We start from the raw sequence: 288,358 nt of genomic DNA, 5'->3' as shown, positions 1-288,358 counted from the left end.
GCTGATGGCCAAGAAAGAATTCTTGAAGATGTCTTTGATGCAAAAAAGGTGATTTTATTAAAGCACAGGGACAGGACCAGTGGGCAGAAAGAGCTGTGCTGGAGTTGTGAAGAATGACTGGTTATATAACATGGAGTTGGGGAGGTAAAGACAAAAGGAAGGCCTCCAAAAGGACTTTGATATGCCAAAGACGATTCCTAGGATACCTGAGGTCTTGCTGTTGTCAAGCTAAGGTTGTTTTCCCTCTAGTAAGGAATTAACATTAAGACAGTAGGGGTTTCCTGAAGAAATGTTATACTCCACATTTGCCTCAAGTATTTGTCTATGGGATGCAGGTTATAAGGAAATTTATTTCTACCTGCCATTTCCTTCTTGCCTTTGGTCACTATGGAGGGGTGATGATGTTGGGGCTCTAGGAAACTGAATCTACAGGTTTCTGAAGATTAGGCTATTGATAACATTGCCTTTTCTTGTAACTTACTAAGATATTTGTAAACTGATGGATATTTGTGTACTGTAGGACTGTGATCTGTATCACTTAACCATTTGTTTTCTTTCCTTTCCTTTGTTCTTGGGCAGCCAGGAGGGCCTGAGGGATATCACACACATCCCACAAGGGAGTGGGATGGTGTGAGGTGCTGGGGCATGGGGGGGAGGGGTGGTAATACTAGCTTGTATTTTGCGCTCAGCCTGCCTTATGGTCCTTCGTCATTAGTGAAACATGGATTAATAAAAGGATATGTAATCAAGCCTTCCCATGTATTCTTTAAAAGAGTGACTGATGCTATTATTCAGCTAACTTTAAGCTCCTGATGAAAGAAATTTTTAAAAAGTATTAAATAATAAATTTTTACATGCTTTCAAGACCACAGATGTCATCTAGCTTCTTAAATAAACACTTCTTGCTGCATTTGTTATGAGAGCTGCTGCAAATTAAAGACAAGACAGGATGCCACTTGGATCACAGGTCTTGGGACACAGCCATAGTCGGCACTGAAGCAGTATTCAGGGCATGACAACCACATAAAGTGGCACAGATGTAAGAATTACATCCTTAGACAAATCAATTCATAGGGCTCCGAATGGGGGAAATCATTCATCCTAGCAATCAAGGATGAGATGAATCCTGGTGACTAAGGCCATTGCCCACCTCTGGAGAATGACACCAGCTTTGAGAAGGCCCGGAGCCCATAGGGCATTCAGATACCCAGCCTATCCTATAAAAAGGACTCCTTTCAGGAACTATTGATCATTGAAGACCCAGTTAGGGACATCCAGATCTGGAGGAAATGGAGAGATGGGAAAGGATAATTTTTGTCTAAATTGCCAGATTACAACGCAGCAGAAGCTTCAGGCAGAGCTGATCCCAGGCAGCTGCTACACTGATGGGCTGCAGATGAGCTGTTACATTAACCTTTGACACCACACACAATCCTCTCTGTGACCACTTGACCCTGGCAAACTACCTGACTAATCAGTAACCAAACTCTGGTCTGCCTGACTATGCTTAATGGACATCAGTAGCCCTGAGACTGTGTAGCCTTTAGTTAGCACTAGGTGGATGATCCAAACACATCTTAAAAAGCCTTCAAAAGGTCCCAGACCTTCACATATACACTGGATGAAACTGATTCACCAATCCAATTTTTATATCTTGGAATCTAGTTCCTAGAACAAACAAGCACTCAATATTTGCTCACTAAATATTAGTTGAGTGGCTGATCTGCATTAGTGTTCAGAATAGCAATCACCATTATTAAATAGTTACTCATCCTTCCTTTCCTCCTTTCCTCATTTATTTGTTTGAAACATTTATTAAGCAGCAGTTATGTGTCAGGGCTATGTTAGGCACTGGGGAAACCAAGATAATGCAATTGCTCTGTTCCAGGAGCTCACAGTCTACTGAAGAGTCCTGTAGACATCATGTAGTCAGCATTCCTGATATTCACATCAAAGAGGTATAAAAAATATGTAAGTCATTATCATACCCCAGTCTTCCAGACACCCTGCTCCAGATCAGTCTCCTTAAAATAATGACTCCAACCATTTTATTCTTTGAGTATCACAGAGTTGATCAGACCTAAAATTCTGAGCAACTATTGTTACCGTCAGGAAATAGTAAATGACACAACAACAAAGGGCAGTGTTGGAAAAAACAACCTCAGTTGATACCAGTTTACTAGTTGATGTTACAGGGAACTTCACAAGCAGCGGCCAAGATCAAGAATAGGGAAAACAGCCTGGAAATAGGAGGTGGAGCAGTTACTAGAAGGATCCAATCAAATTCTGCCAATAATATCTATCTTGTATAAGGCTGTTCTCTCCTCACCCTCTAAGTTAGTTTTTTCTGAATATAAATTTATAATATACATTAGTTTTAGAAAATTTGAATAGTGTGAAAAAATAAAAAGATAATTACTATATCCCACCTCTTAGGAGCAAACTCAGCAAACATTTAGTATATTCAGTGTTTTCCTACATGTTTCTTATATTTTTTTACATAATTAAGATATACTACACATACAATTTTGTAACTGCTTAAAAAATTAAGCTTTATAACAAATACTGTTAAAATGATTCATAAATATTTCAATGACTGCATAAATATGCCATTTGACAACATAACTATTCTCTTAGTAGTATGTTTTCACTATTCTAATTTTTCATTACTCTAAATAACTATGGTCAACATCTCAATACATAAAGCTTTAAAATATTTTGGAATATTATCTTTTAAAAATTTTTTTCTTTTTAAAAATTTTTTTAAAATTTATTTATTTATTTTGAGAGAGAGAGAAAACACGAGTGGGGGAGGGGCAGAAAGAGATGGGGACAGAGGATCCGAAGCAGGCTCTGTGCTGACAGAAGCAGTATATGAGAGTGCTCTTTTGAAAATAGCATTGAATATTTTCATTAAAAATAATTTTTGCTAGGGGTGCCTGGGTAGCTCGGTTGGTTGAGCATCCAACTCTTGATTTCAGCTCAGCTCAGGATCTCACCATTGTGGGATTGAGCCCTGTGTCGGGCTCAGCACTGAGTTTTGAGCCTGCTGGGGATTCTCTCCCCACCCCCACCCCCTGCCCTTCCCCTGCTTTCACTCACTCTCTCTCTCTCAAAATAAATAAATAAACATTAAAAAAAATCTTTGTTAATAGTTTTGTATTTCTTTTGAAGTTGAACAGAGATAGGTAGGTATTCACCAAAAGTTTGTGCCCACATTTCCTTACCATTAATGTGTCCTAGGTAGGCGGCAGATATCCAGGCAGGCACTTTACTAACGCTGCATCTGGGTATGGCCAGGTGTTTAACCGTTGCTGATCGAATGTGAATAAAAGAGATGTATGTCATCCAGGCCAGATTTTCTCAAGAAGTGTGTGTGCTTTCTCCACTTTTTCTTCCCCCTCCGATAACTGGATAATGAGGCCCTGGGGGATATAACAGAGCCACGATGTAGAAGAAACCTGGATCTGTCAATCATTGCGGGGAGGAAAACCACCTGACAGGGACAGCTAACTTGACTGAACTGCTTCATGAGCAAGAAATAAACTTTTATAATATTGACCCATTAAAATGTCAGCATTGGGGCGCCTGGGTGGCTCAGTTGGTTAGGCGACCGATTTTGGCTCAGGTCATGATGTCGCAGTTTGTGAGTTCGAGCCCCGCGTCAGGCTCTGTGCTGACAGCTCAGAGCCTGGAGCCTGCTTTAGATTCTGTGTCTCCCCCTCTCTCTACCCCTCCCCTGCTCACACTTTGTGTCTGTCTCTCAATAATAAATAAACATTAAAAAAAATTAAAATGTCTGCATTAATTTGTTATGATAGCTAGCATTGTCCTCTCTTATATGGGTATCCACATAAAAGATTATCAGATATAGAAGGCACCAAGCTCTCCTTTTTATTATTTATTTATTTATTTATTTATTATTATTTTTTTTAATGTTTATTTATTTTTGAGACAGAGAGAGAGAGCATGAACAGGGGAGGGTCAGAGAGAGAGGGAGACACAGAATCCGAAACAGGCTCCAGGCTCTGGGCTGTCAGCACAGAGCCCGATGCGGGGCTCGAACTCACGGACCCTGAGATCATGACCTGAGCCGAAGTCGGACGCTTAACCGACTGAGCCACCCAGGCGCCCCAATTTATTTATTTATTTTTAAATGTTTATTTATTTTGAGTGGGGGAGGCTAGTGGTGGAGGAGCAGAGAGAGAGGGACAGAGAGAATCTGAAGCAGACTCTGCACTGTCAGCACAGAGCCTGACACAGGGCTTGAACTCACAACATGTGAGATCATGACCTGAGCCGAAACCAAGAGTTGGACACTTAACCAGCTGAGCCACACAGGCACCCCTCTTCTTTTTTATTTAACTGTAGAAGCCATATATATATATATATATATATATATATATATATATATATACACACACACACATATATGTATATGTATATACATACGTACATATACATATATATGTCATAATGAACATAATGTTTTACTTAAAAATTAAGAATAAAGGGGTGCCTGGGTGGCTCAGTCAGTTAAGCATCCGACTCTTGATCTCAGCTCAGGTCTTAATTTTGGGGTCGCAAGTTCAGGCCCTGTGTTGAGCTCCACACTGGGCATGAAACCTACTTAAAAAAAAATGAAGAATAAAATTGATGTTGAGGCACCTCAGTGGCTCATTTGGTTAAGTGTTGGACTCTTGGTTTCCACTCAGGTCATGATCTTACGGTTCATGGATTTGAGCTCTGCGTCAGGTTCAGGGCTGAGTGTGGAGCCTGCTTGGGCTTCTTTCTCTCCCTCTCTCTCTGCCTCTCCCCTGCTAGTGCTCTCTCTCTCTCTCTCAAAATAAGTAAATAAACTTTAAAAAAATTGAATAAGAGGGGCGCCTGGGTGGCTCAGTCAAACTTCCGACTTCAGTCCAGGTCATGATGTTGCAATTTGTGGGTTCAGACCCCACATCAGGCTCTGTGCTGACAGCTCAGAGCCTGGAGCCTGCTTTGAGTTCTGTGTCTCCCTGTCTCTGCCCCTCCCCCGCTCGCACTCTGTCTCTCTCTCTCTCTCAAAAGTAAATAAACATTAAAAATTTTTTTTAATAAAAAAAATATTTGAAAAAATAAAATTGATGTCTAACACCCATTGCATTTTTGTATACCCATCTATCCACCCATCAGTCTGTTAAAATATCATTTAACAGATATTCACTGGGTGTGAGATACTGTGAATTGGTCTCTGTAAGTTCCTAGACATATCCACAAAACCCCAAAATGATTTAGCCACCGTATACCACCCTACCTAGAATCAGTAGAAGTTCACCCAAGCAGACTTACCAGGAGCTCTTTCCTCAGGAAGGAAGTGAATTTTCATAATTATTCAGTTCATGCACTTCGGTATAGGTTACATCAGGGTTGGAAAGAGGGCGGCCATTGCACATGAGGGCAGTTTATGGGAAGAGGGTTCCATAGGCCAGAATGAACCAGTAGTGTACTGGTTATTAGAGTGGTCCATGGAAGCTTTGAGGCAAGAGAGATAAGAAAGCATCATTAGAGAGGTAGCCAAGACTGTGAGATGTGTGCGGAAATTAGATGAGAAGTAGGTCTTGCAGTTGTGTTTCAGGTCCTCAGATACTCAACAGGCAACATAAAAGAAACCTTCTCTGGTCCGTAACAAGGAACACCAGTAAATAAGTCAAGTTTAGAACAATATGTTTGTTTTCTATTACTTTCTGGTTTTGAGTTTGTATCTTAATAAATTGAGGTCTGCTGTCTTAGTCTGTTCGGGTTGCTATAACAGAATTTTGCCCTTACCCTGCACCCCCCCTTCCCCCCTACCAACTTATGTCTTTATCATGTGTCATCAACTCAGAAGTCTAAGTCCAAAGTCTCATCTAAATATCTAAATCAGATATGGGTGACACTCAAGATATGACTGATTCATCTTGAGGCAAATTCCTCTCCAGCTGTGAAGTCAAATGTGTTATGCGCTTCCAAAATACAATTAATTACAGGACAGGAATAGGATAAACACTCACATTCCAAAAGGGAGAAATAGGAAAGAAAAGGCTTGAGCAAGTCCAAACTTCAAATGTGAAATTGTTATAACTTAAGGTTTGAAAATAATCTTTGACTCGATGTTCAGCCCTATAGGACCTTTGGGTTGGAGGTTCTGCCTTCCAGACACACAGGAGTGTGGAATTTGCCACGTGGAATTTGAGTCCCCAAAGCTCTGGGTGACCCTGCCTCTACGGTTTGCTTGGCACAGCTTATGTTGTGGTTCTTGTGGATTGGTGCTGTGTGCCTGTGGCTCTCTTGATTGGGACCGCACAGTGGTGACTACCAGTCTGGGGTAATGAGGTAGTATTCACCCTCATGGTTCTGCTGGGCATTGCCCTAGTTTGGGCTCTCTGTGGTGTCTCCACTTCCATTGTGGTTCTTTGCCTGGACCCTGAGGTTCTTGGAGGCATCCTTAGAAATCTAGGAGGAGGCAACCATGTCCCCTAGGCTTTGGTGAGCCCAGTTTATGCTTCACCAGGGCCTGCTGGACCCCAGCCTGGGGTGCAGAGGAATAGGGTGTTGGAGTGGGGGGAAGCAGAGCCTATGCTGTAAGACGGCACCTGGCGGTGGTGGCCCCTCTTTTGAAAATGTTCTGCCCCAATGTACTCTGAGTCTGTACAGGAGGGGCAGTTCTGATGACCTCTAATGCCTTTCCATTGTCTTGGATATTGGTCTTGGCCTAAAAGAATAACAGAAGATAACAGATAACAGAAGTAACAGAAAATATAAATATTAGGTCTTTGACTCTGGTTCCTGCACAGGGCTTCTGAAACCCTTGTAAATTGCTAAGTCATAAGAGCACCATGAGCATATTTTGTTCTAATGTTGTGACTCTGGGTGGGCTCCTAGATGTGAGCTGATCACCAGAAAGACCAAGCCATGGTTAGAAGCTTGGAACTTTCAGCTGAGCTGGAAAAAGAGTTAATAACTGATCATGCCTAATGTTAAAGAACAGAAATTCAAGTGAGTAAATTTGAATATCTAATTGGCTTTATTAAGTGATTTATGAATCATGGTAGCATCCCTTCTAGCAAGTAGAGGGGAGCTCTGAGGAGTTGAACAAAATGGAAAGTTTTTATGGGAAGTAGGATAGGGCACTAAAGTCATTAATAAAAGAAAAGGAAGGATTGTTCCAAGCAAGATCATCTTTCCTTAGGGGGAAGTCTTATGCAGATTACTGTATATTCCTTAGGGAATTGAGAGGGCCCTGGCGACAGATTACTTCATTGGTGCTTATCAGAAAATTCCCGACTGACCACTTAAGATTTACTTTTCTGGGCGAGGTTGAAACTGCAGTTAGGTTAGGTGTTAAGCTCTGGTTTAGTGACATGGCCTGAGTGATGCCATTTTGGGCCTGTGGTTTTATTTTTAACATTATGTAAGGAGACCTCCATAAAATTCTAGTAGTAGGGGCTTCCGAGAGCTTCCAGGTTGGTGAATTCGTACATACTGGGAGGGTGGCACACCCCAACTCCACAGGGACAGAAGCTTCTGTACTCAGGACCCTCCCAGACCTCACCCAATTCATCTCTTCGTCTGGCAGTTCTTCTGTATCTTTTATCATATCTTTTAATAAACAGGTAAATGGTAAATAAGTGTTTCCCTGAGTTCTGTGAGATGTCAAATTAATTGAATCTGAGGAGAGGATTGTGGGAACCTCAGGTTTATAGCCTGTTAGTCAGAAGCAAGGGTGACAGTGGGGACTTGTGATTGACATCTGAAGTGGGGTGGGAACAGTCTTGTGGGAATGAGCCTTTAATCTGTGGGATCATATGCTATCTCTGGGTAGTGTCAGAATTGAGTTAAGTTATAGGACACCCAGCTGGTGTCTAGAGAACTGCTTGGTAGGAGAAATCCCCCCCACATTTGGTGTCACAAGTGTTGTGAGTGTGGCAGTAGTGTTAGAGTAAGGTAGACACACAGGAAGGAAGACTGGGTGTTTTCCCATACAACTTGTGTTTAGATGGCTGACTAATCTCCCCATTATCTGGAAGAATAGCTCCAAGCCTCTGTGGAGATAGCTGATTCATATTAATCTCTTTATCAAATTTGGCCATGCATTATGTGTTTTCTCCTGAATAGGCTTTTTCCCATTTTTTCCAATATAGATGGGGTGATCATTTTCCAAATCTTTAAGTTCTGCTCCTCTTTTAATTAATAATTCCATTTTTAAGTCATTTCTCTCTTCTTGCATTTTTTTTTTTTTTAGTTTAGTTTTTTTTTTTTTCAACGTTTTTTATTTATTTTTGGGACAGAGAGAGAGACAGAGCATGAACGGGGGAAGGGCAGAGAGAGAGGGAAACACAGAATCGGAAACAGGCTCCAGGCTCCGAGCCATCAGCCCAGAGCCCGACGCGGGGCTCGAACTCACAGACCGCGAGATCGTGACCTGGCTGAAGTCCAACGCTTAACCGACTGCGCCACCCAGGCGCCCCTCTCTTCTTGCATTTTACTATAAAGCAGTCCAAGAGGGATCAGGCCATTCCTTCTATACTTTGCTTAGCTATTTCCTTAGCCAAATACCCAATTTTATCATCACTTTCCAGTCTACCTTCCATAAAACATATGAACACAATTCAGCCAAGTCCTTTGCCACTTTATAACAAGGATGGTCTTTGTTCCACTAATATGTTCCTCATTTCCATCTGTAATCTCATCAGAATGGCTTTTCTTGTCCATATTTCTACCAATGTTTGTTCAGGATTATGTAGGTATTCTCTTAAAAGACTGTGGCTTTCTCTTCTTTTCTTTCTGGATTCATACCAGAATCAACCTTAATGGTCTGTTCTTGGCAATGTAGACTTTTTCTAGCATGCACCCCAAAATTCTTCCAGCTTCTACCCAATACTTGGTCCCAAAGCTGCTTCCACATTTTTTATGTGTTTGTTAAGGACATTACACTCTTGTTGTCAATTTCTGTCTTACTCTGTTTGGGCTGCTATAATAAAATATCACAAGTTGATGACTTATAAACAGTGTAAATTAATTTCTTTTAGTTCTGGAGGCTGGGAAGTCCAAGATCAGGGTGCTGATAGATTTGATGCCTGGTGAGAATACACTTCCTCATTGATAGCCATCTCTCATTATAATCTCACATGGGAGAAGAGGCAAGGGAGCTTTCTTATGCCTCTTTTATAAGGGCACTAATTCCTAATCACCATCCAAATACCCCCCTCCCACCTCTAATACCATCACACTGGGCATTTAGATTCGCAACATATGAATTTTAGGAGGACACTGATACTCAGTCTACAGTATCTGCCAGATAAATTGTTTCTGGATAAATGGAAACTTCTTTTCTCATTTAACATTTGGGAAATTTGAGTCATGGAAATAGGTGGTTTTCCTTTTTTAAGGTACACATATTTTCTCACTGCTGCAATAGCTCCTAAATTCCAGGCCTTTCCTTCTGGTAAACTACGGCCATGAAATTGATAAAAATGACTTCAGACACTGTCTGCCAAATAAAGAGGTGAATTCTTTTCCTTCTATCCTTAGGCTTTATTTTCTCTTTCTAAGGGAATATATATTTGTCATAGAGCTGTTTATTCCCAGGGCTCTTAGACTCAAAGCACATTGCCATGGCTATAGCTGCAGTAAAACTGCTTCTTTATATGCTTTTCTGCTTAGATCAGGGAAATTTTGTTGGATTAAATTAGCCACAGGAGGGCTCTATTGCAGTTTCTGGGAAAAAAAAAATCTACAGTTGTATTTTTCTGGCACATAATTGTATCTCTGTAGTTTTCAGTGGGTCAGACCTATTTATAAAGGTGGAATAAGAAGCCAGGCTATGTAGCCCAGGTACATTTAGAATGTTCATTAAAAATTTCAAGGAAATTTCTAGAAAATGAGAGTATACTTCTGTTGGAAATAGCATAAAAATGAGACTTGAAATGATAAACTCTGACTTATTTATTTTATTTTTATCTTGGGCATTTAAAATTCCATCATAATAGTTCATATTTAGGATATGTAATTTATACATGTTTGATGCATGAAAAATACACTTGCAGTTACGCATTTTTCTTTCTGTCAACCCAAAAGACTTTTATTATAATCCAGTCTGACAGGCCAGATGTTGCATGTCTTTATTTTCATCTATAACAGTGCTTCCTAACATGTGTCTACAGGACGATAATAGCTATTACAAGAAGAAAAGTATGGGGACTTCCAGGTGAAATAAAACTGAAGGCAATTCCTTACTGCAGAACTTACTAGTACCTCTGAATCTCCTAAGGAGGCATTTCATGTATATTTGCTGCTCTTCTTTAGTGACTGAAAGCAAGGTTTCAAACATTACTATATCAGAAAAAAAATGCCTGAAAAGAGAACCCCAAATCTGAGACCATACCTAGAGAAATGGGGAGAACCCCATGGGAAATATAAATTATTCTATGCCGATGCCTTTGGAATTTCCTCCTGTACTTCAGTCACAGGAAAAGACCTACCAACCCCTATAGGAGTTACAGTATAGGGCCAGACCCAGTAACAATCTAGACACTCCAAGTTTTGAAGTTCTAACTCATTCTGCAGCTGTTAATGGCTGCACTTACCATTTCATTTCTTTCCTTAAAATTAAAAAAAAAATTTAATGTTTATTTATTTTTGAGAGAGAGAGAGACAGACAGACAGACAGAACAGGAGTGGGAGAGGAGCAAAGAGAGAGGGAGACACAGAATCCAAAATAGGCTCCAGGCTCTGAGCTGTCTGTACAGAGCCCAATGGCGAGCTTGAACTCATGAACCGCAAGATCATGACCTGAGCCGAAGTTTCACATTTAACCAACTGAGCCACCTAGGCGCTGCACCCCCCCTATTTTTTAATGTTTATTTATTTTTGAGAGAGAGAGAGAGAGAGAGAGAGAGAGAGCGAGAGCAAATGGGGGATGGGCAGAGAGGGAGACACAGAATCCGAAACACGCTCCAGGCTCTGAGCTATCAGTACAGAGCCCAATGCAGAGCTTCAACTCATGAACCCCAAGATCATAACCTGAGCCAAAGTCGGACGCTTAACCAACTGAGCCACCTAGGTGCATCTCATTTGTTTCTTTTTAATTTGGAAAAAGAAAAAAAGATAGTAGCTAGGTAGTCTAGTAAATGCAAAATCTCAGTGATATGACTATGAGGATTAAAAGTACATTAGGTCTAGGGCGAAAATGGTCATGTAGGAAAGAGTTGAAGGAGCAGCACAATTAGTTGTTGTGTTTTGAAGAAAACTCACTAGACCCCCTCATTTCACAAGTATATCACTCTCTATAAGTCAAACATAACGATAGATAATATACACCTAAAAAAAATAAAAAGACTTTTTTATTGGTTAAATGGCAGCTTATATCACACTTCCTAAGACCTCACTGAAAATCATAATTGACTGTTTTTCTCTGAGCAGATAAATGAGTTTTTCTTAGTTGTGATAGATCTTTCCTCTAGGTCACCTCACTGTTATTCTCTAGTATTTCCCCTCTCTCACATGTCTCCCTGCTCACACTCTTACCCTCTAAACACACTACAAGATTAAAAAAGCAGCCTGCCCTACCGAAGACTTTTGATTGGCATTTTTATTTATTTGGGTTGTGGAAAAGGAGAGTCATGTCCTGAGGATGAGCTGTCCAGACACCTGAATGCAGGACTGTGTAAATAGAAACTCTCCTCATATAGGAGTTGTCAGATCAATTCCTAGGGGCATAAGAAAGAAAGAGGTGAAATAAACACAGGCTTGAATTCAAGACAAACTTGTGGTCAGCACTAGGGGAGATGGTAGACACAAATGGGACAAATAGCTGCCAGACGTGCTCTTCTGTTAGAGGTTCTTCCTAAAAGCTACTCACATTTGGAGATAATTGAGTCCACTGTTCCACCAAACATTTCTGTCATCTTCCAATACCTCATGCTGAGCTTATTCCCTCCTGTCAAAATGGGATGTCCTGTTAGCCCATTCTTTGACCACCCTTTACCTTTCCTCACTTTGTTTTCTTATTTGTATTGTTCTCCACCTCCACCTCCCATTTTGGAAAGTACTCTCCAAGGTTCTAAAGTAGACAATGTTTGAGTCCCTGATCTTCTCTTCTCAGCTATGGGAACTTGAATGAAATTACTTGATATCACTAGCTTTTAGGTTTCTCATATGTAACTACAGATAATAATAGTACCTATTTTGTAAGGTTGTTGTAGGGTTTAATAGAAATATGTGCATAAAACACCATATTGAGCTATTATTATTATATGGCCTTCAAGTTTCAAATTTACATTCTATGTCCTCATGAAGTCTTCTCCAATCCATGTTGGAAAAGATAGTTTCCTTTACTAATTTCCTGCAGCATTTACTATTCTCATGACCATAGGGCCGTAGTATACACGGTGTTGTGGTCTACTTATTTGTGTGCATGTTTTCTCATCTGAACTAGATGGAAAATTTCTGAATGGCAGAGAGCCGTCTTTTGCAGTATCCTTAGCACAGTGCTCTGTAAATAGAAGACATACCATAAATTGTAATTAAATCAAAAGACCAAATGGATATTTTATTTTATTTTTATTTATTTTAAAAATTTATTTATTGTTTAATTTACATCCAAGTTAGTTAGCATATGGTGCAACACTGATTTCAGGAGTAGATTCCTTAATGCCCCTTGCCCATTTAGACCATCCCCCCTCCCACAACCTCTCCAGCAACTCTCTGTTTGTTCTCTATATTTAAGAGTCATTTATGTTTTGTCCCCCTCCCTGTTTTTATATTATTTTTGCTTTCCTTCCCTTATGTTCATCTGTTTAGTATCTTAAATTCCTCATATGAGTGAAGTCATATGATATTTGTCTTTCTCTGACTGACTAATTGCACTTAGGATAATACCCTCAAGTTCTAGCCACGTAGTTGCAATTGGCAAGATTTCATTCTTTTTGATTGCAGAGTAATACTCTGTTGTATGTATGTATATATATATACCACATCTTCTTTATCCATTCATCCATCGATGGACATTTGGGCTCTTTCCATATTTTGGCTATTGTCAACAGTGCTGCTATAAACATTGGGGTACTTGTGCCCCTTCAAAACAGCACACCTGAATCCCTTGGATAAATACCTAGTAGTGCAATTGCTAGGTTATAGGGTACTTCTATTTTTAATTTTTTGAGGAACCTCCATACTGTTTTCCAGAGTGTCTGCACCAGTTTGCATTCCCACCGACAATGCAAAAGAGATCCTCTTTCTCCTCATCCTCACCAACATCTGTTGTTGCCTGAGTTGTTAATGTTAGCCATTCTGACAGGTGTGAGGTGATATTGTGGTTTTGATTTGTATTTCCCTGAGGATGAGTGATACAGAGCTTTTTTTCATGTGTCAGTTGGCCATCTGGATGTCTTCTTTGGAGAAGTGTCTATTGATATCTTTTGCCCATTCTTCACTGGATTATTTGTCTTTTGGATGTTGAGTTTGATAAGTTCTTTATAGATTTTGGATACTAACCCTTTATCTGATATGTCATTTGCAAATATCTTCTCCCATTCCATTGGTTGCCTTTTAGTTTTGTTCATTGTTTCCTCCACTCTTCAGAAGCTTTTTATTTTGATGAAGTCCCAATAGTTTATTTTTGTTTTTGTTTCCCTTGCCTCTGGAGATGTGTTGAGTAAGAAGTTGCTGCAGCCGAGGTCAAAGAGGTTTTTTCCTGCTCTCTCCTCTAGGATTTTGATGACTTCCTGTCTTACATTTAGGTCTTTCATCCATTTTTGAGTTTATTTTTGTGTATGGTGTAAGAAAGTGGCCCGGGTTCATTTTTCTGAATGTCACTGTCCAGTTTTCCCAGCACCATTTTCTGAAGAGACTGTCTTTATTCCATTGGATATTCTTTCCTGCTTTGTCAAAGATTAGTTAGCCATATGTTTGTGGGTCCATTTCTTGGTTCTCTATTCTGTTCCATTGATCTGAGTGTCTGTATTTATGCCAGTACCATACTGTCTTGATGATTACAGCTTTGTAATACATCTGGAAGTCCAGGAGTGTGATGCCTCTGGCTTTGTTTTTGTTTTTTTTCTCTCAAGATTGCTTTGGCTATTTGGGGTCTTTTCTGGTTCCATACAAATTTTAGGATTGTTTGTTCTAGCTCTGCGAAGAATGCTGGTGTTATTTTGATATTGCATATTCATATTGCATTGAATATGTTAATTGCTTTGGGTGGTATCAACATTTTAACAATGTTTGTCCTTCCAATCCAGGAGCATGGAATATTTTTCTATTTCTTTTGTGTATTCTTCAACTTCTTTCATAGCCTTTCTATAGTTTTCAGTGTAAAGATTTTTCACCTCTTTGGTTATGTTTATTCCTAGGTATGTCATGGTTTTTGGTGCAATTGTAAATGGAATCAATTTCTTGATTTCTCTTTCTGTTGCTTCATTATTGGTGTATAGGAATGCAACTGATTTCTGTGCATTGATTTTATATCCTGTGACTTTGCTGGATTCCTGGATCAGATATAGTAGTTTTTTTGGTGGAATCTTTTGGGTTTTCTACATAGAGTATCATGTCACTGCAAAGAGTGAAAGATTGACTTTCTCCTGGCTGATTTGGATGCCTTTTATTCCTTTGTATTGTCTGATTGCTGAGTCTAAGATTTCTAATACTATGTTGAATAACAGTGGTGAGAATGGACATCCCTGTCATGTTCCTGATCTTAGGGGGTAAGCTCTCAGTTTTTCCCCATTGAGGATGATATTAGCAGTGGGTCTTTCATATATGGCTTTTATGATCTTGAGGTATGATCCTTCTACCCCTACTTTCTTGAGGGTTTTTATCAAGAAAGGATGCTGTAGTTTGTCAAATGATTTCTCTGCATCTATTGAGAGGATCATGTGGTTCTTGTCCTTTCTTTTATTGATGTGATGTACTATATTGATTATTTTGCAGATATTGAATGAGCTCTGCATCTCAGGTGTAAATCCCACTTGGTCGTGGCGAATAATTCTTTTAATGTGTTGTTGGATCTGGTTGGATCTGGCTAGTATCTTGTTGAGGATTTTTGCATCTATGTTCATTAGGGAAATTGGTCTGTAGTTCTCCTTTTTAATGGGGTCTTTGTCTGATTTTGGAATCAAGCTAATGCTGGCTTCATAGAAAGAGTTTGGAAGTTTTCCTTCCATTTCTATTTTTTGGAACATATTCTAGAGAATAGGTGTTAACTCTTCCTTAAATGTTTGGTAGAATTCCCCTGGAAAGCCATCTGGCCCTGGACTCTTGTTTTTTGGGAGATTTTTGATTACTAATTCGATTTCTTTACTAGTTATGGGCCTGTTCAATTTTTCTATTCTGTTCAAATTTTCTATTTCTTCCTGTTCAGTTTTGGTAGTTTATATGTTTCTAGGAATTTGTCCATTTCTTCCAGATTGCCCATTTTATTGGTGTATAATTGCTCATAATATTCTCTTATTATTGTTTGTATTTCTGTAGTGTTGGTTGTAATCTCCCCTCTTTCACTCTGAATTTTATTTATTTGGGTCCTTTCCTTTTCCTTTTTGAACAAACTGGCTAGGGGTTTATCAATTTTGTTAATTCTTTCAAAGAACCAGCTTCTGGTTTCATTGATCTGTTCTACTGTTTTTTGGGTTTTGATAGCATTGATTTCTGCTCTAATCTTTAATTATTTCCTGTCTTCTGCTGGTTTTGGGTTTTGTTTGCTGTTCTTTTTCTAGATCTTTAAGTGTAAAGTAAGGTTGAGGTATCTGAGACCTATCTTCCTTTAGGAAGGCCTGGATTGCTATATACTTTCCTCTCATGACTGCCTTTGCTGCATCCCAGAGGCTTTGGGCTGTGGTGTTATCATTTTCATTGGCTTCCATGTACTTTTTAATTTCCTCTTTAATTTCTTGGTTAGCCCATTCATTCTTTAGTAGGATGGTCTTCAGTCTCCAAGTATTTGTTACCTTTCCGTACAATAGCCAGTGTTCATCTCAACAAGTGCCCTCCTCAATGCCCACCACCCACTTTCCCCTCTCCCCCAACCCCCAAAATGGTTTAGTGTTGATCTGGCTACATTTCAGGGATGAGAGATGCAAAAAAATCTTCCATGTTGTTCCACCATCTTGGCCCCTGCCAAATGGATATTTTAATGAATTGGTTGAATGGATCATGATTTAGGTAGTCAAAAACCAGTTTGGCTGCTCTTAATCCATCACTCACGTGGAAGAATAAAAGTGTTGGAGCAGTAAAAAGGATTTTTGGAGAATTCAGCTCCTGGGGACCCAAAGATATCTAATGAGTGAATGCTTAGGTGTGGTAGTGGGTGTCCAGAAAGGAGAGAGCAGCAACAAGCCCAGCATGCCTTATCCAAGATGCAAGACTGTAACCTTTTAATTAAGATTGAAATTTTAACTTATTGCACCATCCTGTACATATTCATTACTGAATAAAGAATAATTTTTAATGACTTGACATTGCTGGATGACTTTTTTAATTTGATAGTGATTAAAAGAGTTTTTATCCAAATGCAAGGGGAAGAGCTTGCCCCAAGAGTGAATTTGAATGGTCATGTAGGAAAACAAAGTTGTTTTCTGATTTTACTCCAGGGGTCCCACTGCTAACGTAATGGTTTTGAGAAGTGGACTTAGTGTCAACCTTGGTTTGTAGAACAGCAACTAGAGGTAGAAGAACTTGCAGAGAAAGGTACAAAAGCTGTTAGAGGGAAGTAGAGGTCATGAAAGGGTGACCTACTCGTTGCAGAAATGCTGTTGCACGGCCATCAACTCAATTCCATCCAATGGCCTTGATTGATGTAGAGGATGTGGATGGTTACATATATGCGTATCTTTTACTTCTCTCTCTTCACCCCACACTGAGGGATAGATCTCGCTCATCTCCTCCTACAGTTGCCACCTTGAGTCACTGCCCAGCTTTTGCTTCTTGGGCCCTATGGCACAAAGCAGGAGCAAGCACTCTAATTTACCAGACCAATTTATCAGGAAAGTTCTGATTCTCCCAAATCTTGATTAGACTGCTTAAAGAAAAAAAAGTTTCTATTGAGATGTAATTGTCAGTTGCTATGGTATTCTGTGCAAATACAAGTTCTTTTATTCTGTGGAAAGCTTTCAGAGAAGTCATCACACAGTGTCTGTCACAGAATGAATTGCTATTAAAACCAGTTTGTTTATAGGTTACACCTCCAGCTGGCAAGCCCTTGAGATTTTTATCATTTATATTAGCTGCACCTGAGATCCATTTGAGACCAGCACTCACAAATTATCACATGTGAAATTGTCAGCTCTCAGTTAAGTGTTTATTGGGATGGGCTTGGGGAGGAAAAGATGCATTTTTGGGAACTGGCAAAGATAGGAACTAGGTAAACTTGTTTTCTTTCCATGCCAAGGGATTTGAGTTATAATTACAGGAACAAGGTTTGATTATAGCATCTGAATAAGTGGCCAAAGGTAGTAACTAAGTTGATATGTTTTTTTTTCATCTCTTTGACTTCCTTTTTTTTTTTTTTTTGGTTCCTTATTATTGCCTCTCCAGTCCCCACTGGCTCCTATTATTTCCTATTTTAGAGCCTTGGCAGAGTTTGTAATTTCTGGGTAGTGGCCCCTATTCCAGATTTTCTGTCCTTCTATGGTAATTTACCATTGCCAAAAGAACAGCTAGGGAAGATATAAATCCAGCTCAGGCTATTGAAGAGTGTTAATGGCCAAATGCATGACATTTGGGGCTTGAGAGTACTGTTTTTTAATTGTGATGGGAAAAATAAACTTTGGAAGATAGTAGTGTGGCATAGGTCTGTCTCAGCTTGAGCCAGCGCCTACGGCATTAATTCTCACTAGGGATTTGGCTTGGGGGAGAGTGGTATCTGTGGTGAGGGAAAGATAGGAATGCCAAAGACAGCCTGATATTTGTTAAGCAGTAACATTTCAGAGCACAGATTCTATAGACAGAAGGCACGGGGTCAGGTCCCAGTTTTAGCATTTAGTGCTTAATCTCCTATACTCCATTTGCAAAATGTGGGTGTTAGTAGTAAGTCTCTTTCAGGGGTGTTTCGAGTTAAGCTGCATAAAAGACTTCAAGTGGTGCGTGATACATTATGTCCTTTGTAAGTGCCAGCTAATATTATTATGTTTCTTTAGTCCTCTGCAGTGGACTCCTTTCTGAGCCAGGTAGGGAGAGGGACTGCAGGAGGGATTCTGGGAGACCCAGGGACTCTGGCAACACTGTGTTTATTTCCAATCAAAAAAGTGTACCCCAGAGAGGGAAAAAGAACTCTTTGCCTGACACTTTGAGGAACATACCAAACATGATTCTTTTTTTTTTTTTTTTTTAATGGAATGCTTCACGAATTTGCATGTGATCCTTGCACAGGGGCCATGCTAATCTTCTCTGTATCATTCCAGTTTTAGTATATGTGCTGCTGAAGCGAGCACCCAAACATGATTTTTGATTCAGTGACAACCCTGGGCTTTAGAACCTTCAGGGTTTCCCTTGGGAACATCAGGAGACAGTACAGCTTTCATGGAGGGACCAGCACCAATGTCCTTTTTGGTAAGGCAACCAGTGCTGGTGAGGGCAGTTGAAAGGGAAGAACTGGAGAGGCCTGTTTGTGCACACAGAAGTCAAGCCCTAATGCTCTCAGAGATCCAATAAGGGGCACTTTCGGGTGGCGAAAGTCCTGTATGCAAAAGCTGGCAAAGTCTTGGGAAACTCCAGTTACACAAATAAAAGCGATCTCACCAAATACACTGATTCTCAGGAAGAGTGTCTTGAAGACTTTTACATCTTTTCTTGCTATCTTATCTTTTTTTTTTTTATTACAAGGAAAAATTGATTAGAAAATTGTCTTCTTTTTAATGGTTCAGGTGAAGTGTCATATGAAAATAGCATTTTTTTTCTATCAAATGTGATCTCTTGATATTTTATCTTTATCTGCTACCTAAACCACATGGTTGTTTCCACAATATCTGGGATTTAAACATATTATTAGTTCTGCCTATGGGAACTGGAAAACAGGCTGAGAAGGTATTTACTTACTGCCTCTACTCAGGGTTTCGAGCTCATTCTTGTGGATGCTGCCTCAAATTTACCATCCTTGCTCTCCATCTTTAAAATTTTTTTTTTAATGTTTATTTATTTTTGAAGGAGAGAGAGACAGAGCATGAGCAGAGGAGGGGCAGAGAGAGAGGGAGACACAGAATCCCAAGCAGCTTCCGGGTTCTGAGCTGTCAGCACAGAGCTGGACGTGGGGCTCAAACTCACGAACTGTGCCTGAGCCGAAGTTAGTTGCTTCACTGACAGAGCCCCCCAGGCGCCCCTTGCCCTCCATCTTTAATATTACTCAATTAATAGTGTCATTGGAAATGCTGACACAAATATTGTTAGCAAAGCCAAGATAATCATTGGAGCAATGATTGATACCTCTGTGCTTGCTGATGATATAATTTACTTAGCAGGTTTCATCTCAGTGCTAGGTAAACATAAAGCTGGTATGAACATGAGCCTGGGTATGCGTCTGTCATGTGTTCCTTGTTGAATGAATGAACTGGCTGTTGGTGCTTGAGGATTGATCTTGTCTTTGCTGTCCTAGTCAGGCAAGATCTGTGATCAGTGTCTTAGAGTTTAACATGTAATTGCTCTCTAAACAATTGCTTCATACATTCTAGTATTCTCTTTCCAGATAGACGATCATTTCTTGGAAGCAAGAGTCTTTTTACACTTCATAGTTATTTCTGCAGTATTTAGCAGAGTCCAGAACATATAAAGGCTTAATAAACATTTAATTGCTTCTGAAAAAAAAAAAAGTGCAGCAAAGGAAAAAAAAGAGTGCAACCAAGCAAACATTTTCTCCTTTCAGTTCAGGTAGCATTTATATTCCTCTTGCTCATATGCTATTTCTGCTGTAAGAAGGGATTAGCCTTATCTATTTTCCCTTACTTCTCCACACCTGCCATCAGAATGTGGCTGATGTGGACTTTTTCCACACTAGAGAAGATACTGCTGCCATGTCGATAATATTGAAAGAAGGAGTGAGGATTTATAGGAAAGTTGGTTGTAAGAAAGAAACACCCTTTGCATTGTGAAACTCAGATCTATTGTGAGTCAGCAGTGATGGTGAAAATACACAGAATGCAATGGTAGTCTAATGGGTCTGAATAACATCAGACTGATGCGTAAAATGAACATGTGGTGGAACAGAATGCAGAAATGAGAAACAAGTTTCTACAGATGGATCCTTATTAATTTATACAATAAGTGTACCTCTTTGTGTCCCCATTTCGTTGGAGCAAAGTTTTGCTAACCATGCAAATATTAGACATTTACTTGCATAATTTCCCTTGTGTATTTTTACATACACTACATTTTGAAAATGCAATTGAGAATTGGATTTTTCTCACAATTGCTCTCTTTTACTGTTTTGACACAGAAATTATTGTTAATAGACTTCTCCATGAGGATTATGCCTTTCTTTCCAAATGTTGAACACAATGTTAAATGAAATGAGCAGGCCACGCAATTCCTTAAACACAAAAGCTATTCAGCCCTCCTACTCTTCTACTTCTGTGCAAGTGCTCCCTCTCAATCCTTTTCTTTTTCCTTCTGACTTTTACCAGTTCTGGGCAGGAGATCTAGGTCTGTTGATACCTCTCAACTCCCATCTGGGGGTGTGTTTTAGTTTCTGTCTGCCATAATAAAATACCACAGACTGAGTGACTTAAACAACAGAAATTTATTTTCTCACTGGTTTGGAGGCTGCAAGTCCAAGATCAGGTGCCCACAGTGTTAGTTTCTCCTGAGGCCTCTCTTGTTGGCTTGCATTTGGCTGCCTTTTCACTATTTCCTCATATGGTTGTCCTGCCTGTGTTTTCTGTGTCATGATCTTCTCTTCTTCTTTTTTTTAATGGTTACTTATTTTTTGGGTGCCTGGGTGGTTCAGTCAGTTAAGCGTCTGACTTCAGCTCAGGTCATGATCTCACAGTTTGTGAGTTCGAGCCCCACGTTGGGCTCTGTGCTAACAGCTCAGAGCCTGGAGCCTGCTTCAGATTCTGTGTCTTCCTCTCTCTCTCTCCCCCTCTCCCATTCATGCTCTGTCTCTCTCTCAGAAATAAATAAACATTAAAAAAATTATTAATGTTTACTTATTTTTGAGAGAGAGAAAGAGGGGCGGGGGGCGGGGAGGATCCAAAGGGGGCTCTACACTGACAGCAGAGAGCCTGAGTAAGGGGCTCAAACTCATGAACCATGAGATCATGACCTGAGCCAAAGTCAGACACAACCAACTGAGCCACCCAGGCCTCCCATGATCTTCTTTTCTTATAAGGACGCTAGTTATATTGGATTATGGCCCACCATTATGACCTCACTTTAACTTAATTATCTTTTTAGAGGCACTATCTCCAAATGCAGTCACAATCTAAGGTACAGGAGTTAGGTCTTCAACATTTGAATTTTTCAGGGACACATTCAGCTCATAACATGGTATTACTCGAAAATGTTGTGCCTGTCTAGTCTTGTTCTATTTAGAATAAAGATACATAAGGTCCATGCCTTATTTTTGAAGTATTAGAATTAGATGCCATCTTTCAAATACATAGAAATTATTTTGTTCTCTTAAATGATTAAACTAGTAATTTTCAGTGAAGGCAGGACAGCTCCTGGTAGCATTTTAGAAATTTTTTGGAAGTTTTTGGTTGTCACAATGATTGAGGGTGCTACTATGTAAGGCATAGCATCTGATTATTTTTGTAGCAGCTGTGTATCAAACTACATTTTAAAAATTACAACTTGTGGCACACCTGGGTGGCTCAGTTGGTTAAGCGTCTGACTTGTCTCAGGTCATGATCTTGCAGTTGATGAGTTCAAGGCACACGTTGAGCTTTGTGCTGTCAGCTTGGAGCCTGGAGCCTGCTTCAGATTCTGTCTCTCCCTCTCTCTCTGCCCCTCCCTTGCTCTCACTCTGTCTTTCTCTCTCTCTCAAAAAGAAATAAACATTAAAAAAAAGACTTTAAAAAATTACAGTTTGCTTTCTTTTTGTTTATATTTTGTCATTGTAAAATAAATTACATTTTATAATTTATATTATAATTAGGGCATTATATTAATTCGTAGGTAAGTTACCTATGAATTTTATATCAATATCATAATGGTGGTATTATAAAATATTTGTTTTAAAAAAGAGGTGTTGGATGGGGTGCCTGGGTGGCTTAGTGGGTTGACCATCAGACTTCGGCTCAGGTCATGATCTCACAGTTTGTGAGATCGAGCCCCATGTTGGGCTTTGCACTGATAGAGTGGAGCCTGCTTGGGATTCTCTTTCTCTCTCTCTCTCTCTCGCTTGCTCTCTCTCTCTCTCTCTCTCTGTCATTCTCCTGCTCTCTCCCTGTCTCTCAAAAATAAATAAACATTAAAAAAAATTTAAAAAAGAGGTGTTGGGTTTGATAGGGTTGAGACTCTCTAACTAGATGTTAACTTTCTTTTTTTTTTTTATTTTTTTTATTTTTTTTTTTTATTTTTTAAAAAAAATTTTTTTTTCAACGTTTTTTATTTATTTTTGGGACAGAGAGAGACAGAGCATGAACGGGGGAGGGGCAGAGAGAGAGGGAGACACAGAATCGGAAACAGGCTCCAGGCTCCGAGCCATCAGCCCAGAACCTGACGCGGGGCTCGAACTCACGGACCGTGAGATCGTGACCTGGCTGAAGTCGGACGCTTAACCAACTGCGCCACCCAGGCGCCCCTAGATGTTAACTTTCTTAAGGGCAGGGATATCTCTTACTCATTTTTGTTTCCCAAATTCTAAACCATCTATGGTACACAGAAAGTGTTCAATATATAGTTGTTAACTAAGTGAATGCTTTATTCAGATATTCTTTTATTGTTACCATTGTGGAAATGTTGAAAAAGGAGACATTTTAATATCTATCACAATTAATGTTTTCACTGATTTTTGAATACCTCTGGGTAATTTACTATTCATTAATAAATGAGAATAAAAGGCACACGAGATTGGTCATAGTGGTAGAAGGGGAGGCAGAAACTTACATGTCTTAGTGGCCAGAGGACAAGAGAATTTCCAGAAGGAGGGCAGTATTATACAACTCAATTCGTTGTTTTTGTGGAGATTAATTTATAGACTGAGAATTGCCTTGGTTTGCAATCAAATGAAGTTGATTTTGAATGTTTCCCTAAGTGGAACTTCTTGTAATCCCCATCCTTTGAATTCTCCAAAGAAAGGAAAGAGGAAAGATGATTAGGAGTCAGGCTTAAGAACCTCCTATTCCTTACTCCTTAGTAGGAAAAGAAGCAAACAAATAAAAAAACACCAGTTTCGTAATTCCAGTGTCACAGTTGTGTTCCCTGGTTAGTCGACTTTGAGTTCAGCAGGTAGAAAGTTGATCAGGGAGTACTCTCAAGATTTACACCTGTAGATGAGAAGGAAGGGTAGCAGGATTGTGCAAAGGAAGAAGCTGAACTGTAATGGAATCTTGACAAAAGTCTCAGTTGACCCCGGAGGGAGCACTGAAACCAAAGCTGTTTTGTTTTTTATTTTTTTTTAAATTTTTAAATTTTTAAATTTTTTACTTTTTATTTTTGTTTTGAAATTTATTGTCAAATTGGTTTCCATACAACACCCAGTGCTCATCCCAAAAGGTGCCCTCCTCAATACCCATCACCCACCCTCCCTCCCACCCCCCATCAGCCCTCAGTTTGTTCTCAGTTTTTAAGAGTCTCTTATGCTTTGGCTCTCTCTCACTCTAACCTCTTTTTTTTTTTTTTTCTGTTTTTTTGTTTTTATTTTTATTTATTTATTTATTTATTTGAAATTTATTGAACCAAAGCTGTTTTGAATTTTTCTAGGTTTCAGGGTAGAGGTTGGAGTTTTATTATTTTTTCTTATTTTTAGTTTTTTAATATTTATTTATTTTTGAGAGAGAGACAGAGACAGAATGCGAGCAGGGAGGGGTAGAGAGAGAGGGAGACATAGAATCCAAAGCAGGCTCCAGGCTCCGAGGTGTCAGGACAGAGCCTGATGTGGGGCTCGAACCCACAAGCTGTGAGATCGTGACCTAAGCTGAAGTCAGATGCTTAACTGACTGAGCCACCCAGGTGCCCCGAGGTTGGACTTTTAGATGCCATACTGACTGGTCACTGGGAGCAGGCTGCCCCAGGAGGAGAGTATGACCTTGAGTGAGCTGACTTTTCTCAGTTGAGAGTGATCTGCAGAGAGGGACTCAAATGAGATCAGTGAGCCGCCAGCCCTCCCAGCAGTCGGGGGTCTGGGGACTGCAGTCCTGAAGGAGCATCAGGCAGGCTCATCACAGTGTCCACTTCACCTCAGATCTGCTTTCCCAGAATTCTGCTTAAAACTGGCAAGTGCACAAGAGATTCAAGCTTGCAATGTTCAATGTTATAAGTAAAATGGGGTCGTGATACGGTTAGTCTCTCTGACTTGTGAAATCTTCCTATCTTCTCTACGGTCTTGGTCTTTCTTTCTTTCTTTCTTTCCTCCTTCCTTCCTTCCTTCCTTCCTTCCTTCCTTCCTTCCTTCCTTTGTCCATTTCTTTCTTTCTTTCTTTTCTTTCTTTCTTTCTTTCTTTCTTTCTTTCTTCAAGACCAATATGAAGAATGAGACATATACTAACATCTAAAATGGTCAGTTTAATGCCCCATCTAAAGCAGATGGAAGAACATTTCTTTCCTGTCCTAACAAAGGTAATTTCTTTCCTTTATAGAATTGAGGTGATAACGATGTATGATTCAGTGTGGGAATTGTCAGGACAATGAAACAATTTTGCTTAAACACTTTCCTCCAATCTGAGTTTGAAATGAATTACCAAGTTAAGCCACCAAACTGCATACTCAACTCCTTGTTCTCTTCATATTTTGTTTTCTGTTTCAACCGGAAGTTTTGTTTTCTCCTCTCTTCTTGTCAGATACTGTTAGGGAAATCCTCATGTAATGTCCTTAGATGATCTCCCACATTCAAATATGTTTTCCTCAGCTGAAAGACTTAGGCTCCTCATTCAAACTAATTCCAGCTCTCAGACAATTTAGAAGGCTGGTGTTTGTTTTCCTGACTAGAAGCTTTCTGCTTTGGGGCCAGAAAATCTATTTTGATTTCAATCCCAGCAGCTGAACAATTTGTGATACAATGGGCATAAAATAAGCAGGAAATTCAAAGTAATATTTCTCATGGTTTCGTTTGGCATAGAGGGCTTTCATTCTCTCTTCACACTAAGCATTGCTATCTATACAGAAAAACATACGAATTCTCTTTTCACTTCCCTTCATTTGTAGACCAGAATTATGGTCTACAGATTATGTTATATTGAAGATAATGTTCAAAAAGACATGTCCCATTTGTGTCCTGCTCAGGGCTTAAGCTGTTTCTTGAACATCCAATGTGTTAAACATAAATGTCTTTATTGGTTGGTTGTCTCTATCTATTCAAACCTTAGGCTTTGGTTTTTCCATGTCAGTTCTCTTGGTGTGACTTTGAAAGGCAGACAACCTTAGGGTCGTAAAACGACACAAAATAGGACCTGGCAGGGCACCCAGCAGCTTCAGAGAGAGGAGGTGGCGGAAGCTGCAGATAGGTATTTTTCTGTTTGGCTGTTTCTCTGACTCTTTAATTCAGCAGCATTTGTGAGATTCACCCAGAGTTTTGCATATAGGTGTAGATTTTTCACTGTCTTTGCCATGTTGGGGGTCATTTTAAGCCTTCTTTTCCCCTACCTCTAGCTTCTGTTTCATTAGCAAATGCTGGTCAATGTAATCTTCCAGTATATTTCTAAAATCTTTCTCCCTCCAGCCATCTCCTCAGACCCCACCCAGGCTCTAGCCAACAGTACTTGCTGGACTGCGACAGTTGTATTTTGATGAGTATCCTCACTTCCTCTCTTGCTTCCCTCCAATCCTGTCTACACATGCAGCCAGTAGGACCCCCCCCCCCCCAAAAAAAAAGCAGATTGTAGCGTGTCATGTTAGTCATGAACTTGAAACTTGAAACATTTCATGGATTCCCGGTGTGTATCCCAGTGGGGATAACGCTCAAAGCCCGTAAGTATGTAGTCTGCGAGGCCCTGCAGGACTGGCTTCTGCCTAATACTGCCCCTCTACCGTCTCCTGCCACTTTCTCCAGCCCCATTATGTGTGTCCAGTTCCTCAAAAGTAAAACACTTCCCTGTTCTCAACTTTGATGTATGCTATTTGGGGCGGAGGGGGGAATGTTATCTTTTCCTACTTGAAATAGTTTCCCACCCTTCCTTAATCTGGCCAATTTCTACTCAGTCATTTCTCAGAGAGGCTGCCTTCCCTGATGTACCTGGTTCCATTAAGTCTCCTTGTCATTTTCACTGACAGTGGTTGCCACATCCGACATATTACCGTATGATTGCTTAACGCTTCTCTTCCCAACGAGGCTGTGGCATTTATGGGGGCAACTCTGTTTTGGTTTTGTATCTGCAGTGTCTAGCACAGTGCCCAGTACGTAATGGCAGCCCCCAAATATTTTTGGAATGAACAACTAGTTAAAATGGAGTTTCAGGGAGTATGACAAAGTTTACCAGAAAATGTGTTAAGAGGGACTTTTCATTCACACCCTTTGATCTGAGACTTCTTTATCTGAAAATAGATAAATTTGGTATCAGGATTTCTGAGCACATTGTACCACAACAAGTCAATGTACGCAATCATTTGCTTAATGAGCTGCTTGGCCAAAGCTCAACCTTTCATTTTAGAGAAATATAGCCCTTAAATTAGAAGCAGCATGAACACTAAGCCAGAGTTCCAGTCTGAAACTTTAAAGCTGACTACATCCGTATGAATCACATCTATAGGCAACAACACTCATCTCAGCCCCCTGTTTATGCTCTCCTTCTCCACCACTATAGCAGATAGACAATCTATAATTTAGTAAGTAAATGTGCAGCGAATAAAATGACAGGTTAAGAAGCTGACCAAACTCTGGATTGCCGATGGCTTCTTAGGCCACAAGAGGGAGCTGTTTAAATTCTTGTTAAACACGAACAATTGAAAGAAGGGATTTGGCAATCACGAGGTTGGCCAGATGGACACCTATTTATATGATATTGACTCTGGAATTCCACTTATTTTTAAACTATAAAAATTTCAATTCTTTTTATCTGCAATGTAATTTGCATTTTAAATGGTGTTGTTAAAGGCAGAGAATTGTTTTTGCTTTAAAATCTAAGTTTAATTTAACTAGTGTGGAAAGTATAAGTATTCAACTAAGTGACCAAGAGATGAAAATACCTTTCAAAGTTAATCTTATTTTCTAAATACTTAATAAACAGCCTTAGGAAGGAAATAAGCTTTTCTTTAAAAAGTTGTGGTTTGTTTCAGGAATTAGTCTAGAGTCTATTTAAATATGTAAATATCTGTGCAAATTATCAGATTTTTAAAGAAAATTTTTTTATGTTTGTTTATTTTTGAGAGAGAGAGACAGAGAATGAGCAGGGGAGGGGCCGAGAGAGAAGCAAGCTCCAGGTTCTGAGCTGTCAGGGGCTTAAACTCACGGTGAGATCATGACCTGAGCTGAAGTCAGATGCTTAATTGACTGAGCCACCCAGGTGCCCCAGTCATCACATTTTTAAAAGAAATGTACAAATTGTGGCTTGAGAACTTATTTCTTAAGAACACTAGAGTCTAATTATAGACATATTTACATACCATGGATTCAATTATACCGTAGCTATAGACGTGCCAACATCCTGTTCACCCAGAGAATGCAGTTGAACTGCCAAAAGGGACAGGACCCATGGGCAGAAGTATCTTTTTCTAGTGAGAAGTTAGTCAGGGGGCCATACGTGCATTGTTCGGTATCAAATGATGAATCGTAATAGTAACACCACCAGTAACATTCACTGGGTGTTTACATAGGCTGCCAGGCACTCTGCTATAGCCTAGTTCATTAATTCCTCACAACCTTGTGAAGTAGCCACTAATACTATTTTTATTTTAGAAATGAGAAAACTTGAGGCTTAGAGAAACAGTGACATCACAAAGCTATTGAGTGGAGGAGCCATGACCTGAATCCCCTTTCAGGGTTAGTTTCCCTAAATGAATTCTACTCAGTTGGCAAATCTGACTGTGGGTCAAATCATTGGTCCTTTGGGTAGAATGCTTCTCACCCCATAATGGGTTAAACCTGTAAGTCATTATCCTTATTTTGAACACCAAGATTCTGCCAAGATTCTCTTCTTCCCCTAAAATGTTTTGTCCTAGGACGGGAGAGGAAAGCTTTTATAGTTGTATAAAGGACAGCTCTATCTGCAATGATTGTCGGTAAATAGAAAACGTGTTGAAGATGCTGGTTTTCTGCTGATTCACCCATGTGATGTCAAGCTACGTGGAAACACAAACTTACCTGAATCATGAAGAACACACACCATTTAATGCTAAAAGAGAAGTCATCAAAAATACTCTAAGCACATGACTTTTTAAAAAAATTCCTATGTTTTCCTGTAGTTGTCTAGAGCCTGAGTGTGTGTTTTGAGTAAATATTCAAGCATGTCTGTTAGCAGAAATCTAAATATCATCTTTCTAGCTCAAGGTGGGGCTGTGGCTCATAAAGTACAGGGGGAGTAGGAAGGTCTGAATCCTTTTGTTAATGATTGTCTGTCATCTGCCTGCATTTTCTCTTTACTCCTACTCTCAACCCTATTCCTAGCTGGGCTCTTTAAACACTTGAAAAGTACTGCTGAGTTTTCTTATGAGAGTATGAGAAAATGGCATTCCTGAATATAAAAATAAATGACCCATTCTCATTCCTTAATTTTTTGGTAATGTCTCCTTAGGTCTCTATTTAAGTTTTCCTTAAGAACTAGGCACGGAATTTGAATGAGTTTTTAAGAAGGTCTGAAAATCATAGTGCCTAAAGATCTCTGTATTTTCTATTGTTAACATAGGGTCAAGCTTGCTTGCTTTTTAATTTCAGTCATTGACCAAAAGTCGGCACCAGGACTGAGACTGGGACATAATTTAGACCTCAGAAACGTGTTCAAATATGGTAGCAGATATGAGAAAGCTCTCTGGAAACAGGCTGAGGGTCACATTTTAGGCATCTATTCCCCACAGGATTGCCAGTTTAAAAACAGGCTGGTTAATTAAATTTGAATTTCGGATATGCAATGAATAGGTTTTTTTTCAGTATAAGTATGTCCCAAGTACTACATGGAAGATATTTTTGTTCAAAATTATTCATTATTTAGGGGCACCTGGGCGGCTCAGTCAGTTAAGTGTCTGACTCTTGATTTCGGCTCAGGTCATGATCTCACAGTTTGTGGGTTTGAGCCTTGTGTTGGGCTCTGTGCTGACAGTGTGGAGCCTGGCTGGGATTCTCTGTCTTCCTCTCTCACTGCAATCTCTCTCCCTCAAAATAAATAAATAAACTTAAAAATTATTCATTATCTTAAATTCATATTTAACTGGGCATCTTATATTTTTATTTGCCAAATCTGGCAGTTCTGCTTTTCCTCTCCCTGCCGCAATAATTAGTGGAGCTTAGTGGTTCAGAGCATAGGCCTTGGAACCAGAGTGCTGGGATGACTTGCTAGCTGTGTGACCTTCAGCAGATTACTTAGCTTCTCTGTGCTGAGTTTTTCTTATCTGTGAAATGGGGATAAGAATAGAATGCCTCCCCTCCCCCACCTCAGAGTTCTGTCAGCAGCATTTGGCACAGAGCACAACTTCCTTTACCAAAATAGTTACACTTCTTTTATGAAGGTTTCTATGTCATCAGAACTCTTTCATTCACCTATTTTAAAGGATTGTAGATGATTGAAGATACAGCATTTTGTCCTATAACTGCTGAGGAGAGGTCTTTGAAAGGTCCTCAGAAACAGGGGGTGGGAATGTTTATCTTTCTTCTTAATACTCTGATCACACACACTTTTGGTTGAGCTTATAAATTTATTCAAAGATCCTGAGCCTAGAGAAAGTGAGTGACTTGGTCAAGGTCAAGCCTCAGCGGTATATCAAAATGAAGGACCTATTCCTTGGGTAGGTGGGGCTTGAAAGCTGGAGGTAAGGATGTATGTGATGTATGGAGGTAAGAAGCCTCTTGTCATCTGTGTGCATGTGGTTGCACCACTCTCTAGGAGGCCAGAAGCTCTCACTTACCCACAGGTAACGGCAGGGAAGGCATAAAGAACTCCCTCACTGGGGTGTGAGTATGGCAGCAGGCCCAACAGCCCCCCAGAGGCACCTGCAGGAGTTAATGAATCTTCCCAAGAGTTCTCGTTCACCCCCAGGGGAGAGATTTGAGTACCAGGGAGAATAGTTATTCATGTAGAGCCCCAAATATGTCAGAGGGACTGTTGAATATAAATTCAAGGTCTAATAATTTTTATTGTCTATTAATGGCTGATATATTGAAGGTTTGTGAACACTGAATATTGAGAGCTATGTGTCTCCAATATTGATGAGGCTTTCATGCTGTCATCAGTTTTCAACTTGGAAATCATTGAAAACAGAACAACAAGAAATAGAACTTTTCTTTCCATACTGTTATTTACACTAAAGATTGCTCTGTGGGGCCATCAGAATAGCATGCTACAATTCTATTTCAAGCAAAGCCTAGAAAAGAGAAAGGAAAGCTCAGCCTATTCTTTGGGCTTAGCTTTGTCCAGAGAGGAAGAGGAGGATGAAGACCAAGGCCAGATGTGAAAGTCTGTCTGCCCTTTAGACATGGAAGAGTCTAGAACAAAGGCTAGAACCAGAAGATATTAGAAGTGGAGTGAGGCAGAGCTGTAATATTCTACCACCACCTGTCAGCTCACAGGCAAGGAAACCCAAGCCCAGGACAGTCTGGAGACTTCCACAAGGTCATATATCTGATTAGTGGAACCTTATTCTCTTCTTTCTCTGGTTGGTGTTGATTTGTGACTGTGGCTACTCTCCACAAATGCCAAGCTGATATTCGCTGAGCCCTTTGAACCTGCTAGAGGAGAGGAGCTGGAGGAAGGATGCAGCACCCTCACAGGGCTGTGTGTACCTTCAGAAAATGGGGAAATGGGTGGGATTGTTAGAGTCCGGGTGGTTTTTACAATCAATTTATCTCTTCTATGAACTGTGCATGAGTGGGTGATGGGCATAGTAGGAGGAAGTTGGGACAGGGAGAGTTTCAGTGGACACCATACAAGAGAACAAACTGGTGGTTATCAGAGAGCAGGTGGGTAGGGGATGGGTTAAAATAGGTGATGGGGATTAAGGAGGGCACTTGTGATGAACATGGGGTGTTGTATGGAAGTGTTGAATCCCTATATTGTACACCTGAAACTAATATTACACTGAATGTTAACTAACCGGAATTTAAATACAAACAAAAAAAAGAAGAAGCCTAAGATGGTATTCTTGCCCATGCAGTCTTTATAACTGCTTGAGGGAGGCAGAACAATCACACGTGGAACCATGAGAGGGTGATGACTCACTGTGTTACAGACAACCAACTCTTAAGTGATGTTTAGAAGCTAAAATGTAGCCCATTTTCTGATCCTCAGGTGAAACAGCTTCTGTGAGTCACTCCAGTGAGGAGAGCTGTTTTGTCTCAGTAAAATGGCATGATGTGGCTTGTAAGGAGACTAGGAGTCTTAAATACACAGGACTCCTATTTAACTGTAGTCCACAAATTTTTATAAGCTTAAACGTTTTGTTTGTAAATTGCTTTCCTACAGTTATATGAGGAATATGCTGTAAAATATTTTTCCAGTGGAATTATCATCATGCTTACCATTTTTTTTCTTTTTCATTTTTTTTCTTTTTCAATCAGTTTTTAGATGTCTCCTCTTTCCTCTCTTGTGTCTTCCAGGGCCAGACATTTGTTTGTAATAGGATCCTTTAGTATCACTTAAATGCTAGTTGAAGATCCTGTGCTGGATGCTGAAGGTTTTACAAAGATGAGAAAGACATGCCTTTCCCTGATGGCACAAGATGCCATGGGGGAGGAGAGGGCAGCAGAGAGGAAGGAAGAAGGAGGGGATAAGACAGGTACATAGATTCCTTTACCTCAAGGCAGGGCGTCAATAATGCCATAAGAAAGGTATCCAAATATGCCATGTGAACCAGAGATTAAATCCACTTTGGGGCAACCTCAAGATAGAAAGAGAGGAATTGGGAAAGACTGTGTGTCAAAGGTGGCGTTTGAAGAATGAGTAAGCACAATGTTGTGAAGTGATGAGTGGATTAGGAGTGAATGAATAGCCCAGTCTGGCTGGAAAGTGGGTTATTTGAAGGGGTTGGTGGAGATAAGACTGAAAAAACCCTCTGAGAGTACTTTGGTTGAGGAAGCGTTTGGACTTAAGGTGATAGGCAACAGCAAAGCCTTGAAAATCCCTGAGTAAAGGAGTGATATGCAGTAAATTAACTACCACTGCTTTTCTGCGTAATGCTTTTATTAGAAGTAAACAAATGGCAAACAAGCTAGCTGATATGGAGATCTTACTCACCTAAAGAAAGGCTAAGTTGGGGCGCCTGGGTGGCTCAGTCGGTTGAGCGTCCGACTTCAGCTCAGGTCACTATCTCGCGGTCTGTGAGTTCGAGCCCCGCGTCAGGCTCTGGGCTGATGGCTCAGAGCCTGGAGCCTGCTTCCGATTCTGTGTCTCCCTCTCTCTCTCTGCCCCTCCCCCGTTCATGCTCTGTCTCTCTCTGTCTCAAAAAATAAATAAATGTTAAAAAAAAAAAATTAAAAAAAAAAAAAGAAAGGCTAAGTTGTGTTATAGAACTAACTGTATCTCTTATACTTTCTACATGTTTGTAACTTTATATATAAATGTTCATATTAATGGCATGAGGGCTATAAAGTACTATTTATGGAATCATTGAAGGAAGATGCATCAAGGTAGATGAATCAAGGAATTGTGCTAAGTGAAAGATGTCAGATTCAAAAGATTATACACTGCATTAATCCATTTATATGGCATTTCTTTTTAAAAGTCTATTTATTTATTTTGAGAGAGAGAGAAAGCAGGAGTGGGGAAGGGGCGGGGGGGGGGGTGAGAGAGAGAGAAAGAGAGAGAGAGAGAGAGAGAGAGAGAGAAAATCCCAAGCAGGCTGTCAGCACAGAGCCTGATGTGGGGCTCAATCTCATGAACCATAAGATCATGACCTGAGCCAAAATCAAGAGTCAGATGCTTAATCGACTGAACCACCCAGGTACCCCCATTTATAATGACATTCTGAAAAAGGCAAGACTATAGAGATGTAGAACAGATCAGTGGTTACCAGGAGTTAAAAGTGGGCAGAGGGTATGAGATCATGACCCGAACCAAAGTCAGCCGCCCAACTGACTGAGCCACCCAGGTGCCCCTATGTTAATTCATATTTAATTAATGAGAATATTAATTATCTAACTATGGTTGTAAGAAAAAACTTGCTACATATTCTCAAACACTCAGGAATTTTATTAGAGATCACATTAGCCCCATTATGTAAATAGATGACACTCATGAATAGCATATTAATTGTTTTTACAGTGATTGCTCTTGAACTCTTGCATTTTGATATTTTTAACACATTCTTCTTCCAATCTTGTTTATGTTAGAAATTTGCTTAGTAAACTTTTTCATTATAATCATATTAAATATAAGCCTCAGATCAGATTGGATGTCACAGAGTTTGATTTAGTGGTATTCAAATTAGTGAAGTGTGTTTTTGAAATCTGGTTGTTATAAGTACTTTTCTATCACTAGGGAATCTCAATGATAGTTGACCATTTTTTCAAGGTATAATGACTACAGCATGTAATTGAAATCAAAATTTGAAGTCACATTATCAGTGTGCTGAGGACGGAAAGTAAAGGGCTTTGTTGTTTATTATAGACCAGGATAAAAAGGACTGACCCATTATAGTTTAGAAGTTCCAAAATGATTTCATTCTGTTTCCTTTGAAACTTCTTCCTAGTTACTCTCACTGTTTTTGACTAAAATAGTGGTTGATGACTCTTTTAAAATAACACATTGCCTTTTGACTTAAACCTGCATTTACTTTGTAGAATCATAGGTTTTAGAATCTGAAATCTGAGGTGCTGTGCTCTTCAAGTCCATCATGATTACAGTTTGCATGTTAATAGGGGTGGTACTCCCAGTCAGACAGGGGCCCCCAACCAAATCTAACTTCTTTGAGGGTCAAAGGGTGGTAGCCACAAAACACATAACGTCCCATGGCCTGGGATGGAATGACCAGTTTGGATGTCCATTGATGTTTTCACTTTTGTTCTCGTGAATGACTGTCACTGTTATAAAGGGCAAATATATGTTAGAGCTATTTTAAAATTAGTAAAATTAGGTTGCGGAGATTTTAAGGTCCTTATAATGTTCCAGGACACTGTCTTCATCAGACATAATTTGAACACCTTCACTTGTAAGCTTGGTTTTCTATGTCATAGTTTCTATGTCTGCCCCATTGTCATTGGGAAAAACCCTGCTTGAGCCTTCATTGTATTCTGGCTGCCCCAGCCCCCCACTCTGTGTTCATTCCTTCATTTACAAGCTGCAGAGCTCACTGAAAAAACATGTGTATTTAAAACTCTCCAATGGATTCTTACTGTTTTCAGGATAAAATCCAAAATCCTCAACAGGACTCAGAAGGCTGGAATGATCTGGCCCTTGGCTGCTCTAACAGGTGCATTCTTGCTGCTTTAATTCTTCACTGCGTTAGTTCTTCCTTCTGCAGAGCGTTGGCACAAGTTGCCTCCATCTGGAACATGCTTTCTAGACTGCTCTTTATATCCTTGATTGAGTGTGCCTTCCCAAAGGCAACCTCCCTGAACTCCCAGGCTGAGTCAGTTTCCTTTGGTATTAGTATCTTTTATTTCTCCTTATCAGCACCTGTCAAAATTGCAATTGAGCAATTATGAAATTATTTGTTGATTGTCTTCCCTGATAGAATTAGCCCCACACTCCTAGGGAACATTTCTGTCTTGTGTACTGGTGTTTCTCCAGAGCCCAATCAAGTGCCTTGCTTATAATGTTTGTGCAATGAATATTTGTTGAGCAAATAACTGAAAAACCAAGGCAACTGTAACTTTAAGTAAAATTAATTTTTTTTAAGTTGGTGCTATTGAATGAGTCTGGTGATTAAATGAGAAGTGGCACAAGTTGATTTCAGCCTGTATGTCTGTGGGTCTCAAATATATTGTGTACATGCATCACCTGGGAACCTTTATAGACATGTAGCTTCTTAGACACCATTCTCAGAAACACCAATTTCTATATTTGGTACAGTGGCCAGGAGTCTGCATGTGTAATGAGAATCCTGGGTGATTTTGATGCAGGTGTTTGAGAACCACTCTTTGAGAAGCACTGCTGTGAGGCAATGCTTTTCACATAAAACCATTCCAAGGGTTTGGATATGGTGATCAAATCCACTATGGCCACCTTAGAAACAGGTTTGCAATCTTAAAGAAAATCTAAAAATAAACCTCTTATAATTGAGCAGTAATTAAGAAGTGGAGATAATTGAAAGTCATTCATCATAAAGTTGGGTTAGAATGCTGAATCTAAGTAATGAATCAAAGGGCCTGTTACTGTTAAAATTAGTAAACCAATGAATGTTGATATATGTAATAAATATGTAAATCATTTATGATGACAAAATACTAATCTTTCCAAATTGATCCTTTACAGAAAACCCAAGTCTTTCTCCCACTTGCCCATAACAGCACCGGCAACAGGGATACATAGCTCTCCTCGACAACTATCAGTCCACTGTCTCTACTCTCATCTCTGGCACATACACCAGTGTGTGTGTTTTAGGCAGGGTGGCGATGGTTTTATCCATCTTCTAGTATTATCACCCATTTCCACGCCGGGTGATGGTGATTCAAGTATCAATGGCAAGAGAAAAAAATCCAGAGGAAAAGATTATGGTTTTTACTCTTTATTTAAGGTTGTTCCGCCTAGGGCAAATACCAGGGCTGATTGGATCTTCTGGGCTTTTGTTTTAAAGGGATAATGGAAGAGGAATAATACGAAGGGTACAATTAAAGGAACGTGCTGCTTCTGATGGGTCTGTTTCTTCATTACATGTTTTGTTAGAGGTCCCATAAATACATTGTCTCTCATGTGTTTTCAAGGACTTTTAACATGGTAATTATCTGGGCAAATTACCATCCTATTTAAATTAAGCATTCTTAAAGAGATCAATTCACTGTCTCCAAGTTAAATTCCATGTAACAATTATCGCCTGAGAGATTTCATGAGAGCTCCCAGGTTTGTCAGTGCTTTGTACTAATGATCTGATTCCAGGACTCGGCATCCAATTTGTATCACATAGCCTGCTGGTTGCAGTTTGAGTTAAAAGAAGAAAGATGACATCAAAGGTCGTGTTTGAACCGTCACTGTGAATATCTCTGTTCTACGATGCATTTGTATTTAAGCCTTTGGATCCTGAGATAACACATTTGTTGAGAAAACCATTGTTTATTCTTGGACTTCTCTATCAATGCCTCTCTAAAACAGTAATTTTGTGTGTGTGTGTGTGTGTGTGTGTGTGTGTGTGTGTGAGAGAGAGAGAGAGAGAGAGAGAATATAGTGAAATAGCCTTTATATTTCATTAAGTCTTTTCAATGAGATGATCTCTTTCATTTAGTTGGAGGCCTGCCTCTGAAATGAAGATGTCATTGGACATGATTCATCATTATCCTTAAATTTATCCATAATAATCTTTCAGTTAGCTGGTGTTTTCAGACTATTAAATGTCATGGGGTGCTTGGATGGCTCAGTTGGTTAAGCGTCCAGTTTTGGCTCGGATCATGACCTCACAGTTCGTGATTTCAGGCCCTGCATTGGGCTCTGCTGACAGCTCGGAGCCTGGAGCCTGCTTCAGATTCTGTGTCTCCCTCTCTCTCTGCCCCTCCCTTGCTCTCCCTCTCTCTCTCAAAAATAAATAAACATTAAAAAAAGAAAAGTCATTGGAGGGACAATATGGCAGGATCTGGTGTTCAGCTAGGAAAGATACAACCCTGGGAAAATAAATTTCCCATGTACTTTTCCATTCAAACTAACCTCTTTAATCTTCGAGGGGCATGGCCACCCTGCTGGAATCCTAAGTCCTTTCTATTTGATAGAGATCAAAAGCTGGGGCAGTGATAATGGTGGTGGGAATAAGCATATAATAACTATAGCATAGGTGTGAACAGGCCTTTTACAAGCAAACAGGCCTCCTGTGGGGTAGAGAGCCTATTTCATAAATTTGGGTTTCTGAGGAAAAAAGATCTCAGGCTTGCTTGTATCAGTTTTGCCAATGAGGAGCTATCCAAGGTGCTAGACTCTTCCATGGGAGCTTGCTGACCATTTAGATCTGACCCTCTACAGCTGTTTTGCTGCTCTGCTTGCCCTGACACTTGCCATTTTGTCAAAAAGGAGTCAATGCCTACTGCCTGAACCAAATTCTTTCCTGCTTGACCTGGTTTGACCTATGCCTGACCTGGCCTTACTTAACCTCTGCCTCACCTGACCTGTGCCTGTTATAGCTGTGACACTATCTGCTGTGACAAACACCCTTGTTATACCCTAAGTCAATGGTTCCCAAACCTGGCTGTGCATCAGGGTCATGAGTAACATGAATCAGAATCTCTGGGAGTGGGTTCTGGGAATTTGAGGATCACTATGCTAGATTAATTTCTTGGTTTTCTTACCATGTTTCCTTTAAAAAATTTTTTTTAAGTTTATTTATTTATTTTTAGAGAGACAGAGACAACGTGAGTGAGGGAGGGGCAGAGAGAGAGGGAGACAGAGAATCCCAAGCAGGCTCTGCACTGTCAGCACGGAGCCCATTGTGGGACTCAAAGTCATGAAACTGTGAGATCATGACTTGAGCAGAAACCAAGAGTTGGGTGCTTCACCAGCTGAGCCACCCGGGCATCCCACCATGTTTCCTTTTTTTTAATGTTTACTTATTTTTGAGAGAGAGAGAGACAGAATGAGAACGGGGGCAGGGCAGAGATAGAGGAGGGCATAGAATCCCAAGCAGGCTTCAGCCTCTGAGCTGTCAGCACAGAGCCTGACTGGGGGCTCGAACCCATGAACCACAAGATCATGACCTGAGCTGAAGTCGGGGGCTTAACTGACTGAGCCATACAGGCATACCCTGCCCCCTGCCACCATGTTTCCTTTTAAAGATGAGTCTAATTTGTCTGATTTTTCTCTTTCATTGAATGGAAAATATAGTATCTAATTTTTTTCAGAGGAAACAGGTTTGCAACGTTAAAGAACATTTGTTTCTTCCCAATACCATTTGTTCCTACTGTTATTTATATTACAAATATTGGCATAGTAAATGGCCATGGTCATAAATTATTATCTCCATCCCTTATTATTTATTTGCCTAGCATAAATTCCTAGGCATGTGCTAAATGGAACAAAGAATATTGATGTCAAGATAGCTGTAGATAGTACCTACTTGCTCTTAAAAATGGTATCAATTTAAACAAAAATTTCACCATAACCTCAACTGCACTGAAGATTGTTATTAAAATTTCCAGAAATTTTTAAGTAAAAATCATTTTATTTTAATTAATTCATCTTTGATTATTAGGGAGGTTTGATTTTCTTGATCCAAGCCTTCAAGTAAAGCTAGGCTCTGCCCCTATGTGCATATGACTTGGTTCCACTTGCTGGCTTTCCTTCTGACCAGGATTATGCAGAACTCTCCCCTTGTCAATAGAGTAGTTCACCTGGTTTCCCTCACAGCCTACCCCTCTTGGATGATTCTCTTTCAGTCTCTTCCCATAACCATACTTTTCCTGTTCATTGACCTCAGTCTTTGCAAGATTATACCCTTTGGTGTATTGAAATTCTTTCCTTCAGTCAATAGATTTTTACTGCATGCTTCTGTGCCATATATTGTTCTAGACTGAGAGAAAACAGCAAACAAAGCAACAAAAATCTCTGCTTTATGGAGGGGGGGCAATAAAAAAATTAACATAGTAGCTTAGATGGCTGTAGGAAAGGGGTGATAGGAAAGTTAAGGTGGAGGGTACACTGTGTTAAATACAGCAATCAGGGAAATCTTTCCTGAGAAGATAATGTTTGAGTAGATTTCAAGCTTTCTTTATGTTTAGAAGGAGCAAATTGTGTAATTGTCTGGGGAAATGATCTTCTAAAGTGATGGAACACCAAGTACAAAGGCCCTGGGGCAAAAATGTGCTGGTATCTTCAAGCAAAAGGAAGTAAGACAGCATTTATACTTGAAAGTCCTGTTTTGGAAAGATTTGCCTGGCTTGGGGTGGAGGACAGATTAGAAAAGAGGATAAGACAGAAATTTCTAGTGGTCGCCAATGTCTGTTATTTACTCCAAAGAATACAGATAAATTTCATTTCCCTGGCTCCTTTGAAGTTAGGTGCAGCCATGTGGCTGAGTTCAGGTCAATGGAATGCTAGTGCAAATGATAGGATTCACTCCAGGCCTGGCCTACAGAGACCATGTGCACTCCTCTGTCTCTCTTCCTTTCTGCAGCAACTCTAGGGATGGTACACTGATGATAGGCAGAGCTGCAAGGTGAAGGATATGTTGGGTCCCTGACACTCCATGTGGAAGGTCACCTGTAGAAAACTTTCCTTAGACAGTTGGTATGTGATTGAAAAAAAAACTTTTTTTTCTTTTTATTAACTATAGTCATCATGCTATATATTATATTTCTGGGAGTTATTTATTTTATGACTGGAAGTTTATGCCTTTTGACCTCCTTCACTCATTTCTCCACTCTACACTCTCTATCTCGGGCAAACACCAATCTTTTCTCCATAGCTATGAATTTTTGTTTGTTTGTTTGTTTGTTTTGAGATCATATGGTATCTTTCTCTATCTGAATTATTTCACTTAGCATAATGTCTTCAAGATCCATCCATGTTGTCTCCAATGGTAAGATCTTATTTTTTATGATGGAATAATATTCCATTGTATATGTATACACCGTATTTTTTTTATCCATTCATCCTCCAATGGATATTTAAGTTGCTTCCATGTCTTAGCTATTATAATAATGCTGCAGTGAACATGGGGTACATATAGCTTTCTGAGTTATTGTTTTCATTTCCTTCAGATAAATTCCCAGAAGTAGAATTGCTGGAACATATGGTATTTCTATTTTTAACTTTTTGATGAACCTTCATACAGTTTTCCATAATTTCTGCACCAATGTACATTCCCACCAACAGTGCCCCATGGTTTCCTTTTCTACATGTCTTTGCCAACACCTGTTATTTCTTGTGTTTTTGATAATAGCCATTTTGGCAGGTATGAGGTGATATCTCATTGTGGTTTTAATTTGCATTTCCCTGATGCCTAATGATGTTGAGCACCTTTTCATGTACTCGTTGGTCATTTGTATGTCTTCTTTGGAAAAAGTCTATTCAGATTCTCTGCCCATTTTTTAATTTGATTTTTTTTACTACTGAGTTTATGAGTTCTTAATATATTTTGGATATTATCCCCTTCTCAGATACATGATTTGCAAATATTTTCTTTCTCAGTAGGTTGCCTTTTTTATTTTGTTGATGGTTTCCTTTCCTGTGCAGAAGCTTTTTAGTTTGATGTAGTCCCAGTTGTTTATTTTTGCTTTTGGTCAAATCCAAGAAATCGCTACCAAGCCAGATATCAAAGAGTTTACCTCTTATTTCTTCTAGGAGTTTATGGTCAGATCTTACAGTCAGGTCTTAATCCTTTTGAGTTAATTTTTGTGTATAGTATAAGATAGCGCATCAGTTTCTTTCTTTTACTTGTGTCTCTGTTCAATTTTTTCAGCACCATTTATTGAGGAGACTCTTCTTTCCCCATTGAATATTATTGGGTTCTTGTTCATAAATTAATTGACCATATATATGGGTTTATTTCTTGGCTTTCTAGTCTGTTCTATTGATCTGTGTGTCTATATGCCTATACCATATTCCCAATTACTATAGCTTTGTAATATAGTTTGAAATCAGGGAACCTTATGCCCCCAGCTTTGTTCTTCTTTCTCAAGATTGCTTTGGCTATTCGAAGTCTTTTGTGGTTTCCTACAAATTCTAGGATAATTTGTTCTATTTCTGTGAAAAATGCCATTGGAATTTTGACAGGGATTGCATTGAATCTGTGGTTGTTTTGCAGTACAGATATATTAACAATATTAGTTCTTTCCATCCATGAGCATGTAATGTCTTTCTATTTATTTGTGTCTTCTTTGATTTCTTTTATTAATACATTCTAGTTTTCACTGTACAGACCTTTCACCTCCTTGGTTAAATGTTTTTATAGCTATTTTATTCTTTTTGATGTAATTGTAAGTTTTCTTAGTTTCTCTTTCTGATAGTTTGTTATTACTGTAAAGAGATCCAACAGATTTTTGTATATTGGTTTTGTATCCTGAAATTTTACTGGATTTTTTTTTTTGTTCTAACAGTTTTTTTGGTGGAGTCTTTAGGGTTTTCTGGATATAATATCATGTCATTTGCAAACAGTGACAGTTTTACTTCTTCCTTCCCAATTTGGATGGCTTTTATTTCTTTTTCTTGCCTAACTGCTCTGGCTAGGATTTCTGATGCTACACTGAATAAAAGTGGTAAGAGTGGGCATCCTTATCTTGTCCCTGATCTTAGAGAAAAAGCTTTTGGTTTTTCACCATTAAGTATGATGTTAGCTATGGGCTTGTCAAAGGTGGCCTATATTATGTGGAGGTACATTCCCTCCATACCACTTTGTTGAGAATTTTTATGACAAATGGATGTTGAATTTTGTCAAATGCATTTTCTGCATCTATTGAGATGATCATTTGATTTTTATCCTTTATTTGGTTAATTTGGTTTATCACATTGGTTAGTTTTGTGGATGTTGAACCATTTTTGCATCTCTGGTATAACTCCCACTTGATCATGGTGTATTATCATTTAATGTAGTGTTGGATTTGATTTGCTAATATTTTCTTAAGCATTTTTGCACCTATGTTCATTAGGGATATTGGCCTGTTTTCTTTTCCTGTGGTATTTTTGTCTGGTTTTGTTATTAGGGTAATGCTGGCTGAAAAACAAACTTCTATTGTGTTAAATCATGAAAATATGTTTTTTTCCTAACAATTTTTGCAAATAAAGTAGGAAACCACAGACAAGATGATTAGCTAGAAGTTTCTTAAGGGAGAATTATCCCTCTTTCTTTGAAGAAACTCACAAAGACTTAAGGGATGTAGTAAGATAAAATCACTTAAAAATAAGTAAGAAAGAGTAGAGAAAAAAACAAGGTAGGAAAGTAAGATAGAATAAATGTAGTATCCAAAAGATTAGGTAATAGGGGCAGATAGAGTGGTTGCAGTAGGAACGGAGAAGAAAGAAATGGAGTGAATTCATGGCTGTTCATAAGAAAGAATGGAAGAATGAGTGGTGTCTTATATACGTAAGTCAAAGATGACACCATGGTTCTAGGTTGGAGTGTGAGCAGTTTTAGTGGGATATATGCAGTGAAATAGATGTTTTTAGCATATACTCCACTCAGACTGCTTTGGTGGAGTGAATCAAGTTCTCTTTTTGGTTAAATCCTATTTAAACTATTGGACACTATTTAAAATCTTTCGGCAAAATTTACATGCTGTTTCTATCTTAATTCTCTCTTGATACCACTTTTTTCTGTTTTGATTTTTAATCCTACCCTGCTCAGCATCCTTCAGAGGTTCCTCTTTCTCTACTGCTACTTAACTGTGGGTGTTTTCCCAGATTTGGACTTTGGTCCATTTCTTATTATTCCATCCCACAAGGGGTTGTGTGCGTGTATGTGTATATGTATATATATGTGTGTGTGTGTGTGTGTGTGTGTATATATATATATATATATATATTTTTTTTTTTTTTTTTTTTTTTTTTTTTTTTTTTGTAAAGGACCAGATGGTAAATATCTTAGGCTTTGTGGGCCATATGGTCTCTGTTTCAGTAACTCAACTTTGCTGTTGTAGTGTGAAAGCAGCCATAGATACTATGTAAACAAATGATCATGACTATATTTTTATAAAAATGTATTTACAAAATAGGCAGTGGGCCAGATTTGATCCAAGAATCCAAATTTGATAACCCCAAATTTATACTGTCTTGTTGGTAAGATGTCAACTCCTATAACTTCAAATACCATCCATGTGATAATGGCTCCCATATATATTTCCTTAGCACAAATTTATCTCCTAAACCCCAGAATACTATGTTCTACTTCTTACTAGACACCTGAATCTGGAAACCCTTATTTTTAGTTTGGAACACATACCTGTTTCCCTCACACTCCTCAATGAAGCAATATGTATTCTTTTTCCTGAATTCAGAATCACACTGAATCATTCCCTCACCAGCTAGTCCAAACAGAGACCTGTGATTTATCCATCATTTCTTCTCAGTCTAATTCAACAACTTCCTCTTTTTTTTTTTTTTTTTTTTACTTGAGAGTGAGAGAGAGCATGGAAGAGGGGCAGAGGGAGAGAGAGAGAGAGAGAGAGAGAGAGAGAGAGAGAGAGAGAGAATCTTAAGCAGGCTCCACAACCAGCATGGAGCCCAACTCTGGGATCATGACATGAGCTGAAATCAAGCGTTGGATGCTCAACTGATTGAGCCAAATTCCCTCAACAACTTCCTCTTTGACCTCAACCCTGCTCTCCATTCTTGCTCCTTGAAACCTATTCTTCAGTCTGCTTCCAGAGTCATCTTTCTAACACATAATATGATTAAGTTCCTCCAATATTTAAAATTTTCAGTGAAGTGGGGCACCTGGTTGGCTCAGTTGGTTGTGTTCAACTTCTGCTCAGGTCATAATCTCATGCTCTGTGGGTTTGAGCCCCGTGTTGGGCTCTGTGCTGACAGCTTGGAGCCTGGAGTCTGCTTCAGATTTTGTTTCTTCCTCTGTCTCTGCCCCTCCCCTACTCTCTCCCTGTCAAAAATAAATAAACATTAAAAAAAATTTTTCAGTGAAACCTTAGAATAAACTCCAAACTCCTTAGCATGGCTTTCAAGACCCTCCATCATCCAGCCCCTGCTTACTTTTGTAGCCTTACTTCAAGTTGTCATCTTGCAGCCCACACTATAGCCACAGTGAAATATGGGGAAGATCTCAAATCTTTCAACTATACGTTGTGCTATCATGTTTAGGCCTTTGCACATGCTGCCTTCTGTGCCAGGAACACCTGCCTTCATATGCCAATGACCCAGACTAATTTTCCTGTAACCACTCCCACTCCTTTCTCTGGTATCCATTCTCATCAATATCCAGCCTTGAGTTTTTTTCTGGAAGATTTCCATGGACCCTTAAGGGCAGATCCAGGTTTTATGGGGCATGAAACTTACACAATGTCAGGATTCCTCTTTATGATCAAGAATACAAAAACATCTTTTTTTTTCTTTTCAAAATTTACAAAAATGTATGACCATATGAATATATTAGCATGTGAGTATATTGCCTTTACCTCTCCTGCTATGGGCTTCACCTATATGTTCTCATCAATGCCCTGGACATGTCACCTTCACAACTCCTGTCAGACAGCACTGAATACACGGTCTGTTCATTTCTCTGTGCTCCATGCTAAACTATAAACTCCTCAAGAACTAGTATGATGTGCCCAGCACATAATAGGTTTTTAATAATTGTTAGTATAGTAAGTGAAAGTGTCAATGAATGCATGCAGGGTATACAAAGATAGGTGGAATCCTGCCTTGACTTCCAAGTTGTTTATAATGCAGTAGTGAAGAGAAGGTCATTATCAAGGAGATGAGTTGTAGAATACATAGTTGTTCAGAGTTTAATGTAAAATCCTTTGCCTATTAAAAAATACTCAAAGTGTATTGAATTCACATTCTAAGTTTCCTTTTGATTACCACAGACATTCAAGAAAATGCTCTAGTTACTGTAAGTCTGATTTATTTTATTGCATCAATATACTCAAAATATCATGCTTTTTCATGATTACATCTGAATATGGAGAAAGAGGTGAGAAGTGCTAACATCTGGCCAGGAGACCTAGTCACAAAATGTAAATATAGCATATATTAAAAGACAAAGACAATATGTTTGACGGATTATAAACTGACGGGCTTGAAAAGGGAAAGTGAAGAGAAAAACTTTCAGCTATGAGTCTTACTTTTTCTCAACCAATATGACATTATAAAATAAATGATTTAAATGTGAAATGCTGATAACACTGAAGCATTGCAATTATAATTAAATTATGTACTGTATATTATTGGATCAGGAAATGTCTCTAATGTCAAATGACAAATGGCATGCTCTGTGGCTTTCAGATATGAAGTGCATTTTATAAATCAGGAATTATTAGAAATTCTTTGGGTAAGTTAGTAAACCTAATAAAACCTGGGATTCTTGAGCTGAATCTCTCATCTCTTCCCTATATACATACTCTCAAGAAAGCTTATGGTTTTAAAACCTATTAATATGCTAACAACTCACATACTAATACTTCTTGGCCTGACTTCTTTACTGGATTCCCAATTGTCTTTAGACTATGGATACCCAATGGTCTACTTAACATGTCCACTTGCATAGCTAAGAGGCATTTCAAACTTAATATATCCTATACAGAACCTCTGATTTCCCCCCACTCTACCGCTTTTCAGGAGATGGCACCACTTCCATCGATTACACTAGCACCAAACCAAGGAAGAGATCCTTTGTTTCTTTCATTCTCTCATTCCCCAAAGTCAATCCATCATAAAATCCTATTAGTTCTGTCTTCAAAATATACCTCGTATCTTCATGCAATCAACTCCTGATTAGATTTTTGCAACAACTTACTAACTGATGTTTTCACTCTTGTTCCTATAATTCATTCTCTATATAACAGAGTAATCTGTTTTAAAAATTAAAGTATAGTTGACACACAATGTTACATTATTTTCAGGTGTACAACATAATGATTCAATATGTTATGTATTATGCTATGTTCTCCACAAGTGTAGCTACCATGTGCCACCATACAACACTATTAAAATACCATTGACTATATTCGCTATGCTGTACCTTTAATCCCTACAATTTATCCATTCGATAACTGGAAGCCTGTACCTCCCACTCCCCTTTACCCATTTTGTCTATCTCCCTATTCCCCTTCCCTCAGGAAACCATCAGCTTTTTCAGAGTAATCTTTTTGTTTAACTTTATTTAGCTTTTAAAAAACATTTCAAATATTTATTTATTTACTTATTTATATTTAAATCCAAGTTATTTAACATACAGTGTAGTTTTGGTTTCAGGAGTAGAATTCAGGGACTCATTACTTAGATATAACACCCACTGCTCATCCCAAGTGCCCTCCTTAATGGCCATCACTCATTTAGCCTATCTCCCCATGCACCTCCCCTCCAGTAACCCTCAGTTTGTTCTCTGTATTGAAGAGTCTCTTATGGTTTGCCTCCCTCTCTGTTTTTATCTTATTTTTCCTTCCTTTCCCCTATGTTCATCTGTTTTGTTTCTTAAATTCCATATCTGAGTGAAATCATATGGTATTCATCTTTCTCTGAATGATGTAGTTGGCTTAGTATAATATACTGTAGCTCCATCCATTGCAAATGGCAAGATTTCATTCTTTTTGATGGATGAGTAATATTCCATTGTATATATATACCACTTCTTTGTGCATTCATTAGTTGATGGACATTTGGGCTCTCTACATAATTTGGCTATTGTTGATAATGCTGCTATAAACATCGGGGTGCATGTGCCCCTTTAAATCAGTATTTTGATATCCTTTGGGTAAAAATACCTAGTAGTGCAATTGCTGGATCGTAGGGTAATTCTATTTTTAATTTTTTGAGGAGGCTCCATACTGTTTTCCATAGTGGCTGCACTCACCACAGTTCCACAGTTTGCATTCCCACCAGCAGCATAAGAGGGTTCCCCTTTTTCCACATCCTCACCAACATCTGTTGGTTCCTGTGTTAATTTTAGCCATTCTGACAGGTGTGAGGTGGTATCTCACTGTGGTTTTGATATGTATTTCCCTGATGATGATATCGAGCATCTTTTCATGTGTCTGTTAGCTATCTGTATGTCATCTTTAGAAAAATGTCTATTCATGTCTTCTGCCCATTTCTTCACTGGATTATCTGGTTTTTTTTGGGGGGGTTGAGCTTGATAAATTCTTTATGTATATTGGATATTAACCTTTTATCAGATATGTCATTTGCATATATCTTCTCCCATTCCATAGGTTGCCTTTTGGTTTGGTGATTGTTTTCTCTGCTGTGCAGAAGATTTTTATCTTGATGAGGTCCCAATAGTTCATTTTTGCTTTTTGTTTCCCTTGCCTCTGGAGACGTGTCTGATAAGAAGTTGCTATGGCTGGTGTCAAAGGGGTTGCTGCCTGTGTTCTCTAGGATTTTGATAGTTTCCTGTCTCACATTTAGGTCTTTCATCCATTTTGAGTTTGTTTTTATGTATGATGTAAGAAACTGATCCAGTTTCATTCTTCTACACATTGCTTTCCAGTTTTCCCAATACCATTTGTTGAAGACACTGTCTTTTTTCCACATTGGATATTCTTTCCTACTTTGTTGAAGATCAATTGACCACAGGGTAATCTTTTAAAAGTTTAAATCATATCATGTCCCTTCTCTCCTGATAAAAATTTTCCAATGGCTTCCCATCACAAACTTCCTACATGAGCTGGCTCTCGCCCACCTCTCTGACTACATCTCCTTCCTCTCTCCCCTGCCCTTTTTCACTACATTCCCACCACATGAGTCACACCAAGCCATCTCAGCCTTAAGGCTTTTGCTTTTGCAGTGTTCTATTCTCCATATCTTCACATTTTTGGCTCTTATTCTTTAATAAATAATAAGAACAAAATGAATGTCACCATGTCAGAAAGGTCTTTCCTTGTTATCCTAAGTAATTTCAACCATATCATCTCTTTTTGTTTTTTGCAAGTATTTACCACTAATTGAAATTATTATGTTCATTTATTTGTTTCCTAGTTTAATGCCTAACAGTCCCCACTGAACTGTAAGCTCCAGAGGATAAGATCTTTGCCTATAGCCAATGCCTGAAATAGTGCTTGGCTCGCAGTAAGCTCTCATTAAAATTATTTGTTGAGTGAATAAATGAATGCCTGAAGAACAAATGAATGAATGCATGAAGTACCTAGCCTATGCATAATCTTTGTACCAGGGTTTAGCTTTTTATTCAAATGGATAGAATGATCATTTATGCCATCTGTATGTCTGTGGGAGGACCAGCTTGGTAGAGTGGGGAAGACAGGAGCTCTGGAAGACAGACATGGGTTCTGAGATTTGGTTCTCTCTCTCTCTCTCTCTCTCTCTCTCTCTCTCTATCTCTATCTCTATCTCTATCTCATCTATCTCCGTGTGTGTGTGTGTGTGTGTGTGTGTACACACATTGTGCAGAATAATGATTAATTCCTTAAAGGATAACTTTCTAGCATGAAACAGAGTCCTTAACAGTTTTATTTTATTGATATTAATTAGTATTAATAGGGTAGATTTATAGAGCTCACATAAAAAAATGATCTCCTCTTAGAGATTTAACCCTGGGGGATAAGAACCAACAAGTTTGCCATTCAAGAAGTCCCTGAAGTTTGTGATTAACAAATAGGTCAAGGAGGAAGGCATCGAGGGACACTTTCAAAGCACTCTTAAATCCCTCAAATGTCAATCAATAAATGGAATCCTCCAAATGAGGCCATTTCCACTTAGAAGCCTGTTGTACATTTGCAATATTTTTCTTTCCCTTTTCTCCCAGAAGAGCTAATGAGATGTATTTCTTCAGCAGCAGCTCTCAGGCAAGCCTGTTAGTGACTTTTAATTAAGATCAGTTTATTCTGCTCCATATTTTGAGAGTTTTTCTTTTGGCATTTGATAGGTAGGCTAAATTACAAAATTAGAATTTTACTTTGTAAGGTATCTTGATATTATTTAGTTCAAGCTCCCTTGTGCATCTTTCTCATAGATATGAAAATTATACTGTCAATTTTTAATACCATTTTCAAGTCTTAGAAGGATTATATAATTTGCATACTTATATGCCTTGCCTACCAACATTGTAGACTGTGAGCTCTTTGAGGGCAGGGACTGTCTCATTTATTTTATATGCTCAGTATCTGGCATGGCACTCACGATAAATGTTTGAAAAATGAATCATTCCTAATATAGTAACTTTGGTAATTAGACAAGTTATTGAACACATAATTGTTTACAATAAAAAATGTATAAAGTCATAGATAACCAAAAATAACAGGCAACTAAAAATGGTTTTATCAGGTTTGGGGAATTAATAAGAGGCCAATATAAGTATATGCTTTTTCACAGAACTTCAGGTTTCCTATACTATATTATTAACTTAATATTTCTATTGGTGACCCCTGTTTAATTGCACAGTAAGAATATTTCTAAATTTCCTCAGCTAATACACAGAGCAGAAAATCAATTTTATGACTAACATTTGACTGAAAAGAGAAATCAGAGTATAAATAATTATTACCATATAATTCACTTCACCTTCTAAAGAATTCAGTTTGGAAGATATTGTTATATCTCCTTATTCTATACCTGGAGACTTCCATTATATATTTCCATATTATGTATAATATGGTTATGTACCACCATATTATTTGTGATGAAACTAATGGTACAGAGAGGTTTAATAACTTGCACAAAGCCACACAACTAGGTAATTGGCAAAGGCAGAACTCCAAACTAGATCTGACTTTCTGCACTAAACTTTGGTGGTTCTGCCCAGTCAGAGAGCTGAAAGGGATTTGAAGATGACTTAGTCATATGACTTCATGAGGACCCTGGGGCTAGAGAGACTGTGACATAGCTCTCAGTCACACACAGCTGGTTGGTGGCAGAATTGGAGCCAGAGCTGGCCGTCTTCTGACCATGGAGTGTTAATGCCTCATGAGGTTGAATGAGGCCAGAACTAAGGAAATGGGAATGTAGGACCCAGAAATGATGTGGGAAAATCATCCATACTTTATTAGCAGTATTAGCAGCAAAGGAGATGCAATCAGATTTGCATTTTATTTTATTTTAGTTTTTAGATTTGCATTTTGGAAACATCTCTTTAGCATGGCATAAAGAATGGATTGAAAGGAGCAAACAGGTGAGAAATGATAGGGCATATCCTAAGACAGTGTCATGGGGGCAAAGCTAAAAGGGATGGAGTAATGAGGTATTTTAATATATTCTTTCAACGAGTGGAGAACAGAATTGGTGGCTTAAGGCAGACCTGGGATTAAAAATTGGATTTTCCTAGCCTGTGAATAGCAGCAATTTCAGTGGCACTTTTTTACACTTTACTGCTGTGTTTTATTTAATTTTGTCTTCTCAGATGGATGGGAAGCTCCATCCGTCTTGCTCATGATTATAGCTTTTGTGCTTAACACAATCCTTGACACACAGTAAGCACTTAAATACTGTTCAGTGAATTAAACGAATATTTCAGCCTTCTGAGATATTTCAGGAATGAGGCAGTGTCTTAATGGATATTTAACAATTTAGTGGTAAAGCTTTATCCTTCAGCTTGATGGTACCTAAAAATATAATATTCAAGTTCAGTGTCACAAACAGTAAAGTGAGTATAAATTTTCTTTTTCCATGATGATTCTTACATATTCAGTTGCTCGGTCACTTTCATTTTCATGGGTTATTAGATCCTTGAGAGTAGCAAAATGCTGTATTTGTCAGATAACAAGGTAATGCCACTCCACCAAGACTATTCCCAACCTCCCAGTTAAGAATGGGAAATCATGGGGGAACCTGGGTGGCTCAGTCATTTAGGCATCTAACTTCGGCTCAGGTCATGATCACATGGTTCATGAGTTTGAGCCCCAGGTGGGGCTCTGTGCTAACAGCTCAGAGCCTGGAACCTGCTTTGGATTCTGTGTCTCCCTTGCTTTCTGCCCCTCCCCCACTCAAGCTCTGTCTGTCTGTCTCTCTCTCAAAAATAAACATTAAAAAAATAAAAAAAAACCACATTTAAATAATAAAAAAAGAATTAGAGGTCCTATAATCCCACTAGTCATGAAAGATGTAAAGAAATGTTTTTGCAGCCTGCAGACTTAAGCCTTATTTTTAGAATAATTCTAAGGAGCAGAGAGTTAAACCTTTAGGTTTCATAGAAAGTATTCAGCAATTCTGGGCAATGCAAAAGAAGTATAGAGGAAGAAATGGTCCTTGTTCTCAGGTACAATATTAATAGGTTCTTATCTGGAATATATTTTTTGCTATTAGGAGATCTGTGTTCTGAAAACAGATCAAATGATGCTGGCAAGAATAATTTAGTAGATGAAAATAAGGGAAAGAGCAAGAAGTATTGATCAAAGGGAAAGTGTTACAAATAAAAGGCTTTTTCCCTGAACGATAATAATAAAAAAAGATGGCATTTGACTGAGCAACTAACTGATAATCTGGACTACTAGCAAACCTCTGATTTTTCCAGCGCATTAGATACTTAAATTGATCGTGGGAAAATGTTTTTATTTGCACACTTATGATAACTGTTCTTTATTACATGCTCAAAAATATTTTAGACATTGCAGCTATTACAGAAAATTTATTATACCTCTTTGATTCAAGGCAAGAACAGGCATATTTTATTTTTTGAGACATTACAAAGAGCAGTAAAAGTAATATAAATATACTGCAGTGAATCAGAAGAATGGAAGTAAGTATAGAATTAGGGAATCTACTTTGTGTCCCTAACATTAATTAGGACTGACTGCATCCATACTGTCTCAGATTGAAGAGCACCAGTATTATGTTTAAAGACTTTAAAGGGAAAAGACTGCCCTGTTTCCACAGTGTTTTCAGTTTAAATAAAATTGAGGGAATTATATGAACCAGTCAGAGCTCACATGGCTAAAGTATGAGGTATCCTCAGGCTTTATCATGGTACCTCCCTGTCTTAGTCCAGTTGGGCTGCTGTAACATTTTCATACACTGGGTGGTTTATAAACAATAGAAATTAATTTCTCACAATTCTGGAGGCTGGGAAGTTCAAGATCAAAGTGCCAGTAGATTCAGTGTCTGGTGAGACCTCGCTGTGTTCTAACATGGTAGAGAGAGGTGGAAAGCTCTCTGGGGCCTCTTCTACAACGGCACTAATCTCATTCATGAGGGCTCTGCTTCATGACTCAGTCACCTCCTGAAGGTTCTACTTCCAAATACCATTATACTGGGAATTAGGTTTTAACATATGAAATTTGAGGGGACTCAAACGTTCAGTTTGTGGCAGTCCCGTAATGAAGAAGGATGTGTGTGACTCTGCATGTGTGCGTGTATGTGTGTGTCTGAAGAGTATGCGTGTGTGTTTAACTGAGACCAATGCTCCTGTACAGGAACATGAGTAACTGAGAGCTGACTATATTATGATTACTAGCATTACATCATTACATTATGATTACCATTAACAAAGGCTGAAATCATAACAAGGACTTGGGATTCTCTAAAGTGACTAAATTCAAATTGCCCATATGGTGAGGATGCATAAATATCTTTTATAGGCAGAATAGCTGGCTGTCTCTATGGGTTTGATACCATTCGGTGCAGTTAACGTGTGGTATCCCATGCAGATCTTACAAGAGCCCTAATGAAGTTGCTATCACCTGCCTATTGCAAATTAAAAAAAAGAAAACTGCGGGAAGGGTAAGTTAAATCCCTTGCCTGAAACACACTATTTGTTAGAGTCAAGCCAGGTTTGAACCAGGATGGACTTGCCTTAGAGTTTTAAGGTTTTGAAACACTATTATTCTCTACCTCCTAGGAACTTTTTGATGAATTACACCAAAGAACATTTGTGTAACAATGGTGTGTAGAGCACTGGAAAGGCGTCATGATAATTTGGTTAGTGTCCTAGGATCCAGCAATAACTCTTGAAGGCTAGCTAGGGGGGTACTTCACTGATTTTGAGCACATTCCTAGAACTGACAGCACATGAGGAAGACGTCAGCCATGAGGAAGCCTATAGAGTTTGAGGAGAGGCATAGAGCCACTTTCAGTGTCTTTATTGGTAATGAGATACAATATGTTTTTTTTTAAATTTTTTTAACATTTATTTATTTTTGAGACAGAGAGAGAGAGAGCATGAACAGGGGAGGGTGAGAGAAAGAGGGAGACACAGAATCTGAAACAGGCTTCTGGCTCTGCACAGAGCCCGATGCGGGGCTCGAACCCACAGACTGTGTGAGATCATGACCTGAGCTGAAGTCGGACACTTAACCGACTGAGACACCCAGGCGCTCCAACAATATGTTTTAATAATCATGAACACGGTAGGGGAACAAGACTTCACCAAAACAACTGTTTATATTTTTTTTCTTAGTTTAGAAAATGTATTTTATAACATGAAAGATTTAGTTGACTTTGCTAATTTAGCTGTAAATTTTCTCCTTTTTAATTTTATTTTTAATTTTTTAAAATTTACATCCAAATTAGTTAGCATATAGTGCAACAATGATTTCAGGAGTAGATTCCTTAGTGTCCCTTACCCATTTAGCCCATCCCCCCCTCCCACAGCCCCTCCCATAACCCTCAAAACGTTTGTTCTCCATATTTATGAGTCTCTTCTGTTTTGTCCCCCTTTCTGTTTTTATATTATTTTTGTTTCCCTCCCCTTATGTTCATCTGTTTTGTCTCTTAAAGTCCTCATATGAGTGAAGTCATATGATTTTTGTCTTTCTCTAACTTCACTTAGCATAATACCCTCCAGTTCCATCCACATAGTTGCAAATGGCAAGATTTCATTCTTTTTGATTGTCAATAACACTCCATTGTATATATATATACACCACATCTTCTTTATCCATTCATCCATCGATGGACATTTGGGCTCTTTCCATACTTGGCTATTGATGATAGTGCTGCTATAAACATGGGGGTGCATGTGTCCCTTCGAAACAGCACACCTGTATCCTGTGGATAAATGCCTAGTAGTGCAATTGCTGGGTCGTAGGGTAGTTCTATTATTAGTTTTTTGAGGCACCTCCATACTGTTTTCCAGAGTGGCTGCACCAGCTTGCATTCCCATAGCTGTAAATTTTCAATATGATCACTATGTCATTTATGTTGTATCTCGACTAAGGAAGGTGTTTTTCTAGTTTTTAGTTTTGTAAAAACAACATATTTAATTCATCATTTTAGATACTTTGGCATTTTTACTTCTCTTTTCTGTTCTTTAAACTTTTTGAGATTGGTCTTAAAGAAAGGTAATTTATGTCTTAAAATTATCATTTGAATAATCAATATCTCAGTGGTGAAGTAATAGCCAAGCTGGAGTTCTCCATTTACCTAGCCACCAGGTTTCCACAGGTGTAGTTGAGCCCTACAACTCCATCCCCACTACCCACACCATCCTGGAGCACTCTGATTGTGCCTTCACAGTAGACAATGAGGCCATCTATGACATCTGTTGTAGAAATATTGACCACCCAACCTATACTAACCTGAATAGGTTGATAGGTCAAATTGTGCCCTCTATCACTGCTTCCCTCAGATTTGATGGAGCCCTGAATGTTGATCTGACAGGATTTCAGATCAATCTGGTACCCTATCCTCACATCCAGTTTCCTCTGGCCACATATGCCCTACTATCTCTGCTGAGAAAGCCTACCATGAACAACTTTCTGTAATAGAGATCATCAATGCATTCTTTGAGCCAGCCAACCGGATGGTGAAGTATGACCCTCACCATGGTAAATACTTGGTTTGCTCCCTGTTGTACTGTGGTGATGTGGTTCCTAAATATGTCAATGCTGGCATTGCCACCATCAAGACCAAGTGTACCCTCCAGTTCGTGGACTGGTGCCCCACTGGCTTCAGTGTTGGCATTAATTACCAGCCTCCCACTGTGGTACCTGGTGGAGACCTTGCCACAGTACAGTGAGCTGTGTGTGTTGCTGAGCAACACCACAGCCATTTCTGAGGTCTGGGCTCTCATGGACCACAAGTTTGACCTGATATATGCCAATCGTGCCTTCGTTCACTGGTATGTGGGTGAGGGCATGGAGGAAGGAGAGTTTTCTGAGGCCTGTGAGGACATGGCTGCCCTTGCGAAGGATTATGAGGACGTTGGTGTGGATTCTGTTGAAGGAGAGGGCAAGGAAGAAGGAGAGGAATACTAAAGTTAATAAAAGGACAAAGGTGTTACTTTTACAGAGAAGCTTATTCTGTTTTAAACATTGAAAAGTTGTGATCTGACCAGTTAATTTGTATGTAGCAATGTATATTCTCACATACAATTACTGACCTGTGCTTTAAACACAGTGCTTTGTTATAGACCCAAGCTGTCCGTTTCTCTGATGAGTTTGAATACAGTATTCCCTGTCATAAATGAGAAAAAAAAAAGAGAGAGATGCCCTTTTTGTAAGCTATCTTCTGGGTCTGACATCTAAAGCACTTTGCAAAAATAACAAATATCTTACCATTTATGGTCCCTGAAAATGGTTTTCAATTAGTTAACAACATATTCTGGCTAATATTTACTCCATGTTTTAAGTATGGTATAATATTTCTAACTGTAACAATACTAATAGAGTATTAGCTAATATTTTATTGATAGTTTATATTTCTGTTCAAGGAATCTTACCTTTTCTGATGTTCCCTTCTATGTGGAGGAAACTCCACTCATTATAAAACTTCTACCTCTTTCCATCCTCTCATTAGTGTCTCCCCAGGGAAGAAGAATGATTTAATCTGTTTGGTGAGTTTAGAAGGAGAAATTGGGCACATGTAACTCAGCTTCTTCCTCTCCCCCTTCCTCAGGGGAGAAAGCTGCCTGCTGGGAGCCAACATTCTCCTCAGCTTTTCCATGCCATCAGGACAGGCTTGAGGTGATGTAGTTTTGTCTGTGATTGGACTGGTGAGTGTCTCACTCTAGGATTTGGTATTAGGAAGTCTGTCTGCCTGCAGATGTAATCTTTGTCCATCAACCTAGGCTCTGTCACTAAAACATGGAATATTTTGACAAAAGCTGACTCTTTGCCTCATTTCTCAATTGGTTCAGAACTCAGGGTGATAGAGAGGTCCCAGTTGTCGGACCACCTCACAGCCCCAAACATCTCTGTGTCGGTGGGCCAAATCTTAGGACATTAACAAGAAGTGCAGTTTGTGAGAACAAACTATATGTGAGGATTGAGGTTTCTAGCTTGGTGTGTGCCTTTAGCCTTGGTGACTCTGTAGGTGCTGAACATGTTTGATTTTCACCATGGTGAGTCGCTGAAACTTGACGCAGCTTTGTCCCCCGTCAAGAGGCCACTTATACAGGTGATCATGTTTCTGTAGAGGTAGCGGTGTAGGCGCCAGGGTTTACGCTGAGGCATGGGCCTTTGGCAAATGTGTGAAGATCTTCGAAGACAGACTGCTGAGGGTGCAGGTTTTATTTTAAGCAGGCAAGGGTGAGGCAAGCATTTGATTACAGTGAAGAGTCTTTCCCCTGGGCCTTTAGCTGTTAGGGAGCAGGATGATATTTACCATTTGAAAAATGCAATGCAGCTGACATTTGCATGAGCCAAAGAACAATAGTGAGGGTCTACCTTGGCGCTAACGTGCCAGATCTCAGTAGGCAGTGTGTATCAGCTGCCCTAATTTCTGTTCTTGTGTTGTTTTGACTAACTTCACAGCCAAGGAAGGGAACGACTGATCTTGAATTCATGTGGTTTTTTCACAGCAAAGGAAGCCAGCCATAAAAGAATATTGACTGGTTCTACTGGTATGATGTTCAAAAGCCAGGAGTAACTGATTTATAATGACAGATACCAGAATACCTGGTTTCTTTAGGGGGCTATCAACTGAATGGGAGCTCAGAGGAGCCTTCTGGGTTGTTGGAAATGTTCAGTACCTTGATCTAGATATTGGCTACTCAGTTATATATATATAGATAAAAATTGATTGAAGTGTGTACTTAAGGGGCGCCTGTGTGGCTCCATCAGTTAAGCATCTGACTTTGGCTCAGGTCATGATCTCACGGTTCATGAGTTTGAGCCTTGTATTGGGCTCTGCACTGACAGTGCGGAGCCTGCCTAGGATTCTGTCTCTCTCCTTGTTTCTCTCTGTCCCTCCCCAACGTGCACTTGCACGCACACTTACTCTCTCTCTCTCTGAAAATAAATAAACTTAAAAAAAGGTGTACTTAAAAGTTGTGTACTTTATTATTTTTCAATTTCAAAAGAAAGAATTTATCTGGATATAGATGCACACGGAGGACTTCTCAGTGAAAACTTATCAGCATGTCCCCAGTCTAAACTATGTGCCTCTTTTGGTCCCTTAGGTTCCATAGACTATACAGCCTACTGGGGGAAAGATCTTATCAGATTCTATAATTTCTTACCATTTCCAAGTTTACTTTTAAATTTAAATTTATTTATATTTGATGCCTTCTTGGTTCCTTTTGGCTATTCTGGAGACTCAGCTGGTGTAAGTGGTGTAAGAGACTCATCAGGTGTAGGGTGCTGACCCTAACATATCCGTGAGTGTTTCCCCATGAGTAGGTCATGTGTATGGTGTAGGGTGCTGACCCTAATATGTTACTGAGTGTTTCCCACATGACTAGGTCAATCCAAGGTTGGTGTTTTAAGTGTCCCATCTTCTAGTAGGTTGAATCCTCTGCCCCTGGGTCTGCACCAAACAAAATATATACGCTACATTGCAAATTCCTGCACATATCAACACTCATCTAAACCAGAGGCTGGCAAACTTCTTTATAGCACCAGATAGTCAATATTTTATGCTTTGTGGGCCATATGGTCTTAACTTTTCATGAAAGCAGCCATAGACAACACATAAATAGATGAATGTGGCTGTGTTCCAATAAAACTGTATTTCCAAAATCAGGTGATGGGCTAGATTTGGCCCATGGGCCAGATTAGGTGGACTAATGCCTGGTCTAAACCATGAAATCATCCTGAAAAATTGACAGGGAAGAAATTATTCCGTATTTTTTGTTTTGTTTTTGCAAATAAGGAGACTGAGGCTTGGCAGACTGCATGAGCTTCCTGGTTTATTCATAGACTAGTGAGTGATTTCCAATGAGAGCTCAGATGAAGAATTATATTCGTGGCACTGACATGGGCTGTGTTTAAAGCCCTGTAGGGTGAGGGGCATGTCAGATAGTGCTTAACATTCAGTTATTAATATTCAATAACTATTTTATTATTTGAACAATTTTGTGTGATTTTGGGTCTTGAAATGGCTTCCTAATCAGGCTTCTTCATGAGGTTATAATCAGGCAATAGGCAGTGTGTTGATAAATAGCAAATCAGAAATCAAAGCTAAGATTCTGGGCTTTTCCAAGCTAGCTGTGTAACTCTAAGCCACTTAACCACTCCGGATGAAGCTTCATGTAGAACTCATTCCTAGGTATCTAAATTTTAAAAGAGGTCACCCAAAGAAGGCAGCATTCTAACTTCAGTGGAGCCAAATGATACACAGATGAAGGAGGTGATTCAGGAAAGCATCTCAGATCAAACCATATCACTATCTTTACCTTGTTAATTAAGAGGTCCATGTAATGTAAAAGTCCCTGTCAATTACATCCCATCCTTCTGAAGCCAATAACAAGGCAGAGAGAGTTTTTTTTCAGATCAAGAAATAAGATTAGAGGAGACTGGGTGGCTCAGTTGGTTGAATGTCAGGCTCTTGATTTTGGCTCAGGTCGTGATCTCATGGTTCATGGGATCAAGCCCTGAGCTGGGTTTTGCACTGACAATGTGGAGCCTGCCTGGGATTCTTTCTCTCTCTCTCTCTCCTTCTCTCTCTGCCCCTCATCCACTTGTGCTCACATACTCTCTCAAAATAAATAAATGAAATTCAAAATAAAAGAAATAAGATTTGTCATTGTTAAATACTCTCCTCATCAAAGGATGTAAATATACATTTCCTTCTCCTTAGTGCTTCTGAGCTCGGCCCAAGAATTAATAGACACTCATTTGTTCCATAGTTATGTAAAGGAACTGACAGGAAATTGTTTGAACTGTTGCTTTATTGTCTTTGCTTAGATTTTATCCATTAAACCAGAATTCACAAAAAATGTATGCTATACCATGGTGACCCCAGGGGCTGCATGTGAACTGTTCATGGTTATTACTTTGTTCTTGGGATGCCTCTTAACTTTCAGAGGATGTTAAATGTAGCAAAGATACTTAGGAAAAAGGAAGGAGAAAATTATGTTTTTGTTGTCTAAATTATCTGTTTCCTTGCTGCAAAAAATATTTCAAGGGGGAAATATTTGCTATTACATTATTCTTCATTATAAAAGAAATGCAATGCCATGTTTTTTCAAAGAAGCTCAGCCAGTCTGAACATCACAGTGTCACTGGGGACCTCCATGGGGAAGTGAGATATAAGGAAAGAGAATGACAAAGGGGTGATGAAAATTCACTTCTTCCTTCATGAGTTCTTTTAGGGCCTTGTAACTCACTTAGGGCCAGCCCTGCAAGACATAAATACTCTTCATTTGCCTACTCTAAGGGCATCTAGATGGAAACATATTCACTATTTTTGTTCTCCTCCAAACTATTCCTTATCTGAGGAATCTTGCTCATGTATTAATCTGATTATGTCCCTCAGTTACTTTAAAATCCTTCAAGTGTTCCTCATTGCCTAGAGGAAAAGGTATATACTCCTTAGCTTGGAACATAGTCCTTTCATGATCTGGCTCTCATCAATGTTTTAAATATTCTATTTCCACATGCATCTTGAACTGCAGCCATTCAAAATGGACTGTAGCTCAACCTGCCAAACTATTTCCAGACTCAGTGCCTCTGCCCATGCTCTGACTTCTTAGAATACCATTTCTCTAAGTATCTCCCTAAATCCACAACCATTCTGGCTCAGATATCACTATTGGGAGAGCTTTTTGACTTTCATAGCCAGAGATAGGAATTTTCCCCCTATGTCTGCAAAAGGATAGATTTTCCTTGAGTGTCAACCTCTCTCACGAGAGTTAGTGTCCTCTAGCAAGGTCTATTCACTTTTGTATACTTAGTGCCTTACATAGTGTAGAACTTTTTAAATTAAGTTTATTTATTTATTTTGAGAGATAGAGGGAGAGAGAGAGAGAGAGATAGAGAGAGAGAGAGAGAGAGAGCACAAGTCGGGTAGAGGCAGAGAGAGAAGGAAAGACAGAATTCCAAGCAGGCTCCGCACTGTCAGCACAGAGCTCAACTCAGGGCTCGAACTCGTGAACCATGAGATCATAGTTACAAAAATTTTTTCTTGTGATGAGAACTTTTAAGATCTACTCTTTTAGCAACTTTCAAATATGCAGTGCAGTATTGTTAACTACAGTCGCTATTCTGCCCATTACATCACATGACATTTATTTTACAACTGGAAGTTTTTACCTTTGACTCCCTTCACCCATTTTGGTCCCCCACCCCCACTTCTGGCAACCACCAATCTGTTCTCTGTATACACATAGGAGTTTTTAGAGTATAGAGACTAGTCTCATTCATCTTTGTGTTTCTTTTTTTTTAAATTTTTTTAACATTTATTTATTTTTGAGACAGAGAGAGACAGAGCATGAACAGGGGAGGGGCAGAGAGAGAGAGAGGGAGACACAGAATCTGAAACAGGCTCCAGGCTCTGAGCAGTCAGCACAGAGCCCGACGTGGGGCTCGAACTCACGGACCGTGAGATTATGACCTGAGCCGAAGTCGGACGCTTAACCCACCGAGCCACCCAGGCGCCCCCATCTTTGTGTTTCTTATACTAGCCTAGTGTCTGGTGGTAACACTTAATAAATATTTGGTGGATGAATGGAAGAAAGAGTGGTTAAATGGATGATGTGGTAAAACGATCCAATGGATACCCAGGGCTCAACCTCCATTCATCACTGTATATGACAAAAGAAGTCCTGAAGCCTGTCTGCAATGCCAAAGTCTCAGAGCTCCTCTCTCTTTGGGTGAACGTCTAATGAGATGACAAAGGAGATCAGAGCTATTGCTTAAAAGCTGGCCTGGGGTTAACATAGTAAAACATGCACTTGTGAAGGTCTTAGTTCATTTATTTATTTAACAAATATTTGTGGAACCATGAATTCTAATCTGAAGCTTATGAGGCCAGATGTATATCACAATTCAGATTTTTTCAGATTTTAGAATAGTAATGTATCACGTAGCATGTAAAATGGGGTGTAGGGCAGCACCGTGTAATAAAGTCCATTAATATTTCTGCAGAAAAGTGTATTTACTTTCGCAGTACATTGTAGGATAACTGAAAACTGTAAATAGGCTTATGCCAGCTCAGGTCAGGTTTTGACTTCAAATGAGTTTGGGTCAAATCCATTTTTGCTGCCAACTGTGTTATGAAACACTTTCCAATTTCAGAGCTTTTTGGGTTTTGGAATTGTGGGTAAGGGATTGTAGAGCTGTAACAATGTTCCTTTGAAGAAAAATTTCCTTCAGAAGAAGAAATTTAGAAAAGTATCCAACAAATATATACTCCATCAGCGATTCCCAGTATGGTTTATTAAATAAAAGTCATCTCAAGAAATATTATTAACATCCAAAGAAACAATGAATTTAAGTGTATTTTTTATTAAAAGATAAACCTTGATATCTCATGTGTTATTCTTAAGCAGTAGGAAAGTAGATTAGTGGGATAGAGGGTTTCTAATTCCAGAACAGCTGTTTCTTGCAGTATTTACTATGGGAAAATAAAATCATTGAAGGGCAGGGCCAGGGGGCAGCAGTCAAGGAACAAAAGGAAATAGCTGCAATTAGAGGTTGTGCTGTTCCAGGGTCTGGTAATTAAATTTTCACTGCACCTGTGAATGCTCCAGAATTATAACATTTTCCTGTCATTTAACACTGGACACTCATTTATCTATGCAGGGTCCATTCCTTCACAGCCTAAATAAATAAATAAGCAAGTAAGTAAGTAAGTAAATAGAAGTAGATACAAGGAACAACTATATTGTGTAAATGACAGAGAACAATATTTTCTCAAAAAATTTAAGCCTCATTGTCCCTCTCCAGGTAGTGTCTAGAATCTTACCACTAGGTGAAGCCCTCATTAAAAGCTGTTAAGAAAGGGACGCCTGGGTGGCTCAGTTGGTTAAGAGTTCAACTTTGCCTCAGGTCGTGATCTTACGGTTTGTGAGTTTGAGCCCCTAGTCAGGCTCTCTGCCATCAGTGCAGAGCCTGCTTGGGATCCTCTGTCCACCCCCACCCCCCAGCTCTCTGCCCCTCCCCCTCTCACACTCTCCCTCTCTCATAAAAATAAATAAACATTGAAAAAAAAATTTTTTTAAAGCTGTTAAGAAAAATACCCAATATTTCCTTCAATTGTTTTGGTTCCTAAAACTCTTTAAACTGTTCATCTCTAGTCTCCAATTCTCTTGGCTTTTGTGGGGAAATGAAGACTCTGTAGCTGAGCTCCTTTTTCAAGGAGCTTCTTCAGACCTTACCAAGGCGTCCTGTTTCACAGAGAGGAGCTTGACGCACATGTAAATCGTGCGTCCTCACATGGATTGGGATTTTGTGACAGTTGAATGGTGCAGAGATCATTGGATCTCAGCAGTCTCTCCCTCCTGTTTCTTCTTGTCCTTGTTTCCTCTGTCCCTGCTCACCCCACCCTGCCTGGCCTGCCTGGCCTGCTCACTCCATCCTGTCAGCCTCACGCTCTTTCTTCATTTAGCCTCTGCTTTGATCAATGACAGTTCATTAACTGAAATCGTCAGGGTTGACCTGGAGAATATGTTGAGTCTTTTACCAAAACAATATTTTTCTCCTTGCACCATCTTCATGGAATTGTCAGTCAGTCTCTGTTCTGAGTTTTCACGTAAGACCAGACACAGCTGATTCTCCTTGTTTATGTTGATAGGAGGTTAACCATGACAAAGGGAAGAGAAGGAACTTTTCCCACCATACTTACACTTAGAAGGGGCAACAGGGAAGATAGATGCAACCATTTTTGTCTAAATATTCAGACAAATAAGAATGCACAGCATACAATCTGCCCCTCCCCCATCCCGCCTTGGGCTTCTATCTCTTCATTTGCAATGATGATACTGAGACTACTTTTAGGAGGAAAGAAAGGATCATCTGTGTTCAGGGCATGTATAGAAAGGGAATTTTTTAGAATTTAAACATTGTCTCCAGTAAGAGATGAAGGGCTTTGCCCTCGTATACAGATTTCAGGGGTCAAAATAGGTGGAAGACTGACTTTCACAGAGTTGGGTGATCTTGATAGAACTAAAGACATTCATCTATGTGTGAGGCTGGCCCTCACAGAGAGCATATCTCTCTGGGCTCCCAGCAAGAGCTGGTAGTAGAAAGTGTCAATTGCACTGGAAACAAGCTTGTACTCAAACTGTTTCATAGAAGGTGTCACTTATTATTGAGCATTTGTTAAACTTTGAGCACGACTCCCAGGTACTGAGCTAAGCAGTTCACATGGATTCTTTAATCTCATTCTCACGATGCTTCTATGAGAGGGAGACTGTTAATATTTCCCATTGGGCAGACGGGGCCCCTGCGGCCTAGAAGAGTTCAATAGCTCCTACAAGGTCACATGGCTGCTCAGTAGAGACCAGGCAGGCTGTCCACAGAGCCCCACACTCAGCCCTGTCATGTGTGTGGTGCAGGAAAGCTCTGAATCATAACCTTTTGCTGATCCTGTGCCAGTTGGAAGACAGAAGAGGGCAGAGGATAGTGGCAGCTGAAAGAGAAGATGACCTTGGTCTTTTGACACATTGAGCTGGAAAGGCAGTGTCTGTGTTCTTAGTCTGTGTAAACAACTGTCTGATAATAAAAATGCACAGATCAGTGAAAGCAAACATTTTAAATAACCCTGCAGAGTGGAAAGAGAAGCAAAGCGAATGGATGACTCTTTAGGCTTTGTCAATCACTGTGGGCTGAGTTACTTGTTTTCTAGACAATACAGAAAACTGGTGCCAGGGTGGGGCCTGAAGTCTGCCACCTAAACTTTGACCTCGTTTTCTTTCCACATCTTAACAAGTTTGACAATGTAAATAGTTGAACAAGAAAAACAGGATCCAGGTCCAGGTGGAGGGTAGGAAGCAGCAAGTGAAGGAAGTGGAGCAGAGATGAGAGTGCGGCCCTCCCAGGAAGGAGGTCTGGGGGCTCTTAACCTTCCTTGCGGGTACAGGCAATTATGCTTTTTCTGTTTTATTTAAAGTGCTATAATACTAGAGGTTCAGTTGTCTCTTTAGTTAAGATTGCTGCTCCTAAGCCCTTTAAGAATGGAAACTCTGCCCCAGACATGGGTTGAGAAAATTCTGGAGAGAATGAGGTCTAGCAGAAGCTGAGTGGAATGGGTTCTATGAAGGCAGCTGGTCAACCTGAATTGGAGACTTTTCTGCGGCCAGAGGGGAGGAAGGGATGGAAGAGGACTGGGAAGGAAATCAAGTTATTGTCCCGATTCTGCTAGAGAAAGAACAGCACAAGAAAACCAGTTCCTTGGTTCCCATTCTTTCCAAGTTTTATGTATTTCACAAATGCAGTCTATTTAGGATTTTCTTGTACGATTTATAATTTAAGACTGAAATCTCTTTTGAGGGGGAGTCTGTGTGTAGCTGATAGTCACTAATATGTTGCATGTGTCCTGTCAGGAAGTCAGCGTCACTCTGTTGCCGTAAAGCAATACCGAGAAACATTTCGGTGGCTTATGGCTGCGTTGAAAGTGGGTACACTTTGGCATCAACAGCCTGGGGCTTGAATCTTGGCTCTACAAGTTACTACTTTTTTGTGTCCAGTCACTTTCCAAATCTCTCAGAGGAAAATGATTTCCTCATTTGTAATTGAATTGAATTGAATTGAATTTAGTTTAATTTAATATTTAATTTAATTTTTTATTTAAAATGTTTCCTGATTAAAGAATTTTTTTTTTAAGTCCATTTTTTTATTTTGAGAGAGAGATACACACATATACTTCTGGGAAGGGGCAGAGAGAGAGGAAGAGAGAATCCCAAGCAGGCTCCATGCTGTCAGCATGGGGGGTAATGTGGGGCTGATCCCACAAACCGTGAGATCATGACCTCAGCTGAAACCAAGAGCTGGACACTTAACCAACTGATCCACCCAGGTGCCCCATAATTTTTTCCTCATTTTAAATGGACATAAAACCCACCTTGAGTGATTGGGATGGAGATGAAACGAGGTGAATAAAAGTGCCAAGGTGTTCAAGCACTAGTAGGTATTAGTATCGGTGAGCAGATCTCTGACAAAAACAATATTTAGATCCAAATTGTAAGCTCCAACTTAAAGCTAGCAAAAGGAAACAGAGCATGAATATTGTAAAAATCATTTATGTTTGATGTAGAATGCATTGTATATCTTTCCTTAAGCTGATTTAGCTTGCTCATTACCTGCCACTCTGGCTAGTATGGGACTAGCTTCTTTCTCAGCCACTGCTGATAGCTTGTTTGGTAGGGACCGTGGCCTGGAAAGTATTTTGAATAGTTTGGGAATAAATGTGTTCAGAGAATTCAGCTACAGTGAGAGTGAGCCCCAAATTGATTATCTATAAAGAAGAAATCTTTTGGAAGTTTTTTTTTTTTTTTCTTCTTTAGATGTTCATTGCTTACTCTTAGTCTTTTTCTCACTTGTCTTGTGCTCTGTAATCTTGTCAGGACTAAAACAAGTTTTCTTCCCCTGACTGCTCACAAATTGCAATACAATTGTGTCTCTTTGATGTTATACAGCATGTTGTATCCTCTCCCATAGGCACCGGGAGATTCTGTTTTCTCAAATTTCACTTTATCTCTTCTATAATATCCAGGAGAAAAATGAAACCACAGCAAAGTGTTCTCATTGATCAAGAATCCTTTTAATGACTACCCTTTTGCTTCTTGACAGTGTGATCTCTTGGCTCTGTGACCCTTAGGGTTTAGATCATCATTGTCCAAACCAAAGTAACACTCTGCAGTGCTTTAGAAATTGAAAGCGCCTCATTTGTTTTGGTTCTACAAAATGCCCTTTCATATTAATAAGCAACAAACAAACAAATAGAACCTGGAAGGTTGCCTTCAGCACCCATTGCTTGCTTCCTACCCTATAATCCTGGGGTTGTAAATTCTGTACAATACACTTGAGACACCCTATAAACCGCAGTGATTACGATAGAACACCTCTCCTCTATCACTGGATTGGTAAACAGCTACACCCCCAAATAAATTAGTTTTAAGTCTGTGTAGCCTTTCAAGCTCATGTTGAATAATTCACACAAAAATGGCAAGCAGTGGCTGTTACATCATCTTAGAATGCAAATAAGTGGCTTGTGTGAATGTGAACGGGAACAATTACTGCCACCTTATGTGGTAACATACTTCCAGCTGAAGGGAGCCAGGGAACTTGTGCTGCCACCTCCCTGTGACCAGATACTGATACCCTTTTTCAAGCATCATCCTCAAGAGAGCCTTGTGGAGAAAAATGTAAGGCCTTTCATCGATCGAGTCTTTGAATTCTCTCTGTGATGAGGCCACTATCTTCTATTTTATAGTAGTTATTTAGAAAGAAAAGTCTTGTTTTTAAAATAGATCTAGAAAATGAGCATCCTGTTTAAAATTCAGATGCCCTGTTTGTAAACTATCTTGTCTACACCAGAGTGTGGAGAGAATGGCTTTCCCCCCTTAGGCCTGCCAGGCAAAGCCTTGTTAATGGCTCATAGTTGGGCCTGGATCTCACATAGATAGGATTTTGACCTGGAGTCGGACTCATCAGTTACTACGTGGTTTACAAAGAAGTCATCTGCTGTAATGGATATGTCTTTAGCCCTTTACAGGAAAAATTAAATGCCTTAGTTCTTACAGAAGGTATATTATTTCTATTACATGTCATTTCATTCTCCTATGAAGTAGGTATCATCTCTGTTTTCACAGATGAAGAAATGGAGGCCAAAAGTCAATAACCTGTCCAGTTTCACACAGCTGATCAGTGGAAAGACTGGGGTTTGAATTCTGATCTGTTTGACAGGTAAAAGCCCACGTTCTTTCCTCTGGGAAAGGTTGTTTGTGTGAAGTTCAGGGCGAATAGGAAATTAATAAATTATTGTCTCCATCATCAAAAAAAACTTACACTCTCGTTGGTGAAATAAGACGTACAAACAAGTTACAGAGAGAAGAGATTAAATAAGTTTAATTGCATGCAGAAATGTCAGTCAACCGCTTTAAACTATGTACTTCACTTGGCAGGCCATCCTGTCCTGCCATGCAATATAGTTTGTCCTGTAGAGCAGAGAACTGGCAAACTACAGCCTGGGGCCAAATCTAGCCATGCCCATTTGTTTATGTACCATCCATGGCTGCTTTCTTGTTACACTGGAGGGGTGCGTCACTGCACCCAAGATCGTATGGCTCATAAAGTGGAAAATATTTACTATCTGGCCCTTTACAGAAAACATTTACCAATCTCTGGTGTAAAGTACAAAAATGCACAAATAGCAGTAATGAACACATAACAAATGAATATAGCAGAATAAGCCATCTGCTAGAATGAATGTCTTCAGTTTACACCTTTACAGGAAGAATTAAATGCCTTAGTTTTTACAAAAGATATATTATTTACATTACATGTTATTAAAATGATAAATAAATAGATATTTTAAGACTGGCAAAAATATATGGGTTCTGGATTGGTTTACTGATTGATTGATTCATTCATTTATAGCTATTTCAAGTAGTAAGTTTTGTTGAAAAACTAAAACCAAAAATGAACAGGAGAAATGATAGCATGCCTCACTCAAAACATGTGTAATTTTGATGAAACTAGTAGCCAAGTGCAAAATGAAGCAGGATGTTAACCCTGATGACTGGAGTTCACATCTATTTATTTTACATATGGGGAAATATTTTACATATACATTGCATTCTCTTGGCTCTATAAACAACATCCTTAATTACCTGAAGGCTTTGCATTCTTCAGCCTGGTGACTGTTTTTCAAATTTCATGTAATGATTAGTCAGAGTGGAAAAACAGGAAATAAGGCAACAGTCTGACACAGAGGAAGTGGCTCAGGGAGCCTGGAGTTCTAATATTGGCTATGCAACTCACTGGCTAAACCAGACATTTAATCTCTCTCTGCCCTTATTTCCTAAAACCTGCACATGGAGACACACAGCTTGTGTGTATGGGAGTAAGGCCTCCAAACTTTATTCCTACCCACCTTCTGTCTGAAAACCTATTGTACCCCTCCCCATATCCTTGGGATCCTTAACAGCAGAATGAACCCAAATGAGTTACTAATTTCAGTATCTGTTTAGAGACTGTTCTAAAAGCATTCCAGCTTCTTCCTGGCTGTAAAGGGAGGTATTTTAAGGGGTTGGTTGGGATGAACCAAGAAAGAGGGAGGCCATGGGGTGTTAAGAACTAAACTCTTCACTGTGTGAACATCTGTTGTTCCCTGTAAGCCTGGTTAGGGAAGAAATGGGAAGGGAACCTTCACTCTGATCTAGAGAACTTCTAAACTCTCCATTTCCAGAAGTGTCTGCTCCATTCAGATGACCAATCAGGGCCTGGCTTGAGTATCCAAATCACTCAGTATGGCCTAATCCAACTTCTACCAGATATGATTGGTCAACCTGAGGCCCTTGGCCTTCACCTGTAAGCTGCCTGCTCCAATGAGTTTGGAAACTTAGTTCCTTGGAATCTGTGAATACCTAGCTCGAGAACTCCCTTCTTAAGTACCATGGTCACTGTTCTTTGTCTCTAGTGTTGAGCTGGGCTCTTAGATTTCCTTTTAGGGTTGTTTTCTAAACCCCCAACAGGGTTTTTGGTCCTGACTTTTTCTTAGCACTAGAGGAAACTGGCCTCATTTGGCTAGTCCTTGTGAAGTCTGGTGGGCTTTCAGTTCTCTTTCAGGACAATTCTTCATATGAGAGAGAGAAAACCTAGTGTATTTTCCATAAGGGGTTATTTGGGAGTTGTTAGTTTAATGTTTTTCAGTTCGTATATATCATAGATTTATTAACTGCTTATATTATCTGTTGCTGAGGGAGGTATATAAAATCTCTATGAGACTGTAGATATGTCAATTTCTCTTTGTAATTCTGTCAACATTTTGCTTTGAAAAAATTGAAGGTACAATTTGGATGCACACAGGTTCGGGATTGTTATATCTCCTTGGTGAAACTTTCCTTTTTATTAATCTTTTGTTTCCTACCATTTGTTTTGGCCCCAAAGTCTATGTTGCTTAACACTTGCCTGGTATATCTACTTTTTACCCCCCACTTAGTCGTGATTCACTTTATTTTGCTGGTATAAAAAACAGGGGCTTTGCCACAGCAAAATTTGGAGTTCTCTGCAATGACACTAAGTGTGGATTTTAATTTAATTTTAAATTTAATTTTAATTTTTTTTAACATTTATTTATTATTGAGAAACAGAGCATGGGAGGGGCAGAGAGAAGGGGAGACACAGAATCTGAGGCAGGCTCCAGGCTCTGAGCTGTCAGCACAGAGCCCAATGCAGGGCTCGAACCCACAGACCGTGAGATCATGACCTAAGCCGAAGTTGGACACCCAATCTACTGAGCTACCCAGGTGCCCCAACACTAAGTGTAGGTTTTAAAGATGATCAGGGAACTGATCAGAAGGCTGATCTTCCAGAGGTCAGAGTGAGAAAGCTGTGTCTTGGAGATGGCATTAAATGTGGCTTCACCCAAGCTACCCAGGGTGGTGGCAAAATACCTTTGATTAGTAGCAGCCTGGTGGGCAAAGGAACAGAGACATTGTCATAATGGGAAGAAATGATCAGATGCACAAGCACAGAGTTACAGTGCCTAGCCACCTTGCAAGGAGAGAATAGGATTTGCTGATTTGTTTCCCTAGTGGTCTTGTCTCAGGTAATGGATGCCTTGTCCAGATGATGACACTGTGTAAAGCAGTTGCTACCTCCTTGGAGCATTTGACATCTATATCAATGAGTCATTATGGTTCCCAGTAGCCAAGGATACCTTGGAATTGGGCTTACGTGTCACCCTTTATGTCTCTGAAAGAGTGCTATCTTTAGTATCTCATTCTCCAGAAATGACCCCAGAAGGAAGTCAAGGAAGGAAAAGAAAGAGATCTGCTCCAAGAACTTCATCATGTCCTCAACCAGATGGCCCAGTTTGTTGTCCAAGACCAGTTCCTGTCCCTATCCTTTTCCTCTCTGCCCATCCTAAGCACCAGTATCATCTGCAGTCTTTAGCCTTTAGTCATTTCTCAGAGAAGCCATAGTGTACCTTTTCCATTCATTTATTTCCACTTTTCTGTATTCATATGTTTCCAATGTGTTTTAGCTTATAGCTGATTTTAAAAGTGTGATATAAAAATATCCTCTTCTGAACTATCAAACTTATCCATTCATATTGATTATGACTATTAATACACATGATTTTATTTATTCTACCTCCTGTTTGTTTTTATTTTACCATTCCTTTCTTTTTGGCTGCTTTTTATTTCTCCTTCCTTACTTCTCTTTATCACTTCTTTTCCCTATTACAGTTTTGATATATGTTTTATCTCTATTTTTGTGTTAAACTTTAGAAGTTTAACATGTGTGTGATTGACTTAACAAAGACCAAAATGATATCTCTACCTTTTATGAGAACTTTAATTCTACTTTCCCCACTTCATTTTCAATATTATTACCCGCCCCCCCCCCCAGTATTTTAGGTCTACCTTACTTGTAACCCGTCTTTAATGTTGTTTTTCTGTTTTTTGTTTTTTGTTTGTTTGTTTTTAAAGAATATACTTATCTAAATTTACCTTATGTTTACCAGTGACATGGCTCACTTTTCCTTCAGCTTATTCCTTCCTTCTTGGTCCAATTTTCTTTATCTTTTAATTCTTTCCATAAAGATCTGTAAATGATAATTTTTTTGAAATTTGTTTTTTGGAGTTGCACTCTAATTCTTCAATCATAGCTTAGCTGGGACTAGAACTTTAGGACTTTGAAGACATTAGGAATGTTGCTATTGGGAAGTAAATGTCATAGCTTTGCGGGTAATTTGTCTTTCACTCTGTTTTTGTTACTTTTATGGTTTGCTCTATCTGTGATATACTGTGGTGTCACTACCATTTTTCCAAGTGTGGGTTTACTTCTATTTATCCTGTTCTGTGCTCAGAGAGCCCTTTAAATCTGAGGATTTAACATCTTTCTTCCATCTTGAATCCTGTTTCTTCTGAAACTCCAAGTTAAAAATCTCTCTCTCCCTGTCTCTCTTTGTATACGTGGGTGGGTGTGCCTTTCAGTTGTATAGTCTACAGTTATTAAACTCTTTTCATACTTTTTATAATTTCATTTTTCGTGTTGAATTCTAGTGTTTCTTCAGATCTGTCTGAACTGCTTAACCTCTCCATTAATGTCAGCGATTATATTTTTGCAAATCAAGCACTAAATAAATGTTAGCTATTTTTATCCTTCCTTTATTAACTTCTAACATACTTATTGTGTAGTGTGTCAGTTGTTCTAATGTCTTGGGTTCTTGGATGTGTTCATTTTCCTGTGGTTGCATTGGCTGACTTTCCCGTAGGGTGAATTGTTTCTTTGTGAAGTTTGTAATTTTTTAATGATTGGCTCATTTTTAGCTGTTTGTTTTTAAAGTGGGAAACTCATGTCTATTGGTTCTGCTCAGGTTATCACTGGTTTGAGGTAGATTTTTACATTAAATTCTCAACTCTGGAATTTAGACCTGCCAATGGTGCAAGGCTGAAGTTTTTTCCAGGACGCTTTTTTGTATGTATGTATGTATGTATGTATGTATGTATGTGTTTATTTCGCATGTGTGTGTGTACCCAGAATTAAAGATTTTGTGGGATTTGGAGTCCTTTACTCTCTATGTCTGCATGGTAAACTTCCAGTTTGCGGCCAACTGTTCATTTGGCCTTTTCTCACAATTCAAACAAACAAAACTCGTTCCTTATCTTATTTATCCTGAGAATGGTAATGAATTGGCCCAGGAGCTATTAAAAAAATAAAAGCCAAACCAAACCAAAGCAAAACACAAACTGACTGCTATAGGACTGATGTAAATAATAGACTTTCTTGTATGAGATACTTAGCTAAGCCTTATATTCATTAACAGTGAAAATGGAGTTAAATTTTTATTTATATAAATTTGGAGCTTTGAGGTAGTGAGAATAATCTGAAATGATAGGCTTGCTAAAAATACCTGGCATTGTGATTTATTTAGATTTTTTTTTCTTACTGCTGTCAATAATTAGGTGGCTGTTTCTTAACCTTTCTTAGCGACAGAAAAGTACACTTACATGCAAAGATTTCTATAAATTTTCAGGGAGTCCATGGACCTCTTGGAGCCCATACAGAGACAACAGGTAAAGACTCTTTGAATCATGTAGCATTTGAGTTAGAGTTAAAATAAATTCATCATATTTGAACACCCTTAGAGTTTCTGAGGGGCTTCCATTCAGGGCACCCATCTTCTCCACCCAGTTTCCCAACGATTTCATAATAAAAAAATAATGTGTAAAGTCTAGGGGAACCTGGGTGGCTCAGTCAGTTAAGCATCTAACTTTGGCTCAGATCATGATCTCATGGTTTGTGGGTTTGAGCCCTGCATTGGGCTCTGCACTGACAGCTTGGAGTCTGAAGCCTGCTTCAGATTCTCTCTCTCTCTGCCCCTCCCCTGCTTGTGCTGTCTTCTCTATCTCTCTCAAGAATGAGTTATCAATAAAAAAATGTGTAAAGTCTAAAATAATCCTCCTTATTTTGAATAAAGGTTAGGTTGGAAGATATGGACTAATAGGGTGCCGAGTGTTTGTCCTAATGGAACACCAGGATTAGCCTGATTTACCCACCTGTACCCGTCTGGACAGGGCTGATGTCTCTGCCTGGGAAGTACTAAGTACCAAGTACTTAGGATAAGTATTAAGGCAGGGAAGCACTAATAAGTAGGAAGGCAGGGAAGATCAGAAGAATAGTCCTGTTTTCAGAGAAGGAAAGGAGTGGAGCTCAGCTATAGATCAGGTATATTTTCCGAATTTACCAATGGCAGAGAAAATAAATGATAGAGAGAACCTTGGGGAGAATCCTTCCAGGTGGAGACCAGGAGAGGGCATATTATTTCCCCTCAGCAGCGCTGACTGTAGATGACAGGTGCTAAAGTATATGTAAGGGGGACTAGACAGCTTAAAAATCTGCTATGAAAAATCCTCAACAGGAGTGATTTATACTCCATTTTGCCTCCCCAAAATGGACGGTGCTGGCTGTGCAGCTCTACAGGCCAACAGGCACATGGGGAGGCTGATTATGAAAGGCATGTCCCTGAAGTCACTTTGTCTCCTTGGCAATACGTTCTGCGGCCACAGCTCAGAACACAAACTTCCCAGGTCCGTTGTCCTTATGAGAAATTGCGTGCAATTTACCGAATACCTTGAAGGGATACTCTTCTTTATTCCCCAAGTTTACATTTTTAAGGAGTTTACAGTAGGATTCCAGGGGCTGATAAAAATCACAGAAAGGTCAAATCTGTCTATCTTAGCGCATTATCCCTTTAGTTGGATGCTAATGAGGTGAATCCATTGCTTTCTAAATTTTATTTTATTTTAGATTTTTTCAAGTTTATTTATTTTTTGAGGCGGGGGGGGGGGGAGAAGGGGAGGGACAGAAAGAGAGGGAGAGGGAGAGAATCCCAAGAGTCTCTGCATGGTCAGCACAGAGCCCGATGTGGGGCTTGAACTCACCAACTGTGAGATCATGACCTGAGCCAAAATCAAGAGTCGAACACTTAACCAAGTGAGCCTCCCAGGTGGCCCATAAAAATTTATTAATTAAAAAAAACTTTTTCTTATTCACTTTCCTGAAATTTTAATTTTTTCCTCATGGCATTTGGCTTATACTCCTTTAAGCCACAAACCTGTGACCACTTTATACTACTTCTCACTGTCCCCTGCCTTAGGTCCTTTATAAACTTCAGTCCCTTTCTCCTCTTTGATCCTCTCTCTTTCTCATTTAGTGACTCATTTCATTATGTCCCTAAAGGCCTGTGAAAGAGGTCATGTATCTATTAAGAACCCTTTAACACATGGTGTGGCTGGTGTGGATCTGAAATCTTTGGCTCTGATGTCACTTAGGTTAGCATTACTGGGGCCCAAACAGCTCTGCTACCTTTGGAAGGACTCAGTGCTTTTACAAACCAGGACCACAGAGCACAGCCTTGAGTCCCTCTGTCAGGACCCCTTCCACTTATGGTCAGTAGTAAGCACTGAGTTGTTAGGGTTAATACTTGTTTAGAAGGAAACTGAAATGGCATTTCCTGGATTCCAAGTCCCTCTTTTGGTTTCATTCCTGACAGAACTCCAATTTTTTCAGACTTCTAGCTTGCTCCCTAAAGCAATATAGGAACTTGGTACAAGAGGCAAATGTGAAGTGTAAGTTTTTAGGTATTTCACTCTATAGTTTTCAGTTGAGTCTTAACTTTATTTTATAGATGAGGAACCTGAGGCTTAAGAAAAGTGGAGGAGCCTGGATTTGAATCTAGAACTATCCAACACTGAAGCCAGTTCTTTGCACTGTTCTATGCTGCCCTCTTATTTTAATCTTTCATGATTTTTTGAGGTTGGGTCTCTGTTTATCTTCACATCATGTCAGTCAAGACAGGTTGTAAGAACTGCACTACATCATACCCATATATATTTTTTTAAGTTTACTTATTTTGACAGAGAGAGGGAGAAAGAGAGAGAGAGTGCACATAAGTGGGGGAGGGGCAGAGAGAGAGGGAGAGAGACCATCCCAAGCAGTCTCTGCACTGCTGGCATGGAGCCCCTGATGCAGATCTCGAACCCACAAACTGCGAGATCATGACCTGAGCCAAAGTCAAGAGTTGGATGCTCAACCAACTGAACCACCGAGGCCCCCCTGTACCCATATTTTTATCTAAATAAACCACGCGGGAACTATTTCCTACCTAATTTCAAGTCTGTTCAACCCATCTCACAAAGACTTGTTCACTGGCTTTCAGAATCTGGAGAGGAAGCACCATTTTTGGTTTTGATTTTGTAGAAAGGACAGATTTATGTTTATTTACTTTCCATAATCCTATTTGGGCAATTACAATATAAAAATTATATATATATGTATAATGATTTATCATATATTCTCAATGTAAAGAATTGAAACAGCATGAGACATTTAGAGTAAAATATCAAAGTGTCCATTTATCATCAGTGCATTAGGTTTTATACCTATTTCCAGATGTAACCACTGAAAGCAGTAAGGTATTTATTGTTCCATAGGGCACCTGGGTGGCTCAGTCGGTTAAACTCTGACTTTGGCTCAGGTCATAAACTCCGGGTTCATGAGTTTGAGCCACACGTCTGGCTCTGTGCTGATAGCTCGGAGCCTGGAGCCTGCTTCAGATTCTGTGTCTTTCTCTCTCTCTGCCCCTCCCCTGCTTGTACTCTCTCTCTCTCTCTCAAAAGTAAATAAACAACAACAACAAAAAGGTATTTACTGTTCAGCACTTTATATTAGCTTTATGTGCATATACACACATATACACTGTATTTATTCATTGTTTAAGGTGAAGTTAGATTATGCTTATTGTTCTGGATTTGCTTTTTTCACTTAATAATAAGTCTTGAAGATGTTTACATGTCAATTCAAATAGATCTACCTCATTCTTTAAAAAAAATTTTGTTTTAAGTTTATTTATGTATTTTGAAAGAGACAGAGACAGTGTGAGCGGGGGAGGGGTAGAGAGAGAGGGAGAGAGAGAGAATCCCAAGCAGACTCTTCACTTGCAGTGAGTTCGATATGGGGCTCAAACTCATGAAACTGGGAGATCATGACCTGAGCTGAAGCTGAGAGTCAGATGTTTAACAGATTGAGCCAAACAGGCACCCCTACCTCATTCTTCTTAATGGCAAAATAGTATCCCATTCCTTATTAATACTAAAATTTCCTAAGGTGTGTTCTATGGTAAAAAATAATTGGGAAATATAAGATCAAATGCAGTTAACTAGAGTTCTTTACTATAGGCTACCAGAACCTTAAGTATGGTAATGTGCATGGTAAATCTCCAAGAGGGTTTATCTGGATGGAGTGTTTATCAAACTTAATTTGTTTGTCAAACTTTAATTTATTTGCTTTAAAAGCTTCTTCAGGGTAGATACTGCTTGCATGGATGAGGCAAATCTAGGAGGTTAGGCTAATACTTAAGATGCCAGATTTTAGCTGACTGGACCCCAGGGGTGCAGTCAACAGGATATAATTTAACAGGAATTAAATGTTGCACACTAGTTTCAAATATCAGCAGCATAAGTATAAAATGAGGATTAATGATTTTTAGAAAAAGGAAAGCCTTTACAATTGTATATGAATGCAAGTTCAATATGAACTATCGAGGTGATGTGACTGCTTAAAAAGCTAATGAAAATTTAAGGTGCATAACTGGAATTATGGTGTTCAGATCAGCCAACGTAATTATTTCACCATACTCCTGTTGGTCCAGCTTTGACACCTCAGCTTCTCATAGGGAAAGCTCCACCTCTTAGCACCAAGAGCCAATAAAATACCCTTGCCCTTAACTATGAATCATCCTTGGAGAAGGAAAGAAGAGGGCAGAAAGAACAGATAGGAGCCTGCAGATAACTTAGAAGCCCAAAACCATACTTTACATAGACATTTTAGTTTGAAAGCGTTTTCTCTTCTCTTAATTCAATGCTGTAGATATTATTTCCTTCGTTTTACAGATGAAGAAATGAGCTTCAGCCACAGCTAAGTCTTTTTTTTTTTTAAGTTTATTTATTTATTTTGAAAGAGAGAGAGAGAAGGGGAGGGGCAGAGAGAGAGGGAGAAAGAATCCCAAACAGGCTCCCATTGCTGTCAGCTCAGAGCCCAACATGGGGTTGGATCCCACAAATGGTGAGATCATGACCTGAGCGGAAATTGAGAGTCTGATGTTCAACCGACTGAGCCCCCCCAGGTGCCCCAGCCAGAGCAAGCTCTTGACCTTACTTCCTTTGATGCCAAGTTTAGGTTTTTTTCAACTATACCCCCATCATGTTTGTATATGTGTATCTTTAAGCTTTCCTTCCTGATTATCAAATGCTTCCCAATTTCACTGTCTGAATTTTTGCCACTCTCCCAGAATACTCTGGATAACAATTATGTTCATTCAAACAGAGCTAATCTGATTTCTGACTACTCACCCGCTCTACACACTTTTTTTTAATGTAAATGATGAACTGGTCACTGACAACTGGATTTGAATCTACTTTTCTAATTTATTCTTCCACTTCAACTTGGTCTCAGCTCTTTGCCCCTCAGATGGGGATTTGTTGCTGTCCATTATTTCCAGACCTTGCCTTCAGAAATCATCCTTATCACTTAACAAAAAGTCACTCAATTACTTAGTTGAGGTGGTTGAATGCTTATTTTTCTGTATCTTGCTAGCTAAGAGTAGTCAACATTAAATTTTCTGGAGTGGTCTTTGGTGGTATCCACTAAATCATTAATGGCATAAACAAAAAAAATAATAACACTAAAAATTAAATATCAAAGTAATGATGAGTAAATTTGAAAACATTCTACTGCCAGTAGATAAAACCTGTTTCTCCACAAGATACTGCTGTTTTATGATTATTAAAATGTTGGTACAATCCCAAGATTGTTCTTCTTCCCTTTTTAAAATCAGTTTAATGGAAAACACACAAATTTATGGTTCATAAAAATTTCAAAAAAAAAAATTTCTGAAAGTAGATAAAAAATTTTCTTTTATTTTCCTGCATCAACAATTTACATTTTTTAAAGCAAAGTTTACAATATATGTTCTAAATAGATATACTGGTTCTTCAACTGTGCAAAAACATTTTATTCCACATATCACCTGAAAGAAGTGTTAATAATTGAACTTTTTTGTAAACTTCATGGAACTGAAGTTTAAACCTCAGAAACATATAGAAGATTTTTTTGAGAAACATTTAATTATATTGAAAAAAAAGAATATTTGAAGATCATGGAAACAGATTGAAAACTGACTTCTTTCTTCTTTTACAAAGTGTCCATATAGCTCTAGTGCTTGTGACTGGCATTGACATAACTGATGTACCAAATCACCTTTAAAATATTTACCCAAACATTTTGGGTACCTTACATAAAATCTCTCAGTCAAACAATGTAAGCCCATAATTTGCTATTAAATGTAACTGTATGCTAGGTGCTGTGGGGGAAGCAGGAAGCTTAAGGTGATGTCCCAGAGCATGAGAAACTTCTAATCTAGTTGAAGAGATAAGGCCATGCCTGGCAACAAAGTTGGAACTCATTACATAATTGTTAATCAAACCAAAGAATTTTTCCCCATCCATCAAGGAAGCGACTCATGTAGTGCAGACATTAAATGAGAAGGAAAAGTAAGTTTGTGTAGAAGGTGAATTTTGAGCAGGGCTTTGAAGAATGGGGAGGGTGGCAACAGCTAGAGAAGATTATGGAAGTCCTAACAAGGAAGTGAGAATGGCCAGAAGAAGAAAAGGGAAAGAAAGAGATACTACATATTTGTAATATCCTGGACTCTGTTTATTGTCTCATTTAATCCATACAGCAGCCTATGAAAGGAATAATGTTTTGCCCATTTTTCATTTTCAAAATGAAAGAGCCATTTTGGGTCACCATCAGTTTGTCCTATTTGCTAAGCAGCACACCTTCCTCATCTATATAAATCTTTTTCATATTTCATAAATGTCATTGAGTTTGGCCCTTTGTTAACTTGACTTATGAGGTCTTGGTTTCCTCATGGCAATTATTTCCAAATTTATGAATGAACAGTCTTGTCAATGTGGACCTGTGCCTAAGTAATTACAAAAATGTGGTTTTTTGGCCTCTGCTGGAAACCCTTGCCTTCCTATGACTTGGCACATGCCCTCTTCCTGAAAAGAGAGATATTTCACCAGTCCTCAAATCAGCTCTGGCATTAATGGAAGTGCAGAATAGCTTTCAGTAATTAGTTAGAACCATAAATTTTGTTTAGCTCACATAGGTAACTCTGAATTGGCTATATTATATAGAGATGGATGCCACAGAAATTTGCACGATATAGGTAGACTTCATTGAGAGAGTAGAGTCCTAATGTCGCTTCTTTACTGTCTATCTTAACCACCTTCATTTTGTTTCAAGCTTACTTAATGACTCCTGCTATGGGAACCAAAGGCCTCTAATGGGAATTCAGGTTATACTCTGCTCTAAATTTCTTTTCTTTTAATGACTTCTCTATGAGCCTTTCAAAAATTCATCTTCATTATTACCAGGAGGGGCATTCTCCATTAGTTGATGATTATTTGTCTATCTTCAGAGTTCATACACTTTTAGCTACATTTTAAAAAATTACCTAATTTTATGCTGTGGCATAAAAATCTGTGCTGTCAAATAATTCTTTGAAGTGATATTTTTATAAATTTATTTTAGAAAATTTTAATGTTTATTTATTTATTTTTTCCAATATATGAAATTTATTGTCAAATTGGTTTCCATACAACACCCAGTGCTCATCCCAAAAGGTGCCCTCCTCAATACCCATCTCCCACCCTCCCCTCCCTCCCACCCCCCATCAACCCTCAGTTTGTTCTCAGTTTTTTAACAGTCTCTTATGCTTTGGCTCTCTCCCACTCTAACCTCTTTTTTTTTTCCTTCCCCTCCCCCATGGGTTTCTGTTAAGTTTCTCAGGATCCACATAAGAGTGAAACCATATGGTATCTGTCTTTCTCTGTATGGCTCATTTCACTTAGCATCACAGTCTCCAGTTCCATCCACGTTGCTACAAAAGGCCATATTTCATTCTTTCTCATTGCCACGTAGTATTCCATTGTGTATATAAACCACAATTTCTTTATCCATTCATCAGTTGATGGACATTTAGGCTCTTTCCATAATTTGGCGGTTGTTGAGAGTGCTGCTATATAATGTTTATTTATTTTTGAAAGGGAGGGTAGGTGCAGAGAAAGGGAGACACAGAATCTAAAGCAGGCTCCAAGCTGTCAGCACCGAGCCTGACATGGGGCTTGAACCCACGAAACATGGGATCATGACCTGACCCGAAGTCGGACACTTAACCGAAGTGATTCTTTTAAACGATAATAATATAATTAATTTCATTTCAGAAAAAAACTTCTGTTGACAATTTATTACTATAAAAATATTGTGGATAGAACAGAGAAAGTAAAAAAGACCTTGAAATCTGGTGCATATTCTTTCATAATTTTTCATGCAAATAACAAAAATGTACACATAAATGGGATTATATTTTCTGTAATTTGCATGTGGTCTCTCAATAAGCCATCATAGACATATTTCTGTAACAATACATAATGATTTATTTTATGCATTTGAATGCTGCATAATATTTTATTGTATGTATCACAATTTAATCCTATTGACAGAAAAGTTGGTTGTTTCTAAGTTTTCACTTTTTAAAAAAATTTTTAATGTTTTGTTTATTTTTGAGAGAGAAACAGTGCGAGTTGGGGAGGGGCAGAGAGAGAGGCGGACACAGAATCCTAAGCAGGATTCTCTCTGAGTTGTCAGCACAGAGCCCAAAGTGGGCCTCGAACCCACAGACCATGAGATCATGACCTGAGCTGAAGTTGGACACTTAACCGACTGAGCCACCCAGGTCCCCCTAAGTTTTCACTTTTTTAAAAAAAGATGTCATAAATATTATTTTATATACACATGTTTCATCTATTTCTTTACACTTATCTTTCAGATAAATTCCCAGAAATTGAGTTTATGGATTTAAGGATATTCAAATTAACATTTTGATAGTGCTAATTTGCTCTCTAGAAATTTTATGCCAATTTATATTCTAACATTATGTAAGTGTATCTATTGCCAAACACTCTTTAGCACTTGACATTAAAGTTTGTCAAAATAATTGGCAAAAACTTATACCTTGGTTTTGTTTTCATTTGTATTTGGTTCTTATTGATGTTGGGCATATTTTTGTTTGATTGATGTCCATTTGTATTTCTTTTATGAATTGTATATCTACATTTCCCCCCACTGCTTTAACAGAAGTGTTTACCGTTTTCTTATTTTTAAGACCTCATTGTATATTATGTCTCTTAAGTCATTGCCATAATGTTGCAAATATTTTCTTTACATTTTCATTTGTCAATTTTGTTATTAAAATATGGCAATTTTTACATTTAATTTTCAATATATGTGGGATTTATTTTGATGCAATAAAAGAATCTAACCTATTCCCCCCCCCCCCAATGGCTCAGTTTCCCAGTATCATTTATTGAATGATTCATTATGGTGGATTGATTGCAATAATGGCCCCAATTTTTTCACTCCTCCTTGATTCAAGCATTTTTTAAAAGTTTATTTATTTTGAGAGCAAGAGAGAAAGTGTGTGCAAGTAGGAGAGGGGAAGAGAGAGAGGGAGAGAGACAATCCCAAGCAGGCTCCATGCTATCAGGGCAGAGCCTGACATGGAGCTTGACCTCATGAACCATGAGATCATGACCTGAGCCAAAATCAAGAGTCTGATGCTTAATGGACTGAGCCACCCAGGCACCCCTCCCTGTATCCAAGCCCTCCTCTACTGACTTCGAGCTTAGACATATGACTTGCTTTGCCCAATGAAACAATAGCAATGCAAGCTGAGATTTGAAAAATGCTTGTGTATTGAGGCTTACTTGTTTGCTGTTCTTAGAACTCTTATGTTATATAAAGCAGCCCAGGTTAGCTTGCTGGATGATAAGAGATATGTGGCCTGATCTCCCCTGTCACTCTCATCGAATCATAAGATATATGAATGAGACCAGTCAAAACCAGTCATCTCCATCTAGCCCATCAGCTGACCACAGACCCAGGAGCAAGCTCAGCTAAGATCAGCCAAGCCTGGCCTAGACCTAAAGAACCACTTAGCTTACTGTAGCACAAACTGCCAAACTACAAAATTATGAAGTAAATAAATGGTTCCTATTTTAATCTGTTGCACTTTTGGGTGATGTGTTTCTCAGTGAAAGGTAACTGGTTCATACATCCATCTTCCCCATACTGATTTAAATACCACACCTTTCATGCTCTAAATTCCCATTTCCATACGTGTTTGTTTCTGAGCTCCTATTCTGTTTCTTTGATCTATTTGCTTCTTCCCCTGGTAATTTCACACTTTAAAACTTATTGTAGCTTTGGGGCACCTGGGTGGCTCAGTTGGTTAAGCGTCCGACTTCGGCTCAGGTCATGATCTCGCTGTCCATGAGTTCGGGACTCACATCGGGCTCTGTGCTGACAGTTCAGAGCCTGGAGCCTGTTTCAGATTCTGTGTCTCCCTCTCTCTCTGCCCCTACCCTGCTCATGCTCTGTCTCTCTGTCTCTGAAAAATGAATAAACCTTAAAAAATTTTTTTTTAATTATTGTAGCTTTATGGCATATTTTACTATTTGGTGGGTTTATTTATCACCCACTACCATGATTATTCCTTTTTATTTAGAGGAAACTTGTCAAATTATAAAAAAAAAAAAGTCTTGTTAGGATTTTATTTTAATTGCTTTAATTTTTTTGGAATATTTTGAATTTTAGTGCAGAAATTTGTGAAGTTTCTTACCCACTTTTATGTTCTTCAGCAACATTTAACATTTTTCTTCATAATACTGTATCAGTCAGGGTTTAACCTGAGTAGTAGAGCCAGGAGGAAGTATATATTAAAAGATTTATTGCAAAAAGTTGGTTTATGCAATTGTGAAGCCTAGCTAGTCCAGTCCAAATCTGTCAGGCCATCAAGAGGGGCAGGACAGGCTGGGACTCCGGGGCCTAGGCTGAAACAGCTATCCACAGATAGAGTTCCTTCTTTGGCAAGACTCAGCTCTGCCTTTTAAGGCCTTAAATGGATTAAATGAACCCACTCGGGTTATCTAAAATAATCTCCTTTACTTAAAAGTCAGCTGAATATGGACTTTTAGTCATGTTTACAAATGCCTTCAAAGTAACACCTAGATTAGTGTTTGATTCAATACTAGGGATATTAATTTAGTCAGGATGACACATAAGAAACACCATAACATTTATATTTTGTGTTTTCTCATTTTAGGCTTTTCATTATATTTTCTGTTCATTTTCAACAGAAAGACAAGTTATTTAAAAAATGTTTTTCTTCTGCCTTATACCCATAAGATTTTTATTGTGTTTACTAGTTTTTTTCTGTTTTCAAACACAAATATTTTCACTTGCAATATTTTTGTTTTTACAATATTTTCCTGCTTTACTTCATTGGTTAGAACTTTGAGAAAAGTCTTTTTTTTTAAGTTTATTTATTTATTTTGAGAGATAGAAGAGAGAGAGAGAGAGTCAGCAGTGGAGGAGCAGAGAGAGAGGGAGAAAGAATCCCTCCCTAAGGTAAATGTTCTGAGCATGTCCAAGGTAATCTAGGTTAACCTATGATGTTCAGTAGGTTAGGTGTATTAAATGCATTTTGATTTAAGATTGTTTTCAATTTACGATAAGTTCATTGGGATGTAACCCCATCATAAGTCGAGAAAGGTTTTATCTCAATAATACTGGGGGAAAAAAAGAAAAATGACTAGTGACCACTGTTCCTGATAGAATGACCCAAGGGACAGTACTATCAAGTAAATTTGAATTTTTTAGTTCAATAAAAGGCTCTGACCGTAGAATAAGGGTGGGGTGGGGGGTGGGGGGAAGACTCTACTTTTAGGAGTTTCAGACTAGGTCATTTAGATTAATCCTTTTTTTTGGAGCCAGATAACAAAATTTGTGTAAAATGTAAAAAACTTTTTAAAAGACTCGAACAGCTAAGAAGATGGTAAGGAATTACAGGAAAAGAAGCTAGAATTTGAGCCAGGTGTTCAGGTCCACTTTTGCCCAGAGAGTGTTTCCTGCTCAGGAAGAGACAGCAGAGATGAGCTGTTTTTCAGGAGCTCCATAGGGCTACAGTTGTAATCCAGGGCCTCCCAAGAGTAGATGCCTTGGTAATGCATTCTTCAGTTGGGGCTGGCCTCTCAAATACTGGCCTGTTGGAGTAAAGAGAATCAGAATCTAGTTCTTGCATAGACATCGACCCAGATATCAGCAATCTTAGTGGCCACTAAAATTCCAAGCCCTTAGTTGGGTTGAAGTGACCCAGATTGCTGGTGCCCCAGGTGCTTGGAAAAAGCAATGCTTTAAAAATTCTCTTTGGAGGAAGAGAGTATATCATTTTAGTCTCTAATTATTTGTACAAATAATTTTTTCAAATAAAATAACCAGGAGGAGAACCACAAGTGATAAGACTCCATTAGCAAGAGCCAAAGGTATAACCAACACAGAAACAAAATTACAAAGACTCCAGGTAATAAAATGATCAGGCAGAGAGTGATAGAGAAACTCCTTGTTTTGTTCCTGCTTTGGAAGAAAGTTATTTTGGTGTCTCGCTATTAATTATGACATTTGTTCCTGATTTCCTTTATAGGAAACCGTTACAAAGACAGACTACTTACCACCATTAATTTATTGAGACTAAAAAAAATCAGTAATGCATATTAAATCATAAAATATTTTTTCAGCATATATGGTTTATGGCTTTTGTCATGAAATTTGTGGATTTCCTTACATTAAAGCATTATTGAATTTCTAAAATAATTGGTGTTAATGTGTTTTAAAATATATATTTCTGATTTTATTTATTAATATTCTTATATCTATACTCATAAGTGGGATTGGTATATACCTTTAAAAATTTTTAGTCATCTGTTAGATTTTTAGTATTAAGATCATAAAGGAAATTGAAAAACTTTGATGGTATGTATTTGTGATTTAGATGGTCAGAATTATTAAGGATTATCTATTTTATTATTTACTTAATTTTAGATTTTGCTCTTTGGTTTTAATTGCAGGTGATTTTGAACATCTTTGCAATAGTATTTTTTTGTGTGTGAACTGATTACATCCTTAATGCTTTTGCTTAGTCTATTGGTCATAATCATAATTTTTAAGAGCATTCCACATATTAAGAACATTAACTCCTTCCCATTATAATTGTTACAAATATTTCCCCCAGTTTTTAGATTTTAGTTTGATTTGTTTATTGCATTTTTTTCTATAGAAATTTATGTTTTATATCAATTGTATCAATTTATCTTTTGTCTTTTATGCTTTCCTTAAGGTCTTCCTCATTTTAAGATTTTTTTTATGTTTCAAGTTTTTATTTAAATTCTAGTTACCTAACGTATAGTGTAATATCACCACTTCCATATAATACCTAGTGCCCATCACAATAAGTGACCTCCTTCATATCCATCACCCATTTAACCTATCATCCACCTCCCCACTAGCAACCCTCAGTTTGTTCTCTATAGTTAAGAGTCTCTTATGGTTTGCGTTCCTCTCTCTTTTTTTTCCCTTTCCCTATGTTCATCTGTTTTGTTTCTTAAATTCCACATCTGAGTGAATTCATACGGTATTTGTATTTTTCTGGCTGACTTATTTCACTTAGCATAATACACACTAGCTCCATCCATGTTGTTGCAGATGGCAAGATTTTATTCTTTTTGAAGTGTATGTGTCTGTATATATGTATGTATATACATATATATACATATTGGTACACACACATATATATACACACACATATATATGTATATATATGTGTGTGTATATATAGGAATTTCAGACTAGGTCATTTAGATTAATCCTTTTTTTTGGAGCCAGATAACAAAATTTTTATAATATGTAAAAAACTTCTTAAAAGACTCGAACAGCTAAGAAGATGGTAAGGAATTACAGGAAAAGAAGCTAGAATTTGAGCCAGGTGTTCAGGTCCACTTTTGCCCAGAGAGTGTTTCCTGCTCAGGAAGAGACAGCAGAGATGAGCTGTTTTTCAGGAGCTCCATAGGGCTGCAGTTGTAATCCAGGGCCTCCCAAGAGTAGATGCCTTGGTAATGCATTCTTCAGTTGGGGCTGGCCTCTCGAATACTGGCCTGTTGGAGTAAAGAGAATCAGAATCTAGTTCTTGCATAGACATCGACCCAGATATCAGCAATCTTAGTGGCCACTAAAATTCCAAGCCTATATATATATATACATATATATACACATATATATATCTCACATCTTCCTTATCCATTAAACAGTTGATGGACAGTTAGGTTCTTTCCATAATTTGGCTATTGTTGGTAATTCTGCTATAAACATGGGGGTACATGTGCTCCTTTGAATCTGTATTTTGATATCCTTTGGGTAAATACCTAGTAGCGCAATTGCTGGGTTATAGGGTAGTTCTATTTTTAACTTTTTGAGGAACCTCCATACTGTTTTCCACAGTGGTTGCACCAGTTTGCGTTCTCACCAACAGCATAAGAGGGTTCCCCTTTCTCCATATCCTCACCAACATCTGTTGTTTCCTGCATTGTTAATTTTAGCCATTCTGACAGGTGTGGGGTGGTACCTCATCATGGTTTTGATTTGTATTTCCCTGCTGATGAGTAATGTTGAGCATCTTTTCTTATGTCTGTTAGCTATCTGTATGTCTTCTTTGGAAAAATGTTTATTCATGTCTTCTGCCCATTTCTTAACTGGATTGTTTATTTTAGGGTGCTGAATTTGAGAAGTTCTTTATAGATTTTGTGTACTAATCCTTTCTTAGGTATGCCATTTAGAAATATCTTCTCCCATTCCATAGGTTGCCTTTTAGTTTTGTTGATTATTTCCTTCACTGTGCAGAAGGTTTTTTATCTTGGCAAAGTTCTAATTGTTCATTTTTGCTTTTGTTTCCCTTGCCTCTGGAGACACGTCTAGTAAAAGTTGCTGATGGCCAATGTCAAGAGGTTGCTGCCTGTGTTCTCCTCTGGGATTTTGATGGTTTTCTGTCTCACCCTTAGGTCTTTTGTCTGTTTTGAATTTATTTTTGTGTATGGTGTAAGAAAATGGTCCAATTTCATTCTTCTGCATGTTACTTTCCAGTTTTCCCATTATCATTTGTTGAAGAGACTGTCTTTTTCCCATTGAATATTCTTTCCTGCTTTGTTGAAGATTACTTGACTATATAGTTGTGGGTCCATTTCTGGGTTTTCTGCTCTGTTCCGTTGATCTATGTGTCTGTTTTTGTGCCAGTACTGTACTGTCTTGATGATTACAACTTTGTAATACAGCTTAAAGTCAGGAATTGTGATGCCTCCAGCTTTGCTTTTCTTTTTTTCAAGATTGCTTTGGCTGGTTGAGGTCTTTTGTGGTTCCATACACATTTGGGGATGGTTTGTTCTAACACTGTGAAAAAGGCTGTTAGTATTTTGATAAGGATTGCATTTAAATGTGTAGATTGCTTTGGTTAGTAGAGACACTTTAGCAATATTTGTTCTTCCAATCCATGAGCATGGAATGTTTACATTTCTTTGTATCATCTTCAATTTCTTTCATAAGTTTTCTACAATTTTCAGAGTACAGATCTTTTACCACTTTGGTTAGTGTCATTCCTAGGTATCATGGTTTTGGTATAATTGTAAATGGGATTGATTCCTTGATTTTTTTCTTCTGCTGCTTCATGATTGGTATTAGAAATGCAACAGATTTCTATACATTGATTTTATATCCTGCAACTTTGCTGAATTCATGTATTAGATCTAGCAACTTTTTGGTGGAGTTTTGGGTTTTCTGTATAGAGTATCATGTCATCTGTGAATAGTGAAAATTTGACTTCTTCCTTGCTGATTTGGATGATTTTATTTCTTTTTGTTGTATGATTGCTGAAGCTAGGACTGCCAATATTATGTGAAGCTAGGACTTCCAGTGGTGAGAGTGGACATCCCTGTTCCTGACCATAGAGGAAAAACTCTCAGTTTTTCCTCATTGAGGAGGCTATTAGCTATGGGTCTTTCATATACAGCCTTTATGATATTGAGGTATGTTCCATTAATCCCTACTTTGTTGAAGGTTTTTATCAAGAATGGATACTGCATTTTGTCAAATACTTTTTCTGCAACTATTGAGAGGATATGATTCTTATTCTTTCTTTTATTAATGTGGTGTATCATGTTGATTGATTTGCCAATATTGAACCAGCCCTGTAGCTCAGGAATAAATCTCATTTGATTATGGTGAATAATTCTTTTATTGTAGTGCTGAATTTGATTTGCTACTATCTTGTTGAGAATTTTGCATCCATGTTCATCAGGAATATTGGCCTATAATTCTTCTTTTTAGTGGAGTCTTTGGTTTTAAATCAAGGTAATTCTGTCCTCATAGAATGAGTTTGGAAGTTTTCCTTCAATTTCTATTTTTTGGAACAGTTTAAGAAGAAGAGGTATTAACTCTTCTTTAAAGGTTTGGTAGAATTACCTTGGGAAGCCATCTGGCCCTGGACTTTAGTTTGTTGGGAGATTTGTGACTACTGATTCGATTTCTTTTTTTTTAATTAATTAAGTTTTTAATTTACATCCATGTTAGTTAGCATATGGTGCAACAATGATTTCAGGAGTAGGTTCCTAATGCCCCTTACCCATTTAGCCCATCCCCCCTCCCACAATCCCTCCAGCAACCCTCTCTCTGTTTATTCTTTATATTTAAGAGTCTCTTATGTTTTGTCCCCCTCCCTGTTTTTATATTATTTTTGCTTCCCTTCCCTTATGTTCATCTGTTTTGTATCTTAACATCCTCATATGGGTGAAGTTTTATGATATTTGTCTTTCTCTGACTGACTGATTTTGCTTAGCATAATATGCTCTAGTTCCATCCACGTAATGGCAAATGGCAAGATTTCATTCTTTTTGGTTGCTGAGTAATACTTCATTGTATATATATACCACATCTTCTTTACCCATTCATCCATTGATGGACATTTGGGCTCTTTCCATACTTTGACTATTGTTGATAGTGCCTCTATAAACATTGGGGTGCACCAATCTATCCCTTGGATAAATACCTAGTAGTGCAATTGCTGGGTCATAGGGTAGTTATATTTTTAATTTTTTGAGGAACCATCATACTGTTTTCCAGAGTGGCTGCACCAGTTTGCATTCCCACCAGCAGTGCAAAAGAGATCCTCTTTCTCTACATCCTCACCAACATCTGTTGTTGCCTGAGTTGTTAATGTTAGCCATTGTGACAGGTGTGAGGTGGTATCTCATTGTGGTTTTGATTTGTATTTCCCTGATGAGTGATGTGGAGCGTTTTTTCATGTGTCGGTTGGCCATCTGGATGTCCACTGGAGATGGAGAAGTGTCTATTCTTGTCTTTTGCTCATTTCTTCACTGGATGATTTGTTTTTTGGGTGTTGAGTTTAATAAGTTCTCTATAGATTTTGGATACTAACCCTTTGTATTTGGATATAACCCTTTATCGTTATACTAATGATATGTCGTTTGCAAATGTCTTCCTTCACTGTGTAGAAGGTTTATATTTTGATGAGGGACAATATTTTTGCTTTTGTTTCCCTTGCCTCTGGAGACATGTTGAGTAATAAGTTGGTGTGGCTGAGGTCAAAGAGGTTTTTGCCTGCTTTCTCCTCTAGGATTTTGATGGCTTCTCATCTTATGTCTTTGATCTATATTGAGTTTATTTTTGTGTATGGTGTAAGAAAGTGGTCCATGTTCATTTTTCTGCATGTTGCTGTCCAGTTTTCCCAACACCATTTGCTGAAGAGACTGTCTTTATTCCACTGGATATTCTTTCCTTCTTTGTCAAAGATTAGTTGGCCATACATTTGTGAGTCCATTTCTGGGTTCTCTATTCTATTCTATTGATATGAATGTCTGTTTTTATCACAGTACCATACTGTCTTGATGATTAGAGCTTTGTGGTACAGCTTGAAGTCCGACTGATTCGATTTCTTTGCAGGTTATTGTTCTATGTCCTTGTTGATTTTCTACTTAGATGATCTGTCAATTGATGTAAGTGGGATGTGAAAGTCCCCTACTATTATTGTATTGTTATCAATGAGTTTCTTTGTGTTCATTATTAATGGATTTATATATTTGGGTGTTTCAAGTTGGGTGCATAAATATTTCAATTGTTAGATCTTCTTTTGGATAGACTCCTTTATTATTATAGTACCCTTTTTCATCTGTTGTTACAGTCTTTGGTTTAAAATCTAGTTTGTCTGATATAAGAATGGCTACTCCAGCTTCCTTTTGATGTTCATCAGCATGATAGGTAGTTCTCCATCTCCTCACTTTCAATCTGCAGGTGTCTTTAGGTCTAAAATGAGTCTCCTGTAAGCAGCATATAGATGGATCTTGTTCTTTTTATCCATTCTGATACCTCTGTATTTTGATTGGAGCATTTAGTCCATTTACATTCAGAGTGGGTTATTCATAGATATTAATTTAGTGCCATTGTATTACCTATACAGCCATTGTTTCTGGAGATTTTCTCTGTTCCATTCTAGTCTTTGTTGTTTTAGATCTTTCTTTTCGACAAAAAGAGTCCCCTTTAATGTTTCTTTCAAGACTGATTTAATGGCCATGAACTCCTTTAGTTTTTACTTGTCTGGGAAACTACTTCTATTCTGGATGAAAGCCATGCTGGATAAAGTATTCTTGGCATATTTTTCTCATTTAGCACATTGAATATATCTTGCCACTCCCTTCTGGCCTGCCCAGTTTCTGTGATGAGGTCTACTGCTAACCTTATTTGTCTTTTCTTGTAAGTTAGGGATTTTTTCCCCCTTACTGCATTCAGAATTCTTTTCTTATGTCTGTATTTTGCAAATTTTACTACGATATGTCTTTGTATTGGCCTGGTTTTGTTGATTTTTATTCATTCATTTATTTATTTATTTATTTATTTATTTATTTATTTATTTATTTATTTTTAGAGATTTTTAAAAATGTTATTTATTTATTTATTTATTTATTTATTTAGAGAGGGAGAGAAGGAGAGAGAGAAAGCAGGGGAAGGGTAAAGAGAGAGGGGGAGAGAGAGAATCCTAAGCAGGCTTCACGCTGTCAACACAGAGCCTGATGTGGAGCTTGAACCCACAAACTGTGAGATGATGACCTAAGCTGAAATCAAGAGTCAGACCCTTAACCGACTAAGCCACCCAGGCACCCCTGTTTTGTTGATTTTGATGAGAGTTCTCTGTGCCTCCTGGACTTGGATGTCTGTCCCCAGATTAGGGAAGTTTTCAACTATAATTTGGTCAAATAAACCTTCTGTCCCCCTTTCCCTCACTTCTTCTGGGGCTCCTATGATACAAACGTTATTATGCTTTATGGAATTTCTGATTTCCCTAAGTCTACATTCATGATCCAATTATTTTTCCTGGTTTCTTCTTTTCAGCTTCATTATTTTCCAGAATTATGTCTTCTATATCACTGATTCATTCCACTACTTCTTCCATCCTTGTGGTCATTACATCTAGTTGATCTCACATCTCAGTTATAGCATTTTTTAGTTCAGCCTGATTAATTCTGAGGTCTTTTATCTCTGCATTAAGGAACTCCCTGGTGTCTTCTATGCTTTTCTCAAGCCCATCTAGTATACTTAATATTGTTGTTTTAAGTTCTGGATCAGGCATATTACTTATATCTGTTTCAGTTGGATCTCTGGCTGTGACCTTTTCTTGTTCTTTCTTTTGGGATGAATTCCTCCTTGGCATTTTTTCTAGGTCTCTGTCTTCTGTGTGTTAGGAAAGCCTGTTATATTTCCTGCTCCTGGGTGGAATGGCTTTATTAATAAGAGGTCATACACTGTTCAGAGCCTGGCACCACAGGAACTGCTTCTGGTATATGCTGTGTGCACTCTGCTCTTATGTTTTGGCTGCCCTTTCCCTCAGGTCAGTACTGTGCAGAGTTTCTCCTTGCCTGCAGTGGGGAGTGTTTGGACCTAGTCCAGTGCATGTGCACTGGTCTGCTTGTTAAAATAAGCCTGATCCAATTTCCCCTAAGCTGAAGCTTTGCAGCACTCTATGGTCTATATATTTGGTGCATGTGGGGGATTGTGCTGGTCTTCTGAGGGAGAGATCCTCTGCTCTTGTTCTCAGGCACACTTGCCATAGTTCAGAAGCACCTGTAGAGTGCAGGGGGGCAGGGCTTGATGTAAGCAGCTCAAGCGTCCCCTGTGGGTGCTGTGTTGTTCACTGAAATCTATTGGTACCAATGGGCAGGGGAGAAAAATGATGCCATCCCACTCCCTCATTCCCAGAGAAGGGAGTTTGTGCCCACCACTGTCCAGTAATCCCTCAAAGAAGAGCGAGAAATTTTCCCTCATTTGTACCAGGCATCCATCAGATCCCTGCCTTCACTGTCAGGCTGTCTGCCTGCTCGGCAGTGCAGTGCCCTTGTGTTTTATATCAGTTACACTGGCTAAATTTCAAAACTCCAAATTTTAGGGACCTGGCATGGCATGGACCTTCACTAATCCTCTGGGGGAGGGTCTCACTGCATGTGGTTCATGCCAGTTTTTTCCAGAAGGGCAGTTGCACAAATGTGCACAGCTGCTTGGAATTTATAGTAGAGCACAGCAAGAAGTTGGCATCCAGGTTAGCTGCCTTCAGCATGTGTCTGCCCTTTGCTAAGGAAATGGGCATTGCATGGTTCCCTCTGGCTCTTTTGTTCTCTGAGTTACAGTGCCACCGCTCCCAAGTGCATTCCAAGAAGGGGAACTGCCTTTCCCAGTGCAACCCAGAGGGTCCTCAAACCACACTTTCACTCCCATGCATCTGCTCTACTCCACAGGAGCACCACTACACCTGCCAGGCTCCACACCTGCCACAGTGCAGACATCTACAACTTTAGTCTGTGAGCTCCACTGGTTGTAAAAACTCATGATAATCAGCCCCTTTTGTTTTGCCAGTCAAGTGTTTTTCTTGTGCAATCCCCTGTATACTGCCTGCTCTCTCCCTCTCACTCTCCTCCAGCTCCCCTCTATAGCACCCACCATTCTTTTTTCCCCTAGATCACGTCTCCACACCTTCTACCTTCTACCTTCCATGATGTGGCCTCTTTTCTGCCTCTAGTTATGTAGTTTGTTCCCTCAGACCTCAGATGGATTTCTTGGGTGTTCAGGATGATTTGATATTTATCCAGTTGTGTTAGAGGGACAAGACTCCACACCTTCCTTCCTCCCTTCCTATCCTAAGATTATTTTTTAAAATCCCTATTATCCTCTTTTGTCATTTCATTTTTTGATGTTTTAAGTTGATAGTCTGTTTAGAATTTATTTTGAAGTAAAGAGGAAGTAATCTAATTATTTCCCCAAGATCGCTATAATAACTTGTAAAACATGACTTAATGAATCTTTTATCTCAACTGATTTGAAATACTGCTTTTTATTCCCATTTTTATTTTGATCTATGTCTTGACTTTCTGATGTATTCTGTTGATCTATCTTTTCATTGCCAAAATCAAACACTTTGGATTTCTCTAGATTTATAACACATTTGAATATCTATATTTTCTATTAGTTTATGATCCTGACATTATTATTAAGTTTATTTCTACTTCATTTCATTATGGTTTCATACTGTTTTTCTTTCAGAATTACTGTGATTATCTTTGCTTAGTGCACAGTAAACTTTTATAAATGTTACATGTGTAGTTGCAATAGAAAGCATGTTTGCTGATGAAAATTTTCATGTACAGCTTTGAGGTCAAGAATGAGAACTGGATTGTTTCTATCTTCTGAATTCTTATTTGTGTGTTTATTTTCTGAAAGCTCATTCATATTCTGAAAGAGGTATGTTAAAATCTCAGAATATGATTCTGGATATATCACACTTCAGCATTTTTCCAGCTTTTCAATTTTTTAAAGTTTATTTATTTATTTATTTTGCGAGAGACAGAGACATGAGAACTGCGGTGGGGGGATGGAGGGGTGGGTGCAAAGAGAGAGGAAGAGAGAGGGAATCCCAATCAGGCTCTGCACTATCACTGAAGAGCCCATTGTGGGGCTCAGACCCACAAACCGCAAGATCACGACTTGAGCCGAATCCAAGTGTCGGACGCTTAACCAACTGAGCCACCCAGGTGTCCCACCAGCTTTTCAATTTAATGCAATGTCACTTGGTGCAAAAATATTTCTGATCATTATGCTACTTTGGTGGGTTGTAACTGTTATCAATAACTGTCCTTTCAATCCAATTAAATTCTTTTTTGCTTCAGGTCACTTCTGTTTTCTTCCTTCTTGCCTTAGTTTGGTTATATTCTAATCTATTCCCTTATGTTAATGTATTTATGTCATTTGACTTAGGTGTCTTTTATAAACATATAGCTGGACTTTGTTGCTTCTATTAATATAGGCCTTTAACTGATCCTTATTTGTTTTGACTACTGCCATGATTGGTCTTACTTCTGCCATCATATTTTAGGCTTTTTGTTTTGTGTTTATAATGCTTTCTTGAATTTTTCCCTCGACTCTTCCTGGATTTATTACATCTTCTTTCTTTCTTTTGTAGTAGACTTTACTTTTTAGAACACTCTTAAAGTTCATAGAAAATTGAGCAGAAAGCACAGAGAACTTCCGTATACTCCTTCTCCTCCACCCCTCCACCCCTTCCCCAATGTTAACACCTTGTACTGGTGTGGTACATTTGTTATAATTTGTGAGTGAATATCAATACACTATTATTAACTAAGGTCCATAGTTTACATCAGAGTTCACTCAGTGTTGTATACTTCTATGGACTTTGGCCAGTGCATGATGGCCTATATTCTCCATTATAGTACCCTACAGAATGGTTTTGCTGACCTGAAAATCTACTGTGCTCCATCTGTTCTTCTCTCCCCTCTTCCCCCCGATCTCAAGACCCCAACAACCACTGATCTTTTTATTATCCTTATAGTTCGCCTTTTCCACATTGTTATATAATTGGAATCATACATTGTGCTTTCTTTTTATTTTTCTTTTTAAATTTTTTTTAACGTTTATTTATTTTTGAGACAGAGAGAGACAGAGCATGAACAGGGGAGGGGCAGAGAGAGAGGGAGACACAGAATCTGAAACAGGCTTCAGGCTCTGAGCTGTCAGCACAGAGCCCGACATGGGGCTTGAACTCACGGACCGTGAGATCATGACCTGAGCCAAAGTCGGACACTTAACCAATCAAGCCACCCAGGCGCCCCTGTACTTTCTTTTTAAAAGATTTATTTTTTCTTCCATTAAAAAATTAAGACTATATATTTTTAGAGCAATTTTAAGTTTACAGCAAAATTGAAGGGAAGGTACAGAGATTTCCCATATACCTGCTGCTCCCACACATGCCTAGCATCCCCTTTCTATTCTTTCTTTATTCCTCTTTTCCCTACTCTAGAGGTCTGGAAATTATATATCCTGAATCTATTCTACTAGTAGATGTGCCAACATTTTATCAATCATTTTGTAACTATGCTTCTCAAGCAAAATAAAAATTTAAACTATATCTGAAAACTCCCCCATAACTGGATGAAAAGTTAAACATCCCTTACTTATTCCTTCTTTTTCTCTTTTCTCAATGTCCAAATTTAGTTAAAATAATCTGAATTTTTACTTCCAGTTTGAAATGCAAATGTTTAAATATAGTCTGTTCTAGTCAAGAATCCTTTCTTAACAATTGCTTTAAATATTACAAGTACTTTATCACATCTACTTAACAGTAAGTTTTACTGGGTTCGCAGCTCACTGCTTTTTCTTTTATACCACATCTTTCTATTTCTTGAGGTTTTTATTCTGATTCATTGTTATTTCACCAGACTACTTCTTTGAGTAATTTTTTTAAATAAAGGAGGTATAAAAGAGAAGCTTTCTGGGTCTCCCTGTGCTGAAACTGACTTTCCTTTGTCTTCATGGAGGAGTGATCCTTTTACTTCAGAGTGCTGTCAATGTCACCCCACTATCTCTTAGCATTTATGTAGCAAATGAGAACTTCGGTGTCAGCCCTAGTGTCTTTCCTATGAGATAATTGTTTATTCTGAAGCTTATAAGATTTTCTATTTATCCTTTGAATTTCACATTTTTCATCAGGATATAACTAGGTATGAGTTTTCTTCCATCAGAATTTACTTTAATATGCCAAACTCATCCCCGCCTTAGAGGCTTTACACCAGCTCTTCCTTCTCATTGGAATGATCTTCTTCCACTCATTGCAAAATTGCCTCCTTCCCATCATTAGGCCTCAATTTAAACCCCTCAAATCCTTCACTGATCACCATATCTAAAACATCTTCTAATCATAGTCATTCTTGGCCATATTTATTATTCTGTTTTATTTCTTCATAGTAGTTATCATGGTCTGATATTCTTGTATTTATTTATATGTGCTGATCCTGCACCCTCCGCCCCCCCCAAGAAAACTGGAATATAAATTCCATGAGAGCAGAGACCTTTCCTATTTTATTTACTGTGTAGCTTTGGCTCTTATAATAATAGTGCCTTGTACACAGGAAGTGCTGGATGAATGACAGAGAAAAATATGAAATAGCAGAAGTTGATTTTCCTCTTTCTAGGATTTTCCACAAGATTTTCCATGTAATCAATTCTCTTTCCTCTATTTAATTCTCCAGTCTCCTAAAACTTCATCCATTCTTCTGGTCTACTTCAAGGCTTTTGATGAGAAGTAACTACACACACACACACACACACACACACACACACACACACACACACACCTGCAAGAGGGCAAATATATATACACAGAATGAAACTTCAGGGGAGAACTGAATTATTCAGTTGATTTAATAAAGTTCACAAAATCTCTGGAGTGTGTGGTAGAACTCCCATCCTCTGTTACACATTATTTAAATTATCTGAAATATGATCCAGTTTTTATTCTTGTTTACTGCCTAGTCACAGTCAAAGAGTATTGAATGGTGCTTTTGTTGTGTCTTGCAACTATGATTCAACAGATATCAGGGTTATATTGTAAACTGATCTGCTTTGTTAGAGATTTAGTTTAATATGGTTTGGTTCGACCAATGTAATTAGACTTTGGCAATGGAAATTACTCTCAGAAATCTAATGTTAATATTAGAGCCATTTTCCTCAGCTATTATATCTGGAACAAGTGGTTATGACTAAAAATTTGTATTTCTTACACTAGTGTTTTTTGTTTACCACATCACTATCTTGTTGAAAGGACCAGAGTTGAAGTTAAAGCTGTTTTGGGTAAAGTTTTGCAATGAGAAAGTTCTATTCTATTGGTAGATACTAGGTGTGCTATAAATATGTTGAAAGTATGAATATAGGTAAATAGTAAAAAGGGTTCAAACAAATGATTAGTTATTCTTTACTTTTTGTTATTAAATCTTTCTGGGATGATTAGGGATCTCACTGAGGACACAGAAGGAAGAAAGGTGAACATGATGGGAAGAGAAGAAAGTGCTTATGCTTGGATAAATATGAGCAATGACTTTATGTTGAATTTTTGCAAAATTCTCAAGATTTGTTGTTACTCTATAAAGCCAATTTGTTATAGGGATTGCTGAACAGGAAATGTAATAACTGTATCAAAACTAGTAGTCATTAGAACTATCCACTAAATATACCAGTTCTCTGTCTGCCAGGCATGTGGTAGAATCATATTTCCTGGTGCCCTTGTGATTGTGTGGGCTTTGAGACCACTTGTGGACGATGAATTCAAAGCAGAAATGATGATGAGAAATGTCATGGTTAAGTTAGAGCATTTCATTAGTGAGGTGAGACCTTCTAGAACTCTCTTTTCTTGGGGTGCCTAAGTAGCTCAGTTGGTTAAGTGGCTGACTTCAGCTCAGGTCATGGTCTTGCAGTTTGTGGGTTCAAGCCCCACATCGGGCTCTGTGCTGACAGCTCAGAGCCTGGAGCCTGCTTCAGATTCTGTTTTTCCATCTCTGCCCCTCCCCTGCTCACACTCTGTCTCTGTCAAAAATCAGTTGAAAAAAAAACATTAAAAAAAATTTTTTTAGAACATCTTTTCTTCTGGCATGGTTATTAGCAGGGGTCCTGATAATTCCTTCTCCATTAGTCTGGGTCCTGGAGTGAGGGTGATAGTGTTCTCAGCTGAGTACCAAGAATCACTGATCATATATTGACCATATATTGTGAATTAGAAATAAATATTTCTTGTTTAAGACACTGTGTATTGGGGTAGTTTGTTAGTGCAGCATAGCCAGCCTAGCCCATCTGACCAATACACAGAACATAAATAACCTACTCCAAGGGAAAGTTTTACTTAATCTCTTATTTTAAATTCTATTTCTGAACCCCACTCTCTTACTCCCAATTCTCTGTTTTATTTCTTATGACCTTCCAACAGCTTTTGGATTTTACTTCAGCATTCAATCTTGAATTTTACTGACTTGCCCAACCTGATGGACACAGATAAAACACATATAACTTTCTTATAACTTTAACAGTTGAGGCATGTATTCTGTCTTCATCTTACATTTCTATCATTTACTCATTTCTTCATTCATAAAACAAAATACTGAGCATTTTCTATGAGCCAGTTTTAACCACCAGGATAAATGGCAAACAAAAAGTCAGAAATTACATTCTATTTGGAATGCTAACAATTAATCAAATAATTATACAAATAAATGTAAAATTACAACAGTGCTAAGTGCTATGAAAAAGCGATATACACATTATCTGCCATCTGTCTATTGATAATAATGAAACAAATGAGACAAAATGTTTATAATTAGATCATGTCCATATATAGGAATGATGGTATACAGAAAATTTTGTACTATTTCCACAACTTTTCTGGAAGTGTGAAATTCTGTCAAAATTAAAAAGGCTTTTTTCAGGGTACTAATTGGTGTGATAGGATGTACCTTTACTGGCCACAATCATCTGGGTTGGTAATCTCAGTTTAGTATTTGATTCAAACTCTTGACCAAATTGTATTGTTTGGAATTGCAGTCCCTATTTCTATATCTGTGCTAATCATTGTCCCTGCAAAACCTGTAGCACACACATGATAATAAAATGAAAGAAAATCCATTTTAAATTGCACTTTATGTTAAAGTCAAAAGCTTTTCCCTTTTTATTGTTTTTAAAAAAGTGATATATAATAAATGTAGGCAATCAGGCAAATATACAGGAGACCTAATAAAAAATGAAAATTACTCATCAGTAATCAGTCACTGACAATTACTATTAACATTTTGGTCAATTTCCTATCATATACTTTGGTTTTCATTGAGCAGTATTAACTATTTGTTGTATCACAAACCCTGAAACTTAGTTGCTTAAAACGATAAACACTGGGGTGCCTGGGTGGTTTAGTTGGGTAAGCATCTGACTTGATTTTGGCTCAGGTCATCTCACAGTTCATAAGTTCAAACCCAGTGCAGGGCTCTGTGCTGACGGCACATAGCCTACTTGGGATTCTTTATCTCTCTGCCCCGCCCCCCACATGGTGCTCTCTCTCAAAAATAAACTTTAAAAAATAAACAAACAAAAAATAATAAACACTATTTCACAATAATCTTAGCTGAGTGGTTGTGGATCAGAGTTTCTAATGAGATTGTAGTCCAGTTGTCAACTGGGATTGTAGTCATTTATAGGGCTGGAGAATCCATTGGCTCCCAACCACGTTCATGTGGTTATTGGCAAGAAGGCTCCCGTTTCTCACCAGGTAGGCTTCTCCATAGAGCTAGTGACATGGCATGGAAGCTGGCCACCCACAGTGAGTTCTAAGAAAGAGAGAGAGAGAACAAAACAGAAGCTATAGTATTTTATAACCTAATCTGGAGAGTGACATATCATTTCTGCTGTATTCTACTGGTCATACAGGCTAACCCTAGTACAGTGTGGGAGACAAGGGTGTGAACATAGTACAAGGGTGTGAATACCAGTGGGTGGGAAACAGTGATGGACCATCTTGGAGACTGGCTACCATATCACATTGTATCCCAAGCATTTTTACCACATTATAGAATATTTCCTATGCCCTTGTTTTAATGAAAATAATATTTAATTTATCAATAATTCAATCTAATTACTGTATTAATAATAATTAATAATATTTAATTGTATTATATTGCTGTAGGCCTTCAAAATCATATATAAAGGGACATTACAAGCTATGAGGCTGTTATTTTTTTTAAATTACATGAGGGGCACCTGGGTGGCTCAGTTGGTTAAGTGATTCTTGAATTTGGCTCTGGTCATGATCTCACAGTCATGAGATCAAGCCCTGTGCTGGACTCTATGATGAGTGTGGAGCCTGCCTGAGATTCTCTCTCTCCATCTCCCTCTGCCCCTCCTCCACTTGCTTGGATGCACACACTCTTTCTCTCAAAATGAAATGAAATGAAATGAAATAAAACAAAATAAAATAAAAATGACACGGAATTTATTCATTGAATCCAATCAGTGCTGGCCTTTAAAGAGCTCACCTTGGGGAGTTTTGAACTTACTTCAGTGGTGTTAGGTTATTGTCACAAACATGCTTGGGATTCTTTTGAAATTACAGTTGGATTCTTGCAGCATATTACCTTCAATCAACTCAAAGGTGATATGAGACAGTTATGTTAACAAGCAGAACATATGTTGAATTTATTCTTGTTCTTCTGCTGTTCAGTTGCAATACTGAACCAGATGTATTAGTAAAAAAAATGTGTTTCTAACACTTAACTACAGCTTAACAAGATGATATTTCTTTGCAAAATAAATCACATTTGAATGAATTATGTATGGGAAGCACATGCTGATTCAGAGACTTCAGCTCTGTGGGCTCTGAATGTGCCCTACCCTCTGACCTTAACTTTCATGTACACCCACCTGCCCAGTGAGTATCCTGAACTTTTTTCCCTTTAAGTATAGTTCTTGGAGGGGCACCTAAGTGGCTCAGTCAGTTAAGCGTCCGACTTCGGCTCAGGTCATGATCTCGTGGTCCGAGAGTTTGAGCCACGCGTCAGGGCTCTGTGCTGACAGCTCAGAGCCTGGAGCCTGTTTCAGATTCTGTGTCTCCCTGTCTCTCTGACCCTCCCCCATTCATGCTCTGTCTCTCTCTCTCTGTCTCAAGAAAATAAATAAACCTTAAGTATAGTTATTGGAATAAGCACTATATTTACAGAATTTGTATTTATATAAACTTATATCTTCCAAAGTGTAATATTGTATTCACATTAGAAATCAATTTTTTTTTGCCAAAAGGAAATCATGGATTATGAAAGCAACATTAGGACAGAATCAAATCTTATTTGACTTTGTTTCCACGTGGTGCCTAGCACACAGTAGGTACTTAGTACATGTTTGTTGAATTAATGACACATTAAATCTTGTGCCATAAAAAAATGATGCTTAAGTTAATGATGCTTAGCTAGCAATCTAAATCTTAAAAGCAATCATGCTGATACTTGGTGCCACTGTTTCCTTTTTTTCAATTCTATGTTGTAACATTATAGAATTTATTCATTTTTTAAAGACTTTTTAAAGACTTTTTAAGGCATTATTTGGGCTAAACGTTTATTCATTTTTCAGAGACAGAGACAGGGTGCAAGTGGGGGAGGGGCAGAGAGAGAGAGACAATCCGAAGCAGGCCCCAGGCTCTGAGCTGTAAGCACAGAGCCTGACGTGGTGCTCAAACTCACAAACCATGAGATCATGACCTGAGCCAAAGTTGGATGCCCAATAAGTTGAGCCACCCAGGTACCCCAAAAGCTGGAATCATATTGTAACTTTCCCTGAATTTGTATAGCTTTAGTTGTGCCTTTCCCACCCTAAAAACTATTGCAGTTATTGGTTTTCTCCACAACACCCAGAAAGATGCATGTGTGTACCGTATATGTAATCATAGTCTTTCAAACAACTACTCAGGGGGTAGGATGAGGCAGTGGGGAAATAAGCAAATTGCTACCATTCTCCAAGAAAGCCAATGTTATATTAGCAGTTCTATTTTGGAGGAGGAAAATAATCCAATTTCAAGGCTGGCATAAGTATTAGGCTCATCACTCACTCACTTCCTTACATAGGTGGCAGAAAATTCTGTGATTTCATGCCAAGCCCTCCAACAAAGACACAGCATGGCTTTTTGCCTTACTTGGTTTCTTCCTATTTTAAAGTGAAAATTTATACTTCCAAAAAGAATTACAGGCAGCTTCCAATACTGAAACATTGAGACCAGACCATTAAAAATAAAAACAGTTCAAATCCTAATGAAAGGAATGGAAATTCCCTATAGGAGTTCTATAATGAGAAAAGTCATTGGTGCCCAGAAACATTCTGAGTATTATGCATTTAATGAGGCTCTACTGAAACCTTGGGGAACTAGCCATTCTCTCAATGTAAATGAGCAGTTCTGTGAGCATCATCCTCAATCATTGGTTACCTCTCTCTCTTTCTTTTAAAATTTAACTTTGCACTTATAGAAAAGTTGGCAGAGTAGAACAAGAACTCTTGAATACCCTTTACCAAAATCTATCAAATTGTTTACATGCTCCCCTATTTCCTTGCTTGATCATTCTCTCTCTCTCTCTCTCCTTACCCCCGCCCTAACTCTACACACACACACACACACACACACACACACACACCCCTTTGGGGGGAACTATTTGAGTGTAAGTTTGAGACATCATGCCCTTTAACATGAAATACTTTAGTGCTAAGAAAAGGACATTATCTTATGTAATCAGTACAATTATCAAAATCAGAAAAAATTCACAATGATATTATACTTACCTAGCTTATGGCTCTTACTCAAATTTTGTCAATTTTTTGGCTTATGTCCTTTAGAGTAAAAGAAAATAAAAGTTTTCTGGCCCAGGATTCAATCCATGAAGACATGTTGCATGTTGTTTTAATATCTCTTTAGTCTCTTTGAATGTGGTACACTTTCTCTGTCATTCTTTGTGTCTTTCATGACCTTAAAAATTTTGAAGAATATTTTGTATAATGCCCCTCAAGTTGAGTCTGTGTGGTCAGATTTAGGTTATGATTTTTGGCGAGGATATCAGAGATGTGATGCTGTGTCCTCCTTCATGCAGCATGTCAGGAGGCACGTGATGTTGGTTTGTTCCAATGTCAACTACTTTTTTGAAAGTCTACCTTCTATTCTGTGATGTGAGGCAAAATGGTAACTTCTGAGACTTTTGGACTCAAGTTAAAAGTGGCCCTGTACTAGTTATTCTCCATTTGTCTCCATCCTCAATCCATTCTCTCCCCTTCATTGCTTTACTCCATACCCTGGAGGCTGATTCCTGGGAATTGTATCACCTGGGCTTGTCTGCTTCTGGCTTCTTAACAGACTCAACCAATGGAGAATGCTAACAGGAGATCAAAGTATGAGGTCAAGGAATTTATTACCCTGGAATCTTCACTGCTTTGCTTTTGCTGCATATCTTTGGCAGTGGCTACCCCCTTCCATAGTTTCTGCTCTACTTCAACTCCACTTGTCCTCTCAGCCCAACAGTGGTAGTGGCTTCCTGCTGATATTTGTCTCTAGGTGCCTCAACATGCCTCGCTGGCTCTCTTAACTGCCTATAGGTCTAAAAGTAGTCCTTTGATGAAGATTCTTCATTATTTTAAGATCTGAGTTGTATTCTGTTTTCTGCTAGTTGATGAAAATATCCTGAATAAAATGATCTGCCATTTTTGCAGCATTTAATTAGAACAATAAAAGCTTAGAAGAGAAATAGTTAAATGTTTTATCAGCACATATCCCAAGTTGATAACAGATTAAAATTTAGTCCAAAGGTTATGTCCAATAATTATTTATTTGATTATAGAAACCATAAGTATTTAGATTTACATGGCATCTTTCCTCCAAAGAGTTAAAGGCTGGCAACCAAAGACAGGTAAGATAATTCTAAGTGACAGAGCAAGGGCCAGTCGTAGAATCAAATACAATTAAACCAATAACGATATAGCATTTTGCAATTCAAAGTGCTTAAAATACTCATTATCACATTGCTTCTTCACAGGGATTCTGTAAGACAAGTGTTGTTAATATTGTCACCAGTTTATAGTTGTCCAGCTCTGAGTTACTACTACTCATCAAATGGGCAGAATGTGTCTCCCATGCCCTGTGTTAGGGCCTGTTGTCTCCTCTAGGAGCCTTCACTCTCCTCCAAGTTACTTTCTCCACTTTCTAACACCTTTTACTTTGTCATAGTCTCTTACTTTTAGTTATCTTTCCCTGCTGATGTGTTAACTGATATTTAAGGTAATAGCTGATAATAATTTAAGATGTCACCTATCTTAGGGGGGCTCTAAGTTTTAATGGAAAACTCTGAAAGAGTTCTCTACTCAAAGGAAGGAAGATTTAATGGTGCAATCACATTTGGTAATTTGATATCACATTCTGGAATAATGAAATCCTACATACCACCTATTTATAAAGAGAGTCTGGGCGTGGCCACCAGAAGTACAGGGAATATGGTGTATACCTACCATGAGGTACAGCAGATAGAGAGGAAGTACTTTGGGTTTGCTTCTTTCTTTTTTCCTGAAGACCTATTTGCTTTCTTGTGAGGAGGTAAGGGATTTGGAGATGAGGTCCCTGAGGCATCTGAGCCTGGTTGTATGATAGTCTAAGCTCTAGCATTGTATATTCTTTTATTTTCTTAAGGGAACAACAGGAAGGGTGACAAATGGATGGCTCCCATCATCAGAACATTAGAATGGAGAACCATTACTCTACTTACTGTTCTACTGTTCTCAAAGAGTGATGTATAAATGAAAACTTGGAAAGCCACCTCCAAAATCCTGCTGGCATCTTACTCTCCCACAAAACTGTCATAAAGAAGACAAATTTGGGTTTTGTAAAGCATTCCTTTTATAATGTGTAGCTGTCTTCTTGGTTACAATAGGTAATTTCTCCTACGTTAGGAGTATAATGTTTATTGGGTTTAGCGTAAAATTCCTGGAATGGATAGAGAAAAATTTGAAATGTTAGGTTTTCTTTTCTTCCTTATTTGTTAGGAACAGCACCCAGAGGGCTTAGGAAAAATGATGGTATTTCTTCTATCCTGTTTTTTGCAGACCCAAACAAATGGAGGCAGTGCAGAACCAATCTCTGTCCTTAGCTCCCAAGAACCTTAAACTATGTGTCATTCCCGAACAGTGCATGAGGCAAAAAGCCATGTCTGTGGAAGGAAAGCAGGTCATAACAGAAGGGAGATCTACGTTGTGCCTGGGGAGAGTGGGAAAGACTAGTTATCAATGAGCAACTCCTTGTACTCCTACCCTGGACCCGATCAGAATATTCGAAACTGATACCTTGCCAGATGATCTGAGCCATATCATCCCAGCACTTTCGAGAAATATCTCTTTTTCACATAAGGGAGAATTAGCTACCTTTCTTTCACCCAATGGTGGTAAATGCATAAATAACTTCCCTTGGGATTTGCAGATAGGATCAATAGTTTGTTTCTTTTCCCCTTACTTGACATGAAGGTAAGTTTCTAAAACAATTTTATTCCTTACTGCTGACATCTTAGTATATGTTGCTTTCATCCTTCATTTTTCAGCATCATGAGTGAACACTCATTCTTTTGACATTGGTCAATCCAGTCTCAATTCCAACCCTAAGCAGTCTGCATTCCCAATCAATGTTTCTACATCATTTATTCAGCAGTGACCCAGAAACTGCTGTATTCTAAATTCAGCCTGTGCAAAGTTTTAGTCGTTTCTTTCCATGTAAAAGTTAAAATTTAAAAAACAGTGAATGGTAAGAAAAGATTAATTTAATATAAACCTAACACAGAGACAATACTGCTCATAGCTTTGCCATCTGGGGTTTTCGTAAATTAGATTTAGATTATCTTTTACAAACTGTAGTTCACCTTCAAAGAGGCCAAATGCTATTTCCTGTCAGTTTTCTTAATTACCTGTCAAGCATAATTCCCCCTTTCTGAGCCTAGAACTGATTACAGTGAGGGAGGCATAAGCCACAACTGATCCTGCCATCATTTACTAGCAAAATAAAGTGGCTAAAATCAATGTATTGCTGCTGTCAGCCAAATTTTAGAATAAAATATTTAAGGGGCAACTGTTCTCTTCTTCAGAAAACTATACAGATGTAGAGGTTCCTTATTGTCTGGGGTTTCCAGATCCACCCCCCCCCCACCCCCCCCACCCCCGCTTAAGAAATCCCTTACATATGAAAAAAACTCCCTGTCCGGATGCAAGGACTGGTGAGTCATGGAGCCCAGAGAAGCACAATAGTCCATTATTAGAGTTAGAAGATGTAGGTGTTAAAAAGGATTGCAAAAAAACCCCAGTCCTCACTTTCAGCCAGCCTACACATATCCTGGCTGTGAATCTCCATGGCACATTCAAGTTCTCGGAATGGTGCTCATTTTAGTCTTATGATTCAGAGTTTATGCATATTCTTTGAAATCCTATAGGGGTAGATGGTATACAAAAGCAGAAAGCAAGAGCTGAGAGAGCAAACATCTCCAGTGAAGGTAGGGGAAAGAGAGGACAGAAGAAGAAATAATAGCATCTTGAGATTTTCCTCTTGTTGCTTTGTGGGTGGAGTGACATCTACTTCTGGTTCCATTTATTTCTCACTTTGAGGAGTGTCTGTGATTTTTCTCTGGGGGAGTGATAATATTGATTTGGGATATCTCCCTATATTGAATTATGCCAGCTTCTCCTTGAGAAGTTATGAATCATTCCGCATTGTGTGCTTCCATTCACCTACCCTTGAGAGAGAGGAGGAAAGAAGAAGAATATGCAGGTATTACAAATCGGACATATCCACACATGAATGTTCATGCTGTTACCTCTGATGGAATCCGACAGGTCTGTTCACTGACCTTCCCACTCCTCTTGTGCATGCCCCACTCTTGCCTCACTGGGAATGGTCCGTGAGCCACTCCTGTGTACAAATGCCATTCACCCTTCCAAGTTCAGCTTAGGTCTCTATCGTCCACAGTGCCTTCCACCGACACTTCTGGACTCTTTTAAGTCATTATTGCACAGCTTCTGTATATGTTTCTTTCTTGTTTTTATTTTCCACCTGGAATGTAAGCAATTCCAGGACCATATTGTTGATAAATGTCTTTTATAGTCACACAGCAGCAAGCACAGAGCACATTGTGGGCTCCTCAGTAAATACTGGTAGAAAGTGTGAGTTGTAAAGAACACTTAGGGCTAGGAATTTACTGCCAGAAAGAAGAGAAGGGACAAGAAGGGATGCAGAAGGGGTGGGAAACTCAGCCTAAAGCCACCCAGCTGACCATTTGCTTATGAAATACCTTCACCTGTTCTTGGAGAGAGTGGAATGTGTATTTGTTTTCCATATCCAACAGCTGAAGGATAAAAATGTCCCAGTTTAAATCTCTTTCTCAGGCATCAATCTGGTCTCTAACTGGGTTGCTTTTCTCTCGGGTTTAGTTCTCCAGGGAGTAGGCTGGGGGACACTTGTGCTCCAGGGAGTCCTGGTGGGGGAAGCACTGAGAAGGCAGTGTCTGTGTCAGCAGGGGGAGGGTGGGGTCAGAGGCTCCCCCTTCACCTTCTCCACCTCAACTCCCTCCAGGGATTTTAGAGACTGGGAAATTTTCCTTGATAATGTTTAGTTTCTGAAAGGATGTAAGAAAGAAACATTGGGGACCAATGTCCAGAAAATACTTTGCCCATCCTAGACAAACTCTGGAAGGTGCTTGCCCTGGAAGGTGTAGCTATGACTGTGATTCTGAGTTAATCTTGCTCCATGAGGAAAAAAAAAAAATCAAGGCCCAAAATCTGTTGGGATAATGGCCATGAGCAATGTTATAAGCTAAAAGATATATTGATATAGATGTACACACACAAATATAATATGTACATATTCACATATACATGTATAATTGATATATTATATGATACATCACACATATAGGCCTACAGGCAGTTGACAAGTAGGAGATGAGGAAATGAATTGACCAATAACTTTGAGGTCTCTGGTATGTGACCTGCACTGTGCTGTGTGCTCTGAAGGATAAGTATAACAAAGCAAGCTGTCTAGATTGCCCTGCCCTTAAAATTAGTTTTTTAATAAAGAAAAAAGGCAAAATATAGCTTCATGGGAATATCTAATGATTTTGGCCAGAGAAGTACCTCAAAGCAGCACCAGTAAGAACAGAAGATGTAAACCACTGAGTCAGGGATGCACAAAGTCCTATGTTTGAATGGGGTCAGACCCTGTGCATGAGGAGGAATTAGTGGGTGATCTGAGAAGATTCTTCTTGCCCTCAAGTCGTCTCCCTAGTGGGTTTCATGACAGTTCCCCTGTTTTATCATTTGAAATTCCTGCTTTAGTTACTATCTCAGTTTCCATAACAAAAATAAAGCACTTACTACTGAAGCTCTCCATTCCACTGTTTTCAGCCTTTTAAAGCCTGTTTTCTCCTGGCGTGCACAAAGCATGCTCTCCTTTAAAGTTATTTCATATCTTAAAATAAACAAAATAGGGGCACCTGGGTGGCTCTGTTGGTTAAGCGTCCAACTTCACCTTACGTCATGATCTCATGGTTTGTGAGTTCAAGCTCCACATCAGGCTCTGTGCTGACAGCTCACAGCCTGGAGCCTGCTTTGGATTCTGTGTCTCCCTCTTTCTCTGCCCCTCCCCTGCTTGCTCTCTCTCTCTCTCTCTCTCTCTCTCTCTCTCTCAAAAATAAACACTAAAAAAATAAAGTAGTGTGACTAAAAACAAAGCAAATATTTTATTTCAATCACTTTTTCAAGCTACAAGGCCTTCTCACGCTTTCCTGATTGAGAATCACTACATAGATGCACATAGACTGTAAACTCGGTGTGGAGATGGACTTTTATCTTTTTCCCTGCTGTTTCCCCAGCTCCTAGGTGTATCCAGAGCACTATAGGGGCTCCATGATGAAGAAGATCAAGGCACAAAATTGGTGGGGATGTTGTATTTACAGAGTAGCGGCAGCCATGGGGATGTGTCCTGGAAAGTCTGTTCTAGTCTTCTTTAGTCAACTTGGGGTGGTGATTTCCAGGGAAGACTCAGAAAGCTGCCCTTAGCAGAGGAGGTACAGGCTTATAAATTTCCATAGGGGAGAAGGAAGGACAGCAGTAAAAAGCCACCGATGGCTATGTAGCTATAAGATTGTCATCAGGGAAACAGACTGTGAGTCCTAGGGCAGAGGCAGGTTCTGAGCAAGTGAGAGGGGAAATTGCCTCCTCTGGGGACGGAGGTGAAGCAGGGACTGGTAGGTGGCTTTGGAGTGAAACAGATGATCTCATCCACTGCTCCCAACTCCTCAGCTTCTTCTCATGTATTTACAGTAGGATCCAGGGTTCTTTCCATCAGCTGTACCTCCAGCCTCATCTCCTGTCCTGCTCCCTCTTGCTGATTGTTTAACCCCACATCTCTGCGATTGTTAACTCCGGCATGCTACACCCACCGCCACCCCCTCAGCCTTCAGTCACACTCTTCCCTCTGCTTGGAAGTCTGCTTCCCCTGAAAGAGGAAGGGGCCTTCATTCTGGCCTGCTTGGGCGTTATCTTCCCTGAGAAGCCTTCCCAGGGCACCTCATCCAAAATGGCGCCCCTTGTTCTGTCACTGTCCTCTCAATCTGCTTCATTTACCTTTGTGATAATCCTCATTCCCTGACTACACAACTGGATCTAGATCTATTTGTATATACACACATACACATATATTTGTCTATTGTCTTTTTCCCCTACCCGAATGTAAGCTTCCTGCTATATTACCAGGTCCTAGAACAGTGCCTGGGTCATAGAAGGCATTTATCAAATATTTGTGGATTAAAGGGCTGAAGAGATAGGACTTTGAATCTAGGTCTGGTTATTTATTGGTTGTGTTATCTTGGGAAAATTACTTGACTTCTTTAGCCTGGCTTTTGTGTTCTGTAAACCATGTGGATTACACCCATTTTACTAGATTATTGTCCAATTATAACATATATAAGCCCCTAGTACAAAGCCTGGTACATAGCAAATGCCCAGTAAATGATGAATATGATTGTCAGCTTGGTTTAGGATTTTAAATAATCTGTGCTTTCCCATTTACAACTCAGAAGTGCTTTCTAGCTTGCATCCTGTTCTGTGACTTTTCTTGAACTAAGAGTGCAAAGTGGTGCTGAAGCTCCTGTTAAGAAGTATAATGGAAATGCCAATTTTAGTGAGATGCTCAAAGGGGAAAAAAAATCACAAACTTTAGTTTTTCTTAAAAATGACATACCATCTTTTCCCAGTGGAGGAGAGATGTTTTGACCTTCTTCTTTATTGTTTCAGTTTATGGGAAGAACATATGAGTGAGCGTATGTGTATGTGTCTTGTAAGCTCATTTCTAATCAGCCCCCTGGGAATGCTGGATCTGAGAAACACTTTGTCCTTCTGAGGAACAAAACCCTTCCCAGGTAAATGCCCTTGGAACATGTGTTTATTTGTTTTGATTCTTCGGTATATTGAGGGATGGCAACAGTCAGGAAGTATAAAAAAAAAAAAAAGAAATCTAACAATAGAACCAGCTCAGTCTTTGTCAGCGCATTTTTTCTAAAGAGACAGATGATACTTGAAAGTGTGGATGTGAAGACCTGGTTTATTTATTTAAGCCACTATGTATCTATTTAAACAAAAAGACCCATGAAGAAAATCTAATGGATGAGAAAAGCAGAATTTATTGCCAAAAATATATTAGGATGTGCCAGATAAGATTAATATTTTCTTTCCAGAAAAATGTTTTCTATCATGCAGTGTTGCGTAGTTTGTGTTTGTTTATTTGAGAGTTTGTATCTTGGGACATTAGTCACAAGAGTTACTACTTTCTTTTACCATGAAAGATAAAAAGAAAATATTGGAGATATGGTCATGGGAAAAATAAGGTAAAGAGGGGCTTGCTTGCTGTAGAAAACATTGCTTTATAAATAATTGATGTACAAAATTTCTTGAAACTGGAAAAATATTGTATATGGAATTTCTCGTTTTATGAAAAATCAGTGAGAACATTATTTGCTAAAAGGGAGCATAAAACTATAATGGTTTTCTGGCTTTGATGATTAAAATTTTTACTTATTTCACATAATTCTCACTTCTCCGATTATTTAATTTAACATTTATTGTCTTTTTTCCTCTACTTTCCTATCTCCCAAAAGATGGGATTGGCTTATCTTTTGTTTATGAAAACAATATCTGATGGAGTCCTGGATTGAAACTCAAGGTCTCACTGAATATCTACCAATTAATTGTACTAGCTGTCATGTTGGTATATGGTCAATGGGGATGCTGATTAACTGAGTGACACTGGTACGCTTCTGTTCTTCTCCATGCTTCTCTTATTTATTCTATAGGAATAAGATTTTAGCTAATGAAATTATTCATTAAAAAGAATTTAAGTAGCCAAAAAAGAAGTAATGTTTATGCAGCATATTTCTGAAGAGATAATTCCTTGATTCTGTACTTGCTTTATGGAAAGAAGGACAAAAGAAAGACTTGGCAATTGGATTGTGTCCTGTAATATAAGGGCAGCTGTCAGGCTAATCCCTGGTGACCTCAGAAGATAAAAATGGGGTGCCAGCAACAATGGTTCTTTCTGACAGAGGGCTTTAGCCCCCTCTTGTCCCTCACTCTGCTGACCCTTTGGGGTTGTGTCTGATTCTCAGAACCTCAGGCCCAGGTCCTGGGAGTCGTGGGATAGAGGAAGGTGGTATGATGTAATAATTTTCAATTTTCTTTTTTTAAATTTATTTAAAAGTTTTATTTTATTTTATTTTTTAATTTAAATTCAAGTTAGTTAACATACAGTGTAATAATGGTTTCAGGAGTAGAATTTAGTGATTCATCACTTACATACAACACCCAGTGCTCATCCCAACAAGTGCCCTCCTTAATGCTCATCACCCATTTAGCCCATCCCCCCACCCACCTCCCCTCCAGCAACCCTCAGTTTATTCTCTGTGTTTTAAAGTCTCTTGTGGTTTGCCTCCCTCCCAGTTTTTATCTTATATTATTTTTCCTTCCCTTCCTCTATGTTCATCTGTTTTGCTTCTTAAATTCCACATATGAGTGAAATCATATGATATTTGTCTTTCTCTGACTTATTTCGCTTGGCATAATACACTCTAGGTCCGTTCACATTGTTGCAAATGGCAAGATTTCATTCTTTTTGATGGCTGAGTAATATTCCATTGTGTGTGTGTGTGTGTGTGTGTGTGTGTGTGTGTGTGTGTACTTACCCATTCATCAGTCGATGGACATTTGGGCTCTCTCCATAATAATTTTCAATTTTCAATACTGACTTTTGGTCTAGGGTAATCATTATTGTGGAAAGTAAAACAATTCTTGATTATGAAGTTCAAGATAAATTAATAGCTGACATTTGCTCATATGTTTCTGTCTGACATCTGGAAACCAAGTGTTTATGCCCATGCAATGAACATCACTTAAAAAAATTTTTTTTAAACGTGTATTTATTTTTGAGAGACAGAGAACGAGCAAGGGAGGGGCAGAGAGAGAGGGAGACACAGAATCCGGAAGCAGGCTCCAGGCTCTGAGCTGTCAGCACAGAGCCCAACGTGGGGCTTCAACTCACAAGGTCTGAGACCATGACCTGAGCCGAAGTTGGACGCATAACCAACTGAGCCACCCAGGCGCTCCACTTTTGATGCACACAAGTCACATGTTATGAGAATAAAATAATAAGCAGGTAATTACTGAATGTATTTTGGAAGTTTGATGACCATGGAAGATCATTTGGCACAATTTCTACAGTCGTTGCTTTGGTTTTGTCATTTTTATTTCTTGTCTGGATAACTGAATTAGCTTTGCACTTGGACCTCTTCCTCAACAGCCACTCCCAGCTGTCCTCCATACTGCTGCTAGAGTGAACTTCTCAAAACACAAACTCGATCAAGTCACACTTTATTTAAAATTCTGCACTGGGTCCTTATCACTATTAGACTGAAGTCCAAAATTCCTTAACAAGGTGTTCAGTGAAATCAGGTTTTTAAAAATTTGTTTGAATTTGAAAATTCTGTTGGGAGGGTTACCAGCAGACAGAGAGAGAGAGAGAGAGAGAGAGAGAGAGAGAGAGAGTCTGTGTGAACGCATATGTTTATTTTTGCCTTCTGGGGATGGAGGTTGGAATTTATCTTTGGGAGATTCCCTTTGTTTAGAGATACCATTCTGATAGTCACTTTTGGTTATGCAGAATAATAGAAGTAGTAACGATGTAAATATTATTCTTGTGAATGGCTGAAACTGATGAGATATTCCAAGTGAAAGTGCTGCAGAGTGAGATATTATATGCCCTATTTAATAATATAATACTTACAATGAATATTTATGGAGCCATATCCTATGTGCCAGATACTCTTCTAGGCTTTTTCTGTATGTTGATTTAACATTCATACTAACTCTTTTACAATCCCTTACTATTGACAAAATAGATGCACAGAAAGGTTCAATAACATGCCCAAGGTCACATAGACAAGTAACTGGTAGAATTGGGATTTCAACCCAAGTAGTGTAATTCCAAAGCTCACATTCTAAAGCTCTATGCTCTATAGCTTCCATTATGTTAGCAGGGCTAGGCTCCTGCAGAGTTTAAGACATTCTTCCCACCAGCAAATCTGGATATATGGTGGATTATTTTTCTAAACATTTGTGTATGGGAAGTAAGATCTTCAGCTAGATCATGAATGGAGAAATATGCTGTTTTAATCTCTTCAAGCCACTCTGGAGGAAAGACTATAAAAGTACAGTGCAGCCAGAACCAAGATGTCAATGTCCCATGTTGATATTTCTTAAGAATGAATCACTCAGGGGCGCCTGAGTGGCTCAGTCGGGTAAACATGGGACTCATGATTTCAGCTCAGGTCATGGTCTCTTGGTTCACTGTCAGCATGGAGCCTGCTTGGGATTCTCTCTCTCCCTTTCCCCTCACTCTCTTTTCCCTCCCCTTCTGGTGTGTATTCTCCCTCTCAAAATAAAGAAATAAATAAACATTAGAAAAGAAGAATGAATTGCTCAGATATTAGATATTGAGAACTATCCTGTGGATACTTCTTTTTATCTTATTTGATCCATCTTATTTTACACTTTTGAGAGTAAAAGGTGGTGTTTTATTTGGAGAGGTTGACTGTTCCTACTGTCAGTCATTCTGGGGAAGATAAACCAAAGATAGGCACTTGAGAAATTTTTTTTTGAAGGTGCTCACTGAATTGGACCTAGACTGATAATGTGGGGTTTTGGTGAAGTGGGGTATCCCTTAGGTAAAGATTGAACTATCCTGAGTACTCAGTAGGGATTTAAGGATTGGTTTGGGCCTCTGGGCTCTAAGATCAGTCCCTTCTATTAACAGTTGTAAATAAATCTGTTTGTTACACTTTCCCCTGAACATCCCAACCTTTTGTTAAAGTTTTGTTAAGGGTCATAATGAGGTATGGTGACTCTTTTCAAGACCACAGAAGAATTGGCAAGGGCCCCATCTGTCAATCCTACCCTTTTCTTGTTCTCCATGTGGAACAATTAGATTTCTACCCAACATTGCACATTCTTTTAGGCCTCCATGATTGTCCACATGCTAGACTTGGAGGCTGTAATGGCAAATTTTGTGTATCAGTTTGGCTAAGTCACAGTACCCAGGTATTTGGTCAAATGCCAGTCTAGATGTTGCTGTAATGGTATTTTTAAAAATGATATTAATATTTAAATGAGTATACTTTGAGTAAAGCAGATGATCTTCATACCTTGAGTAAAGGCAGTGGGCCTCATCTAATCAATTGAAGCCCTTAAGAGAAAAGACTAAGGTCCCAACAGGAAGAGGGAATTCTGCCTTCAGATTGCTTCCAGACTGGAGCTGCAATACCAACTCTTCCCTGGGTCTCTAGTCTGCCAACCTTCTCTGCAAATTCTGACCTGTCAACTTCCACAATCACGTTGAGACAATTTCTTAAAATAAACCTCTCTATATGTGTATATAGGGAGAGTCTCTAGAGAATCCGGAGAACTCTGGAGAGCTCTGAGTAACACAAAGGCCCTTTTGCCCATCTCCCAATCCAGTTCTCTTTCTATTACACCTTGCTTCCAATAGCTGAAGCTTACAAATTATTAAAAGTGTAAAGAATCATGGCAGTGTTCATTACAATAGAACTAACAACTCAAAGAAATTATATTTTCAGGTAGTCTTTCCTCATAAAGAGTACTTGGAGATGTGCCTCTAATGAAGTGATTTCAGAAGAATATTTAGGTTATCCTGCTAGCAACTCATTCCTAGGGGTTGTGGGGATGTGATTGTTTTGTTCTTTGGACATTTTTTAAATTAACATTCATTGATTACTTTTTATGTGCCAGGCATTGTTTAAGGTGATAGGGCTACAACAATGAACAAGACACAAAAATTCATGCCTTTACAAATATTGACCTTTATTGGGGGAACAGACAATAAACAATATAAGTAAATAAAAGTATAATATGCCAATAATCAAGGAACCTTGTACATTTATGCATGTTGAGTGCAGTACAAGCATGCCACGTCTAAGGGAGGGCCATGACATTGTACACATCATGGCTTTATATATTTATTTCTACAGTGTTCTGGCAGATGGAAATCCATGTCTTGGAGAAAGATATTTTTTTTTTTCTAATTTACACAAAGGTACTGTATGGGCTAGCGATATCCCTGTTAGTAAGAGTGAGCGTGTTATGAGGCTCCTCCAGACATTCAGGTAAGATTTGATGGTGGCATGAATTAGGAAGGTGGCGGTAGATGTGGTGAAAATCCTGAGGTCAAATTCTGTAAATATTGAAAGTAAAGCCAAAAGGATTTGCTACACATTGGATGTGGGGTGTGAAGGAGGGAGTAGAGTTAAGATTGCCACCAGGGTTTTTGGTCTAAGCCTCTCAAAGAATTGAGCTGTCCTTAACTGGGGTGGGGACAACTTCAGGAGGAGTTGGTGTGGGGACAAAGACCAGCAGCTGGTCTTTGGACCTGTAAGGTTGGAATGTCTATTAGACACCATATGGAATGTTATATAGACAGTTGAATAGAATAGATGGATACAAGATAGGGCTGGAGTACAAGAAAGAGGCCCAGACTAAAGATATAAATTATGTTTTTATGAGAGCTACTGTGAATCATTATTTGCCTTTTATTTTTATTTATTTTTTGTTTGTTTTTTCATTATTTGCCTTTTAATGGTTTATATGGTGTTAGTAAATATATGACTTCCACCGAACATGAGTAACAAGTTCCTTCCTACTTCACACTTCTCTACCTTTAAATATGAACTGAATAAATAACATTTGTTTTAGTTTGCAATTCTGCCCCTGAAAAGCTTGCAAAATACCTTGAACAAATTATTATTGGGAGTATCTGCTTTTATAAACTTGTGAAATTAAAACTGTTAACTTTAGAGAGAAGAGTAGATAGTCACTGAATTTTCCTATAGGGAATTTGAATTTGACCATATATGATAACTCATTTGGAAGTATTTTGTATGGCAAGAGTAAGAGTCACTGTGGTTAGTATGTGCTGTTATCAGTTACCACAAGAATCTCTCGAAGACTAATTTTAGGAGCTTATAAAATTGGCAAAACGAGACTATATAACGCAAAAAAGCTGGGATGTTTTACAACACAAAGGAAATTGGCCATCTATGTCAGTAAAACAATTTGTGAGGAATGGAGGGCAATTTATAGGAATCAGCTATAAATATGCATGCTGCCAAAACTCTTCACTATCCCCAAGTAGATTATCTATTTGCAGATTTTCTGCAGTTTCATGACCTGTGACTTGTGTTCGTGGGCAGAAGAGAATTGTAGTCCTGGCACACACAAGTTGAGTATCTGTATGTATCAAAGTGCTTCCTAGGGGCCATTTTTATTGATTTCAGGACTGTTTATGGTTTTGAAATGTTTTCACCTCTGGCCCACTACCTTGCACAATCAAGTGCAGTTCGGAGAGCAGATCACTGCAGGCAACTTGATGTGTTCCAGACTAACTAACTCCATGGAGGTCATACTTTCAGCTTAATAAGTAAGAAATCCAAACTAAATCTTTTGTAACAAAAGATATCCTGTTGGTTTTCATTTTGATAAATCCAAGTGTTCATACCTTGACATTATTAGTCTTTGATTTTTTAAAATATTTTTTTAATGTTTATTTATTTTTGAGATAGAGTGAGAGAGAGAGTGCAACCGGGGAGGGGCAGAGAGAGGGAGACACAAAATCCAAGGCAGATTCCAGAGACTGACGGGGTGGGGGTGGGGTGGGGGGCTCAAACTCACGAACTGTGAGATCATGACCTGAGCCAAAGTCCGACACCTAACCAACTGAGCCACCCAGGTTCCCCTATTAGTCTTTGATTTTAAATGTCAGTTAATCTAATTGAATTACAATACAATAGTTAAGTAGCCTTTTATAATTCCACAGTCTAAAAAATTCAATGGTTAAAGTGTAAAATTCAATGGTTTTTAATATATCAGAGGATTATGCAACTATCACAACTATTTAATCTTCAAACATTTTTATGCCTCCTAAAAGAAACTCAATACCCACTAGCATTCACTCCCCATCTGCCTTCCTTCAACCAGCCCTAGGCAACCACTAATCTCCTTTTTGTTTCTATGAATTTGTCTATTATGGGCATTTTATAGAAATGGAACCGTATTTTATGTGGTTTGTTGTCACTAGCTTTTATCAGTTAGTATAGTGCATTCAAGGTTCATCCATGTTGTAGCATTTCTCAGTACTTTATTTCATGTTAGTGACTAATTACAGTCCACTGCACGAATATACCACATTTTATTCATCTCTTCATCACTTGAGGGACAATTGGGTTGTTTTTTATTTTTGGCTACTATGAGTAATATTACTATAAACATTTGTGTACAAGTTTTATGTGGTTGTGTATTTTCATTTCTTTTTGCGTATATACCTAGGAGTAGAAGTGCTGGATTATATGGTAACTAACTTTTTGAGGAACTGCCAAATTGTTTTCAAAAGTATAACTTGACTTTCAAAATGCTGCCTGTACTTCCATTCTCTGTTAGACTAAATTTTTTCATTAATTTATACATTTTCTAGGTATTGTTGTTACATGTATACACATACTTTGCAAAGTTGTCACCGTACTTGTGTCTTGAAAATATTGGAATGGCAAACTGCCATGCTTTCCCAGTCAAATGAATTTTTAGGGAACTCTTTCATTTTTCTGGATCTGCACACAATGAATGCAGTTAAAAAATTTCCATTTGAGTTTAATTTTATTTACTTGCTTTTTGAATAGGTACTAGAGCCACATGGTTCAAAAACCTGGAGGTACAGTAAGATATGTGGCATATCGTCTCCCTCCTACCTCTGTGCTACAGACCTCTAGTTTCCCTCCCTGGAGGCAACAGTGTTATTTATTTCTTATGTAGCCTTCCAAGGAAGGCATTTTAATGCAATTTTAATCTGAAAAGAAGAAACTTAAAAATGAGTACGTGGGAATATAAGAATTTTGTTCTAAACTTAGTTTGGTTAATGAAAGAACAGCATATGCCTCAGTGATGACTTTATTTCAAGGTTGAATAGCAATAAAGAACTTACAAGTTTAATAATTGTCTTAAATAGCTTGAGGACATAATCAAAGCAGTCTACTTCTCCTTAACTTTGAGTTTTGCCCCAGGAACCAATCCTTGACCCATGACCTTCTGGTTATTATTTCACTTTGCCTACATTCCCAAGACTTACAGCCTGCTGATTTTATCAGCTCTAACTGCTCTAACTGCTTCAAATGCTTTACTTTATCAAAATCATTTTCAAAAATCTCCAAAGCTGACTCCTGCCAGACTCCCAAACCACATCTCATACCTTACTCTTTTCTTGCTCACAAGTTCCAGGCACAAACTTCTTTCAGTCCTTGAACGAGTAGGCTCTTTCCACCTGAGACTTTCCACCATCTACTTACAAGCCTTTCTCTTTGCGGGGAAGGTTTTCCTTTGCTACTCTGTGACTGACTCCTTTCTGCTCTTCAGATCTCAGCTTAAACATGGCCTTCTCTGACCATCTTAGCCGAAATTGACCTCTTCTTTTTTACTGTCCATTGCATTTGACAATTGATTTCATTAATAGTAATCATAGTGCTTGTTTATTTTCTACTTAATTGTCTGGAATCATCTATTCTAGAATAGCCTGCGGTCTAAAACAGGGTAGGCAAACTATAGTCCAACTCCTGCTTTTGTATGGCCCTGGAGCTAATAATTGCTTTGTATTTTTAAAACACTGTCTAATATTTTAAACAATGCAACAGAGACTTTGCATGGTCTGCAAACCTTAAATATTTACTATCTGGACCTTTCCAGAAAAGTTTGCTGACTCTTGGTATAAAACAATGGGTTTCAAAATGACCTATGTACTTCCAAGAGTCTACAAGATAATCCAGTGGGTCTTAATTGTTTATTCTTTTGTTCTTTTGAAGTTATATATTATGTATATTTTATAAAGTGCATAATTTTTGGTATAGTAGTATGTGCATGTAATTTATAAAGTAATATATATCTTTATATATTGGGGCTGTTACTCAGAAATTTTTTCGTAATGAGCTTATGTTACAAATTATAGAGACAGTTTACTAAAGTATATTATTTATGAGGACAGGAATCACATTCTCTTTTCCAATATTCCCATCATCCAAAACACAATATATTTTTTGAAAGAATCATGGCGGCAGACTTACCATTTATTGAGCACATATTAAATTCTAGGCATTAACTAAGCTCTTGGTATACAATATCTTCTCTGATGATCACAACTACCCCATGACCCAAGGCCTGTTACCCATATTTTGCAAATAAGGAAATTGAAGCCCAGAGAGGTTGAACAACTTCCTGAAGATCTTAATTGCTAATAAAAGGTGGAAGTCAAGTTTAGCTGCCTGTCTGACTCTAAAGCCAGTGCTTTTCTCAAATTTCATCCCTTTGGATTCTTTGTCTTAGAATGTTGTCACATTTTCAAACCCTTGAGGCCTTGAATATTAGCCTAGAAGGATTAACCAAGTTTCCCACGACAGTCAGTAGACATGAAGGGGCGTCTATATTTCTAGTAGGATAATCACCTTCAATGGTGTGTTGTAAGCTCTTTAAGTGAGAATTGGGGTATCTGAATTTAAGTATGATTCTGCAACTTACTAGATAATTCATTTAACTTCTATGAGCTGATTTTTCCTCTATGAATTGGGGGCTTAATAATAATATTTACCCCAGAGGTAGTTTTAAGAATTAAATGCATGTGAAAATGGTTGCATATTAAGGTCTATAAAATAATTAGTCCTTCTTATTTAGTCATATAGGGGTATACTTTTTATACTATCATAGTTTTGACTATAAAATGTTTTCCTTAACAAACCACCAGGGTAGCTGTTCAAAGGAAGAGGCACCACTCTGGCATAGGAACGCATCAAAGTGCCGGTTAAGTTTGGCATTCCGTTTCTAGGCTTTTTATAAATCCAAATTTATTTGATCTAATCGAAAGTACACATGGCTGCTATCTGCGGTGCAAATTTAAAAGAGAAAACTGTAGTATTATTAATCAGCATCTTCTTTGCCCACATATTGGAACTTGGAAGAACATAAGGCTTTAATTGTCTCACTGATAAACATTAGAATTAAATTGGAAGTTATTTAATTTAGATTTTTTCCAGAGTGCTCCCATTTATCAGTTTTAAATTTAAAATTCTTCAAGATTTCTTTTTAAAAACCACAGCTCTTTCAGGTAATTTTATATTAACTTATAAAATAAAACCCAAAGAATATACCACGTTTTCACTTCAAATAATCTCTTTCACACATTTTAAATACTGAGCTCCCCAGGCCTTAAGCTAAATCTGAAATAAAAACTTTCAAAAGGAAAACGAATCACATCCAATCATTCTCACAGAGTTCTGAAAGTTTTGCCATGGACCCTTTATCTTCTGTGTCTTCTGGCTTTTCTTCCCCAAGGTCCTTTTGCAGTAGAAACAAGGACATATTTTTCTCTTAAATAACTGCTTTTGTCCTGCCTCTAGTTTTAGAGAATTGTGTAGAAACTCTCAATGTGTGGATTATGTTTACCAAAGCTTGTAAATATTTATAGATCCCTCTTTCCTCTAAATGGTTGTACCAATTATTGCCTGATGGTCCGTTTAGCGATTAATCGTGTTCTGCTTGTGACAGATTTTCTTTTTTGACTTAAACCATTATTTCATTGCTATTTAATTTTACATGAATCTGTCTTATTTTCTCTAATTGCATTTCAGAGTCCTTAAAGACCAGATCCACTTGCTTATTTTTGAATTCCCATAATGTGGAGCAGAATGCCTAACAATAGCATGCCATTTGGTATCAGACCTGAACTGAGCTTTATTTATTTTTGGGGGAGAGGGGGGAAGGGAGGGAGGGAGGGAGGGAGGGAGAGAGAGAGAGAGAGAGAGAGAGAGAGAATGGAAACAGGATAGCAGGGGGAGGGGCAGAGGGAGAGAGAGAATCTTAAACAGGCTCCACACCCAATGTGGAGCCCCATCTCACTACCATGAGATCATGACCAGAGCCCAAACCAAGAGGTGGACACTTAACTGACTGAGCCGCCCAGGTGCTCCCTGCCACTCTTTTTTTTTTTTTTCTTTTTCTTGAACTGAGCTTTAAACCCAGCTCTTTCTTTATTACTTATGTGGCTCTGGTCAATTCTGTTACCTTGATGAGCCAGTGTTGTCATCTGTAAATGGGAACGATAATACTACCTTGTGTGGTTATTAATAGGATTGAATCGTATGATTGTGTGATGGGGTAGGCTGCAAGACTGGATGCTCCAGGGCAGCCATCCATGTGGACTGTGATGTGCATGGCACTGTCCGGTTAGAGGGCCTAATACATATTAGATACCCAACACATGCCGGTTATTATTGCCATCACTAAATCCCATCCACTAGATTTTTAAAGTATAAAGAAGACAATACCAGCAGACACAAAGTTGAGCTGTGTAAGTTGGCAGTGAAAGAGCAGCCTTTGTCTAGGCATTCAAGGCTTCATACAGATTTTAATTCTGTAGGGATAAATCAACCGTTTTGTGAGGCTGCACTTACTGTTTCAGTAAGTTCCCTATAAATAATCAGTTCTATCTCTCTTTCATATGATATGAGATTGGGAGGTGGACAAGAAAGGAACTACTGAGTCAACCTGATCCTCTGACCATGATCTCTTGTCTAGTCTGTCTTCATAGGTTTGGTGATATCAGCCTGTGCTACTGAGGAAAGATGGACAAAGGCTTACAGTGAGGTTTGGAAATTTTCAGACATTTGGAATGTGATGACACTCAGATTCTTGATCCAGTTTATATGGCCAGCAATTGATTTCGTTCATCACAGCAAAGAGAATAAAATTTGGATAGGATTTAAGACCTGGTGAATGAAATATCTGAAACTACAGGTAGATTTTTAGTAAGTATTGAGGATATAATAGATATTGGTGTAAAGTCCTAAGGATAGTCTTTGTTTAGTTGAGGAAAAGGAAAGAAGGTGTCCTTGAATAATTCTTCAGAGTTGCAGAGTAAGTGACTTTGGTGGCGCGGGCAGAGGGGTTACATGGTATTAGATTAATGTCACATCAGTGCATCGTATGAAAGAAACTGTAATGCTATTAAGCAGTTGCTAAGAGCAAATTACAGGAAAATATTAACTGGTTAATAAAATCATAGGGTAATGGAGCTAAAGGCACTTCCAAAGATGATCTGGCCCAGCCTCTATCTTCAAGCCAGGGAATGTCTAAATCATACAAGACAAAAACGAAAACACAAACAAGCTCATCCTTATCCAACCTAAAATTTGGATGATTAATTTAGATTTGTATTTTCTTTGCCACAACCACAGACTGATGCTTGCAGTAATGGTGTCATGTAGGTGGATGACAAAAAGCAAGGCCAACTTCCCACCTCTCACTATGCATGTTCTTTGTCTAGGAGAAGCAGTGAGGTTCATTCATTCAACAGATATTGAGCATGAAGCTCTGTGACAAGAGCTGAGGATGCAACAATGAGTAAAATGGAATCCCTGCTCTTATTCCATGTGCTGCCTACTGGGATGGGAGCAGACAAATAGAGAGGTGTTATTTACTAGGTGGTGTGGCAAGTGCAGTAATATTTATTAAAAACATGTGAGTATATCACATACTGGGAATTGTGGTAAATGCTGCAGGCACCTCGATTCATCCATTCTCACCACTACTGACTGCGTCATAAACTTACACTTGTAAAACAACACTTGAAGGGCAAACTTTTCTTTCTGGCTGCAACCTTCTTTATGGCAAATCCTAAGTTCTTCTGGCTGATGGCTTAGCGTAAATTTATGATCAGTCCTGCAGGTTTTATATCTTGTGAGATATAAAGGAGGTATTTCAGGCTTTTGAAATTTTTTTCCCCTCTCTCCTGCTTTTAGATTTTCAAGACTATTATGTTTCTGTGGGTTTCAAAAATCCTTTTCTGAGCTCTTTCTCTTTGCATTTTTACAGTAACAGTTCTAATTCTCCCTAAGGCAGATGGAACCTTCTGGTTGAAGAAGTGAAATGTCATATGCAAGAAAGTGGGGAAGAAAAAGGAATAAGAACATGTTTCAACATGTCATGTTTCTTTTACAGTATATATGGAAATACATGCCTACTTAGATAGTTATTGACTTCAGGATTCAATGAACATCCTCATCTAAAGATATTTATATTTTAACTGCAGATAATTTTTTTTTTCGAGAGAGGGTACAAGTGAGCAAAGGGTAAAGAGAGAGGGAGAGGGAGAGAGAGAATCCCATGAGGGACAGAAAAAGGGAGGGAAAGAGAGAGAGAGAGAAAGAGAGAAGCAGGGCTCACCGGAAGCAGGGTTTGTGCTCACTGGAAGCTGGGCTTGTGTTCACCCAACTTGGTACTTGAACTCACAAACCATGAGATCATGACCTGAGCCAAAGTCAGATACTTAACCGACTGAGCCACGCAGGTGCCCTAACTGCAGATAATTCTTAAACCTACATAACTCTTATACCATAGTTTAATTATAAGTATGGAATTTCAAGCATCAATGTACTAAGTAGATTTTTAAATTTTTTAAATCAGTTTTTCTCCTTTGCAGAATCCACTGAGCTAGTGATAGCCTATATAAAATTGTCCCTTTATGTAAATTAGTTAATTTTCAACATTTATTACAGCTTCTATAAAATGTTCACAGGCACTGCTTGCTCTTCTACATTTCTACATTTGACTCTCCGCATATCCTACTACACATATGTATGATTATGGTTCTCTAAAGTAATCATTATACTGATGATAATGATCCAGAATGGTCATAAAGATAGTCTCTGATTACATTTAACAGCAAATATAAAGACACACTTCTTCCTGCTTGAGCATATTTAATGGTAAATGGTATGGTAATGAAGTAGACAGCCATGATGGCCAATTTGGTCAGTCTGGTACCTGAGTAGAATAGAAATTGGCCAATGGGAAAAGAAACACCTTCCCATTGCCTTTATTGTATTACTGGTCCATCACATACTGCTCAGGCTCCTAAACTGAGCACTTATTAATCAAAAGAATGAGTTTGGATCCTGAGGCTCACATTTGTTATAAATGCAAATGCATTTTCAGGTATCCTAATTAGCAAGATGTCTGTCTGGTGGGACCCCTGAATCCTGTGCTTTCTCCTCTCCTCTCACCATGGCTTTGAGTGGACTGCATTGTGCTGGTTGTTAAAATCCTTGATTGAATACATTCTGTTCCAGAACTTGGACAGACTGGGTGAAGAGGGCCTGAATGAAAGTATATTCTTATCTGTTCTTTGGATCTTTACTCATTGATCTCTCTCAGTCTTTGGTAGGATTGTCTTCCTTCCTGGATGAACAGGAACAAATTTGGGAACCACTTGAAGTGACACAATATGAAGATCATGGAAGCTGCATGTGTGGCTGGGCACTTTAGAGAATGTACTAGGGAGAGCATGGTTAGGTAGTATCTGTCTTCTTCCTGAAGTCCAGGTTATATCTGTAAACACACATTGCTCTGCTTCTCTTCTCCTTTCTATCTTCCTGTTTGTGTTTCTTCCCCTCTCTCGTCCCCTTCTCCATCATCCCATAACCATGTTACAGGATGGAGTGAATTTGTGTTTGCTCTCCAGACAGCATGAGAAACAGCAGATGTGCTGCAGGATCGGCGGGGAGAGGTATAGTGCTCACTGCACTGTACCAAGAATAAACAGGGAAATTTAATTACCATTATTACTATCATTTTATTTTAATTCCAGTTAGTTAACATACAGTGTTATAGTAGTTTCAGGTGTTCAATCCAGTGATTCAGTAATTCCATACATCACCTGATGTTGATCATGAAAAGTGCACTCCTTCATCCCCATCACCTATTTCACCCACCCCCCACCCAATTCTGCTCTGGTGACCATCAGTTTGTTCTCTAGTTAAGAGTCTATTTCTTGCTTTCTCTCTCTCTTTTTCCCCCTTTGCTCATTATCTTTCTTAAATTCCACATATGAGTGAAATCAAGTGGTATTTGTCTTTTTCTGACTGACTTATTTCGCTTAGCACAATACTCTCAAGGTCCATCCATGTCATTGCAAATGGCAAGATTTCATTTTTTATGGCTGAGTAATATTCCATTGTGAGTGAGAGTGTGTGTGTGTGTGTATACAGTACAATAATACTATAAGTAATGCTGCTATAAACATAGGGGTGCATGTATCTTTTTTGTTTTATTTTATTTTTTTTAATTTTTAGAGAGCCTGCACATGTGTATGTGGGGAGGGACAGAGGGAGAGGGAAAGAGGAATCTTAAGCCAGCTTCACACCCAGCTTGGAGCCTGAGGTGGGGCTTAATCCCATGACCCTGGGATCATGACCTGAGTCAAAATCAAGAGTCGGATGTTTAACTGGCTGAGCCACCCAGGTGCCTCAAGGTAGCTCTGTTTTTAGGTTTTTGAGGAACTTCCATTCTGTTTTCCACAGTGGCTGCACCAGTTTGAATTCCCTCCAACAGTGCACGAGGGCTCCCCTTTCTCTATATTCTCACCAACACCTGTTGTTTCTTGTGTTGTTGATTTTAGCCATTCTGACAGGTATGAGGTGATATCTCTCGTTGTAGTTTTGATTTGCAATTCTGTGATGGGAAGTGATGATGAACATCTTTTCATATGTCTGTTGCCCATCTCTATGTCTTCTTTGGAGAGATGTCTATTGATGTCTTCTGCCCATTTTTTAATTGAATTATTTGTTTTTTGGGTGTTCAGTTTTAGAAATTCTTTATATATTTTGAGATACTAACCCTTTATCAGATATGTCATTTGCAAATCTCTTCTCCCATTCCTTAGGTTACCTTTTAGTTATATTGATTGTTTCCTTTGCTGTGCAGAAGATTTTTATTTTGGTTTAGTCCCAATAGTTTAGTTTTATTTTGTTTCTCTTGCTTCATGAGACATATCTAGAAAAAAGTTGTTATGGCTGATGTCAAAGAGGTTACTGCTTGTGTTCTCTTCTAGGGTTTGTAATGGTTTTAGGTCTGACATTAGGTCTTTGCTATTTTGAATTTATTTTTGTGTATCGTGTAAGAAAATGGTCCAGTTTCTTTCTTTTGCATGTTGCTGTCCAGTTTTCCCAAAACTCTTTGTTGAAGAGACTGTCCTTATCCCATTGGGTATTCCTTCCTGCTTTGTCAAAGATTAATTAACCATATAGTTGTGACTTTATTTCTGGATTTTCCATTATGTTCCATTGAACTGTGTGTCTGTTTTTGTGCCAGTACCACATGGTTTTGATTACTACAGCTTTGTAATATAACTTGAAGCCTGGAATTGTGATGCTTCCAGCTTTGCTTTGCTTTTTCAAGGTCACTTTGGCTATTTGGGGACTATTGTGGCTCCATACAAATTTTAGGATTGTTTGTTCTAGCTCTGTGAAAAGTCCTCTTCATATTTTGATAGGGAATGCATTAAATGTATAGATTGCTTTGGTTAGTATAGACGTTTAACAATATTTGTTCTTCTAATCCATGAGCATGGAATGTTTTTCCATTTCTTTGCATGTCTTCAATTTCTTTCATCAGTGTTTTGTAGTTTTCAGAGTACAGGTGTTCCACCTCTTTGGTTAGGTTTATTTCAAGACACTTTACTTTGGGTGCAATTGTAAATGGGATTATTTTCTTAATTGCTCTTTCTGCTGCTTCACTATTGGTGTATAGAAATGCCTCAGACTTCTGTACATTGATTTTGCATCCTGCAACTTTACTGAATTTGTGTATCAGTTCTAGCAGTGTTTTGGTGGCGTCTTTTCCTGGTTTTCATATATAATATCATGTCATCTGCAAGTGCTGAAAGTTGCATTTCTTCCTTACCATTTGGATGTCTTCTCTTTCTTTTTGTTGTCTGATTTCTGTGACTATGACTTCCAATACTATGTAAAATAAAAGTGATGAGAGTGGACTCCTTGTCTTGTTCCTGACCTTAGGGGAAAAGCTCTGTTTTTCCCCATTGAGGATGATGTTAGCTCTAAGTTTTTCATATATGGCCTTTATTATGTTGAGGAATGTATCCTCTAAGCCTACTTTGTTGAGGGTTTTTATAATGAATGGATGTTGTACTTTGTCAAATGCTTTTTCTGTGTCTACTGAAATGATCATACAGGTCTTATCCTTCCTCTTATAAATGTGATGTATCACGCTGATTGATTTGTGAATATTGAACCACGCTTGCAACCCAGGTGTAAATCATGGTGAATTTTTAAATGTATTGTTGGATTTGATTTGCTAGCATTTTATTATGGATTTTTGCAACTATGACTTTCAGGGTTATTGCCCTATAGTTCTCTTTTTTAATGGTGTCTTTATCTGTGGTGTCTTTATCAGTTTTAGTATCAGGATAATGCTAGCCTCATAGAATGAATTTTAAAGTTTTCCCTCCTATTCTGTTTTTTTTTTTTTTTGAATTATGTAGAATAGGACATCAAAGCATGGGAAGCCAAAAACTGATAGAACTCCAAGGAGAAATAGGTGACTCCACAATTAGAGTTGGAAATTTCAACCTTTCTGTCAGTAATTGAGGCAGAAAATCAGTGAAGACATAACTGAATTGAACAGCACCATCAACCATCTGTATCTAATTAACATCTGTAGAACACTTCATCCAACAACAGCAGAATACACCTTATTTTCAAGCCCACACGGAACAAACACCATGATCAACCACATTCTGGGACATACAATACACCTGAATAAATTTACAAGAATAGGAATCATGAAAAGTATGCTCTCAGACCACAAATAAATTATACTAGAAATCAATAACAAAAAATAGCTGGAAACTGCCAAAATACTTAGAGACTAAACAGCACATTTATGAATGACACATGGGTCAAAGAGGAATTCTTATGAGAAGTTAAATAAATCTGATTAAATAAATTTAATAATAATAGGTATTAACTCAACTTTAAATGTTTACTAGGGGTGCCTGAGTGGCTCAGTTGATTAAGTGGCTGACTCTTGATTTCATCGCAGTCATGATCTCACAGTTCATGAGTTGGAGCCCTGCATCAGGTTCTGTGTGGACAGTGTGGAGCCTGCTTGGGACTCTCTCTCTCCCTCTCTCTCTGCCCGCCCTGCTTGTGTTCTCTTGTCTCTCTCTGAAAAATAAATAAATAAACATTTAAATGTTTGGTAGAATTCATATGTGAAGCCATCTGGTCCTATACTTTGTTGGGAGTTTTTGATTACTGATTCTATTTCTTTGCTGGTTATCAGTTTATTCCTAGGTATCAAATTTTCTATTTCTTCATCTTTCAGTTTTTGTAGTTTATATGTTTGTATGAATTTATTATATTGTCCAATTGGTTGGCATATAGTTTTTCATAATAATCTCTGATAATTATTTATATTTCTGTGGTGTTTATTGTTATTTCTCATCTCTCATTTGTGATTTTATTTATTTGAGTCCTTCCTTTTATTTTCTTGGTAAGTCTGGCTAGCAGTTTATCAGTTTTATTGATTTTTTTATTACTTATGATTATTTATTTTATTATTTTATTTTAAATTATTTTTTAATATGGAATTTATTGTCAAATTGGTTTCCATATAACACCCAGTGCTCATCCCAACAGGTGCCCTCCTCAGTGCCCATCACCCACTTTCCCCTCCCTCCCACCCCCCCATCAACCTTGGTTCCCTCCCTCTCTAACTTTTTTTTTCCCTTTCCCCTCCCCCATGGTCTTCTGTTAAGTTTCTCAGGATCCACATAAGAGTGAAAACATACGGTTTCTGTCTTTCTCTGTATGACTTATTTCATTTAGGAGAGTGTTATGCTAAGTTTTATTGATTTTTAAAAATAACCAGTCCTAGTTTCATTGATCTGTTCTATTGTTCTTTTAATTTCTATTTCATTTATTTCTGCTCTAAACTATATTATTTCCTTCCTTCTGCTGGCTTTAGGTTTTGTTTTTTTCTAGCTCCTTTAGTTATAAGGTGAGGTTGTTTCAGATACTTTTTGCTACTTGAGGTAGGTCTATATTGCTATAATCTTCCCTCTTAGAACTGCTTTTGCCACATCCCAATTTTGGACCACTGTTCTCATTTTCATTTGTTTCCATGTACTTTTTTATTTCTTCTTTTATTTCCTGGTTGACCCATTCAGTGTTTAGTAGCATGTTATTTAACTGCCACATATTTGTGATCTTTCTGAATTTTTTCTTGTGGTTGACTTCTACTTTCATAGTGCTGTGGTCAGAAAAGATGAATGATATTACTTTGATCTTGAATTTGTTGAGATTTGTTTTATGGTATAATATGTGATCTATTCTGGAAACTGTTCCATGTGCCCTTGAAAAGAATGTGTATTCTGTTGTGTGCTGAAGTAACTGTTAAGTCCATCTGGTTCAGTGTTTCATTCAAAGCCATTGTTTCCTTGTTGATTTTCTGTTTAGATGATCTGTCCTTTGATATAACTGTGGTGTTAATGTCCCTTGCTATTATTGTATTATTATTGATTACTTCATTTATATTATTATTAACTGTTTTATGTATTTGGGTGCTTTCATAGTGAGTGCATAAATATTTACAATTGTTATATCTTCTTGTTGGATTGTTCCCTTTATTATTGTATAGCCTTCCTTACTCTTATTATAGTTTTTGCTTTAAGGTCAATTTGTCCAATATAAGTATTGCTACTCTGGCTTTCTTTTTACATCCATTTGCATGATAGATATTTCTCCATACCCTCACTTTTAATCTACAGGTGTCTTTATGTCTAGAATGAGTCTCTTAGAGGCAGCATGTAGATGGGTCTTGTTTTCTTATCCATTTTGTCACCCTATGGCTTTCAACTGGAGCATTTAGTCCATTGCATTCAAAGTACTTTTGATAGATACATATTTTTTTGTCATTTTATTTCTTGTTTTGTGGTTGTTTCTGAAGATTTTCTCTCATCCTTTCTTGTCTTTCTCTCCTGCTTGGTTTACTAAAATTCTTTAGTGATATATTTAGATTTCTTTTCTTTGCATGTTTATTGGTGGTTTTTGATATATGGTTATTATTAGGTTTGTATAGAACCTCTTCTGCATACGTTAGTCTATTTTAAGTTAATGGTCAGTTAAGGTTGAATGGGTTCAACCCGTTTCTCCTCAGCTCCCCATGTTTTAGGTATATGTCATTATATTTCATTTCTTTTTTTGTGAGTTTCTTGACTCATTTTTCACAGAAATATTCATTTTCACTCCTTTTGTGTTTCCTACCTTTATACTGTGATTTTTTGGTCTTTCCTTTCCACTCAAAGAGTCTCCTTTAATATTTCTTGCAGGGCTGATTTTGTTGTCACGAATTCCTTTAGTTTTTGTTTGTCTGTTTTTGTTTGTCTTGATCTCTTCTTGTATTTTAAATGATAGCTTTGCTAGATAGAATATTCTTGGCTGTAGGTTTTTCCCATCCGGTACTTTGTAAATTTTTTTTTAACAGTTATTCATTTTTGAGACAGAGTGGGAGCAGGGGAGGGGCAGACAGATAGGGAGATGCAGAATCAGAAGCAGGCTCCAGGCTCTAAACTGTCAGCACAAAGCCCGATGTAGGGCTCGAACTCGTGAACCAAGAGATCATGACCTGAGTCCAAGTCAGATGCTTAACCAACTGAAACACCCGGGTGCCCCCACATCCAGTGCTTTGAATATATCATGCTACTCCCTTCTGGCTTGCAAAGTTTCTGTTGAAAAATCTGCTAGGCTTATGGGTTTTCCCTTGTAAATGACTGACTTCTTTTGTCTTGCTGCGTTTTTCTGTAGCACCATATTTTGCAAATTTAATTACAACGTGGGTCTCCTTTTGTTGATTTTGATGGGAGTTCTCTGTGCCTCCTGGATCTGGATATCTGTTTCCTTCCCCAGATTAGGGAAGTTTTCAGCTATTATTTCTTCAAATATATTATCTGCCCCCTGTTCTCTTTCTTCTTCTTCTGGGCCTCCTATAATATGAATGTCATTATGTTTGATGGAGTCACTAAGTTCCCTAAGTCTTGTTTTGTGTAATTCTTTTTTTCCTCTCTTTTGTTCAGCTTGATCACTTTCCATTACTCTGTCTTCTTGGTCAGTAATTCATTCCTCTGTGTTTCTCATTTCACTTATTGAGCCCTCTATCTTTGCTATATTATTCCTTATCTCTGTATTAAGGGTCTTACTCATGTCTTCCACTCTTTTCTCAAGTCCAGTGAGTATCCTTATGATCACTGCTTTATATTCTCTATCATTCATGTTACTTATATCTGTTTGGCTTAAATCTCTGGTCATGGCCTTGTTCTATTTTTCATTTGGGACACATTTCTCTGTCTCCTCATTTTGTCTGCCTCTCTGTGTCTGTTTCTCTGTGTTTAGAAAGCTGCTGTGCTTTCTGCTCTTGAATATAGTGACTTTATGAAGAGGGCGTCCTGTAGTGCCTTGCACTGCAGCGTCCCCTGTTCAACAGCACTTCAGGAGAATATCCTCTGTGTGTTGCTTGTGTCCTGCTGTTGTGTCTGAATCACTTTTCATTTCAGTGCAGTCATCTGCACTGACTCTCAGCCCCTTGTGGGCTGTGCTTGGTCTCTGTGGTGTTAGTGGGACCCGGGCAGGCCAGCTCTAAGGGGGCATGCCCTCTGGGCACTTGGGAGCAGAGCAGTAGTGTTAGCAAAATTTGTGTTGGGCCACTAGTCCTATTGCCAGATCCCCTGAAATGCTGCTGTGGCTGGGTGCCCTGGGGTGGCTGAGTGCTGTGCCCCAGCAGCTGTGCACTGAGTGGCTGGGCGCCTTGCACAATGGTGGCTGGGCTCTGCGATCTGGCTGGGCAGCACTCTCACGCAGCTTTAACAAAATTTGCCCTGAGGCTGAAGCTACAAGTGTCTGTGTAGCCCCACTTTCCACAGGTGGCTCTGTGTTTATACTGGGGTATTGGGCGGGGGGAGGAAAATGGTGCCTGCCATCTCCCTCATTTTCAAAAATATCTCCCAACCCATCCCGAAATCAGTATGAACACATCTGTCTCCCATCTGCCTCCCTACCCTGCACTGTATAAACTGCCATTTTTACCTTGCCTCTCCACAAGCTGCTGTCTCTTTAAGGGCGACAATGCAGCTATCCCTCTCCCTTTCGTCTCACCCAGTGCTGAGTCAGCTGACGTTTAAAGCTCCACATCCAAGTCCCACTGGTTTTACAAACTCACAGAATTTAGCCCCTCTGGATTTTAAGCCAAACATTTTGGGGATTAGTCTTCCCCATGTGAGTTCCCTGGTATGATGGCCCGCTTCCCTGCCCTCTCTGCCCATGCAGCTCCTTCGCTCCTGCCAGAGGCTCCCTCTACTTTCGGACCTTCCTAACCTTTCAGCTACAGTTTCTTCTTTATATTTAGTTGTGGAATTTATTCTGCCAGTCTTTGGCTTGCTCTCTGGTTTATTGACTTGGATGTGGATGATATCTGGTTGAAAACGTAGGACAGGGTGAGCTCAGGGTCCTCCTACTCTGCCACCCTCCCAAACTCAAAAAACACCACCTACCATCATTATTATTTATTACAGTGTGTCCTACCTATGTTGTCATTGGTCTAGTGACATTTCTTTTTTTTAAATTTTTTAAAATTTGTATTATTTTTTTAATATTTATTTTGAGAGAGAGAGAGAGAGAGAGAGAGAGAGAGAGACAGACAGACAGAATGAGAAGCAGGCTCCAGGCTCTGAGCTGTCAGCTCAGAACCCAATGTGGGGCTCAAACTCATAGGCTGTGAGATCATGACCTGAGCTGAAGTCAGAGGCTTACCTGACTGAGCCACTCAGGCGCCCCTCTGGTGACTTATTTCAATGGGACAGGCAAGACATCTTAGACCTAAAATATCAAGCACCCAAGATGGTTATGATTTAGATACTATTCAGAACCATAGGGTAAAAACAAAAACAAAAGCCTTTTAATTTCGCCTCCAAATGTTCCTGAATGTCTTCTTTTTTCTTTGGTGAGAAATGGTGGTGCTGCATAAGTCTGGTTGACTCTAAGTGGTGCTTCAAGACTTTTAGCTATTTACTTGGATTCTTGAGGTCCAGGCAGTCTGCAGTCCTGTTGTGAATTGCATTAGGAAGAGAGAGGAGACAGAGATAGAGATGGAGAGAGATGGAGAGAGGGAGGGAGACAGGTGGAGAGAGGGAGAAAGGGAGAGAGAGGGGGAGGGAGGTACTGCAGAGCATAGGGTGATGGGAAGGAAAGTAGTGAAGGAACTGAAATCAGAGTCTGGAATCAGAATGTACGTCTTATCAGTCTATAGCATGATTCCACTTTGGCCAGGTGATCACCATGCTGATGCTTGCTATAATTTCTCTTTTAAAGCACAAAAAGAAATAAAGTCTTTAATAGCATTGTAAGGCTGTGAGTTAGAAAACAGGAAACAAGATGCTCCTGCTGCTCTTGGGGCCTCAAGTTGTTCCTGCAATATAGTTGTGACATCCCTGAGGACATGGTGTGCTACAGAATACCACAGTCCAGGTGCTGGTATTTCAGTTGGCAAAGCTCCTGCCTCTGCCTCAGACTCTTTCTCCTGCCACCCAGGCTCCAGACGGTGACAACAAAACATTGCTCTGCATGGTCATTTGTTTGAAAAATATAGCTTTAGAACTGTACCTGCTTTATGGTTCAGCCATTGTCTAGCCATCAAGAGACCAACTAGAGTCTAGCTAGTCAAAAGTCTTAGCAAGATCAAATTTCAAGCCAGCATCATTCCCCATAAGGAAAACCACGAATTCGGCAAAAGGGAAGGCAAAGCGGAAATTCACCTTCAAAGCTAAATATTGTACCCTGGGCCAATTGTAACTCTAACTCATTGCGAGTTTAATAATCTCCTTTATGTCTCATTAAATCTGAAGTTAAGTGGTTAGCAAAAGATCTTGACTTGTTAGATTTTTCTTTCCTTACAGATTAAATTCTTTTTTTTTTTTTTTTTTTTTTTTTTTTTTTTTTTTTTTAGCGTTTATTTATTTTTGAGACAGAGAGAAACAGAGCATGAACGGGGGAGGGTCAGAGAGAGGGAGACACAGAATCCGAAACAGGCTCCAGGCTCTGAGCTGTCAGCACAGAGCCTGACTTGGGGCTCGAACTCACGGACTGGGAGATCATGACCTGGGCCGAAGTCGGCCGCTTAACCAACTGGGCCACCCAGGCGCCCCTTTTTAAAAAAAATTTTTTTTAGCGTTTATTTATTTTTGAGACAGAGCAGATTAAATTCTTATAAAGAGAGATGAGTTACTGCTTTAAATGTTTCCCCGCAGTTGGATTCAGAAACCCACTGTTTTATTAGTCCTAGACTGGGAAAACTAAGTTCTTGTGAGGGGGTGGAGGAAGCCAGCCTCACAGCGGGGCGGGGAGAGGGATGAGTGGTAGAAGGGCGTGGCTCAGAGCGGGAGCAAAGCAGCCAGATTGCCTCAACCCCAACGCGGGGCCCAAGCAGAGGCGTGGGAAGGAAGAACCCAGCCAGACTTTGAATCTCCCGGATGGTTCCGCCTAACAATTTCATTTTGCCTCAGGGGGGTACAAACTTTCAGAAACAAATATTTGCTGAGCACTTCCTGGGTGCAAAATAGAGAGACAAAGAGAGGCAACAAAAATAAGAGAGAAAATATTTGTTTAATGACAGTGACCCCTCAGAAGATCATGTTTGTCACAGGAATGGGACAGACCAAAGTGCTTCCCAACTTTTTTGAGCTCAGCCACTCTTTTTTATTTCGATTGAATTTAACTTCATTACATTGATAAATTAACTTTAGTTAATATAGTTAAACTCTCTATGTAAATGTGAATATTTAACAAGCCATTAATTTGAACATAGCTTTTATGTGATGTAATTTCATATATCGCAGAGTGCAGTTATTATCAAAATTAGTTCTGGAGTCAACTTCAAATTAATCCTTACTAAGCCATAGCCAGGTGTTGCTAAGAAAATCACATTTGTCAGGGTGCCCTTTGGGTCCCCTATTATTTTTGTCCAGCTGGCACCACAATATTTGCTGATCTTCTGTATTATTCACTGTCGTCTATATTATTCACTGTCTTCTATATTATTCACAGGCACACAACAGTAGTTCCTTTTCAATATTAAACATTTGGGAGGATCTCCACATTTAATACTTAATTGAATTATTTGTTGACTGAGGAAATATATATATTTATATAAAGCTATTGTGAAATCAGAATGCTTTTCTTGGGGCGCCTGGGTGGCGCAGTCGGTTAAGCGTCCGACTTCAGCCAGGTCACGATCTCGCGGTCCGTGAGTTCGAGCCCCGCGTCAGGCTCTGGGCTGATGGCTCGGAGCCTGGAGCCTGTTTCCGATTCTGTGTCTCCCTCTCTCTCTGCCCCTGCCCCGTTCATGTTCTGTCTCTCTCTGTCCCAAAAATAAATAAAAAACGTTGAAAAAAAAATTAAAAAAAAATGCTTTTCTTTTTTTTACATTTATTTATTTATTTATTTATTTATTTATTTATTTATTTAGAGATACGAGAGAGAGAGTGGGCGTGAGCACGCACACACATGTGAGCAGGAGAGGGGCAGAGGCAGAGGGAGAGAGGAAATCCCAAGCTGGCTCCATGCTATCAGCACAGAGCCCAATTTGGGGCTTGATCTAATGATGGGGAGATCATGACTTGAGCCAAAATCAAAAGTCTGGATGCTTAACTGACTGAGCCACCCAGGCTCCCTCAGAATGCTTTTCTTGATCACAATAATGACATATATTTGAAAGTGGTAGAAAATATACGGGTGAGACGTATTATTCATGTGGCTTAATGATAAGATTGGGGGGCATGTAGATTCACAGACCACTTTACAGTAATGTCAGGCCCCAGGGGCAACCACTGCAGGGTTTTGACATAGAGAGTACCATTAGCTGGCTGCCTGGGGAACACATCACTGGTGAGACTGCAATTGAACATTGTGCTGCCAGGCCTCCCTGTTCCTAAACTTTGCCCCATAAGAATGTGGTGTCACATTGTCAGATTGCTGAGCATGATCTAGAAGCTGTTGCTACTCTCTCTATAATGGCATTTGGGGAAAGGATGGCTGTTCTACGGGCCAAATGTGACCTTAGCTGGCTTTGGAAGTTGAGTGACTTGAGCAGTTTCTCCCTCTGGAACCCTGGAATGCTTATAGTAATCTCTTTCTAAACAGAATTTGCACCTAATATTGGCTTCTTACTCTTTAAAGCAGGACCCCCCACCCCCATCATATTCAAAGTTAGCCTGCTAGAAAGGTCTAGTAAAAAGAATCCGGTATAAAACGTGTTGCTTAGGATATGATGGAGCTCTTTCCCTTGAGGCAGAAAGTAGTAGATACCTTGGGGTCATTGTCTAGCTCACACTGAGGACCTCCCAGCATCGGTGGAAGTTCCGTGTGACACTGTCCCCTGCCACAAGCTGGTTGGTACACGGTACATGCTTGACCCCAAGTGAACCTAAGTTTTTTACCTGGAAATTTAAAATTTGGACCCGAGAGACAGAGTCGGGGAGTTTTCAGAGCTGAGTCATATCGATGACAGCTTTCTAAAGAGGAGGCCATGGACTTTAACTCATCCTTCAGTTCCATGGGCTACTCCAGTATCTTCCCAATAATTCCCTAACTTAAATTTTTTTTTTTTCTTAAGCTAAGCAGAAGTGGGTTCTGTTATTTGCAACCTGAAAAACTTTAATTATGTAAGTGTTTTGGGTCAGGGAAGTGGATTATCCTGTTTGGGACTCTATGTTAAGTCAATTGAAAATGTTAAAGATTCTTAAAATTGAGAACTGCAGCCCACATATGCATCATGAAGTTGTGGGATTTAGCCTAACCCAGTGGGAATCTGAATAAATAATAATTTATGACCCATCTTGTGGTTTTTTTAAGAGGTGGATGGGGAATAGCTGTTTTTCCTTTTGACCATTCCCAGCTACACAAGACTTTCCCATGTGCAGAAAGTTTTTTTCACTGACCCCATGGAAAGCTCATCTAATGGTTTGGCATCATTAGACTTGACCACGTTTGTCTGGCTTATACCACTTCTACTTGTTTATTAATTTAAAAAAATTATTTAGAGAGAGAGAGAGTGGGGGAGAGGCAGAGAGAAGGAGGGAGAGAGAATCCAAAGCAGGCTCCAAGCTATCAAACCAGAGCCTGAGGTAGGGCTCAAACCCACAAACCATGAGATCATTACCTGAGCCAAAGTTGGAGACTTAGCTGACTGAGCCACCTGAGCCCCTGGCTTAAAACCACTTTTAAAGGGGCAGTGCTTCTTATCTCCTTCCCTAGCAATCAGGACTGTTTTTAGAAGGAACGAGTAAAAAAGGTACCTTATTTAAAGCACTAATTTTATCTTGGTAAGTGTAAAAAATAGAAACGTTATTTTTTAAAAAGGAGTATACATTTATGTGCTGTAATTATACCAATAAGGTAAAAATAAAAACAAGTATTTATGTTAGAAGATTTAAGAGGAAATAGAGCAGGTGCTGGTAGCTATTTGAAGCAAAATTACTCCCTTCCCCATCATTTTCTCCAGTTCTCCAGACTTCCCATAATGTGGTGTCATTGCATCTGTAATAATATGTAATGTGTTTTGAAAACATAGAACATAGAATAAACAAACACACCTAGTCCACTTTAAGATTTAAAAACTAAAGGGAGAGAGGGAAGAAAAGAGGGAGGAAGGGAGGCAAGAAGACAGGGGGAGAGAAAGAGAAGGGGGGGGAAGAGGAAAGGAGTGAAATTGGACATTCCCAAGTATTGTCAGATTGTCAGAAAAAAAGAACCTGGTAAAAAAATAGTCTTGAAAAACTTTATTTTATTTATTTATTTTATAAAAATATTAAAAAATAAATATTTTAAGTGTTTATTTATTTATTTATTTATTTATTTATTTAGAGAAAGCTGGGGAAGGCAGAGAGAGAGAAAGAGAGAGAATCCCAAGGAGGCTCCACACCATCAGCAGCTCACAGACAAACATGGGGCTTGAACTCAGGAACCGTGAGATAATGACCTGAGCCAAAACTGAGAGATGCTTAACTGACTGAGCTACCCAGGTGCCCCTGTCTTGAAAAACTTTAAACTTTGACTTTTGGTCTTGAAGTACTAGGGAATTTTTGTGTTTATTTTCAGTTTATGAATGACTGAGTTGTATTTGTGTCAACATTAAAAAAAATGGAATAGAAACTAATGCACGTTTTTCTTCAATGTAACTGTTTGTAATGCTTGAGTCTCCTGGGATTGAAGCAGCTGCTGTTCAGAGAACTGCCACAGGTTTTAGATTACAAGGTCATTTGAAGAGTTGTCCACTTTATCTATTTGTCTAAAATAGAATTACATTACATGAACAACAAAGATACACGAGAGAAACCCCTTCTAGATTAGGAAAAATGGTATTAATAAGGAACCTTTTTTAAAAAGTATAGTTGACACACAATGCTACGTTAGTTTCAGCACAGTTTACAACCTAGTAATTCAAGTTTATAGGTTATGCTATCCTTACCACAAGTGCAGCAATCATCTGTCACCATACAACACTATTACAATACCACTGGCTATATTCCCTATGCTGTACCTTTAATCCCTGTGACTTATTCATTTCATCACTGGAAGCCTGTATCTCCCACTCCCCTTCACCCATTTTGCCCTTCCCCGAGCCCCTCCAGCAACCATCCCTTTGTTGAAAACAGCAAAAGAAAAGTTATCATTCAAATCCATAGATTTCCTCCCTAATGGTCAGCCCTAGTATTGGAGAAGAATACCAAAATCATGTAGCTCTTACATATAAAATAGGGGAGAGTTGAAGACCAGTATTTAAAGTTAAAATGGAATGCACATGAACCTGTGGCTCTATCTGGTGAGAAGAAATGCATAACATTAGGAAACTATAAAAACACCATCCAGGGAGGTCAATCTCTGGTTTGTAATATGGGTGAGCATAAATCATCCCAATTCCATTAATTACCATCCTTTTAAGAGCACTCCAAGTCAGCACATCCTCTCCTGTGGATGATTCGAATGTGCAGGATGGTTGTAAAACACTTCTTTGGCTAATATGGATGATGACAAGAGGAGGGTGTAGTACCATTAGGGTCCTGATCTCTACAGAACATAACAAATACTTAATAAATACTGTGATCAGTGGAGTGCCATGTGTCTCCATGCTCATCAGAGCTCATGTTTGTTTTTGTTAAAAATTTATGTCATAGCAAGAGTGTGAAAGATACCTATAAAGCTCTTTTAGCAGTTGAAAAAAATATTCTGATTTAAGCATGGTGCTATTATAATCAAGATCACAATTTTGATCTCCACATAGTCCAATTAAATAAAACAATCTAGTTCACATTTATAAACTGAACCCCCAAGTGGGACTGGCCTTTTAAGCAGTGTGCATCACTAAACATAAGATGACTGGGCTATAGAATGTTTATGACATGTTTGCCTGTCACAATTACTGGAAAAAGCAACATGAAGACCTTGGTCTTATGTTTCAAGGACAGCACATTATTGACAATACAGTGAGAAAGTGCTAGACCTAGGTGCAATCCCAGGCCACTTACCAGCCATATAACCTTGGGCCCTCGAACTGTGGTTGTTCCATCTGGAAAATATATATAATAGCCTTATTCCTTTATCACAAGGGTGTTGTGGAGAATAAATGAAACAATGAATAAGAAATATCTTTGTAACCCTAAAGTGTTTATACAAGTGGAAGATACTATTAATATTTATAGCCTAAATGCTCAGAGATTTGTTAAGAGTTGCTGTTATATGTTTGTTTGGTTTTCCCCGGGGGTAGCTTTAAAAAATGTGGCCTGCATTTCTGTGATGATGGCATTTAGACCTCTGCTTCATCAAAGTCAGGGACAAACTTTCATAAATCCTTCTTTATTGAAACAGAAACCCCAGTGTCTCCAGTGGCACATTATCAATAACAAATACTCAGTTATTATGAATAAGCATGAGGCAAAGTTGATGGCCACTGCATAATTATCCTTCCACATAAATTACATTAAAAACAACATTGTGTAACACCTGCAAGACAATGCTGGCTTTTAGGGAAGTCATTTTTAGTTAAGAGGTTGGAGAGTAGAAGAGATGGGCAGGGCACATGCAACTGCCTTCCAATGAGCTGTAGAATACAAAGGAAAAGTAGGGGTGAGCATTGCCTTGATTTCCATTCTATACCCACCCCTTCATTCTGCACAGCGGTGTCATAAATATTAAAGCCACCAACAGAGAAGCTTTTAATTCTTTTCCTTCCACTGAAGTAGGCTTCATCTTGAAAGTCACACAAGATCTCTGAAATTATCTCTTTAAAAAAATTAACTTGGTGCAGAGAGAAGCACTTCTGACCTGAAGGTGGGAGGGAGCAAGGTGTATCTTCTTATACCCACACTTTAAACTTTGACACTGTTGAATAAATTGCCTAACAATTTAAATACTGAGGGAGAAATGCCATGGTTAGTGAGAAATAAAGCATATAAAAGTTTGACTGAGGTGCCTGAGTGGCTCAGTTGGTTGAGCATCCAACTTCAGCTCAGGTCATAATCTCGCGGTTTGTGAGTTTGAGCCCCACATCCAGATCACTGCTGTCAGCGCAGAGCCTGCTTCAGATCCTCTGTCCCCCTCTCTCTCTGCCCCTCCCCCACTTGTGCTCACTCTCTCAAATAAGTAAACATAAAAAAAAAAGTTTGACCAATGACTGATAATATAAAAAGGAGAAAAATCTCCGTGAACTGGGAAAGGTAGTTCAAAATCAGGCTGGGTTAAGGCTAAGCCACAAAGGCCAGCCTTCAAAGCCCTTAAATCTTTGCAGAGCCTCTGGGTACTAGGTTGGAATATCAGCATCCAGATCACAAGAAAAGTGCTGCCTTGTGTTCTGAAATATGTCAGGAGGAGGGGAAGCAGATAAGCTCCGCCAGGCAGAAAGACAGCTTCTCATTCCTTTTTAAAATAATCAATTATTAATTAATTAATTAATTAATTTTTAAATTTACATTCAATTAGTTAGCATATAGTGCAATAATGATTTCAGGAGTAGAATCCAGTGATTCATACCCTACATATAATATCCATTACTCATCCCAACCAGTGAGCTTCTCATTCCTATAAGGACTCATGCCAAGTATATTTTCCTCAGGCTTTTAAATAGAAAACTCTAGTTTCTTGAGATACAATGCAGAGTTGCTGCAACTGTTAATGTGAGGAAAAGAATGGGGTTCTTGCTGAGGGAGGCATTGGGCCTCCTTTGAGGATGGCTTCAATTTTGATGCATTTCTCATGAGAGGGAGAAGGGGATCCTTCCCTTTTTTTTTTTTCCTGGATACTATGCTCATTAAATCATCTTGTAGACTTGACTCAAATATAGCCTTAGCCCCTACAGTTGGGGAAGGATAAAGAGAGTTTCCATGTATTTTGAATAAGGTCTTTTGCTTGAAGTGGGTATTAACAATATTGATGTAGGTGCTTATTTAAGGGTATACATGTATGAGATCCATGAGAATGCTTGCCAACACCTAATGTCCATCAATAACCAAGAAAGTATGGCATATGCTTGCTTTGACATTTCTATTCTCAGTTTTTTATATTAATGAATTAATGGTTGATTTTTACAGATAGTTGTTAGGATATCTCACAATAATAATTATGCTTGTGGTTATTTTCCACAACCTAGATTAATTGCTAGGTCATTTAAAAAATCATAAAGCTCAGGGCGCCTGGGTGGCTCAGTCGGTTAAGCATCCACCTTCAGCCCAGGTCATGATCTCACGGTTTGTGGGTTTGGGCCCCATGTGGCACTCTGTGCTGACAGAGCTTGGAACCTACTTCAGATTCTGTGTCTCCCTCCCTCTCTCTCTCTCTGCCCCTCCCCTGCTCATGCGCTCGCTCTCTCTCTCTCTCCCTCTCAAAAATAAATAAATATTTAAAAACAATTTTTTTAAATCATAAAGCTTCTGGGGATGCCTGGGTGGCTCATTTGGCTGAACGTCCAACAAGGCTCAGGTCATGATCTCATGGTTTGTGCGTTCAAGCCCCACGTTGGGCTCTACGCTGACAGCACAGAACTTACTTCAGATCCTCTGTCCCCATCTCTCTCTGCGCCTGTCCCACTCATGCTGTCTCTCTCTCTCAAAAATAAGCATTAAAATTTTTTTAAAAATTGGGGCGCCTGGGTGGCGCAGTCGGTTGGGCGTCCGACTTCAGCCAGGTCACGATCTCGCGGTCCGTGAGTTCGAGCCCCGCGTCAGGCTCTGGGCTGATGGCTCAGAGCCTGGAGCCTGTTTCCGATTCTGTGTCTCCCTCTCTCTCTGCCCCTCCCCCGTTCATGCTCTGTCTCTCTCTGTCCCAAAAATAAATAAACGTTGAAAAAAAAAATTAAAAAAAAAAAATTCATAAAGCTCCTTTAAGACTATTTTGCAAATAATTCCACTATAAGTTCAATTTAATACCTCATTTTCTGATGACTTTTGGCTATGATATATACTATGAAAATAGTGCAATTTTATATGAAAGCAGTATCAGCTTTTTTCTAGGATGAGGTTAGGAACTGGATATTATTTGATGGTATTTAGCTAGAGGAAGCCTCCTCCTGTGTGGTTTTCAAGGGAATCATTCACACAAAGGATAATGTTAAATAAGAAATGGTGTATTTGCCTTTTAAAAATGTTTTTGAGTCTGATCTAAGCATGATACTAGCACCTACTCTCGACATGAATAGTTTCAGGGAAAAGAGGTTTAGCAGTGCATTATAAAGGATGCAGGTAACTTCAGAGATTCTAATAAAAGAAACAGTTTATTACTGGCAGCTCCCAAGGTCATGGTCTCAGAGAGTTCAATATTAAAACAAGCCTTGAGAGAGAGAGTTGTGTGACCAATGGGTACTCTCTAGCTTCTTCCTATGTATATTGTATACAGGTAGGGACACAAAAATACATGCAACAATTTGTATAGGGGTAAAATCCTGGACTCTAGGATCATATGCTTTTGGTCCTAATCAAAGTAACATTCCTTGTTATGTGATGTCCATGCTATTAAGATGGTGTATGTGGCTTACACCAGAGGCCAATGTGGAGCTTTTACATCTTCAGAATCCTAAAAATTGAACTTCTGCCCCCTTCACCTTGGGATAGCTATGTGATACAGGAACCTCTGACTGCATCATTGAAGCAATGATTAGCCAGCCTGCATGCAAAAATAAAGAAATGGCCATGGTGACTTAATTGATCCTTCTATGTGGGCCTAACTGAATGTCTAAAAGTTACCTTAAAATTAACGTGTTCAAAACAGGAGTCTCCATATCCAACCTCTATTTTATTTTCTTAATAAAAAAAACCTGTTTATTTTTGAGAGAGATACTGAGTGGGGGACGGCTAGAGGAAGGGGGACAGAGGATCTGAAGCAGGCTCTGTGCTGATTGCAGAGAGCCTGATGCAGGGCTTAAACTCATGAGCTGTGAGATCATGACCTAAGTGCCTCCTAAGCTCTATTTTAAACCTGCATATTGGGGCGCCTGGGTAGCTCAGTTGGTTAAGTGTCCAACTCCTGCTCAGGTCATGATCTCACAGTTTGTGGGTTCGAGCCCCACATCAGGCGCTGTCTGACAGCTCAGAGCCTGGAGCCTGTTTTGGATTCTGTGTCTCCCTCTTTCTCTGCCCTTCTCCAGCTAGTGGTCTGTCTCTTTCTCTCAAAGATTAAAAACAAAAAAAAAGTTAAACCTGCATACCCTCAAGTTTTTCCTGTATAGTTAATAGTACCCAGTTGCTTGGGCTAAAAATCTGATTCACCCTAATTTCCTCCTTTTTCCTACTTGCATCCACAGTGCCTGGTACATCAAGAAGTCCTCTCGATTTTACCACCAAAATGTCTTCTGAATCCATACCCTTCTCACTGTTTTTACACTACTATACGATTCCAAGCCTCTATAATTTCTGCCTGGATTATTGGGACTGTGTTGTAACTTTGGCCCTGCTTCCATTCTTGCCTTCTTGCAGTCATTCCCAGCACCAGAACCAGAGCTGGGGTTTGAAATGTAAGTCAATTCATATCCTTTCTTGTGTAAAATCTTCTTGGGGCTTCCCACTGCATTTAGAATAAAATCTCAACCTCTTAGCCAACCTGGCCATCATGGTCCTTATGGTTCTTCATGGTCTAGTGTCTGTCTGCTTCTTGCACCTCCTCTTGACCATTCTCCATGCCACCCCCAAGTCTCTGTGGCCTTGCTTCATCTGATCTTTGATTCGTTTTTATTTAGGCTAAATTAATGCCTCCTTAAAGAGGCCTTTTCTGACACCTTAAACTAAATAAGCCACCTGTACCCCAGGACTATTACTTAATTCTATTTTATTCTTAGTATTCTTTAATATAAGATGATCCCATCTGTTGATGTACATATTGTTATCTCCTCTTGCAATAGAAGTTCCAAGTCTATTCATTGCCACATCCCCAGGGACTAAAACGGTGTTTGGCTTGCTCTATAAAACAAGCATTATTTATTGAGGTTTTCAGTAAATAATGGTTTAATAAGTGAGTAATCTTAAAAAGTCATCCCACCAAAGTAAATGTTGCCCACTCAGTGTTCTGCAGTACTTTGGACCAGTGGTTTTGGCATCCTTGCCTTTTGGGAAGAATCAAGACAGAAAGTGAGAGAGATGTGAGCACACGGGTGAATATTTTCCTATCACTTTAGACAAAGTAGTTAATAAGGAAGCACTGAGTTCCTGTTGTGTATTAAGTAGCATGTGTTAGGTGTTGTTAAAGACATATATAAGTTATGGAACATGTTGGGTAGTGGGATGTGTGTGTGAGCAACACAAATGAACAAAACGAGCATTATTTGCTAATAAGTACAATAGGAATTTAGAGGGAAAGATCACTGTGAGATGCAATAGTTGGACTAGGCTTGATTGGAAAAAAGGAGGATCATTCTGTGGCACATGTGCACAAAGAATCTGAAAAGGCAGAGAAGAGGAGAAGGTCTTCCCAGGTAGAGTACGGGTCATAAAGGAAGGAAAGGAGAAGGAAACAAATATTGCTTTGGGCCAGATTTTGCTGTTAGAAAGCCAAGAAGAGACTGGATTAGCTTCTGCTCAAACTATGCATATTTAGAATGCTCAAATATTTAGAGTCCAAAAGGATTCAGACTGGGCCTATAGAAATAAGTCAGTGGGATGGAAGGTGATTTATTAGAGCATTCTTTTCCTCTCTAAGTCTCTGGTGGTATTTTTCTTGGGGACTGGATTTCATTCATTAAACAAATATTTATTACCTGCCTCCTCTGTAGCAGGCACTGTGCTTGTTACTGGGGTTCAACAGTAAACAAGAGATCACAGTCCTTGTGCCCAGGAGCTTAGAATCTCCCCAAGGAGATAAATAATACGTGAATAAATTCATAATAATGGTTTGAGCATAATTTAAAAATTGTACATTTCAGGAAAAGTCTTTTATACCAGTAATTTGGGAAGAGGTAGAGGAAGAGGATGGTTTAGAGAGGAGAGGATGCTATTAAGAGGTCATTTGCGAGGCTCTTTGCGGCAGTGTGTTACGAAGGATAGTAGCCTGGCTGCCCCCTTTGGTAGTCTCTGATAAAACAAAACTGCAGCTGCGGAAGGTGCAGTGACAGTGGTCCCAGGTGAAGGCTCTTCTCTCTCTTTTTGTCTTTCATTCCCTCCCTCTCACCTTTAGACATTGCTGTCAATTTAATCACAGTGGTGGAAAAAGTACAGAAGCAATGAACAATGCATGATAAACATATGCCTGATAGCAATGTATGCTATTGGGAAGAAACTGGTGAACATGATTATAAACATTTGGAGGGCAAATGTCAGGTGGGAGCTCTTCATTCATGGTCTGGAGAGGTACGGAGAAGCTGTTCACTAATTTTCATTGTTAGAATAATGGAGCCCTCCTCACAGGAATATCCATAGCCTCCTCCAAGACATTGCCAATCATGGGCAGTTAATAAATGATCAATGATCTGGTTCTAACAGAAAGAGATTCGTCAGAGAATTGTGGAATGTTTCAGCTTTACCTTAGTCCTTTCCCTTGCATTTTGGATTAGAATTCAATAACAGTTGCTTCTGCAAAGAGAGTGATTCAAACACTCCGTGGTTATGTAGATTCATGTTTTATCCTGGAGTATTACCCTAACATTTTCATGGTAGGCTTTGAAGGTCTATTTTCATAATATACACAATATGTTAAAAAGGTAAGTTCTCAAATGTAAAACCAACTCTAAACAAAGCCAAATACACTTTGTCATGATTGAACAATTACCAATGATCAGATGTCTGTCACACCATTTTATTCTTCCTGTATTAGTCTGCTAGGATTGCCATTACAAAATACCATGACTGTGTGACTTAAACAACAGAATTGTATCTCTCACAGTTCTGGAGGCTAGAAATCCAAGATCAAGGTGTTGGCAGGTTTGCTGTCTTCTAAGACCTCTCTCCTTGCAGATGGTTGTCTTCTTTCTGTGAAGACATGGCCTCTTCTGTGCATGCTTCCTGATGTCTCTTTGTGTGTCTAAATTTCTTCTTCTTACAAGAACACCAGTCAGATTGGATTAGGGCCAACCCTAATGGCCTCATTTTACATATATTTTTAAAATGTTTTATTTATTTATTTTGAGAGAGAGACACACACACACACACACACACAGAGAGAGAGAGAGAGAGAGAGAGAGAGAGAGAGAGAGAGAGAGAGAAAGCAGGGGAAGAGCAGAGAGATGCAGAGAATCCCAAGCAGGCCCCACACTGTCAGTGCAGAGCCCAATGTGGGGATCGAATCCAATGAACTGTGAGATCATGACCTGAGCCTAAATCAAGAGTTGGATGCTTAACCAACCAGGTGCCACTAATAATGGCTTCTTCATTTTAATTAGTCATCACTTTATAGACCCTGTCTTCAAATGCAGCCCCATTCTGAGGTACTGGAGGTTAGGGATTTGACATTTGAATTTTGAGGGAACACAGTTCAGTCCATAACAATCCTTACCAATCCTAATAAGTACTTTTGGTCCTGCGAGACAAAGTGTGGGGTTCAGAGAATCTATAGAATACTTCCTCTGGGGCAGTGGGTGGCATCTCACCCATGCTCCTGGAGCTCAGTGATGAAATGAAAGAGTGCTAATGGGAACTTTTAAAGTTCTGCATTTCTTTTCTGTTATTTCCTGAGATTCTACAGAAAGAAGAGGCCCAAGCTCTAATTTTGTTCTGGTCTGAGAAATCAAGTTGGTATCCTGCAAGATTTAATTCAAGGAGAAGGATACTACTTCTAGTTGGTGGCTGATGAAAGCTTTGCATGACAGGTGAAATTCCAGCAGGGCCTTGGAGAATGGACAGCAGTTAGATGTGGAAAAAATCAGAGTGTAAGAGGCAAAACAAAGGCCTTGTATTGTGGGAAAATGTGGCATGTGTAAGGATGTTATTTCTTGCAAATCTTGCAAATACGTGAGGCATTTTATGTGAGTTATTATTTTGAATTCCCCTCAGAACCTCTGGGAGCTAAGCTAAAGAAGAATTTACAGTCCTTTTCAATGATGAGGAAACAAAAGCTCAGAGATGTTGAATAATAAGTAAGAAAGATAGGATTGAACACACCTGTCTGACTTCAGGGTTCTTCCCACAAGGAGGCACATGTATTAATTTTCTACTGTTGCTGTAACAAATTACCACAAACTTTATTTTAAACAACCATAATTTATGATCTCACAGTTTTTTATGTCAGAAGTCTGGGTGTGCTCAATGGATTTTCAGCTCTGCGTCTCACAAGACTGAAATCAAGGTGCCTGCTGGACTGGGTCCCCATCTGTAGGCTCTGGGGGAGAATCTGCTTTCAGCTTCATTCAGGTCATTGGGAGAATTTGACTCCATGGTGTCCTTTTATAGGCCCATGGGTATATGGGCTTTTGTTGAATCACTATTTTTCATGTGTTATGCATATTTTATAAGTATTAGTTTTTATTTATTAACTACTTAATGAGTTAAAACTAATTGTAAGCAGGTTGGCCCTTTTTTATGGGGGAAATGGACAGTTCATTTCTGGGAGGAAATTTTAGATGTATTTCTAATTTACACATATCTACTACTCAGATGTGCAATGAAAATACAATAAAACCTTGAATGGTAATTTGTTCTGCGAGTGTTCTGAAAGACGAGCAACAATTTCTAATAAATTTTAACTTGATAAACGAGCGATGTCTTGCAATATGAGTAGTATGCAACATCAGATGTCACGTGATCATAACTGACCCAACGGTTCTTGAAATTCGCTTTGATATACAAGTGCTTTGGATGACAAGCATGTTTTTGGAATGAATTATGCTCACAAACCAAGGTTTTACTGTACAGTTCTTTAGTCTCTATAATCTAATTTTCATCATCCACTCTCACACTGCTGGGTGGAGATAAGCAGGGAAAGCAGGGGGCACAGTCAGGCCTTTTAATAGGCTCTTCTGTGTCTATAGGTTTCAGTGGTCTTTTCCACATGGCTCATTCTCTTGGGCAATGTTCATTTTTTAAATGTCTTATTTATGTACGTATGTATGTATGTATGTAAGTAAGTATGTATGTATGTATGTATGTATGAATTGAGAGCTAGCAAGCGAGCATGAGTAGGGGAGAGGCAGAGAGAGAGGGACAGAAGATCCAAAGCGGACTCTGTGCTGACAGGCTGATAGCAGTGAGCCCGATGTGGGGCTCGAACTCACAAGCCATGAGATCAGGGCTGAGCCGAAGTTGGAATCTCAACTGACCGAGCCATGCAGGTACCTGGAAATGTTTAGTCTTTCAGACGTTTTCCTTCTTCCTTTGATTCTCCTGGAAATCTAGGGTCTGGGTGTGTGACATGGTGGCAAAGGGAAGGGGTTTCTAGCCTAGACCCTCTAGTCCTCTGGAGCCTTGCTGATGTTCACTGGGGGCTACTGGCCTTGCCTACCTCAGGGCCTGTCTGCCAGTTCCCTGAGGCAAAGGGAGGAACTTCTGATTTCCTCTTGGCTCCATCAGGTCCTGGTGATCCTGCCGATCCCTCCCCTGCTGATTCTGTGAGCACTAGAGGCTGCTCTGAGTCTCAGCTACGTCTCCAATAATGCCTCTGGAGCCTCTTCAGAGGCTTTCCCCTTGCCATGACAGCTTCCAGTTCAGGCCCACTGCTCTCAATTCACTTCATCTTACCCTGGGGTATGAAAGAACTTTCCCTCATTCCACCCAGAAGCTGAGGGCAGTTCAGGGGAGGTAACTCAGGCGCTGCTCCTCATCAAACCAGGTGGCCCTGCCTCTTCCCATTCGGCTGCAGCTCTATGTGTTGCCTGGGACCACCCTGCACTTCTCTGGTTTTAGCTTTCCCCTCTGTTTGTGTGATATTGCTTCCCTTCAGGGGATGGGTCTAGAAGTGAGCAGTCATCCCACATTTGTCTGACCCTGGTCTCTCCAGTCCCTGCTTGCTCCTTTAAATATTCTCTCAGCGCAGAAGGAGTGGCCGGCCATTTTCTCTGATCTTGTAGTGACTTCTCCATGCCCTCCTTCATCCCACCTCCTTCCCTGGGCCTGGGAGAGAAACTGCCACAGGGAAAGGGAAAATGCACAAGTTTTAACTTCCTAACACCAATTTTTGAGCATTGAAGGATTTTCAAGCTTATTTGTCCAAGGACACTTCTGCCTTAGTTTCCAGTAAATAAACCCATTTTAAGCTACTAACAAGAAAAGAAGGCCCTTTAGGGAAAGTCAGTCAAATGTAGAAAGTGGGACAACCACTCACTAGTGAAATAGCAACCGCAGCACTTTACACATCTTGGTGATCTTCTTTGATCTTTATGCTTGGCCTGGAAGGGAATAAAATACAAGTGGCTAAGAACTTGAACTTGTAAATGAGGAGCCTTTCCCTTTTGTGCAGTAAGTGGGCAGGTAATTTGATCTTCACTTTACACCAAAAAGCAAAAGAACTCCAGACAATTCACGAGTTAAATGTAAGAAAATTAAAGTGTAGAAAAACTAGAAAAATAGAATTAGATATTTATCAAACATCGGGAGGGGCAAGGACACAGTAAACTTCTAAGTGGTGATAGAAGTCATGAAGAAAAGAATCAGCAGAATTGACTGTATGAAATTAATTTTTAATTAAATTAATTTAATTTTTACTTAATATTTTATCTATAATTTAAAATTTTCACATACAATTATCATTAATTATATTTTAGTTATATTTTATTATTCAATTAAATATTAATTTAATCTTAACTTAATTTTTCAGTGTTTATTTATTTATTTTGAGAGAGAGAGAGAGAGAGAGAGAGAGAATGATCAGTGGAGGGGCAGAGAGAGAGGGAGAGAGAAGATGTGAAGTAGGATCTGTGCTGACAGCAGAGAACCTGATGTAGGCTTGGTCTCACCAACCGGGATCATGACCTGAACTGAAGTCAGATGCTTAATGACAGAGCCACCCAGGTGTCCCTCTTAGTTTAATTTTTAAATTAAATTTGCTTTATCCTAACTGTCTGTTCATGAAATTGGTCACAGGCAAACTGGAATTTAAGTGAATTGGTTTGGGAGAAACTGACCAGCTCCACCTCAGGGGGCGTGGTGGTGGGAACAGAGAGAGAAAGAAAGAGATGTGAATAATGTTGCTGGAGGCAAAGACAGGATTGGTGACCAAGTAGTTACAGAATACAGGTAGGAGGGAGGAGTCAAGAATGAATCTGAGGTTTTGGACCCAGGTAGCTGGGAAGGTAGTGGAACTAATTAACCCAATTTGGGAACCAAAGGAGAGGACCAGTTTTGCTACTCCAAGTTGAAATTGCTACTAGTCATTGGTTCTCAAACTTTGATTTGTATTAGAATCACTATAGGATTTGTTAAAACACATTGCTGAGTCCATCCATCCTTAGAGTTGCTAGTTCAGTAGGTATGAGTTAGGGCTTTAGTATTTGCATTTCTAACAAGTTCCCAGGTGATGCTATGCTGCTGACCAGCGGCCATCACTTTGAGAATCACCATCTAGTTTTTGGGGTGGAGATGGTGGGAGGTATCCAGTAGAGAGGGCCTGGAGAGAGATCACAACCAGACAGAAGGATAATAATTGCTCCCATTTACTGTAAAGCTTCCCATTGGTATGTCAATAATGGATAAGTATTCATCATCCCCCGGGGGAAGGGCTACAGGGTGGGTAGGGGCTGGGGGGGGGGGGAGATGGAGAGGCCAGAACCCTTGGGCCAATTGTCTTTGACCTGAACAGCCATCTCCATTTACCCCAGAGTGCATACAAACATTATCATTTTGCTATGTAGGCAGTGATATGAAAAACTGTAAAACAGTGGAAAGCACTGATTTGCTGAGTGCTTATTCTGTGGCAGACTCTAGTGATATCCCTATGAGCAAGATGCTATTATTACCCAGATTTAAGAGAGGAGAAAATGTGGGGGTAGAGAGGTTAAACCACTTCAGTGGTTCACTTCAATGTCACATGGCTGGTAGTTGGCAGATTCAGGATTAAAGCCTTGTCTGGCCTATTTCCAAACCTGAGCTTCTAATCATTATGTCTTTTAAAGGATTTGAACATAATCTGCATAGAGGTGATATTTAAAACAATGATATTGGATGAGACTACCAGGGAAGAGGGTTTAGAGAGAAATGTTCAAGTATAGTACCTTGGGGAACATCTACGTTTAGGGCATGAGGGGAAGAAATTGAGTTCTAGAGTATAACACAGAAATGAAATAATCTAGAGAAAATTTCACTAGTGTCATATGCCTTGGAGCTGTCAAGAAAGAACAAGACAAAGCAAAGGCCACTGAACTTTGAGACTAAAGTCATTGTTAACCTTTAAAGGAACTGCTCCACCAGAGAAGTAAAGATGAAAAGCTCTGTGTTTATCTGTTGGTGATTAACAAACAACTTCAGACATAGTGTCTTAAATTAATAGCATCCTTTATGGTTTCTCACATTTCTGTGGGTTGATTTAGCTCAGCTGGGTGGTTCTTCAGCTCCACCTGGTGTTGACTGGGGCACTGGGAGGCTGAAGTTATCTGGAGGTCTGGCCAGAAACATCCAAAGTGGCTCACTCACATGACTCACAGTGAGTGCTGGCTTTTGGCCAAAGAGTATTGGTTATCCAATATTGATGTAGAGTTTATCCATGAGACCTGGATTTCTCCCAGCATAGCAGTAGGATTATAATAAGATATATTTCAAGTACATAAAAGTCAGAGCTGTAGATCTCTTAAGTCCTAGTCTCTGAATTTAACATTATTTCTACCATATTCTAATAGTAAAAGCAAGCCACAAGGCTAACCAAGATTAAAAATCCAGATTCAGGGATTGGAGAAATGGACTCTACTCAATGGGAGAATTGGCCAAGAATTTGAGCCCATTTTTAATTTACCGCAGGGTGGGTGATGACAAGGTAGATGTAGTTAATATATACTATTTACCTTTCTTTTTTTTTATGAATATAACTTATTGTCAAATTGGCTTATATACAATACCCAGTGTTCATCCCAACAAGTGCCCTGCTCAATGCCCATCACCCATTTTCCCTTCTCACCCCGCCCATCCACCCTCAGCTTGTTCTCTGTATTTAAGAGTCTCTTGTGGTTTGCCTCCCTCCCTCTCTGTTTGTAACTATTTTTTTCCCCTTCCCTTCCACCATAGTCTTTTGTTAAGTTTATCAAGATCCACATATGAGTGAAAACATATGATATCTGTCCTTCTCTGACTGACTTATTTCACTCAGCATAATACCTTCCAGTTCCATCCATGTTGCTGCAAATGGCATGATTTCATCTTTCTCATTTACCTTTCAAGAAATTTTATAATAAAGGGGAAAAGAGAACAATGGTGGTTGAGAGCACAGAGGTTTTAGGGAAGGGCTTTTTTAAGGTATAGGTTGAAATATAGCTTATGTAGGGCTATGTGCCAATATGACCTCAGACTTGCAGCCTAAAACCACAATTATTATTTTATAGTTTCTATGTATCAGGAGTCTAGTCATGGCCGAGTTGGGTCCTCTGCATTAGAATCTCACAAAGCTTGTCATTTGGGGATGCAGTCTCATCTAATACTCAACTGGGGAAGGACCCATTTCCAGGCTTTTGTAGCTTTTAGCAGCACTCAGTTCTTTGTGGGCTGTTGGATGAAGGACCACAGTTTTGGGCACTATTGGCTAGAGGCCACCCTCAGTTACTTGCCATATAAGACGTCCCAGCACGCACTTGCTTTCTCAAAGCCAGAAAGAAGGAATGAGTGTCCTTGAAAGACAGGCATTATGTATTTTGATCACCTACATGTAATCATGTACATTCTGTCATGTTTGCCATATTCTAATCATTAGAAAGCAAGTCACAAGTCCTGCCCACAGTCTAAGGACATAGAACACACAAGGTCATGAATACCAGGAGATGAGGATTATAGGGGCCATCTTAGAGTTGGTTTGTGACAGAAGACTTGAATTTATAGTCTCGAAAGCAATGGCCAGAGTACAGGAAAAAATCAATCTTTAGAGATAGGGCAGGGATGACTGGTGGACAAGGGTTAAGGTCACATGTAAGTTAGATTTGGAAAGGAGTATTTTTCATTTTGAGTACATAGAAAGAGGGAAGTAATTGGAAAAGGTAAGAGAAGTTTTAATGTGTGAAGAACGGAAGTTTCCAATAGAGTTCTCATCAGGAAGTTTCCAAGAGAGTGGACCCTCCTGGTAAATATGAGGTGATATTATTTACTGTCCTGAGTATTAAGGGGAGATTCGTACTTTGAGGAAAGTGGAAAATATTTGAAATAAGTACTATGGGGAATGTTATAGATGTTGATTAGAAGTGAAACTAGGGAGAGAAAAAGATAATAAACAGCAGACAGGACTATATTATGTTGTTCATCATGAATTGATTTAGAACTATTGACCAACAATAGGAGAGATGTTAAAATGATTGATGGTGAGGTTTAAGCTGTGGAAGGAGGCAAATGAGGTCACTTATTCTTATAAGTGAAAAATGCTAAGAACAAAGAGTTTGAAGGGTGTGAGATCTCCATGGAGGCAAATATTAGGTTCAATAAGACTAAGAAAGTGGCATAGCAAAGAGAATTTTTAAAAATCTTAATCTTATTGGAATTTCCAGCAAAATTGGAAACACTCTCTTCTTGAAATATTCTCCTCCATAGCTTCCATAACATGCACATTCTGGGTTGTTTCTCATTTCTCTGGAGTCTTGATTTTGTTCAGCAACTCTTGATCCTCTCTTCATCCTTAGGGTTTCCCCCCTAAGCCTGCTTCTCTTCTTGTCCTCTCAGGGTGATTTCATCCACTCTCATGGATTTAATTACTCTCTAAAGGCTGCCAACTTCCAAAAGTTATGTTTCCGGTCCAGATTTTCTCATTAGTTTTAGCCTATGCCCAGCTGCCTGCATGTCCCATGGGCACTGAAGCTGGACGTTTCAAAAATAGAAAGCATCATCTTTCCCTCTCTCCTTGCCCTCCCCTTCCTCCAGTGTTCCCTATTTTGGAGAATGGCACCAACACTCACTTATTTGCTGCACTAGGAAACTCAGTGTCATCCCTGACACTACTCTTTTCTTTACCCCATAGCCATCTGAAACACTTTACCACTCTCCCCTTCTATGTTGTCACTCTTCCACTCCAGCTACCATCATATTTTGTCGGCTTACTCCATCAGGCTCCTACAGTACCTCACTACTTCTAATGTTAATCCTCTACAATCTGTTTTCCTCCTTGAGTCAAAGGGAACTTGCAAAATGCAAATCTTATTATATCAATACACCCATGCTGACACACACACACACCACTTAAAATCCTTCATTGACTTCCTATTGCCCCTATAATAAATAATACAGGATAAGATTTGATGAGAACTTATGTACTGAGAACTTATCAGTACTAGGCACTAGGATTCACAGTATATATGTTAAAGAACAAATCCTTAGAATGAGCTTTTAGGACTTTAATTATCTGGACCTAGTGTAGCTCTTCAGCCACATCTCTGTCTATATTGCCCTCTTCACTTGGCTTATTCCAACTCATCCTTCAGGAAACAGCCTAGAGGTTACTAACTCCCTTATCCTGGGTTCAACTTGTCTTATGGAACAATGAACTTAGTACATTCTATAGTATTAACCTTCTTATTTTTCTTTCTCCAATACTATTCTGTCTTATTAGTTATTATACCTGAAATATCTTAAACAGTACCTAGCTCACAGTAGTTGCTCAATAATTATTTATTGAATGAATGAATGAATCTAAGAGTAAAAACAATTCTAAGCATTGATAGATTTTAAAGGAGTAGCTCTGTGTGTGGCTCCACAACTTCCCTTATCTTTTTCCATGTTGATAGCCATTTTTCATGCTTAAAAAAATAGATATCTAATATTCAAATGTGCGTTTATATTAGGAAGTTATGAAATCTCCTACTATTATCCACAAGTCTTCAGTAGGATCCATAATACAAGAGAGCTTAGAATAAAAAAGTGTTTGTGAAGAAATACAGGTTCAACTCTATTCCTCAACAGCTGTATTTCCCAGTTGAGTGATTAAACTGTGCAGATAAAGGCTCAAATTCAAGAAGTGAGGAATGAGTGAGTTCTAGAATTGAGTAGAAGAGAAAATGGTAGTTAGAAGTGACTAGGCAAAAACTAATCCCATGAAATCCATGGAGACATTGGGAGGGTCAGAGGATTGCCCAGACTGTATGAACTGGAGATTTGAGCCAATTTTACTTTAATCTCAAAACACAAAGTGACCCCAATTGATACTGAGTTGTGAAAATCAAATATACATCTATGATTCTATTTATCATTAATGTTATGACTGCAAACCATTTAGCATTGTCTTTACCTACATGGAACAATAGAAGGGAGGGGGAGGAAGGATTATCAATACACTTGGGAAAGACAGTGTATTTTTGAGAGGATTCAAAGAAAACTTTTGTGAATGAGATAGTTTTAAGTCCTTGTAGAGGGCCTCAAAATAACGCATGCCATACCCTTGACAGAGTGTAACGTTTGGTGTTGTAGAAGGCAAAGGATATCAGTTTTTTGTTTTCTTGCCAACTAAATGTATATCTTTCTTCACTTCCCTTTTTTCATAACTTCATCTCTTTGTTATTTTAGATATATGTATTTATTTTAGCAATGTATTGGCGTTGCTAATGATCACCACCTGGCATCCCATCCCATTAGACTGGAATGGTAGGAAGAGTTTTTGAGAAGGTATGCATATCCTGCCAGGGAGATCAGCATGGGAGATAAGTGAGGGCAGTGCTTCTCATAATGATGCCCCTAGTCAAGTAGCATTAGCATCACTTGGGATGATGTTTGCTAGAGATGTGAATTCTCTGGCCCCAACTAGGATCTACTAAGTCAGAATCTCTGGGGGTGGGGCAAGCAATCCATGCCTTCATAGACTCTTCAGGTGATCCTTTATGCGTGAAATTTTGAGAACCCAACTGGGCTGGAATTTTGCCATGAGTCATTTAGTAACCATATGTGATAGGTGCTTAAGGTTAATTTTCTGCTCTCCTCAAAAGGCTTACTACTGAGATGTCTTTGGAAGCTAGATTCTTTAGGTAATGATGATGAAAAACATATCTGTAGATCATTGAATAGTAGCCTGAGAAAACACAATGGCTGGCAACGAATCTGTTTATGTGGAACACCGTTCAGCTAACGAAATTCCAGAGTACTTGAAGCAAAGCAGGGGGTGCCTACTACCTCTCTAACTTTCACCTTCACCATCCCATGTCTTGCGTTCCATCATTTTTCTAGTGTAAGCTATGAAAATCATCCCACTTCCTTTTTAACATTCACCACAATCACTCACAACATAAATGAACCTCAGTTTACTATTAAGTGTCTGGGTTTCCTCTAAGCTGCAGAACAATCTTTCTCCTGGCATTCTTGCCTCCACAGGACTACAGATTAAGAAATATCTATAAGCATGCTCCTCCTGGGCTTACATTTAGTTTCCCTGTTGATATTGGGTAGGAGGGAGTAATGGATAAAAAATGGTGATAGTTACTTTTGCTCTGAGAAACTGGAAGGCATGACTTCACCAAATATTAATCATTATAATTTTGTGTGCTATGTAATGAGAAAATAATATATATAAATATACACATATAAATATACACATACACATATAAATATATATATACACACACATATATATGTGTGTGTGTGTGTATATATATATGTGTGTATATATAGCTAATACATATATATAGCTAATACATATATATATATATCTAATACATATATATAGCTAATACATATATATATATATCTAATACATACATATATATGTATATATAGCTAAAAATACAATATGCTTGGTGGTATAATATAGATGTGTATTAAATACAGATAAGTAGATGAGGGGCAATTAATAGGGTGTCTGGTCCTTGGCATGCATGATGTTTTACATGCTATTAAACTCTTCAGTAAAATCCTATGATATATAGTTTTACATTATTTTGCATATATTTTTATTTATATCACATGAATGCCACATTGAAGCACCCATATTTTAAGTAGATAAAATACAAGCTAATTCAATGCATGAAAAATTGTGATAAAGTGTTAGTATATGTTTTCTTGCCTGTTACCTGAAACTGGACTTAAGGGGGTGCCTGGGTGGCTCAGTCGGTTGAGCGTCCAACTTCGGCTCAGGTCACCATCTCGCGGTCCATGGGTTCGGGCCCCGCGTCGGGCTCTGGGCTGATGGCTCAGAGCCTGGAGCCTGCTTCAGATTCTGTGTCTCCCTCTCTCTCTGCCCCTCCCCCATTCATGCTCTGTCTCTCTCTGTCTCAAAAATAAATAAAAATGTTAAAATTTTTTTTTTTAAAAAACTGGATTTAGGCCTAAAGTCATAAACAACCAGGACATGTATTACTACTATTTTAGGAGAAAGAAATAAATCTTAACCAATATCCAGAACACTATCTAATTCAATGCAGAAGCTTGGGTTCCCAGTACCTAATCACATAGATGAAGCTTCATCTATCCTAGAAGACATGATATCTGAGACTTGTCTGGCTATGTAAGAAAATAGAATTCTATGAAAGAAGAAACAAAAGGGTGCAGAGGACCACTTTATATAGGAAGGTCTGGGAAAGCCTCTGTGAGGATGGTTGCAATCCCAGTGTATATATGTGGTTCCACCTTACACTTGTATGGTTCACGGCCTGGCACTGCCCCATAAATCCCAATCTCAGAGTCTGTGATGTCACTTTGGAGTACAATTCACGTTTACTTCAATCTCGGCCCTTTTACATACTTGTTGACTCACATGGTTTTTTAAATTCCATTTATAGAATTAGACATTTGAGAAGTGGCAAGATTGGTTTGCCTGTAGACACTGAATCAAAGATTTTCCTCAAACCCAACAAAATAAATGAAGCCAGAATGAGGCTTCTGCTTGGCATTTAGCAGGGATGGCACAGATTTCCCCAGCACAGCACATGGCGGAGCAAGTGAACAGCATTCCCTGAAGTATTACCAGGAGCTCTAAGCTACAGAGTCGAGCCAAATCAGGCTGCTAACCCGATGGAAAAAACTTGGTGTGAATATACATATATATGTTACATGTCTACGTGAGCATATAATATCGTATCTATATATAGTTAGCTAAAGCTGGCAATGAAAACAAAAACTCTGCACTTTCTTGGCTTACTTGAACTGAATAAAAATAGAGAACAATATGGAAGCCACCGCTAGTTAAAGGGTGTGTGCATATCCCATGAAAGAATCTGTTAAGAATTTTACGGTCTGACCGCCTCTTGGTTTGGAAGCCAGAGGCCAGCTTCCTGTCATGTTCTGTACTAATTTAACAAGGATGACTTCAAGGAGGGCTTTGTGCGCAGGCACAATTTAGGGCCAGGAAGAAAAAAGAGTTTTCTCTAAGCTAGTCCAAATTAGGTGATCCCTTGAAGTGAACAGCCCAGTAAATAGTAGGTCCTGGTGTGGTAGGGGCAGGGAGTCTGGGGTGAACAAATGCACAGAAAATGGGTGTGTACATTTGCATGTGTTAAACATATATGCAGATACATAAGCACTGCCATTTGTTCGGTGCTTATAAACTAAAATTATATCTTAACTCTATCATAATTTAAGTCACTCTATTTGACATCTGTGCTCTCTAAGAAATGATTTATTCAATAAACATACAGTGAGCATCTATTATATGCCAGGCACAATATTTGATGCTAGCATACAGAGGTGAATAAAGCCTTTGTGGAACTCACAATCCAGTGAGCAGGACAAATGCAAATTATTATTCTTCACTGCTATTGAGTGCTATAATGTTGACCTATACAAAGTCACTTGGAATCATAGAAAATTGTTCCAGTTACTTTGCTGTGTAATAAATTAGCCCAGGATTTAATGGCTTGAGGCAGCCATATTTTCATTTCTCACAGATTCGGTGGCTTAGGAATTTGGAAAGGGCATAAAAAAGACAGGAAAGAAATGGCGTGTCTGTGTCCCACAATGTCTGGGACCCAACCGGGAAGGCATGATGGCTAGGACTACTGCCCAGAGTGTGTACACACGACCTCTCCACGTGGCCAGGTTTCCTCGAGGCATGGCAGTCTCAGGCTCCAAGTGCGTGTGTTCCAGCAAACAAGGTGGAAGCCCAGCTTTGTAAGATACTGGTTTCACTTCTGCCACATACTCTTTCAGATGAAGCAGCTACAAGTCCACCCAGAAGCAAGAGGAAGGAACATAGACCCTAACTCTCAGTGGGAGGAATGTCAAAGAATTTTGTGGCCATTTAAAAACTGCTGTGAAAAGAGAGTGCCTTACTAGCTGGGGGTGTCAGGAAAAGCTTCACAGAAGAGGTGGTATTGAAAGAGGAATGGAAATTTGCCAGGGGAAGTGGAGTGGGTAAGAATTAATTCTTCAGAGGGAACAAAATCTCTCATGCTTACACATACACAGGGAACAAAGAAACATAAGAAGGAACATGAAGGGTGACTATGAAGTGGATCAAGCATCAGAGGAAAATCAGTCTCATTGCTTTCAGACACCTTGAACACATCAACGTGTCTGGGCTGCTAATGTAACTCAACAATTGTCCATTGATTCTGAAAGCATATACATTCATTTGGGAAAGCTTTGTGGAGCAGATGGGTTTAAAGTGGAAGTTGGGAGGAGACTCCTTTTTCTTTAACAAACACAGAGTACTTACTCTTTACCGGTACTGTACTAAGGACACGGCAATTTCAACTCACTTAATTCTTAGCACAGCCCAACAAGGCGGCTATTATCTCTCATTTACAAATTAGGAAATTGAGTCCCAGAGAGATTAAGTAATTTACCCAAGTTCACATGGCCGGCCAGGGGTGGACTGAGGATTCCCAGCAGTCTGGACACCTCAGCCCTACACAAGATCACCCATTAGACAGTTGGAGTAGAACAGTGGCTGAAATTGAAGGCCCCACCGAGGGCTTGAATTTGGTCTGCGTGGTAACTGCGAGCCACTTAGAGCATATAGAATGGCAATAAAGGTGGTCTAAATTGTGTTCACATAGCTAGTTATTGGCTGAGCCAGGTAAGAAGACAACAGTCTTCTGTTTCTTGTTTCAGTGTTCTTTGCTATTCCCCAAAGTTCTTGTGCCTGGAGAGAATATTTCATGGTTCAACACTATTTCTCAATGTCTTAAATAACGATTTAAGAGCTTGGGCTCTTGAAGAACAAGCAAGCAATGGGTGGCGGGGGGAGGGGGGGCGGTGGATGGTAACTCACGCCCTGCCATGCAGGATTTATCTGCAAGATACTCTCCATGTTAAGTCAAATCAGTTGATTTACCTACAGGAGGCATTTTAAGGGTAATAATCTAGAATAATGCAAAACATATTTTGTAGTTTGACTCTCAAAGATAAAAAGCAATATATAATTAGAAGCAGTTTAATTTCTCCATCAATTCAGCATGTTTTTACTGCCATGAGCTATGGCTGACCTGATATTCTTCTGTGTGGTGTGGCACAATTTAAATATACATGCTGACATCAGGAAAGACAGCATTAATGTAGGCAATATGTCTGAACGAAAACACCATTATATTATTAAAATGAAAAATGGCTATATCAGCAGAGTATTAGGGATGGAGGCTGAGTAAAAGAACATTAACCTTGCACTCAATTTTAGTCTCACATCTCTGACTCCCTCAAGTAGTTATTAGAGAACCTAAGATGCATAATAGTTTAAAAAGTGGGGGGAGGAACATTATAATGACTACCTTAGAAAAATGGTAGGAGCAGTTGGCAGCTTAATTTCAGGCTTTGTGGAAATGATTTTAAATGGACATTGTGCTAATCATTTTCTGTAAAAAACGTAGACATTTTACTTTTGGATGACTTTATCCTTTCACTGAGATATATTAAAAAGTGATAGGAAGGGGCACCTGGGTGGCTCAGTCGGTTAAGCGGCCAACTTCGGCTCAGGTCATGATCTCGGGTCCGTGAGTTCAAGCCCCGCGTCGGGCTCTGTGCTGACAGCCCAGAGCCTGGAGCCTGTTTCAGATTCTGTGTCTCCCTCTCTCTGACCCTCCCCCATTCATGCTCTGTCTCTCTCTGTCTCAAAAATAAAATAAATGTTAAAAAAAAAAGTGATAGGAATAATAAAAACAATGAAAACCATAACATCAAACCCATGTCTTAAAAATGTCCACCAAGGGAGGCAGGGGGGTTCCTGGGTGGCTTAGTCGGTTAAGCATCCGAATCTTGATTTTGGCTCAGGTCATGATCTCGTGGTTAGTGGGTTTGAGCCCCACATTGGACTCTGCACTGATGGTGAGGAGACTGCTTAGGATTCTCTCTCTCCTTCTCTCTCTGCCTTTCCCCTGCTTGCGTTCTTTCTTTCTCAAAATACATAAATGCACTTTAAAAAAATGTCCACCAAGGAAACTCGTGTAAAAACACTGGATTAGGTTAAGTTAGTTTTAAAATTGATGATGGCTTGAAAGAGCAAAGCAGTAGTTTTAGAATTTGTATTTGGAGTGTAGAAAGACATGGCATGGAGGAAAGTCAGGCACATTTTGGCAGGCGGTATGCAGTCCTTGGGCTGGAAGTTGGTGGGACCAAAGTATTGTGGCCTAATTGTATAAATCATCACACAATATATATTTTTGGTGAGGTTTTTCAGTGTGGTTAATCATCACATAACCCTAAAAACTATGTATGTATATGTGTTTTTTACTAAACATCTTTTTCTCCAGTGAAATGATCTGTAGAGTTTCCTACCCTGACTCTATTTCTGCCTGTAGCTGGCAGCAGAAATGCAGAAATCAAAGTATCCAATACTGGTTTGTCAGTCAGACCAGTAGCCTGCACAGTGTTCTCCTTTTTTTCTTTCTTGAGCCCATTATACATGGTTGTTTTTTTTTAAGTTAAAAAATTTTTTGTAATGTTTATTTATTTTTGGGAGAGATAAAGAGAGACAGTATGAATGGAGGAGGGGCAGAGGGAGAGAGGGAGACACAGAATCCGAAGCAGGCTCCAGGCTCTGAGCTGTCAGCACAGAGCCTGCCTGACAAGGGGCTCGAACCCACAAGCTGTGAGATCATGACCTGAGCCGAAGTCAGAGGCCCAACTGACTGAGCCACCCAGGCACCCCCCCCCCTTTTTTTAATGCAGAGTAAAAGAGAGCCGAGAATAAACATTTGTATGCCACAGGCCTTCTCTACAAACTGTTATTTAAAAAGGACATTTACCCACACTGTACTCATCTCTTGAAAAAGCTAATGAGAATGTTTACTGATTCCTAAGCTGTAATTTCAAAGACACAGTGGTGAGAAAACTGATATACAAGTATTAAAATCATTCTTGGTCTTATGGCATTAAGGTGACAGGGAAAGATCACATATTCTCCTCTTGACTCGAATCTATTAAGACTCATCCTGGCTTATTACAGACATTTGAATTTCTGTAAATTCTTGCTGTAAATTTCTGTAAATTCTTTCTGTAAATTTCTTGCTGACAAAGCTAGGTGCCACTAGCAATGGGATTTAAAAAGTTCCACTTAGATGGACTTAGAACATATATACAAGAGAAATCAAGCATTCCTTTTTATTTGTGGTTATCTTGGTAACCAAGAGTTGAAGAAGGGTTCATCACATGGCCAGGGCATCGAAATCATTGCTGTTCCCCAGCACTTACTCCCCAAGTTTTTCATACATATTAAAAGTTGGCTACTATCATGGTTTTCCCATGCTGAGGCCAAACACAGGATGTTTGGAAAGAGATTATTATTCAGGAGGCTGTTTTGGAAAGGAGTTTGTTTTACCTTGCAGACTGAATTGCTTATAAGAAAATGAGGCTATTTTTGGATCCCTTTTCTTTCTATTAATGTCAGCTCTGTTGAAGCTCTTTGATTCTTCTACCCTGTTGCTTAGAAACATTTTATTAAATATTGTCAGTACTTCAATCTGATCTGATTTAAAATGTTGCTTTTATCTGTCAATGTGGAAGGAGCTTTTGGTTTGCCATTTCCCCCCAGTAATTGTATTCTAAGTTATTTATAGTTATTAATGTTTTATTGACAGAAAAATGATAGGTCAGGGTAAGCCAGTATCTCTGGTGTATCTATTTCAAGGGCATTGGATGGGGATTGGTCTGGCCAAAGTTTGTGATAGGCAAAAACAGTAATGATGGGGTGTTCTTAACATTCTTCGTCTCTGACCTTTAGAACCTAAGAGGAGGCAGATAGGGGATTCAAAAACCTCCATTTCCAAGGCCTTCCAATCACCCCTACTGGATCCAATTACCATCGTAACCTGTCACCATCTACCTGAAATTCTACTGTTAGTGGTATTTCTTGGATCTTGTTTAACAAGTCATCAGGTTCACAAATGCTTGATTAGTTTGAAAATTGAGCTAAAATATACTTTGTTTTCTCAAATATAAATAAAAGCAATGACATGGCAAAAAAAAGCTATCAGGTTCAAACTTACTTGGAGATTTGTTGAATAGCTGGATGAAGAGGGGTGTAAGATAGGAAGCTAGTGAAAGCAGAGGCATCAGGAATGAGGAGGGAAAAATGAAAGGGAAGATGGGAAACTGACAAAACAAAGATTATGTATTTCACCTCCCCTCCCCCCGCCCCACATTTAATTTGGCTTGATTTCCTAAAATTGCTACTTCACGAAAGGGTTAATTGAGCCAGTAACTCATTTTAAATCTGAACTGCTAGTCTGGGAAAACTCCAAATGCTGTCTTTAAAAGTAACACCCAACTTATACCTTCTGAATGATGACACACCATTTGTTATTAACAGGTACATTTCAAATTAATATACTTAATTTGTATATTACAAATTGTACATCTAATATAATATCTACTATTAAAAAGGATTTTAGGTGGTGTAGAATTGTTATCTGAAGACTTGAAACTTAGTTAAAACCAAATGAAACAGAACTTTCCAAATGGCCACTACAATTAATACACGCACATTTCACATTTATGTAGTGACCCCTATACTTCATGCTCCCTGTTAGATAAAGGGCATTGCCATGTTATAGCATGGGCTTGCCTGTTCTGATTCTAATACTGTGTGTAATATTTAATTCTCACTATTTCAGAATCTCTTATCCTGCTGGGTGATTGGCTTCAACTTTAAAGCCCTTGACCTAAAATAGTAGTTAGTAGCTACATCTAAAATCAATGTTTTATACTTAAAAAGCTCATTACTATAACATATGCAGTAGGTCAGACTTCCTTAAAGAAGAATAAAATTTTATGGGTAAACTGATAATGCTTAAGGAACAATACTTTGTCCATTTATGAGAGGGTTTCTAACTGAGAGTTGCTAATGGGGGCACAAGCTAGGAAGAACATATTCAAACTAATTGTAATTTGATTATGTCAATATCACTTCTAAAAACAAATAGATCTCAAGCCATGATTCAAGCAACAAAAGCTAATAATAACTTGGTATGGAATTACTATTTTTGTCCATATACATCTGGGTGGTTGAAGCAATCTGATTGTATGATTAGGCACAAGTCCAAGCTGTAGAAATACTATGGTCCAAAATAGTTATGTGGGAAACCATTGGAAATGTGTCTGAGTCTCTGAGAGATTTTAACCTGGTGAATCAGTACATTTCTCCCCCTGATAGTTGATGTTTATACTTCAGTGGCAAATAAACACACAAAGAAACCAAAAAAGCATGTTTTCTAGCATTTTATACTAATGGCCATAATCATGGCTGATAATATTATATAACTCTAATATTCTGGGGAGCTCATGATGTTTGACAGTTATGTTTGTCCACTGATCCTTAAGACAGGTAGGAAATACAAAGGTAATGGCTAGATATTTCTAGGCAAACATGAGGCATCTGAGTGGAAAGCTATTCATAAACATTAGTATGTAGATATGTGGGATTTAAAAACCTGAGTGTTTGTGTTAAATGTTTCACTCTATGTATTATAACTCTGGACTTTTAAGTTTCATGAATAGTCAAAATGTACAGCATGTACTCTTTGTTTCTTTTCTTCTTTTTCTTCTTTTTTTGTTGTTATTTCAACTGATTGCTTGTTTCAGTGCTCATAGATCTGGGAGTCTGAAAAAGAATTGTCCTTTGATAGCTTTAGTGAGGTACTGCTTATGTAGCCTGACATACTGAAGATAGATGGAGTTTTCACATCTGTTTGGGGCTTCTGGAAATTTCTTCCTCTCCAGCAGCAACTGAGGCAATCAAAATGCTGGATCAGAGAAAAGAAAAAAGTATGTATGAATGTAATTTTCATAGACCCAAGATTCTATAGTTGCAAAAACCATGAACTGATTTCAGGGATGATAACAGTAATAGGAATGCTTTAGGTTTAAAGAATTGAAGTCTTTTCCATGCGTATATGGTCAGTTGATTTACAACAAAAGAGCCAAGAATATGCAATTGTGAAAAGGATAGTCTTTTTAATAAATGGTGCTGGGAAAACTGGACAGCCATATGCATAAGAATGAAAGTGGATCCCTATCTTACACCATACACAAAAATCAACTCAAAATGGATTAAAGACTTGAACATAAGACCTGAAACCAGGAAACTCAGGAAAAAAACATAAAGAGTAAGCTCCTTAATATCAGTCTTTGCAATGAGTTTTTTTTTGGTTTTGACACCAAAATGAAAGGCAAGAAAAGATAGAATATACAATTGGGACTACATCAAATTAATAAGCTTCTGTGCTACAAAGGAAACATCAACAAAATGAAAGGATGACTTATGGAATGGAAGAAAATATTTACAAATCATATCTCCAATAAGAGGTTAATATCCAAAATATGTAACAAACCCACACAACTCAATTAAAAAACAAACCCCAAACAATCGATTTAAAAATAAGGCAGGGTGGCCAGTCAGTTAAGGATATGACTCTTGATTTTGGCTCAGGTCGTGATTTCATGGTTCATGGGTTTGAGCCCCTCATCGGGCTCCACGCTGGCAGTGTGGAGTCTGCTTAAGATCCTCTTTCTCTCTGCCCCGCCCCCTATCACTAGCTCTCTATAAATAAATAAATAAATAAATAAATAATAGGCAGAGGACCTGAATAAACATTTTTCTACAGAAGACATACAAATGGCCAACATGTGTATGAAAGTATGTTCAAAATCACTAATCGTCAGGGAAATCCAAATCAAAACCACAATGAGATACCATGTTAAAATGGCTATCATTAAAAAACAAGAGATAACAAATGTTGGCAAGGATGTGGAGAAAGGGGAACACTTGTGCATTGTTGGTGGAAATGTAAATTGGTGCAACCATTATCAAAAACATTATGGAGTTTCCTCAAAAATTTAAAGATAGTGCTACCATATGATCCAGAAATTCTACTTCTGGATATTTATCCACAGGAAACAAAATCACTATTCAAAGAGATATCTACACCCTCATGTTTATTGCAGCATTTATAATAGTCAAGACATGGAAACAACCTAAGTGTTTATCAACAGATGAATGGATAAAGAAATGTGAGAAGTAGAAGAAGGGGAAAATGGTGGCAGAGTGGAAGAACCTAGGCTTGCCTCATCCCATGAATACAACCAGATAACTATCAAATCATCCTCAGTACCCCAGAAATTGATCTGAAGACTGGCAGAACAAACTTCACAACTAAAGGTAGAGAAGAGGCCATATCCAAGAAAGCAGAAAGTACAGAAATGTGGTTTGGGAGAGAAACAGAGTGTGGCTGCTGGTAGGGAGGGAGCTGTAGTCACAGACAAGGGTGGGAGACAGACTGACACACAGGGGAACACATAGGGAAAACAAATCCCCATAGCAATTGGCTTGGAAAGCTAGAGAGCTAGAGTGCCCAAATTTTGTGAGTTCTTGAAACAAGCAGGGCTCAAAGCCTAAAGTTTTAAAGGCAAATGCTTGGCTCTGGGAAAGCTCAGAGGACATAGGGGCTGCTCTTGGAGAGAAGGAAGGGCAAACAGTCTGTGGACATACAACATGGAAACAGCAGTCTAAAGAGTGCCTGGGGCACAGAGTGGGGAAATTATTTGCACATCTCAGAACATGTCCCAGAGAGGCAGCATTCAGGAAGAAACCCCTCCAGGAACAAATGAACCGGTAGGCACCATTTCCTTGCCCTGCACACCAGAATAAACACAGGGCCACATATGGAAACGAGTGCAGCGCTGACACTCGCTACCTAACTTGCTTACACCAAACCCTGCCCTTCCATGCTCTGGTGGAAACTTCCTTCCCAGTAATGCTTGCCTCAGTCTCAGGTGGTGGGCCACTTCCCCCAGAAGACTGGCCCAAACCCCTGCCAACACTATGCCTCCTGACCTAGGAGTTTTGCAAAGCGATGGTTCCAGTGGTGGCAGCAACAGGTCTCATTCCACAGCAGGCCAGAGAACCCCTAATTAAAATGCCACATTCAGGCCAGGGACCAAACACTTCCCACAACAGGCAAAGATAGCATCTGCAGTTGACTGGCCTGAAGGATAAAGCAGTCAGGGCACAACGCAAGAGTGCAGGCAACACACATTAGATATACTCCTGGAAGCCCTAGGCCCTGGGAAACAGGGAACACTACACTGCAGGACACTACAAGACCTCCTCTGCATAAAGACATTACCCTCAAGAAGAGGAGACAGAGCTGGCTTTCCTAACACAGAGAAACAGGCACAGAAACTAAGACAAAATGAGAAGACAGAGGAATTTGTTGCAAATGAAAGAAAAAGACAAGGCTGTTGGCAGGAGATCTAAGTGAAACAGAAGTAATATGCTTGATGGAGAATTTAAAACAAGGATCATAACGATACTCATTGGACTTGAGGAAAGAGGGGAGGACATCAGTAAGACCATTAATATAGAGAAAAGTAATAACATAGCAGAGATAAAGGGCTCAATAAATGAAATGAGAAACACACTTGATGGAATGAACAGCAATATGGAATAAGCAGAGGAATGAATTAATGATCTAGAAGACAGAGTAATGGAAAGCAATCAAACTGAACGAAGAGAGGAAAAAAGAATTATGTAAAATGAGAATAGACTTAGGGAACTCAGTGACTCTTTCAAATGTAATAATATTTATATTCTAGGAGTCCAAGAAGAAGAAGAAGGTGGCTAGCTGGCTAGCTAAGGGGGCAGAGAATATATATGAAGAAATAATAGGTGAAAAATTCCCTAATCTGGGAAATAAAACGATGTAAAATATGACACTATATATCTAAAATGTGGGGAGGAGAGGAGTAAAGAATGCGTTTAAACTTAAATGACCATCAACTTAATATGACTATTATATGCAGAAGATGTAATATGCAAATCTAATAGTAACCACAAAGCAAAACCACTAAATAAATGCACAAAGAATAAAGAGAAAGAAATCCAAATATATAACTAAAGAAAATGAGCAAACCATGAAAGAGAGAAACAAGAAAGTATCAGAGAAAATCTTCAGAAGCAACCACATGAAAAGTAATAAAATGGCAATAAATATATATCAATAATTACTTTGAAAGCAAATGGATTGGGGCACCTGGGTGGCTCAGTTGGTTAGGCATCTGACTTCGGCTCAGGTCATGATCTCAGAGTCTGTGAGTTCGAGCCTTGCATCGGGCTCTGTGCTCACAGCTCAGAGCCTGGAGCCTGCATCGGATTCTGTGTCTCCCTCTCTCTGCTCCTACCCCGCTCATGCTCTGTCTCTCTCTCTCCTTCAAAAATAAATAAAAAACATTAAAAAAATTTAAAAAAAAAGAAAATCATTAAAAAAAAAAAGGAAAGCAAATGGATTAAATGCTCCAATTAAAAGTGACAGAATAGATAAAAACAAGAGCCATCTATATGCTGCCTATAAGAGACTCATTCTAGGCCTAAAGACACCTGCAGATTAAAAGTGAGGGGGTGGAATACACAAAAATAAATTCAGAATACATTAAAGACCTAAAAATCCTAGAAGAGAGCACAGGCAGTAACTTCTTTGACATCAGCCATAGCAACTTCTTTCTAGATATGTTTCCTGAGGCAAGGGTAGCAAAAGCAAAAATAAACTATGGGAAGGGACTACTTCAAAACAAAAAGCTTCTAAAAAAAAAAAAGCTGCTGTACAGTGAAGGAAATAATCAACAATACTAAAAGGCGGCCTACAGAATGGTAGAAGATATTTGTAAACAATATATCCAATAAAGGGTTAGTATCAAAAATATATAAAGAACTTATAAAACTCAATACCCCAAAAATGAATAATCCCATTAAAAATGGGCAGGAGATATGAATAGATTTTCTCCAAAGAAGACATACAGATGGCCACAGGCATATGAAAAGATGCTCATCATCACGTACCATAAGGGAAACTCAAATCTAAACTCAAATCAAAACTACAATGAGATATTACTTTACACCTGTCAGAATGGCTAAAATCAACAACACAAGAAATAACAGGTGTTGGCGAGAATGTGGAGAAAGGGGAACACTTGTGCACTGTTGGTGGGAATGCAGCCCCTGTGGAAAACAGTATGGAGTCTCCTCAAAAAGTTAAAAATAGAACTACCCTGTAATCCAGCAATCACACTGCTAGGTATTTACACAAGGAATAAAAAAACACAAGTTCAAACGGATACATGCACCCCTATGTTTATAGCACCATTATCTACAATAGCCAAATTATGGAAACAGCCCAAGTATCCATTAATTGATGAATAGGTAAAGAAGATGTGGTGTGTGTGTGTGTGTGTGTGTGTGTGTGTGTGTGTGTATAACTGGAATTTAAATAAAAACATAAAAGAAAGGAGGTAGAGAAACATTTATCATGCAAATGGATGTCAAAAGAAAGCCAGAGTAGCAATACTTATATTGGACCAAACAGACTTTAAAACAAAGACTAATAAGAGCAAAGAAGACTGTATAATAATAAAGGAGACAATCCTACAAGAAGATATAACAATTGTAAATATTTATGCACCCAACATAGAGGCACCCAAATTCATAAAATGGTTAATAACAAATATAAAGGAAGTAATCAATAATATAATAATAGTTATTATTATATGTGGGGATGTTAACACCCCACTTACATCAATGCACAGATCATCTAAACAGAAAATCAAAAGGAAAACATGGCTTTGAATGACACACTGGACCAGATGGACTTAACAGATATATTTGGAAGATTCCATCCTAAAACAGTGGAATACACATTCTTTTGAAGTGTACATGAACATTCTCCAGAATACATCATATATTATGCCACAGAACTAGCCTCAACAAATTCAAGAAGATCAAAGTAATATCATTCATCTTTTCTGACCACAATGCTATGAATGTAGAAGTCAACCACAAGAAAAAATCCAGAAAGACCACAAATACATGGAAGTTAAATAACATGCTACTAAACAATGAATGGACCAGCCAGGAAATGAAAGAAGAAATAAAAAAGTACATGGAAATAAATGAAAGTAAAACCAGGTCAGTCAGGAAATAAAAGAAGAAATAAAAAAGTATATAGAAAGAAATGAAAATGAAAACACAACAGTTTGAAACCTTTTGGCCGTAGCAAAATCAATTCTAAGAGGGAAGTTTATAGCAATACAGATCTACCTCAAGAAACAAACAAAAACCTGAAACAACCTAACTTTACACCTAAAGGATGTAGAAAAAAAGAGCAACAAACAAAGCCTAAAACCAGTAGAAGGAAGGAAATAATAAAGATTAGAGCAGAAATAAATGATATAGAAACTAAAAAAAAAAAAAAAAACAAACAACAAAACAATAGAACAGATCAATGAACTAGGAGCTGGTTCTTCTAAAAAATCAATAACATTCATAAACCTCTAGCTAGACTTATCAGGAAAAAAAGAGAAAGGACCCAAATAAATAAAGTCACAACTAAGGAGAAGTAAAAACCAAGACCACAAAAATACAAACAATTATAAGAGAATATTATGAAAAGCTATATGCCAACAAATTGGACAACCTACAAAAATGGATAAATTCCTGGAAACATATAACATACCAATACTGAAACATGAGGAAATAGAAAATTTGAACAGACCGATAACCAGCAAAATAAAGAATCGGTAATCAAAAACTCCCAACAACAAAAAAAAAGGAATGGCTCCACAGGTGAATTCTACCACATATATATACACATGTATATGCACATGTACACACACACACACACACACACACACACACACACACATTTTTAAATGTATTTTTTTATTTTGAGAGAGAAAGAGAGAGAGAGAGTGCATGAGTGGGGCGTGGCAGAGAGAAGGGGAGAGAAAGAATCCTAAGCAGGCTCCATGCCATCAGCATTGGGCCTGACATGGGGATTGATCTCAAGAACTGTGAGATCATTACCTAAGCCAAAATCAAGAGTCAGACACTTAACCCACTGAGCCACCCAGGTGCTCCTCTAACCAAACATTTGAAGAAGAGTTAAAATTTATTCTTCTCAAACTATTTCAAAAACTAAAAGAGGAAGGAAAGCTTCCAAATTCATTTTTTGATGGCAGCATTACCCTGATACCAAAGCCAGATAAAGACACAACAACAAAAAAAGAGAACTACAGGCTAATACGTCTGTATTAGCTAATACTAATATTAGCTAATATTAGCTAAGGACAGGCTAATATCTCTGATGAACACAGATGCAAAAGTCCTCAATAAAATGCTAGCAAACTGAATCCAACAATACATTAAAAAAATAATTCACCATGATAAAGTGGGATTTATTCTTGGGTTGCAAGAGTGGTTCAATATTTGCAAATTAAGCAATGTGATACATCGCATTTATAAAGAAAGGATAAAAACCATATGATCATTTCAATAGACACAGAAAAAGCATCTGACAAAGTACAACATTCATTTATGATAAAACCCTCAACAAAATAGGTTTAGAGGGAACATACCTCAACATAATTAAGGCTATATATATGTATATGTATATATATATACGTATATATATATTTTTTTCATATATATATATATATATATATATATATGAAAAACCCATGGCTAACATCATCCTCAATGGGGAAAAACTGAGCCTTTTCCCTAAGGTTAGGAACAAGACAGGAATGTTCACTTTCACCACCTTTATTCAGCACAGTAGTAGAAGTCCTAGCCACAGCAATCAGACAACACAAAGACATAAAAGGAATCCAAATTGGTAGTAAAGAAACAAAACTTTAAGTATTTGCAGATGACATGGTACTATATATAGAAAATCTGAAAGACTCCACTAAAAAACTGCTAGAACTGATAAATGAATTCAGTAAAGTTGCAGGATACAAGATCAATGTATAGAAATCTGTTGTATTTTTATACACCAATAATGAAGCAGCAGAAAGAGAAATTAAGAAAACAATTCCATTTAGAATTGTAACCAGAATAGTAAGATACATGGGAATAAAGCTAACCAAAAAGGTGGAAGACTTGTACTCTGAAAACTGTAAAATACTGGTGACAGAAATTGACGATGACACAAAGAAATGGAAGGACATTCCATGCTCATGAACTGGAAGACAAATATGTTAAAATGTCTATACTACCCAAAGCAATCTACACAGTTAAGGCAAATCCCTATCAAAATACCAACAGTTTTCAAAGAACTACAACAAACAATCCTAACATGTGTATGGAACCACAAAAGACCCCAAATAGCCAAAGCGATCTTGAAAAAGCAAAGCAAAGCTAGAGGTATCAGAATTCTGGACTTGAATTTATATTACAGAGATGTAGTAATTAAAACAGTATGATACTGGCACAAAAATATACACACAGTTCAATGGAACAGAATAAAAAATCCAGAAATATACCCACGACTATATGGCCAATTAATCTCCAACAAAGGAGGCAAGAATATCCAATGGGAGGACAGTCTCTTCAACAAATGGTATTGGAGGATAAAAATCCTAGAAAAGAGCACAGGCAGTAACCTTTTTTTTAAGTTCATTTATTTATTTTGAAGGGCGCCTGGGTGGCTCAGTTGGTTTAAGTGTCTGACTTCGGCTCAGGTCATGATCTCATGGTGTGTGAGTTCGAGCCCTCGTCTGGCTCCGTGCTGACAGCTCAGAGCCTGGAGCCTGCTTCGGATTCTGTGTCTCCCTCTGTCTCTGCCCCTCCCCCGCTTGCACTCTGCCTCTTTCTGTCTCTCAAAACTGAATAAATTTTTTAAAAAAATATTTATTTATTTAGAGAGCATGAGCAGGGTAGGGGCAGAGGGAGAGGGGGAGAGAGAGAATCTCAAGCACTCTCTGCACTATCAGCATGGAGCCTGATGCAGAACTCAAACTCCCCTGAGCCAAAACCAAGAATCGGGTGTTTAACCGACTGAGCCACTCAGGTGCCCCAGGTAGTAACTTTTTTATATCAGCTGTCGCAACTTTTTTCTAGATAGGTTCCCTGAGGTAAGGGAAACAAAGCCAAAAATAAGCTATTGGAACTACATCAAAATAAAAAGCTTCTGTACAGTAAACAATCAACAATACTAAAAGGCAGCCTACAGAATGGGAGAAGATATCTGTAAACAACATATCTAATAAAGGGTTAGAATAAAAAAAATACATAAAAATCTTATAAAACTCAATACCTCCAAAATGAATAATCCAATTAAAAATAGGCAGAAGAGGGGCTCCTGGGTGGCTCAGTCTGGTTAAGCATCCAACTTCAGCTCAGGTCATGATCTTGTGGTTCACGGGTTCAAGCCCCACGTTGGGCTCTATGCTGACAGCTCAGAGCCTAGGGCCTGCTTTGGATTCTGTGTCTCCCTCTCTCTCTGCCCCTCCCCTCCTCATGCTCTGTCCCTCTCCCTCTCAAAAATAAATAAGCATTTAAAAAAATGGGCAGAAGACATAAATAGACATTTCTCTAAAGAAGACATATCGATGGCCAACAAGTATATGAAAAGATGATGATCATCACATACCATAAGGGAAATGCAAATCAAAATTACAATGAGGTATCACTTTACACCTGTCCGAATGGCTAAAATCAACAACACAAGAAACAACAGGTGTTGGAGAGAATGTGGAGAAAAAGGGACACTTGTGTACTGTTGGTGGGAATGCAAACTGGTGCAACCACTGTGGAAAAGTTTGGAGGCTCCTCAAAGTTTAAAAACAGAACTACCCTAGGACCCAACAATTGTACTACTGGGTATTTACCCAAAGAATACAAAAACACTAAATCAAAGGGATACATGCAACCCTATGTTTATAGCATCACTATTTACAATAGCCAAGATATTGAAGCAGAATAAGTGTCCACTGATTGATGAATGGATAAAGAAGAGGTAGTATGTATGTGTGTACACACACACACACACACACACACACACACACTGAATATAACTCAGCCATAAAAAGAATGAAATATTGCCATTTACAATGACATGGATGGAGCTAGAGAGTATAATCCTAAGTGAATAAGTCAGTACGAGCAAGACAAATACCGTATGATTTCACTCATATGTGGAATTTAAGAAACAAAACAAACAAGCAAAGGGGAAAATAGAGGGAGAGAGGCAAACCAAGAAACAAACTCTTAACTATAGAGAACAAACACGGTTATCAGAGGTGGGGTGGGGGGAGATGGGTGAAATAGGTGAAGGGGATTAAGGAGTGCACATGTTGTGATGAGTACTAGGTGATTAAAATAAAAATTTAAAAAGAGAGGGAGAGACAGAGGGAGATTTGACAGAGGAAGATTGGAGTGATGCACCATAAGCCAAGGATGCCAGTAGCCACCAGAGGCTGAAAGGCACAAGGAACAGATTCTCCCCTAGAATTTCCAGAAGAGGCTGGCCCTGCTTACACCTTGATTTTGACCCAGTGAAATTGACTTCAGACTTCAGGCTTCCAGAAGTGTGAAAGAATGGACACTGGCTTGTATGCATTTTTGAATATTTCTATACAAATTGTTATGTGAGTTCTACTTAGTAGAATTTCTACTGAGTTCATACTTAGGAGTAGAATTGCTTGGTCATGTGGTAAGTGTAGCAACTGCTAGACTGTTTTGTGGTTGATTTCAGACTTCTGGCCTCTAGAACTGTGAAAGATAAAATAAATTATTGGTGTTTTAAACACCAAAAAAAAATGATAAAGCTTTCGAAAGAAAGAAAGAAAGAAAGAAAGAAAGAAAGAAAGAAAGTGAGAAAGAAAGAAAGAAAGTGAGATGCAGAATATTATTTAGTCACAATAAAGAAGGAAATCCTGCCATTTGTGACAACATGGATGAACCTTGAGGGCATGATGCTAAGTGAGGATAAGTCTGACAGAGATACTTTTATTTGCGATCTATAAAAAACAACAACTGTAGAAACAGAACAGATTGTGTAGAAATCTGTAGAAACACGCAACAGATTGGTGAGTGCCAGAGGTGGGAGATATAAGGGTGAAGTTGGACAAAAGGCACAGACTTCTAGTTACAAGATAAATAAGTCCTGTAGATGTAATATACAGCATTGTGTCTACAGTTAGCAATACTTTAGTGTGTATTTGAAAGTGTGCATATAGTCAAGTAGTTGTGAAGGAGTGGTTTTTTTGTGCAGCAAAAGATAACCAGAACAATGCACTGCCTCTGTGACTGGGGGTACAGACAGACCCGGCAACTTTGTAGCCCTACAATCACCTGTGCCAGCACAAGCATTATGACAAAACCTTTGCCATTGCTGGCCCTGGAGGAAGAAAGGATGCTTCCACAGGCCACTACCTTCCTATCGGACCTCTAAATATGGTGTGTCTTATTTGTGGAGCCATGTCCTAGCTGCAAAGGAAGCTGGTAGAGTATTTGGCATTTCAGCCTCTAGAGTGAGAGCTACCCTCTGTCTCATGAGGAGGTGGATTCTTCAAACACAAGAAGGGGTGTAGATACTGAGGTGCCTAAAAGAGTGGCAAATGACCACCATGACATGCACGGCAAAGCCAGAGTGGAAATAGGCAGAATGAGCTGCTTTCTGCCAGACTCTGCTGACAGCACAGGCTCTGGGCCGCAGAAGGCTGGTACAAAGGAATAGGCCTCTGAGAGGAGGTGCTGTGCTCTACTGGAGGCAAGACTTTAGGGTCATTACACTATATCGCTTCATTTTAGTCCTTGGACTTGAAGTTGGCACTGAATGTCCTCATCTTGCCAGACTCCCTAGATCATATCATTACTGTGATCAAAGTCCTCCAGTGGTATCCCATCTCAAATTAAAGTCACAGATGTTAATTTTGCTGAAAAAAGGCCTGGGAGATTTTGCCTCTCCCTCCCTGTCTTACCTCTTGCCGCTCCCCATCACTAGCTCACACTGGATCCATGCTGTTCCTGGAGCACACTGAGTACTCTTCTCTCTAGGGATTTTGTACTCATTCTTCCCTCTGCCTAGAAATTCCTTGTTCAGATATCCACTTTGGCTTGTTCTCTCAATTTCCTCAGGGTTCTGCTCAAATATTACCCTATTATTGAGACCTTCACATAAAGACCACTATATATGGATGAGGGACCTGTCCCCACCTACCGCACTTCATTTTCTCTTTACCCTACATTATTTTTTGCCTTAGCAATAAATAAATAAATAAATAGTCTAAGAGCTGGGACTTTGCCTTGCTGCACTTCTAACACCCAGAATAGTGCCTAGCATGTACACTACTAGGCATTTGATAACACTTGTGAAATGAATGCTCATGGTCATCATGATTATCACCATTATTCTGTGGTATCATATTTTGATTTGGGTATATTGATATATAGTCTTCATACTGATGTATGAATAGAGGAGAATGGAGAACAGTAAGGCCAACAAATAGGCCAGGGTGTCCTTGATCACCTGGCTGTAGTAGCATTTGCATATGAACCATTGAGTTGATACAAAGCTGTCTATTAACTTGCTGGTAAGGATAAGTGGTGTCCAGTCAGTTGGATTTAGAGACTTAGGCATGAATTTTTCAAGGCTTTCGTATTGTCTCATGATGGCAAATGCACAGATCTATCAAATTGACATACTAAAAGTACCATGTGCATTGACATGAAGATACAAAGAGCTCAGCTGTGTTTGCAGTATTTATCTTACTCAAACCTTTGACATGTATCAGCCATCCCTAATCAAGTAAGAAAATTCTCAGAGGCACAACAAATGGAAATGAAAATTGGATTCATGGGTAAATACTTTCATGAATCTGAGATGGACGCGTTTAAACAAACCCAAGACAGTCTAATTCATCGGCATGCTTTTATCAAGTGAGTGTAAATGGAATGTCACAGGAGATAGGACCAGTAGTTCTTTGGGCTGCAGAACTTGTATTTCTATTCTAAACCACACCATAATGATCATTAGTCATTCATGATAGAAATCAATGATTCCACTTTTCTGACAGTGTTTGTTCACTGTTCCCAGGAACTGCCTTCTCTCTTCTCTCAAGAGGGCATTTAGAATTTGAAGCTCTTTCCCTTGGCTTGTTTATTGTGTACTGTTCATTTGCAGAGTGGCCGCAGTATCCCGTGCCAGTTTGGCAGCGTGAGGAGGGTTTGCTCTCACATTCTCCCAAGAATCAGCGCTAGCTCTCTGGTGACTTTGAATTCCGTTCCAAACGTTGGCCATGGCTGGAGAGGCCAAGAACTTTATTCCAATCAGTTCTAGTTTCTATGGCTACGAAAGTCCCCTGAAAGAGTGACAGAAAATAAGGGCAGATTGTTCTCAATTTCTGAATTCACTGATATGTTAAAAAAAAATCCACCCTCTGAATCCATTCTCAAGTTGATTATTCTCTTTCTCTTTCCCCTCCCTTGTCCTCTTTCTCTCTCTTTTCTGCTGTTAGGATTATGACAAATTCCACTGGTTGTCACCCACTACCATTCATCTGTCTGTCTTTCTTTTTGATAGAACCCTGATTTTGCTCACCCCTCTTCACCCCTCTTCATAGTTGTGGATTTCAGGGGGAGATTGGCCCTCTAGACAGGGTATGTATTATGGTTGCTATAAACCACAGCCTGATTTAGGGATGGGCATTTCACTCAGTCCTAGGTGATGAGATGTGAGAGGAAGTTTGCTGGGTGCACTTAATGAGGAAGATTTTCCTTCCTTAAAACAAAACAAATAAACTAACAGGAATCTGAAGAAATGGCCCTTTCTTATTTTCTGTTTCCAAACAGCAGGTACGAACAGACCATGTCTGCAGTTGCTTTTGCTATGTGGGTACTATGAGGGAACCCAGATGAAGGACTAAGGAGAAAATGGTACTGCTGAAGCCTGGAGAAATCTTAGTACTCAATTATGCTGATGATTTAATCAATCTGGGAAACTCTCCAGAGTTCTTGTAATTTGAGATTAAAAAAAAAAAATCCTAATGCTGGCGAAATCATTTGGAGTTGGGCTTTCTCCTATGGCAGCCAAAAGCGTCTTAACTGAGCCGTGTCACTTCTGGTTGTTTGCTCAACATGTCTTTATAATTCTCCTCTCTTCACTCTTTTGGGGACTAATGAACAACAATAAGACTTTCTAGTATTTAATAAATCAAGATATTAAACATGATAAGTTTGTATTTTCAACAGAAGACAGATTATTGTTTTATTCTTCGAGTGCTACAAAATTCAGTGTTCTTTTATTTTCAATATACAAAATGCCACTGCATATTCTCCTATCACAGCAGGCTCTTAAAGTCATACTATGTGAAGGAGTCCTGTTACCCGTGGGAGAGTCTGTGTTGGGTGAATAGAGGCCTCAGTTCTTGAGTTCCCCACAAAAGATTTATGTTCAAATAAAGGCAAGCAGAAGGAAGGTAGCAAGCACAAAGCAGTTTATTAAGGACGTACACTCTAAAGAAGGGAGAGCAGGCAGGCCTAGAGGTGGTAACTGCCCTGAGGCCACAGGGGTCTTTTCTTTTTGTGTGAGCAGGGTCTTGAGTCAGGGACAGGGATGGTCTCTAATGGAGGCTGCTTCCAGTCTTTTGGGGGACTCCTTCCACAGGTCAGGAGAGGGAGTTTTTGACTCTACAAGGTTTGTAGAGTTTCTCCCACGGGAGTGGGGGCTAAAACCACGATGCAAATGCATTATAATGAGTCTACAGGTTACCCAGGGGCAGAGGTGGAAGAGGAGAGCATATCCTCTGTACCTGGGGCTCTTGGTCTGTTAGCCCCAGAGTCTTGGAAGCCATAAGACCAGGATGTTGAGGGGTCTTGGAAGCCACAAAGTGAGGATGTTTTGTCTCCTGGCTTCTAATGTGTCACCTATTTATCACTGCCTTTGCCCCTGGCTCATGTCTAACTAACTGCCTACTCTTTTAGTCCAAGGACAAGAAGATAGTTAATAATTCCAAATGTACTGAGGGAAAACATTTCTGTCAAATTACATGTTTATATGCTTCTATATGTCAATTTTAAGGAGCTAAAAAGGATTTTTTTTAATCACATTAATAATTTTAATTGTTCCAAATGTTCTATTTTCTTAATGTTCTCCTCCCTATTTCTGCTAATGGCACTATAATTCTCTTAGTCATCCAGGCTTAAAACCTCCAATTTATTTTTGGCTCCTCCTACTCTCTTACTCCAGAAACAACTGTTGCCAAGCCCTCAATAATGCCATCTTAGAAATAAGATTACATCCCTTCCGTGTGCTCTACTTTCACTGCCACTAACCTAGTTCACCAAAAGCCTTCTGAACTGCTTTGCAGAAAGCCTCCATGTTCTCTCCCTTCTTCTTTCTAAAGCAGAGATCTGTCATGCGTACTCTGTCCTTAGTGTGTCTAGATTGCCCCAGGAAAAAGCCTGAGCACTATATGCTGGCATTCACGGTCCGAAGAGCTGACTCCAACTGACCTCTCCACCTTCCTCCTCACCACTGTCCTCTTAAGATTCCATGTGCTAGACCAAGAGAAGGTCCTTTATTGCCCTTTATTGCTTTGACCCCTCATCTCACATTGAGTTTCTTATCTTCATCTGTTCAAATCCTAACTACCCTTCAGAGAATCTGAAATCACCTTTTTCTGTACAAAGATCCCCTGATTTCTCCCAGTCAAAACTGTTATGCTCATCATCCCCTGGATTTTACTGGGATTTCATCTCTCTGTTAATGAAGGCATTTATTACCTTTAACCATCTATCATAGTTATTTACTACATATATTACGTGCTTTCTAAAAAGATGAAGTTCTTGAGGATGGAACTGGATCTTGTTCATTTTTGTGTTCATCTTGGAGCCTAGTATTGCCTTGATTGTAACAAATATCCAGTAAATAGTACTGAATTACTAAATAGTAACTGGCTTTCTGTTCAATCTTGGTTCTTAATCACCATCTGATCAATTAAAATGTAATGAAATTTTAGAAAAAAGGGAAATTGCTTGGTTTAGTCAGTTGGTCATGAATCACATGAAGGAGAATTCTTTTAAATGCTTTTAATGTTTATTTATTTTTGAGAGAGAGAAAGAAAGAGAGAGAGAGTGAGGGAGGGGCAGAGAGAAGGAGACACAGAATCTGAAACAGGCCCCAGGCTCCCAGCTGTCAGCACAGAGCCTGACATGGGACTCGAACCCACGGACCATGAGATCATGACCTGAGCTGAAGCCAGACACTCAGCCTACTGAGCCACCCAGGTGCCCCTGACATGAGGGAGAATTCTTTAAGAGGTAATAAATTCAGAATTATATTAACTACAACCAACATAGATAACTTAGTTTTCCATTTCAGAGATATTCTTAATCTGGAAGACAGTTTGAATAACACATAGGCTTCAGCATTAGTCTCCAAATTTATAAGTACTTTTTGGTCTTTCATCTGAAGATTATTTTTTGAATTTTACAAAAGAATGGTTTTGTTTTACTGGAAAACGCCACTTTTCAAGGAGTCAAGAGCCTCATGCATCAATATCAGTATGAAGGATACTTTTATTTAAAAAATACCTAGTTCTTCCCTAGGCAGACTTTTCTGCTTATCAAGGTTAGTGTGCTGCAATTCACTGGTAGGTATCATGATGAGATGCATAATTACCTAGTCAACAATGAACACAAGGGGGTTCTATTGAATTTCTGGAATCTAATCTGCTGGTCTGCAGAAAAACGATTCAATGCATACCCATACATGGGGGGGGGGAGGGGTTCTGAGAAATACTTAGGATTATTCTCCACACATTCTCACCCTTAATGTTTTTCTGCGCTTTAGCTTAAATTTAATACACAGTGTAAAATAGAAGTAGATCTAGAGGCTATTAGATCAGAAAAACTATGGTAAATGCACCCTATTCATTTTCATGAATGCATTGCTTATTGGGTAAGAAGATAATGTAACCCAATGCCAGTAGAAATTGTTCTGACTCAGTTTAAGGACAGATTATAAAGTAAGCACTTGATAATTGGTGAAATTAAATTCCTGAGTATTTAGTAAGAACAATTAAGATTTTATTTGTATAATAGTCTCATAAAAGTACAAACCAACTGGGCCTAACTTCAATCCATAGCTGGATCTAATGGTTCCTTTATCAAATGGTGATAAAGAGGTCAAGTGGAGCTCAGAGAAACACAGCAAATAAGTAGAGAGAAGTGATTTACAAAGAGGGTTCAAAAGGATTTCTACTGTGTCATTAAATAATACCTAGGGTCCAGCCTCTCGTGACTCTGCAAATGCTAGAAAAGAGGATTTACAGTGAGACTGGGCAGACTGATGTTACATAAGAAGGCAATAGCTGAGCCACCCTGCCAGATTCCAGGTCAGTGGAGCACTCTGGGATCCTGGAACTTTCTCAGATTCACACAGCAGTGATTATAGATCTAGGCCATTCAGGGGAGCGTGAAGAATGGCTGCAAATGGACTCTAGCAGAAATGTTTGGAATCTGGCCCTGAATTCAGCCTTCAGTACTGCCTCTAGAATGTTATTAAACTTCAGGATGGAGGGTAGTATTAGCACCAAGACGAAGAACTGGATGATTTGCTTATGAGTGTGTTTCTATCTGGATGGGATGTCATGGAAGATGTGACAGGGGATAGGTAGATTTTCATGGTGGCATTTATCAGTCCCACTACTGCAAGATCACATGTGTGTTGTACTGTGATGTGGTTCTGGCATTATAAGACCTATCCTTTTGATTATCTATGGTTACTGTTTCTGAAAATGACCAGAATGGCTCAGATCCCTGTTGGCACTGTTTTGTCTTCCTTGCTTGCCTCTGGTCGCCAATAGGGTGCTGGGTTGTATGTACATGTGTGTGTGTACACATGAACACAGGTGCAGGTATGATGGGGAAGTGGGGTACACAGGTACATAAGCAGTTTATCACATAGGGAAGCGGTTCAAGGCCTAATAACTCAAGGCCCCTTAGACAAGTTTGCTGAGTGTCCCAGAGAACAAGGATGAACAATGATGATAATGTTCTGAAGCTGGTAACAATGTTCATGGTGTGGGTCAGTGGAGGGTAGGCTCAAGAAGGAGAGAATGAGAATCAGTTTGTAAGGTCCAGGGATGAGGACACTAAGGAGGAAGTCAGGCCGGTAGAGATAAATGAAGCCTAATCAAATAGGAAGTTTGGAAAGAGAGGTGGAATTAAGGAAATATGCAGGCTTATCTTTCAAAGGCCTTTGTAAAATATGGAGGAAAAGTTAACTCATAGCAATGAAAGCAATTAATGTTTGGACATTTTTGTGTCTTAGTGGATACACACGATGACCAAGAATGGGTGGAGGGGCCAGAGATAATTAAGGCGTAAATATGAGTAAATGCTAGTATCTCTCGGATATTCAGTAGTTGCCTGCGTAAATTTGAGCACCACCCGGCCTGTGAAGCAGCTGGCTAACTTCAAATAGGAGGAAAACAAAAGTGTCCGTTGCCCACTGGGGCTGAGGCCAGAGCTGGGTAACTGGTCCAACTTGCCACGTAAGAAGACCGAGATGAAGGGGCATGCAAAGCTAAGGGGAGACTGGGTTTCTCTGAGGAAAGAGGAGGTAGGGGAAGAAGTGGTGACTGAGAAGATGAAGCAGCAGCAAGCTGCAGGAGGCCTCTATCTCCCCATGAATGGTGTGAGTGAACCGTGGCCCTTCACAAGCATAGGCACTGGCTGTGTAAGGAGAAATGCGCACGAGCAGCAGCAGAATGTGCAGGCTCACTATTTTGCAGTCAGTATATGTATAAGCTGGTGTGGTGTGCCGATTATGTTTATAACCTCCGCCCTCTCAATCTTGAAATAATTCCCTCACTTAATGAGTCCCATTTTCCTGCGTCTACAATGAGGCCAATGTGCGGTGTCACCCTGTTTGTGCCTTGAGAGCAAATCAGGGAAGATAAGGACCTGATCATGTAGGAAAGGAAAATTGAAACTCAGCAGCTGTTTGGGGTTACATTTCCATCAGAGCTAGTCTGCCTTGGTGAAGATTTACTGAGGGGGTAGCGCAAGCTCCAGGAACTGGATTCTCTAATCCTATTTTTCACTAGAGTTTTGGTTTGTTTCTTTTGAGGTGAAAGAAACCTAGAACAAAACCAATGCGATCTGAACGGTTAATGTATTAACCTATAACAGGGATGCATTGACTGTCCCCACCAATAACTTCACTGCAGAAAAGGCATGGTTTTATTCTGTTCCATCTTTCAGTGACTGTCAAGTTCTTGTGGAGAACATGACATGTAACGACATAGAAGTAATTTCAATGTCACAATTCATTTCTCTTGAACTCACTGCAGGTTTTAATTGTGGAAAATGGTCTCACCACGACACCAGTAGAGTGGACAAAAGACTTTTAAATAACTCTTTTAAATATGAGGTTAAAGCGTGAGAGAGAAGAAAATGGGAAGACATTTAAAGTTATATTCTATTCATGAGAAAAGAAATCTACCCAGAAAAACCATCCTGAGAACAGGGGAGTCTGTACAAGTAGGTTGTAGGTTCAAAGAGATTCTTCAAAATGCACTTTTTGCCCTTCATGAGGCCCTATAAATGAAGATAGTTATTCCAATCCCAATAAATCCTAATTAGCTAGAAGACATATTAGTTTTTACTTAATTAACGTTTACTAAACGTCAGTAATCCTTAAGGTTCTATAGGAAGCACTGTGGCAATATGGGTGCGAGTCCTGTTTGTACAGAATTCACAGTCTAGTAGCTAAAGATTTTAGTATAGTCTTGGGAAAATTACTTCACTTTTTTTGTTTTTTAGAACATGGTATCATCTGTTAGGCTAACCTGCCTGTAAGATGGAGGAAGAGTATGTATTGTTATGGAGGGGAAACCAATGAAAAGTCATAAGGGTTTACCCTGCTTTATCTAACTATTTTAATAATAATATAAAAAGAAAAGACAGGAAATGTTACATCCCACTGTTTTTTAAGGACTAGAAACAATTTTGTTAAGACTGTGAAATACAGCATGTGCAGAGAAAAAGAGCAAAACTTACAACAGAATAAAATTGAGCATTATAGTCAGAGTATGGCATGTAGATTTTGTATTTAATCCTGAGGTTTGAGTGGAAAATACAGAATAGTAATGTTACTGCTATGGCAATTGTAAAGAACATTTTTGAACTTTGATTGAAATAAAGCATCCTAATTAATACATCATGCTCAAAATAAACAAGTATTTGAAAGATGCTTTAATGTTGCTACTCAACTGAAAGCCTGCCCTCCACTACCACTGGGGATAATTTTTTAGAAATGATTTAATAAGTTGATTTTTAAAATAGGACGCTGCTGGGATACCTGGGTGGCTCAGTTGGTTAAATGTCCAAGTTCAGCTCAGGTCATGATCTCAGATCATGATCTCACGGTTTGTGGGTTTGAGCCCCACATCAGGCTCCGTGCTGACAGCTCAGAGCCTGGAGCCTGCTCAGATTCTGTGTCTTCCTCTCTCTCTGCCCCTCCCTAGCTCATGTTCTGTTTCTCAAAAATAAGTAAACATTAAAAAATTTTTCTTTTAAAACAGGAAACTGATGATTAGCTTAGAACTCAATGCTTTAAGCACTGAGGTTCATGTCATTGAGGAGACAACAAGGATTAAAACCGAAGGGATTTTTTTTTTTGACTAGAAATTAGATGAATATAATTTTCTATGATTTTAATGACTGATTTGTGTAAGCTAATGCATACACTATTTTCCATATTTTAAAAATTCACTGATGATCTGGGCATGGCTAATCTTGGGTAACAGTGTGAAATAAATTCTTTCTTTTCTTTTTTTTTTTATTTTTTTTTATTTTAGTTTTCTCATATTTCCCTTATGCAACTCCTCTTATGCTTCTAAGATGTCAGCATGCAGCTTTTTGGCTTCTCTGGCCCTCCATCCAGGGAGGATGCCCTTCTGGAAGTCTCCTTGGAGACAACATCATTCTTTTCTTCTACCCTTTCAACACTCCTTGCCCCTTCGGTGCTCAGATTTCATCTGGTTGTTGGGTAGAGTCATAGGATTAAACCAATTCCTACTCTGTATTCACGATGCCTGACAGAGGCTAAAGGTGATTACTAGGGTCTAGGGTATTTGTGTAATAAGAGAAAAATGGTACTCTGAAGGAATGAATTTTTCATGATGCCATTTCAGCGGCTTTGAGTGAGGACCTTTCAAGACTCAAGTGACCCTGCTCCGGAGTCTGTCTCCTGCACATTCCCTTGAGTTGGGTGGGCAGAGGATCTTCTCCCTCAACAGTATGGCCCATGGTCTTAATCTCAATATTTGAGATGTCACTGGCATTATTAGGGTTTTACTATGGCCCTTGATGCTTAATATAACATCAGAATCAATATTATGGCCTAGGTGCTTGGCATTTAAATTCTAAGTCCTGTCCTGTCCAAGAGGGAAGGATACAAGGCTGACAAGATTGCCAGTATCACAGAGGTTGTTTGAATCTTTACTCTTGATTTTCCTTCTACCTCCCTTAGTTTGGGGATTTCTTGGGAGGTGGTGAGTACCAGACATTTTAGATACTGGAGGGACTACTTTTTCTTCCCTTGAGACTTGTTTTAAAGTTTATTTATTTATTTTGAGAGAGAGACAGCACAAACAGGGAAGGCGCAGAGAGAGAGGGAAAGAGAGAGAAGCCCAAGCAGGCTCTGTGCTGCCAACACAGAGCCCATCGTGGGGCTCAATCCCCTGAAACGGTGAGATCATGACCTGAATCAAAACCAAGAGTCAGATGCTCAACTGAGCCACCCAGGCACCGCTTCCCTTGAGATTTTAAGGACATGGAAAAACCATGCCCTTGTTCTATGTTCAGTGTCTCTGGGTTGCAAGAATAGTTTAGGGTGCCAGTGGGATGTTCAAGAGCTCCCCCACAAAGATACTGTGACCTATTGGTACTTCAGATCCTGTACTTCTCAAGTGTTTTCTAGAATTTCAAATATATGGCTGTGCTCTTCCTTCATGTTTCAGAAGCCATCTCTCTGTCTTCATTGTGTCCTTTCAAGAGGGACAGGAAATCAGATAGGAAGTAACTGACAGATTTGAACATAGTTCTATGGAAAAAACACACTTATTAGAATTAGTTCCAGACACGTTTCAGTTATCTAATTGAGTTTACGGATTAAAAAAAAAATGTGTTCTGGGGCGGGACAGGAGCAGATGTGGTTGTAAGAAAGCCACGTGAGTGATCCTTGTGGTAACGGCATTGCTCTGTATCTTGGCTGTGGTGGTAGATACACAAAATACATACATGCAAATGAGTACATGTAAACCTGGGGAAATCTGATGAAGATCAATGTTGCTACCCTTATTGTGACAGTGTGCTATACAGTTTTGTGAAATGTGACCATTGAGGGGAACTGGGTAAAGGGTACCTGGGATCTCTCCGTATTGTTTCATACAACTGTAAGTGAATCTACAATTTTATATCAAAATAAAGTCTAAGTAAAATGTGTTTCATGTTCTAGACTCAGAGTATTTTGAAAGATAAAATCCATACATGCAACATAAAAGCACACACACATGTTCACAAAGAATAGTCAAGGTTCAGTCGCCCCCACGCCCCCACTCAGTGGATACAGACAGTTTTGCTACCAATTGGAGACAGTTTTGTGTTTAGGCAAAGGACTGAATCTAAATTTGATGTCATAAGGCATAGCCATTCTCTTTAGATCTCATATAAAGAGGACAAGTGTGACTATATTATGATTTTCCTATCCTGGTGAATGTAAATGTTTAATAAAGAAGGAAAATAATCTGAAGGTTCATAATTCTATATTTGCATTGATTTTTATATTGAAGTGTTGAAAAAAATCTTATAAGGAAAATGTTTAAAAAGGCAGTCCAAATCCATATGTAAGGACTTGGAAGAAACGAGTTGCATGTTTTAGGTATTCTTACATTGTTTTACACTATTCATCCTTTCCTGGTCCACTTGGGCTGCTGTGACAAAAATACCATAGACTGATTGGCTTAAACAACAAAGATTTAGTTCTTTTTTTTTAAATTTATTTTTTATTTTTTAAATTTCTATTGAGAACAGAGAGAGGCTGGAGAAGGAGTAGAGTGAGGGAGACAGAGGATCTGAAGCAGGATCTGCATTGACAGCAGAGACCCTGATGTGGCGCTTGAACTCACGAGCCCTGAGATCATAACCTGAGCCACCCAGTCACCCCTAAAGAGTTAGTTCTTAATGTTCTGGGGGCTGGAAGTCCAAGATTAAGGGAGGGGAAGATCAGTGTCTGGTGGGAGTCTGCATTCTGGTTCTTAGACAGCTGTCCTCTTGCTGTGTCCTTACATGGCAGAAGGGATGAGGGAGTTCTGTGGAGTTTTGTTTTTTTTTTTTTTTTTTTTTTTTTTTTTTTTAGAGCACAAGTGGGGACGGGGCAGAGAGAGAGGGACAGATGATCTGAAGTGGGCTCTGTGCTGACACCAGCAAGCCTGATGGTGGGGCTTGAACTCACAAACCGTGAGATCATGACCCGAGCCAAAGTCAGACACTCAAATGACTAAGCTGCCCAGGTGCTCCTATGGGGTCTTTTTTATAAGGGCACCAATGCCATTCATAAGAGTGTCATGCTTCATGACCTAATCCCCTACCAAAGGCCCCACCTCCAAAAACCATCACATTGGGGATTAGGATTTCAACATAGGAATTTTGGATGGACACAAATATTCAGTCTATTGGAAGCATAGCATATTAATGTTTTATTCTTGTGTTATAAACAGAATGTCTTCCACTTTTTTGCTCCAGATTAAGAAAAGCATTTATAGATCATCCAGCTTTCTGCTTTTTTAATCACACTATAAATCTCTCATTGACTCCAAATGATTGGGAGTAAACTGTCTGATTAATAAAGTAGTCTCATTATCCAGAGTTAGTGAGCTTGTATGAAACATAGCAATTTCCAATTTCAAAGGACTCACAGACAGTAAAGTGTATTTAACTCAGTCATCTACAACTCATTGTGGAATGAATAGTTAACATGATACAAGAATAATACATATATATTTTTAATTTGGGGTTAAACTTTTTTTTTCAAGATCTGGCAGGGTTTCAGAAGTATCATCAATCACAGTAATTATTGTGATGACCAAAAAATTAGGAACATTATAATCTGCACATTAAAAAAATTAATGATCACAGATGCTCCACATCAGCTGTCATTTTTCATATTTCCTACAAATAGAATGTATTTAAATCCTCTGCAATTTTTGAAGGTGTTAACACTTTCAAATCTCTTCTTCAGATGAAGACATTTCTATAAATACGATGCCAAGTCATAATTTGTGTAATGTTTCAGTTTTAAAATAATTTCCAACATAACCGGCATTGAAATTTACTTCTTTTATGTTAAACTGATAAGTGTCTACTTCATGGTAGATGCTTTTTTTCATGGACTCTATTTGTTCTGAAATACAGCATTTTACTTCAAGCATAGTAACTTTGTCCTCTGGCAGAACAGCTGAGGTAATGCTAACAGGGAGGAGCGTGGGAAACATCACCCAACAATAGGGACCCTCTGTAGAGCTAGGACAGAGAGTCCTACCTCTTTGTCCGGACACACTTGTCATTTTTGCCTTTGGTGTAAAAACCTTGATGGTTAGAATTAGGAATCTTCTTGGGGCACGTGGGTGGCTCAGTTGGTTAAGTGTTCAACTCTTGGTTTCGGCTCAGGTCATGATCTCACAGTTCCATGGGTTCGAGACTGGCATCAGGCTCTGTGCTGTTAGCAACAAGCTGTTAGCTTGGGATTCTCTCTCTCTTTTCTCTCTCTCTGCCCCTCCCCCACTCTCGCGGTCTCTGTGTCTCTCAAATAAACTTAAAAATAAATAAATAAAATCCTAGTTAAAAAAAAAAAAAGGACTTTTCTTAAAGCTTTGGGGAATTTTGTTCACCTTGCCATATGCCTAGGTGGAAGAAGCGTGTGACATCAGTAGACATAATAATCAATCAGACCTAAAACCAGAGGTGCCAATCGCTTCAGGGGTCTCTATTAACACATCAGCTTCATAGGAATCATGGAGAACTTCAGGAAGTAGATGTTATAGAGCATCTGCATTGAACAAAAAGTCCTCTAATTTTGCTAGAGTGATTTTTTTTTTTTGCATAATTTACTGGGACTCCTATTCCATAATGAATCTTAAAACATGAATAATTGTCAGAAAACCCACCCCACTGGTAGAGATTTGTTTTTTGAAAATAACGTATATATACACTTCTTTCAGTTCTAATAGTCTTTCAAAAGTATACTAATATAATGAGGCAATTCATCTGCTGGTTGATTTGCTTTTTTCTCGCTGCCGAACCACCCTTTATTTAGTGAGCTGTAGCCTTAGGACATCTCAGGGGCTGGGAAGGCTAGCACCTGATTCACCTGAAATCTGCCTCTAACACCCCCCCACTGGCAGAAACCATTCACTCAAAAGGGTGTGTGCCACATGGCATGTTAATTAGCCATATCAGGAGCATCCCGCATTTTTGCAATCCTTTTATATGAATACATTTACAATTTTAGTTTTGTGTTGACACTAAAAAGACAATTTTATTGTGGCAGGACTAACTCACACTTTTGGCTTCAGGGAGCTCAAGGACCAGTGTGGTAGCACTTTTAAAATTCTTGCCTCAGTGCTTAAGACCCAGCCACAATGGAATATGCTGCTACATGAGGAACGAGCTCCCCGTTTGTCAGAGATTTTCAAGCAGAGCTGAACTACTACATGTAGGCACATTGTAGAAGATACGTAAATTAGATAACTTCACATTGATTTTCCAACTCTGTGACTGTAGGCTTCTTTGAAAATCATGCAGATTAATATTAATCCGTATACAGCTCTTTTGATTAAGGCCCATGCAGAACATGGCATTCCAAAACCTGCAAAAAAAAAATTTAGCAACTATTTGTTCTGGGTCTGAAAATAGGCATCAGTCAAAATTACCTGGTTAGCATGAAACTTTCCTATTTTCTCTTTCATAATGATATGATTGTTAATTTTTCCATTAATGCCAGCATAATACTCAGTCTGGTTTTTTGTTTTTTGTTTTGCTTGGGAGAACCTGTGGATGTTAAGTTACATGTATAATTTATTGGAAAACTCAGTTATTATGTCTCTTTAGTCTGCAGTAAATTAGTTTCTGCCCTTTTTGTCTTGCTTTCCTATCTGGTAGTCCCATCTGGTTTTGCTTACGTGTCCCATATCTCATCTGAGAGGGATTCAGTTTTTGAAGCTGATTGTCAAAGGGACCTACTTAGCATTTTTTGAATTTGGCCTGGATTTGGTATTGTCTACGCAGATCTATTACTTATACCTTCTGTGGAATGTTCTGGGTATGTGAGTTTCCTGGTTTTTTTTGGATTCTCCAGAGTATGCTTTATATTACATGTTAAAAATCATTTCCTGAAACAGATAAAAATACATTGCTATAAAGTTTGTTAGGATGGAGTTAAGGTTTCTGAATTTGGATAAAGTTTGTAGTTAAAAAAAAATTATTTGCGGGGCACCTGGGTGGCTCAGTCGGTTAAGCGTCAGACTTCAGCTCAGGTCACGATCTCGCGGTCCGTGAGTTCGAGCCCCGCGTCGGGCTCTGGGCTGATGGCTCAGAGCCTGGAGCCTGCTTCCGATTCTGTGTCTCCCTCTCTCTCTGCCCCTCCCCCGTTCATGCTCTGTCTCTCTCTGTCTCAAGAATGAATAGACGTTAAAAAAAAAAAATTATTTGATTTTTCCTTTTCTCCCAAGATACGTCATGGATGCAAAAGTTAGGGAAAAGAATTGGTTGGGAATGCAAGCTGGTGCAGCCACTCTGGAAAACAGTATGGACAGTTCTTCAAAAAACTAAAAATAGAACTACCCTATGACCCAGCAATTGCACTACTAGGCATTTATCCAAGGGATAGAGGTGTGCTGTTTCTTAGGGACACATGTACCCCCATGTTTATAGCAGCACTATCAACAGTAGCCAAAGTATGGAAAGAGCCCAAATGTCCATCAATGGATGAATGTATATAGAAGATGTGGTGTATATATATAATAGAGTATTACTCAGCAATCAAAAAGAATGAAACCTTGCAATTTGCAACTACATGGATGGAACTGGAGGGTATTATGCTAAGTGAAATTAGAGAAAGATAAAAATCATATGACTTGACTCATATGAGGACTTTAAGAGACAAAACAGATGAACCTAAGGGAAGGGAAACAAAAATAATATAAAAACAGGGAGGGGGACAAAAACAGAAGAGACTCATAAATATGGAGAACAAACTGAGGGTTACTAGAGGGGTTGTGGGAGGGGGGATGGGCTAAATGGGTAAGGGGCACTAAGGAATCTACTCCTGAAATCATTATTGCGCTATATGCTAACTAATTTGGATGTAAATTAAAAAAAATAAAACAAGTTAAAATAAAAAGAAAGAAAAAAAAAGAGTGAGTGACGGATTTCCTATCATTGGAAAGAATAAATCACATGCCACCATCACATGCCCTTCAGGTGGGACATGACACAAAATCCACACTCCTGCGCAAACCCTTTATTAAAGCAATGATCAAAACACAGGATGGAGCACATGGTGTTTTGTTTTGCTACTATAACATCAACTTAAATGTCATCTGTTTATATCTTTAAATTATTTTTAAAAAGTGAACATTTATAGTTCACAAATCCACCAGTTGGACATTTCTGCCCAAAGTTTTTCATCTTATTTTCCAATTTTAACAAAGGACATCCAGAACTAGAGATATAGCAAGCCAAACATAAGTGCAAGCAAACATCTTCTTTGACCCTAACTCACTGTAAGCAGCTCTATGGTGTCTGACAGATACATTTGAAGGCTTTTATTACTGGTTAAATAAAATCAATTTATGCCAGAATATTCTTAGAACTATTTGTTTTCTATTTTTACATTCTCTGAGAGCTTCAATTTTGATTGTGGTATTCTAAATATTAGTCCCTTTCAAAATGATATCTCTAAACTATCTCAAAGATCATTACCACCCTCATATGATATTTTCTTGTATAACAGACACGCACTCAGTCCTTTGGAAAACATATTAAACAATTGTTTTGATATCCAATCCCCCACCATTGATTTGTTTAATCCAGACCTGATTAATCACCGTAGAAACCCTAAAAAAGTCATTAGGAAAATGAATTTTGTTATCTACTGAGGGATTTTTAAATGAATAGGTGAATGTAAAAATGGTTAGTGTCTTGAAGATGTCAGGTGCTCAAAAGATGTGTGTGAACATACAATGAGATCTGGTAGGTTTAAAGAGTACCAGTAAATTAGCTTAAAAAGCAAGAGTAGAAACAGGGATTATAATCTTAACGGAATGCCAAAAGGATCTGTGAAATAGGTACAGAACAGTAGCTGAACTGTGCCGAATATAAAATACAGTATCTGAAAGATAAGTTAAATGCTCCATTTTCTTACCAAATGAAACACTGACAGGAAATCCCCTGTTAACAGAACCTCAGGGGCTGCCATTTAAGAGTTAGCACTGATAACAACACTGGATTTCAATCTACGAATAAAAGGTGGCTGATTTGCCTCTCCCAAACTGTTTCTCCAATGGCTGGGATGGGTGTTTTTGCAGGTAAGCAGATCTGTGTTGGCTGCACTACACTGAGAGAGTGCTTGTTCAAAACATGCAAACATTCTTTGTGCCTTACATTTACTTCGTGTGCTAAAGAGCTGAGCAGACCCTAGATCACCAATAAATAACAATCGAAGCATTAGACTTAAAACATGTCAGCAGTCCACTAAATAATTTACATAGCCAGAGTTCAATTCAGTCTTTTCATCAAATTGCTTTCTTATCTCACATTTGCCCTTCAAAGGCAAGCTTGAACAACACAGACTTCTACAGTTAAAAATGAAACAAACAATAAAAAAGATAAAGATAGGAAGGAGATTCCAGAATCCATTGTGTGGGATGTCAAGACCTTTTAGCCTTAGTTTTGAAAAAAGGAGTGCTCATAAACATCTGAGACAACTCATTCTGGATGTAATGGCACAATAATGCTTGGGATGGGTGAGAACATTCAGCTATTTTTAGAGCAATTTCTATACGTTATACATCACATTTGGTTCCTAGAGATTTTAGTCAAGTATTAGTATTTCTTTTTGCTGAGTATGATATACAAAAAGATGAGAACAGTAGATGTGCCCTAAAGATATGAAAATATAATATATAAAACAAAACCATTATAAATTACATAGATTTTCAGTATAAAATTGTGTTTTTTTCCATTTAGAATAAATACCATCCAAGTTTACAGATCATCTAAGTGAATTAAATATGCACACGTATCTGAATCATTTTCAGAATTTCAAGGAAAGAAGTTGCTAGAGATATGACTCAGAAACCAGAGACTGATGTTGAGAATGACTACATAAGACCCAAAGGACGTGGCTTGGGATTTAGCGTTAAGCTTTTAAAACTGCCCCAAACAGCCTGACGCTCATGCGTGCACACAAGGACACACACATACAGCCATACGTCTATGAATTTCTATGAAGCTGAGCAGTTTATCTTTGAAAAATCAGCTGAAAGTCACAAGGTCTTCTACATTTTATATTCTAGAAGGAGAGAGCCTTTCTCATTTCACGAAGAAGATGTAGGATGGATAGGAAGAGTGTAGAATTTCTGGAAGGAGAAATCTCCATTGTAAACCAACCTCCTTTTAGGTTGGCTATGATTCTATCAAGAGCTTTTTGATGCCCTAATAGGGGAAAAGTTTGGAAAAATCTATATAATAATAATAATCATCATCATCATCATCTCCCCAGTCTTAAGAAGCTAAGACCAATCTGGAACATTCTTTGGTCATAAATTCCTGCTCCTGCTTCATTAAAAATCTGCTGATTTTAAAGTTTTTATTTCTTATCAATGTCTAGATAGAACTGATGCCTTTCCATGTGGAAATCTGCACATGGGTTTGGGTGGAATAACTGAACACAATGCAAAAAAGTTCACACAATATCACAAAATGAGCTTAAATTTCAGTTGTTGTTTTGGGCATATAGATCCGTAGTAAGAATTTGCTGACCTCCATAGCAAGTGGAAAATGTTTATATTCTTAGAGTTGGAGATAAAGGTGTTCTGCAACCCAAATACATAAAATCCTAATCCAGAGAGCCCACATAGGAGTCATGCTTTCTCTTGACTGCTGTACTACTAGTTGCTTTATGTGACCCCCCCTTCCCCCCGCCAAGACCCTTCTAACTAGATGCCAGCAGTTCATTCCTGGACAAGTTTGTCTAACCAAACTCCATGTCTTGTTAGATTGCCTTCCACACTGGTTGTCTATGAATAAAGAAGCCCGTCAGGCTACCCCTAAAGCCAAACCCACTGCCCTCAGCTGCACAGCCAAATACATTTGTTGTAAAATTTTGGACAGCAAAAAGCATCCAATCTCCTGTACCCATTTTGGCTCCCAATGTTGTTTGTCTCTTGCAGCAGGGACCTATCTTGAGAGATTACAAACTCTGTAAAACAATACATGTCTGAGCTAGAAGGGACCTTGTGACTCATCAAGCACAACCCCCATATTCTTCAGATGGAAAAGATTAAGCCCCAGAGAAGGGAAGGGAGTTGTTCGAGATCACTTACTAGATAGTGACAGAGTGAGGACTAAACATCTGGGTCTGCTCCCTCAGTACCAACGTGGCCCGTGTAACCTTCAGCAATACGACCCCATCACTTGATGTGGCCATGACCCCTACAACAACTTTAAGGTTACTCCCCCTGCTTCTAAGTGACAATGAAATACCACTCATTCTCACTACGGTTAAATTTAAACTATAGAAGTGGTCCTAATGATGTTTTGGGAGAGAAGATCCACAACTTGCTTAAAATTCTATGATTATTTAAAACTGATCCTCCTTGAGTAAGTAAGGCAGCATAAAAAATGTTAGCTGAACCCAGACATGAAAGTGAAAATCCGTTAACTGGAAAGAGAGCAAGCACGATGATATTGAGGTGGTTCTGTGAGAGAGTGAGACCATTTAAATGGTGCTCAGAGCCTATCTAGTCTGCCCCCTCTGACAGATAAGGAAGCTGAGACCCATACCTGCCCAAAGCCAGGCAGCTAGTTATTGGCACAGTCAGGTAAGGTGTTGACCTTTGCATAGACTGACTTTTTCTCCTTTCCATAACATCATTCAGCCTCACATATTACTGCTTTCTTGTGAGGCTAAAAAATAATTCAATAATTTGGCGTGAAATTTGATGACACAGTTCCCTAGGTCATTACTCCAACCTTTCCCTCTCCCCTTCAAGACCAACAAGTTAGCTACATGGTTCACAAAGCGGACCTGGTTACACAACTTCACAGATCTTTATTTTGCTGCCCTGAATTAAGTGTTTGAGTCACTCGATGGCATATGGCCCTCCAAGCCCTTGTGGGAAGTCAGTATTCTACAACCTACAGGGATTCATCATATGCTGCTGTCTTCAGAAGCAATACATTTTCCAGATAATCAGTTTTTGTTTGTAAGATGATGTTACTTACACAGAGGACAGGTTTCATGGGTAATACAGGTATATTCGACCTTTTATAATTTCCCTCCACCAAAAGGCTCTCAGAATCGGACAGGTAAACACATTTGTTTTTGGCTAATAAAGTGCTATTCCTGGGCAAAATTTTTCTCAGTTTCACAATAGCAGCTTCGTTGGAAACAAAAAAAGTGATGTATGAACATAGGCCTGGGTAGTGACAAAAACAATGAGCCTAGTAACTACTCGGGAACATTACAGGTGACTTGTAGGTATCAGCCCTGGCACCAGTGACTGATACCAAGCCTCTGAGGTAAGTATTCTAGGGGGAAAATAAGGACAAAGTGGCAAAGAGGACCAAACCGGAAAGAGCAATTAGTATTAATGTAACAACAGCTACTCCATTATAAAGGAACAGTGAAAGGAATAAAACTGAGAAGAAAGTGCAACAAACCCATGTACGTGCATTTGCTATTGTAGCAGACCTATAATTTTTTTTAAAGGAAAAGCAATGCGGTGTGCATTGGGCAGGGCTCTTGAACTCAGAATATCTTATAGTAATATTCTCTTTGACAAAAGGGCATCACCCATTAAGGTTATTTGGCAGAGAAGAGCCTCTAAAATTCGTATCGCATGGACAGACACCTTCCGTCCAGTATTACCAATTCTGCACCCTGATGTTTCTCACATCCTTTACTGTGGGGGAAATTCCAGTCATGTCATAAACTGCACTCAGGTGTTTCCCCTTTTAAAATGGCGTCACTCCTACCTAAGGGATGAGAGTCTCCTGGTAAGGCTTAGCGGCGAGTGCGTACTACATCTGCACTACAAGGAGCAGCCCCTGATTTTCTTGATATGCATAGCTTTTCATGGTTGATATTAGACATGGCTTTCATAAATAATGCAGGTGTTTCTGTCCTGTGCCACTGCTGGCTCTGAAGTTTCCAGGTGAGCTGGTGGCAGGACTCTATCTAATACCTCGATAGGCGTTGACTCTTCAGACGTTAGCTCTGTGGATGTTACATCTGTGGAAGGCTCTGCAGTTTCCGGGGAACGGTCGGCTGACGGTTCTGTCTCCTCTTCATCTTTGACCTCAAATTGCATGCCGTCTTGGTCATCCACGTGATCTTTTTTGGACTGTGGGTGCACAGACACCTTGATGGCAATTTGCTGAGGCTGCTCGTGCAGCGACGAGGCGTCCGAGTCAGCAGTGGGGGAGTCACTTCTCTTCAGGGAGTTTGGGATTGTGTAAACCTCATCCCTGTCTGAGGCCTCCTGGCCTTCTGGAGTGTGCCGCACAAAATTCTGCCCCTGCTCCTCAAGCCCGACCACCTCCATGATTTCCTCCATGATGGTCCTGCAGTTCATAATGAGGGGAGGCAGAGGCACACTCCTGGCAAGCTCTTCGATATAGCGTGCAAACTCCATGGTTTTGAACTGGGTGACTTTGGCAAGCTCTAGAGTTTTGGCTGAGGTGATGATGGGGATCCGCTTGGCAATCTCAAATGCCTTTTGCAGCTTCTCTGCGCCTTCTGTCCTAAAGAACTCATTGATGGCTTTCTCAGTCTTCTTCAGGTGACTGCTCATCATGCACAGGCGGGTGATATTGAGGACCATGACAACGGTGAAGGCCACAAGGCAGACGATCATGTAGTAGACGCCCATGTCTCCAGAGGTAAAGATGACTCTCAGGGTCACCGTGTTGTTCACAGTGCCATGGATGTTAGAAGCAACACATGTGTATTTACCTCGGTCTGAAAAAGACACCTTGGTGATGTTCAGGAGGCCGCTGTCATGCATCTGCCATTTTCCTGTGGGAAGGAAGGGGGGAAAATTCAACCGAGGACACACAGGTCATATTAAAGTGTCTACAAACTCTCACATTACTAAAAACATCTGCTGCCACTGCTACCACTGCTACTGATACCGACAGTGAACAATTACTATGTGCCAGCCAGTGCCACAGCGACGTGCGTTAATGCTTTTCATCTCACAACGACTCTGTGAGGTTGGTACTCATACCGGCTCCATTTCACAGGATGAAGAAACTAAGGCACGGTTAGATTAGCCCACCTTCCCAAGGTCACCAGTTTGGAAGAAGTGGGAGAGCAGATGAACTCAGGGTCGAAAGGCTATACTTTTAACCCCCAAGCCATGCTACGTAATTCTACAGCCTCGTGAAAAGTAGGAAAAATAAACAATCTGGAAAATACTGCGCTCTTATTAAAGAATTCCTTAAACATAGCATCTGGTTTTCTAACCTGCCCACGAGCATGACGCTATTGAATATATATGTTCATTGAGGGAGTTTAATGCTTCTAAGAATATAAAGTATTTTAGGATCAACATAAAGTCTGGAGTAAGCCAATTAAATTATAATTGTTTACCTGGGTTTCTCATATTTGAGGTTGAAGTTATCCTTGTATGACCTCAGTTAATTCAAGCATAACATGTCATTAATTTTGAGAATTTATGATGAATTGTTTATAGTACTTAAAAGTTACAAGCTAACAATGTGAACATTCAGAGGCTGGGTATGAATTAATACCAATTTAATGTTTTAGCCTTGCAAATAAATTATAGACCCATCAAGTTGAAAATAAGCCTCACATAATGGAGAATGCATGTTGATAAGTGCAGTTCGATTTCCTTCTCTGGCCTGGAAAGGAGCTAGTGTTGCCCCAGGGATGAAGTTCTGAATCAGGGGAAACTCTTTCATTGGGATTCATTCTTTGTCTGCCTCTGTACCCACAGGTCATTAGAGGTTTGGCTTCTAGGTCCTGGGTCTGAGGCTTTCTGAAAGCCTACCTATACCGTCCTATAGAGATGGAAGGGTCCAGGACAGTTCTCTTGGGAGCTCTGAGGAGCAGACAGGGAGATATTTCTCCATAAAAGCACTCCGGCTCCACAAGCCAACTAGAGGAGCCTCTCCTGAGAGATGGAGCAGTTCAACATGTAGTTTTCCTTTTAAGTACCTATTATCGAATTGTATTTTCACTTGTTTCTTCTCCTTCTGGCAGTGACTTCTAATTCTATTTAAAAATCTGATATTTCCCAAAAGCAACAAGCAACTTGTTCCCCTCCTCCCCCTCCTTTTAAACTTGTGAACACGTAAGTGACTACAGTCTCAGGGCACTATGGACTGAAGCAAGAGAGGGCCTTCTTCATTCCAGCATCTTCTACTCCTAGGAACATCCTTAAGGAAGCTAGGGTGGAGCAGTGAGGTGCCTTCTGGGGACCTGCGGCCCCTCCTACCTGCTAGGCACGCTGGATCTGGCAGGATGCCTCTTGTAGGTGCTGTCCTATTACTCTTTCTGAAAGAACATCTGTGAAGAGTGGTTCCTAGTGTCCCCGAGTAACCCTTTTCTAACAATTCGGCCAGTTTCTTTTCCCCAAGAGTAGAAAACACTGGTTTGGAAAATCTAGTGAATTTTTGGTTTCTTGTGAATGTGTGTCAACCGACAAACCTAAGCACCCAGTCTGTGAAATCTTCTCTCATTTAGATTGGGCAGGCCTTCCACTCCCTTCATTCCCCGAACGTGGATTTTGATACTTCGGCTGCAGGTTTGTCCAAATGTAGAAATAATCTGGGGCAAGGGAATCAATGTATTATCAATTTATATTTTTAACATGTGCATGTTTCATAAAGGTGGACTACAGCGGGCATAGGCAAACTCGAGTTGACTGGAAGCTTATTACGGATATGGAAGGTATTTGGTTCCAGAAAATTACAGACTATACTTGTAGGAGTTTCTCAAATTTACCTTCTTTCTTTTGTTGGAAAATATAACAGGAACTAGGATGGAAGAAGGTGAGGTGAGGTTATTTATATGGGGAGTGGTAAGGGTCAAATTGTTCAACTCCTAACCTCCCATGGCCGTTCCTTTTATGGAGGAATTACCTCCAAAGTAGTCTGAACCTGGGAGTAGCAGAAGAGCAGAAAAGATCACTAAACTAAGAAGGCAGGTATCTGATGGTATTATGAACAGCTTCTCTTCACACCTAAATAATAATTTTAGTGATCACTGTATTCTGTTATGGGTCACAAAGCAAGTCTTTGGTAGCCAACAGACACACACGTATGCGTGCGCACGCACACACACACACACACCCCTTCCAAAGACTATAACGTCACAGGAGCTAAGGTTATCACCGCAAAGGTGATGTAAGTCTGTATCACTTCTTTTTTAAAGGCTGATACTAAGACTCTACATATTTCCTCTCAGTCTCAGCTTGACCGCTGGTTAGTGAAAAATAAAGATTTCTGTGTGTTCTACTACCAGATGCAGCCCTGAAAACAATGAAGATGGCATAGATTGCACTTTGTGGTCCTCCCACATCAGCTCTGCACCCAGGCTCACGAAGAATTTCCATATAGAACCCATCCAGCTGGGATCATCTTGAGAACGTTTTCTGTCTTGCACGTTACCATTCGCCTCAGTCTACAAATATCTTGCCCTGAGACTCATTCTGGAAGGGTCCTGGCTTTAGCTTTAACTTTACTTAAGAAAACAAGAACACCCACAATGACTGTCATAGGAAACCATCAGTGCTCTTCATGAAGTGCGTATACAGTGCAATTCTCGTGTATTTTAGATGGTAACTGGGCATGTCAAAGTTGTGCTGAATTTTCACTAAGCCGCATCACTTTAGCACAGATAAAAACCTAAAATGTCGGCAGCTGATGCCGAGTCAGATCTACATGCAACGATTCTGGAGGAAATAAAGAGGCGGATGTTAAACCGTGACTTTCTGAATATATTACCAAAGATTACATGTAAAATATTTCCCTAATGCCCTTGACAGTTACTCACTAATATATGCCCTGTGCCTTGCTCAGATTGTAACCCTTCGAAAGCCCTTCCTCCACTCCCGTCATCCACTCTGGTCCTATAAGGTGACCCTCACCTGAAGGCTTCACCCTAAAATACCGACACATGCAGTAGGAGAAGGGCTGCTAGAGTTTGCCCAGGAATCTGTCACAGTCTCCCCGAGAAACTCCAGGCACAAGAATCGCACATGAAAACCTCCCACGTGGGAGCAGAAGTAGTGTGGTGACAGTCTCTCCTTTGCAAAGAGAAAAGCTAACAGATGTTATTTCTTAGCCGTACTGCAGTGTGTATTTTATGCTGCGTGTGTGCACACACACACACACACACACACATAAAAGCTGACATTTTTAGAAGGGCAGTGATCTTTTTTTAATCTTGTTCAAGCGTTTAGTCAACAAACATTATTGAGTAAATTGCATTTGCAGCAGGTTCCACGCTCGACTGTACGAATACAAAGATGAGTTAGACAGGATCCCCGACTGAGAAAACCATCCGGCCCAAGGAGGGACACAGACGGCAACAAAGGACCGTGGCTCACTTGGCAAAGTGCCGGCCCAGGGCAGTGGGGTGGGAGCACCAGCTTCTTGGAGAGGCTTGGGGAACCGGGCCAGGATGAGGGCAGGCTGGGTGGTGCAGGTGGCATAGGAGCAATAGAGGGAACCCAGGCTGTGCTGCTGCAGCTGACAAACTACGTCCAAAACCAAGAAGGGCTAGGGTGGGGACAGGGCCGGAGAGGAATGCAGGGCCAGAATGTTCAAGAGCTTTGTATTTATCCTGTGGGAGAACAGGAACCCCTCACCCTACAGGACTTCCCCCTGACAAACAGGCCTTATTTCATTTCTTACAGCTGCCATAGGACCTTCCCACAGGTTTCCTCTCTGCCTGGAAAGCTCTCCTCCCTCCCGCCTCCAAGCCTTACCTCACCCCTTCTTAGCCCAGTTCAGACACCACCTCGCTGTCACCTCGCTACCTGAGAAACCTTCTCTGACCCCTGACTAAACCAGTGAAGAAAATCAGAAAGTCCAGAAGCAGATGCCGGTAAGCATGGGAATTTTAAAAATAAGGAAGATATTTTAAATCAGCAGGGAAAGGATATTGGGATAATTGACCATTCATTTAAAAGAAAAATGAAAATGAAGTTATGTTCCTATTTGATGTGATACATAAAAATAAATTCCAAGTATTCTGAAGATCTAAATGTAAATTAAAAGTATAAAATTAGGGTGCCTGGATAGCTCACTTGGTTAAGTGTCAGACTCTTGATATTGGCTCAGGTCATGATCTCACAGTTCCTGCTTGGGATTCTCTCTCTCTGCCCCTCCCCTGCTTACATGCTCTCTCTCTCTCAAAATAAATAAACATTAAAAAATATTTTTAAAAAGCATAAAGTTAATAGAGGATATAAAAACATTTTTACAAACTAGGGATACGAAGGCTTTTTAGGCATTTCAAGAAACTATAAAGGAAAACAATAATAGATTAGATTTCTCCACAATTAAAATTTTTACACTATAAAATACGTCATACTAAGTAAAAGTAAAAGCAAATGACAGAGTGGGAGAAAATTATGAATATTTGACAGACAAATGCTTACTAGGTATAAAACATAAAAAAAAAAACTCCTATAAATCAAGACAAATAACTCAAAAGAAAAAAATGGGGAAAGGATACAAATGGATAAATCACAGAAAAAAGAAATATGAATAGTGTCTAACTATAAAAAACATAACTTTTTTAAGAGTTTATTTTTGAGAGAGAGAGAGACAGCGTGAGCAGGGGAGGAGTAGAGGGAGGGAGACAGAGAATCCCAAGCAGGCTCTGTGTTGTCAGCATAGAGCCTGACTCAGGGCTTGAACTCACGAACCATGAGATCATGACCTGAGCCAAAGTCAGATGCTTATCTGACTGAGCTGCTCAGGCGCCCCCCAAAACATAACTTGCAACCTTTCAGAGTGCCAGAAAAAGAGGAAAGACACTGATTATACATTATGTTGCTGAGAGAACAGGGTAAGGGATGCTTACACACGTGGCAGTGGGGAGTCAGGTTGGTAAAACCTTTGGAAGGTTGATATGGAGGCATCTGTCAAAATTCAAAATGAATGTAGTCTATGACCTACTTGTAGACTTCTTGAAATTTCTCAAATCAGACAAGCCTAAATTGACTGAAAAAATATTAACGATATAAGAAAATCAAGGTAATGAGAAAAATCTTTTCAGGATAGTTTTTCTACAGGGACATGGTTCCAGAACTTTCCCCTCCTGCCAACATTCTCTGGGAGAAGCCATAACCTTGGTCCCAAGCCAGGAAGGTGGCTGACCTGGTACCACCGTGCTCACTGTGGGGCACACACACATGGAAGAGGAAGTTGCTCCAGACACTACGATGTCATGTCAATAGGACAGGGTCAGGTAGACCGTCCAGTAATGAGAGAAGCAGATCAGCAGCCTCATATGGCTACAGTCATATGATGGGAGTCACTGTGGCTCAGTGTGTAGCCAGTGTATGGCACTAGATCAGAACTATGGCTCATGCAAATGACTTCTGACCACATTACTGCTGTATAGAAATGAACAGCATTGATACATTCTGGAACTAAAGAATCATAAGGAAAGTGAGAACACAACCTACAAAGATACTATAATTACAGCTTCCTTCAAACACCGTGTCTACTACAATCCTAAATTTCTCCAGCTTTTCCTGAGGATCATGGAGCATTAGAAATTAAAATTATGCCCAAATACTAAGCTCTTAGAATTTCCCCCAAATTACTTATTCGAAGATAAGGATTTCTTTTTTCTTTGGAGATACCTTTCTGTGAATGTGTAAATAAGCTGACGTATGGTTTGTCTATGTCCCCAGTGAGTGGCATGAAAAGATTAAAACTCTGTTCACAATCCCAGTGAGATACTTAGGCTCTTGAGCTTTACATACCTATGGTTTTTAAGGAGGAGATTTCAACTGGCCAAAATAAGTAGGTTCTTTTCTTTTTTTTTAAGTTTATTTATTTGAGAGAGAGAGTAAGTGAGGGAGGGGCAGAGAGAGAGAGAATCCCAAACAGGCTCAGTGCAGGATCCAATATGGGGCTTGAACCCACAAACCGTGAGATCATGACCTGAGCTGAAATCAAGAGTCAACGCTTAACAGACTGAGCCACCCAGGTGTCCCAATACATTATTTTCTTGAGGCCAACTTTAAAAATTCTCATGTCGGTTAAGCGTTTGACTTCTGTGCTGACAGCTCAGAGCCTGGAGCCTGGACGCTTCAGATTCTGTGTCTCCCTCTCTTTCTGCCCCTACCCTGCTGTCTCTCTCTCAAAAATAAACAAACATTTTAAAAAGTTAAAATAAATTAAAAAAATTCATGTGGTAAGCGTTCCAATAAATGTTTAGGTAAACATAAAGGAAGTACAAGATTCACCTGAATATCGCATCGAATCGAGTCTTCAAATAAGAACTAGATGCACGTGTGTAGGTGTCTATAAATGTGGTACTTATCTTCCAATATGTGAAAAACAGACCACTGAAGAGAAAGGGTCCATGCCTTTTTACAAAACATAATTGAAAACAAATTTAGCACTGCATGGCTGCACCTGTTACAGGCTTATGCAGTAGATGACAGCTCCGTGAAGCCACTGCAAAGACTCTGGTTATAAACACTGCAAGCCGTAAGGGCTCTTATGCACCACTCCCCCAATCCTCCCAAGAGACCTCTTCAGAGGCTACCAGGGCAGCTCTCACAAGCTTGTTCCTACATCATGTGGAGTAAAGGTGGCCTGGGATAATACAGGCTTAGTTCAGCTTTCAGCTCAGGAAGGTGGGGGTGGAAGGCTATGCTGTTCACAGCCTGGAGTTACGCTCTGCTTAAAGGTATAAATAATATCTGAAAAGATTACCTACTGTCTTTTCACTTCCTGGCAAAGGAAACATATGACCCTCCAGCTAACTGGGTCTGGTGATCTTAATTTTTAGTGCCAAGTAATTCCACGCAGGCTAGTAAGTCTTTTCTGAGAACAGCTGCAGGTGGTTTTCCAAGACAAGGGCACCCTACACTGGGTTCATATAAATGACTTCCATTTTGGGGATTTCGGCTGTCATCCTTATCTGAGGTGGATCCAGAAGGGTCTTTTCACAGCTAAGACTATAGCACTCTGAGTTCATATCCCAAATGGAGCATAACTCATCCAAGAAAAACTATAAATGGTGGTTAGTTATCAGGTTGGCCCTTGACATGGATCAATTTGGAAAATGAGCCATAATAACTTAAACTACTTTTATGAAAGAATACATAATGGGTTCAAATAACTGACCTCAAGATCTACTTTGGAATGATTCTTTAGTGAGCAGAGGAGTGCTTCTTTGGGTTAGATCAGGGTCCCTGAGCTTTGACACCATTGACATTTTGTGCCGAGTAATTCTTTGTAGGGGTTTATCTTGTGCATTAAAGGATGTGTCGCAGCATTCCTTCCTTATACCTAGTAGATGCCAGTAGCATAATTTCCCCCACTTCCTTTCCCTCCTCCGCCAGGTTATGACAACCAAAATATATCTCCAGACTTTGCCAAATGTCCTCTGGGTGGAACACAGGCTCCTGCCAAGAACCACTGAGTTAGGCAGATGTAAAGTTCATCTTGTGTATAACACATTTAGTAATGTCCACATACGCTCACTGCTTATTCAGAGATAGAAGCATGTTGGATATCAACAGGTCCTGTGTACTCAAGAGTGATGGTGGGGCAAGGGGAAGCCTCTGATGAAGGAAAGGATTCCAAACTTGCTACCACGGCAGTCTCAATATTGTTTTGAAATTTCAAGTGACTCTTTTTTTTAAGTTTATTTATTTATTTTGAGAGCGAGTGAATGAGCACAAGCAGGGGAAGGGCACACAGAGAGGGAGAGAAAAAAATCCCAAGCAGGCTCTGTGCTGACACGGGGCTCAAACCTGAAAACCGTGAGATCATGACCTGACCCGAAATCAAGAGTCAGATGCTTAACTGACTGCGCTGCCCAGGCAGCCTGAAATTTCAAATAACTTTGAAGGGCTATAAATTTTTTTATATTAATTCAATGTTTTTAAGGTTGAGAGATCGAGATAGAGAATAAGAAATTACCCAGGAAATTATTTCCTGTCTTTTCAAAACACACTAGATTACGAAATAGAGATTTAGGCACTTGGAATCTATGGCTGCCAAAATATAGGGCGATATTACCAATAACAATAGCAGCAGTTGCCATTTACTGACAGCTGGACATGTTCCAGGCCACTGTGCAAAATGTTTAATACACAATAGTTTATTCAAGACGCTCAGCCCCACCTGCTAGTAAAAAAGGATTATCTCTATCTTACAAAAACTGTGGCTCAGAGGAGTTAAGGAAAGGCTATTGTGGGATTTCCAGTAATGTATTCCTAATTACACTAATTTTATTTCATGCCTTTGGTAAGTTGATTTTTCATCTCAGATATTTAATCTACTAAAAGAAGAATTCAGCATATTTTCGGTAGTTAATGCACTACTTCACGCCGATCTCAGAGGTAAAGGATGATTTATATTTACCGTGGGAACTGACCCTTCTTAGACGTGCATTAAGTAAGGAGGTCATATACGAACTAGTCTGAAAACAGGGCTGGCACAGGTTGTTGTCCCTTGCAGAAGTAGTGAACAGGCATTTTATAGTCTATTCCAAAAATTTGAAAAGTGGAGATAAATGCAAATAAATAAATAAGTGCAAAACTTATGGGGCTCCTGGGTGGCTCAGGGGGATGAGTGACCAACTCTTGATTTCAGCTCAGTTCATGATCTCACTGTCATGAGATCGTGCCTCCCCTCCCCCTGCCCCACCAACCATGGAGCTTCGAGCTGAGCGTGGAGCCTGATTGAGATTCTCTCTCCCTCTCTCTCTGCCCCTCCACTACTGGTGTGCAAATGTGAGTGCTCTTTCTCTTAAAAACAAAAACAAACAAACCAAAACCTGTAATAATGAATTCCACAATGCTAAAGTAGCAGAGGTGACAATTGGGAACTTTGTGCACTTTGGCTCCATTTACTCTGTGCATGTTTTACTTTAAAAGACAGTCTTTAGTTATTTTTGGTGGAAGAACGCTATAAGGGTGTGGAGAACCAATCCACAGAAGTCTCAGACCTAAGTTGGAAGAAGAATTTCAAACTTAATCGCTAACAAGGCAGAGGTGTTTGGCAAGGCCTCTGCTGGCTGACTTTCCTGAAATGCTCGTTATTTATCATCAAAGGTGCTAATGTGCATTTAAATGGCTTAAAGTCAGAGTACAAAGCCATGGCAAAAATACGCTGGATAATTAGTACCTGAAATAACTGGCACTTTTTTCATAATACTTTCTGACAACTGTTTATTTCTACTCACCTCAAGCAAAAGGACTTTGTGGTCATTTGTGGTTATGCATGTTATTGGAATTCTGAGCTATTTCTGTAATATGGGTGGTGGACTACCCCCAAAACATGTCCTTTAGTGAACGGCCAGAAAAAGAAAAGTCCTCCTCCAGAGACAGATTACACATTAGCCTGTCTCGATCCTCTGGACTTGAAGGAATGAGCAGCAGGGAAGGGCAGTGAAGCAGTTGACGCTCCCGCCAGTGACGGGCAGTAGCCCCACTCTTTCCAGGACCGGCAGGGCTGGCATGAATAATAGCTCTCTCACTTTCTCAGCATAAACGAGAAATGAAGTTGGTCCTTCCTAGTCACACAATGAATGGTGATGTGCTCCTAGATCGAGTCACCAGGTGATTTTGATGCTTTGTGTGTGTGTGTCACATATACATGTGACAGCACATATCCTGACACTGAAACTGATGTGGGTGATTACCATGCATTTTCCATCCAGGAAGGCTTCTCTCATTCACTCAGTCTGGGTTGGATGCTCTTCAACATTTTTCACCTAGCAAGACCCGAAGAGTGAGCAGATGCTGGTTGGACACAGAGGGAGAATAAATACTAGCTTGTCCACACTCTGGCCGTGTAATATCCTCTCTGTTCACTTGGTCCCTCATCTGTATACATGAGGATTAATAATATCTACCCGTCATGCTTACTGTAAGGATCAGAAATGGTATCTGTAACTTGGTATACGAGGGCTTAATCAATGGTTGGGATTGTTAATGAAAATTACATTAGTTTTTTTAGTTTGGTTTTAACAGTAGTCTATTGTATCTAGGTAATGTTCTGGGATATTAGCATCATTTTTCATACTATATTCATTCAATCACCTCTTTGTTGAGTTATAATGAAACACTGCTCCATTTAAACTTCTAGACTATTAGCCTGACAACTGAAATTTTTGTCCATGGTTATAATATGGGCATTTTCCCCATCAGAAAGAAAGAGTTAAAGACTTATGGGTCCTCTGATAGGCCATTTGAGCACTGAAGTTCTAATATTTCATGACGAGGAGTGTCATTTCTGCTATTTCTTATGTCTTGCTTGGTTGTGAGGTACAGTGTTTTGTGTATTGCCCTGTGTTCCTGACATTCTAGAATCACTCTTATTATGCACTGCAGTACAAAGGCTGAGCTGGAACATCAAGTACTAGTATCACATGAGTTCTTTTTAAAAATCTGCAGTGCATCTTCCTTGTGAGATTTGAAAATGGCTAACTGATTTATCAGCAAGACTGCTGGCTGCAAACAATACAAATGCTGGGTTCTGATGGAGCAGTTCTCTGTGCCACAAAGGCTTTTGCTGACTTCCCCTGGTTCTGGGGTTCTGGGCTTCTGCAGTCTGCTACTATGGACCACCTGAGTGCCACAGAACAAAAGGAAATCGAGCCATGTGGCTTCCATCTAGTCCAGCCTCCTAAGACACAGATCGAGAAGGCAGGTACAGAGTGTGCTTGCCAAGCCCGCGTTAATAGTTAGAACGACCTTTTCAACTGAGGCAACATGTGATCTCTCTGAAGCAGAAAGGCCCTACTTTAGGACTGCAATCAAAATGTGGTGACTGAAATTCAGGCCCCAGCACTGTGGTTCCCACAGTGTCTCCCTCTCTAGGACTCAGGGGTTTAGTGCCCCAGCTCCTTGGTACCGGTGATGACCCCATGCTTCAGTGTCCATGTGAAAGGTAGATTCAGGTCTGGAGTCCTTGTTCCCCTCAATTCAGTTCCCTTGTTATTCCCCGCGGCGGCCCAGCTCGCAGAAAGATCTGATGGAGTACGGCGACTTGAGTGTGTATATGTTACCATGGCTACTGCCCCCTTCACAAGTGTGGGATCACTTGCTTTTGACTTGGAGTCTGTGAGGAAGGAATGGTAGGGGTGGAAACCAACTGTGGGCTTGGGGTGGTGGTGTCTCTTCTTCTGTCACTAGTGAAGGTTCTAGTCACAGCCATTAACTGACAGTGGGACTTTGGGAAAACGTGGGTGGAAGAAGAGATTTGGATTACACTGTCTCTAAGTCCCTTCCAATTTAAAAATTCTATGGCCTCAAAATTTTACTCGGTGGGGATAGAGGTCCACTCTACCAAATTAAACAGACAGACATACATGTAACATGTGGTATTTTCACTGGAGGGAGGAAGCTTTGTCATGTTGTACATCCCTGAATGGTTAATTCAAAGCAATGTGAGAGTGCTACAATGAAACCCCAGATCCCAGGTAGTTGGACTGCTAGTGGCCTTAACCATGAGGGACACAGCGGTGAGCCACAAGTATGTAATGGCAAGGAAACTCCATTTGCTCAGCTCCTAAGGAGACATAAGGTATTAGCTTCCATTCTTTTCCAGAGTGAGATAAAATGAAGGAAAGAGATTAAAAACGTAGGTTTTCTTGGAGCAGAAACTCTCTGGGGATTATTCATTGCTTAAAGGGCTGTGGATGGAAGTACAACATGAATGAAAGGTGACAGAAACTAGTAAGCTGCTACTTCAGAACAATGGTCTTTTTACTCCCCCACCCCTACTTCACACAGTAAATGCTTTAGAAAGTACATTAACTCCTTCAGGTCAATTAGCTCAGGCTTGGGTTTTCAGACAAGTACTTCTCACACCTAAAACAAGAAGTGTAGTTATTCACAATGACCCAATCAATCCTCTCTCTGGCCGAAGTCTTTCCTGAAGCAGGCTCAGTGCTTATGTAGGTGATTCACATTTTTTGGCCAGAAATGCACTCATTAAAAACTAAGCATTCCCCTATTGCCACATGTTATTTCTTGCTACTGAATCTTCCGTCTTGGCCTCAGCTGCAACAATCTAGAAACTTCAGCCAGGTCTTCAGAAGCACAGAATGATCTCAAGTCGTGGCTGAGAACCTTGCACAGAGACTTCTTTTAAGAAGCGTGGTCTTTAAATCCACAGTCAATGAATTAAACTGACATTTAACCATAAACGCCTGCTATATTGTTTACTGGACCCAGCTCCATGACACAAAATAAAACTCCCTTATAAATGGAACGTATACTTATGGAAAATCCACTTTACATTCGTCCCTATAACATTTTGTATGCATTATGTTACAAAATTCCAAGAGGCTTGCCCTGTCTTCCAAGTCAAAAAGTGCAAACTATGAAGTAATTAGCGATTCGAATCCTTAAGAATATATATTTCTCCCTCTTGCCTTAGAGAAAGAAGACAAAATGAGATCCTTAAATCACTTGAATAGGAACAACTAACATTCAGAGTGCGGGTTCCAAAGTCCATGTTTATATCTTATGATATTTGATACAACTTGAAAGCCTACCTCCTCCTTTCTCCTCGTCTTCTGTCAGCAGCTTGCCAATGGAATTATACCACTTGAATTGTGGCTCAGGGATACCATAAACACTACAATTAATCAAGGCACTGTTCCCTTCCTTGACTATGATATGGTCAGTTCTGGCAATGATTACAGGCACAGAGCCCAAGACAATGTCAGTGCCATTTAAAGTGCTATTAGTCACACTCTTAGCAGCCGCTAGAGTGGATACTAGGATTAAAAAGGGCACAGTAGGTAGAAAGCACACAGGCAGATGGTTCTTCAGTCGATCCATCTTCTTTGCTTGCTCTATAAGGCAACAGAGACGGTTTGCCAATGGAATCTTCTATTGGACAACACGCTGTTCAGAGCAGGCCATGGGATAAACCTGTCCTGGATCCATAGAGTTGGTTCTTGATTAAGAACCTGTTTAAAAAAGAAAACAAACCCACACACATAAATATTAGCATTCATACTTTAAAAATATTATTTATAAAATGCTAGAAACCCAACTAAAATACAAACCTACATAATTTTTAAACACAGATTCAAAAGCTGTTCCAAATATTAAATTACACTTTTCACAGAAATCATAACAATATAATTTTGTTATTTTTGCTACTGAAATATATAGCTCTTAGTGGGAACAAATATACACTTTGTATGTTAAATTTATATTGCATTACTTCCGAGAGTTCCAAAACCAATTCAGGCTTCTTTCATTAGGCATTATGAGGTCTCTTTCCACCCTATCACCTATCGCTATTGCAGATGACCCGACTGTTCCCCTGGGGCTTCCTTAACTTCTTCTCCTCCAGTGCACATGACTTCCGGTTTATTCCAGTGGTCACAGCTTGGATGCTGCCAGGATTTGGAAGGGCTCCACCAGAATCAGTCTGGCATTCTCCTAACTCACCATTATGGCCTTCAGGATATGCCTTCCCCCTTTCATGCAATGCCCATGCTCCTTTGAGCTTCATACATCCAGCTCTCTCTGCTCCGTGTAACTGTTATCTACCAATTCCTGATTACTCACTGGATTTCCTGGTTTCAATCTTCATCTGTCTCCCAGAGGTAGGGGAACATCAGTATGAATGGGGTGACATTATGGTGGCTACACTTCTTAAGTTCAAAGACCTAACCTTCACCTATGTCTCTATCCTCCATTTCATCCACTAATCACATAAGCACACCCCGGATCTTTCATCTCTCCAAATTCTAAATTCTGAAATTCCAAGTAATTCTGAAGTTCTACATAACCATCTCTAACTGCACCCTACCATTCTTCAGATCTCTTACTCTCCTCACTGGACTTTCTAGCCCTTCTATTTTCCCTCAGTCTCTATCTCCACCCCCTCCCCACTCGACCTGTCTGCTTTACTTTGTCTCAGTCTAGATCCAATCCTGTAGACCACAATCCCCAATATCCTCACCTCTTGTCCTTCTGCCACAACTACCCTGCCAGTATACAACTGTGATCAAGCCAGTCACTTGGCATCCTGGCTCCTACACCCAGGAGGCTGGAGACCACTGGAGAGAATCATACAACCATGCCATTATTGCCAAACTAAAGGAACCATCTCCAACCCCAGCCAGGCCCTTGGTGACATTTGGCAATCTGTGTATCAGTGCTCAGGTAGTTCAGTATCCTTTGCACACAATGCCTACAGACACTTTCAGCTTTTGAATCAAATGCTTTAGTCCAGCTGTATTCTTAAAAGACAGCTTTCTCCTACTAGGGTGTGCAGCCAGGAATTCCTACTTTCCCACCTTTTGGAAAGAATCCTCGGCATCCTATCCTAAGTCCCTTCCCCATGCCCGCCATTTACTCCTCAAATGACTACATTCTGTATTTTGCCTGAAACAAACAGCTCTTGCTCAAGTCACCAGTCACTCCTAGTTGCCAAGTTTTCAGTCTTTCTCTTGCCAGATCTCTGTGGCATTTGCCACTATTAATTGTTCTTTCTCATGGGTTCCACATTCTGCTCCTCCCAACTGCTCTCATTATTCTTTACTGATTTTTCTTCTTCCCAGTCCTCAAAAGTTAGTCAACCCCTAGAATTTCATCATTGGCCCTCCTTTCTTTTTACCCTCAGCTCTTGCTAAAGTTCCATTCCCATGCCTTTATTACCACCTACAACCTAATAACTCTCAAATCCATGCCCTCAGTCCTGACTCCTTCCCGAATTTCTGACTGGTATTACCAACTGTCCACTGAACAGCATTACCAGAATGTTTTGCAGGTGGCTCAAAGCTAACATTCCCAAACCAAACTCATCTGCTAACTATGCTACATCTCCCACATCCCTTGTTTCAGTTCAGGGCACCACCATTAACTCAGATGTGCATGGATATAATCTTCGACTACTGCCCTCCTTCCCTCAGAACATAAATACAGGTTGCTGATTCCACCTCTTAAATATTGCTCTTATTGTTCCATCCCTTGTCTCCTCTGAGTGAGCCTCAGTTCAGCCTCCCTATCTTCTCCTTACCAGAAATGGTTGTGGTAGTCTTCTATATAATCTGCCTGCCTTCAGTCTTCCCCAGTTGGCAATCCAATCCTATAACCATTTTGCAACACAAAATCTATGGTGCCGTTACTTTACTTAGCAACATTCTGTGTTTCTGCCCTGTCTCCATGGTAGAATCCTCACTCTTTTTATTACCTTATTATAGTATTAATAATTACTGAACACCAACTATTAGGCAGACATTATTTAGGTCCTAGAGATAGAAGAGTACACAAGACAGATCTTTCCTGTGATGCGGATATTAGATTCTTGTGGGGAGAAGCAGACAATAAATAAATACCATGTAAGTAAGAATTTCAGCTAATGATGCATCCTTTGGAAAACACACTATGATGTAGTCAAGTGCTGAGTTAGGCAACCAAGGAGAACTTCACTGAGGAGGTGGGAACTTCACCAAGGAGATGGCCCCAGAGCTGGAGCCTCTTTAGGAATCAGCTGCACCTAGATCTGAGAGAAGAACATTCCAGAAAGAACAACAAAAGCAAATGGAACACTATAAGATGGGTCAGAGGAGTAGACAGGTCCAGATCACCTAGGACTTTGTAGGACCGAGTAAGGAATTTAGATTTTACCTAACGTTCACTGTCAAAGGAGTGACAGGATATTATTTTTAAAAATCAGCTTTGGGGTACCTGGGTTGCTCAGATGGTTAAGCGTCCAACTTCGTTCAGGTTGTGATCTCATGGTTCATGAGTTCGAACCCTGCATCGGGCTCTGTGCTGACAGCTAGCTCAGAGTCTGGAGCCTGCTTCGGATTCCATGTCTCCCTGTCTCTCTGCCCCTCCCCTGCTCGCCCTTTCTCTCTCTCAAAAAAAAAAAAAAAAAAAAAAAAAAAATCAGCTTTACTGTGGTATAGTTTACAAACAATAAAATGTGCCTATTTTAGTATACATTTTAGTGAGTATTGACAAATTTGTACACCCAGGTGACTCCCACAATAAACAAAATATAGAATGTTTCCATCATCACCAAAAGTTCCCTTGTGCCCTTTCCCAATGGTAGTTTTTACACTGATCCATTCCAGTATTTTTTTTTTTTTTGAGTGTATGTATGGCATGAGGTAAGGACCAAGGTTCATTTTTTCCCTGTATGGATATCCAGTTGTTTCAGCTCTTTTTCTAAAAAAGACTATCATGTCTTCAGTGGATTATCTTGCCTTCTTGTCAAAATCAGTGAATCTACTTGTAAACTCTTTATTCTGTTCCACTGTTTATGGCTACCCTTGTGCCAATACCATACTAAACTTTCTGTCTGCCTCATTTATCTTTACATCTGCACTGCCTGAAGTTATCCCTGACAATAAGTTACTGAATACATGAATCTCTCTCTAAAGGCAGAAATAATTATTCCAATTCTGTAGACAATAAAACTGAAGAGGTAAATAAATTAGGGGTGATAAATCAGCTTCAGGCCATATATTTTTTCAGTGGGAAAGACAAAAGAGTTTTCTTAGTGCTGGAGACTTCCATACTCCCCCGTGGACTTGAGTGCCTTCCTGCCCCAGGAAGGCCAACACATTTTTCCACCAGCAAGAATTGTGGTCTAAGGGAGATAGCATGGGTTGCACCAGCATGACACATACCCTGTTATGACTTTGTAAATGTTTTCTTGGCTAAACTTGTGGTTTCCTTTTAACAGGGAAGTTGTAAAGCTGATCTATTCAGTACAGAATGGTTGTTAAGAGCATGGCCTCAGGTTGTAGGTAGACTGGCTCAAGATCTGGGATCTAAACACTCTTACTGGCTATGTGTTTCTGGCCAAGACCTCACCAAGTACAGGACAATTATAAAGATTCATGATCAAATGCACATAAAGCACTTACACAATGTTCAGCTTGATAAACAATAATTATTAGGATACTGTGTATAATAGCATCCTTTGCTGAAATTATGCTTCTCAAGTTGACTTTTGTTATAGCATTTAAAGGGCATACCTTGTTCTTGGATTTGTTTAATATATTATTGGGTGCCCTCCCACCACCAGAAGCAATTACAAATGATTTTCAGCACTGGGTCCTTTGGCAGGGACTTGAGTCTGAAAATACATGAGCTGTCCCTCTGGGCAGACACTGCACTGAGCATCTTGAGGACAGTGTCTGGAGTCACTCCTCTCTGACCCCCTGATGTCTACGCCAGAGCAGATGCCTGACTAAATAGCTTAGGGGAGAATGAGAGACAAGACAAAGTATGAAGTAGTTTCTAACAAGTGTGTGTAGTAAATATACTGTAACATTTTTTTTCCCCACAAGTAGGAAGAAGGCAACAAGTGGAGGATCACACTAAGGTTTAAAATGCAGAACCCGAGGGGTGCCTGGGTGGCTCAGTGGGTTAAGCCTCCTCCGACTTCAGCTGGGGTCATGATCTCACAGTTTATGAGTTCGAGCCCCATGTCAGGCCTTGTGCTGACAGCTCAGAGCCTGGAGCCTGCTTTGGGTTCTGTGTCTCCCTCTCCCACTTGCTCTCTCTCTCTCTCTCTCTCTCAAAAAAAAAAAAAAAAAAAAAGATTAAAAAAAATTTAAATACAGAACTTGAGAACTGTTTTCAAACAAAGGCTGGCCGCTGTGGTTTTCTACTTTCACACACATTGTGCCAGCAAGAATGAACAGGATGGAACAGTCTCCTCTTCTATATTTTAATAATGTCTGTGGGCACTTTGGGCTAGAAACACAGTAACTGTTCCAGAGCTTAACTAGTTCCCTCAGAGACCCTGGTAGGCATGGAGTGGGGGTAGGGGTGGGGGGCAGAGGTCTTGATTTTATTGCAGGGATTTCAGTTAACAAACTCATTCCTCCCTCCCCCACCTCGCTCCCATCCTTTCCCACTTTGAAAAGTTACCAAGGCACAGAAAGTACAATGTGTAATTTGTAGGTTGTTTGTGTCAGTGCATTTTTGCTCTAAAACTCTCTGTGAACATTTATTTTTGAAAACAGCGTGTTTAACTCATCAACGTTAATGATTTAAAAGGTTTTAGTAGGAATTCACCAGATCTCATACCATGCCCTTTCAGGTCATTTTTTTTTTAAAGTATTTTTTAGGTATTTACTTGAGTATTTATAGCTGGGCACACTGCTAGGGGTCTGGGACAGGGGGTAGGGTGTGAGAGTGCTACAAAGCTCAATAAGCCATAGGCCATGTCCACTTATAATCTACGAGGGAGAGAGATCCAGCTGATTTCAGTATGTTCTCCAGGTGCAGTGAGCTTAGGGGTGGGTAGGCAGAGGAGGTAGAAGGCTGATCTGGGTGAGGAGGCTTGGAGGAGATGTTTGTTGATAGCCTGCCCAGCATGCATTCCAAATCCCACCTTCCCCCTTCCTACAAGCCTCATGGCTCTCACAGCCTTCCCAGTTCTAATCTTCCACTGCACCTGCAGCTTGTACCAAACTTTTAACACTCCTCCTTGGCATATGATCTTGCATTTTTTAGTTCTGTGTTGAGGAAACTTCTTTTCAGTTGCAAGGAGAGCTCTTTGATGGCAGAAACTCTGGCATATAGCTCTGTAAAGTATCCTTAATACTGGGCCCACAGTATTGTGCACACACTTGCTGCATGAAGCCACACTTTCTTGGAATTCAATGGCAACTGTTTCAGAGTAAATTCACAATGTGTTACCAGAAGAACATAAAGACATCATGTCACTTTGGGCACTGGAGAAATATTCTACAAATGTACTCTGTGTAGCTTGTTGGATTTTACAGACAGCAATGTGAAAAGTTCAGTTAATAACACTATAACATTGTGAAAGACATTTTAGCCACCAAAGAATAAACCACGAGTACTATAATCCAGCAGCTTAAAATGCAGTCAGTCCTTCAAAATACAAGAACAAAGGCCACAGAGTCAAAAACCAGGGTTTAACAAAAGCTACAATGGACAAATTGTTAAGCTTCATGTGTTTGCTCATGGCCTTTGGGAAAACTTTCATAGAATACTTATGTTCTATAAATAAAACAAAAGAGAAAATATTTAGCAAACATCTAATGTCCTTTTTTAATTCAACCTCTTCCCTACTTCCCGATTGTACTTCATCTTAAAAACGTGTAATAAAATGCTTTGTTGGATCTTATTTTTGTTTCTTCACCTATAATAAAACATGACTATTGACCATGTATTTCTGGAGTTGGGAGGAAAAGGGCCCCTTGTTTAAGGGTGTTTTGGACTAAATGAATATACATTATTGTTTTTTCTTGGCACTGTTCACGCTGGCATTTCCTCATCAACTACGATGAGTAATTTTATAGTTACATAACTGGATTTTGTAACAACATCTACTGAGAGTTATCACTTTTTTCATTTGTACACAAATGAGGCCATAGGCACGAAGGCTGCCTTTTAGTTTAAAGCACACTCTTGACAGGTTTCTACTCATGAAGCAAGAAGAAATCCCAACTTCATGTGAAATGAAGAGGGACACTAATATACTCATTACATCATAAACAATAACTTTTTAAAACTGGTAGCCAACTGAGGCCATTTTGGTTATGGCCCAATTTTGGACTCCCCTAACTTTTTTAAAGATCAACATATACTGAGTTTTTAGGTAGTTAAGGTGGTGTCTGAGTATGGACTATGAGAATCCAAAATCAAAAAGTCCAAACATTTGTAGAAAAAGAATGTTCCTGTAGCAATTACTACTGTCCAGGATCAAATCATTTAAGTGCTAAATCCACTAAGTTTTATCTCAATGTCCATCCAGTCATATTGCAAGAAGATTCATACTATCTTTGTTTCTTCCTTATGAATGGTCTAAAATCTATTTGTGTAGAGATCCTTGATGCCTCTAATAACACAAAGATAATTCCTGACTCAGGTGGCAAATGTGATCATTACATGAAAGTATGTAAGAACATTGTTTTTGGGTTACTTTTAGAAGCACCCAGACAGGTCAGTTCAATCCAAATCAATACACATTAATGGAGAAATTTTTCTGTGCCAGGCACACTGCTAGGGATGAGGAATACAAAGTTAAGACACAGTCCTTACCCCCTGTCATCCACAAATCTAGTGGGGGAAGAGAGAAATTGGCAACAGTTAAAGACAATGTGATAATTGCCCCATCGGAGAGAGGTCGAAGATCTGCTGGGGTACAAGAGAGGAGACCCAAGTGGTCTGGAAGGGCCAGGAAGAATAATCTATAAGAAGTGGCCCTTTAGTTTAATCATAGAAGAATTCACTAAGTAGGCCAAGGAGAGAAGCTGACCCAAAAAGGAGGAAGAGCATATTCAAGGAAATGCTGAATGGAGAGAACCTGGCACAACTGGGGAAATACAAGGAATTAGGTACTGCTTGGTGGTATGCAGCAGGGGGAAGGTTGGCTGGTCCAAATAATGAAGCGAACAGTATGTAATACCACGGATGGGGTGCGCTCACAGGTTCTGGAAGGGGAAAGTGACATGGCCAGTTCTGTGTTTAGAAAGATCACTTTGCTCAGAGTGTGGCTGATGATGGAGAGGTGGCTAGGGGCCTACTATAATATCCAGGAAGGACAGAAAGAGTAGGGCCATGGACTAAAAGCATTGGGGAAGGAAAGATGTGGGCAGATCCAAAGGAAGTACAGGAATTAGAAAGTACGGGACTGAATGACTGCCTGACTACACAGCAGGTGAAAGTAACCCCCAGCCCTGTGGAGTAACAGTGCCTATGGTCACACTAACAGCTCTCTGAAGAAAGGAGTGTTTCGTTTGCTAAGAACCAGTGCCTGGCACTGCGTGTGGAATCCACATGAACACATGAGTTAGGAATTTCAACCAACAACTCTCTGGGGCTGCAATGCCCGGTCGCTTTTACACTTGGATGAAGGCCTGTCTGCTGGCCGTGTGGCTGAGTGGAGCCTGTGGTGGCCCTTGCCTGTTCCACTAACCTCTCCTCCTGCCTTCTCTCTCTCCTGGCCTTGCAAGTCCTGGCTGATGGAAGGTCTGTGAAGGCAAGCGACAGCAGTGACACTTAAATTTACGAACTGTCACAAACTGAGAGCTACATGGCTGCATATCATGGGAAGAAGTAAGGCTGTCTCATGAAAGCAGCCGGCCCCTGGAAGGAAAAAGAGACAAGAGGCTTCATGGCATTCTTGGCACACCCTTTGTCTATTAACTGCGTGGCATTAGGATAATTTACAGCTACTTACTGGGTAGAACAAGATATATACCCTGACTTGCTGGACCGCTGTGAATGGCCACCAGATGAGCTCTTTAAGCTCACTGGAACAATTCAGAAGGAGCTAGAACAAAAGGGTCTCAATCCTGTCTTATCAACTGCACTAATGATAAGGCCTCTACAGGATTTTACGCTTTGTTATTTTTTCTATACACCAAAGGCACATACTTTTCAAAAACCGATCTGTTTTAAATCACTGTTTTTCAAACCTGAAAATGAACTCTATGCCGAGAGATGCCATCTTTGCAACACTTTATTTTTGGTGGTGCGCCACGTTAAGAAACCACTCTTGGATCTTCATCACAATTTTCCTACGTGTATGTTTTTCTGATTAAAAGCAAGGCTGATATAAAATAAAGTTCTCAGAAATATAATGTTTGAAAAAAGAGGAAGAGGGAAAGAACTACAGTAAAGGTTTTCCTACACAGATACGATTAGGCAAGATAGAAACGGGTCTATCATACATATTTGTTCACATCACTAGAATATTAGAGCTGGAAAAACTTAGATGTCTTTTTATAAAGGTTTTCCTTTATACAAGATGAGGGAGGCCCAGAAAGGATGAGCGACCGCCCAGGGTCACACGATTGAGTGGCTCAGAACCAGGATAAAAAGCTCATGCCTAGAATGGGCCTGAATGACCTCACAGTCTCTTGGTTTCAAAAAGGCACTGTTTGACTTGTCCCAGTGGTCGAGACCTGCATTGAGCGCTATTCTAATCACAGTATATCTTTTGGAAGAGTTTACTGATGCTTCAGTGAATATTTAGTTTCTTCAAATTCTCATTCTAAGTGAATAGGCTAAAACAGTTTTGGGCCCAATGAATGCAAATCCTTAGTTGATCAGAGAGATATTTCCTCCAAAATCTGATGGTCCAGGGAATAAACCCAACCTGGGAGATGAATACAAATAGGACAGATGCACTGGTGGATGGTGCCTTTGTGCTACCAGCCCAATACCAAAAACACGTTACAACGCCGATGAAAGGTTTAAGACACTGTCTTGGCATTGTTTTTTTTCAACCTCTGACACACTCATTATCAGATTTTATACACATATAAAGCCCAAAGCTGGTTCAGAAGCACCTGTTTCTGTCTTTTTCTTCCTGTCCCTGTCACTACTTTTTCCAGTATCTTCTCCCTTTAAAAAAATGTATCCTTTCAAAATATTTTCCCTACTCACTTGGAGTGTGTATATACAGATTCCTATTTTCTTTCTAGTACAACTAATTTATGTCACTGCTAATCTATAGCGCTATTTCTGCCAACTTTCAATTCTTGTTTTCATTTCATCTCAAGCCCATTTCCTCAGAAGTTCCTGATATATTAGTATATTAAGCTAGAGAGAAGCCAGGCAGGGGCTGATGGGCATCTGGTAGCCCGGACACATCGATGAGTGCGAACGCTTCTCTGGCCTGGAAAACTGACCAGGGGATCCATGGTACGAGGGAGATACTTTATCAAGGTGCTGACCCCTCGCCGCCTGCCTGCAGATCCAGGCTGGCCAGCACTCCACCTGAACAGAGGCAGCAGACACATGTCCCCATGCAGCCTGCACAGCACACTGTTGCATCAATCAGGAGGCAATATTCTTACCGGGCTTTCCTAAATAGGATATACACTTAGAGGCAATTGCAAACAATTACATTTTCTTGTGGATTCTGGTATATTTTGTAAACTCTTAAGGCCTTGATAGTGAAAGCACCTTTTTTAGTTTCCCTACTTGACAGTACAGAGACAGCTTCCCACCTGGCCAAATGTAATGCACTTGTGGGCAGTTTTCCATAGACATGATATTTACAAAGCATGGTTGATGATGTTGTGCTTGGACAGCCAATGATAAAGCTATTTCACTTACTATGAGTGTGAAGGATAGCATTAATAGGACCCAACTAAGACACAGAGTGATGTCTAATAGGAATACATCCAGGTCCAAGTGACAGCCTCTTCCCATTGGTCTCCTGGTAGCCAGAGAACTGAGATCATAACTTTGCCCATACTGAGCAAAGGGGTGGAATTAGGTTCCTAGGATAAGAAATGGGATGGGCCCTGTGGTTAAGGTTGAGAACGGAAACTTTGGGGTGAGGTGTGAAGCACGCACTAGTTAAGCACTTTAGGATTGATTAAAACCCACAAACTCCTTTCCTCAGTTTTGCCATTAGATGACCTCTGGGAGTCAGCTGATCCCTCTGAGCTTCTGACCTGCCTCTTAGGCCCTTCCTGTCTACCATTCTATGACCATGACAACCGGGAGTGGGACTGGGGATGGCCAAGAGATGGAATGATGAGCGGTGGAGAGAAGAGGGAAAGAGCAAGGAGTGTTTGTGTTCGATGAAGATCCCACCGCAGAGAATTCAATCAGGGCAAAGAGTTGTGACTGCCATGCCATTTGTGACTTGCTGATGGCTCAGATACCAGCTTGTGTGTCATATATCACACGGTAACTTGTTCTCTGTAGGGAATGTGACTTCTTGAGTGGTTCTCACATCCTAAGCAATATAATGAAAAAGAAACAGACTCAAGCTCCCAGGGCCTTTGAGCCTTCCATCCACACCCTTCCCACACTGCTGAGGATCAGCTCAGACTCCTGTAGGGCTATACCACTGGGGGGGGGGGGGCTGGTTGAGGTAGACCAGAGTCCCCATCTAGAGCCTTGAAATCTTCATTTCACTTGATAATTCACTATAGAAAGGTCTTCTATGTGCTCTTGCAATTTGGGGATATAATCTTTATCATGAAAATTCCACCACAACAAAATGTGATTGTGCTCATATATATATTGATTGCCCTAGAAACCAGGCATTCATTACTCCCCCCGCCACCCTACCACCGCCACTTTTTAAATGACTACTAACAATCTGTGCGTGGGGAAGCTTCAAAAAAAATTAGAGTGAAACATGAACACTTTTTAAGTTATTACCATGTACATTTCCAAGGGTTCTTCATTCAAGTAATAGCCAGAGAAGGCGTTCCCAGAGCCTCTACAATATTGGACTCCTAGCAGCCTTGTAATCTTCATTTCTGACCTCTCCACCCCTCTCTCACTCCCTGCCAGCCACACGGGGCCCTGCTAGTCCTGGAACGTGCCAGGTATACAGAACCCTTGCACTTACTGTTCCTTCTGTCTGAAACAAGTCCCTATGATGCCTGCAACGTGCACTCCATACATTTTCTTTCTCAAGTGCCACCTCATCAGCAAGGCCCTCCCTGTTCATCTTACAAAAATTAGTGTGCTCTGCCCCTACCCCCATCACTCCTTGTCACCTTTACCCTACCTTTTTCTTCAAACCATTAACTACCCTGTATGTATGCACGTGTCTGCTCCTACTAAGATGTGAGCTCCTGGTTGGACAGGCTTCTGTGGTTGACATTGTTCACTGTTGCACCCCTGTGTCTGAAAACATGCTTTGCTCATAGCAAGGACTTGGAGATCTGCTGAGTTAATTTATACTAGTTATGTGCCCTCTCATTTAGACATATTACTAACTTACTGGGCATCTACATTTGCCCTGCATTTCCTACAAATTCCACCCATTTCTTTTTTTTTTTTTTTTAAGTTTATTTTACTTTGACAGAGACAGAGAGAGAGCACGAGCAGGGGAGGGTCAGAGAGAGAGAGAGAGAGAAAGAGTGAATCCCAAGCAGGCTCCATGCCATCAGCACAGAACCCACTGTGGGACTCAAACTCATGAACCATGAGATCATGACCTGAGTCACTATCAAGAGTCAGACGCGGGGCGCCTGGGTGGCTCAGTTGGTTAAGCATCCGACTTCAGCTCAGGTCATGATCTCACAGGCTGTGAGTTCTAGCCCTGCATTGGGCTCTGGGCTGACAGCTCAGAGCCTAGGGCCTGCTTCAGATTCTGTGTCCCTCTCTTGCTCTGCCCTTCCCTCGCTCATGCTCTCTCTCAAGAATAAATGAACATTAAAAAAAAAAACACAAAACTTAAGAGTCAGATGCTTAAACCAACTGAGCCAGCCAGGCACCCCTCTACCCATTCTTAGAAATTGTGGGTAACTAGGTCTATTCCTCACCATGAAACTGACTTTAAAATATAAACCAATATTTCTCTAAAGGTCGGTCTTCAGAAACACATCCTTCCTTACACAGAGCCCTGAGAGGCTGAGCTGCTCCAAACACAGCCTATGAGCAGAGGCTGAGGGAATCTGGTCTGTCAGAGGACTTGGAGTCACTGTCTGACATGAGTAATGTATCTGGAGACTGTTTTTTGTTTTTTTTTTTTAATTTTTTAATGTTTATTTTTGAGAGATAAAGAGAGAGAGAGTGAGTGTGGGCAGAGGAGGGACAGAGACAGAGGGAGACACAGAATCTGAAGCAGGCTCCAGGCTCAGCTGACAGCTCAGAGCCCCATGTGGGGCTCGAACCCATGAACCCTGAGATCATGACCTGAGCTGAAGTCATGGCTTAACCGACTGAGCCACCCTGGTGCCCCTCTGGGGACTATTTTCTATGCCTGAAATACACATTCTTTTTATTGTGGAGATGAAAAGCAAACGCCTACTTAATTTATACCTCAAAATGTCGAAACCATTCCTCACTTCTTATCTCTCCATTTGTTTGATTAAGCCCATTCAAATTCACAGTGTAGGAACTGGATTACCCGGGGTTTCTTCTTTCAGCAGAGTAAAATTTCATCTATTTGAAAAAATATGCTCAATAACTGAAGAAGGTGGTTATAAAAGCTTTTCCTCCTTCCTCCTTTACCAGCTTATTAACACAAAGTGGAATTGCATAATGAATTATTTCTCTGAATCACGTATGCCAAGTGTGTTTCATAGACACTAAGAACTGCATCTTAGTGAAAAACAGATCGGGAGAGATCCTGTAATTCAAACTCGATTTGATTTGTTATTAAGAGCACGGCAACAATGTCCCTTATGCTCATCTAGCATTCATGGTTTATGAAACAGTCCCACAGAAGGTATCCCATCGGAGTCTCCCACAGCCCCAGGACATGGGCAGCCCCATACTGACAGCGCAAGGGCAGAGCCCATGAGTGGAAGCCCCTCACAGGACCTCATCTTCTCTCACTCCAGGGCCCTGGTAACCCATGCGCATCTATCAGGAGTGAATACCACAGCTTGGCCAAACTGTCTAAATGCCATAAGTGCCCAAACGGTCATCATGGTTGTTTAAAATGAATACTTTCAAAATATTGATAATTGTTTTAAAAATTATTTAAAAAGTCTGGACGTAAGAGCAATCTCTTTCAAAATCTGGTTGAATTTGAATAATCTTCTAGTTGAGTTTAGTGCATATCCTAAGATCAATCTTTCTCCTTCAAAGTTAAGTGTTTTTCAGTGTGACAATATGGAAAATTACCTTAACTAAACAAACACACAAACAAACCACCACCGCCGCCCCCCCCCCCCAACAAAAAAAACAGAAGAAAGTTGAAAATACGCATTCATTGACTGCCACACGGGACTTCTGAAGAAAGCTTTGCCATTCTCTCAGCTTTGACAGAAAGAGGCCCTGAGCACACTTGCCAGATGTCCTTAATGATTTCTCACCTCTGCAGATTCATCTAAGTGATAAAAAATTAGGAGCCGGTTATATCAATAAGCTGAACTCAAAGTATTTATGAGGCCACTATTATCAGTTTAGTACCAATTGCTGTGGGGATTTAACAAAATTTAAAGGCCAGTTCTTTACACTAATGGTGCTCAGAATCTTGGTGATTCTTGCATACAAAGCAATATATAATTAAGCACTAAACTGGGTAAATACCACAGAAATTCAGAGGAGGGGCAGCTGGAAAGGTCACAGAATGTTCCCTGGGGTTGGTCAAATCCTGCAGGATGAAAAAAGGAGACAGGACAGTTTTCTCAGCAGGAGTAATGGCTTAGTTTAGACAAATAGCAATGGAAATAAACATGGCATGCCAATTAAAAACAAAAATCAGTGCTATAGTATGTTTTCACAAGGCTCATGCAATGAATCTGATGTGCATCCCCATCTCGAGAACTCGGATATTAGGGTGCTCCTCCAGAAATTATATTAAAAAGGGGCCTTTAGGTCTGATTAGGAAAAATGATAATGAGGGCTCTGGGACAGTTGATCCATTACTTACAAAGTAAATCTAAACACAAGTGAAAGAAGAGGAGACAGCCAGAGCATGGAGACAGGGATGAGCTGCCCTGGGAGGGCAGGAAGGAAGCAAAAATACACTATAGGTCCAGGGTTCAGTTGCACAAGGAGTAATGTTCTGTCCTCAGTAAAGTATTGGTAATACTCAAATGTTTTCTGGCAATTAACTTCAAGGTCCTCAAAAGTGTTTTAAGATGGAGAAAACTAGGTTATCTTTGGGAGGTCTAACAAAAGCAAGTAATCTAGGGTTGTTCAAACCTTGAAGGAAAAACAAAACTTCCCTCTGACTTGGGACTGATATCGGGCATGGCAAAAAGGTGGGTGGGGAGAGGGCAAGAATAGAAGAACAGGCATGATTAGTAACAGCAGTACAGCCCAGCACCTGGCTTTGGTAGGGAGGCAGAAATCGACTAAGTGAAGTTAACAATAGCAGCTGAGAAGCAAGAAAGCTCCATGGTTACCAAATGTTTGATCCCTCCCATGGCCATCCTGGGGTGTGAAGACCCAGAAGGAAGTCCTGGGTGAAACTGAGAGCCAAACACTAATGCAGTCTTTAGGCAAATACATCCCCACGCTGAGGACCAGGGAAAGTGGGTTTTGCATCTTTAAGAAAACATAGTCCCTATACATCTACTTACTTCTTTACGGGGGAGCTTGGCCACTGAGAAGAAAGGAATTAACTGGTCAACTTCAGATGGTTCCCACTCTCACAAATATTATAGAGCTCTTGCTAGTTCCAAGAGGGTACAGAAAGGTGTAGACCCCGGAACAGAACATCCCATCTTCTCTAGGAGAGGGGCTGCTTTAATGAGCTGATGAGAATGATGTGAATTAGCCCCAGCCTGGGCCCTCCAGTCCCGAACCAGAAGGGACCCATCAATGGGTAATTCTGGAGCACTTTATTCCAACCCATTTATTTCCTTAAGGAGCACACAGCTTTCCCTTCCACTCTTCCTGGTGCCATCAGCCAACTCAAATCCTAAATGGAAGGGAAAGATCTTGAATTAAATTTAAACACCTGCTCAGCAAACTTCCTCTTTTGCATGGATTACAGAGTCAACTTCAGCCCAGCCTCTAAGACAGTTGCCTTCTAATGCAGAATTAGGGAAGTCTACCCCACGTCAACATGTCAACATGGTTTCAGTCTCATTAGCATCCCCAAATCCTTCTGCCCAGAAGCTGATGAACCATCAGGGAATCAATTTCTTCTTTCTCTGATGCCTCCCTTACAAAGTACGTGCCCTGCAAAGAAATTCTGATTTCCTCCTTCACACACAGCTCTGCGTTTGGGCTTTCCTGCTCCTCTGCGGCTTTAGGTCTCTCTGGTTAAACACACGCAGTGGCAGTCAGTCCCTCTGGTCCTGCAAAGTCTGGTGCTCAGCAGGAGAACCCTTGAGACAGTATGCCTTCCCACACTTCTGCGGTACTTGACGCAGATAATGCAATCATGTGGGAGCTGCTTCAGATGCCTCCTTTCCTTCCCTGCCCACATGACTATCACATCCCTGGTTTGTCCCAGGTTTATGTGCTCATCATCTCTGACAGGCACCACCCTAGCAGACTCCTTCCTCACTGACCTGCCTTTAGTCTCACCTGCCTCCGATCCACATTCTATGTTGTTGCTGAAATCAGCTGACTATAAAAGATCTGACTTAAAACATACTCGATGTGTTTGTCAGCAGTATAAAACTAATGTCCTCGAAAGGACATACATGATCCTTCATGATCTGACTCCTATCCACTCTTTAACTGCACCTCTGGAGTTTCCCCTGGCCCTCCCCTTTCCTGAGCTTCTTGTATTCCTCACAGCACCTCTGTGCCTCCAGCTGGCCATACTTTCATATCCTTGCACATCTGGCAAACCCCAACTTGGTTTTCAAGTCTTGGTTCAAGATCCCTCCAGGACTCACCCCAGATAGCCCTGGACACCCCTGTTTTCACTGACCTTTACCCACACCTTCATATTTTTTCTGCAATTATTTTTGTGCACATCTGTCCCAAAATTAGATAAACTCTCAGGTCATCAGTATTTGTTGAATGGATTGATGAATTAATTAATGAGTGGATGAGAGAAACTTCTCTGAAGATACAGATTTGGAGATATTGGTGTGTGGGCCAGTGGTACAGTCACGAGGGAAAATAAATCACCAGAAAGAACATAGAAAACCACAAGACAAAAATACCAAGGTTATAATTTGGAGAAAAGAAAGACAAACCCTCAGGGAAAGAGAAATTAAAAAAAATTTAAAAAGCACGGAGAAAACTAGGGGCTTGTATCCCAGAGACCAAGGCAGAAGAGATTCAAGAAAGAGGGAATGGTTTGCACTGAGCTAGTCCTTTACAGTGGTAAACGATAATTATCACATCATTGTATAAGGACATGTGGGTAAAAATCTTATAAAGTTATGCAAATGGAGGCTACACAATATAGACACAGTTTTGTTTTTATTAAGATAATTCTTAATCAAGTCTCACTGTTTCCAGATTCAGATTTTGCCAGCCCACTGTTTTCCCTTACCATGTTATCTTAAAAGTGTATTTTTCTCTTATCAATTTTTTTCCTTAAAAAAAGGTTTTTTTAATGTTTATTTTTGAGACAGAGAGAGTGCAAGCGGGGCAGCGGCAGAGAGAGAGAGAGAGAGAGAGAGAGAGAGAGAGAGAGAGAGAGAGACACACAAAATCTGAAGCAGGTTCCAGGCTCTGAGCTGTCAGCACAGAGCCCGACGTGGGGCCCGAACCCCAGACTGTGAGATCATGACCTGAGCCGAAGTCGGACACCAAACCAAATGAGCCACCCAGGCACCCCCTCTTATCAATTTTTTTTCTAACATATAGTTTAGTTTGAATTCAGAGCCACTCTTGTAACACTAAGGTGGATTTCTTCAGTTTAGGTTTTCTAGACACATAGAGATGTCAACTGAATCAGACTAGAAGTTTTTATACGACAGAAATTAAGCCCTTGTACTTAAGAGAGAGTGAATAAATAAATATGCTTGGAAGGAATGACTGAATTTCTTATATTTTTAACACAGAAGTTCGGTCATCTAGGATCATACTATCATCCATACCCTGGCCAATATGGGGCCCATGGCAAACACTGCGAAACATGGCCAAACATGGCCATTTCCCCGCTAAGCCTGCAAAAGCCCACAACACCCCACAAGCTACTAGCAACTGGTCAGAGCTGGCCCAGGTGACTTGAGACATTACATCATCTCAAGTTCACTGCATTAGATTTGAGCTTTCCTAATCCTCTGTTGGTGTCTGCATGGTATACAGCCAGCAGAGCAGGGCTCTGCTAAGAGGAGAATGGGCAGAAACAAAGTAGTTAAAATGTAACTTCGCCCTTCTGCTTTACCTTTAGGACCTTCCATTACAGACTGAACAAAAGTTTCTTAAGCTAATGATGTCACACACACACACACACACACACACACAAATGCCATTGTAGGTCAATTCAGAGAAGTGAATTACAGAACAGGCTACTTCCCGATATCTGTCACTGACCACCTCTGGCTAGACACCTTTGTTAAATGGCTGTATGAAACTCGGGGTTTAGCCATACATTGCTTTTTTAGGAAGATAAATCTGGCAGTAGTCTGTTCTTGCATGTTCCTGTTTAAAAATGCTTAGCTGGTGTCCCATTGTTTATCTGTATGTAATAGGATAAAATCCAAACTCCTTTGCATGGCATCAACTTCACCACGAAAGGACCATTACATTCTCCTTCTCCTCTGTTCATTATTCCATCATACCAAGTCTTCTTCTTTTCTATGACACTAAGTTATAAACTTGGTGACTGTAACATACAAATGTATTATCTTTCAATTATGTGGGTTAAAAGTTCAAGATGGATCCTACTAGGCTAATCAGAGAGTTGGCAGGGCTGGGTTCCTTCTGGAAGCCTTAGAACAGCATCTGTTTCCTTGCCTTTGCCAGCTTTTAGAGGGTGGCTAAATTCTTGATTTGTGGCTCCCTTGCACCTTGAAAGCCAGTAATGGCCAGTCGAATCTTTTGCACATGGCATCCCTCTGACACTGACTTCTGCTTTCCTCTTCCACCCATACAGACTCTTGTGATTACACTGGGCCTCCCGAATAATCCAGATAATCTCTCCATCTCAAAAGCTTCAACTTAATCACATCTGCAAGGTCCCAGAGTGGACAGCTTAGGGGGGGGCATTATTCTAATTACCATAGTGGTATTCCCTCTGCCTGTAGAGTTCATGTGTCTGCTTAGAAGACTTCCACCCAAATTCCTCAGGAATTCCTTAAGCTCCTGTGGAAATGTCACTATTTTCATGGGGGCCTCTCTTCCTCCAACCCAAGGGGCTCATTTCTCTGGTCTCCTCAGCCGCATGTACAAATACCTCTTCCTGAAGCACTTCCCTCACACTAGAGTTTATTTGTCCTCCAGTATGTGTCTCTGACTAGATTCTGAGTCACTAAGCCTTATTTGTTTCTGCAGCCCCCGGGGCCTACCTATTAAAGGCTGTGGGGAAGAAAAATGAATGTTATATTTTAATGAGTGAAGACCTTGGGTGGAGGCAGAGGCAAGACAGTATGTTTGGAGTACAGCTTAGAAACTAGTTCTGACAGCTCTGAACTGGGTCTTATCACATCATCAACCAAACCCCTTAATCCTTTAACCATTCCAGGGAGGCACTGTAGCAAACTTAAACCATTTGCATCTAGGGATATTTCTAACTTTAATGTGCATTGCCATGGATCACAAAATGTTAAATTTTTAGTGTCTTCCTGGGCATGGCTGCAAAAGGGCAAGCTGCACCCCCAGTGCTTGGTTAGGTTAGGGAAGTGATGTTATCCGAGTGATTTCTGAATTCCAAAAAAATGACACTCGTCTAACAAACCTGACTGTACTATGTTGGAGGTTAAAAGCAACTTTGCCACAATATTTATTTGGTATTTCAGTATCTGGAAGCTCTTGCATTTAAAAAAAAGAAGAACAAAAAGCTCCAATTAAGCAAAGTTGAAATAGCCTCAATTATTTAACTCACAAGCCACATGAGAAGTTGAATAAATTATGGTCACACGAATGGGGGGATATCTATTTTTTTAAATGTTTTATTTATTTTTTGAGAGACAGAGAGCGTGAATGGGGAGGAGCAGAGAGAGAGGGAGACACAGAATCCAAAGCAGGCTCCAGGCTCCGAGCTGTTAGCACTGAGCCCGATGCAGGGCTCGAACCCACAAACTGTGAGATCATGACCTGAGCCGAAGTCGGATGCCTAACTGACTGAATCAACTGGGGGGGGGGGGGGGGGAGGAGGGGAGAGGGATATCTATTTTTAAAGGCCAATAGTTTGCTGTGAATCTCCAATGTCACTAACAACACAGTACAGTATAGAAATCTGAAGACATGGAAATAAAATGAAAAATGATGCGCCTAACAGTTTAGCTGGAAGAACCCAACAGGGACAAAAAAGAAGCAATTATCACCTGTTTCCTGATTGGAATACAAAGTCTACCCTCCTATTTTTTTCTTCATTAGTAAAACCCTTCATTTTCTTCGTTAATAAGACCCCTCTTCAACCTAACTCCTGTCAGCTGTGTTCATTTTAGTTTAGGGGACTCCATCCTCTGGTGGAATCCCTGAAGCCAGAAGCAGTGTTTCAACGTGCCTCTTGTTAAATTTCATTGTTTTTTCTAACCTTGAAAAAATGAGATGTTTGGATCCAGAAGAGTCCTACTGATCTGCATTAGAGCTTACATTCACCAAGAGGAAAACTAAAACCTTGCTGCTTCCTCTAGGTCAAGAAGAGCCCAAGGCTAAGGGGAGACATGACTGACTTCCATTAGGGAATGCAGCCAGAGAACACCACCTGTGTACTGGGTAAGTTGCACATATACTCAGTACTTCATGGCCGACTTTAAATGTGATGCATTTTTATAGAAAAGGGAAGTACAATTCTCAATATTTGCGCTGTTTTCTTTCAAACTTCTAAATTTTTCTATGAATGTATTTACAAGTACATTTAGGAGCAATGAACACCACAAGCCAAACTCTATGGCTAAAATGGAAGAAATTGGTAGAAATACTAATCATATTGTTATTGTTGTTGTCTGGACATTTCAAGCCTTTCCTGTTCTTAAATCTTGCTTATGTATAGGCAAAAGCATAAAGCCCACTGGGGAAATCACTCAGAGTATCTGGAATTAGAGCTGGAGCCATCTCAGGCCAAAACAAACATTAAAGGCTATTCACAAACCAATGAAAAGTCATTGCACCTCCAAAGCATATTAAGGTCAAGAATGCAAACAAATTTTATAATAAGCTTAATAAAGAAAACAACTGAACCTACTAAGTGGTACTTATGGAAACAGGCTTCAGAATATAGCCTTAGAGGTAGAACTGGTTCCCACTAGAACAAGAATTGTTTACCTTGCTCCTATTAAATCCAATAATCCAAAGAGTGGTAATGGTACCAACTGTTTTAGGAAGAACCAACAGTAGAAACTCCAGTGGGATCTACAAACCGCATTTTTCTGTAAAATGCCAGTAGAACCGCATCGTTCAAACGTTCTTTTCCTAATATAAATCTTTTTCCATCTTTCATTTCATCCTGAACAATCTTACTATGTTCAGCATAGTAGCAACTGAAAAAAAAAATGTGTTTCATCTGAAGCAAAAGTGAGAAACCTTTACAAAAAACACTGAGCTTCTCCAACGCTAGATTTCCAAGTTCTTAATATAAGCTAAGATAACGCAAAATAAAGACTGCCACTGTAACCAAACTTTTCTGCTACCAAGTATCCTTAAAAACAAGGACAATTCAACCATAATAGATTATTTTCTACAGCGTGAGCAGATAATGTACCTACAAACATTCTTCCTTTTTTGCTGGCTTGCTTTATAAATCTTGCAACTTGCAAGCTCAAGTTGTTTTTGGAGGCGAAGGCAAGTTAATGGTCGAGCTTAAAATAAATAGGCTTTGCAATTACTTTTTTTTTTTTTTTTTTAACTAACGAAGCACGTTTCCCCATTCCACGCCATGAAGCAATTCGATGTCAACTTGCTATGGAGTCAAATGCGACAAACTCCGAGAGCTCCAGTCGCGAGGCGGCGGCTTGCTGCACCCACAGCTTCCCGCACTCCTGCAGCATCAGGACGCGGCACTCTCTCGGCTCTGGGCGCAGAACCCAAACTCCGGGCCTCCCGGCCACGGGACAGTACACCCTACCCCCGTCCCGGGGAAACTGAGGCACGGTGACCCAAGCGATCTGGAGTCTGGCGAAGGCCCCCGCCGCTGCTTGGCGTTCCAGTGGCCCCGGAGGTTTGGGAGGCTCCTCGGCAGCACACTGTAGACACCGCGCTCCTCACCGTAGGAAGATTATGGCACAAGCCCAAGAGGTGGCTGTCCCCAACCCACCGGCCCCCGGGGTCCCGCCCCGCACGGATCTCGAAGCATCCTGCGACCCCCAGGAGCCCGCTTCTGGGACCTCGCGGCGCCTCCAGTGCGCAGCCGACGCCTTGGGCTTCGCCAGCCTAAGCGCCCGAAAGTTCCGCGGCCCCAGCGTCCGCAGCGACCCGGCCGCCCACCCCGTGCGGGGCTCCCTGCCACCCGCGCCCAGTCGCCCCATGCTGTCCCGGCGCCCCTGCTAACCTGACGCCGCCGCGCCACTCAGGTGGCCGCCGTGCGCCTCTCGCCATGGCCAGCCTGCGAGCTGTCGCCGCTCCGCGCCCCGCGCCCAACGCCCGGCAGCACCGACTGCGGGCGAGCCGCCTCCGCCAGCGCCTGGCAGCGATGCGGGCTGCGCCGCGGGCGGCCGAGAGTGCGGAGCTTCCCACCTACAGGAGCCGGAGCCGGCCGGTGCCGAGCATGCCCAGTGCGGCTCGCCGGGCGGCGCGGAGGCGCGGGGCCAGGCGGGGTGTCGCCGCCGGGTTTTCGCTGCAGCCACCGGCGCGGGGCGGAGCTGGCGGCGCCGGGCGAACCTGTGGGAGCCGCGGGACACGCCCGCAGAGGAGTGGGGCGGGCTGGGGGCGCGGAGTCCCTCATTCAGTTTGCGCAGCCTCCCGGGGTGGGACTCCGCCGGCCCCGGGGCCCCGCTCAAGCACGTCTTGGGTGTTGCTGGAGCCGAGGGCACTTATTTCCGACGCTGTGGTGCTTGGGCAGCGTGACTGATAATTGTCAGGGGGCAGGGCGCTCCCAGGGCTTCCAGCGCAACTTTTCTGAGCGTCGCGTCGCCTTGTTGTTTAGGGACACCCGGGAACAGGTTTCCTAGGATCCCATCCTGGGATACCGGAGAGAGCCAACGTCCAGCCCCTTAACTTACCGTGTCTCCAAGGCCACCTGTCAAGTCACTTTGCAATTAAAAGCTTCGCTTGTCTCCCCGGGTGACTCTGCTGTCAGTTCTAAAGCCCACACTGAAGAAGCTGGAAGAAAACACAGCAGGACGTTCACTGGTGGCTTCTGAGAGGTGGGGTTCCAGGGATTTTAAATGTTCCTCATTTTCGATTATTTGTAGGTTTCTATGTTTTCTCTAATGAACGATATGGTGCTTTTTAAAGAAGGTATGTTATTCTAAAATTATTTGTGAGTAACGCCTGCAGAACCTCGGCGGCACGACCCTGCGACGTAGGCAGCGCCCCCAGCCCTCCTCGTTTTCTTTTTAGACTTGAGGGAGACAATTTCTGGGGGCTGGGCCAGGCTCCTCCTCCCCGGCTCCTTTCGGCCCGCCCCCTTGGCCACGCCTCACCTCGATCCTTTTACTCCAGTACCGCCCCCTTCTCCTTCGGCTACTGCGAAAACTAGGAGAGGTGGATTTTCAACACTGACGTTCACCGTGGCTCTTGTAGCCAGACTGGGCATGTTCCGCCGCCGGGTCAGGGACTGCTGACAGGAGAGAGGCGTCTTTAAGCAACTCTCAATCTCCCTCCTTCTTCACTCTGTCCTTGGCGAACGAAACAAAGTAGCACCTCCGACCCCCTGCCCAGAGCTCGGACCTGCAAAGTGGGTCAGGACTCGACTGAGCATGCTCAGAACAGTGCCAGAATGCCGCACGCGGCTGCATCTCGTTGCCCAAGGTTGCTGTAGCTGCGCTTGCTAGTCACGACCTCGAAGGTCAGGAGGCGGGTGCAAGCGGGGGGGGGGGGGGGGGGGGCGGGGGGGATATGGCCTTGACACCTGGACACGTCGCCCCTACCCAGGCTGAATTGGGAGGCGGGGGCAGGGTGCGTGGGATCTGGCTTATAAGTGACTCAAAGCTTGATTTTTCCCTAAAAGATTGAAATTAGAAATCATATTTTAACATTAGCTTTATGGCATCTCCAATAATCACATATTTTATCTCTAAGAACTTTTCAGCCCATCTTTCTTTAGAGAAGTGTAAACCTTTTTTCAAGTATTTAATAAGAACTCTTTACATTTGTAGTAGAACCCTAAATTCTCACTTGTTTTATCAAAGATTAAATGTTTGTCCTCACTTTCAAATAATTCCGCAGGAGTATATTCCTCCCCGCCCCCCCCCCCCCCTTTGGACAATTCTTTGTTCCCTCTGACTCTCCTGTCCACCTCTTTTCAAATTCTCAGAGAATCTGCAGAATACTCTCTTGCTGTTTTAGATGGGCTTGAGGCAAGTGTGGGAAACTTGCTCTGAATCCTCTGTTGCAGAAGACAACACTGAAGTGCAGAAGGATAACAGGGAAGAGATTTTACAGGCTTGTGGTGAATAAGCTCAAGAACCCAGAGAGAGCCTTGCAGTGAGCCCAGGTGGGTGAGTGGGATACTTTTCTGTTTTCTGTTTTCTATCCGAGGAGGAGAAAGATAGGCAGGTGATGTTTGGTTTGAGAGTGGGAAATACCCTCACTGAGGGTTGGCTTCATCTCAACCTTTCCCTCTCATCCAGCTCTGGTTCAGCTTTGGCCTGATGGGAGGCACCGTCTTTAGGTGGCAGGTCACTCCTAGGAAGAACCTCACTGTCTCCCCCTAGACTCTAACTTGTGCTGGGGTCACCCTTATCCCTGAACTTTGAGACTCCATTGTTGCTGGTACCTTCTGAGCACTGCTGTTGATCCCTATAGACATCCACACCACAAATAGTCTGGCTGGGGAAAAGATGGGTAGGACATCTCTTTAACAGTCCATACTGCTATTCAGATGGGGGAACAAATGAAGCTTCCTGGTCCCCAGTCTGCCATGACACAAACCTTTCTTGGTTTTAATACTTTTCTGACTGTTCCTTCTCCTCTTCTTTCTCCAGGTTCTTTTCCTTTGGACCACTCCATTGTAAGTTTTCTGTCCTATGCCCTCTTCTCTTTGGCTCTCCCTAAGGGTGCTCATCCAGTGCTATGACTGTCAGTGCCAAGGTGGTATTCAGTTGGTGTGTGCATATAGGGCCATGGTAGCTGTTGATTGCTCCAATTGTTTCTGGTCCATCAGGTACCTGCTCTGATTGGTCAGTATCTATGCCTCACTATTTGTCTCTACTGGTTATTAATATTTTGAATATTATCTTTACTCCTAACATTATATTCCTCTCCAAATCTCCCTGAGTTCAGACCTTTATATGTCATCTACCAATCTTAATTGCTATGACCCTCGGGGAAACTTGAGCCAAATACGTCTCAAAACAGAACTTATGAGCTGTAGTTGCTCTTCTACTTAAATGTCCTAACTTGGCTACTGGTTTGTGCCCCATAAAAATGAATGCTATCCTGGATTCATCCATCTGCCTTTCCTCTGTCATCCAGCGAGTCACTGCCCTTAGACATCTCTGAATACAGACCCTCCACCTGCATTGCCTTCTCGGGTCTGTCATCCCTTCTAAATGGGTTCTCTCTCTCTGTGTTGCCTCCAATATAGCCTTCTTGCCTCCTCAGACTTTTCCTTTTAAGCAAATTATATTTCAGCATATCTGCTAAAAATCTTAAATTGATTCATAGTGCCTTCAGGATAAAGTTTTAAGCATGAACTGGCCCCTGTTTCCCTCTCCAGATTAGTCTCCAGCCAGTGTCTCCTCATGTCCCATATCCTAGTGGATGCAACCTATTTGCTATGAGAATTCCCGCCTCCATGTTCTTTTAGTTCTTTTGTTTCTTCTTTCCTCTTCTTCACCCCTTGGCAACTGTTAAGCCTTCAAGGTCCAGTTCAGGCTGACTCCCCTGTGACCTCCACAAGATGACTTCATCCTGAATACTTCACCTGTATCATATACTTTGTCTTCATTTTGATACCTAACCTTGATTTATTATTTATTTTTTTCAACTTCTCCACTACATTGTAGGCGATGTGACAGCAAGGGCTTGTCTCAACCATCTTTGTATCCTTATGTTCAGTTTTTAGTAACATTTTACTTAACAAATGAATGATAGACGTTTGTACCCTTGCGATATTTAAAGTTCATTAATTTTTAAAATTCTTCCTGAATATTGTAAATGGAATGCAAAGAAAAAATACCAGAACAAAGTCACATCACATACAACCTGCTGAATGGTTATGTTTTTTTGAGCAATATAAGCAAGATTTCAGATTTGACCTTAAACCCAGTGAATTTTTTACCGGCTTCAGAAATCAGGAAGTGTTTTGTGAGCCAATCTGATTTTCTTGTATTATCAGTCTGTAACTGCTGAAAGCTCAGCATTGTATTGCTAATTAATCCACAAATTCCATTGTTCTCTATCATTGTGTTTCCTTCCCTGGGGTTGTTATAATCCTCTAATTATATAGTTAGTCCTTAGAATAGATTTTGTTTATTTTTTTTTCCGTTGAAAGTATGGCACCTCTGGAAAGCAGATTAACCCTTTAGGAATGAACATAATTTTTATGGTTCTACCAGTTCCCATTGTCTTCCCAGAGCTCTTACAGCTAACTTATGGAGGGGACTGACCACTGGCTTCAGAACCCTCCATGGGATGAGGAACACATTACAGACCTCCTGGACAGAATGGTCTATGGGGCAGCAATTTTAGCAAGCCCTGAAGGGAATTCCAGACACTGTATTTGAGAACTGTAGTTCTACATCATGTAATAACTGTCAGTCCAGAACTTCAAGTATCCCCAGTATTGGTTTTCTTTGGCGGAGAGATATATGTGAGTGGGAAGGGAATCGGTCCATTTAAAAAAGTGTTGTCCATATTTGTGCTTATTAAATAGCCTTGACTTAGAATCTGGAGAATATAGAAGCGTACGTAGCAAAGTAGCTTCTTGGTTTTCTGTGTGTTGAACCACAGGGGTTTTACTTGGTGACCATGTAGGCCAGATGACCATGTAGGTATTATTCTCCAGCACCTCTTCCCTCAATTCGGCCTTCTTTGACAAAGGGTGACTGGGACAGCAGAAGGTCTGACCTTGTCCCCTTCCTGGAAGAGACAATAAGAGGTTTATGAACCTACATTAGGCTTTTTCCTTGTTCCTGGGAGTCTGAAAGGATGCAATTAGGGAGGGGCCAGCAGAAGGGATGAAAGAAAACAAATATGTCTCCCCACAGTCTTGTGATTTGCTGGCCAAGGAGAGGGAAGCTTCCTGAGAAGTCTGAATGAATATTACAAAAATATTTTCTTCCTCGTCGTGGGTTTAGACTGAGTATTTGTGTTGGTCCTTTGTAGGTGTGTGTGCATGTGTGTGGTCTAACCAGTTAGCCAGCTGCAAAAATCAGGGCAGCAGATGGCGTGCCTGCTACTCACAGGGAGCAGAGGCTCCAGCTTATAGGGTCACGCCCTTCCTGGACCTCCCTGTGAGACAACACTGAAGCCCTGCCCTCCTGGACAGTTTGCCAGCCTGGGACATTAATGGGCATTGTAGTCGAGCCTCCCACCCCCCCACCCCCCCAGGGCTTCCTTGTGGACAATGACTCCCATTTAAGGAAATGAATTATTGGCCAGAGAAGAGATGAATCTAGAAATCACCACCTCTGTGTAGGAGCTTTCTGAAAGGTGGATGGATATTTGCACAGGAAGGTCAGAAGAGGGAACTCCTTGGTAAGAGAGGTGTGAAAAGGAAAGGCTGACTGGGGCCATGGGGTGAGTCCTAGGGAGACCCCTTTGTAAAAACTTGACTTCACAAGTGCCTCTCTCTTGGATTCTGGAAAAGTTCTGTTTTGTGCATAGCATGAAGTTTTGTTCTTCCAGCTTACACTTTCCTTGGGAAGGAAGGAAGGCCAAACCTTCACTTTCCTACGATAGGGTGGAGGAGATTGGTGTTGGGTGACCCAAGTTACCAAATGAACAAATCACTGTCTGACAAGTGGGAAAGCAAACATCCAAAGGAAGCCAACATATTCTCCAGGAGTCCTACGAGGACAATCCTTTGTCCCCAACACTTGACGGGGAGGTCACAGTACCAGCTTCAGAATGCTGCTCAGGCACCAAGGGCTCTCAAGCCCAGGTGAGCCTCTGGAGCATCACTGTGACCCCAACTGGAATAACCTGATAAGTCTGTGCAATGAGAAATACAAAATAAGCTCTGAAAGTAATTGTCCATCTCTGTTCTGGTGATTTTCATGCATCTCTCTCTTGAGTAGCAAATATACTAGAGTTCAGAGGCAAGGGAAGGAAATCCTATATTTTTTCTTTTTATCTTGTGGTTAAATGGGACACCAAAAGTCTCTGTGTGGATACAGGGACTTCTGTGAGGGCAAAGGCTGGGAAGAAGCCCCAAGCTGTGGCTGGGGCAGAGAGGACAGAGGATGAGGTGGAGGGGAGGGAAGTATTAGCTCTCTGTGGGGGCTCAGGGGACTTACAGCACCAAGAATGGGGGGAATAAGATGCCAGCCCAGCAGTAGGTAGAAAGAGCTAGTTTTCATTTGGTAAGATTTGAAGGACACTGGAAAGGTAAGAAGCCCTTCATTCTATGGAGATCTGGTTTCCTTTCTTGGGGTCTTCCCCTCTGTTGGGCCAGGTTTCTATAAAGCAAGGAGCTGTCATCCAAAGCTCAGGCCTTTCCCTGAGCGGCTCCATAGTGGGGAACGTGAAGGCTCTGGACATCTACAAGTGAATTGTCACCACGGCTCAGGGCTGAGAGGGCCCTAAAATTTACTTTTTATGATGTTACAATGGTGGTTTGAGCCAACTCTTGGAATAAAGTTTTCTAACAGATTGAAACTGTTCTTTCCCATCACAAGGATGCAGCTCAGTGTGCTAACCTTCAATGTGATCCCTGCCTTCCCTCTTTCAAATAGTAAATACAACTTCTATATGTAATTAATGGAACCACCGTGTTTGGTTCATTCTCCACCATGGATGAGTGTGCTTATGAATAGTTTTGGTTTTTTTTTTTCCTCTTAAGGATAGTGTTGGGGTTATGACATAACTGTGGTTATCTGGCTAAGGGAATAGGTTTCCCATTTGGACCACCTGCTTTTCAGGCATATATGAGCTTTGAAACTTCTCTTTAGTAAGTCTTTTCAACCTAATCCAGTATAGTTTCTGCCATATAATAGATGCCAATAAATTTTGTTGAGTTGCATGCTGGATATTGGTGTTAGAACTGCACATTGGAGTATCTTGGAGGCAGGCATTTTAAAATACAAATACCATCAGTTGCTTGGCTGGTCTGAAATGCCATTCAGATTTTAGCCTCTCAGTCTGTATGATATTGATTCTGCTTTTCTTTCTGATGATGTGTTTCAGGAATGTCACCAGCATGTTTCTTTTTGATTTGGGTCAGCTGGCAGAAAGGCAAGGCTGCTAATAAATTGTGAATGAGTATATGGCTGAAAGCATGAACATTTTGAAGGAGAAAGTTACTAAGGAACAGTTAGTGGCTGATTTTTCAGCATCATAGTTTATGGGTTCCCTATCATAATTCCTGCTATTAATTATATGTAATAGCATTTCTGCTATTAGCTTCAAGGAGTCTTCATTTTTGCTTTCATAGGAATTTTAAAGGTGGCATGATTTTGAAATTAACCATCCATAAAACTGGAGGAATTTTGTGACTATATTTATGAACTAAATGGGCCGATTTTCTTAAACTGAGCAGAAATTACGATTTGGTGCTCGTAAGGGTAGAAGGTAGGATGTAGGGTGAGGTGGCTCAGAGATACAGCTAAGTGTCATTAATAAGCATAATGACATTGCCTAACAATGACAGGGAGAAGATAGAGTGGAGTATAAAAGGACTCTGCAGATCTGTCTTGATGTGATTGATTTCAGTGATTTATAATTCTGTGTGTGTGCTTTGGTCCATAGCACTAATTATTGAAGATGGACTAAGCTTGAAAGGGGGAATACCCAGCCTGTCTTTAGGAGTCTTCTACTGTTACGTGAATATGACATTTAATCACATTAAACGTCTACTATTGCTTATTGCTCATAAGAGACAGGGTAGATAATGAGTTCACCTAGAGCAGCTCCCTGTCATCTGTGAGCCCTTTACCAGCCTGTAATTTACCTGGCCCTGGGCCCCCACTCCTAAGGGTACCAGAAAAGCCAGAGAACGGACGAGATTTCTGAAGGTGTTAGTGTTAAAAAAGAGCACCAAAATAGTCATCCAGGGGAAAGTCACACTCCCTCTCCCTGCCGTAAGTTCATTTTATAGCTTGAGGTCTGGCATTTTGAAGTTCCTACGTACTACAACTACGGACTAGTACTAGGAACTTTGGGGACTAGGGTGTTTTGCTTACAGAGGTCTTAATTTGGATTTCTGTCTGTCTCTTATTTTTGCTTGTATTTACCGTCACACTATTTTTCTTGAGAGTGTTCTTTGCCTGCCTTTCATAATATTGTGGGAAGAGTCGTGAGAAGACTAATGGGGAAATGAGGAGCCCAAGCCCATAAGGGAAGAATCCAAGAGACTCCTCAGAGAGGAGCCAGGCTGCAGCTGTCCAACAGCATCCCTGTTGCCCGACTTCCGGATGGTTCCCAAAGATCACATGCTTCAATGTTTGAACTCATTGATTTCTTATAAGATTCTGGCTCAGGCATAGGTTTCCCTTAAATTGTTAACTAACCTAAAATATTCAAAATGTGATATGACAGGCAAATCAGGAACGCAGAAGTTACCCAGTTCAAGGATCACTGACTCTTTGATGCCTGTATTCAGTACAAAAATGTACCTTTTTAAATTTGAGATCTACTTACAAATGCATTTAAATTGTTAAGAAGCCATATTGAGAGAGTAGTATCGGCAGCTTCAGAGAGGCTGATGTATTATCAGATCCCTTCTTAGGCTTCCCTTGCTCAACGTCCTCAGCTTTCCCCAACCCCTGGCTCCACCAGCGTCTCATTTCCTGTAGGAGAAGGCCTTAGTCTAAGTGGATCTTTCTTCAGGCAGTGCTAAGGGGGCCAAGAGGCTGAAGTCTAAAAGCACAGGGCCCTGGGGATCTTCTGGGTGCTCAAGGTTACCCTGGATCAGGAGTGTTATATCCTGCTTCCTGCTCCAGCTCTTTCCTGGTCCCTGTCTTATTTTTGCTTGCATTTACCTTCTGTCATCATGGTTGAGGATGATAAAAGAATGTAGTTAGAAGTCATTTGCCACTGCTCTTAATCCTCCTCCCCGCTATCTCCCAATCTGTTATAGTGATACCAGGTGGAAGCTTGGTGTTGGGGCTGATATGACTCCCCACCATCCTCTTATCAGCTCTGCTTTACCAAGCATGGGCTGATGCCCTGCTAGTTTTTAGTGCTAAGGCACTGTTACACCTGACTCAGTCCTATTAAAGATATCTAGCATCCAGTGGATCACCCCTGGGGATTTCCTCAGAGCTCCTCAAATGCCAGTAGGACTCTCAGAGCTGCAGCTCGATCTGGACTTGTAGTTTAGAGCTGTGAGTTCCTTGGAAGGTCTAGAGGTGGGGCCATGGAGTGATAGAAAACAGGATTTTTTTTTAAGTTTATTTATTTATTTTGAGAGAGAGCACACACACGTGCACGTGTATGCGTGGGAGAGAGGCAGAGAGAGCAGGAGAGAGAGAGAATCCCACGCAGGCTCCATGCCCAGCGAGGAGCCAGACTCAGGGCTCGATCTCATGATGGTGAGATCATGACCTCAGCCGAAACCAAGAGTTGGATGCTTAACCGACTGAGCCACCGAAGTGCCCTAGAAACAGGGGTTTGAGAAGGGGGTATATATATCTTCACTTTATGCTCTTATCAACTGAATGCACCTTTTTAATGGAATAATTGCCTTTAATATCTGTAAATGCATATTGATAGTTTTAGAGTGAGATTATTTTCTATTTGTTGCATTAACTGTCAAGGTGTATCATCCTAAACATTAAGGTGACTGTGGATCACCAGCACACATATGATGACATGGTAAGTTGAATAATGTTTTTTCAGTTTCAGTATGATTTACTCTTAATATCATCACAATAAATTAGCCATATAATTCATGAGTTTTAGAATGAATTAGATGTAATATTTTGGATCAGTGAAACTAATATTGCGGTAAGAGGAAAAATCAAGTCTAATGCATGCATTTTAATTTATTATAAAACAAATATGCCAGATCTGTCTACAATTCAGGAAGATTGCATAATTTATAGTGGCAGTTCATTTACAAAAGAACTAGGGTGACTTTTTTTTTTTTTTTGGTAAGCTATAAAACAAATTGGAGAGTGACTCTTATCCCATGAGTTATTTATAGTGGAAGATTAATAAAACCATTAAGCATGATGAATGAATTTTCAGTGACAGGCTTACAGCAAGAATACATATCAGCAACAATAAAAATATAATGAATTTTATGTTTTTAATCAGTCCAAAGAATTTTCCTAAACATCAAATTAAGTGATTTCATTTTTATCTGGTACAACATTAAAACTGTTTTATTGTGCAAGCTACATTTAACATGCATTGCCTATGCACCCAAACTAATTAAAACTCCTGAGGATAGAGGCCACATCTCATGTTCTTGCAGCCTGCATCCACAGTATTATTCTACACATAGTAGGTGCTTGCTAAATGTCTGTTGAATAAAATATGAACTTAATAATGACTTATACAGTTTTCAAATAAACTAGTCTCCATTAGGAAAAGAGGTATATGGAGAAAAAGGCAACGAATTCATTTTGAATAGTTGTTTGCCTAAAAAAAAATAAAGAATGATTATTTGGTTAGAAGCAAGTTGACATTTGGGGATGTGGCTTCTCTTGTACATCCAGGTTCAGAAATTAGTATATAGTAAAAATTAATCTAGAAAATTTCTTACATTGACCATAATATTTAACATACCTGTTTGAGTATATAATCTATTTCCAAAAAGGAGGGATGAAAGGAAAGTCTCTATACAACTATCTGGGTGTCAGATCCATCTGTTTGGAAGATACCCAGCAAATTCCCAGGTGAATGGAGTCTAGAGGGGAGACACGTAAGGGTTGCTGCTTGACCACAAGATTGATGCCATTCTGTCTTAATACCAAACCTCTGTAACTATAATGTCTAAGAGATGCATAATGCTATGAGGATTAAACATAATAAGGAGTCACATTTTCTGTATCTAATAAGGATCAGATGCTAAAGTCAGAAGCTCCAGTGCCTTTTGTCCTATAAATAGGAGTTTTGTGAAGTGAAGTCCATGGCAATTCTTTGATTCAGTGAAATAATTTGCGAGTTGCCGCAGCTCCATGCTTAAGCCATGTTGGAGCGAGGTTGGCACAGAGAGGTTTTGAGCCAGTCTGAACTGTTTGTTGAAGGCCTGTTTGGTTGGTTACTGGTCTCAGATAACAGCATACTACAGCATGCCAGTGAAACCAAGATATCATTTATGTTTGGAATTTGATTTCACCTTGTACAGGTTTCTAGAGGAGTCTGTCCAATGTTTTAAGATGGTCACAAGGCAGATTGATGAGGCATAATGGATCAGCACAACTTGTCATCATTTAAAGAAAAATGTGCAGCCTGGTGGGCAGTCTGAAGTTGATTAAATGACTGAGGTCCATCATTAATAATGTTTTATTTCTGTTCCATTTGTGTGAGTGCACCATACATTTCTTAGCCTTTCCTTTAATGATATCCTTACTAATTTAAGTGCCATGCAGGACTGTGTAAACCTGCTTAAGGAAACTGGATGATCAAAACTGAACCAAGGGTTATCCTGAAATAACTTGATGGTTTAGATGCCAGGAATGCTGAGTTAATTTTAGGCTTGGAATATCAGTGACTGCAATGGCATATCTTAGCAACGAGATATATTTCTGACAGTACTACGGAGAGCTTCGGCTACAACATGGTTTTCCAGGGGTCACAAGGGCACTGATACTTGCCATGTTGTTGAGTAAAACCTGAATGATGGAGAGTGTGGATTTCATGAGCTCCACGAATCTTTGTGTTCTTCTCATTTAATCACGCTTAATATTTCCAACCCAGAGTGGAACATAATGAACCCTGTTCCAACAGGCCTGGCATTCTATGGGAGCAGAGTAGCTGGGCCTCCATAGGCCGAGTTGCTCTGGAATAAGAGTCTTCTACATATTGCTTTATCCCGCCAGCATCCTCTGGCCAGACTGCCATGGATGCTCCTCTCCTCCCATTGGTGTATCCTACCACTTGAGTTGTTCTCCATTTACAAAATGGGAATAGTGGTCCTTCCTTCGAGTGCCTATGATCTTGTGTGTAAAAGTGCTAACTAACTGTATATGGCATTTGAATGTACACTGAGAAGCTCCATACACACATGGGCACAGCTCACCGTCACTGTGGAGGTGCATTTGCTGTACCGTCGTAACCCAAAGTACAGATTCAAAACCCATTGGTTTGTGTACTGTGCGCATAAGAGTAGTTTCCATGAGAGAGGACCTCAAAAGATGGGCAAAACTGCATAAATCCTATGTGTGTGTGCTATGGACTGAGTTCTCTCAAAATCCATATGTTGAAACCCTCTCCCCCACTGTGATGGTGTTAGGAGTAGGGTTGTAGTTAGGTCATGAGGGTAGGATCCTCTCGCTATGATTAGTGCCTTTACAAGAAGAAACACAAGAAGGTCTTTCTCTCTGCCATGGAAAGACACAGTGAGGAAGCAACCATCCACAGCTGGGAAGAAAGCGCTTACTAGAACCCCACCATTCTGATGTCCTGATCTCAGACTCTAGCCTCCAGAACTGTAGGCAATATCTATTGTGTAAGCTGCCTAGCCTATGGTATTTTGTTAAAGTAGCCAGAACTGACTAAGATGGTGTGTTTCCAGAAAACATTTATCTAGAACCTAGCATCATCCCTCAGGGTAATAGTCTTACACTGACTCATGTCTCCTTATATGCAAGAATCAGCTTACAGCAGGACAAAGGAGTGATAATTTCAGCATCAGCCAACATTAGTGCCGTATTAGTGCAGTATGCTGCTGTCATGAGGGCCTGAGAAGTTTTCTTTTTTGTAAGGATGCAGTTACATGAGGTTTTCAGGATAGAGCGGCTGTGTTTCATGCAGTTCTGTTTTTGTTTGTTTGTTTGTTGTTTTGTGATACTTGAGGATAATTCAAAGCATCTCTTACAGGAAAGGTCTACGATCATTTGCTGTCACTGAAATTCTTGGATTCTGATTTTTTTCTTTAACTTAAAAACAATGTTTTTTGATGTTAGAGAGACAGAGCATGAGCAGGGGAGGGGCAGAGAGGGAGACAGAATCCTAACAAGGCTCCAGGCTCTGAGCTGTCAGCACAGATGCAGGGCTCGAACCCACAAACCAAGAGATTTGACCTGAGCCAAAGTCTGATGCTCAACCAACTGAGCCACCCTGGCGCCCCTTCTTTAAATATTTTCTAAAAAATTGGGGCGCCTGGGTGGCTCAGTCGGTTAAGTGGCCGACTTCGGCTCAGGTCATGATCTTGCACTCTGTGAGTTCGAGCCCCGCATCGGGCTCTGTGCTGACAGCTCAGAGCCTGGAGCCTGTTTCGGATTCTGTGTCTCCCTCTCTCTGACCCTCCCCCGCTCATGCTCTGTCTCTCTCTGTCTCAAAAATAAATAAACGTTAAAAAAAAATTAAAAAAAAATATTTTCTAAAAGATCAATTGCTTACAAATTTTGAATGCTGTCAGTCATTCCCTACCCTTGCCTCTTTTCTGGAATTGCAGTGCTCTGTGTACAAAATTTGTAAGGAGTGGTAGTGCTTGAATGCTTATGTCTCTAGAAAAAATTATTCACTCAATTTATTTTTATTTCTCCTGGGTTTTTGTTGTTGTTGTTGTTGTTATTGTTGTATATTAGGCTCTTGTCATAGTTTTTTTCTGTGTCTTTTAATTTTTAGAAGCTCTATCACCTTTACAGTACATATGAGAATAAGTTATAAACACACACAGAACATTTTCCACAAAGTGAATTTTCTTGCATAAGGAGTTTATTGTGTTACTGAGCCTCTAATAGGGAAATGTAATCAGCAGATAAGAATGAGAAATGGGAACTCCCTCCCCCTTTTCTCTATCATTTACACTGATCAATTTACCTTTGATTATCTGCTATGTGTAAAAGGTAACATGATGGCAGATAAAACTTAGTTTAGAGTTTGAAAGCACACATCATTCTAACAGCACAGACAGGCATGCATTTGCCCTCGGTATTTGGGAAGACCTGACAATTCCATAAAAACAGACTTTATAGAATGTGTAGCTACCCTGTCCATTTGAGATCATACAGTTTTTTTAATGTTTTATTTTTAAGGGAGAGAGAACACAAGTGGGGGAGGGTCCGAGACAGAGGGGGACAGGGGTTCAGAAGCAGACTCTGCCCTGAAAGCTTCAGTGCTGACAGTGTGGAGCCCAGCGTGGGGCTTGAATTCACTAACTGTGAGGTCATGACCTGAGCTGAAGTCAGACACTCAACCAACTGAGCCGCCCAGAAGCCCCCAGATCATACAGTTTGTAATGTACATGCTGGACAGGTGTTTTTAAGTCACCTCAAGTCCTTTTCAGAAATGGAGATACACGTTAATAAATAAGCCAGCAAATAAGCAAAGAGATATGGACATATTTTATCCCCCGGAATCAGCACAGTACTGCCACTAAAGCCGGAGAGGTATAGATGCGGGCATCAGGGTCAGGAGCACTCTGGATCATTTTCAGGTTGCCAGTCGGAGTTGAAAGCCCAGTTCTGCCACACAAGGTAGTCCATCTGCCAACCGATGCACCATTCGATCAAGAACAGGAAGAGTAACTCAAGGAGGGCGGTGTGACTGCTTAGAGCCTGATGTTCCAAACAAGATGGGGACTAATCGAGCAGTGGTACAGCCCCCCCCCCCCCCCCCCCCCCCCCCCCGCCTCCACATGGTGCAGAACTCAGACAGGAGCCTCAGCTGGCCTCTCTTGCTATTTCACTGGCCTCCACCAGCAGCTACACTTCATTTCAAATTGGCAAAAGAAGATTTACTCAGAGTCTGGATTTATACAGCCTCTGCATGACACAGTTTGTCCCCTGATCTGCAATTCTAATAGACTGCTACATCTGAATGCTCACTGTATTTCACTGGATACATTTGTACATATATGATGCTGAGTTAAGGTAGTGGGTTTTGGTTGATGCATGTGGTTGGTTTGCTGGGGTTGCTGTAACAAAGGACCAGCTACTGAGTGGCTTAAACAGAAACTTGTGTCATAGCTCTGGAGGCGGGAAGTCCAAGATCAAGGGGTCAGCAGGCTGCTCTCTCTCTAAAGGCATCAGGGAGGAATCTATTCCAGGCTTCTCTCCTGGCTTCTGGTAGTTCACTGGCTTGTGGCAGCCTAACTACAGTCTTCACATGGCGTTCTTTCGGGGTGTGTGTCTGTGTCCAAATGTCTCCTTTTAATAAGGACACCAGTCATATTCTGGCCACCCTACTCCATCGTGGCCTCATCTCAACTACACCTGCAGCCACCCAATTTCCAAGTAAGGTCACATTCTGAGATATCTGAAGTTAGGACTTCAACATAAGAATTTTGGGGAGACACAATTCAGTCCATAATCGTGCAATTGGCATGAAGATAATCAACTTATAGAGGGTTAGCACCAGTAGGATCCTAGAAGATTAATTATCAGATGCAACCCTCTTATGAGATTAGTGGGCAGTAAAGAGCACATTATTTTAAAAATTAAATTAAACGAAGTGTCTTCTAAACGTTCTGTAATAATTAAAGCTCCTTTATGATTTCTCATATCTCTCTCCCAACCCAAATGGCCCTCCTCTTTCTTTGACTCTCTGCCATCATCCCAGCTCTAGCTCACCTTTATTGACTTCAGGAAATCTTGTTTAAGTATTCTCACCAGCACACTGCCCAGTTCTATTCTTGTAACCTGCACCACTAACCTGATTTTTATTAACTGGCATCTGAAATGTATATACCACTTTATGGTTTTTTTCTTTAAAAAATTTTTTTAACGTTTATTTATTTTTGAGACAGAGAGAGACAGAGCATGAACAGGGGAGGGTCAGAGAGAGGGAGACACAGAATCTGAAACAGGCTCCAGGCTCCGAGCTGTCAGCACAGAGCCCGACGTGGGGCTCGATCTAACGGAGCTCGAGATCATGACCTGAGCTGAAGTCGGCCGCCCAACTGACTGAGCCACCCAGGCGCCCCATTTTCTTTAAATTTTTAAAAACTGTTTACTTATTTTTGAGAGAGACAGAGTATGAGGGAGGGAGGGGCAGAAAGAGGCAGAGACACAGAATCTGAAGCAGGCTCCAGGCTCTGAGCTGTCAGCACAGAGCCCAATGCAGGGCTCGCTCAAACTCACGAACTGTGAGATCATGACCTGAGCCAGAGTTGAACGCTTAACTGACTGAGCCACCCAGGTGCCCTGATATCACTTTATGTTTTTTTTTTTTAATGTTTTTTTATTTTTTTATTTTTGAGAGAGACAGAGACAGAGTGTGAGTGGGGGAGGGGCAGAGAGAAAGGGAGACAGAATCCAAAGCAGGCTCCAGGCTCTGAGCAAGCTGTCAGCACAGAGCCTGATGCAGGGCTTGAACTCACAAACTGCGAGATCATGACCTGAGCCGAAGTCCGACGCTTAACTGACTGAGCCACCCAGGTGCCCCAATATCACTTTATGTTTTTATTGTGCCATGTGTTTATTAGACCTGGCATTTGTAGATGGAACATTTTCTGGTTCTGTTGGTAAAAGGAACTTTGATACCTAGGCACATGAAGCTTTTCTGACATACAAATTTTAATCACCCGAGTTTTGAAGAGTGGATGTGCGAATGTGTGGGGATCAGGCTGTGGGGTGAGGTGGTAATGAGTAGTTGAGTTAGTGAGTGCCTAGCTGACCATTCCCTACTCAAAAGTCAAACTAACTGGCATCCTGCTCTTTGATAATGTAGGTCTTTTGAGGGGAATATATATGGAATCATGTATTTCAGAATTTTAGAAGGTTCCCAGGAACATAAGATTCTACTGTTCTTGTCTCTATTATATGGTTATATGTTCCTTGAAGGCAGGAACCTTCTCTTTTCCTCCTTTCTGCCTAACGTACTGTTGGGGGAAGTCATGCATGTTAACTTATTACATTAGTTAGTGAAGCCCGAGGTTATCTGAATGTAAATAAGGTGAAGAAAGACATACTCTTTTTTAAAATTCATTTTAACATTTTTGTTTATTTATTTGTTTAAAAGATTTTTAAAAATCTTTATTTATTTTTGAGAGAGAGACAGAATGTGAGCAGGGGAGGAGCACAGAGAGAGAGGGAGACACAGAATCTGAAGCAGGCTCCAGGCTCTGAGCTGTCAGCACAGAGCCCAATGCAGGGCCAAACTCACAAACCGTGAGATCATGACCTGAGCCAAAGTCAGACGCTCAACAGACTGAGCCACCCAGGCGCCCCTGTTTATTTGTTTTTTAAAGTTCATTTATTTATTTTTTTGAGAGAGAGAGAAAGAGCAGGGGAGGGGCAGAGAGAGAGGGAGAGGGAATCCCAAGCAGGCTCTACGCTGTCAGTGCAGAGCCCCATATGGGGTTCGAACTCTAACTGTGAGATCATGACCTGAGCCAAAACCGAGAGTCGGATGCTTAACCGACTGAACCCCCCAGGGTTCTCAGGAAATCAGTATTTAAATATATTATTCCCGCCATGATTTAGAATTGTCTAAACATTGTACTTTATGTCTAGTGTATGGAAATGTCTTGATGATGAATTCACTTAATACCTACTTGTATTATCTTGTCTTCTTGCAGTTAATTGAATGAACAAATTTAGTCAACCTTAGTCATAAAGTTCCAGGACACAGTGTAATCAAATAATATTGTACTCCTAATTCCTGCTAAACATGAGTTTTTGTAATGATATTAGAGTCAAAAGTTTACTGTAATCCCTCTGCAAAGTTTAAAAAATCGTCATGAGGTAAGCCTGCCACCTGCTGGTCAAGGTTCATCACTTCATTTTACATTGCAAATAAATTTGACATTTTTCATTACAGCATGGGAATGTAATACAATTTGAAGCAATTCTGCATACACACTTTTGAGATTTCCTAGGTTGTCACAAATTATTGAAGCTTGACATTCTAACAGTTGTCATCCCCCCAAGGCTTTCATGTTTATTCTTCTCTCTTTTTAAAAAAAATTTGATGTTTATTTTTGACAGAGAGAGAGTGCAATGGGGGAAAGGTAGGGAGGGAGACACAGAATCCCAAGCAGGCTCCAGGCTCTGAGCTGTTAGCGCAGAGCCCGATGCGGGACTCCAACTTATGAACCGTGAGATCACGACCGAGCTGAAGTCAGGTGCTTAACCGACTGAGCCACCCCAGGAGTCCCTATTCTTCCCTCCTGATAACCATTAATAACAGATCTACAGCTGTGTATTTCTGAGTCTTTGATATAATGTAAGTTTGATTCTGGCTTCTTTCTCTTGAGCAATCATATACCAAGAATCTATCTGTAGCTAGGAGGTCCCTAAATGCTGCTAAACCCCCTACAGAATTGCACTCCTGTGCCTCTTCTTTTTCTGATCACTGTGGCACAAACATACTGGTAATGCTTCTGTGTCCCCTTTTGGGACCCCACCGGTGCTTTCCCGCATTTATCGGGGCAGCCCTGAGCCCAGCCTTAGGTCATTCATCATTCAGTCCATTCAAAACCTCAGTTTTCTCATTTGTAAAATAAGGCTAATAATTCTGCTTCCAGTTGTTTTGAACATTAATTTGGGTAATGCACGAAAAGCAGTTAGCTTCATTATTATTCATTAACCTTGTAAGATTTTACTGTATGTCTATTATCAATGGTTAGAAGATTCTTCGAGATGTAACATCATTATTTCTCACCTTAGTATATTGTCAAATCCACTTTTTAAAATCCTTGTTTTCTTTCCTTTTGTACTTTGAAGATCCCCTTCACTGGCAGATGGACTTTGCAACCCCAGGGACTAGAAATTGAGCCCATCACTATTAACATGACAGAAATCATCTGGAGGCTGGAGAGAAACGCCCCCGTGGGTCCTCCAAACATTTGAAGATTCTCCAGCTTTCCTCGTATGTTAATTAGTCTGCCCTCATTAAACCTAACTTTGTACTTGCTAGAAAGAGGGGATAATCATTATGACTATTTCTGTAAAAGAGAGTAAGTGAGGTAATTAGTTCAATAAATGTTAATTAAGTGCTAACCATATGCACTACTGGGAAGGTGCTGGATACAGAACATCAGAAGAGAGTCCCCGTTCAGAAGCAGTTCACAAAAATCTCTCAACTGTTTAAATCCCAATAACAAGTTAACACTCCTTATAAAATGTCACATTTAGATCTCCCAAGGTTTCTTTTTTACCTTTTTAGGTCCTACAAGCTTCAAGTGCCTGAAGTTTCTCATGTTTGCCTTCTCTCCTCGGTGGGATTGACAGGTATATCTGCTAGATGGGTCTCTGGCTATCCTGAATAAACGGTGTTCACGGTGTAAATTAAGCACTTGACAATCACATTCATCTTCTTGAAGTTTTGTTTGTTTATTTTTGAGAGAGAGAGAGCATGTGTGCGTGCTAGTGAGGAAATGAGAGAGAGAGAGAGAGAGAGAGAGAGAGAGAGAGAGAGAGAGAGAGAGAGAAACAAACAGAGAATCCCAAGTAGGGGCCACACTGTCAGCACAGAGCCCAGTGCAGGGCTCAAACTCACAAACCATGAGATCGTGACCTGAGCCAAAATCAAGAGTCGGATGCTTAACTGACTGAGCCACCCAGGTACCCCACGTTCATCTTTTTAAATGCAATGTTTATTTAGCAAATTCCTGCTATATGGGAAGTGTTCCACAAACATTTATTTTAATAATTGAAAAGAATTTTGAAGTTGTCAGGGTGCTATTTAATTTGAAAATGCTCAGTAATTGAAGTTTGGGAACAGCAGACAGTAGGTGCATCATTTGGTGCTCTTGGGATAAAGAGAAGGTGGCACAGTGTCTGGGACATGAGACAGACACCCAGGAACTTGTATCTGTCTACACTTTCTGTTTCTTAGACTGGAGCCCCTTGGAACTCAGAGTCAGCCTCTGGCCATGGCAGATAGGTAACTGAAGCATTTAGAGAGAGATGTTGATAATAATTTTATTTTTACTAATTATAGAAGAAGGGCATATTCATTTCAGCTAATGAATAAAAATCCTCACCTGTAATAACATGACCCAGAGATATTGCTTGTTGGCATTTTCATGTAAGTCACTGGGCTTTTTACAATGAACACAGCTGTGTGCAATTCTTTTCCTCTCATTCTCTCTAAACCCCCCTCCAATCAGGCTTAAAAATCCCCCTCTACCCCATAGAACTGCTTTTGTCCAGGTTACCAAAAACATCCACTGTATGTGACCTGGTGGGTCAGTTCTCAGCTGTCAGCTAATCGACCAGTCAGCAGCTCTTGGCATGGTTGGCCATTCTCTCCTCCTTGTGGCTGTTTCTCCTCTGGCTTCTGGGGTGCCAGGCTGGTCTGGATGTTTCTGCCTCATTGGTTCCTCCTCAGCAGACTTAGCCTCTTCTTTCCTGCGGCCTGTCCAGGTTGGTTTGCTTTAGGCTTAGTTCTTGAACTTTTCTCTCTCTGTGTTTGGTGATTGTTCAAGCTCAAGGTTTGAATGCCGTCATTAGCTGCTGACCCCCAAATCTCATCTCCGGTCCCAACCTCCCACCTTAAACTCCAGACTGACATTCCCAGCTGCCCACTGCACATCTTCATTTGCATGTTTCATCAGTGAAGGAAACAGAAGACTATGCATGCTGACTACGAATGGAAGTTTAAACAATGGTTAGAAGGCCATTGGTTGGAAGAAAGGACAGTCAAAAATTGTCACGTGTGTTTTAGCCTACAGCAAGCACATGTCTGGAAGCCATGGCACATTTTGGGATCCTTGCACCAAATCTTTCAGGCTATAGTCAGTAAAGTCCTGAAGCTACTGTGAATAACAAGCACCCACCAACTATCCCCACGTGGGCATTTTTCAGAATGCTCAACCAGATGCCACTTGGAACCTCACTGCAGCTGCAACCACTTCCAGAGAACAAGTGCCTCAAAGTTCAGGCCTGTCACTGGCTGACTGATGGAGAGGGGGATTCTGGGCATTGTAGTCTTGGCCTCTTGTCAGCAGCTAATTTAGCAGAGGGTGCCAGTTATGATAATTTGAAAACGGTATAACACAGATGTCTGGTAGACGTCTCAAAAATAATACACCCAAAGCTCAATTCCAGTTCTTTCTTTTCAAACTGGCTTCATCCTCTGCCTTCATTTTTGTTACTGTCAACTCCATCCCCCAGGTGCTTAGACCCCAAACTTTGATTTTTGATTCCTCTCTTCACACCTCACGTTCAGTCCATTAGGAAATCCTGTTGGCTCTATCTTTAGAAATCTGGGCACTGAACATCTCTTAGCCACCCATTCTGCCCTTTCCTGGGTGTGGGCCACCATCCTTTCTTGCCTGGATTACTGTGCTAGACTCTAGACATCCTCCCTGCTTCTCCCATACCCCCCAGTTCAGCAGCCAGAGCCATCGTCTCAAACGGGAATCATCTCTCTCTTTGGTCACAATTTCGCAATACCCCCCCACCCCCGCCCCTTATGGAGTGAAAACTGAAGTGCTTACAATGGTAACAAGGGACTATCGCTACCTGGGCCTCCTCTCCTAATGCACTCCCTCTTGTTTGCTTTGCTGCAGCCACACTGATCTCCACCCTGTTCCTTGAGCAGAGGAAAACAAAACATGCTTGGGGGGCTTGCTGTTCTGTCAGATACCTGCTTGGCTAACTCCCTCTCTCGAGTCTTCATTCACCTTTGCAAAGGATTAGGCTAACCTCCCATTTAAAACTGCAGTATGTCTCTGTCCAGCACTCCCAGATACTCGCCTACCAACCCCATGCCCCCCGCCCCCCACCACATGGCCCTTTTTACCTTCTAATATACTGTAAGATGTTATTAATTATGTTTATTACCTATGGCCAATCTGCCATGCTAGAATATAAGCTCCACAATAACGAGGATCTTTATTCACTGGAATCTCAAACCTTTAGAATGGTGCCTGGAAATATGGGCATTCAATAAATATTAGTTGAATATATGGGTATATCCTTTTGTCAACCAAACCAATGGGATCCTGTTGTGTAAACTGTTTTATAAAACTCTTTTGCATACTATTTCTTGAAGATTTTTCCGTGTCAGTAGACCTACAGCTCAAATATTTTTTTCTAACTACATTGTAGGCCACTGTCTGACAATTTTCATTAGTTTAATGTTTAATTAATTTACAGATTAATGGCAACATCTTTTTTAAAAAGCTTTATTGAGATGTAATTCACATGCCATAAAATTTATCCATTTAAAGTAGATCCAGGGCCAACACCTATTTATTGAGGGCATGCTATCTTCTGGGCACTGTGATCTGCTCTGAGGGTACAGCTGTAAAGAAAATGGGCCTAGTTTCTGCCCTTACAGAAGTTATGATCTGAGAAGAGAAGGAGACAGGCAAACATTAAGAACTGTACATGTGATTACTTAACTATTATGATAAGAGCTACAAAGGAAAAGAGGATGCCATCTGAGTCACTAGCAGAATGCCCTACTCTCTCTCATCCTGGGGGCCAGGACAGGGTTCCCTCAAAGTGGAATTTGAACTGAGCCCTGGTAGGATGAGTAGGAATTAAGCAAGTGAAGGAAGTACGGCCACTTGGGGGCTCTAGAAGGAAAGTTGTTATCGCTAGACTTCTAGGCGATTTTAAGAATAATTAAAATTATTCTTTCAGTGATATATGCTGTGATGAGGGTCTTTAAAATACTTCCATACAGTAAATTCTTAGAACTAAAATTGCTAGGTCAAAATATATGCAGATCCACCCTCCCTTTCTCCCTCCCTCCCTTCCTTGCTTCCTTCTTTCCTTCCTTCCTTCCTTCCTTCCTTCCTTCCTTCCTTCCTTCCTTCCTTCTCTGCTTTCTTGAATTTTTGCATGTACGATGTTGCTGGCAGGGCAGTAGTTTAGGTGTCTAGGAAATTCCAGGTCCCCATTATTTTGTTGCTTCCTTCCAGGATGGGGTTGAGAAGGGGGTCAAGGAGCCTTGGAAAAGAAGACCCTGTGGCAAGTCTTTGTGAGTTGAGGTTGGCAGAGAGTAGCAATGCCACAGCATGGAGGGCATCAAAAAATCCAAACTTGCAAAGCAGTTTCCAATATTTCTGAAGCGTATTAAGAAATGTTTTTATTTTCTCTTTATTTAGTTTCTTCTTTACATGTAAAATTATTAAGAGTGGGGTTCCTGGGTGGCTCAGTTGGTTAAGCGTTGGACTCTTAGTTTTGGCTCAGGTTGTGATCTCATAGTTCATGAGATTAAATCCTGCATCAGGCTCTGCATGACAGTGCAGAGCCTGCCTGGGATTCTCTCTCTCCCTCTCTCTCTCTGCCCCTCCCACTTATGTGTGCACCTGCTCTCTTTCCCAAAATAAATAAACTTTAAAAAGTTATTAAGAGCTCCTGGAGCTCTAATTTTTATTGCTTTTTCAGTGACTCTAATGAGTACATGATTGTAGTATATGGATAATCTCGCTATTTAAATACTAAGTGCTACTGAAATTATGACTATATTTCAGGCTAGTACTTAAAATTTCAATTTCAGTTATAAATGCCAAATAAAAGAAGACACAAAACAGTTTGCAGAAAGTACATGAAATAAAATGGGAATAAAAAAATCTGACAGCAGCAATAGGAAAGAAAAGCAAATTAGCCAAGTCAAGCTAATAAGAGTAATAAATAAGTTAACATGTTTAAATCATGTGAAAGTAGGAATCCTGTAATACTTATTTCAACCTTAAATTCATTACATGGCTTCTTTATATTCAATTTCTACTGAAAAATTGTTTTGCTTCTCTCTTTCCTCAGGTACTAGCAGGAATTTCCCTTTACTTTTTATTCATTTTACTCATGTTCAATGGTATGCCATCAGGGTGTCCTTTCTTGATTGTCCTAATTAAAAGAGAAGGTCTTGTCTCCACTCTATGACATGGTTTCCCTGCTTCTACCCTTGCTCCATTCCAATCCATTGTCCATGCTGGGGTCAGAGTGATTTTGAAATCCAAGAACAGCTAATGCTGTTCTCCTGGTTAAAACCCTCCAGTGGCTCCCCATTTCCATCAGAAGAGTTCACACTCTTGTGTGGCCTGCAAGGCCCTACCTAGTCTGCTCCCCTAAGCCTCCCATCTCTTTGACTTTTTATCTTTTTACCCCTCCCTTCTTGTTATGGGCTAAACTGTGTCCCCCTAAAATCCGTATGTTGAGGTCCTAAACCCCAGGCCCTCAGCATGTGACTGTATTTGGAGATAGAGATAATTACATTAAAATGAGGTCCTCCAATTTGGCCGGTGTGACTGATGTCCATATAGGAAGAAGAAATTGGGACTTAGCTGTGTACACAGGGAAGACCAGGTGAAGACATGGGAAGAAGATGGCTATCTGTAAGCCTAGGAATGAAGCCTCAGAAGAAACCACCCCTGCTAACACCTGAGCTCTGACTTCTAGCCTCTAGAACTGTGAGACAAGAAATTTCTCTTAAGCCACCCAGTCTGTAGTACTTTGTTATGGCAGCCAAGCAGTCTAACACACCTTTGTTTATTCTTTTTATTTAATGTTTATTTATTTATTTTGAGAGAAAGAGAATATGTGCACACAAGTTGGGGAGGAGCAGAGAGAGAGGGAGAGAGAATCTCAAGCAAGCTCTGCGCTGTTAGCACGGAGCCCAGCATGGAACTCCATCCCATGAACCATGAGATCATGACCTGAGCCAAGATTACGAGTCAGAGTCAGATCTTTAACTGACTGAGCCATCCAGGCGCCCCACCTTTGTTTACTCTTTATCCTCTTTGAAGTCTTTGTAGTACCTCAGACAAACCAAGTGCAGTCCCTTTTCAGGGCCTTTGCCTCTCAAATTCCCTCTGCATGGAGTGCTGCTCACCTGCATGGCCTACTCCCTCACTGCAGTCTGCTTTCTGCTCCAATGTCACCTGTTCTAGGGCCTTCACTGAGTCTTGTATTAAAAATAGCACCCCTGTTCCATCATTATTTATCCTCTTACCCTGTAAGCACTTACACTATGTAAAATACTTTATTAATACATTTCTTTGTTGCCTATCTTCCCTCATGAACCCTTGCCCTGACTGTAAGCTCTGTTTTGTTTACTGCTGCTGTATGTTGAGTGCCTGGGAGAGTAGGCACTCAGTAAATATTTGCTCAGTGAGTAAACAGAATGAATACATGAAATTTTTAATCCTTGAAACATAAAAGTAGGGTCACTGTAAAGTCGTGCTAATCAAACATACCATCTTACAAATAACATTGGTTTTTTTTTTCCTTATTTAAATTTATTTATTTATTTTTAATTTACATTGAAGTGAGCACAGAGTGCAATAATTTCAGGAATAGATTCCAGTGATTCATCCCCTATGTATAATACCCAGTGCTCACCCCAACAAGTGTTTTCCTTAATGCCCCTTAACCATTTAGCCTGTCCCCCCACCAACAGCCCCTCCAGCAACCCAGTTTGTTCTCTGTATTTAACAGTCTCTTATGTTTTGTTTCTCTCCGTTTTTATATTCTTTTTGCTTCCCTTCCCTTATGTTCATCTGTTTTTTATGTTCAATTCCACATTAGTGAAGTCATATATTTGTCTTTCTCTGACTTTTGCTTAGCATAATACCCTCTAGTTCCATCCATATTGTTGCAAATGGCAAGATTTCATTCTTTTTGATTGCCAAGTAATACTCTGTTGTATATATATACCACATCTTCTTTATCCATTCATCTGTTGGTGGACATTTGAGCACTTTCCACACTTTGGCTATTGTCAATGGCACTGCTATAAACATTGGGGTGCATGTGCCTCTTTGAAACAGCACACCTGTATCCTTTGGATAAATCCCTAGTAGTGCAATTGCTGGGTCTTATGGTGGTTCTATTTTTGACTTTTTGAGGAACCTCCATACTGTTTACCAGAGTGGCTGTACCAGTTTGCATTCCCACCAGCAGTGCAAAAGAGATCCTCTTTCTTTGCATCCTTGTCAACATCTGTTGTTGCCTGAGTTGTTGATTTTAGCCATTCTGACTGGTGTGAGGTGGTATCTCATTGTGGTTTTGATTTGCATTTCTCTGATGATGAGTGATGTTGAGCATTTTTTCATGTGTCTATTAGCCATCTGGATGTCCTCTTTGGAAAAGTGTCTATTCATGTCCTTTGCCCATAAAATGACATTCTTGTAGTTACCATTGGGTTCTGGAGAAAGGTGTTGTGGATTTTTACTTAAGGTAACTTAAAACCTTAATAAATACACATCACCAGATAAAATTTCATTTGCTTTATTTTTATTAAGACTTTAGGTTCTCCAAAAATTTTAATTAAACCTACTTTTGATAAGTTAATAATTTCTACCCATGAGAGATTTAATTAGCATTTGAAAAGGAATTTAAAGCTATAACATGCTGTACAAACATTATATGAAAAGCATTAAAGACTTTCTTATATGGGGGGGAGGAAATTGCTAAAGTTGACAAACATTCAAACTTAAAAGGAAACCATGCCAAGTGACAACCTCCCTTTTAGACCAACCTGCAATATCCATATTGATTACCACCAAGACCAAATGTTCCAGCTACTTCTGTTCATCGTGGACCATGTGTAGTGACACCATGGTTTCCACACAGAAACTACATGGATTAATACTGGGAAATTAAACCTATGTAATATTTGACCAGATCCAAATTGATTATGGTTGTATGGATATGACTTTCAATTTGATTTTTCATTACATGGTAGTTGCCTCCTTGCTGTCCCTAGATCTATTTTTTCACTATTGCCTCTAGGAACCTCTACTTGTCCAACTGAAATAAAAAAAACAAAAACAAAACTGTGACTAATTTGCTTGAGGTTTTAAAAAATAACTTATTTATTTTTATTTGAAAACATTTTTTTTTTTTTATTTTTTGAAAGAGAGCGAGTGAGCATGAGTGGGGGAGGGGCAGAAAGTGAGACACAGAATCCGAAGCCGGCTCCAGGCTCTGAGCTGTCAGCACAGAGCCCAATGTGGGGCTTGAATTCATGGACCATGAGATCATGACCTGAGCCAAAATCAGATGCTTAACCGATTGAGCCACCCAGGGGCCCCGAAAAATTAATTAATTAATTTTTTTATTATAAAAGTAAAGAGCCATGTTAAAGAGTATTTTGAAAATAAAAAATTACCCAATTTTTGCTTTTTTGGTGGATGTCTTCTTATTTTTTTACATAGTTGTAATTAGAGTATATGTATGCTTTCATACCCTGGTTTTTCATTCCATATTATATATAATCATTTTAACATAGTGCTTCATAAAATGAATGATACTGCTTAATAGTGGTGTTTTAGTGGTTGCCTAAAACTTAAGTGGATGAACCATAATTGACATAACCCATTTTCTTACTGCGAGAATGTCAGTCCCAAAACCTCAACCCCTACCCCCAATGTTTTGCTGTTTTAAATTACAATTACTGTCTTCATGTTTTTTTACTTTCTTCCATATTTTGGGTAATTCTTTACTATGAATGTCCGTAAGTGGAGTTCCCAGTGGGTGGTAAAGGGTTAACTCAGCAGATCTGGGTCACTGCAATGAGGGCTGTGTTTGTGACTGGCCCTCGGCTGGCTTCGTGGGGACTGAGCTCTTGGAATATTCTCATTAATGAGTGTTTTTCATGTCTGGGGTCTTGAGCCATGCTATAACTGCTTTTCTAGATCGTTTTTACTACGTGCTTTATGGTGGACACCTGAGATCCCCCTGTGGCTGTGGAGCTTTAGTAACTGAGGTCCACCATGGCAGGCACTGTGTGTGACTGACCCCTGATAAAACCCCTGACAACCAGGCTCTCAGGTGAGCTTCCCCTGTTGACGACACTGTGCCCTTGCTGTCACACATCATCGCCCAAGGAATTAAGCATATCCCGTGTGACTCCGCTAAGAGGGGACTCTTGGAAGCTTGTGCCTGGTTTCCTCCAGATTGTGTTTGTCCCACGTGCCTTTTCCCTTTGAGATTTTACTCTATCCTTTTTGCTGCAATAAATGGCAGCTGTGGCTACACTAGCTTCTGGGTCTTCTGAGTCCTTTTAGGGAACCATCAAGCCTGAGGGTGGTCTTGGAGATCCGGACACGGCTGGCCTGGTTGGCATTCAGTGGCAGATAACAGAAACTACTCTAGCTAACTTAAGCGAAGTGTTTATTGTCATATATTCTGTGGCTTCCAAAATTGTTTGGAATGCGTGTAAAAGTAAATGGGGTTTCCAGAGACAGTTTCTAGCCCTGGGATTTCATTTCTTCTGCCAGGATCAGAAAACCCCACACCAAGAAGCTGCTTGCTGTAAAATCACATTGCCTTAGCAAATGGATGCCTTGCCTCTTGACTTGCTCCCCTCTAAACTCAGTTCCGAATCCAGGCGTCTGAATGATGGAACTTCACTCATACCTGGACCTGTAGCTGCAGGGCATCTGGAAATGTGGTATTTCATTTCCACCGCGCCCAAAGACACGAGAAGGAAATTAGAATTCTGTCCAGTGGGCCAGTCCACACTATCTAATATCTTGTGTTAAAGGATATAAACATTTTAGCATTTCTTGATATACACTGCCAAACAGCTTTCCCAAGAGGCTGGAAAAATTGACAGTGGCTCCAGAAAGTTCTCTAGTGCTTTACTCTATGAGGGGAAGGTAATCCCCCTGGATGAAAATAAACACTGAGTAATAAGGGGCAGCCTAATCATTTCCTGTGCTCTCCTTCTCTACTTTTCTCCCACTCTGTTTTTCTTGGAAGAAACAGATTCCTATAGATTGTGGTTAGAGGTAATCCCTTCCTTGAAAGCTGGGAATTATAAATCAATATGTAAATCAACTACTCGTTGTTGGTGACTTAACAAATGCAAGCCAGAAATTATATAGTGCTGGCTAAGAAATTTTCATTATTTTTGAAACTACTGAATAAGCAGAAGGCTTATTTTACTTTTACTTTTATAAATTGAATTCATACTTTCCTCTTTCTTCTTACAGTAGTGGAATTGTTAGGTTCATCTCAGGCCTCCTCCAGGCCCTGTGTCTTTCCAGACTTTCCTAAATAACTACCACTGGTTGTCTTAAAAACAGAGATGGGCTTAGGGGTGCCTGGGTGGCTCAGTCAGTTAAGCAACCAACTCTTGATGTAGGCTCAGGTCATGATCTCATGGTTTGTGGGATGGAGCCCTGTATTGGGCTCTGCCCTATTACTTGGGATATCCCCTATTTGGAATTCTGTATCCCTCTCTCTCTGCCCTTCTCCTGCTCATGCTCTCTCTCTCTCTCTCAAAATAAATAAATATTAAATAAAGACGGGCTTAGAGTCAGCTAATAAGAACTTTGAGATGAGATTTTTGCTCAAGAACTTTAGTTGTTGGAAGATGTAACATCTCATCCAGATGTCAAAAAATATTTAATAACTATGGTGGATATGTTTATACAGACATACCTCATTTTACTATGCTTTGCTTTATTGTGCTTTACAGATAATGCATTTTTTAACAGATTGAAGGCTGTGGCAATTATGTGTCAAGCAAGTCTATTGACACCATGTTTCCAACAGCATTTGCTCACTTAGTGCCTGTGTCATGTGTTGGTGATTCTTGCAATATTTTAAACTTTTCATTATTATTGTATTTGTTAATATCTGTGATTAGTGATTACTAGTGTTGAAAGCTCAGATGGTAGTTTGCATTTTTTTTTTAGCAAGAAGGTATTTTTAATTTTTATTATTTATTTATTTTTGAGAGAGAGAGAGAGAGAGAGAGAGAGAGAGAGAGAGAGAATGGATAACAGGGAGGGGCAGAGGGGAAGAAGGGGACGGAGAGGGAGAGGGAGAGGGAGAGGGAGAGGGAGAGGGAGAGGGAGAGGGAGAGGGAGAGAGAATGAATCCCGAGCAGACTCCATGCTGAGTGTAGAGCCAGATGTGGGACTCTATCCCACTACCCTTGGATCATGACCTGAGCTAAAATCAAGAGTTGGATGCTCAACTGACTTAGCCACCCAGGCACCCCTATAAAGTATTTTTAAATTAAGGTATGCACATTATTCTTTAGACATAATGCTATAGCACACTTAATAGACTACAGTATACTGTAAACATTTATATGCACCGGGAAACCAAACAATTAATTTGACCCGCTTTATCACAGTATTTGCTTTATTTGTGGTGGTCTGGAACCAAACCCACAATATCTCTGAGGTATGCCTGTATACACAAAGGATGTCATAAATAACAATGATTTCCTAATTCCTTAAAGGAACTTACAACTTAACAATTACTAGATCTTGGAACATTGTGGTCATTTGTTAAACAGCAATAGAAAGCAAATGCAGGGTATTTGTGATACACTGTCATAAGGAGATCCTATTATTTTACATATAACATGCACATGCATAGAAAAACATCTCAAAGGATGGATGATAAATGTTGACAGCGGTTTTCACTGGGGGGTAAGACAGCAAGTGGCTTTTACTTTATCACTTACATTTACTATATTGTTTGAAAAATTTCTAATAAGCATATATTACATCAATAGCCATATGGGAAAAATAAGGGTCTGAAAAGGTGAGAAAGAAAATCATTAAAAAGTATATCCTAAGTACCTCAAAGGGGTATAGATTTAAATTACATAACTGATAAGACTGTATTTTTGTAAAGTGTGCAGTATTATGAAAATACACTGTAGCATATTTTTCTAAGCCCCTGATCTCTCTTCCTTATATAGAATTAATAGGTCTGATGCCTTTAGGTGTGCTTAGTTTCAGAATTTTATTTTAAAGGGATATCTATGGTACAACATAATGTCTCTAGTCCTCTTACTGAAAATCATTTACAATGGACAAATCCTAACAATTTTTGCAACAAGCTTTCATTAAGTTTTCCTAAAAATAGAAAGAGTTCACATTATATACCATTTTGAATTTATTTTCTTACATTTTCAAAATAATTTACTGTAAAATGTTAAGTTTCAAGGAAAATTTATAGGAAACCATAGAGCAGCTAGAGTTCTTTACAATAAAATCCAGGATAAAAATAATTTTCAGGTTGAATATTTATCAAAAGGTATAAGTAGATTATAAATATATTTTGGCAATCTGATGAATTTAAGGGCACTTTAAAAGTCATCTAGTTAAATTACTACAGATATGACACGTTTGATGAAATCTAACCTGTAAGTCTAATGCCAACGATCATTTCTTCCTGCTAAATCATAAAAATAATTTATCTGAAAAATCCATGAGTACTATAAAGATTTCTTCATAAAGATTCTTTAATAATTTGGGCTAATCTCTGGAAGGCCTAAAATAGGAAAGAGATAAGAATTAATGAAATTAGGCTGCTACTTAGAAAAAGTCTGTGATAATTTAAAAAGTTCACACAAAGAGTATCTTAGGTTGAACTGAAGCAATGGAAAGTCAAATTTAACATCAGCTTTATCAGGTTAGGATGCCAGCAATGTCCACTAATACAGGTAGATATAAGCTTGTCAGAGTTCCAGGATTTTTGTGTATTCTTATAGCCCTCAAGATCATTATTTTCCATTTTCTCCACAACACTAATTACTTTTTCATATGATCTCTCACCTGAACATACATTATATATTGTTTCAATTGTCTAACTCTATTCATATGTTAAAGCAGACATAACTTCTGAAAAGTATATTTAGCGACATGAGAAAGCAAGTAAATAAAGAACACACCAAGAACCAATACATCTGCAAGGGCAAGTCCAGACTCTTCTCTCAAGGTTAAGGGCACTGTTCAATTAGGGCTCTTCTATTTGGACTCCCAAACACACAGTCCTTAGGAACTCGTTTCTTTGCTTCTTGTTATTTTGGCCAAACCCAGACTTGTGATGAATTTAATATCATTGTATTTGACCCTTGCTGATACATTTTTCTTCAGAGAAAGAGACTGATGGCTTTCATGAATTTGTACTGTTGACTCATGTTAATTCCATGAAGGAAGGAAAGAAATTTTCTTCATAACATGTTAATAATCTGCTCACACTGTTCAGCAAGTCTGAAAACTATTCACGAAGACAAGGAAATTTAACTACAACTTGGTCTCATGAATTTGTCTATTTATGACTGTTAAAGTGTGTCTTTTAATAGTAATTCATGACTTTTTAACTGATACCTGTTGTTGAGAAACCCAAGAAGACATTAAATAATGTTATAACTCACAAAATGAACACAAGCACCAAAAAAGTGGAATTGATATCTAGTGTTATTATGAAAAGAATATTGTGCTCACCATATCCATTTGTTCTGGAGAAGCTGAAGAGAAGGACACTCTAAAGTAAGGGCTAGGTGCTGAGGTATCAGCGTAGAAAACATTTCCAGGAAGCATTAATATCTAAGAGAGTTTATGGAAAACAAGTGAATAACCATTAAAACAAAAAAAAAACTAAAGGAAATATAGGTAGATCTAATCTCAGAGTGGGTAAAGACTTTTTACATTTGAAAAAAACTTAAGAAAATCATGAGAAAAATCATTTTATATAAAAATTCTGTATGTCCTATAATAAATAAAATAGCACACAAACTGGAAAAATGTTTATAAGAAATATGGCAAATGCTACCTCTTCTCCATATAAAGAATACAAAGAAACTAAGAAGAAAAACACTAAAATTCGAGCTTTGATGGGCAAAGTACAGCTTATAAAAGAAATAGAAATGGTAATAAACATGAATACATGTTTAACCAACTAGAAAAGTAATATAAATTCAAACAATGAAAGACCATTTTTAAGTTACCAAATTTGGAAGTAACTTTTAAGTCGGAACTTGAAAAATAAGTAGTTGTTGGCCGAGCAAAAAGTGGGGGAAGAGTATTTTAGGGAGAAGATAGTGTAAAGGGCTTGAGATGGGAAGAAATTGGTCTGGCCAAAGAACTAAAAGGAGGTAAAAAATTTAATGAAGTGAATGACTAAAAAATGTTATGTAAGTGTGTCAAGACAGGGTGGTGGGAACAAGTGGTATTCTTGATGTGAGCACCATGGCAGTTGGCTCACGGACTGTGAACTCCATTTCCTCTGTTTCCTGGGTATAGAAATATATTCTGTTCCCCAGCTTCTTTCCAGTTATATGTGGCCATATGACCAAATCTTGGCCAATGGATGTGAAGGGATGCATGCCATTTCTAGGCCTTCCCCATAAAAATCTCTCCATGTGTGATCCATCATGCTCTTTCCATTTTGTAGCCATTGTGTAATCCATGGGTTGAAGACTGAAGAGCAACAAGAAGGAAGGAACTATAGTCTCTGATTCACTGTTTGGACAGAGTTGCCTGCAGATCATATCTTTAAGTTTTATGTGAGTCAGAAATAAACTTTGATTGTGTTAAGTCTTTGAGAATGTTGTCTAATACAATCATGATATTCAAAAGGATTATTACATGGTAAAAATCTGGGCACTGTCTGCTAAAGTAAGATGAGTTGGGAGTGACATGGTTTGGGCCATTTTGGGGAAGAGATTTCAAGGCAGAAGATGGGTTTCTGTGTCCTGAATAACAATAAAATGAAAACCATCATTTATCCCAATATAGTGGAAAAGTTTGGGGATGTATTACAAGCAAGGGGTTGTAAGAGAAGGTGGGAGTAGTAATAATCCCTTTACAAGATGACCAGGATTGGGCTAAGGTTGAGATCGTAAAGTTAGAGATTATTTAGAAAAAGAAAAGGTTACATGCAACAGGATATATGGGATATATGGAGAACACTGAAAAAACTACAAGAAAGTCTGAGGTCTATATCCTTAGCACACAGCTCAGAGATACATACAAATAAATAGCCACTTATCAAATGTTCTTGATGATAATGGCATTGGCAGAAAAGCAAAGGAGACATAAAACTGGTTTATTATACTAATATGTATTTTTTGAAATAAGTCAGTACTTGTTAAGTACTTAGTATGTAGAATTAGTAGGATTAGAACAATGAATAAAGATGAGCCTTGTCGTCAAGTAAGATGGTTAGAGAGGATGCCTGACTTGAAGTCCAGGTAGTCGGCTTCCACGTCTAATCTCTGGACATGAGTTTTTCAACGTCCAGACCACCTCCTGTCTCAGGCACTAGTGTGGTCCTGTGCCAGCATTAACACAATCTGTTTGCTTGTACTTCCTGCTTCAAGACAAAAGTGATCCTAGAAACAGATCTTAGTGTTTACAAAGACTGGCAAATGTGATAAAAGAATTAATTCACGGAGAAAAGATACCTTATTAGGTAACAATTTTGAAAATATTTAGATTTTTCACCTTAATCAATGCCCCCGAATGATAACTAAGTAGGTTTAAGTACAAAATGAGAAAAAAAAAACCAAAAAACAAAAAACCTAGAAGTCCTTATAGTCTGATTTTAAGTGGAAATAACAAGATATAAACTTTTCTGTGTAATTTTGACAATGGAAAATAATTGCAGAGCCAAAATACTAGATTTAGACAAGCCCCTCAAGAAAATATATTACAAATGGTCACAAAATTGGGGTAGGCTATTTAAAAAATTTTCATGATTCTTTTATGTATTTTCCAAGTTTGCTGCCATGAGTGTGTTTTACTTTCTTAATAAGGCAAAAAAACCCCCTCTGCTCTTAGCTACTAAACTAACCAGTAGCTGGGATGACCATATTATTATTAATGTAGACCAGAAGAATAATTATGTGACTCAAAAATCTATTATGATTTTAATAATATTACTAGAGACATGAGATCTAGAGATAGGAGGTAACATCTGATATTAAAATATTATGGGTTGGAGTGGAGGGCAACTTTTACTTTAAGTAAGAAGTCATGTTAAAGAAAAAGTACAACTCTTTTCCCCTTTTACCTCTTTCTTAATGGCTTTTTCTTCAATCCGTTGTTTTACATCATAAATGCCCTTAATTTTAAGCCATAAAAACATTCCAGCAGTAGGAACATGCCATTCTGCCAAACCTACAAACCAAAGAAGAGAATAAATATCTGCTAAAGCCAGTTTTGATGATGTCAAATCTGTTACTTAATGATGCAATCGCAGTAACTGTCAACTAGTATTTCTAAAAATGTTCCTTCAGAGATAGCATTTTTAAAACATAGAATTTTATGACTCCTGACAATTGATGCTCTGAGTTTATTTCACAAATAAGAGAGGTGGTGAAGGTAGAGAGGGAGATATATACATGAGTATATATTTCTAATTTTAGTCAGTCTTAGGGTTGTGTGAGGAGTCTATGGCCTATGTCTACTTCCCTTAATTAGAACCACACAGAAGCCAAATGTGGCTCTTTCAAATTTAGGAGATTCCTTAACTTCTACATTATTCCAGTGCTTCAATAAATCCTATCTTTTATGTAATAGTTTTGAAGTCCAGTGGATTAGAGTTTTTATCAGAATGTAATTAATTATGAAAAGAAGTTCCTGAAATTCAAGACCACATGCATTTGTAGGCTTTAAGTTTCATTGAGTATTAGGATAGAGAAACCAAGAAGGAAGGATAATTATTTTGATTTTAATTATCTTTTTTTAAAACTCGCTTTTGAATCGAACCTTTTCTTTAACTCCATTATACAAAGTGGTAGGATAGTACTCTTATCAAAAAGACAATTCTGTATTTGCCAAGAGCTTACAAGAAACAAGATATGACGGAAATAAGGAACTGTTTTTTTTCTTTTGTTTACTGTTAATCATACTAAAGGCTTTTTTAATGATGTAATTAAAACCATGTAATTCATTAGTAGAAAATTAAATCTAAACCATCCTGCAATCACATTAGCAATAGACAATATTAGATAGATGAGGTTAACGATTAGAATGCAAGTAATCTGTAATGAGAGAACTGCCTTAGAATGTACTATTTTGTTTTTATACAGTCTGATTAGAAAAGGAGTATACTGTTGTTTGACAATTCCTCAGCTGTTTGGGGGAAATTTTGAAGTAACTCTAAAACCTTTTGAGTACTGGCATCATTTAGCTTTAAGTTATTGCTGATGGGTTTTTAGACTAAAAGGTCCTTTTTTCTCCCTTTAAACCACAAGCTCTTCGCAGCGGACAGGTAATGTAGAGATAGGTAGAACAGTGCCAGGGTTTGCGGATTGTTACTTTTGAGACTACTTACAGGGCACCATTTCTTGGCAAGAATACTTCTGGACTCTTGTTTCTTTTCTCCCAGGCTTATTATCAGTCACTATGCGGTGTTTATTCCCCACTCATAAAAGTGCTAGTGTCTATCACAGGACAGGATATATGTTCCACTCACCACTTAACCATTTGTCTGCAGCTGCCACTAATGCATCCTTCTGCTTCCTATAGAAATCAGTAACCCTGGAAGAAACGAACAATGAAAAGTATGTGTTAAATACATGCTTGATTGAAGACACCCAAAGGCTCTGGAGTCCAGTCGATAGGAATCTGTTTTCCACCTTGTTTAAAATGTTGAATACTTGAAATGGGAACACAACATGTTTGTTTACCTGTCTGCTGGTAAGCTTTGTACCACTGCATTTTTCTCCCGTTATTTTGGAATAATTCAAAAATGAAAATGAATAAAAAGAATTACATTTCTATGTAAAATTTGGAACCTAAATTGCAATACCTCTCTACGTGAGCCAGGAAACCTTCTTCTCCCCATTGGTGTAGAAGCTGTGATACTAGAAGCTAAAAGAGATAAGACAACAAATGTCATGGTTCACCCTCTAAAAAGTGACATCAAAGCAAATCACTCTTGATTACCTGTAAACCACAAAAAAATATAACAAGCTGAACCAGCTTTACATAGTGATTTAAAATAAATGTAAATTAGGGGCGCCTGGGTGGCTCAGTTGGTTAAGCGTCCAACTTCGGCTCAGGTCATGATCTTATGGTTCATGAGTTCGTTTGTGAGTTCGAGCCCCACGTGGAGCTCTGTGCTGACAACTCAGAGCCTGGAGCCTGCTTCAGATTCTGCATCTCCCTCTCTCTGCTCTTCCCCCACTCATGCTCTGTCTCTCCCTCAAAAATAAATAAAGCTTAAAAAAGAAGAAAATAATAAAATAAATGTGAATTAATAACAATGACAATAACAAATATTTATATTGCTATATGCCAGAAACTATTACAATTTATTTACATATGTAGATAATTTAATCTTCATAATACCCCAATTAGGCTATTATTTCTACTTTACTGGTGAGGAAACCAAGGCCCAAGGGTTAGGTGAACTTTCCTGGGGTCACACAGCTGGTCACAGACACAGCCTGGATTCAAGTTAGGCAGTCTAGCTCCAGATCCATGCCATTAGTTACCATACTATATTGCTTCTCTAAATATAAAAAATATATAGTAGATATATAGTTATATAAGGTTCTCAGTGATTTTTCTATATCATATGAAAGCTTTAATGCCATAGATGGATAGTGAAGTTTTGTTGATAACAGGGACAAAAAATATGGGAAAAAACCCCCAACTTGATAAAAATGGGGATATGTTCTTTATGGAATGTACAAAATCAAACAAGTGTCCTGGTCTCAGTATATACCGTTCTATTCATTTTGAGTTCTTAGGTAGCAATTCTACCTAAGACTAAGTACTGATTCTAAAGATTGCATTAGGGATGGATCCAACAATTTCTCAAAGCTTGTGAGGAAATTTATACATTCTCCAAAATAAATTTTACTTTATTTATTATTAAACTAAAATGCATTACAACCAGTGTCTTTAGGGGAGGTTAGCACGTGTGCAATGAAGGCAAACAAGAAGTTCCTAAATAGGTTTGGAATCCTTGTGCTCAATATGGATTCCAAGACAATGAAGCTAAAGTTATATTACTTCAGTAAGGCCACTTCCATTTTCTTCAAGTTCAACAAAGTTTTTATGGCGTTCCTGGGATAGATGCTAGGGACACAAGATGACTAAGACACCATGACCTGCAAGGAGTTTGGTCTACACTGCAAACACCAGGTCAATTCAATTCTTATTTGCCTTTTATTTATTAAAAACATTTTTAAAAAGTGTATTTATTTTGAGAGAGAGAGACAGTACATGAGTGGGGTAGAGGCAGAGAGAATTCCAGGCAGGCTCCACCCTGTCAGTGCAGAGCCCGACGTGGGGCTTGAACCCACTAACTATGAGATCATGACCTGAGCCAAGAGCAAGAGTTGGACACTAAACTGACTGAGACACCCAGGCACTCCTGATTTGCCTTTTAGAGTAAACATCTGTGGTATCTGATCTTCTAATTCAGTCCATATTGGAACTAGAGATTCAGTATCAGTGACTTACTCCCTGCCACCTTAACTCAGTCTTACTTGCTAATATCTATTTTCTATTCTCATTGTTTAAAAAAAAAAAACAAAACCTATTTCTGAAATTGTTCTTACCTGTGTAAAAGTGCTGGGGTGCATAGTTGAAACTTGTGTGTGTAAGACAACTCTCTCTATCAAGGGTTTTGGACCAGTTATAAACCCTAGTCTCAACCTGCACAAAAAGAGAAAAGGTGCAATATCAATCCTGTATTAACAAATATTACATGTCACTTTACTGCCTTCATTAGGAAGACAGTTGTAACCTGGGGACAAATGGGTATAGACCATGAAAACGTTCTAATAAAACTAACTACTTGTTATTTAAAATACAAATTTAAGACTACATTAAAGATACAATGCAAATCTGACCAAGTATTTTGAAGTGTGTTCTTTCATATGTGAAACCCAAAACCTGACCAGTCCCACTACAACTTTAGATTAATGCCCACATACCTTTGATTTCTGAAGATGAATAAAGAAAGAAAAGGCATATATTAATAATCAAACTGATGCTTTAAGGTAAGGGGAATACAAGTATCTCAAATGAGAATTATTTGGACTAAAAGACACTCAGGTACAGTCTATCTTTTTTAGATCTGGCCATAAGTTGAGACACAAGGGCTTACCCAGAGGAGAGGACTTTTGAAAAAGAGTCAGCTCTGATGACACGCCCATCAACGTCCATGGAAAGAAATGTTGGTGCCCAGGACTTGAAATGGAAAAAATACATATTGTTAGCTTGAGAACTCTGTTAGTGACTGTATAATTATTTTGTGTAGAGAATGGACAGAGCATAGGTTTGGATAGGAACACAGCCATCTTTTCTGTTACCTTAATCTCAACCCTTTAAAATGGAGTAAGAAACAGAGATGCATGTTCTTTTATTAGTACCCGTCTTTCTTCATGGCTTTTCTGCCAGAAACACACAGAAGGGTTTATTCATTTGCTTAAGATGCTATTATTATGAATTTAGGGACACCTCAAATAGGCCCTCCTAGCCTCAAAGGTTGACATCCAGGATCAGCAGATTTTGAGGAAGGATTCAAGAAAAATTTGTCTGGATTAGACCAAAATGAAGAGGGCCAGCAGCAGTCAGGATTATTTAGAGAGAGAATGATCCTCAGAACAGCTAGAGAGAGAAAACAAGATGAGAAATTTAGTCAATCTGCAACACTGACTTCAATGTAGATGCATACAAGAAAAGGGGCCCGGTCATGTTGAGGGAAAAGAATAGGTAGGTAGATGTGGTATTCAGCAAGCTATATAGAAAAATCAAGAGCTTTGGTTTCTTTCCAGCAGATTTTAAGGGAGCATTGAATGCAAGTATATGTTCTCTGCAGACAGGAGAGCAAATATAGTGTTTGATTTTGAAGAATCAGGCACTGGGAGTCTGTACCACCGCTGCTATCTATTAGGAGAGCATGATCATGAAAAGTGGCATGCATATATAGTGGAAAAGAATCTAAAAACCCATTATTCTGCAGGTAGAATCCAGGCCTTCAGGACAGGGATGGAAAATATGTGGCATGCTGCCAGTAAAGCCTTTTCCTATGTCCATAATGGACATCACTAATTGGGCATGACCCTCTTTCTCTTTCAGTGTGGGTGCAGCTTCCCAATCCTTTGCAGACATCATTCTAGTCAGCCACTGCCAAGAAACTAGTTCATATCCCAAATGAAACCTACCTCATATCCCTTGTATGATGTTTAAAAAGCTATGAACTAGAATTTGGAGTTCAAGAAGACCATCAGCCCTGATTTACTGTTTGCCCAAATGCATGGTATAGAGAGCTAGCTACTATTTTAAAGGTAAGTCTATTTCTGGAAAGAGCAGTAATGCCAGACACGAGAGATACCAATTCTGTGATAAAACTGAAAGATTCAAGATTGAAGTGGTAGCAAATTACTAATAATTTTATTTAATTTCAACATAAAGATAGATTAGCTTTGACTCAGCAGCCAGGCTAAAATCAAATCAGTGTAATAACTTACAACTTACCTTCCAATTGTGAAATAAATTCATATCACCACTTACCTTGTTGAACTGGAGAAAATAGTAAGGATCATCTTCTATTATGAGGAAATCATATTTTCTTGCAAGCTAAAAAAGGTTAAAGTCATATTTAATTCTTAAGAACTAAGCTGACTGGAATCATAATTCTTTGCATCCATCCATCCATCCATCCATCCATCCATCCATCCAAGAAACTACTGAGTACTTATTGTTGTAGATAATGAAGATAGAGGGATGAACAAGGCACTGAGGCCTCTCGTTCACATGGAACTTACATTCCAAGGTCTGGGAAAGATGATATACATAAGACCATGGATAACGAAGAGAAGAAATACAGATGAGAGGTTCTAGGGGCTAGGGAGAACATTAAGCAGGGTGATATTGAGTGGGGGGTGGGGGCAGAGAGAGAGAGAGAGAGAAAGAGAGAGGAAGAGAGAGAGATCGGGTAGCTATTTCAGGGTGAATTATTGGGAAGCCTGTCCTGACAAGGTTACGCAAGAGCTCAGAATCACAGGATGGAGCCAGTTGTGCAAATATCAAGGAAGATTCTAAGCTGAGGGATGAGTGAGACCAAAAGCCCTTGGGTGGGGGGAAAAAAAAAGAAAAAAAAACTTGACATGTTTAAGGGATGGAAAGAAAGCCAGGGGGCTGCAGCAAGAAGGTGATAATAAATGACAAGGCCTGAGAAGAGACTACCAGGTCACATAGCTTTGGGAGGCAGATGAAGGAATTTGGATTTTATTTTAATTGCAAGGGGAAGTCACAAGAGGACTGTAAACAGGAAGACCATGAGACTGGCTTTACATTTATATTTCAGCAGGGGAACGACATATATGCCTGGTTGCTGTGTAAAGAATAATTGGTTGAGGATCAAAACTGGAATGCAGCAGGGGTCCAGTGAGGAAACCATACTAGCAGACCAGTGAGGGAAGGTGGTGGCTGGGAAGATGGTGGGACTAAGGGGAGAAGAGAGAAACAGGTGGATTTGGATCCATTTGGTGGTGGAGTCCACAGGATGAACTGGATGTAGGGGGTTGGGAGAGGAGAGAAGGGAAAGAGAAGAATAAAAGGTGATTGTTTATGGTGGCACTATTTATGGAGATGGAGAATGTTAGGGGTGTGACTTGGAGGTTGGGGTGTGGCTGCACTAAATCAAGAGTTCTATTAGGTCATGGTAGGTTGGAAATGCCTATTAGACACTTACGTTGGATGTTGGAAACATAAATTGGATGGAGAAGTTGGATACAGAAGTCTGGCGTTCAGGGGAAAGGCGTTTCTATGATATAGAATGAAATTTACAGCCATACAACTGGATGAGACTATCTGGGAGTAGTACGTAAATAAGAAGAGAACTCAGGACAGAACCGTGGAATGTGTGAAAAATAAGACAATACTTCAAAAAATATATATAAATGAGTGAAAGAAACTGTTTGAAAGCTTTATGATTCCACTGTACAGTCTATACAGTTTAATATGACTTTGGTACTTATTTAAAAAAATTTTTTTTTACCTTTATTTTTATTTTTGAGACAGAGAGACAGAGCATGAGCTGGGGAGGAGCAGAGAGAGAGGGACACACAGAATGTGAAACAGGCTCCAGACTCTGAGCTGTTAGCACAGAGCCTGATGTGGGGCTCAAACCCATGAACTGTGAAATCATGACCTGAGCCAAAGTCAGACGCTTAGCCAACTGAGCCACCCTGGTACCCCTTATTTAGAACTTATTAGCTGGGACACCTGGGTGGCTCAGTCGGTTGAGCATCCAACTTCAGCTCAGGTCATGATCTCGTGGTCTGTGAGTTCAAGCCCCGTGTCCAGCTCTGTGCTGACAGCTCAGAGCCTGGAGCTTGTTTCAGATTCTGTCTTCCTCTCTCTCTGTCCGTCCCCCACTCATGCTCTGTCTCTCTCTCTCTGTCAAAAATAAATAAACATTAAAAAAAATTAAAAATAAATAAATAAAAGCTATTTGTAGCTAAAAATCTAGGGAACACAGTCAGGTACATAAAAGAGACTTTACAAAAGGCATACTTCTCTTATTTTTCAAAGATTTTTGTATAGCTAGGTATGTGTGTGATATTTAAAATTTTTTTTAATTTTTATTTATTAAAAAAATTTTTTTTTAACATTTATTTATTATTGAGAGACAGAGAGAGACAGAGCATGAGCATGGGAGGGGCAGAGAGAGGAGGAGACACAGAATCTGAAGGAGGCTCCAGGCTCTGAGCTGTTAGCACAGAGCCCTGTGCGGGGCTCGAACTCACAAACCCAGCGAGATTACGACCTGAGCTGAAGTCAGACGCTTAACCGACTGAGCCACCACCAGATGCCCCTAAAAAATTTTTTTTTAATGTTTATTTATTTTTGAGAGAGAGAGAGAGAGATTAGGGAAGGGGCAGAGAGAGAGGGAGACACAGAATCCGAAGTAGGCTCCAGGCTCTGAGCTGTCAGTACAGAGCCTGACGTGGGGCTTGAACTATGAACCAGGAGATCATGACCTGAGCCAAAGTTGGACACTTAACTGACTGAGCCACCCAGGCACCCCTGTGTTTGATTTTTTAAAAAAATGTTTATAGTGGAAGCTTAGGCATCATAGTCAGGTACCTAAAAGAGACTTTACAAAAGGAGCATTCCTTTTATTTTTAAAGAATTTCTTTGTAACCTGAAATGATAAGGAGTAGGAAAGAAAACTGACAAGTTGAAAATATAAATATATAATAATGAAAATCAAACTTGGGGTCAAATATTAAATAACTTCCTAAAATTTAATATTGGGTCAAAAATACTATTTCCTTTTATATGAAAATAATCTATTAAAGGAAAAGAAAAATCTCATAGTTAACAAAGGATGGAGTAATTTCTTGTGTTTAAATTTATTAGAGCCCTTGGCATAGAGGACTTCCTTTTATTAAAAGCTATTTTCCTTGTAAGCAAGAGGCTAATAAGAGAGCTTGCACAATACTCTTCTCAAATGTTGAAAATACACAAGAACATGGCCACATACACCTTCTTTTAAAATACCTCATAGATTTCCTTCTTGCGGTTAGTTGTTAATGAGTTTCCAGTAGGGTTGTTGCCGTTTGGGACAGTGTAAAGAAATTTGGGGGTGTTTCTCTTGGGGTTTTTTGAGTCTTCTGGTTTCCATTTGGAAAGTACTTCTTTGAGGGAGTCTGGAATAATACCATATTCATCACTGGAAACATTAATAATGTTGCAGCCCAGTGGCATTAGCTGTTGAGCACAAAAAAAAGGAAAGCCCAAGTTCAGACATGATTACAAAATGTGTCATCAATCGTTCTTCTTATACTAACCAAGAATGTTACCATTTAGACCCTTAAACATATAAACCTGCACTCAGCTCTATGCTACAAAGGTTGTCTATGCTACAAAGGTTGATGTTGTATATTCTCATTTTATCATTGCCCTGGGGTAGATTCCATTATTGTTCGACAATATCCCCTGCCAGTTTCCAGAGGAAGAAGTATACTTCCTTGCTCTTCTGTGTCAGGATTGACCAGTCCTATGTCTTGCTCTGGCTGATAAATTGTGAGCAGAAGTGATGTATGTTTCTTCCAGGCAGAAGCTTTAAAATCCCAGCTTGTGGTTCTTTATTTCTCTTTTCCCCTTGCTCTGAAACTGGGAGTGTCCCAGATAGAGACTGCTTCTGTCAGCTTGGGGCTTTGGATGGAGATGACATAGAACAGAGCTGCGGCTGCCTTTCGGTGGACATGGAATATATAAGCGAAATAAACCTCTCTAGCCATAAGCCAATGTGATTGGGGTCATTCATTATGCAGCATAACCTAGCCTCTTCTGACTGAATTATCTTTATAATTATAGTTAGAACTGGTTCATAAAGTAGATGTTTATTAATGAATGCTTTTTTTTTGACAAAGCAAGTTAAACAGAAAGCATCTGTTATGCTAATACCTAAATTAGTTACTAGCAGATGTGATATTCAAAATACTTAACAGGTGATATAGCATGGGAACATCAGAAACAGTATCTGACTGGAATAGAGTCCTGGAGGCCCCCTGCATTAATTCTGTATGATGGGAAGTTAAGGGTGGTCTTAGGGGAGGGGCCAGGGGAGCCAGGGTAGTGATGGGCATGAGGAGGTACAGGGAGGGCAGCAGTTTACCAGGGTATGTGCAAGTATTTCACATTTCACCAACTGCTAAGCCTGAGATGGCGAGTAGCGGCCTTGCTTATAGACCTAATTTTATAAAAATCTTGTGGAGTCTTATTCTTGGATGAATATAAAAAAAAATTGAAACTTAAGAAATAACAATAATTTAGTGAGGTTCTCAGAAAAGAAAGTTTTCCAAAGGATAAGCAAACACTCTTAGCAGTCAAATGTGGAATTATGTACTAACTGGGAATAATCCAGACAAATTTATGACAAATTTAAAAATTCTTAGTCTAAGAAAGCACATCTACCATGAATAAAACAAATTAATATTGGGCCATGAAATAAATACATATTGCTTACTTGCACACTTCCTCAGTGTGGCACACAGTTTCTGCTTGGGTAGGTGAAAACATTTGTGCATGTGTTTACATAGACATTGGTTTTACATTCATGAGCATTATATAAGGAGTTTAGTAATTATTAATTAGTATCCAGTCATTAAGAAAAAGCAATTATTTTACTTTAGTTTTTATCGTGGTAAATAGGTATGCAACAAAAATTTTGCCATATTAGCCATATTTAAGTGTGCAATTCATGGCATTAATCACATTCACAATGTGTACATCCATCATCACTATTGATTTCCCAACTTTTTCATCATTCCAAACAGAAACTCTGTACTCATTAATCAGTAACTCTCCATTCCTCCCTATCCCCAGGCCCTGCTAACCACTAACTTTCTGTGTCTGCAAATCTGCCTATTTTAGATATAAGAAACATATAAGCGGAGTAATACAATATTTGTCCTTTTGTCTCTGGCTTCTTTCAGTTGGCATAATGTTCTCAAGTTTTATCCATTTTGTAGCATGTGTTAAAACTTTGTTCCTTTTTATGGCTGACTAATATTCTATCATATGTATGTGCCACACTTTATCCATTCACTTGTTGATGTGCAGTTGAGTTGCTTCTACCTTTTCGCCATTATGGATAATGCTGCACTGAACATTTGTGTACAATTATCTGAGCTCCAGTTTTCAGTTCTTTTGGGTACATACTTGGACTTGAACTAATCAATCACATGGTAATTCCACGTTCAATTTTTTTGAGAAACTGACAAACTTTTCCACAGTGGCTGTACCAATTTACATTTCCACAAGCAATGTACAAGGGTTCCAATCTCTCCACATATTCAACAATACTTGTTATTTTACATTAAAAAAAAGCTGTCCTAGTAGGTGTGAGGTAGTATCTCCCTATGTTTTTGATTTCTATTTCTCTAATGACTAATGAGGGTGGGCAACTTTTCACGTGCTTATTGGCTACTTGTATATCTTCTTTGGAGAGATTTAAGTCCTTTGTTCATTTTTAAATTTAAGTCTTTTGAGTCCTTTGTTTAAGTGTACAATTCATGGCATTAATTTAAGTCCTTTGTTCATTTTTAAATTAGGTTATTTGTTTTTTTGTTGTTGAGCTGCAGGAGGTCTTTATATATTCTGGATATTAAGTCCTTATCAGATATATGATTTGCAAATATTTTCTCCCATTCTGTAGGCTATATTGTCACTTTCTTCATAATGTCCTTTGATACACAAAAGCTTTTAATTAAAAACATTTTTTTTATTGTTTATTTTTGAGAGAGAGAGAGAGAGACAGAGCGCAAGCAGGGGAGGAGCAGAGAGACAGGGAGACACAAAATCCAAAGCAGGCTTCAGGCTCTGAGCTGTCAGCAGAGCCCAACGTGGGGCTCGAACCCATGAACCATGAGACTGTGACCTGAGCCGAAGGTGGATGCTTAACTGACTGAGCCACCCAGGTACCCCACAAGTTTTTAATTTTGGATTAAGTCCAATTTATCTATTTTTTGTTCTTTTTGACTATGTTTTTGGTATCATATCTAAGAATTTAGTGCCATACCAAAGGTCATGAAGATTTGCCTGTATGTTTTCTCCTAAGATTTTATAGTTTTAGCTCTTCCACTTAGGTCTTTGATACATTTTGAGTTAAATTTTTATAAGGTGTGAGGTCAGGGTCCAATTTCTGTCTTTCCATGTGGAAATCCAGTTGTCTCAGCATGATATGCTGAAGAGACTATTCTTTCTCTATTGAATGGTTTGGTACCCTTACCGAAATAAATTGACCATAGATGTGTGGGTTTATTTCTGGACTCAATTCTATTCCATTGGTCTATATGTCTATCCCTATACCATTACCACACTATTTTGATTACTGTTGCTTTGAAGTTGGTTTTGAAATCAGGAAGTGGGAATCCTCCAACTTTGTTCTTTTTTAACATTGTTTTGGCCATTTGGGTTCCTTCCAATCCCATATGATTTTAAGAATTGGCTTTTCTATTTCTGCAAAAAAGGCTACTGGAATTTGACAGGGACTATGTTGAATCTATAGTTTGCTTTGGTGTTACTGACATCTAAACAATATTAAGTCTTCCAATTGATGAATAGGTGATGTATTTCCATTTATTTGGATCTTCTTTAATTTCTTTCAACAGTGTTTTATAGTTTATAAGTGCCAGTCTTTTGCTCCCTTTGTTAGATTTAATTTCAGATATTTATTCTTTTGGCTGTTATTATAAATGGAATGATTTTCTTAATTTCCTTTTCAGGTTGTTCATAGGAAAAGCATTTTTTATAATATCAATTTTATCCCTACTTAGAAGTTTTGAGAAAATATGCCTTTCATTAACACTATATTATTGTTTTATGTATTAATTTTAAAGACGGTATTAAACTTGAAAAAGAGAGAATCCATGATATTAGAATCAACAGAGCATAAAGGTCATCTCATTCATTTCCCTATTTTAAGCTAGAATTACTTTTCTAACACTTGTGTTAAATGACAGTTCAGAGTAACTTTGAACACCTTCAGTGATGGGCAATAAGTACCTTACCTCCCTAGGCAGTCAGGAGCCAGGTGAGACTCATGGCTAGGAGGTTATTACATTGAGTTGAAATAGCTTCCCTGTAGTTTCCACCCTTTTATTCCAGTTCTGTTAACCCGAGGACATGCAGAAGTCAATCCACGGCTATCCTAAAGTATTGTGCCCCAAACAAACCTAATTCTCAATGGTGTGTTCTGATTAGTGCACAGCACAGCCAGATGACCAGCTTCCTCATTCTGGATATTATAGTCCCATTAATTTAATGCTAGAGTGGAAAGTCCTAATTATACCATGCTGGCTTACTGTTATATTAAATTGACATACAACATGATTATACCTAGGCATACGGTAATAAAAGATGGTAATGGAAAAATACGGTTTTGTAAATGAAGTTGCATTTCAAGTGAAACATGAAGAAAGCTGGACGTGATTTTGCACAACCTAATTATAACGTCTACATATTTAGATTTTGTAAAAAGAAATGTATAAAGTGGAGAGTACACTTAACATATTTTACATATATCATTTAAGATTCTCCTCTTATTTTTCAGTGGACAGATAATTCTAAAGGTACAATGTTTTCTTCTTATTTATTATAAGAAAGAGAGTTGCCTTTTATAAAAATGTGTACTCACAGCTTGAAGTGTTCCTGAGTAAACAGGTTCATTAAGGAGGACATTATCTCCAGGATTAATGATCATTTCAAACACCTAACAAAAGAAGCATAGGTTAGGTTGGATAATATTGTTTCAATTCTTAGACCCCCTTTTTTTTGAGCTCATTAGGATTCTACAGTAGGAGTTGGCAAATTTTCTGTAAAGTGCAGGATGGTACATATTTTGTGGGCCATATCTCCATTACAACTATTTATCTCTGCCTCTATAGTGAGAAAGCAGCCAAAGACAATATGTAAACCAATAGGTGTGGCTGAGTTCCAACAAAACTCTATTTATAAAGTCAGATGAAGCCTAGATTTGGTTTTTCAAGCTATGCATAGTTTTCCAACCTCTGTTTTAGGGTAAGATTAACTAGCTTGACTCTAAAATTCATTTATTCCTTTTATTCCTTCTTTGAAAATATACTAAATATTTACTCTAAGCCAACCCAGCGTATGGTATGGAGACAAAATGATGAGCAGAGCAACAAGGTTCTTTTTTTTTTTTTTTTTTAATTTTTTTTTTAACGTTTATTTATTTTTGAGACAGAGAGAGACAGAGCATGAACGGGGGAGGGGCAGAGAGAGAGGAAGACACAGAATCGGAAGCAGGCTCCAGGCTCTGAGCCATCAGCTCAGAGCCTGACGCGGGGCTCAAACTCACGGACCGCGAGATCGTGACCTGAGCTGAAGTCGGACGCTTAACCGACTGAGCCACCCAGGCGCCCCAAGGTTCTTATCCTCATGGAGGTACTAGTCCAATGGGAAAGCTAGATGCTAATCAAATAACTAAATAAATGTATACTTAAAAACAATGGTGAGTTCTATGAACTATAGATGCACAATGCTATAAGGGCTCACTGAAAGAGGACTTGGACAATCAGGGAATTCCAGGCATTCAGGGAAGGCTTCCTTGAGGAAGTGATGAGATGGTATAGGGGATCACAATAGGTACATTTTGAGAAACTGAAAGAATTCTGTGGCTTAAAGTGGAATGTAAAGAGGAAGGTGGCGTGAGATCTGATAGAAGTAGGCAGAGAAATACCACGTTGGCATTCAAGCCACATGAGGCCAGTAAGAATTTTAGGTAGAGGCTGGGAAGGAGGAGTCACATTATCAGGTATGCATATTGGGAAGATATTTCTGGCAGCAATATGAAAGAAAAAAAGATGAGTGAGAACACATGTGGACAGTTTGGGAAATTTTGAGATTCTCTGGAACGTTTTTGCTGTAGTTCTGGAGAAAGATGCAGATATAGCCTGACCAACAGTGACGATGGAAGTGGAGAGGAGAACTGAAGAGGTATTTAGAAAATCCATGCCAAGAGAACACAATTATGGATTATAGAAGAATGAGGAAGGGGAACCATGAAGACTGACTCCTGGAGGGAGTGATGCTATTCACTGATAAACAGAACCACAAAGTTGTCCATCTCTGGGGGACAAGGTGATGAGTATGTTCTGGTTTGAGATGCTTTGAGACATTCTGTCACAGTTCCAAGTGGACAGATGGATAACATGGATTTGGAAGGAACGTGTAAGTTACTAGCTATGATGAGCACAAGGGTGTGAATAGAGGTACCCAGGGAAAGTATATGGACTGAGGGGAGAAGAGGTTTGAGGACTGAGCCTTGAAGTCTAATAAATGATGGAAATGTAGAAGGGGACACTGCAAAGAAGGCAGGACAATTGGGCCAGTGAGGTGTTGAGAGAATCAGAGAAGAGTGTTTCAGAAAGGATGGGAAGATCGACAATGTTAAAGGATATTTAGAGGTCAGGTAAGACAGGCTTGACAGATTTTAGGAGATTTTGCAGACAATATGACCTAGACAATAGGTACTTCTAGCCTAAATCAAAGGGGGTCTATTATGACTAAATCTTAAAATAACTCATGGAATCATCTTTTCTTTCCTTGTGGTGTGTCACAATCCTTGGTTCAAGCCTCTCCTTCCTCATCTTAAACCTGTATCTCATGACAAACAGTATGGCCATTATCAACTGAGATAGACAATTTGACTTTTGTTTCCTGATTTTGCCCAGGATGTTCCCTTTCCTTTTTCCTTATGGGGTTTTGGCCTTATATGACAAACAGTATCCACCTCCAGAAAGTTTCCAAGTGATTCAGCTTTACAGGACATCCTAGGACTAAACAAATTACTTGGGTGGCATGTCCGTTGTCAATAGGTCAAATGAAAACCTAATTATGTACATTTTCTATGTCCATTAGGGGACATGAGGATATCAAATAACCTAAATGAAAAGAAGGGCTGTTTATTATCTGGTGGCACTGTTTAATAGATGCAGACAAGAGACACAGGTGACTAAAATGATATCTATCTTGGAGAACAAAATGGAAGGAATAGTAAACCAGATTCCCACTAAGGCCTCTATAATAACGTGTGTGTAAATGAGTGAGTTATTGATGTATTTGACCATCTATGCTATCTTCCTTTGATATGATGGATATTGTGACAGATAAAGAAATTGTCTTGGGCATCTTTCTGGGAAAAAAAAAGTTCATAGTATACCTTCCTAAGAATTTAACTGAAAAGACCTTTTTTCATATTAGTCTATGGAATCACAATTGTTTCTCTTCAAGCAAACACTCAAACAGTAGCTAATCTTCCTTTTCCCCCAATTAAATAAAAAAATAGGGAGGAAAAATTATATTCTTATTACTTCAATACATCATGCTGTAATAATAATTTAATTAAAATTCATTAAAGCTGAGGCGCCTGGGTGGCTCAGTTGGTTGGGCATCCGTCTTCAGCTCAGGTCATGATCCCACAGTTAGTGGGTTTGAGCCTCACATCCGGCTCTGCGCTGACAGATCAGAGCCTGGAGCCTGCTTTGGATTCTGTGTCTCCCTGTCTCTCTGCCCCTCCCCCCCTTGCTCTCTGTCTCTTGAAAATAAATAAATGTTAAAAAATTTGTTTTTAAATTCATTAAAGCTAACTAGATTACAGCTTTCACATTTTCATAAGAAAAACAAAGCTACTATGGTTTAAGATAAGTAAGAGCACTTTTTAATCTAGATATGAAGACTGAGTATAGAGAATCTTTAGGACTAATTATTCATGAAAAAGAAAAGAAAAAAAGCAGATGAAATCGAGAACCTTAGGTACAGTCTCTTTATTATGAGAACCCCCCCAATGGTGGTTATAGACTTCCTATAACCCAGGAGAGAGGCAGATGGAATAACAGAGAGAAAGAGAGACACCGAGAGAGAGAGAGATAACATGAGAACTAACCCAGAAAGAAGTCAGAGACAGACATACATAGAGATCTAGGGAAGCACACATCCAAGAAGTCCAGATGTAAGTAGTTGTGAACACAGATGATTATATAAGCAGCCATGCAAAAGATTTACATTTTACTTCAGGACTATCAGGATATCCCCTCTAAAGAATTTAAAAATCATATTGAAATTTCATAACTACATAAATCAAAATGTAACCTGAGTCTTTGAGCCAGATGAAATTAAGCTGTGCTCACTAAGCTTCTGGTAGGAGTTGAGTACTCCCTTCATGGGAATCTTGTTTTAATGACTCCTGGCTATGGGTTATTAACCACATGATCTACACTGAAGAAAAATCAGGTTAGTGAATGTCTTTAAATTCTGTTTAAAATTCTAGGTAAAGATAGACTACCAGTAACTCATAAAACATGATCCTCTTGTGGTTAGGTGAGAGGAGTGTATTTATGAACATATTTCTTTTTTAAAAAATTTTTTTTCTTTAATGTTTATTTATTTTTGAGAGAGAGAGACAGAGTGAGAGTGGGCGAGGGGCAGAGAGAGAGGGAGACACAGAATCCGAAGCAGGCTCCAGGCTCTGAGCTGTCAGCACAGGGCCTGATGTGGGGCTCGAACCCACAAACTGCAAGATCATGACTGAGCTGAAGCCACCCAGGCGCCCTGAACATAAATATGATTCTTAATGTGGGGTTCCCTTTCCTTTCAGTCTTACCTTACAAAGGCCGTCTTGGCTGCCAGATGTTACACATAAGTCCATTTTTCCTTGGCTGGTTGGATAATTGATGGTGGGAGGATTATGCAATTTTACTTGTAACTGTTTTAGCCAGGACAACAGCTCGGGGATTCTACAGCATAAAATGTATTTTCAAATTTATAGTATTAAAAATTGTAATAATAGTAGATAAGAATTAGATGGTAGCTTTATATTATGCACTTTATACATTCAATTTAAAAATCTTCAAATGCTTTTTGCTAATATTAATATCCCTATTTATAGTAGAAGGCAACAGACTGAGATTAAGAAATTCACATAAAGTTAGTCAGCTTACATTAAATGAGCTAAGATATGAATCTCCATCTTTCTTATTCCAAAGCCTGGTCTCTTTTACACTAGAGCACTCACTGCATCATCAATTCTTTGTTATCCTAGGAAATTTTCCATAGGCTACCTAGAAGTTCAATCTCAAGTTCTTTGTATCATGGAAAGAAAAGCCTATGTGTCTATTACACATAATTCATGTTTACATAATGTGCTATATTTAAGTGTCCTTTTTAATCACAGAACAAAGAAAATTTAATGAAGTATAATTTGTAGACACTCTATAAATTACTCTTTATCATTGGAAGAAGACCAGCTAAGAAAAATCATAAAGTGTATGTTCCAACTTTGTTTTAAGAAAATAAGACCTCTGCATTGAGGGCTAAGTATCTGCATAGGTGTCTGCAACTATTAAGGGAATCTAATTATTACAAAATTACCCCCAGACTTAAAATTGCTCCTTCCTGTATCGTCCTTTTCCTCCTCTATCCCACTGGTTTCTTCCTCTAGCTCTCCCTCTCTCTCTCTCTCTCTCTCTCTCTCTCTCTTTTTTTTCAGTTTCATCTCCAATGGTACTTCCTCTTAGAAGCCTTCTCTGAGTCTCCCCATCATTTAAAGTCAAGGAGCAGTCACGGAGGGGGTGTTAAGCATTCAATGCATCTGTTACTCTTAATTATTCTTTGGAAACTCTACCCCAAACCTTCCTACCTGTTGAATACCCAGTTAAAAAAGACACACCACTTTATCAATGGGCCTTGGAATATTACTCATGAAAATAAACCAACAAAATTATGTTATCTATTGATAGCTACCCAGCACTCTGAGAATACTGAAGTGCTCTCTTCATCATCTCTTCATTAAACTGGATGGGCTCTCCATTGTCTACGGTGATAACAGCAGTCTTAAAAGGGAATGTATTGGGGTTTGGTGATCCAGTAGCCAAGGAGATGACCGATTTCGGTGCCCTGCTCAATGTCTCAGCTATGATAAATTTGGAAGAGAAGAAGAAACACTTTCAGTGAAGATTTTCATAAACAGAGATAGCTCGATGTATTGCATTATAGTCCATAAAACTGTAAAGTTGAACAATTTCTAGTGATAGAATGCTAGTCGAAAATAAGCACATAAAATAACTTCTTCTGGACCGGCCTCACTGGTGGAGGAACTAAATAAAGACTGGAGATGTCCAACTAAGAAGGCGGAGGGATCAGGAAGGTAAGCAATGGGCCATGATAACAGAAAACCCTCCTCCATTTAGCGCCTACCGGACTGTCCAGCTTCGAGGCTCACTCCTTTCTCTCCAATTTACCAGACCCTCCCAACTCCGCACACACCTGCACATTGTGCCAAACCAACATCTACTCATGTTGCCGGCAAGAGCCTTTCTAGACAGCACACCCTCCCTCTTGCAAGGACGTGTCCCATAACAGCCTGTGCCCCTCTCTCTATTGCTACACTGGAGCAGAGATAACCAATTCGGTGCCTTCCGTTCCAGCACGAGTTCTCCGAAAACAAAGTCTGTGCCTGCTTCAGGTTTGCACGCAGAGCCTGGCTCACAGAGGCTTTCACAGTTTAAGGAAAGAGTGCAATTGGCACGGACCCTAGGCACCACCGTTAGTGGCTCTGCGAGACCCCCCCGCCCCGGAGCAGAGGCGCCAGCCCAGGACTCACTCATGATTCGGATGGCAGAAGGCTTTCTCGCTGCGCTCGTGGCCGTGAGGAACCGTGAGTAATTCATGTCCGATATCCAACCTTCGGTAGCTGAAAACTAGAAAAACAAAATAGCCGCGTCAGGTCGTGCCTCCCAACTCCGGAAACGCCACCTGGGTCGTCCCCCCGCCGCTGAAACTCCCCGGCTGGGGACTGCGCTCAGCGTCTGGGTCCCTAACGAGCCTGGGCCGGGTGGCAGACTGGCCCAGCGCACCGCAATCCAGGCTCCGCTGCCCGTCCCGGGCCCGGGCCCCACGCGCTCCGGCCGCCCACCGCGGGGGCCGGGGCAGGTCCCACCTCGCCCCGGCCTGCCTCGCCCCCTCCCGCCCAGCGCCGCAGCCTATGGCCGCCCGCCGCGCGCGCCGGCCCGCCTGGGGTCAGCGCCCTCTGCGCGGGGCGGGCGGGGTAACGGCCTGCCGCGAGGCACTTGCACCCCTGGGCCAGTGCCTGAGTTCATTCAAAGGGAACCCGACTCTTGACCTCGTAGCTGGGAGTCGCCGCAAGACAGCGGCGGGGTTGGCCTGGACGCCCTCCTGGGAGCTTGCTGAGGGGCTGGTGGGGGTGAAGGGGGAGGTGGGGAGGGCCGGAAGTCCACCCCGATCCTAAGCCTGGAGTACCATCTGGTGGCTGCTTTGATCCATTGCAGCGGGCTTCCTAAACTGCGTTGGGCCTGGTACGCACCCCACATTTCTGCGCTGGTGGTTACCTGGCTGGCCTTCTCTGGCAGAGCAGCTGGCGCGTTTCATGCCCCTGGACGCTGTTGCGTTTCATACTGACCTTTCATTATATAAGTATCGGCACCATCTCGGGAAGTCACCAAGGCGACCCAGGTGATTTCCAACGTAACTTTCAGATGTGAACATTTGAGAGTGAGGGTGGAATGTTGAAACATATTTCGAGGGTCTCCTCGAAGTTTGGCGTCTTCCCTCCCCTTGGATTTTCTGACCATTCATTATGGACTTAGTTTAGATTTAGGATTTAGATTTATCTCTTTGGGTCTAGCACTCTGTCCTCTTTCCTTACAGAATAATCCTCCCCACCTTCCACTGCCCCGCTCCACCCCCAGTTATCTCTGTGATTTCACCTTCCCGAATCACCAAAATGGAATGCACAGTTTTCCATGTGAGCACTTAATGAGAGACGATTTTGAGACTGTCCCTCTTTTTTAAATTCTTAAATGGCTATAAAAGAGTCATTTATTTTTAACAAATTCCAAACTGGCTTCATTCATTC

The 288,358-nt window shown here is 39.7% G+C and overlaps 2 protein-coding genes, 2 long non-coding RNA genes and 1 other non-coding gene across 20 annotated transcripts; 2 read left to right on the top strand and 3 right to left on the bottom strand.

Annotated features, from left to right (window-relative positions):
* Positions 1-18,333: 18,333 nt before the first annotated feature.
* LOC122238194 lies at positions 18,334-18,440 on the bottom strand. Its single transcript, XR_006217156.1, has one exon. It is a non-coding gene; the product is annotated as a U6 spliceosomal RNA (small nuclear RNA).
* Positions 18,441-49,848: 31,408 nt separating this feature from the next.
* On the top strand, positions 49,849-198,138 carry LOC122237922. 3 transcript variants are annotated; one of them, XR_006216692.1, is made up of 5 exons: positions 49,849-50,100; positions 52,571-52,643; positions 66,835-66,928; positions 109,988-110,112; positions 198,065-198,138. It is a non-coding gene; the product is annotated as an uncharacterized LOC122237922 (long non-coding RNA). The 3 variants fall into 3 exon arrangements; XR_006216691.1 differs by lacking the exon at positions 109,988-110,112 and adding an exon at positions 144,029-144,238 and having other exon boundaries at positions 198,065-198,128; XR_006216693.1 differs by lacking the exon at positions 109,988-110,112.
* Positions 140,259-234,631, bottom strand: MFAP3L (microfibril associated protein 3 like). Of its 12 annotated transcripts, XM_042983629.1 has the most exons (6): positions 234,530-234,631; positions 234,107-234,206; positions 213,833-213,999; positions 211,028-211,447; positions 197,478-198,310; positions 165,425-165,910 (listed from the first exon to the last, which is right to left on the bottom strand). In XM_042983629.1, exons 4-6 carry the CDS (start codon positions 211,314-211,316, stop codon positions 165,746-165,748), a joined length of 1,287 nt encoding a protein of 428 aa, XP_042839563.1. In that variant the 5' UTR covers positions 211,317-211,447; positions 213,833-213,999; positions 234,107-234,206; positions 234,530-234,631; the 3' UTR covers positions 165,425-165,745. The 12 variants fall into 12 exon arrangements, 11 of the variants coding, with proteins under 11 accessions (XP_042839569.1, XP_042839563.1, XP_042839566.1 ...); XM_042983635.1 differs by lacking the exons at positions 165,425-165,910; positions 213,833-213,999; positions 234,107-234,206; positions 234,530-234,631 and adding exons at positions 140,259-140,338; positions 149,965-150,028; positions 212,058-212,423; XM_042983632.1 differs by lacking the exon at positions 213,833-213,999.
* A 40-nt stretch (positions 234,632-234,671) lies between these two features.
* On the top strand, positions 234,672-252,546 carry LOC107181065. Its single transcript, XR_006216694.1, has 4 exons — positions 234,672-234,894; positions 235,444-235,542; positions 251,993-252,137; positions 252,435-252,546. It is a non-coding gene; the product is annotated as an uncharacterized LOC107181065 (long non-coding RNA).
* An 11,381-nt stretch (positions 252,547-263,927) lies between these two features.
* AADAT (aminoadipate aminotransferase) lies at positions 263,928-287,897 on the bottom strand. 3 transcript variants are annotated; one of them, XM_042983624.1, is made up of 14 exons: positions 287,832-287,897; positions 287,087-287,183; positions 286,228-286,396; positions 285,089-285,221; positions 281,102-281,176; positions 276,460-276,669; positions 273,463-273,528; positions 272,054-272,136; positions 271,503-271,599; positions 269,741-269,802; positions 269,405-269,469; positions 267,998-268,104; positions 265,429-265,530; positions 263,928-264,472 (listed from the first exon to the last, which is right to left on the bottom strand). In XM_042983624.1, exons 2-14 carry the CDS (start codon positions 287,151-287,153, stop codon positions 264,431-264,433), a joined length of 1,278 nt encoding a protein of 425 aa, XP_042839558.1. In that variant the 5' UTR covers positions 287,154-287,183; positions 287,832-287,897; the 3' UTR covers positions 263,928-264,430. The 3 variants fall into 3 exon arrangements, with proteins under 3 accessions (XP_042839558.1, XP_042839556.1, XP_042839557.1); XM_042983622.1 differs by lacking the exon at positions 287,832-287,897 and adding an exon at positions 287,606-287,681; XM_042983623.1 differs by lacking the exon at positions 287,832-287,897 and adding an exon at positions 287,340-287,427.
* Positions 287,898-288,358: the final 461 nt, after the last annotated feature.

The sequence above is a fragment of the Panthera tigris genome, chromosome B1, assembly GCF_018350195.1.
Source record: "Panthera tigris isolate Pti1 chromosome B1, P.tigris_Pti1_mat1.1, whole genome shotgun sequence".
NCBI lineage: Eukaryota > Metazoa > Chordata > Mammalia > Carnivora > Felidae > Panthera > Panthera tigris.
This window is presented reverse-complemented; position numbering and strand designations above follow the sequence as displayed.

Coding starts and splice junctions, on each gene's coding strand:
- AADAT (XM_042983624.1), bottom strand. CDS start 287,153: ATGAATTACTCACGGTTCCTCACGGCCACGAGCGCAGCGAGAAAGCCT. Junction 281,177..285,088: donor GCCAAGACGGCCTTTGTAAG/GTAAGACTGAAA, acceptor TTCTTTTGTTAG/GTGTTTGAAATGATCATTAA. Junction 273,529..276,459: donor GCAAGAAGGAAATCTATGAG/GTATTTTAAAAG, acceptor AACCTTTTTTAG/CTTGCAAGAAAATATGATTT.
- MFAP3L (XM_042983629.1), bottom strand. CDS start 211,316: ATGGATCGACTGAAGAACCATCTGCCTGTGTGCTTTCTACCTACTGTG. Junction 198,311..211,027: donor AGACGAGGAGAAAGGAGGAG/GTAGGCTTTCAA, acceptor TCCTTCCCACAG/GAAAATGGCAGATGCATGAC. Junction 165,911..197,477: donor AAGAGTCAACGCCTATCGAG/GTATTAGATAGA, acceptor TCTCTGATCCAG/CATTTTGATTGCCTCAGTTG.